Source organism: Eubalaena glacialis, chromosome 4, assembly GCF_028564815.1.
Source record: "Eubalaena glacialis isolate mEubGla1 chromosome 4, mEubGla1.1.hap2.+ XY, whole genome shotgun sequence".
Lineage (NCBI taxonomy): Eukaryota > Metazoa > Chordata > Mammalia > Artiodactyla > Balaenidae > Eubalaena > Eubalaena glacialis.
In genome coordinates, this window is record NC_083719.1 from 70,469,615 (window position 1) to 70,757,972 (window position 288,358).

At 36.9% G+C, this 288,358-nt stretch overlaps 1 protein-coding gene and 1 non-coding gene across 5 annotated transcripts; both read right to left on the reverse strand.

Annotated features, from left to right (window-relative positions):
• Positions 1 to 43,432: 43,432 nt before the first annotated feature.
• On the reverse strand, positions 43,433 to 176,225 carry TMEM161B (transmembrane protein 161B). Of its 4 annotated transcripts, XM_061187984.1 has the most exons (14): positions 176,110 to 176,225; positions 155,320 to 155,423; positions 143,955 to 144,038; positions 141,740 to 141,837; positions 138,097 to 138,253; positions 119,223 to 119,374; positions 118,700 to 118,760; positions 118,056 to 118,196; positions 115,203 to 115,316; positions 111,318 to 111,492; positions 110,218 to 110,314; positions 108,928 to 109,040; positions 60,207 to 60,259; positions 58,546 to 58,591 (listed from the first exon to the last, which is right to left on the reverse strand). In XM_061187984.1, the coding sequence occupies exons 1-13, from the start codon at positions 176,110 to 176,112 to the stop codon at positions 60,227 to 60,229; spliced, it is 1,332 nt and encodes a 443-aa protein (XP_061043967.1). In that variant the 5' UTR covers positions 176,113 to 176,225; the 3' UTR covers positions 58,546 to 58,591; positions 60,207 to 60,226. The 4 variants fall into 4 exon arrangements, with proteins under 4 accessions (XP_061043968.1, XP_061043967.1, XP_061043965.1 ...); XM_061187985.1 differs by lacking the exons at positions 58,546 to 58,591; positions 60,207 to 60,259 and adding an exon at positions 43,433 to 43,484; XM_061187982.1 differs by lacking the exons at positions 58,546 to 58,591; positions 60,207 to 60,259 and having other exon boundaries at positions 107,951 to 109,040.
• Positions 84,141 to 84,213, reverse strand: TRNAE-UUC (transfer RNA glutamic acid (anticodon UUC)). The gene has a single exon. It is a non-coding gene; the product is annotated as a tRNA-Glu (tRNA).
• Positions 176,226 to 288,358: the final 112,133 nt, after the last annotated feature.

Genomic DNA, 288,358 nt, shown 5'->3' on the forward strand with positions numbered 1-288,358 from the left:
TTGCTTTGTAAATTTTTTCTTGCAAATTTTCTAAAACAACATGCTTGGGAAGCATTGCTTTTTGCTCATGAATAATTTGTTTCAGAGGGCCTAGAATCTATGCATTGACCAATGTTTAATAGGAAAAATCTGAGGTTTTAAGAATGCACCTTTAACACTATAAAAGAAATTTTTGCTTTGCATTATTTTTTCCACATAACAGTTAATTTGAAGGAAAAGAAAAAAATATGATTTTAAAAATTAGCCATAGAGATGAGCATGGAAGTAGCCTATGATGTAAATGTCATATAGACTTTTTAAAATGTATAATGGAATCTGATCAACTTCATTGGCATAGTTACAACTAGCTGTCACATATATATATATTGTATGGTGTTACATACAACCATGTGGGGTTGTTATAGTATGTAACATGACAGGATACACAGTAAATGGCTCTCTGAAGAGGGCAGAGAGACATCAAAATTTTCATGAAAAATAGAACAAATGAAAGGGCAAGTGATTAAAAATAGTTATTCTCTCTCCTTTCATAAGATTAATCAGAAAATAAAGCCTCCAAATTTGGGTCCCCTGCAGTAGCCTTTTTAAAAACTGAAGTGTCTGGGGGAAATCTCAACACCCATATGAAGACCCCATCTACTTTATAAAGTACAATGACCCCTCATTTTTAGCATTGAAAGGGGATAATTTTTTCCACACAAATGAATCTTGGCATCAAAACTTTTGTTGACTTCAACTCTTTAAACTCCTTCTGAATTGTACTTCATACTTCCTTGCCTTCTTAAACTGATTACACCGATGTAATCATTTTGGTGACTTGGAGTCATAATAAGCATCAATTATTGTGCAGTAAGACTCTTATTGGCTATGGAGTTTCTGCTCTGAAAAGAAATTCTTCCGTACAGCTATTTTTAATTTCTTCTATTTATCTATTTAGCTGCATCCTCAATTAGTTTCAGCAGACAAATGAATGATCTCTAGAGAAAAGAGGTATTCATATATTCAAAGATAGTTAAAACTCAATGCACTATCTTCTCACCACCTGATCTGGTCATTTTTAATCCCCAAGGAATTAACCACCCCATGATCATCTTTTTTCATGCTACATTTATAAACAATCATTGGTTAACAACAGAGTCTTATCTTAGAAATAAGGAAAAACTGCAGCTGATTGACATCAATCTTAACCTGCTGCTCACGCAGTCACTTTCAAGACACTGAAGGACACTTTGGGACCTAGGCTAAGAAAACGTAAAAAACACAACCACTGATAGACACTGTGTGTAGAAGCAGTCTGCACCTGCATATGACATTAGACTAGTAATAGCAACACAGCTTAAATGTTTTGAACTGTCTCAGCAAATGAATATCGAAGTGCCAGTGAGTCAAAACTAAAACTCACAGCCCTTCTACCCTAAGTGGTACGCAGTCTGTAAAGTAAAGCATAAATTATTATTTCTCTAAACACAAGTAATTTCTCATGTAAGATGACCAAGAGCAATTCACAACCCTCTCTAGAATGAGGTGCTTATCCAGAAAATAAAGAAACCCACCAACTTTACATAACAAAATGAATAAATGTTTGGTAACCCCAAAATTGCTAAGTGCCCTATATAATACCACTTTGTGGCCAGACTGTCATCTTTCTGACTCAGTTTTTTCTGCATCTGTGGAGTTGGGGTTACCCAGAAAGGGACAATTCCAGTCTTGTTTAGGGAGTTAATAGTGATTTGAAAATGCGGTAAATTTATCACTTCAAATGAGATAATATATGCAAAAAGGCTATGAAAACTTGTTGAGCATCATGGTAATGATTAAAGTCAGTAAAAAAAAAAAAGGTATTTATAAAATATACTTTGATACATACACATGCTGGATATATTTCACTGCTTTATACTGTTTTTATGCATAAAATTTCAGTTGTGAATGTTATTTTACAAAGTAATATACCAAAAATATAGTATTGATAGAAATGTGAAGTGAATCCCCGTAACAATAGCAATAAGAATGTGAGGGCAATAAAATATTTGTGAAAGTAAACCTCTTGAGGCTTTCTCAAAAACTTCCATGAAACTTCAAAAATGGATTCAATAATTTTAACAATTAAAAGGAAATTGCTTTCAATGAAAGGAAGAACAGCTTCATACAAGTAAGGTGATAATATATTCCTGGGGGAAACAGAACCTTTAAGTCTTCCAACCCATAGTCCCCTACATGCCCCTTTCCACTAGCTCCTTTTCATTTTTAGGGTCTCAAAATAGGTATCACTCCTTCAGGTAACTTTCCCTAGAGTGTCCCTCTGAGAACAGCCTGCATTTCTTCTTCCACGACATTTTCCCTATGTTATGGCCATTGCTTCTTTCTCTCCCCCAATAAACTGTAGAAGCTCTGGAAGGACTTTGTCTTGCGGTGTCAAAAACAATCTGCTGAATTAATAAACAGTAGGCCCTGTGCTAGGAAATACGAATGCAAAGAATACAGCAGAGTTCTTGACCTCAAGGAGCTTGCAGTCCAGTGAAAGAGGCCCTCCAACTCAAATAAGAGGAATATCCATGGTATCAATAGAATGAAAGAGATGTTGGAGCAGAATGTCAAGAGAGACTTTCTGGAGAAAGGGAGTAGAGAGAAGAGACAGCCAACTAGCAAGTCACAGAACCCATCTGGACTAGATCCCCCTCATAGTAGAACTCTAGCAAATTTTAAATTGAGATCATAAATGTCAACGTAATTATTTAGAATTGAGTTACAGGAAAAGCTGAAAGAGAAGTTCTAGAACATTGCTAAACTGTTTCTCAAAACACAAGCATCCTGGTAGAACAGGTAACAGTTATTCAGAGGAAAAAAAAGATTAAAAAAATCTTTAGCAAAGATACTTGGGAAATACTGTTACGAACCAGACTCGTTTTGCCCAACACGCAGCAAGCCAGAACGCTGAGATGCGGAGGTCTGCAGCAGTTTTTTCCGCAAAGCAAACAAGCGAGAATGCAGAAATACAAGCCTTAGATCTACCTCTCCCGAAGGCAAGAGGCTGGGGTATTTATGAGCTACCAAATAAAGCGGCAGGGCGGTCTAAGGCATGGGGGGCGTGGAGGGCGTGAGGGACATGGAGAAAGGTGATTGGAAAAAGGTGCAGTAATTGGTAGTCAGTAATTGTGGTTTTGCTCAGATGTAACTAAGCTACAGACCTATGCACGTTCAAACGTGGAGACTCTTATTTTGATCTAAGGGTGGAGTTTTCAGCCCTGCACTGTCAAAAGGTCACCATGCGGACACTCAGGCATGCCCAGTTGGAGGGTCAGTGGTCCTATCCAGTCTTAACCAGCTTAGCTCAAACTAGACACAGCTGACTCCAATTCCTGGAAAACAACTCGGGCTACGAGCACCTTGGAGGACGTGGAAGTCTTTTGTAACAACAATTAAAACAACCTGTGAAAGCAGGTGAAATAGATTTGACTAGTGATTACCCACGGTTTCAATATTACATCATATACTTCAACAGGGGGATTTACAGGGCTCATTAGATTAATACAGGCTCTAAGTAGACCTATGGGAAAGAAACTTGTTGAACTTTCTCTTAAGCCAAGTTTTCCAAACTTATTTCATCAGAGAACCGTTTTTTCACAGACCACCACTGCCGTCTCAATGGATATGATTTGAAAACGCTGATCTAGACATGCATACGTTAGCTACATGTTGCCTTCTTCATCAACATCATGTAAATTATTGCTTTTATTAGAGTATACTATTTCAAAAGATGTGTACAGCATCAGTGAGAATCACTTCAGAAACTATAGCTAGGGATAATTAGATCTAACTTTCTCATATACATGTAAACCATAGTTAACACTTTATAAATTTTATATTTATATATTAGTTCCCCATATAAAAACATAAAAAATTTCAGCATTTAGCAAAGGGGATGTGGGACACATGTGCCCAATTCAATTTTCATCCCTAATTCTGAGACAATGGAGGCACATTCTCAGTGACTTCCTGTGGAACCCTGAGCAAGTCCCTCTCTGTCTGGTCTCTATGAGAAAGGGAAGACCTGACCTGGACTGTTTCTGGACGCTCTGGCATCACAATCATCCCACACTGATGCTTTAATATACATGTTCCTTTACATAGCCAATTTTCATAATTGAAAACATGATAATCATTAATTTTTAATTGTTTCTTTTTATTTTAATCACCCCTCCAGTGTTAACAAAAGTCTTTGGTGGATAGAAACGTTTAAAAAATGCTTTTGGGGCTTCCCTGGTGGCGCAGTGATTGAGAATCTGCCTGCCAATGCAGGGGACACGGGTTCGAGCCCTGGTCTGGGAAGATCCCACATGCCGCGGAGCAACTAGGCCCGTGAGCCACAACTACTGAGCCTGCGCGTCTGGAGCCTGTGCTCCGCAACAAGAGAGGCCGCGATAGTGAGAGGCCCGCGCACCGCGATGAAGAGTGGCCTCCACTTGCCGCAACTAGAGAAAGCCCTCGCACAGAAACGAAGACCCAGCACAGCCATAAATAAATAAATAAATAAATAAATAAATAAATAAATAAATAAATAAATAAATAAATAAATTTTTTAAAAAGTGCTTTTGGTCTCTTAAATGATTGCCTGGGCATGTTGTGTCAATCCATGGTGGACTGCTATTTTCACTCATGTAGGAAAATTTTGTTTCTAACAGTGGGCCAAACTACTAAAGATTTTTAGTTCCACTTCAGTTCTAGAAAAACTGTATTTGTTCCATCACAGTCTTTAAGTGTAGATTACATAATGTATTCCTAAATTAAGTTATAAATTGAACATCTAATCATGTTTGCACAAAAAATCAAGAACATGTCTTCAGCTGATAGGAAAATTTAAAATAGCCCTGTAAGTATAGGTTTTTCCCCATCCAAAAGACAGAATTAGTTTCTCAGAGATTATCACTCTGTTTTTCAGAAGACACCAGGAGATAACATTAAATGACGAAAGATATGAGGGCTATAGAAATCCAAAAGCTGAGAACATAGTGAAGACTAGGTTCTTCAGACAAAATCTGAAGCAGATCAGAAGGTAATTAACTGGATGAGAGAAACTGTCCTCATTATCTGTTCCACCGAAGGTCAGTATGACAAACTCATGTTTAGGCAAATTGAGGTAACAGTGATTCTTGAATATTTATAGATTATGAGTCTCAAAGGTAAAAAGGTTTGGTTTGGTATATTTGAGGCCCATAAAAGAACATTACAGTCTATTGCATTCCTCTGAAGGCAAGTTAGGTAGGCTCCCATATGGCCCTTTTTTTGAGAGTTCTATGCTTGGGAAACGGAATAAAATTTCAATTCTGGCCCATAAATCCAAAGTGGTTTTTCAAGGTTCGAAATTCTTAGTCTTTTTTGAATTACAAGTCTGCCCTGCTTTAGCACTGGATGGCATTCATGACTGCTGTCAAGGTGAGATAGAAATTGATGGATTGAAAGACCATGTTTCTTTAGCCTGTGTCATTCAGACTTTGCTGGAGAGGGCTGGGCTTTATTATGTGTTCATTAGTTCTAGGACTATGGGGCCATGGTTGATGTCTTTTACATTGATGAATCCCCTGATTCACTTATGAGGTATTAGAGATGAGAAAACCCAGGCAGCCTGGTTAACCCTCACTATAAATGAAATAATCTGTGTCCTACGAGTGCCCTCTTTAAAAAGTAGCATAGTTCAAAAGTTTTTATTCTTCCACGTTTGCCATATTGAGAAATAATGTGGTAATAAAGAAAGCCTAGAGTTGTCAGCCTCAAAAAAAAAAAACAAAAGAATATTGACAATTGTAAGGAAAAATAAATGTTCTAAGAGTAAAAGATCATCTTTGGAAAAATTTCACCCTATAAGATTAGAGGAAAGCTATACCCACTTTTGTGAGAAGTATCATCTGAGAAGTAAAAATTCCCAAAGAAGAATCCGTTAAAATGGTCATAGCCAAGAAAGGCAGAAAACGACTGCAGGGTTGAATTTAAGAGTAGAAAACAGAGACCTGCCATAGAGGGAGTTTGGTAAGGCCCCAGTAGCATGACTCTGGGACAAAAGATAAATGATGGTAGAAATTTCTTGGTGAGTTTATCTTGGAGATTTGAGAGTTGCAAATCATAAAGAAACTGGAATGTGATAAAACTATTAAAGTTAGAGATGAGTTATCAAGCTCTAAAAGTCATACAGTGGACCCCATAGTCTTAGAAAATTGTAGGCAAGGCTAATCTTCTCGTAATACCCAGAGAGCATGGTGTGTATTTTTTAATAGCCTGAATCCAAAAGAGGGAGTTAGAGACTATTCAGAAAACAGGAGACAGGTCAAATAGCATAGTTTGTAACAGTGGCTTTTAACCTTCTTCATTGCCACTTCACTCACCTGGGAAACTTTTAACACATACTCAAGCCCAACCCTCAGAAATGTGGATTTTGGATCCAGGTTGGGTCCCCAGGCAACCCTGCTTCTTAAGTTCTCCCAAGGGATTCTAAAGTGCTGCCAGGGCCGAGAATCCCTGGGTGACAACAGGGAGTTCTTTAAATTGAAATGCCATCATTTTCAGAATAACAAACACATGGCAAAGTGGCTGCCCTAAATATTCAGACTTAGAAACTAGCTAGCTCTCACCTACCTTTCTAGCCTTTTTTTTTCCGCATTCACTCCTCACTCTAACCATTCTTCCCACTATCCTCCAAATACACACAGATTTTTTATGCCTCCACTCTTCTTCCATGATGACTCTTCTGCTTCTAATACATTTTACCTGTCCAGCTTCCTCTTCTCCAGCTGGTGAATTATACTGTTTTGAAAGGTTATTTGAAAGTCATCTTTTCAGTGACATTTTCTCAGGAGTCTTCTTTTCCTTTCTCCATGATTCCATAGTTCTTTATTCAATCCAGAAGCCTACCACATCCTATTGTATTATAGTTCTTTGTTCAGTTATCCATACCTGGGAGACTAGCTACAACACTTGCAACCTCTACTGACAGCTAGTCCTTTGGCAGCAGTATTTTGAACACATGTTCTTACTTTCTCTGGCTGTGGTTGATTGGATCATGGCTGGCAACTGATCCAGTCCCAATCATCCCAAGGATAAGCAATGAGGCATGAGCCAGGATTCCAATGCAGGTTCAACAGATCCCAAAATCTGTGTTCTTTGTTCTGTGTTTCACTGCTAGTTTTTTTTGTATAATAAAAATATCTATAATAAGGGTAGGATAGATCATTAAAAGTAGCATGTTTATCATAGAAAATTTAGAAAATAAAATTCGGCTAAAATAAAATTTAGATTACCTATAATCTCATAATCCAGAGACAATTAAATTTTTAACATTTGCGATATGAGACAAATTGTTAATTTGGGGGAACTATAGATATAAAATTTTATATATATACACATACAGAGAGAGAGACAAAGGGAGAGACAGAGGGAGAGAACGTTGGTTGTATATAGTAGGGAAAAGATATTTTTAAATTATGTATATAATTAACACTCAGAGAATGAAATATTCTTTTACAAAATAGTACACAATACTATATAATAGTCTATATTATGAAATTATCATGATTTATTGTTGGACATTTACACTATATCTAATTTTTATAGGTAATAGTGCAATAAATATCATGGTTAAGTCTTTGTATTTATTCCAAGCTATTTTAAAAGACATATTAATAAAAACTGAAATCTGGGTTAAAGAGTACATATACATACTTTAAGGATTTTTCTACAAATTGATCAGCTTCCAGAAGGCCTGTGTGCCCATTTCCCCACATTCTCTTCAGCATTTAATACACAAACTTTAAAAAAAAAATCTTTGCCAGTTTTGTAAGTGAAAATGATATCTCACTGTTTTAATTTTAGTATCTTTGATTATTATTCTGAGTATTTTTTCTTTTTTGAGGAAAGTCATTTTTATTTCTTCACTGTGAACTTATTCCTTTAGCTTCTCTTCTTGAATTGTTTTACTTATTGATTTGTAAAAGCTCATTATGCAGCAGTGCCATTAACCCTTTTCTGACATATATGTGAAAATATTTTTTTCTTATTTTATAATGTAACTTTTATTTTATTTAAGATGCTTTCTGATCCGCAGACGATTTTGTTTCCTATTGAGTTAAACCTATGAATTTTTTCTGTTTTGGCTTCTGCTTACGGATCATTCTTAAGATTTTTCCTTGCCCCAAAATAATTTAAATATCTACCTTATGTGTGTGTATGTATATGTGTGTGTGTATGTTTCTGATTTTTCTGGGTTTTTAATTATATTCCATTGATCTGCCTACATTCCTGTGCTGACCTACTCTGTTAATCATTATAGTCTTGCCAAATTATTAAGTATCATTTAGAGTACTCCTCCCTTTTATTAATACTTTTTTAATTAACTATTATTGCTTGCTTATCCTTGCATATAAATTGGAATATCCTAAAAATTCCTTTGATGTTTTAATTAAAATTTAATTAGATTTAGAAATTAACTTGAGATATAGCACCCCATTTTGATCTCAGTCATTGAAGATAGTGCCTGAAACACAGTGAATTCTAAATGAATGATAAATGTTGCTTAATTTAAACAGATCACTTTACCAGTTTATACAGTTAGTATGTCAGGTCTGTCCCCTACAGGAATGTAAAGTATATATCTATATGTATATATCTTTATTTGTATTTTGTTTTACATCTATATCAATAGAAATATTCAACCAAACTGGCATGATTCTTTTGGGTTAACTGTATGAGTAAATAAAGTAGTTCATTAAGTGCTTCATTATTAATCATCAAGGCAAAGGCCAAATTCTTTTGTTATTACTGGACTATCTCTGTAATTAAAAAATTTAATTAACCCCACTAACTTGGATTTGGATGAACAATATTCTTGGTGAGGTGTGCAGAATTCTCTGATGGCCCCCAAAATTTCTACTCCCTGGTGTCCACATACCCTCTAGCAGTTAGTCAATCAAACAATACCCCAGCTAGGTACTGCTCTGAAGGGCTTTTGCAATTATAATTAAGTCCCAAATCAGTTGATAATCCTGAGTAGACCTGACCTAATCAGGTGAACCCTTATAAAGGAACAGGGCTTTTCCTAAAAAAGAGAGATTCAAAATGTGAGATGGATTTGACACAAGGAAGTCTCTCGATTGCTAGTTTATAGACAGAAGGAACCACAGGGCAAGGAATGTGGGTAGCCCTAGAAGCTGAAAGCGGCCCCCAGCTGATAGCCAGCAAGGAAATGGAATCTTCAGTCCTGTGACCACAAGGAACTGAATTCTGCCACAACCAAGTGAGCTTGGAAGAACAAAGGCCACAAACATGTTGATTTCAGGCTGGTGAGACCCTGAGCAGAAAACCCATTCTTGCTGTGCCAGACTTTTTACCTACAAAACCATGAGCCAAAAAGTGGATGTTTTCTCAAGCTAAGTTTGTAGTCATTTGTTATGCAACAACAGAAAACTAATATCCTTGGAATGCAGCTTGACTCCTACTTCATTATTATCCCAGATCTAAAGATATTAATGTGACTTAAATCCAACAATAACTTAATTGCCCTACTGGTCAGAATTGGATACATCAAGAATCACTATCAAAACCAATATAGAATATTTGCAGTAAGGCAAAAAGCACTAGATTAGAAGGGATTCAGCAATCCATATTGCCATTACAATAACAGGGTGCGTCAATGGCATCCATCATGCTCTAATGTCTTTAATAATGAAAAACATGTGAGAGTTTAAAAAAATCTCTAAGTGTTCTGCACCTAGGCAAGGCCTTGCTGATTAAACATTTTAAAGTTATCTCTTATCTACATTCTATACCCTCTCATGATCTACCTCATCCTCTAATGCAATTTAGAGAACAAACACTGGGGAACTACAAGTCACACTTTTTTTGTAAAGTGTGTTTCTGGAATAGTGACATCTCAGTGGCTCCTTAGGCCCTTCCAAACACGTGATTGACAAAAGCCACTATTCAAGAAGGTTCTCATGTGCATTACATATTAGAAGTAAGGAACAATACATGGAAACAGCAGAAGAGTTTCATTTCTTTTCAGAGAAGAGAAGTGTTTTAAAGGTTTCACCTTGGTCAAATGATTTCAGTCTTCCTATACAGGAAAATGCCGAAGCAGATATACTAAGGCATAAGCTATCACAATCAGTGAGTGAAGCTCACCTATTCTATTGAATAGAGAAGTACCTCTTACGCATAAACACATGGCATGTGCACGCACATGTGGCAGCTCAACAAAACCTAAATGAAAAAAGAAAATGACCATGGAAAACTTGGGCATATAAGGACATTATTTCCTTTACACAAAGCATGCTTCATTCTTTGGGGACTCCTCCAAAAAAATGAAGCCGTCTCTTTAATTGGCTTAGTTGTGTTTCAAATGAGGTTATTTTTTATAGCGGCAAGTTCATGCTTTCTTCCCTAGTAAAGTAGTTCTGAAAATAAAAGAACTCTCTTTAGCCAACATCCCTTCTATCAGTAAAGAACAGTGTAGCTTCTAGTCAACGACCTTAACCTCTCTTCTTCATTTGCTGGCCTTTTATGGGGATTAGTGGCTCTTTGAGTAGAGTCTCTATAGTAGCTTATCACCTCTGACAATGGAAAATCAGGGCTTAGACTCCTCTTTTGAAAGGATGAACACAAATATCACCTTTATGGTGCAAGTTTAGGATACTGGTGCAGCCTGATGTATATAATGAGTCTCTTAACCCTCTGTACCCCTTCATGCAAGCTCCTGGGATAAAAAACTACTTTACTCTGGCTTTCAACTAAATTGAAACTACAGGATCTAGCCTGATAACCACCACCAAACCAGCTAAAGAAATGTCCTGTTGCATGCAGACTAACTTTATAGGTAGTGCAGCAATACAAGTGAAAGGAAGAGGAAGCAATCCCACTTCTATACTATAAATTCTTTTTCTTCTGCCAAGGAACAGGATGGGGCCGCCCTGCCCAAATCCTCTTCAAATGTCACCCGATCTATATTGAATCATGGTATTCTTGTAAACTCATAGTTCCACTCTGCAGCTACCCTAAACATAACTTTTTTTAAAAACCATCTTACTATAATAATGCCTTCAACCACCTGTTTGAATAAATGATAAAAGGAAGCAAACTTGAACTAGAGTGTGAATTATTTTTCTATTTCCCTAATTTTTTAAATCTAAATTGAACCTAAATCATATAGTCATATTGACTTGGGTTTTGAGTCCAAATGAAAAATTTTAAATCTCCATATTAAATGCTAGCTGGTTGAAGAAAAAAAAAGAAAGTCAGAAAAACATTTGGTTTTCTTTCTCTCCAAAACCCTTGATGGAAGATAATTGGAGTGATATGCAGTCAGGGTAATGGGAGAGATAACAAAGGGATTATTGTAGGTTTGAAAATCTACCACTGACCACTGCAAACCTGAAGAGGCTGTGAGAGCTTCGCGGGGCACTCACAGAGATCCAGGAAGGTTGTTTGGGACTCAAGTCTGTTTCTTTCTTTCTTTTTTTAGAAAACATAATGGAAATGATGCCTGTCTGTGTTTATGACCATTTCCCTGAAAATCTAGGGAAATATATGCTTTTGGCCAGAAATTGACTTTTGGTAACTTAGCTTCCTGATGGAACTTGAAAGAATGCTTCTACGTTTCCTGAATATCCTAAAATGATGTCTGGAATGATGGACTTTATTCTGGAAAAAGAAAATCAGAAATAAATTGGTACCAGGAAGGTGATCCTCTAAAGAACCTGGATATTTGCACTAATAAACTAAAGTATAGTATTATCACTTTTTATAGATCAACGTCTTTAAAGTAATAACCTATCTCAACTGAAACCATGCAAGAAAAAGGGTCATATATTTTCATTCGGCTTCTCCGTGCCAGGCCCTTCGTGTACACGATCGCATTTAATTCTCACAATATCCCTGAGAGGTAAGTAGTATTATCCCCACTTTATCAAAGAGGAAATCAAGGTTCAGGGAGGCTAAATGACTTATCCAAAGTCATACAGCCTGTAAACAGCAGAAGCAAAAGTTAACCCTTAATCTCCTGCTATTGATTTTATAACATGAGAACTTCCAGAATAAAGGCTTCACCCAAGCTGGTCCTAATATATATAAATATGTATATCAGAAGGCCATGCACTAGCCCTTCACAGAGCATCAGATCAGAGAACTGGAGGATTATGTCTGTTCTTAGGTCAGAATAGGAAAAGGTGAACAAAGTGGAATAAATTATACCAAGAAATAGCAATGATGAGTATTATCAAAGAGACCAATCAAAAGAAATGGAGAATATAGCAAATAATATACAATCAATCAACAAAGCAATAAATAAAAATAAAATTTGAAATAAATAATAAAATTAGTAAAAAATTTTAAAAGCAATAAACATGACATTGCTCTTAAATGTTTCTCCTTTATCTCCTCTGCCCTACCATGCTACCTAGAAGTAGGATGACCATGTATATTATCAAATTAGGATATTTTTGAAAATGAAAGGAGGCCCTGTTAAAAGTTATTCTCGTTCAACACATGTAAGCCAGGACCCTAAAACACTGTGACAATGAAAGATGATGAAAGGTTTTATTCTATGGCAGGTAGTTGCTATCATAGTAGGGCTGATAATAAGCAAAACACAAATTTCTTTTCTCTTTAGTACTATCAAATTTCCCTACAGTTTCTAATTTTTTTCCCCTAAAGTTACCAAAATGTAACCTTTAGAAAGGGAAAAGATCTTACGAGGTATTAATGACTAAATATATTACCTTCCCAGGAGTATTTATATTTTAACACAGAACTCTTTCTTAAGCCAAAGGAATGAATTTCTAACTGTAGAGTATCAGGTATAAGCAGCACAGGTATTTGGGGAAGCCAACAGGCTCCTCAGCACCTGTTAAAACATACCATCCACAGGTAAGAAAAGCCCTACTTGTTAATTCACCTCCAGCTATAAATACAGCTGAGACTAACTCCAGGGATATGTCTCTATGAAAGACCAATGTTATTTGGAAACAGCCATTGAGCAATTCAACTGAAGTTGTAAAATATAAGCCAGAGAAAGCCTTGTAGGTCTCAGCTCTTGATCTTTTTTTCTACTGACAACTTGAAACGTTTTCATCAAGAAAACAGTCCTGGTATTTTCCTAGGACCATGGTGGCCCAGATCAGACACTGAAACATGTTTAATACATTCAGTAAGTAATGAATGAGTGAGTAAGTGACATAAGTGAACCTACAGCTGGAGACTGAGTTAGGGCCCATCCAGATCATCTAACTCCAAGTGATGCACTCCTTCAATTAAGCAAGACTCAATCTCAAGTTCTTAAAAGTAGTCGCATTATACAGAGGACAACAACTATTAAAACAAATCAAAACAAAATCTGCAATCAATAAAATCTTCACTTAAAACTAGAAAGAGGAGAGAAATACATTTATAAAAAGAGAAGTGAGTATAGAGAAATTGGGATTTAGAGATGGATGCGCTCATGAAATAGAAAGCAAGAATTGTATCTCATAAAAAGATTAATAAAAAGATGAAATGCTTTAAAAAATAGGATAAGGATGGAAAGAAGATTGAATAGAAGACAGGGAAGAAAGACAGAAAGAATGTTGTTTTTATTTTTATTTAGTTACTAAAAAATGAATGATTCTATAAAAAATAATTAAATGAAACCATATGACAGAGAGTTTGAAAAAAGGAAGAAAGAGGAGCGTCAGTGCCGAGGATTAGAAATATACAAACTTATATCACATAGGAGGAGGAGAGGAAGAGATATAGCTTCCAAATCTATGAGGGCTGATAAAGGAATGCAGAATCAGCAAAGGAAATATGACTTGAAGTAACAGATAAGCAACAGAATCTATCGGAGAGAAAATCCAAGCATGACATTTTAAAATTGAGCATAATTAGATGGAAGGAAAGCAAACATCAGAAGTGATAAAGGCAAATACACAAGACCATGCACCAAAAATAATGGTAATAAAAGAACAAAGGGCAGAAAGGAGGGGAAAAAAAAGAGAGGAAAGAAATACAAAGAAAACAAAGTAAATTATTTTCTTCAGAAAATTCTCTCCTAAAACTTCCCATTTCCATACACACACTCTGTAAAGAACCAGACACACAACTCTTTTCCCAGACATTGAGAATGTCTTTGCCCCCAGACGTCACCCCTAAGCCCCCCTTGCAAAAATTCTCCTGGGAAAAGCAACTGTTCAGGCAGCAGTGCCTGGGTTGGTCCTTCATTAGAATAGTTCCCACAGGCATGTGTCCTCGCTAGTAATACACAGGAATCCCATATGGCACAATCTGGATCTCGCAGAGGTGGAATCTGCATAAAGTAGGACGAAGCCAGAGCCAGCACAAAAGCGGAGACATGCATGTAACGACATTGGCTCCGTGCCCTCTGACCCAGCGTTGCGCCTGTTCCCACACTTCCAGCAAACCCAGGCAAGTGTGTCCAAGAGCTTGTAGGTAGCAGCAGTCTGTCACGGGGTGAGGATGGGGCTGAAAGGAAGCCCAGAATTAGTCCCTCGACAGTGAGCAGATCAATTTTAAGGCAGTGCCCTGTCAACCAAAAAGAAAACCTACGTGTGGCTGCAATTAACCCTGTTAGCATGTGTCTAGCATTGTCCTACTGCCAAGCAGATGACCCTGCAGGGAGATGACCAGAGCAGAAGATTCCTCTGATATATCAGTTGTCTGCATTAGAACTAATGGACTCAACTAGTAAATGTTTCTTTTGTGTATGTGTGAGTATATATTTTGGGGTGAAGTGGCCTTTGTTGTTGTTATTGCTATTGTTTGCTTCTTTTTTTTTTCATTTTTGATGTTGTCATTATTTTAAGTAAATCCACCTTGAAATAAAGCTATACTTATATCTCCAATTCCTGGGGAAGTAAACAGATTTCCAAGGATTACAAATTAGGTAAGTACACATTATGGTACTGGAAACTATTAGAAAAAATTGCATAAACTTAAACATATTAACTAACAAGCATCTCTTAATAGAAAGCCACATAAATGTACATACACACACACACACACACACACACACACACACACACTCTAGATACCATTTCCCAGCTGTTCAGTGCAAGAGAATGAGGCCAAAGCTACCCTCCCAACTTAGAGATCAGATCTCCAGCTTGTGCCAGTGTTTGTGGGATGCTTCATGCTCCCTGAATGAAAGAAACTAGAAACATTTAAACAGTATAAACTAGTCACTTCTTGGTACCAGCTATTTACCTCATAGTTGGCATTTTGATCATTACAACTCAAAAACACATGGAAAATTATGACAAAAGTTCATGTTTAAATTCAGGGATGGGCATTCTATTTTTTGAAACAAAAATGCCTCCTCAATTGTCATGATCTTTTTCTACATACATTTTAAATACTTCAATGCAAAGGGTTTAGGTGAGGTCATAGGAAATGTAATTGCAAACCTCCTTATTCAACTTTTTCTCTTTTTGAAAAAAATGTAATATCACAGAATCTTTATTTTGATGGGAAAGAAATTTTAAACCTTTTCCAGAAAGTTTTTTTTTTTTTTTGATGTCCACCAAATGCTTGCAAAGAAATAAGGGCTGGGAGGAAGTGCACTGAATTATTCAGGAACAAGTGGAAACAACCATCTCTCCTTGCCAGGCATCCTGGGCTCCGAAGAAATGGAGTAGTGGGCCCTCCCAGTTCACACGCTCTCTCAGTGCTCTGAATTCTCCGCTAACAGAACATCTTCTTTATGAAGACTATGCAGTCCTGATTTGCTATGTATCTTCATGTACAACGTAAAACCCAGGCAGACTGCCTCACTTGAATTTTAAGACATACCACTCACAAAGTGGCAAAAGAAAGCTGTTGTGGGAGCCACTAAAACACAAAAGAATTTATTTGTTAGGAAGCTGCAAGCAACAGTTATCATAAATGCCCACTCTGCCTACCCCACATCGGGGGACAGTTGGCAGTGCTGCCAACCACAGGGTCCTGCAGCCCACCCACCTCACTCCCCGAAGCTGGGGAGAAGAATGGCTGTCCTGTTTTGCCAGAATATGTCTGAAAGATTCCAACATGGGGTGGACAGTGCAATAAGAAACCAAGAAACGATGGGGGAGATGGGTTAGAGAAAATTAGGAACATTATTTTTTAACATACTTAATAATAATACATAATTTGAAATCACAGAAGGGACTTGTTTGGTTTTGGTTTTGGATTGTTTATTGGTTGTTTTCTGAATCGTATCATAATCATATTTTTAATCAAGAGTACTGCTTAGGGCTTCCCTGGTGGTGCAGTGGTTAAGAATCCACCTGCCAATACAGGGGACACGGGTTCAAGCCCTGGTCCAGGAAGATCCCACATGCCGCGGAGCAACTAAGCCCGTGCACCACAACTACTGAGCCCACGTGCCACAACTACTGAAGCCCGCACACCTAGAGCCCACGCTCCGCAACCAGAGAAGCCACCGTAGTGAGAAGCCTGTGCACCGCAAACGAAAGAGTAGCCCCCGCTGGCTGCAACTAGAGAAAGCCCGTGCGCAGCAACGAAGACCCAACACAGCCAAAAATAAATAAATAAATTAATTAAAAAAAAAAAAAGAATACTGCTTAAACATTGTACAATTTTAAGCAGTTTTTCAGCATATTGTATTACCCTCTAATACCTTCTAATACTTTTCTAAGCATATTATGTTGACTTCTAATCAGAGTAAAATGATATAACATAGTGCCCATCGTATCTTTATCAAGATATTTACTACAATGGTTTCTAACAATGTTATCTTCTTTTATCAAGTAACTTAAATTTAAAATATACCAAGGCAGCTTGTATAGATAGGCAAAATTCTACACCTGAAACAACAGATTTTTACTAAGTTGAATGTTCTGATAAAAAGCTTGGAAGCATTGAATGTGTTGTAAGGCCTTCGGCACTCAGTTGAAAGATGGAGTGCAGTTATACTTCTAGGCAGTTTGCTGGCATGATATAATTTGAGGGATACTGGACTTGTCCTCCATCAAAATAAGACTCCTTCACTGGGATGCCCAGAATGACATCACCAACGTTGTATTTCTTTGGGTTAAATGATACCTGCTCCATGCGTTTGCTTTTAAGATGTAGATACCCAACTAAGGCCGGAATTGACAACTCCAACACAGTAAAGTTAATGAGAGGTGTGAGAACACTGCTTCCCTGGAATAAGAGGGATCTATGGAAGAGGGAAAGAGGGCCCAACCCTGACAAGCATTAGGATTCACTGAGGGCGAAGGATGCCCACTTCACCCTTATAATTGAGAGCTATTCTCAAATTCCTGGTATAAAACTGCAATGTGGCCAGGGCCACCCTCATCCTGGGCTGACAACAGGGCCGCTGCCATGGACGAGGGGGGCCGTTCACTTACCTATAGCATCCTGTGGTAAACCTATAAGGGTCATTTTTTGCTCTGTCTACATAGAACTTTGAAGGATTTTTTTGTAGTATTTGGTATTTTTTGTAGTATTGGCATTTTACAGTATAAAACTCACCAAGTTCAAATTCGATTTTAAAGCCACTCAATCTTTTTTTAAATTGATGTCCATCTGTTCACGGCTATTTTTAGATGAAAACAGGACCATGGTCTCCTCACTGACAGTGATTTTCCCAATCCCTGACTCTCGCTACAGTGCTCTAAATCCATGAAGATTTGTCAATTGTCTTCATAATCTGCCCTAGGATTTCTCAGTTTTGCTCTTAACATTTTTCCAATATATCAGTGGTCTTTTAACAGAAAACATTTTAGAATAGGGAAGAGAAAAGTTAACTTTTTTGGACCCACACTTAAAGTCACACCCTCCCTAAAATTACACACCTGCAACAATAAACAGACTGATTCTAATGCACTGAGGGGTGCAGCCTTTCTGTGCCACTGTCCTGAAGGGCTCTTGCAAATTCAGATGCAGCCATCTCTCCCAGCCTCCCATCCCATCACCTCAGCAACAGAAACCCTCGGATGCACAGGTCACTCCTCCACAGCTTTGACAAGATCACATTCCCCATGGGTGGTCTGGCTTTTACAAGTGTTTGGGCACAAATACATTAATGTGGCCTTTTTAAAGCAGCTGATTCTTCTATGCTTCCATGGAAAAATCATCATGCCAGTGCTCTACTTTCTAAAATACTTTTCTTAAAATTGAGCAAATCCAAATACTGCACAATTTCAGATTGTTATTGATTCCCAGATTCCCATTGCCCTTCTGCCATCCCATCAAAAGCTTATGCATTGTATTCATGTTTTCAGCTCTGCTGTCCTCGGAGCATCTCCATGCTTTGCTGCACTGCAACGATATTTAGTATCCTGTCAGTTCCCCTGTGGCAAGGAATGCAACCAAATTTTTTGCTACTTAATCAGAACAAACTGTGAGCACGTAGAAACCAGACACAGGAAGCACTGCACTGTTCCTGACTACGATATCAAAATGCTTTCTAAATAGGTAAAATTGCCTTGGCCTATTGATAAGTAAAACGTGCCCTTAAATTTTTATTCTAATTGAGAAAAAAAACAGTATTTCAAGAATGAGCTTTGTATTGATATTTGCAAATGAAGTTAATTCAATTTAGATTAGACACTGGGCACTTTTTTCATATAACAGGTTGTTCAGAGTCCCAGAAAATATTAAAATATTTTCTCCGTGGTTGGAAGGAAGCATTATTTGCAACAGCTGTAACCTGAAGGCAAAAATGCCTAATTCACTCGTAGATTATTAAAAAGCAGCAGGATGTACTCAAAATGAAAGGCCCTTAGTTCTTCAGATTGAGGTGACTAGTTAAGGAGAGAAACAGCAGGACTTTTCAAGGGTTCTTTTTGAGGTCTGAGTTCTAAGAAAGTTGCAAAGGCTTCTTAAATTTCCAGTGGCTCAGGAAAGAAGCTACCAAATTAAACTGATTGCTTTTAAAAGAAGGGAAAGAAAGGAGAGTGAATAGTGAATTATTCACAAGGGCCAATTAATGAAAATGTATGTGTGTATGTGTATGTGTGTGTGTGTGCATGTGTGTGTTTAAGTAGCTGATTGTCACAAAACACAAATAGGTGGGTCAACTCAAAAGGAAATCTAAAATGAAGGGCAAGTGGACATAAAAGTCCGTTTTAGATACCTAGCCACCAACTCTTGAACTTCCGGTCTGCTATCAAAAAACAGCCCACCCACCTCCTGTTTCATGACTATACATTTTTTTCAGGCTCGACCTCCTTGTCCCGAGAGACATTCTTTTTTCCTCCTTTGTTCTGTCCAACTTCTATTTTACTCTTTTTTCTCTTCCCTGTAACCTCTGTCATTTTACAGCAGACTCTTGCTCTGTGCCATGACCTTGCCCATGTTCTTTCAGGTCAGAGCTCCTTAACTTCTCCCTGACCCTGACTCTGGTTCTGGCTTCATTCTTGTCCTAGAACTGCTTGCCAAATGGCTTCCTGACAGCTTTCTCTGAAGGTCGGGGGCAGTGTCAGCATGACTAAACAGCCCAATCAGTGCACATAAGCCCCTTGTTGACAGCATCTTCCCAGAGGTGGAAAGCACGAGTCAATTTTGAACTTGAAAATTTTGCATGGTTTCCAAATGTCCTGAATGTATTCTCCTGTTTCATGTGATTATCGCTTTGCAGCATGCTGCTGGCTACCTAAATCCCATGCAAATCGCTTGGAAGAGGTAGACTCAGTGAAAAACACTCTCCCAAATGTACCATTAGAACCAAGGATTATTCCCTACAAATCTAACTCTAAGAAATGAAAAAGGGAGGTTATTATTAGTTTTAATATTAATCACAACTATTAACTGTTAATTTAGCCTAAATCATCTGCAAGGGAAATCTGTGCTGCTTGCTTGTTAGTTGAGTGGAGTGCATGATAATATTCTGTTGTGTGCTATGTGGCATACTCGGTTGCTAGGTTACCCAGAGCATCAGAAATTCAGGGAACAATGTACTTATATCTTTTTCAATTTTGAAAAATAAAATAGGTATTGACATAAAATACAGTGTGGCACTGAAGTAATTTTGTAGTGGAGAGATCAGAGGAAGGGGGCCTTTCATCTCGGTGACAGCAGTTTACTCCTCGTTGTGACTTACTGAGGGCAGTGGCAGGACAGCACAACAGGATGTCAGTCTCTGGAAGAATGCTTGTGGTCCCTGTACCCCAGCAACTGTTTCTTGAGTCAGGCTCCCCAAAGCCATCCAGCAGCTGCTGTTCTGAGCTGTGTCAACTGGTCCTACAGAAACCCATGACAGGCCCAGTGATGTATGGGCCTGCAAGGGAACAGCCAAGGCTTTCATGTTCAGAACAAATATGACAGATCTGGCTAAATCCCTCAGCCGGCTGGGGCCATGCCGAGAGCTTTTTTTTTTTTTTTTTTTTTTTTTAAATGATTATTATTATTATCACCTTCCTACTCAGAGATAATGTCATAATTTACAGTCAGGCATTGTGTGACCCAAATGATTGATGCCACTTGGATGTGAATTGGTAGAGTTAATAATGGTCTTTCAGTAGGGCCCAGCATGGGAGGAATCTCTCTCAGAAAGGCCGTCTTCACTTTGATGTTCTGCTCAAGACAGGAAGGTGGACTTCTGGGAGCCAACACTCCATCACGCTCTACTTCTGAAAGCATCCCCTGGGCCCTAGTGAAAACTAGGGATCGAGAAACCTCAAAAGTTCCTTTCCAGAAGTGGAAAGGAGCTCATGTTCTTTCCAGAAGTACTTTTGATTTTGTTTAACCTTCAGCAGTGGATGTCACCATGAAACAAGAAGTGGCCTTGGAAGGTACGTATCAAGACTCCAGACAAGGAATCTGCCCCATACCCTGCAGCACTATTCAGTAGGAAGTCTAACTAAAGTAGATGGCTTCCATGTTCTTTATTCAACATGACCTTGGACTAAATGCTAAGAGGGAGTCAACAATGATTAAGATCTTTTTATCAGTTGACTTGTTATTTATTTTAACAATGATTAAGATAATACTCTAACTCTAAGTGATTAAAACCAGTTGGAGCTGGCGTAGTAAATTTAAAGAAAGAAAAAGCAGAATGAGGGAGATTAGCATTCATTCACTGTGTGGTTGGTACTTCAATGCAATTTTGCAAAACTCACAAAAATTGAAATGGAATCTAAGAGATGTTAAGTACCTTGCCCTAGATGGCACAGTGAGTAGAGAACCAGGATTCTAACCCAGATCTCTCTAATACTTTCCCTTGCTCTACATCTCAATGTAAAGGTAGCAGTATGCGATGAGAATAATTCTTCAAAATCTGATACAGATTTCCATGAAAATTAAAGAAAGGAACTATTCCTTCTGAATGAGGCCATCAGAGAAGTCTTCAAGGAAAGAATGGAGAAAACGTGGACCTTGAAGGATGAAAAAATTTCAACAGACGGAGAAGAGTGTATCTAGCACCGTAAAGATCAAGTCTGAGCAATTTTTTTTCTGTTTGGAGAGTCACTACACCTCTGTTTTCAGCACTGCCAGAAAGGAGAACTACTCTTTAAAATGATTAAACTTGGACAGCTTGTGCCATTAAGTAGCAACATTCATTTTTCTCAAACACTGCAGTTCACCTGTCCCTCTGAAACACATTATTAAGCTATCACCATATAAACATCATTCATCTTGAATTTCCTTTTTAACTTTATACCTACCTCCAGTAATACCTTTCCTCCAAAGGCCCTGAAGCACTTTAAAAACAGATGACATTATTACTATTTTACTGGCAATGACACTGAATTGTATCCACAGTGTCTAACATTCTCTGTCCTTGGAATTATCAACATGTATTAGTGATAAAGACTATTCTTTATGAACAGAAGAAACACAAGTGCAGTGAGCCTTCCTAAGTAATGAAACGAGGCAAAATTGATTTACAAATACACAGTAGGTGGGCAATAAATAGTGAATAAAATCAACTCTAACAATATATCAACATCCTCAAAAGCAACTTAGTTGAGGGTCCTACAGCTTTCAATTCTGAATCTATTAATGTTGTCAGTTTTCAATAGCCCTCCATAGCCAACCCAGGAAAGCCCAAATGCATCAGCCTGGCATTAAGGTCCCTCTATAATTTGACCCTAATCTGGACCTACATTTTCCAGAGTCTATATCCTGTGTGATTCTGGATGAGTAGACCACAAGAGAAAGTTTCATGGGATTTGGAAGCCAAAAGTGAAACAGGAGTCATTATGTTCTGAAAGCCAGTCACTATAGGGTACCAGGCTCCATTGCCATTCACACACAGTGACGCTAAATCTGCTGTATCACCTTCTTGCCTTCTGCAGGGCACTCATGTCATCAAGGTTACAGGTGGTGGTAGATGCAGCTTCTAATGCAGCATCTGTCTTTGCTCTCTCCCTCTATATGTCCAGCTTCTCTTCCCAACTGCCAATCCCGCTGACCCAAGGGCCCACCCCCAGGAGCAGAGTAACAACCTTCGATAGACTCCTTCCCCAGCTCCCAAAATTGTGTGTAGTCACCTCCCTGCAATATACCCTGTACTTCCTATCACTCTTAGCATGTCTTCTTCCCTGATCAAGCCCAAACAAATACATTAACTGTATACACTAACTATTTTATATCCCACTCCTGCTTTCACACACCATACCTCAAAGAGAATTCATCATCCTGTTTCATTCCATTACTTTCCCCTAGGATGCCATTCCTTGCTTCCCTACTTTTGAGGTAATAATAATAGCCAACATTTAACATAAAACTTACTGTGTGATAGAAACTGTTCCAAGTACTTTAGAGAAAAAATGGCCACAGGATATTGCAGGCCTATTTCTGCAGGATAAGGGCCAGGCCTAGAAATGACTTACATCTCTTCTATTCACATCCTACTGGCTATAAGCCCGTCACATGGGCCCAGTCTAACCACCAGGGAGCCTGCACCATGTAGAGGGGTACATGGTGATTGTCCAACATTGACAGCCTCCACCATGCTCATCCTTCAACTTTCATTCTCCTCCATGAAAACTGCCTTCTAAGCAGAATGAAGCTCTATTTCCTCAATATCCAAAGAACTGTGTTTGCAAATGCATTTTATCAAATTAAAAAAAGAAAGAACCCAAACATTTTTAAGTCAATTTATCATGCCACCATAGAACGAAAAACAGTACTCTTTTAGTCTTGGTGGGAATGTAAATTAGTGTAGAAAACGGTATGGAGATTACTCAAAAAACTAAAATTAGAACTATCACAAAATCCAGCAATTCCACTCCTGGGTATACATCCAGAAAAAAATGAAAACACTAATTCAAAAAGATATATGCACCCCAGTATTCGTAACATTATTTACAATAGCCAAGATATGGAAGTAACCTAAGTGTCCATCAACAGATGAGAGAGTTAAGAGGATGTGATATATATATATATATATATATACACACACACACATACATATACACAATGGAATATTACTCAGCCATAAAAAGAATGAAATTTTGCCATTTGCAACAACATGGATGAAACTTGATGGTATTATGCTTAGTGAAATAAGTCAGAGAAAGACAATACTGTATGATATCACTTATATGTGGAATCTAAACAATAAAACATGGCTAGTGAATATAACAATAAAGAAGCAGACTCACAGATATAGAGGACAAACTAGTGGGGAGAGGAAAAGGAGGAGGGGCGAGATGGGGGTAGAGGATTAAGAGGTACAACTACTATGTATAAAATAGGTAAGCTACAAGGATATATTGTACAGAATATGAACTATAGCCAATATTTTATAATTATAAATGGAGTATAATCTATAAAAATTTTTAATCACTATGTTATACACCTGAAACTAATATAATATTGTAAATCAACTATACCTCAATAAAAAGAAAAAAGAAAAAGTAAAACAATACTCTTTGCCCCAGTTCTTCAAGAACCCTCCATCCCCCTGCTCCTTTCTAGGCTGTCCTGTAGACTTGCTACTCTGTTGTCATTCCAGTTACTCCTTCCTCTTCTTTCCTGTGTGGAATCCATGTGTCCTACTTCCCATGTCTTTTTCTATTTTAGCTATGCCTTCATTTTGTTAAAGCAAGTCGTAAGTGGCTTCTACAGATGGGTGCTTTGGAAACAAGTATTCTGAGATCTTGTATGCAAAATGTGTTTGGTCTGCTGGGTACTTAATTTTAATTTATAGTTTGAATGGATATAGAATTCCAAGCTTCTTTTGTTGCTACTAAGAGTTTGATGTCATAATTCTTGATCCTTTCTATGTGAACTACTTTTCCTCTCCTGCCTTTTAAAGACTCTTCTTTATATTCTTATTGTCCCAAAATTTCCCAGCAATGTGTGAATCCTTTGTCAGCCCTCATGCTGGGCACTCACTGGGCTCTTTCAATATGGAAATGTATGTCTTTTAGCTCTGGGAAATTTTCTCATATGATTTTTTTTGTTCAATTTTTCCTATTCTCTTTCTGGAAATTTTATGAGTAAGACATTAGCCTTTCTGGTTTGGTTTTCTAATGTTCTTATCTTTTCTCACTTTTGGTCCATTTCTTTGTCTTTTTCTTCCACTTTATGAAAAATGGGCTTAACTTCCAAACTTTTTGTCCAGTTTTTTTTGTTTATTTGTTTTGGGGATTTTTTGGTGATTTGTTTGTTTGTTTGTTTGTTGGCTATCTTAAGTTTAATTTCCAAGAGTTATTTTTTTGTTTTCCAATTGTTTTTTTTGAAACAACAACTTGTTCTTGATTCGCAGATATGTTATGTTCTTTCAGCTTTCTGAGGATTTTGTTAATGGCTTTGAGAGTGGGGGAAGGTTGCATTTCTTCTGTTTCCTGTCATATCTGTATTTTCCTCTGAGTTCTTTTTGGATCGCTCTCTCTCTCTTTTCCTCCGCCTTTCTTGTTGGAGGCTATACTCAGATATCTGCTGAGTTGTTGCCCATTCACATTTAAGAGTGAAACATTAAAAAGTTGTTTGAAAACTGTAAAGTGGAATTTGGCAATTGGTGGGTTTCACTGTTGGCTAGAGACATGGCCCTTTTAATGAGTGATTTAGATCAGTCTCTATGAACAAATATAGACAGACATTCTATAACACTTCAGAACCCCCAGAGAAAATTTTCCACTCTCCTGCCTGTAAGCTGCTTCTTACAGCCAAGCAGCTCAAGGAGGTCAGCAAGTCTCACCGATCAGTACGCAGACTTTCATTTAGTCTTCCTGTTTTCAATATAATATCTTCACTCCCACCATTCACATTAGCCTTTCCAGTTTAATTTTTTCAAAAACTGCTGCTTCCTGTTAACATTGGAGAGCCAAAGAGGACCAAGGAGTTCTAGTTTCTTGTTATAGAAATTTCCAACCAATTCTTCCTGTTTTCAATTCCATGCTTTACTCCTGTCTTCAAGGATACCAAGTGTCTTTAATTTCGGAGACTTTCTGGAGTCCTGTAGCAAAATCTGACTTGGTTTTCATTGCTGTTACCATCTGTAGGCACATAGAATCAGTTTTCCACCTTTGCCAGTTTTTCCATCCATTTCTATCTTCTAAGAATGGTTTACTCTGTTGTTGTATCCTCTCCCTTTATGGTTATGCTTCTCAGTTCATACCTCTTCAATTTCTTTACTCTCATTATCGTGTTATTTCAGGAGAGTACAAGATAAACATCTATATTCAATTCACTAAGTTTAACCTGCCTGTGTTCTATCCATGTACATATTTTCTTTACCCCAATAGAGTTATAAACTCCTTGAAGGCAGGTACCTTATTCAGCCTTCTATCTCCCATGGGGCCTTCCACATAACAGGCTCTTGATAAATGTCTATTTTATTGGAGAGTTGGAAAACTACCTGAAATTTTATCCAGAAGCTCACAAAACCTTCAAGGCATTTGAATAACATTTTTTAAATAATAAAATGTTTAGATAAAAACCTTCTGTCACCAATCCCTACCATTGTGTAGACCAGTTTTTATATCTCCTCACCTCACTGTTTTGATTTTTCTCATTGGCTAGGTAAATGTTTTCCACTCAACTTCTATTTTTTAGCCAAAAGCCCATAACAACATAATTTACAGTCAAATAAGAGGCAAAAGATCTCTGGTTATTTCAAAATATTAAAGACAAAGTCAGCCAGGAATTCAAGGTAACTAGAATTCTTACTTGACAGAAGAATGTACTTCTCTTCATAAAGGATTTCACTCTCAATCTTTAGGTTTCTATTGGCACCCTCCTATTGTACTTGGAATGTTCCTGCCATCAAAAATACTTCGAAGATAGTGACTCAGTCTCTCAGTTTTTTAAATAATGGTATGAATATTGACTGCTTACACAATTAGGAATTAGTGTACACAAAATAAGAGATGACGATTTAAAAAAGCAAACTATAAGGACTTCCCTAGTGGTCCAGTGGTGAAGAGTCCGCCTTCCATTGCAGAGGACACGGGTTCAATCCCTGGTCAGGGAACTAGGATCCCACACGCTGCAGGGCAGCTGAGCCCACATGCCACAATTATTGAGCTCACGCACCTCAATGAGAGAGCCCACATGCTGCAAACTACAGAGACCACGCACCCTGGAGCCCGCATGTCACAACTACAGAGAAGCCCAAGCACCACAACTAGAGAGAAGCCCGAGCACTGCAATGAGGAGACTACGTGCTGTAAAGAAAGATCCCACATGCCTCAACGAAGATCCCGTGTGCCACAGCTAAGACCCGAGGCAGCCAAAAAAATAAGGAAAATAAATAGATAAATATTTTTTAAAAATAAATAAAGAGCAAAGTATAAATCTGCATCTGTTTTCTATGATACAAAAAAGATTATTTTTAAATCATTGATATTTTATTTTTCATAGCTTCTTCTGTGTGTGTGTGTGTGTGTGTATCTTTTTAAATTGCCCTTCCCCATTTGGGCATCATTTTAAGCTGAGATTTTTCAAATATGTTATTTTAACTGCTGCTATTTTGTTTTATGTATTTTAATTGAAGTTTTAAATTTTGTGCTTGCACCCCATGGAGTAATAATAACCACAAAGGGTATGATTTTATTAATTAAAAAAAATAAATTTGAAAACAATGCCCTAAATAAGTTAGACAACTAGGTTATAGATGCACTTCCAAGAGATATATGGCTATAAATGTGTGCCTGTGCATCCTTAAATACATGTGAATCTTTTTATATAATATCAACAGACAGAATGGTAAAATAAAAGTCTAAATTGCTTTCCTAAAAAGCATTACATTCATGAACTAGTTGAGTTACAAGGTGTTTCTAAAGGGAGAATTTCACCAAGATTATATTGTTATTGTTTGTTCACAATTATTGGATAGCCACTGTATCTAATACTATGCTATACACTAGAGAAAAAAGAAATGACCCACCCAAAAAATAATTTGCCATCGAGAAGGTTGCAATCAAAAAAACAGACACACAGTTGCAAAACCATGTAAAAACTGCTAGGGCACAGCTAGATATGGAGTTCTACAGGCATAGAAAAGAAGAGACCCTCGAGTTGAGACTTGCAAAATAGTTAGGCATTATCCAAGAAAGTAAAAGCTGTAGTGGGCATTCCAGAGGAAGGGTGCAAGTGTGAGAGCACAGAGCAAAGAACCATTCAGTGCAGCTGGGGAGCTGTGAGAGATGGAGAAGGAAGAAGGAACTGGGCAAGAGGCAGGGGCCAAATTATGAGAGACCATACAGGCCATGCTAAGGAGCTTGGACAGTAAGCAATGGGAAATACTCAGAGAATTTTATATAATGAAGTAACAAAATCAAATCCATAATTGAGAAAAGTCATAGTGATATGAAGGATGACCTGCAAGGGGACAAGAACAGAGGTAGAGAAGTCATTGCACTACCCAAGAGACAATGATAAGGGCCTGAATGAAGGCACTGGCAGAGAGGCTGGAGGACAAATTTAGACTACATCTCAGAGATGGAGTTGATAGGAATTGGTGAATGATTAGATGAAAGGCAGGAAGGAAAAGGAGGAGTTGAGGATGACCATGACAATTCTGGCTTGGGTGCCCATATAGATGGTAGTTCCAGTTTGCTGAGACAGGAAATAAAGAGAGCGAGATGTTGGTGAGTAAGAGGAAATGTAAGGAGTTCAGTTTTAGACATGTTCTGTTTAATGTGGTCATGTCACACCCTGGTAGAGATTCCAGTAGATGGTTGGCTCAGTGTGTTCTGGCCATGGCTGCCTTTCTGATCTGTCTCATTTCCTCCAACTTTACCTGCACTCCAGTCACTAACCTTCCACTTTCATCATTGGGACACTCCATGTTTGGCTCTGCTTTAGGGACATTGGGCTTCTTGTTCCTACTAGGGACCTTGCATGGCTGATTCCCTCATCTCATCCAAGTATCTATTCAAAGGGCTCTCAAAAGACTTTTCTTTCCACTGTAGGTGAAGTTACCTCCAACCTCTATGTCACTCTCTAGCCCTATATCTGTATTTTTCTTTGTTTATAATATTTATCACTGCCTGAAATGACATCATTCATTTATTTGCCTTCTTGCTTTTTGACTGTTTGCCTTAGCAGAATGTTTCATATGGCAGCAGTCTTACCTGACATTATTTTCTATATCCTCAAGTGCCTAGAAAAGCTCATGGCATGTAGTCAGGAATCAACAGGCAGCATTGAGGGCCCACCTGAGGATGGAGGTCACCAGGTTGTAGTTGTACCAACTTCGGTAGTTTCCTGGTACTCTATCAGCACTCAGAAATTTAGACACTAAGAAGGTGGGTTGGACTAGTCCACAGCATACAAGATAGCAAAATATCTGTGTCAGAGAAATGAGAGAAACGGCCAAAGGAAAAAAAAAAAGAAATGACCAAAATTGTATTCAATGGCCTCAAGACTAAAGAAGAAAGGAAGTGTATGAGGTCCCTGACTCAATTTGGCTTAAGAAGAAAAACAGGAATTTGCTGGCTCATGAAACTGAAAATTGAAAAAATAAATGTCCCTTTAGGTTTATCTAATTTTATTTGCTTGAAAATTATCTCTAAGCTCTGATTTTCTCTGTTTGTGTGGGCTTTATTCTTTAACACGTTCTCCCTAAGTGGTAGCCAACATTTTCAATGGCAGGAACAGACTTATGTTTCACCAACTTAGCACCCCAAGAGAAAGTGGATCTCTCTTCCCTAATAATGCCGACAAAATATGGCTTGACATGTGCACCACTGAATTAATCACTATGATTAAAGAAATGGAGTGCTATGATTGGCCAAGCCTGGGTCACATGCCCATCCCTAGATCAGAGGATGATATCATCACTATCCAATCCATAAACTGAAATTAGGGTAGGAGTGTTCTCCTCAAGGAATACTGAGTAGACAAAGAACACATGTGCACTACAGAATAGAAAACACTGAGGAACCAGTGGGGTGAAAGGAATCAGAAGCAAAGTTCAAGTGCTTGAGGACCTCAACAAGATCAAAGCGCATTGTTGGAGGAGGAAATGAGGGAATGAAAGAACTGTCAAGATGAAAGAACTGTAGACAGGCAGGAGCAAAGTCTCAGCAAATATGGGGGAGCAATCTGTGATGCAATATTTAAGAGCATAAAAGAAGGAAAGAGGATGGTAAAACCAGGTGCTGTAAACCAAAAAGTAACGTGATTAATTAAACAAGCGTTAAGGGTAAAGCCTAGGCAATAGTAAATTCGAGAAACAACTTGCCCATTAACTGAGCCATCAAACCAATTCTTTCCCTCAATCTATTGGTTGTTTAATTGGGTTGATCAGTTAATAGGGCCAAAACAAATAATAAATATAGTAAATAAGAAGAAAGATACAGTAAAATATAGTAAATATAGCAAATAAGAGATTTTGTCAAGAGTAAAAATGATACATATGTACCCTTAAAAGTTTTAGGGAGGGACTTAACTAAGGGCCAAAAAATGCCTGGATGTGTTTTGTCCTGGCTAAATTCCTTCTATTTGTATTAATCTCATATCAATAAAGTATTCAGTTGCGTGGTGACATTGCAGCCACCACATAATTGTTCATCTAGCTATTTAGATTAGGGACTGTTATTCCCATGTGTTATGTGGTTGAGCCTGGCAAAGTAATAATGTATATCAGTTGGTTTTTTTCTAAGAAGCTAATTATTTTGTGCTAATTTTAATGTCTTAAGAGTATCTAATAAAAGTGGCAAAATAATTATACTATTTGGTTACTATTAGAAGTACCACCCAGAATGTAAATTGGTGCAGCCACTACAGAAAACAGTATGGCGGTTCCTCAAAAAACTAAAAATAGAGTTGCCATATGATCCATCAATACCACTCTTGGGCATTTACCCAGACAAAACTATAATTCGAAAAGATACATGCAACCCTATGCTCATAGCAGCACTATTTACTATAGCCAAGACATGGAAGCAACCTAAGTGTCCATCAACAGATGAATGGATAAAGATGTGGGGTGTGTGTGTGTGTGTGTGTGTGTGTGTGTGTGTGTGTATCATAGAATATTATTCAGCCATTTAAAAAGAATGAAATAATTCCATTTGCAGCAACATGAATGGATCTAGAGATTATCATACTAAGCAAAGTTAAGTCAGACAGGGAAAGGCAAATACCGTATGATATCACTTATACGTGGAATCTAAACTACGACACAAATGAACATATCTACGAAACAAAAACAGACTTACAGATATAGAGAACAGACTTGTGGTTGCCAAGGGGGGAGAGGAGGAGAAGGATGGACTGGGAGTTTGGGATTAGCAGATGCAAACTACAGTATTTTATATACAGAATGGATAAACAACAAGGTCCTACTGTATGGCACAGGGAACTATACTCAATATCCTGTGATAAACCATAATGGAAAAGAATATGAAAAAGAATATAGATGTGCAAAACTGAGTCACTTTGCTGTATAGCAGAAATTAAACACAACATTGTAAGTCAACTATACTTCAATAAAATTTTTTAAAAAAAGAAGTACCACACAAGACAGGGACAGAAATGACTCAAGTGCTCATCATTGATGACCATCAGTTATCTCATAGGTGCAAACATCATATCATCATGTTCAGGAGTATTACATAGGAATGCTCTTACCCCATTCTGGTTTCCATGAGGAAGTGTTTTTCCCCGAGCACTTACATCTTTTTGCTCCACCTTGCTTTCTCATCCAGTAGGAAACCTACCTGTTTGCAGGTATAGGGAGAGATAGAGACATGTGTAGCTCTTCTCTAACACTGGAAGCTGGCGCTGTGCTCTGCTCCTCCATTCTGGAAGTGGTATGGGGCAGCCCCCATGTGGGGAGGCCTGCTCGGACATGGTACCGCCCATGGCTGGCTGAGAGGTCTGATTCTGCAGTATGATAATAGGAATCCCACTGTGGCTCATATTGTCCAACATCAGCTTCATCGATAATAAAGGGGACACCTGGGCACTCCATCTGACTATCTTTTGTCTTCTTTCTCAAATAATTCCATACTCAGGCTGTGATAAGGTATTACATGCAAATCCCAGAAAGGTAGTATCTACTTTTAAACCAAATGTATTTCAGGAGACCAGAACTTAAAGCCGCTTGCTGTAAGACAAAATTCTATGCATAAGCTATTGTTTTTATTGACTCAGATATTAAATAAATAGATAAAAATAAAAAGAAGGGGTCTGGGCAAGATGGCGGAAGAATAAGACGCGGAGATCACCTTCCTTCCCACAGATACAGTAGAAATACATCTACACGTGGAACTGCTCCTACAGAACACCCACTGAACGCTGGCAGAAGACATCAGACCTCCCAAAAGGCAAGAAACTCCCCACGTACTTGGGTAGGGCAAAAGAAAAAAGAAATAACAGAGACAAAAGAATAGGGACAGGACCTGCACCAGTGGGAGGGAGCTGTGAAGGAGGAAAGGTTTCCACACACTAGGAAGCCCCTTCTCGGGCAGAGACTGTGGGTGGCAGAGGGGGGAAGCTTCAGAGCCACGGAGGAGAGCACAGCCACAGGGGTGCGGAGGGCAAAGCGGAGAGATTCCCGCACAGAGGATCGGCGCCGAGCAGCACGCACCAGCCCGAGAGGCTTGTCTGCTCACCCGCCGGGGCAGGCGGGGGCTGGGAGCTGAGGCTCGGGCTTCGGTGCTAGCCGGGAGGGAGTCCGGGAAAAAGACTGCAGCTGCCGAAGAGGCAAGAGACTTTTTCTTGCCTCTTTGTTTCGCGGCGCGCAATGAGAGGGGATTCAGAGCGCCGCCTAAACGAGCTCCAGAGACGGGCGCGAGCCGCGGCTATCAGCGCGGATCCCACAGCAACAGGGGTGCAGCGGGAAAAACGGAGAGATTCCCGCACAGAGGCTCGGCGTCGAGCAGCACTCACCAGCCCGAGAGGCTTGTCTGCTCACCCGCCGGGGCGGGCGGGGGCTGGGAGCTGAGGCGCGGGCTTCAGTCGGATCGCAGGGAGAGGACTGGGGTTGGCGGCATGAACACAGCCTGAAGGGGCTAGCGCACCACAGCTAGCCGGGAGGGAGCCCGAGAAAAAGTCGGCAGCTGCTGAAGAGGCAAGAGACTTTTTCTTGCCTCTTTGTTTCGCGGCGCGCAAGGAGAGGGGATTCAGAGCGCCGCTTAAACGAACTCCAGAGACGGGAGCGAGCCGCGGCTATCAGCGCGGACCCCAGAGGCAGTTGCGAGCCGCGGCTATCAGTGCGGACCCCAGAGACGGGCATGAGATGCTAAGGCTGCTGCTGCCGCCACCAAAAAGCCTGTGTGCGAGCACAGGTCACTCTCCTCACCGCCCCTCCCGGGAGCCTGTGCAGCCCGCCACGGCCAGGCTCCCGTGATCCAGGGACAACTTCCCCGGGAGAACGCACAGCGCGCCTCAGGCTGCTGCAACGTCACACCGGCTTCTGCCGCCGCAGGCTCGCCCCGCCTCCTCCGTACCGCTCCCTCCCCCCGGCCTGACTGAGCCAGAGCCCCCGCATCAGCTGCTCCTTTAACCCGGTTCTGTCTGGGCGGGGAACAGACGCCTTCAGGCGACCTACATGCAGAGGCGGGTCCAAATCCAAAGCTGAACCCCGGGAGCTGTACGAACAAAGAAGAGAAAGGGAAATCTCTCCCAGCAGCCTCAGAAGCAGCGGATTAAAGCTCCACAAACAACTTGATGTGCCTGCATCTGTTGAATACCTGAATAGACAATGAATCATCCCAAATTTAGGAGGTGGACTTTGGGAGCAGGATATATTAATTTTTCCCCTTTTCCTTTTTTTGTGAGTGTATATGTGTATGCTTCTGGGTGAGATTTTGTCTGTATAGCTTTGCTCTCACCGTTAGTCCTAGGGTTAGGTCCGTCCATTTTCTTTTTTTTTTTTCTTTTACTTAAAAAAAATTTTTTTTCCCTAATAAATGTTTTCTTAATAATTTTTTCCTTATTTTCTATTTTTAAAAAATTTAAAAAAATTTTTTAATAAGTTTTTTCATATTTTTTATGTTAAAAAATTAAAAATTTTTTTCTTAATAATTTTTTTCTTATTTTTTATTATAAAAAATTAATAAATCTATTTTTAAAAATTAAAAAAAATTTTTTCTTAATAAATTTATTCTTAATAATTTTTTTCTTATTTTTTATTATAATAGCTTTATTTTATTTTATTTTATCCTCTTTCTTTCTTTCTTTCTATTTTTTCTCCCTTTTATTCTGAGCCGTGTGGATGAAAGGCTCTTGGTGCTCCAGCCAGGCATCAGGGCTGTGCCTCTGAGGTGGGAGAGCCAACTTCAGGACACTGGTCCACAAGAGACCTCCCAGCTCCACATAATACCAAACGGCAAAAATCTCTCAGAGATCTCCATCTCAACATCAAGACCCAGCTTCACTCAACGACCAGCAAGCTACAGTGCTGGACACCCTATGCCAAACAACTAGCAAGACAGGAACACAGCCCCATCCATTAACAGAGAGGCTGCCTAAAATCATAATAAGGCCACAGACACCCCAAAACACACCACCAGACGTGGACGTGCCCACCAGAAAGACAAGATCCAACCTCATCCACCAGAACACAGGCACTAGTCCCCTCCACCAGGAAGCCTACACAACCCACTGAACCAACCTTAGTCACTGGGGACAGATACCAAAAACAGCAGGAACTACGAACCTGCAGCCTGTGAAAAGGAGACCCCAAACACAGTAAGATAAGCAAAATAAGAAGACAAAAAACACACAGCAGGTGAAGGAGCAGGGTCAAAACACACCAGACCTAATAAATGAAGAGGAAATAGGCAGTCTACCTGAAAAAGAATTCAGAATAATGATAGTAAAGATGATCCAAAATCTTGGAAGTAGAATAGACAAAATGCAAGAAACATTTAACAAGGACGTAGAAGAACTAAAGAGGAACCAAGCAATGATGAAAAACACAATAAATGAAATTAAAAATATTCTAGACGGGATCAATAGCAGAATAACTGAGGCAGAAGAACGGATAAGTGACCTGGAAGATAAAATAGTGGCAATAACTACTGCAGACCAGAATAAAGAAAAAAGAATGAAAAGAACTGAGGACAGTCTCAGAGACCTCTGGGACAACATTAAACGCACCAACATTCAAATCATAGGGGTCCCAGAAGAAGAAGAGAAAAAGAAAGGGACTGAGAAAATATTTGAAGAGATTATAGTTGAAAACTTCCCTAATATGGGAAAGGAAATAGTTAATCAAGTCCTGGAAGGACAGAGAGTCCCATACAGGATAAATCCAAGGAGAAACACACCAAGACACATATTAATCAAACTATCAAAAATTAAATATAAAGAAAACATATTAAAAGCAGCAAGAGAAAAACAACAAATAACACACAAGGGAATCCCCATAAGGTTAACAGCTGATCTTTCAGCAGAAACTCTGCAAGCCAGAAGGGAGTGGCAGGATATACTTAAAGTGATGAAGGAGAAAAACCTACAACCAAGGTTACTCTACCCAGCAAGGATCTCTTTCAGATTTGATGGAGAAATTAAAACCTTTACAGACAAGCAAAAGCTGAGAGAGTTCAGCACCACCAAACCAGCTTTACAACAAATGCTAAAGGAACTTCTCTAGGCAAGAAACACAAGAGGAGGAAAACACCTACAATAACAAACCCAAAACATTTAAGAAAATGGGAATAGGAAAATACATATCGATAATTACCTTAAATGTAAATGGATTAAATGCTCCCACCAAAAGACACAGAGTGGCTGAATGGATACAAAAACAAGACCCATATATATGCTGTCTACAAGAGACCCACTTCAGACCTAGAGACACATACAGACTGAAAGTGAGGGGATGGAAAAAGATATTCCATGCAAATGGAAATCAAAAGAAAGCTGGAGTAGCAATTCTCATATCAGACAAAATAGACTTTAAAATAAAGACTATTACAAGAGACAAAGAAGGACACTATATAATGATCAAGGGATCGATCCAAGAGGAAGGTATAACAATTGTAATATTTATGCACCCAACATAGGAGCACCTCAATACATAAGGCAAATACTAACAGCCATAAAAGGGGAAATTGACAGTAACACAATCATAGTAGGGGACTTTCACACCCCACTTTCACCAATGGACAGATCATCCAAAATGAAAATAAATAAGGAAACACAAGCTTTAAATGATACATTAAACAAGATGGACTTAATTGATATTTATAGGACATTCCACCCAAAAACAACAGAATACACATTTTTCTCAAGTGCTCATGGAACATTCTCCAGGATAGATCATATCCTGGGTCACAAATCAAGCCTTGGTAAATTTTAAAACATTGAAATCGTATCAAGTATCTTTTCCGACCACAACGCTATGAGACTAGATATCAATTACAGGAAAAGATCTGTAAAAAATACAAACACATGGAGGCTACACAATACACTACTTAATAACGAAGTGATCACTGAAGAAATCAAAGGGGAAATCAAAAAATACCTAGAAACAAATGACAATGGAGACACGACGATCCAAAACTTATGGGATGCAGCAAAAGCAGTTCTAAGAGGGAAGTTTATAGCAATACAAGCCTACATCAAGAAACAGGAAACATCTCGAATAAACAACCTAACCTTGCACCTAAAGCAATTAGAGAAAGAAGAACAAAATAACCCCAAAGCTAGCAGAAGGAAAGAAATCATAAAGATCAGATCAGAAATAAATGAAAAAGAAATGAAGGAAATAATAGCAAAACTCAATGAAACTAAAAGCTGGTTCTTTGAGAAGATAAACAAAATTGAGAAACCATTAGCCAGACTCATCAAGAGAAAAAGGGAGAAGACTCAAATCAATAGAATTAGAAATGAAAAAGGAGAAGTAACCACTGACACTGCAGAAATACAAACGATCATGAGAGATTACTACAAGCAACTCTATGCCAATAAAATGGACAACCTGGAAGAAATGGACAGATTCTTAGAAATGCACAACCTGCCGAGACTGAACCAGGAAGAAATAGAAAATATGAACAGACCAATCACAAGCACTGAAATTGAAACTGTGATTAAAAATCTTCCAACAAACAAAAGCCCAGGACCAGATGGCTTCACAGGCGAATTCTATCAAACATTTAGAGAAGAGCTAACACCTATCCTTCTCAAATTCTTCCAAAATATAGCAGAGGGAGGAACACTCCCCAACTCATTCTACGAGGCCACCATCACCCTGATACCAAAACCAGACAAAGATGTCACAAAGAAAGAAAACTACAGGCCAATATCACTGATGAACATAGATGCAAAACTCCTCAACAAAATACTAGCAAACAGAATCCAACAGCACATTAAAAGGATTATACACCATGATCAAGTGGGGTTTATTCCAGGAATGCAAGGATTCTTCAATATACACAAATCAATCAACGTGATACCTCATATTAACAAATTGAAGGAGAAAAACCATATGATCATCTCAATAGATGCAGAGAAAGCTTTCGACAAAATTCAACACCCATTTATGATGAAAGCCCTGCAGAAAGTAGGCATAGAGGGAACTTTCCCGAACATAATAAAGGCCATATATGACAAACCCACAGCCAACATCGTCCTCAATGGTGAAAAACTGAAACCATTTCCACTAAGATCAGGAACAAGACAAGGTTGCCCACTCTCACCACTATTATTCAACATAGTTTTGGAAGTGTTAGCCACAGCAATCAGAGAAGAAAAAGAAATAAAAGGAATCCAAATCGGAAAAGAAGAAGTAAAGCTGTCACTGTTTGCAGATGACATGATACTATACATAGAGAATCCTAAAGATGCTACCAGAAAACTACTAGAGCTAATCAATGAATTTGGTAAAGTAGCAGGATACAAAATTAATGCACAGAAATCTCTTGCATTCCTATATACTAATGATGAAAAATCTGAAAGTGAAATTAAGAAAACACTCCCGTTTACCATTGCAACAAAAAGAATAAAATATCTAGGAATAAACCTACCTAAGGAGACAAAAGACCTGTATGCAGAAAATTATAAGACACTGATGAAAGAAATTAAAGATGATACAAATAGATGGAGAGATATACCATGTTCTTGGATTGGAAGAATCAACATTGTGAAAATGACTCTACTACCCAAAGCAATCTACAGATTCAATGCAATCCCTATCAAACTACCACTGGCATTTTTCACAGAACTAGAACAAAAATTTCACAATTTGTATGGAAACACAAAAGACCCCGAATAGCCAAAGCAATCTTGAGAACGAAAAATGGAGCTGGAGGAATCAGGCTCCCTGACTTCAGACTATATTACAAAGCTACAGTAATCAAGACAGTTTGGTACTGGCACAAAAACAGAAATATAGATCAATGGAACAGGATAGAAAGCCCAGCGATAAGCCCATGCACATATGGTCACCTTATCTTTGATAAAGGAGGCAAGCATATACAGTGGAGAAAAGACAGCCTCGTCAATAAGTGGTGCTGGGAAAACTGGACAGGTACATGTAAAAGTATGAAATTAGAACACTCCCTGACACCATACACAAAAATAAACTCAAAATGGATTAAAGACCTAAGTGTAAGGCCAGACACTATCAAACTCTTAGAGGAAAACATAGGCAGAACACTCTATGACATAAATCACAGCAAGATCCTTTTTGACCCACCTCCTAGAGAAATGGAAATAAAAACACAAATAAACAAATGGGACCTAATGAAACTTAAAAGCTTTTGCACAGCAAAGGAAACCATAAACAAGACCAAAAGACAACCCTCAGAATGGGAGAAAATATTTGCAAATGAAGCAACTGACAAAGGATTAATCTCCAAGATTTACAAGCAGCTCATGCAGCTCAATAACAAAAAAACAAACAACCCAATCCAAAAATGGGCAGAAGACCTAAATAGACATTTCTCCAAAGAAGATATACAGATTGCCAACAGACACATGAAAGAATGCTCAACATCATTAATCATTAGAGAAATGCAAATCAAAACTACAATGAGGTATCATCTCACACTGGTCAGAATGGCCATCATCAAAAAATCTAGAAACAATAAATGCTGGAGAGGGTGTGGAGAAAAGGGAACCCTCTTGCACTGTTGGTGGGAATGTAAATTGATACAGCCACTATGGAGAACAGTATGGAGGTTCCTTAAAAAACTAAAAATAGAACTACCATATGACCCAGCAATCCCACTACTGGGCATATACCCTGAGAAAACCATAATTCAGAAAGAGTCATGTACCAAAATATTCATTGCAGCTCTGTTTACAATAGCCAGGACATGGAAGCAACCTAGGTGTCCATCATCGGATGAATGGATAAAGAAGATGTGGCACATATATACAATGGAATATTACTCAGCCATAAAAAGAAATGAAATGGAGGTATTTGTAATGAGGTGGATGGAGTTAGAGTCTGTCATACAGAGTGAAGTAATTCAGAAAGAGAAAAAGAAATACAGTATGCTAACACATATATATGGAATCTAAGGGGGAAAAAAAAAAAAAGGTCATGAAGAACCTAGTGGCAAGACGGGAATAAAGACACAGACCTACTAGAGAATGGACTTGAGGATATGGGGAGGGGGAGGGGTGAGATGTGACAGGGTGAGTGAGTGTCATGGACATATATACACTACCAAATGTAAAATAGATAGCTAGTGGGAAGCAGCTGCATAGAACAGGGAGATCAGCTCGGTGCTTTGTGACCACCTAGAGGGGTGGGATAGGGAGGGTGGGAGGGAGGGAGATGCAAGAGGGAAGAGACATGGGAACATATGTATATGTATAACTGATTCACTTTGTTATAAAGCAGAAACTAACACACCATTGTAAAGCAATTATACTTCAATAAAGATATTTTTAAAAAAAAGAAAGAAATGAAATATGGATCTTAATTAACCAGCATAGAAGAAAACTACAGAATTCAAGCACATAACATGAACTAGGACTCTTTCGCCTAACTCTTACTGTTCTCCAAATATGTTCTATCTATCAGCACCAGCATCCAAAACTGCAACGGTTACATTAAAATTTAAACAGTAAAAATAGATGAAAAAATTTACCTTTAATATTATGTTTACTTCTTTTGGAGAAGAAAAGGAAAAAACCTATTTTCCAGCCACCTGACTAACATTCATTTCTCCAATACATTCACCAAACATCAACTGATTGTCTATCTACAAAGGGCAACATATTACCTATAAACACTATGTATACAAACCACCATGGTTTCTACTCTCAAGGAACATACAATAAAACTGGGGAGATGGTATAAATATACAAGTACCTAGTATAAGGCAATATTTGCTAAGTCCCGTAAGAGGTAATAAAAATCCCATTGCTGTTCATAACAAATCGAGACCTCTCTCAGAGGAGAAAAGCCTGTGGAAATTAGGTGGCATTTTTGCTGAAGATAACAGGGGACGGTATAAAAGGAGGAGCAAACGTGTAGAGTTTAGAAAGTACAAGGCAAGAGCTTTTGGGGAAAAGTGAGAGATGAAACTGGAAAGGTATTTTGGGGCCATATCTGGAGCGGGGCTTGAATCTTAAAGAGAGTTAAAAATGTTTGGAAAAACTGCTGTGTGGGATGAGCAGTGAGTCAGCAAGAGATGAATAAAAGAAGTGCTGAGCAGAAATGACAGCTCGGTTAAAGTGAAGGAGCATGAATTTGTGGCAGGCTCAATCAGTACAGCTTTCTCTAGCAGCACTCTGCAGTCCAGGGAGGAAGCAATTGCAAGTTCAAGGTCAGTGGGGAATTTTAGGGGATAAGCAAAGGCACTGCTGAGTTGGCTGCCCAAGGAAAGCAGGATATCAGGAAAGAAATGAAGTCAGAAAGATTCTAACAGAGAAGAGGAAAAAAGAGCAGAGGCAGGGTTGTGATGAACGTGAAGATCAGGGTCAGTATGAATAACAAATTTAGAATAACTGACACATGATGGTAAGAGGTAGGATACTCAGAATTGGACATCGTGGAGATAGATGATGAGATCCAAGGATGGAGTGGAGGTGGGGATTGCTGGTGTGAAGGAGGTAAGGCGCTGTGGAGTCACCGATGTGATGATAGTGATGGACAAGGTTAAATTGGGTGCCTAAGGAAAAAAAGGACACCAGAGCTTAGTGTACCATAGCAGCTAGGATAGAGGTAGGGAGGTATCAGACCCTCAGAAAGAGGAGAGATTGCTGAATTTCAACAGCCAGAACAATAACTTAGAATTGGCAATGGAGAACAAAGAACCTTGACTCTTTTCTTTGTCCCCCGTATTAGTGCTAAAGGAAAGGAAAAGGAGAAGCCTGTACTGGGAGGAATTTCATGGACAGCAACATCATTAATGAGAAAGCAGGGTGCTTTAAAGAAAAGAAGTAGAAAGAGCAGTTGTGAGAAAGAGATAGAGGATATAGGCAAGTTTCATAAAAATAGGGGGGAAATCACAGGGCATAACCCATAGGACCTGGTAACACAAAAAGGCAAAGTCTAACTCTAGGACTCATTAGGGTTAGTCACAAACATTCTGATTCACAAAGCAGACATAACCTGAACTTGCTTTGGCCAATTGAATGTGATCAACTAACGTGTGTCACTTCCGGTGGAAGCCTTGCAAGCTGGTACACAATTCACCACATTCTCTTGACCTAAGGCAAGCTAGAAGCTCGTGTTATAATGGAGCTCCAGTCACCTGGGTCCCTGCATGACTGTGAAAAGCAGAGCCCTTTGTCAACCTATGATACACATGTTGCATGAGTGAAAAATAAACCTTTGTTGATTCAAGCCACTGAGATTTGGTGGATGTTTGTTACTACAGCCCAACCTGTCCTGACGGATATACAACCCAGGCAACTGGAACCAAGAAGCTATTTTACAAAGTACTTGAGATGTATCCTACCCATGATTCTCATAAAATAAAACAGTATTTAAAAGTCACAAAATTTTCATCTAGAGAGATAATTCTGAGAGTTTAGGCAAGAATACTCCCAAGATTAGGATTCCCTAGAGCTCTTTGATAGTTTAGAACAAGCAAGAGCCTCTGGGACCTACTCTCTCCTTCCAACTCACTGCTACTCCAATCTTTTAGCATCATTAAGCCTATGCCACAGACTCCAGGGAAAAGTTCAGGCGAAAGGGATCACTCTTGGGGAAAGATTTGGCTCAAGATAGAGGAAATAGCCGAGAGGAAGAGTTCGTGCCTGGATAATGTGCAGAGAATAGATAAGAAGCTATCAAGAAATTGCTACAGAGGCTCACTAGACATACAATCTGAATTCTGAGTGAGAAAGGTAACTAGGGCTCACTTAACCAATATTTGGCAATTTGGCAATGATCAGAAGACAGAATTTAGTGACTGGAAGATTTCAGGAGCTGATAGGATCAACCAACTTCAATATTAGATGGGTAACCTGCTGTTTACTTTTTTTTGCTTTTCTTTCCACCTTTATTTACTTTTCACAGACTGGGAGATATGGTGAGCAGGATTTGGTATGCCTGTGATGTTTCCAGTTATACCGGCCAACACCTATAGAAAATTTCATCAGTTCACAACATTTTAACTTTTTAATATAGCCTAGTAGTGATGGTACTATGTGAAGGATCTTATCTCCTGAATCAAAGAAGCACTATATATATATGTCTTCCTCTTCCCATTTTTAATCAACTCTCTTATACTTGCTCCAATTTCTAGTCCCGTGGGTGCTGGCTTTTCTACCTGACAACATAGATGTTTGGTGAGATGCCAGTTCCCGCCTTCTTTGGAATGATTCCAGCACCAAGTGACAGACTCCCAAGCAGGATAGTCTCACTCAGAGCTGTCATTTATGGCTTATAATATATGGTACACTAATGACTTTATGACACTGTTATTCCTTTTCTTAGCTTCTCAAAGGACACCTGGCTCAACTGAACAACTAGCTTATTTTGTCACACTGTAGGTCATGCCGACCCTTAGAAAGAGAATTGAAGAGAGGAGGGAGCACGATGCAATTGTCACACCATTACTCCTAGCCCTAGAAATGCAGTGATACAGAAGTTCAGAGATACAAAAGAGACTGCTGGGCAAGTTGCTTGCTTTCTTAGATCTGACAAGGATAATTCCAGAGCCTATGGCTTCCAGTAATAAGGTTTCAGATTGGCACTATTTAGACGTATGTATGTTACTGACAGTTTTCTTTAGGTTACACTAAAGGTTCCCAGGAGTTAACACCATAGGCCACAGTCTAGAAGAGAAAATGAGACTCACTTACGCATTTTAGTGACATGTGCATCGATAAGAAAAAAGGAGGTAGATAGAGAAAATTTTGCATTTGAAGATTCTGAACAAATATCGGATATCTATTATTGTTGCCATTAGATTATTTTTCCATTTATTTAGCATTTTCAAAGCCAAACACTATACCACAGGGTTTCTTTTGTTGACTTTACATCTTCTCTTTTCATAAATGAGTAGGGTCTGCCATCTTAATTATATTGAATAGTATGTCTTCTCCCTTTTCATTTAAATTCTGTTTAAGCCAGGCATAAGGTACTACTTCCATTTAAACAAATTAAATTAATGGAGTTTTAATAACTCAGCCACTATTACTCAAAATAGGCCTAAGTCTGACATATGTGCTGGCAAATCAGAAAGGAGTTTTATTTGGAAATTATGGCTTTGGATGGATGTTTTCCAACTCTTATATAATACTTGATTTTGACATGAAATCACTTTTTATACATATTTTTCTAATATGAAACCTGGACCATGGTTAACTTTTGCCCAGACAAGAAATTACAGTGGACAATAATTTGTCAGAACTTTGCCCACAGTATGGAATATTTTCTCTTTCACTATCAGTTCACAGTACATACCAGGAGGGGTTTGGGCACACAACCTTAGTAGTAATTCCAATTCTGCCATAAAACAAGGAAGAAAGGATACCAAGAAATTCTGGGACATAACTGTGTAGCAGAACATGAGTGTTCTTGTTTTCATGTTTATCTTCCTTTTGCTGCATAAGAAGGATGAAACAGAAACATTTCCATTCTTCTCCAAAAGACATTTGAAAATTAAACCCTACCTGAATTTGAGGAAGGGGAACAACTCCTGCCATTGATGCTGGTTCTAGGTTTTACAAGCCATCAAGATCTATTGAGAAAGAAAATGAATGAAACAATTTATTTGAAGAGTAAAGATATAGGGATTTCCCTGGCGGTCCAGTGGCTAAGACTCCATGCTCCCAATGCAGGGGACCCAGGTTCGATCCCTGGTGGGGGAACTAGGTTCCACATGCCACAACTAAGAGTTCCCATGCAGCAACTAAAGATCCCGCATGCCACAACTAAAAGATCCCTCACGCGGCAACGAAGATACTGCGTGCTGCAACTAAGATCCGGCTCAGCCAAATAAATAAATAAATAAATTTTTTAAAAAATACCTAAAAAAAAAAGAGTAAAGAGATAGATTGGAAGGAAGAATGAAGGACGGGTTTCACCAGATGGACTCCAGACACCTGGGATCTGAAGCCAGTGAGGGGAATTAAAGAGCTGCTTCCAGGCTGGCTGGAATGCCCTGGATTGTGGATGGAGAATGCCTTCACCACCAACCACCCAGGCTCAAGCCACTCAAGCCAGACTGCCTGTATTAGTTTCCTATTGCTGCTGTAACAAATCACCACAAACACAGTGGCTTAAAACAACACAAATTGATTCTCTTACAGTTCTGAAATTTAGAAGTCCCAGGTAAATCTTACAGGACTAAAATCAAGGTGTCAGCAGGGCTAGTTTCTTCTAAGAGGGAATCTGTTCCTTGCGTTTTCCAGCTTCGAGAGGCTGTCATTCTTTGCGTCGTGGCCCCCCCTGCCTCATGGCCTTTTCTCTCCCTGCTTCTGCCGTCACATTGCCTTCCACCTTTGACCTTCTACCCTCCTTGTAATGAGGACTCTTGTGATTATAATTAGGGCCCATTTAGATAATCCAGGATAACTTCCCCATCACAAGGTCTTTAATTCAATCACATCTACAAAGCATCTTTTGGAATTTAAGACAACATTCACAGGGGCCTGCAAATTATTTTACCGGAATAACGCATATTCTTCACAGAGAGGAAAATAATTCTCTTGTTATAGTTGGTCATAGAAAAACTAAACCATTTAATGCCCACCAGACGAGCTCATGGCATTGTTCACATCAGGTCTGGGTGGCCCAGCGGCAGTGGAAAGTTAGTTATAGATTCCCATGCTCTCTAACGCCCTTCCAGCCAGGATGGCAGCACCTCACTCCTTACCTCGGAGAGGTGTAAATCTGAAGCACAAGTGAGCTACCATTCCAATAATCACAGATCCTTTAAAAATCTCAACACTCAAGAAAGATGTGGAAAAGGTTATGTCTGAAGTCAATACACAGCACAGGCTTCTTACAGTCAATTTTATTAGGTTTTTAAAGAGAATTATAGATGATAATGGATCCGTGGAATAATGGATAGTCCCAGAGGAACTACAAAGCTGTGGTGCATGTGAAGGGCTCCAGTAATGCCGCAGGAAGTGTGGGCCCAGCAGTTTATGAATAGCCAATGTATTCATAGAAGAAATTTAGCTTCATATTAAAGTTGATACAATACACTGGTATTTAATTCTCAGTAATGATTTTTATTGATTTCCACATTCTGGTAATGCAAGCAAATAAAATGCCTTAGAACCTCACAGACACTATTATGGAAAGAAAAATATTTTCATTCTTATAATTAGGTCATTGTGATAGCTTTTCATTCACTCATTCATTCATTAAACGAATCTTTTCTGAGTGCCTGCTCTCATGATAGATATTATGGGACTATAAATACTGGTAATTATTTAATCATGTTTTACAGTTTACATGGCACTTTTTCAGATATTATTTCATATAATAGTTCTAGGTGCCCTGTGAGGTAATATTTTTACCATCACCTTACGGATGGGGAAACAATAGGCTCACACAGTCAAGTGTCTTCCCAAAGGTCACATGGTCTTGGGGAGCTGACAGACCTATAACTTAATCTTAATTCTTCTGTCTCCAGAGCCACTATGCCACATCATATCATTTGCTCCCTGTCTTCTGAAATCTAACGGCCTTTGAGGGGTATCGTACATAAATATTTGTAATACCAGGTAAGAAGTCGTCTATAGAACAATCTGAAGAATGTGCAAGTATTTTCCCAGGCTCCTGGCTATCTCATCAGTCACATTTTTCTGGAGAATTACTCCTTTCCCATTCCTCTACTCAAACCAAAAGTTAACTACCTTTTCAGCTTTCATCTAAAGTCTTATCTCTCGATTAACAGCCATTTTCCACAATGGAGCACAGCTTTCAATGAGTTCACCAAACTTACTGCCTATATTACAACAAAGAAAGAACAGTGAAGCCTTGCTGGGGTCTGGATACTAGGTAGCCCATGACTCACTTCCTGGTGAGAAAATTCACTACTGCTCACCCAGCTTTGCAAGAGATGAGATTTGGATTGTACCTCAGCAATGTTGAAAATGCCTTTGAATTGGACCTTTGTGGGGTCTTGTGAGTAGTCAAAATTCAAACTGTTAAATCCATGAGTGGGCAGGTTCTACAGTGTACAGAAAGTGCTGCTGAGGAAGTTGAGAGAAAAAAGTAATCACAGTTGATGGAGGGAAGCTGAGAAGGCTTCATGGAGAAGGCAGCTTTGGAGTTGAGCATTCATGTCTAAGTCAGCATTCAACGGGAGATTGTGGGGAAGAGATTCCAAGAGGAAGAAATGTCTTGAGAAAAGGTGTGAACATAGGGATGAGCTGGGTCTGTTCCAGATTCACTAAATAGCCACAGGAGAGTAAAGTAGGAGGGGGAAGAAAAGGAGCTGGATTGTATTGTATTCGCTAGCAAAAAAAGCTACTGAATGATAAGCAACAAAGATTTACTGTATAGCACAGGGAATTATATTCAGTATCCTATAATAACTTATAATGGAAAAGAATCTGAAAAATAATATATATAATACATATATGTATATATCTGAATCACTTTGCTGTATACCTGAAAATAACACAATATTGTAAATCAACTATACTCCAATTTTTTTAAAAGTGCAGGGAAATGACATTTTCTTTAGAAATGTACTCAAGGAAGCACATTTGGCAGAAATGCAGGATGGATTTAAATAGTACCTATCTGAGATCTTTCCCAATCTTCCTCTTTTTCACTAACAAATATAGAGACTAAAAATAGCAGATACTCACCATCCTGGCTACACTCGCACTAGAACAGAGGAAATTGACCCAGTGCTGGCTAATAAAATGTCAAGGGAAGTCTTCCAAGAATTATCTGAGAAAGCTTTCCTCTGTTGATAAGAAAGACACAGGAGGAGAAATTCTCACCCTCCTTTCCTGCTGTTAAATGATCTTGTGTGAGGACCTGATGCCTGGAGCTGCTGCAGCCATATTGTGACCATAGGGGAAGTCAAGGGAGTCACAGAATGCCAACTCAGAACCCTGACATAGCTGAACTATTAAAGCTACCTTGGATCCTCCTACTTAGGATCTTGAAATGGGAGGAAAATTAAATCCTACCATTTAAGCTGTGTTTAGGTGTTTTATTTGTTTTTTGTGGGGTTTTTTTTTTTTCTGTTAGTTTTCTGTTAGTTTTTATCTCACTTTTAGCCAAAGCAGCCTGATACCAGTGGTCACCACAATGATGCTGGTGAAAGGTAATGATTGCCAAGATGGTGTCAATGGTTCTGGAAGTAATAGGATGTATGCAAGAAAAATATATGAGGTAAAATTGAAATCTCATAGACTGATTGGCAACATTGTATAATGTAGTAAAAGTAGGAGTGGTCAATGTTTACCCAGTACTGACTGAGGAGAGAGTCCTGGACCTGGAGGCTGTGGACAGATCCAGGACCAGACTTGGAAGCTGCTGACCGCACCAAGCAATTGATCTCACCTTTAGGCACTGTTTGGGGGCAGGGGTGACGATTGGCTTTCTACTCTGATATACTAAATCAGTTCTCCCAAACTTCACAAACTAAATGTAGAGAACAAGAAAAAGAAAGTGAGAAAATCTTAGCCCATAGTCTTTGGACTCATTACTACTGAATGGTGATTTCAGTAATAAATAAGGAATTCTGGAAGGGGGGAAAAATGGGCTGAAAAGTTAACTTTGGTTTTGGTCAAGTCAAGTTTTAGGTGAAAGTAAGGATACAAAGGTATAGCTCTCTGGAAGGTGACTGGAAATTATAAGGTCTGAAGCTTATGCGGAAATGCTGACTGAAGGCAGACCCATTTTATTGAGGCTATGAAATCAGTCAGATTGCCAAGAGAACAAGACAGAAAGTCAGGGTCAAGGAAAATGCTCATGTTTGTAGGTGAATATCCTCCATGTGCTGAGCACACCATTAAAAGTTACATGTGTTATCAAATTTAACCAACAACAAAATAAGGAAAAAACTACAAATTCCATTTATAGGAGAGCAAACAGGGGTCCAGAGAACTTATGCATCATTCCCAAGGTCCAAGGGGTAGCACAACCAGGATTCCAATGCCAGTCAAAAAACAAAAGCCGCTGGGCATATATCTGGAGAAAACATAATTTGAAAAGATACATGCACCTCAATGTTCATAGCAGCACTATTTACAATAGCCAAGACATGGAAGCAACCTAAGTGTCCATCAACAGATGAATGGATAAAGAAGATGTGGTACATATATACAATGGAATATTACTCAGACATAAAAAAGAATGAAATAATGCCATCTGCAACAACATGGATGGACCTAGAGATTACCAAACTAAGTGAAGGAAGCCAGACAGAGAAAGACAAATATCATATGATATCACTGATATGTGGAATCTAAAAAAAAAAAAAAAGAGAGATACAAAAGAACTTATTTATAAAAGAGAAGCAGACTCACAGACACAGAAAACAAACTTATGGTTACCAAAGGGGAGGGTGGGGAAGGATAAATTAGGAGTTTGAGATTAAAATATACACACTATTATATATAAATATATATATATAATATATATGTACATATTACTGAATCACTTTGCTGTACACCTGAAACTAACATTGTAAATTAACTATATTTCAATTAAAAAAATTTTTTAAAGCCTCTGTACCTTATTCTTTTCAAATGCACATGTTAAAAATTTAGTTGTAAGATTGCTAAAATGCCTATTCTTATTTTAATTTTTATTATTAAAAAATCATTCTTACAGGACTCAAATCATAAATATAAACTTTGTATGAATAGTGTAGAAAAGGTATTATTCTCCCAATTTTATATCTGGGGAAACATGCAAAAGGTCATATACAAAACCACTCAGTGAATCACGAACCTAATACTAACATTTAATAAATGTTATTGACTCCTTACCATATGTGGGGAATGAAAGCTACTAAGAGCCCAGGCACTCTCAACAAATTTACAGTCTAGTTGGAGATGATACATATATACCTATAAAAACTAACAGTACAATACCAGATAGTATAGGATAAACAGAGTCAGATATTCACATTTTTTAAAATAACTATCTTCCCAACAAATCTCTCTTGTTCTGCATAAAAATAGTCACGAAAGACCAAGACATTTTATAATAAATTGTATTTAATCAATTGTATTATGCCTGTTTGAACTTAAAAATTATTCCTAAATTGGAATGAAAATATATTCAGATATACTTGCAAGTATCTAAGCAAGTATATTCAAACCTACATTATATTTTTATGCAGTATTTTCACATTAATAGTCTAATATATGGATAAAAAATCACAAAGTTTTCATGGAGTGTTTTCTTCTACCCATGTCATATTTACTGACCTAATCGTACTTATTTACTCTTGTTACATCACCACTAAGTCATTGTTTCAGCATGTCAGGGAATATGAACCTCAAGTACGTTGGACATTATGCTAGGCTCTGGAGCCAGTAAGATGAGTAAAGCATGTTCTTACCTCGAAGGAGCTCATAATCTCATAGGGAGAAAACAATTTAGATGGTTGCTCACTTGGAAACATATTTCACAGCTTACAGTAAGAGGTACATTTCCACTAAAGACACATTTCAACATGCTAAAAAAAAAAAAGGAATGTATTTGATCCAAGGAAATTGCAGGCTTCTGATTGGAACCAGTATTAATGAGATGCTAAACTAAATACTTCTCATTGCAGAAAACTAAAAATTTTTGGTATATTTTCCACCAGACTAAAAAAAAATTTATACAAGTAAAAAAGAAGACTTGCCATCTTTACACAGCATTTTATATTAATACTTAATGAACATGGTGGTGTATTTTCTGTTTTAAATACAGACACTTAACAGAAACAAGCATTTGAGTGTGTACTAATGTGAGACCAGGAAATCTGAACAAGAGAAATTAGAAAATAGCTGAACATATTATTCAGCTGTGAGAAAGAAGGAAATCCTGGCATATGTGACAACATGGATGGACCTTGAGGGCATTATGCTAAATAAAATAAGTCAGGCAGAGAAAGACAAATATTGTATGATCTCTCTTGTATGTGAAATCTAAAAAAAAAACCAAAACCACAAAACTGAACTCACAGAAACAGAGAACAGAATGGTGGTTACTTGGTGCTGAGGGATGGAGGAGATGTTGGTCAAAAGGTACAAACTCCCAGCTGAAAGATAAATAAGTTCTGGGGATCCAAATTATAGCATGGTGACTATAGTTAACCATATTATATTATATGCTCGAAAGCTGCTAAGAAAGTAGATCTTAAATATTCTCATCACAAAAAAGAAATGTGATGTGATGGAGGTATTTGCTAACACAATGTTGATAATCATTTTGTAAAATATAAGTGTATCAAATCAACAGGTTGTACACCTTAAACTTTCACAATGTTATATGTCAATTATATCTCACTAAAGCTGGAGGGAAAAAAGAAAATTGTTGGACAAACAACAACAAAAAATTTTAGGAGTCAAGAATGTCAAAGATCATCTAAGAGCAGAATTCTGTGAATATATTCATCATGCAAATATTGGAAGATGTAACTAAGCACCTTTAAGCTATTGATAAATACTCTAGAGATATTTCATACCAAATGTGGTTCCCCATCTTTACAATCAAAGAAAAACTCTCTTTAAACTCTAATAAAAGAGTTCATATAGTAACAGGAAAACAATACCCCACCATTACCTCATGCCATACTTGCAAATCGGTTTTAGCATGATTTTTAAGTTTCTTTTGAAGACAGAAAACCCACGAGGTCTCTAATATATGTGTCTGAAACATTTACACGGTAAAGTAACATGATAAATCTCTCTCCTTCTCCTTTCTATGTCTTCTCTCCTCTTTCCTTAGGCTGACTGCCTTGACCATTTTTTATATTGATTGAATCTATTCAATTAATAGGAATAAGGCATAAGGAATTCTGATCAAAATTATTCACACTAAGTTGTTAAGAGAGAACAACAGCAGCAAAAAAAAAAAGACAAAGAAAAAATATGTTCAACACATGGAACTGAATCACTTAATGTGGAGTTCAAGGAAACAGTGGGAGACATCTCTTTGCCCAGACTCCTTCAAGATGTCCCCCTAAGTCATACCCACGTATGGAACCACCTTTTATTACAATAAACAAGGTCTGCCATCCTCCAAAAATATAAAAGTTTGAAAAATGAATAGGGGTAACAATAAACTGTGTCTGTACCACCACATTTGGAGAGAACCAGATGGAGAAATTGAGTCAACGTGATTGCTATATTTCTTGGATGTCCTAAAACATTAGAACAATAATAAATATTCTGCCCATTGTTGTAACAACAAAAAAGTAAAAATGTCCAGGAAATGTCAGTATGTTGGCCAATTTCCCAGACTACTTCTCTTATCTGGAAGGAACCAAAAAATTCTCTGCCATCCTAGGTATTCCAGTTGGGCCTTAAGAAAATGTCTCACCATATGTGAGCCACATAGTAGAATAAAAACTATGATTAAGAAAAATCAGTGAAAAATTCAGCCAAACACATTATGGTCCTGCATTTTATTCACGGTAGTCATACAACCTGATCATGAATCACTAGTCTCAGAAGGCTACCTATAGAACCCCATACCTGCTAAAGTCAAGGGAAAATTCAAACTAAATCTTATGTATCTGTGGTATAGTGGTGACCATAGCTGCCTTGCAAATTAAATCTTGTTTTAGGAGTCCTTCCTAGGGTCATATAAGAGTATAGTCTGGAAAATTTGAGGAAAGACCTCCAGTCTTGAGTGCATTCTGTTCAACAGGCCCGTATCATTCATTCAAAAGCAGTTTCCAAAGCCTGGGCATGGAGACCTCTCTCCATGGTTCCCTAAGACTCCAGAACCTAAGCATCCTCTCACCACTGCCTGAGAGGTCCTGCCCCTTCATAGGGCCATGTGTGGCAGGGTGGCCCAGGCCCTCTCTCTCACATATCATGCCTCCATGACCCTTCTCTTTATTCTGGGACAGCTTCCTCTAGGACCAGGAAAATCTGCTCTTCCCCTCTCAAACTCAACTCAAAACCTCAGCTTCTGTCTCTACCTGCTCTAGGGCATTAGTGGATCTAAAAAACAAAAGAAGAAAACATTAAGAGACACCCAGTAAGGACATCTAAGATCTTTAGAAATACCATGCTGGATTCTTCTTCCAGGAATGGATAAAGAAACACCATTTTTCTCTTGGGAAAACTTCAATAGAATAAATTAAAAGAAAAAAACAGAAAAAGAAAGTTCAAGAGACCATCCATATATGAGCTTGAAACATACAAAATTGCCATTTTCTTATTTCAAGATGTCTAAATATCAGCAAGTTCATGTGGTTCAGCCTAATATTTTCTTAATAACTTACTATATTTGTTTGACTAATTTCCATTAAATCAATTTTTTAATTGATCAGTTACTTGAGCGTCAACCTCTACCTAAACATAAAAACATGTCAGTGACTTATCAACCTTTCCCCAGAAGCCATTATTATCTGGGATAATTCTCATAGATGTTTCAATATAATGCTGCCTAGTGTATAGATCCTACCAGTGTGTAGTGTGTGCCTACATTTAGGCTGTCACCTTAGTTACATTGGCCCAGCCGGCAGGGAGAGGTCCAAAAGAAAAATGGAACCCAGGTACCTGAATAAACTGCAGTTTTTTTTGTTTTTTTTTTAAAGATTTTTTTTTTTTAATTATTAGCACCTTTAATTATTATTTATTTTATTTTTTATTTTTTTTGGCTGTGTTGGGTCTTCGTTTCTGTGCGAGGGCTTCCTGTAGTTGCAGCAAGCGGGGGCCACTCTTCATTGCGGTGCGCGGGCCTCTCACTATCGTGGCCTCTCTTGTTGCGGAGCACAGGCTCCAGACGTGCAGGCTCAGTAGTTGTGGCTCACGGGCCCAGTCGCTCCGCGGCATGTGGGATCTTCCCAGACCAGGGCTCGAACCCATGTCCCCTGCATTAGCAGGCAGATTCCCAACCACTGCACCACCAGGGAAGCCCTAAACTGCAGTTTTTACCTCTCCCCTAAATCATCTGAACCTCAGAAAGTAATTTTTTTTAATTTTATTTATTTATTTATTTTTGGCTGTGTTGGGTCTTCATTGCTGCACGCGGGCTTTCTCTAGTTGCGGTGAGTGGGGGCTACTCTTCGTTGCGGTGCATGGGCTTCTCATTGCAGTGGCTGCTCTTGTTGCAGAGCACGGGCTCTAGGTGCAGGCTTCAGTAGTTGTGGCACGTGGGCTCAGTAGTTGTGGCTCGCGGGCTTAGTTGCTCTGCGGCATGTGGGATCTTCCCGGACCAAGGCTCGAACCCGTGTCTGTTGCATTGGCAGGCGGATTCTTAACCACTGTGCCACCAGGGAAATCCCAGAAAGTAATTTTAAAATATTTTCTAGCTGAAAAGCATTTGGTACATTTCTCTTCTCCTTTATAGTATCAGAGTAATTAATGCCATGATGACCAGAAAAAGGCTAAAGGAATAAATAAAAAGAAAAGTTAATTTTTCTATTTGTTGCTGATACAAGATGCTTTGATTTGTCTTTTTTTAATTTTTAAAAAATTTAGAAATTTTTTTTTAATTTTTAAAATTTATTTATTTTTTTGGTCACACCACACAACATGTGAGATCTTAGTTCCCCAACCAGGGATCGAAACTGTGCCCCCTGCGTTGGAAGTGTGGAGTCTTAACCACTGGACTGCCAGGGAAGTCCCAAGATGCTTTCATGTCTCTTGAAAATTATTTTCAATAATTTTTAAAATATTTTGTTTACTTCAAAAAGGAAACCTCAGTCCAGTTCCAATCATCTCAAATGCCTAATCATTTCCCATCAAGTTAACAGTTTTAAGGTTCTCCAGAACAGAAAGCAGGAGTCTCCTTTCTGTCCAGTAGAGGATGAGTCTAACTTCCACCCAGGGGAAAAATCAGAGGAAGGGGGCCACAGGATTGCTCAGGCTGGGTAGCCCTTGCTGGTGGTCTACACATGGGCAGACTGTTACTCACTCAGATTCAGACTGATATTCATTCCAGAACCCTTTCACCAGAATGACACAAACTAGACTGTGATGGACATTTCAGCATTCTTTTAACAAAGGCTTAAGAGGTGTCCCAGAGCAGCGCAGGATCCCAAACTTCAAGGTCATTAAAGTCTACACTTATCTAGACCTTTTGTAGCACCTGAGTAGAGCAACATCTCCCTATTTAGGCCTTTGGAGGGTGTTCCTGTGGACACTCTCCCTCCCATTCTCTCACCTTTCTCCCAAGCATCTTTGGGTTTCCTTCAGCCACCTTCTTTTTAGGCCCTCTCCACACAGGACATGCAGCTCTTCCTCTCAGGAGACCTAAATCCTCGGCCTGGTCTCATCTTCTGTTTTGCAGACTCTGCCATCTCAGATTTTTTGGGGAATTCAGAGATGTTTGTCTCTGCTTAAGCTTCCTCTGAGTCAGTGGTCTATGGAAAGGGTGGGTATTTCAAGGTCAGTTAGGACATTCTTCATCCATAATGTCTCAACTCACTTCCTTCCTAAATACTTGAAGGTTTACACCCCTTCTCACAGAGAGGGTTCATTTTCTTCCAAAGACTCCATGGTGTGGTCTCCTTGAGCAAGGCCCTCTCTATTCTTCATAAGGAATGTGCATATTAACTATTGCCTTGACTTTGACCCCTATTCCTTGTGAAATAACACCTTTAACCTTATGATGGTAAAAGCTCATGGCTTTCCTGGCCTGGTTTTTACTGGAAGGTCTCCACATTAATTGAAAATGCTCCTACCTGGGGACTTCCCTGGTGGTCCAGTGGTAAAGAATCCGCCTTCCAATGCAGGGGACATGGGTTCAATCCCTGGTCAGGACACTAAGATCCCACATGCCGCAGGGCAACTAAGCCCACGCCACAACTACTGAGCCCGTGTGCCTCAACTAGAGAGCCTTCATGCAGCAAACTACAAAGCCCACGCACTCTGGAACCCACATGCCACAACTAGAGCTCACGCGCCCTGGAGCCTGTGCACCACAACTAGAGAGAGAAAACCCGCACGCCACAACTAGAAAGAAGCCTGCATGCCACAACGTAGAGCCCGCATGCAGCAACTAAGACCCGATGCAGCCAAAAATAAATAAATAAGTAAATAATAAATAAATGTTTAAAAAAAGAAAAGAAAATGCTCCTACCTGAGTCATTCAAGATGAATCTTTCCAGGCTCAAAGACTGGCAACTGACAACCTAGTTTCTCTCATGACAGCAGATGTGACATTTACCTGTTGCAGATCTAGCTAACCTCTGGAAATCAAGCCCAAGTAAATTCTATTTAGGTATAATCCTGAAAAAAAAAGACGCTGGTTTATATGACTCAGGCATAGCTTCCATATCCCTACCTCCTGTTATCAAAACTATGATATACTTATTCATACTCACTCGAAGTACCTGAAGAAAAGCACGTTTATTGATTCAAAAGATTACTAACCTAGATCAGGGGTCAACAAACTTTTCCTTTGACAGTTTAGCTAGTAAATGCTATGTAAACTATCTCTGTCACAACTACTCAACTCTATTACTGATGCTTGAAAGCAGCTATAGACAATACATAAATTAATAGATGTGACTGTGTTCTAATAAAACTTTATTTACAAAAATAGGCAGTGGGCCACATTTAGCCTGCAGGCAGTCATTTACCAAGCTCTGTTATAGATTCTCATTCTAGACTGTAGATTTTCAATAAGACTTTAGGTTTATATTGATTCAAAGATTATTATCAAAGGTATATAAAGGTATTTATCAGGATAGATCTATTTACATGCAAGATATGAATAAAGAAAACAGCAACAAAATTTCAAAACTCAAGACTTCAAGAAAATTGAGAACACTTAGTTCATGTACCTTATTTTACAGATGATAAAAATGTGCAACAGATTTTAGCAAGAACCACTTACCCTAATCCAAAATTATCATAATCCAAAAAATTTATTACAAAATTGAGAAAGCAAAACACAATGTGCACGTGAGTAACTCTGGGGATATAAGCGCTATCAGTCATATCGTAAAGGTTCTTTGGCCTACTAATACCTAGAGAGTTAGATGGAATTCCAGCTATTTTTCCTTACCCCAGTCTAAAGGGCCCTTCAAATATTAACAGCTGATCCCAGAGAAAACCCCCAATCCCCACCTTAATACACACACAAACATACACACATCATGTACACAGTTATGGGTTTCCAAAATTCAGCCCAGGCCAACAGAGGTATAAAAATTCAACTGAAATTTACCTTGACACTGGCCAACAAGAGTTACTTCCACAGTTAAAAAATAATAATAAAGTACATCAAGATGCGAGAAATAATAATACTTGGAATTAAGTCAATGGAAATTTAAAATACAAGATAAAAATATTAACAGTGGTTGGATCTTTAATAACATATATTTTACTTTTTGTAATTTTTTTCTGTATTTTCTAATATTTTTCCAATCTGCATTTATAAACTGAAAAAATTAACCAAAAAAATTACTTGACACAGGAAATATTATGTAATAAAAAATAACCCCTTGAAGAATGACTTAATGTCACATTCATCTCTGTTATCACTAGTTCCTAGCAAAACACACATAGCAGGCATTCAATAGGTGTGTATATGGTAGGTAACTTGAGAACATTCTCAGTTAAACGGGTAACATTTGTGAAAGTATCTAAACACTAAAATATCCTAACAAAGTCATTCTCATCTTTATTTGTAATATCCATTATTAGCATGCAAAGTTATTTGGCTTTATTAAACTCCAAAGTTATGTTTCACAGCTGTGTTTTTGTAGCTGGGAAATTTAGTCCCCCAATTATGTCTTAGCTGTTTACATTTTAGCTGTGAAATAGGATTTTGTTTTTAGCTAGCTAGCAAGAGAACTTTTGTAGCATCAATTTTAAAAATTGTCAACTCAGAAATAACAGCTTTAAATATATCAAAATGGACCTTGCTTTTTCTCATGTGATAATATCTGCCATGTAATAATTAGTGAGGTTAAACATTTAAATTACTTTTTTCCATAGAAACTTCTATTACGTTTTGGTAAAGAAAACATCCAATCTAAGGAAATGGCACAGGGTCATTGCTGCTTCTTCACTGAAAAAGTACACAGAAAATGCTCTGTTCGGAGGCAAAGTGCACAAGTACACGAACACAAACAAATATTTTGCTAAGGAACAAACCAACACATTGTAGCTTAATGTGAGTAGCAATACCCATGAAAACCAAGATTTAACTGGCTTACCAGGGATGTTTAGAGAGTCTAGGGCAGTGATACTCAGAGAAAGGTCTCTGGATCACCACCTGGGAACTGCTTAGAAATGCTTAGTCCCAGGCCCCAGCCAGAGCTCTTAAATCTGCATTTTAACTTTAGAGAATTCATGTCCACGTTGAATTTGGAAAGCACCAGTCTACTGAGAGATGTTTTCAGCAAGAATTTTGGACATAATGTGCAAGCTGTACCTTCAGAGACAGTAATGAGAATAGTTAATCACAAATATACCAGAATATTTGTATTTGTATTCAGATTTGTGTCATTCTTACCATAGTTACATTTGGAAACCACATACTTATTTCCCTGATATTCCATTCCTCACACTGTATTTGGAAATTCCTTTTGGAATTTGGTAAGACTCACAAAATCAGTGTCATTACTTTATACTTTCACCTTCTTTGGGACCAAAAGCAGCTTTTCACACTGATTTTATTCATAAAACCAAGCCAAATAACTTTGGGCTCTTTCCAAAATCAAAACCATTTTCAAATATAAATATTTGCTCTCTTTGGGAGTAAAAAGATTGGGCTGCAGGCTCTGAAAACCAGAAGAAGAATTATTTTTTTAATATTTGAATGATGGCAGCAAAATTGTAAAAACGTATAGCAAGTGACTCCTTTAAAAAGGGCAGCTCTCACTTGTGTGTAAGTTCTGGCTTTTTAGTGTTTTAAACTGGGCGCCCCACTGAAGACTAACTGATTAACAGAATGATCTGACGAAAATCTTAAGTGGTGCTTTGCTGTTCTTTTTAGCAAGAACATACCATGAGATTTCCCAAATCTAAACAGACATTTGCATTTTTATGGTCTGGACCATTCTATTAACAAATTAGCTCTATTGTCAGAGAAAGGAGGGGAATAGATCCTTTGTTTGGGGCCAGGGAAAGGGAAGATTGCTGATATCTGGGGGTGAATCCTCAGAGGTTGAATGTGGGACAGTGGATTCTGAGATGGGGAATACAGTGGGGGAGGGGGGAGAATGGGGAACACATCTACAGGGGGTCCTTGGATGGTGCATGAACTCAAAGGATGGGCACCAAGATCAGAATCCTGGGGAGAATCCCCTTATTCAAAGGATTGTCCTAGCTCAGAGCTTTGTGGAGCACAGTGTGGTGACAGGAAGCAATGCTGCCTTGGTCCCAGAGGCTCTGGGCCCAGAGTGGCCAGGTATCTTCTTTGGAGACTCTGTAAACCCAAAGAACTCTTGGATAAACCAGAAGAGGGGAAAAGGTGCTCCAAGGGTACAATATTGATGTTTATGCCTATCAAAAAGATCAGATGCAAGCCAATTCCAATTCAACTCAGAAATATATAACAGAACAACAGTTCCTGCAACCCAAGTGTTAGAGAGCAAATCCTACCTATACCATTATTTTCTGGCCATACCTACCAAGGATGTTAAATATTCTCACAGGCAACAGCTGTCAAGATGGTCAATTCTGTGAAGAACCACTTTAGAAGTAATGTGGGAGAACAGTGACGTAGCATGATCCAGATCTGTGGAGTGGGATATGATGGGCCAGGTGAGGGAAATGTAGCCCAGGGCCTAGGAAACGTGCAATATCCATTCAGTCTTCTAACTGTGTGCACAGAGCTCCTTCTCTATTACAGACATTGTGCTAGGCAGAAAGGATACAAAGCAAACAACCACTTTTCTGGGGTTCATATTAATGAAAAGAAAGAGATACGTAAACATGCAACTGATATGTGCTATCAATGGAGCAAAGTGGTTAAGTTCATGGGTTTTGGGCTCAGACGCATCTGTCTGAAAACTTACTACCCAAGTGATCTTAGGCAAGTTATATAGAGCCTCTGATTCTTGTTCTTCTTCATCAATAATAAAATTGTAGCACTTGAGAATTCAGTAGATGTTAGCTATTATTGTTTTTTATTAAATAAAAGTATATCTTAATGGAGTGATATATTAATTCTACCTGTAGGATTAAAAGGCTTCATCAGAAAATACATTTGAATTTTACCCTATAGGATGAGTGTAATTCTACAGGTAAAAAGTAAGGGAATAGTATTCCAGGTAGAGAGGACAACGTGGATAAAGTCACAAGAACATTCAAGTACATGGTCCATCCAGGGACAAAAGAGCATTTAAAAATACAATGGTAATAAAAAGTCTGAAGAAGGAGGCAGAAATGATGATGAAAATGTAAAAGAGGGCTGTCATGCAGCAGGCCACATAACCTGTAAGTAAGGGAGAGAAGAATCAGATGCATATTTTAGAAAGATAATTGTGGTGCCAGGCAGAGACTGGAAAGGAGGAGGAAAAGTCAGTAGGCCAGGGCATCTAGGATAGGAAATATCTGATGAAATCAAATAAATATTCCCCAGAAAACCTTTGGGAGCTGTTGGTGTGGGAGACCGGGAGGCCAAACAATCTCTACTGCTTTCCTTCTCCCTCATTTACATACAAACACACCCGCAGACACATGTATCTATGGGTTGGTCATACAACCTCTGTGCCTCAGTCTTCCCATTCATAAAAAAATAATAATAATAGAATGTTCTAAGGATTAAATGGGCTGATACGTGAAAAGTGTCTGGCCCATAGTAAGGGCTGTATAAACACTGTTACTATCTCATGTCTTCCTATCATATCAACACTTTCCCTTTTCCCCTGGTTTAATCACTGTTCCCTTCCCATTGTCAATTACTTTCACATCACCAAAATTCCACTCGTAAATTTTTAGGTCTAAAATATTCAAGGAGTTCCATAACTTTGATTCAATTCAATACATTTTAACTGGCTCCCTCTTAACTTAGAAGAAGTTCCAGACAAGGTAGGGAATAATAAAAGGAATCATTTTCTTCTCCCTGCAATAAGGAAGCTCACATTCCAGTCAGGGAAAATGAGAAGTCCAGAAGGTAGTAAGTAAAATGTAGTGTGTTATAAAGCAAAAGATAATGAGGTAAGTTACAACCAAATGCAAAATGGAAAAGCGCTTTGATGGGAGTGAGAAGACCCATGAAGGACCCGACACCTAGTGGCCAAGTTTCCTGGGACAAGTTGCAAAAGCTTGGCTAGGCAGAGAGGTGAGATGGTTAAGCACTTGTGTCGAGAACTAGACTAGATGAGTTCTCATCTGATTCCACTACTTACTCACTGCGTAGCTTCAGAGATTACTTAACCTCTCTGCACCTCTGTGGTTCAATCTGTAAAATGAAATGACAATAATAATTTCTACTTCCTGCAGCTGCTATCTAGATCAAATGAATTAAAACATGTGAAGTTCTTAGAAGACTGCCTCACACAAAGAAAGCACTCCATAAAAAAGTGATCTATTTTCAATATTTCTGAACCTCAGTATCCTTTCCTATAAAATAAGGATAATTGTCATCGCCAACCTATCTTATGAAGTTGCTGTGAAATAACTTACATGAAACGAGATAATTTATGGGAAAGTATTTTGTCGATTGTTGAGTGTATAATATACAAATGTATAATATTATTTGTAATACAAAATGAACATTAATACCATTAGGTAACAGATAATTCCTTCTCAGAGTGTCCTTCGGCCACCTTGTAATCTGAATTCCATTTGGAGCCCTTCCTAAATGCATCAGAACTGGAATGAAATCTTTAGATCTCTCTTGCTGGAATTCTATTCAATGAGAATTTGTGACAATGTGGAAAATGACAAAAAGTATTGTTGGATTTTTGTAATAATCATTTGAATGGGTTGTCTTAACCAATGAACCTGTAGGCATTGATGACCATATTTTTGAGATGATATTAGAGCAAATACAGGAAATTCAATCTTTTTAAAATGTTATCCACTTGGGATGTCTGTTGACATTTTGCAAAGCAAACCATAAATGTACTTAAACCGATGAGTAAAACATTAAAATTAAAAATCAGCCTATCTTTTCTCAGAGTTCCTTTTTCAAATAGCACAGAGAACTTTACATAAGCTCCAGGCACCTCTGTATTTAATTCCTAGGGGCAATGGTATTCATTGGTGCATTAAGCAGCCTAGTCAGGTACTGCTGAGTCAACCCTGTTCTGGGATTTCCTTGCTTGTGAATGCAACACACAGGCCTTGAGATGTCATTATTCCAACGTTATGATAAGTCACTCACTTATGCTGCTTTATAGGAGAGAGAACCAAAGTTTAAAAAGCCAGAGCCACTGATTTATATTATACTACTGTAACACTCTTAAATAGAATCTCATTTTAAAAGACAGGACCTGGAAGAGAAAAAGCTTTACTGGCTTAATCCACAATCATAGAATTGGTCGTCATTTCAAAGGTGTTTCTTTTCTCTTTTTACCATCAGGAGCTTCATTTTCACTAGGTACCACAGTCTTGGTACTAAGGCAGCACCAATTTATTTGCAGCACAAAGCATGAAGACGATCTTCCCTTAATGGGAAAACTACTGTAAGTCACTGGAGTGATAATCTTCACAGGCCAGTAGCTTGTAGCTTGGACATGTTTACTAAATACAATTGCAGCAGTGATGACAAAAGGTATGAGTGCATGCTTCTAAATTATCTTATTTGAATAAATGGCTGCAAATTAGCTTATTTGGGGGAAATGGACACTTTCTCAAAATCTTCAAAGTGCACTAGAAAACATGAAGCTTTGGTGTGTTATAATTAACTTAAGCAGGAAAATGTAGATGGTAGGTGCCTCCATCAATGCAATTTGGCATGATTAATGAAAGAAATCTATAATAGCAAAGCCTATGGCTCATAAAGTGCTTCTTGCTGGGGGAATCTTAAAATCATAAATAGTAACATGTTTACTTTTTTGCCCTTTTATAAGAAAATTATGGTACAAATACTTTTTCCCAAGGTATCACAGGGCCTTAACAAAGCTAAAATGTGGCATCTTCCCCCCTTGATTTATAACCTCTATAACCTTTACTTAAGAATTTATCCAAAGTAAATTCCGAGTGCCTACTTTACTAAATATTTCTTTTGTTTGACTACATAAATGGAACTTTTGTTTCTAGAGTCATTTGCCAGAGGGTGATGCTGATTATGAGAACTGAAACTAAAAATGACATGCGAATTCTCATAGGTAGCAACTAGATACAATTTTAAGTTAGAAAAACAGCTTGCTTTAGCAAGAGAACTAGGATTAGAAACAGCACTCCTTCGATCCTTCGATCGCAATGCTGTTATCACTTTTTACAGCTGAGATTGTCCTCTTCTCTGCTCTAAACCACACCCAGAAAGCAGTCAGTCTCTGAACGTTTGTTTACCCGTCTTCTTCCCATCTTATTACTGGCACAGCTGCCCTTGACAAGACAGCTTTCAAATAGCCATGAGAGGGCTAGAAAATTTTTAAATAAATAAATAAGGCTTTACGTAGGTAATTCACAAACAATTCATACTTGACTGTGGAATTCTGAGGCATGCATTAAGATATGCCTATATGCCCACAGGCTCACACACTCTGTGCCTGAACTCAGCACCTATTTTGTACAGTCCAGCTGTCAGCTTTTCACGATACCAGCAAGAGATGAACAAGAAGAAAGTAAACCCTTGAGGGTTGACAGTATAGACCCGGATCTGGAATGACTGAATCCTCAGAAGTGTTTAAAACCCCTAGACTGGTGGTGTCAAGTAGTCATCCTGTATCCAATAAGTAGGAATTCAGCCTGCCAGTAAAGCTCACCTGCCAGTAAAGCTCACCTGCCAGTAAAGCTCACCTCGCAGAGCTAAGGGCAATCTTTCAACAAGGATGGAGGAAATATTTAGAAACAAGTCATAGTTCTATATTCAGAAGTACATAGATGCTCAGAGAGTTAGGGATCTGGGTAATCGGCTGCACACATGTAAATTCACACATGCTGATCATCAGCATCTCGAGTTAGTCTCTCCTACTGCAGTCACTAAAACTAAATTAGTTGAAGGGCAACTCCCAAATGACTGTGAACGTGTGTGTTCTTCTATACATTTAGCTAAGCAGGTTTTATCTAGTTTAATGCCACACAGTATTTAACATCAGGTTACACATTTAGCCTCTGGGGGCAAATAACTGAACACATTTACCAATATAATACAATAACCATTTACAAACAATCCACATTATACATGACAACACCCTGCACAACTGTGATTCCAGTCCCTGGAATCAAGAAACAATACACCAGAATGACTCAAACAGCCTTCAACTGGTAAAAGGATAAACAATCTATAGTATGTCCACATGAATGTGTTATGTCCAATGAATGTAGTATGTCCAATGAGATACTGCTTAGCAGTCAAAAGGATTAAACTTTTGATACACCCAACAACATACATGAAGATCAAATTCACTATGCTAAGTGAAAGAAGCCAGGCACACACACACAAAAGCTACCTACTGTATGATTCCATTTATATGCTGCTCTGGAAAAGGCAAAACTATAGGAATGGAGAACACATCAGTAGTTTCCAGAGTTTAAATTTATGAGGGAGTTGACTACAAAGGGCAAAGGTTGACTACAAAAGCAAAAGATAGCACAAAGGAATTTGGGGAGTGGGGTGATGAAAGTGTTCTGTTTCCTACTAGTAATGGTGATTACAGGACTCTATGCATTTGTAAACCTCATAGAATTTTATAACCCCCAAAAAGTGAATTTTCCTATATGTAAATTTTAAATTATATAAAAAGTGTACAAATTTTAAAATTATTTGTTCTAGTTCTGTGAAAAATGCCATTGGTATTTTGATATGGATTGCACTGAATCATAGATTGCCTTCTGTGGTATGGGCATTTTAACAACATGATTCTTCCAATCCAAGAACATGGTATATCTTTCCATCTGTTTGTGCATTCTTCAATTTCTTTCATCAGCATCTTATAGTTTTCAGAGTACAGGTCTTTTGCCTCCTTAGGGAGGTTTATTCCTAGGTATTTTATTCTTTTTGATGCGATGGTAAACAGGATTGTTTCCTTAATTTCTCTTTCCGATATATCGTTGTTAGTGTATAGAAATGCAACAGAGTTCTGTATACTAATTTTCTATCCTGCAATTTTACTGAATTCATTGATGAGCTCTAGTAGTTTTCTGGTGGTGTCTTTAAGATTTTCTATGTATAGTATCACGTCATCTGCAAACAGTAACAGTTTTACTTCATCCTTTCCAATTTGGATTCCTTTTTTTCTTTTTCTTCTTTGATTGCTGCGGCTAGGACTTCCAAACCTATGTTGAATAAGAGTGGTTAGAGTGGACATCCTTGTCTTGTTCCTGATCTTAAAGGAAATGCTTTCAACTTTTCACCATTGAGTATAATATTAGTTGTGGCTTTGTCATATATGGCTGTTATTATGTTGAGGTGTATTCCCTCTATGCCTGCTTTGTGGAGAGTTTTTATCATAAATGGATGCTGAATTTTTTTTTTTTTGTCACTATATGATAGTTTGCTTTTTCTAGAATTTTATATAAATGGGATTATACAGCATGAACTCTTTGTTTTTGCCTGGCTTCTTTCACTCAGCTTAGTTATTTTTTTTTTTTGACTTGAATAATATATATATATATATATATATATATATATATATATATATATATACTTTTTTTTATACAGCAGGTTCTTATTAGTCATCAATTTTATACACATCACTGTATACATGTCAATCCTAATCGTCCAATTCATCACACCACCATCCCCACACCCCCATGGCTCTCCCCACTTGGTGTCCATATGTTTGTTCTCTACATCTGTGTTTCAACTTCTGCCCTGCAAACCAGTTCATCTGTACCATTTTTCTAGGTTCCAGATACATGTGTTAATATACGATACTTGTTTTTCTCTTTCTGACTTACTTTACGCTGTATGACAGTCTCTAGATCCATCCACATCTCAACAAATGACCCAATTTTGTTCCTTTTTATGGCTGAGTAATATTCCATTGTATATATGTACCACATCTTCTTTATCCATTCATCTGTCGATGGGCATTTAGGTTGCTTCCATGACCTGGCTATTGTAAATAGAGCTGCAATGATCATTGGGGTGCATGTGTCTTTTTGAATTATGGTTTTCTCTGGGTACATGCCCAGTAGTGGGATTGCTGGGTCATATGGTAATTCTATTTTTAGCTTTTTAAGGAACCTCCATACTGTTCTCCATAGTGGCTATATCAATTTACATTCCCACCAACAATGCAAGAGGGTTCCCTTTTCTCCACACCCTCTCCAGCATTTGTTGTTTGTAGATTTTCTGATGATGCCCATTCTAACTGGTGTAAGGTGATACCTCATTGTAGTTTTGATTTGCATTTCTCTAATAATTAGTGATGTTGAGCAGCTTTTCATGTGCTTCTTGGCCATCTGTATGTCTTCTTTGGAGAAATGTCTATTTAGGTCTTCTGCCCATTTTTGGATTGGGTTGTTTGTTTTTTTAATATTGAGCTGCATGAGCTGTTTATATATTTTGGAGATTAATCCTTTGTCTGTTGATTCGTTTGCAAATATTTTCTCCCATTCTGAGGGTGGTCTTTTCATCTTGTTTATGGTTTCCTTTGCTGTGTGAAAGCTTTGAAGTTTCATTAGGTCTCATTTGTTTATTTTTGTTTTTATTGCCATTACTCTAGGAGGTGGATCAAAAAAGATCTTGCTGTGATTTATGTCAAAGAGTCTTCTTCCTGTGTTTTCCTCTAAGAGTTTTATAGTGTCCGGTCTTACATTTAGGTCTTGAATCCATTTTGAGTTTATTTTTGTGTATGGTGTTAGGGAGTGTTCTAATTTCATTCTTTTACATGTAGCTGTCCAGTTTTCCCAGCACCACTTATTGAAGAGACTGTCTTTTCTCCATTGTATATCCTTGCCTCCTTTGTCATAGATTAGTTGACCATAGGTGTGTGGGTTTATCTCTGGGCTTTCTATCTTGTTCCATTGATCAATGTTTCTGTTTTTGTGCCAGTACCATATTGTCTTGATTACTGTAGCTTTATAGTATAGTCTGAAGTCAGGGAGTCTGATTCCTCCAGCTCCGTTTTTTTCCCTCAAGACTGCTTTGGCTATTTGGGGTCTTTTGTGTCTCCATACAAATTTTAAGATTTTTTGTTCTAGTTCAATTCCTTTAGCATTTGTTGTAGAGCTGGTTTGGTGGTGCTGAATTCTCTTAGCTTTTGCTTGTCTGTAAAGCTTTTGATTTCTCCATCGAATCTGAATTAGATCCTTGCCGGGTAGAGTAATATTGGTTGTAGGTGCTTCCCTTTCATCACTTTAAGTATATCATGCCACTCCCTTCTGGCTTGTAGAGTTTCTGCTGAGAAATCAGCTGTTAACCTTATGGGAGTTCCCTTGTATGTTATTTAGTCATTTTTCCCTTGCTGCTTTTAATAATTTTTCTTTGTCTCTAATTTTTGCCAGTTTGATTACTATGTGTCTCAGCATGTTTCTCCTTGGGTTTATCCTATATGGGACTCTCTGTGCTTCCTGGACTTGGGTGGCTATTTCCATTCCCATGTTAGGGAAGTTTTCAACTATAATCTCTTCAAATATTTTCTCTGGTCCTTTCTCTCTCTGTCTTCACCTTCTGGGACCCCTATAATGCGAATGTTGTTGCATTTAATGTTGTCCCAGAGGTCTCTTAGGCTGTCTTCATTTCTTTTCATTCTTTTTTCTTTATTTTGTTCCACAGCAGTGAATTCCACCATTCTGTCTTCCAGGTCACTTATCCGTTCTTTTGCCTCAGTTATTCTGCTATGATTCCTTCTAGTGTAGTTTTCATTTCAGTTATTGTATTGTTCATCTCTGTTCGTTTGTTCTTTAATTCTCCTAGGTCTTTGTTAAACATTTCTTGCATCCTCTCCATCTTTGCCTCCATTCTTTTTCCGAGGCCCTGGATCATCTTCACTATCATTATTCTGAATTCTTTTTCTGGAAGCTTGCCTATCTCCACTTCATTTAGTTGTTTTTCTGGGGTTTTATCTTGTTCCTTCATCTGGTACATAGCCCTCTGCCCTTTCATCTTGTCTATCTTTCTGTGAATGTGGTTTTTGTTCCACAGGCTGCAGGATTGTAGTTCTTCTTGCTTCTGCTGTCTGCCCTCTGGTGGATGAGGCTATCTAAGAGGCTTATGCAAGTTTCCTGATGGGAGGGACTGGTGGTGGGTAGAGCTGACTGTTGCTCTGGTGGGCGGAGCTCAGTAAAACTTTAATCCACTTGACTGCTGATGGGTGGGGCTGGGTTTCCTCCCTCTTGGTTGTTTGGCCTGACGCAACCCAACACTGGAGCCTACCTGGGCTCTTTGGTGGAGCTAATGGCGGACTCTGGGAGGACTCACGCCAAGGAGTACTTCCCAGAACTTCTGCTGCCAGTGTCCTTGTCCCCACAGTGGGCCACAGCCACCCCCCGCCTCCACAAGAGACCCTCCAACACTAGCAGATAGGTCTGGTTCAGTCTCCCCTGGAGAGTCTCCTTCCCCTGGGTCCCGATGCGCACACTACTTTGTGTGTGCCCTCCAAAAGTGGAGTCTGTGTTTCCCCCAGTTCTCTCGAAGTCCTGCAGTCAAATCCCAGTAGCCTTCAAAGTCTGATTCTCTAGGAGTTCCTCCTCCTGTTGCTGGAGCCCCAGGTTGGGAAGCCTGACATGGGGCTCAGAACCTTCACTCCAGTGGGTGCACTTCTGTGGTATAAGTGTTCTCCAGTCTGTGAGTCACCCACCCAGCAGCTATGGGACTTGATTTTACTGTGATTCCACCCCTCCTACCGTCTCACTGTGGCTTCTCCTTGGTCCTTGGACATGGGGTATCTTTTTTGGTGAGTTCCAGTGTCTTCCTGTGGATGATTGTCCAGCAGTTAGTTGTGATCCTGGTGCTCTCGCAAGAGGGAGGGAGAGCATGTCCTTCTGGATGCTGAATTTTATCAAAAGTTTCTTCTGCATCTATTGACATGTTCATATGGTTTTTAATCTTCTATTTGTTAATGTGGTATATCACATTGATTGATTTGTGGATATTGAAAAATCCCTGCATCCCTGGGATAAATCCCACTTGATCATGATGTATGATCCTTTTAATGTATTGTTGGATTCAGTTTGCTAGTATTTTGTTGAGGATTTTTGCATTTATGTTCATCAGTGATATTGGCCTGTAATTTTCTTTTTTTGTGATATCTTTGTCTGGTTTGGTATCAGGGTGATGCTGGCCTTAAAGAGTGAGTTTGCTACCTGAGGAGACAAAAGACCTGTATGCAGAAAACTATAAGACACTGATGAAATAAATTAAAGATGATACAAACAGATGGAGAGATATACCATGTTCTTGGATTGGAAGAATCAACATTGTGAAAATGACTATACTACCCAAAGCAATATACAGATTCATTGCAATCCCTATCAAACTACCAATGGCATTTTTCAGAACAGAACTAGAACAAGAAATTTCACAATCTGTATGGAAACACAAAAGACCCCAAATAGCCAAAGCAATCTTCAGAAAGAAAAACAGAGCTGGAGGAATCAGGCTCCTGGACTTCAGACTATACTACAAAGCTACAGTAATCAAGGCGGTATGGTACTGGCACAAAAACAGAAATAGATCAATGGAACAGGATAGAAAACCCAGAGATAAACCCAAGCACCTATGGTCACCTTATTTTTGATAAAGGAGGCAAGAATATACAATGGAGAAAAGACAGCCTCTTCAATAAGTGGTGCTGGGAAAACTGGACAGCTACATGTAAAAGAATGAAATTAGAACACTCCCTAACACCATACACAAAAATAACTCAAAATGGATTAAAGACCTAAATGTAAGGCCAGACACTATAAAACTCTTAGAAGAAAACATAGGCAGAACACTCTATGACATAAATTACAGCAAGATCCTTTTTGACTCACCTCCTAGAGAAATGGAAATAAAAACAAAAATAAAGAAATGGGACCTAATGAAACTTAAAAGCTTTTGCACAGCAAAAGAAACCATAAACAAGATGAAAAGACAACCCTCAGAATGGGAGAAAATATTTGCAGATGAAGCAACTGACAAAGGATTAATCTCCAAAATTTACAAGCAACTCATGCAGCTCAATATCAAAAAAAAACAAACAAACCAATCCAAAAATGGGCAGAAGACCTAAATAGACATTTCTCCAAAGAAGATATACAGATTGCCAACAAACACGTGAAAGGATGCTCAACATCACTAATCATTAGAGAAATGCAGATCAAAACTACAGTGAGGTATCACCTCACACCAGTCAGCATGGCCATCACCAAAAAATCTACAAACAAGAAATGCTGGAGAGGGTGTGAAGAAAAGGGAACCATCTCGCACTGTTGGTGGGAATATAAATTGATACAGCCACTATGGAGAACAGTATGGAGGTTCCTTAAAAAACTAAAACTAGAACTACCATATGACCCAGCAATCCCACTACTGGGCATATACCCTGAGAAAACCATAATTCAAAAATAGTCATGTACCGAAATGTTCATTGCAGCTCTATTTACAATAGCCAGGACATGAAAGCAACCTAAGTGTCCATCGACAGATGAATGGATAAAGAAGATGTGACACATATATACAGTGGAATATTACTCAGCCATAAAAAGAAACGAAACTGAGTTATTTGTAGTGAGGTGGATGGACCTAGAGTATGCCATACAGAGTGAAGTAAGTCAGAAAGAGAAGAGAAAAACAAATACCATATGCTAACACATATATATGGAATCTAAAAAAAAAAAAAAAGGCTCTGAAGAACCTAGGGCAGGACAGGAATAAAGACGCAGACGTAGAGAATGGACTTGAGGACACAGGGAGGGGGAAGGGTAAGCTGGAACGAAGTAAGAGAGTGGCATGGATATATATACCCTACCAAATGTAAAATAGATAGCTAGTGGGAAGCAGCCACATAGCACAGGGAGATCAGCTCGGTGCTTTGTGACCACCTAGAGGGGTGGGGTATGGAGGGTGGGAGGGAGATGCAAGAGGGAGGAGATATGAGGATATATGTATATGTATAGCTGATTCACTTTGTTATAAAGCAGAAACTAACACACCATTGTAAAGCAATTATACTCAAATAAAGTTGTTTAAACAATAATAAAAAATTAAAAGTCAAAAAAAAAAGAGTGAGTTTGTAAGTGTTCCTTCCTCTGAAATTTTTTGAAATAGTTTGAGAAGGGTCGGTTTTAACTCTTCATTAAATGTTTGATAGAATTCACTCGTGAAGCCATATGGTCCTGGACTTTTGCTTGTTGGGAGTTTTTAAATTATTGATTCAACTTTATTACTGGTAATTGATCTGTAATAAAATAGAAGAAAAGTAATAAAATGGAAGAAAATAGAAGAAATATTTTCTATTTCTTCCTGGTTCAGTCTTGGAAGATTGTACCTTTCTAAGGATTTGTCCATTTCTTCCAGGTTGTCCATTTTATTGGCATATAGTTGTTTGTAGTAGTCTCTTATGATCCTTTGTATTTCTGTGGTGTCAGTTGTAACTTCTTTTTCATTTCTGATTTTATTGATTTGGGTCCTCTCCCTTTTTATCCTTGATGAGTCTGGCTAATGGTTTATCAATTTTTTTTATCTTTTCAAAGAACCAGCCTTTAGTTTCATTGATTTTTTTTTTTTTTTTTTTTTTTTTTTAGTCTGTATTTCATTTTTTCTGCTCTGATCTTTATGATTTCTTTCCTTCTTCTAACTTTGGGTTTTGTTTGTTCTTCCTTCTCTAGTTCTTTAGGTGTGAGGTTAGGTTGTTTATTTGATATTTTTCTTGTGTCCTGAGGTAAGCTTGTATCATTATAAACGTCCCTCTTAGAACTGATTTTGCTGTGTCCCATAGGTTTTGGATCATTGTGTTTTTGTTGTCATTTGTCTCTAGGTATTTTTTAATTTCCCCTTTCATTACTTCAGTGATCCATTGGTTGTTTAGTAGCATATTGTTTAGCCTCCACGTGTTTGTGTTTTTTGCAGTTTTTTCTTGTAGTGATTGAAAATAAGGAAACACAAAAGACCCTGAATAGCCAAAACAATCATAAGAAAGAAGAACAGAGCTGGAGGAATCACACTCCCTGACTTCAGACTATACTACAAAGCTACAGTAATCAAATCAGCATGGTACTGTGACAAAAACAGACACATAGATCAATGGAACAGGATAAAAAGCCCAGAAATACACCCACACACTTATGGTCAATTAATCTATGACAAAGGAAGGAAGAATAAACAATGGAGGAAAGGCAGTCTGCTCAATAAGTGGTGCTGGGAAAACTGGACAGCTACAGTACATGTAAAAGAATGAAATTAGAATATTCTCTAATATCATATACAAAAATAAACTCAAAATGGATTAAAGACCTAAATGTAAGACCGGATACTATAAAACTCCTAGAGGAAAACATAGGCAGAACACCCTTTGACAATCACAGCAATATTTTTTTGGATCTGTCTCCTAAAGTAAAGGAAATAAAAGCAAAAATAAACGAACAGGACCTACTTAAACTTAAAAGCTTTTGCACAGCAAAGGAAACCATTAACAAAATGAAAAGACAACCTACTGAATGGGAGAAAACATTTGCAAATGATATGACCAATAAGGGATTAATATCCAACATATATAAACAGGTCATACAACTCAACATCAAAAAAACAAACAACCCAATTTAAAAATGGGCAGAAGAATTGAATAGAGACATTTTTCCAAAGAGGAAATGCAGATGATCAACAGGCACATGAAAAGATGCTCAACATCACTAATCATCAAGGAATGCAAATCAAAACCACCATGAGAGGGATTTCACTGGTGGCACAGTGGTTAAGAATCCACCTGCCAATGCAGGGGACACAGGTTCGAGCCCTGGTCCAGGAAGATCCCACATGCCGTGACACAACTAAGCCTGTGTGCCACAACTACTGATGCCCATGCACCTGAGCCCATGCTCCGCAACAAGAGAAGCCACCACAATGAGAAGCCCACACACCGCAACAAAGAGTAGCCCCTGCTCACCGCAACTAGAGAAAGCCTGTGCACAGCAACGAAGATCCAACACAGCCAAAAATAAATAAACAAAGTAACTAATTAATTATTTTTTTAAAAGTCTGGGAGTTAAAACTTCATCAGGGACCAAAATTTTAAATAAAAAACAAAAAAAAAACCACCATGAGATATCACCTCATGCCTGTGAAAGTGGCTATCATCAAAAAGAACACAAGTAACAAATGTTGGCAAGGATGGGGAGAAAATGGAACCCTTGTACACTGTTGATGGGAACGTAAATTGGTACAGCCACTATGGAAAACAGTATGGAGGTTTCTCAAAAAACTAAAAATAGAACTACCATATGACCCAGCAATTCCACTCCTGGGTATAGATCTGAAAAAGAAAAACAAAAACAAAAAACACTAATTCGAAAAGATACATGCACCCCAACGTTCAGAGCAGCATTATTTACAATAGCCAAGATATGGAAACAACCTAAGTGTCCATCAACAGATGAGTGGATTAAGAAGAAGTGGTATATGTATACAATGGAATACTACTTAGCCATTAAAAAGAACAAAATTTTGCCATTTGCAGCAACATGGATGGACTTGGAGGGCACTATGCTAAGTGAAATAAGTCAGACAGAGAACGACAAATACTGTATGACATCACATATGTGGAATCTAAAAAAATATAACAAACTAGTGAATATAACAAAAAAGCAGACTCACAGATGAAGAGAACAAACTAGTGGTTACCACAGAGGGGGGACAATATAGGGATGGGGGAGTGGGAGGTACAAACTATTGAGTGTAAGATAGGCTCAAGGATGTCTATTGTACAACATGGGGAATATAGCCAATATTTTGTAATAACTGTAAATGGAAGGTAACCTTTAAAAATTGTATAAAAATTAAAATTTTTTTTTAATTATATAAAATGTGTAAAAGCTTCAGTACTTTCCATGTATTCAGAGAGAATTGTCTTCTGAATAGTCCTGTTAAAAAGCCTTCCCAGGGGCTTCCCTGGTGGCGCAGTGGTTGAGAGTCTGCCTGCCAATGCAGGGGACACGGGTTCGAGCCCTGGTCTGGGAAGATCCCACATGCCGCGGAGCAGCTGGGCCCGTGAGCCACAATTACTGAGCCTGCGCGTCTGGAGCCTGTGCTCCGCAACAAGAGAGGCCACGACAGCGAGAGGCCCGCGCACCGCGATGAAGAGTGGCCCCCGCTTGCCACGACTAGAGAAAGCCCTCGCACAGAAACGAAGACCCAACACAGCCATAAATAAATAAATAAAATTAAAAAAAAAAAAAGCCTTCCCATACTTCTCTATGTCCCCTCATCCTTCTAATTCTTCTTTTTTTTTTTTTTTTTAAGGGAAATAAACATTACTCATAGAGCAAAAACCCCTATGGTTAAAGGATTCCTCTCCCCCCAGGGGTAACCTCCATCCCGAAATTGGCATGCATCCTTCCCTGACATGTTTTTATACTTTTACTATGTAGTTATGTACCAACAACTTTTGTGTTTGCAGAGCTTTTTAAAAGAGATTAATATTATATTAATATCACATTTCATTTGCAATTTGTTTTTTTCATCCAACATTGCTTTCAAAACAGTCCATTCATTTTTAACTATTGTAGAGTATTTCATTGCAGGAATATGCCAGTATATTAATTCATTGTAGTCCAGACAGATATTTATGTTGTTTCCACAGTCCATGTTACACTGTACCACATTTATCTGTTATATCTCTTCTTCCTGCAAGACCATGAGCAACTCTACGACAGAAAACTTCCAGAATTCCTGTTCCTCTCCCTAACTTCCAGTACACCTGAGAATCACGGTGCACATAATGTGCTTTGCATGTAAGACGATGCTGTGTACCTGGCATGGAATAAGCACTCCATAAAAATGTGTTCAATGAATAAATGCTGACAAGATATTATTTCATCTTGTGCTCTGTACTTACCTCTCCACAGTGTAAGATTTGAGGGGGAACTGACTCAGTTTTCACTAGAAATTCGTGTCGAAGTACACATCTATGAAACAAAGTCACTTCACAATTATCCTGCTTTCGCATTAGAGAATCTCAAAGCACTATATGAACCGCGATTTTCTCCAGTGACACTTTTCCCTTAAATGTGCCTCAAGGTCAGTTCAGAGCAGTATTCAAAGCCTGAATACCCTTTACCGGTGGCTGGCTGGCTGGCTGTAAAAGACCGGTAAATCAGAGTCTGGATGTAAGTTAACAGTAACAACCTACTACTCCCAGGTCTTGTTTTTTCTTCGAAGATTTGGTTTTTCTTTTCATGGGTCTTGTTTGCGCTCTAAGCGCTCAGCTGTGCCACTGGAGGCGCTGACTTTAAATGGCACACCTCAGCAGGCCTTGTGCCCCCAAGCCCTCTCCTCCACGCGCCCGCTTCTCACTCACCCTGATTCTACTAAGCAGATCTAACGCTGTTTGATCTCACCTCCAATTCTTTGCGGTTTAAGGAGCTGTGTAGCCTTGATGCACAAGACAAATACGCACTGTAGCTCTGGACTTACAGAATCATCTATCGTCATCCTGCCTTTGGATATGACCAGTACATTGTGTGTTTCACAGAAATTAATCTGGTGCTTAGGAGGAGAAAGGCATTTCAAAACCAGTCTGCGTGCAGAACCTTCCTACAGACCCTGCAGAGGCATTTTCAACGCCTTTCGCCCCGCCCCGGCTCAGCAAGTCTCAAACTTGACCTTCGAGAGGATTTCAAGGGTAGTGCCTTCCTCCCTTTCCCTCGTAGGCCTCCTTCTGGGAAACAGCTGCCCGGGACCAGAGCTCTGAGAACCGCCCGTCTAGGCGCTGGGACACGGCGGGGAAACCAGAGGAGGGGCGGGCGGGAGGTGGGGAGGGGACTGAGTTGGGGGAGGAGGGCGTGGGGGGGGCAGGAGAATATGGAGGGAGGAAGAAGATCATCTGCATATGCATGAGGCACCCAGCACTGCCCTCTTCCCCGGCAGCTGCTCGGGTGGGAGCGGAGGAGGGAGGGGGTGGAGAGGGGAAGAATGAGGCGGGGGCGGGGCGGCAAGAGTAGCGGCTGAGGCGGACTTAGGTTTGGAGAACGGAAGAGGTGATTTGCATGGAGCCTTGTGATTGGCTGAGGGCTGGAGGCTGGGTCTGAGAGGCGGTGCCTGAATGGTTTAACGGACAAATTACAGGATTCATTTGGCTACAGAAAAGCTGAAGAGGGCCAGGTCTGCGCAATATGAAGCCTGGCCGCGAGGGGGCGCGATGTCCCATCTTTGTTCTAGTTAAAGGCTCCTTTTCTCTCCTCCCCACAAGCCCTCCGCCCATCCGTGTCCCCCCCACACACAGACACGCAGAAAGTGCAGAGAAATCCTGTGATCCAGTCAACTGGCTCTGCCCCGTCTATTAAGAAAGATGAACACTCCTTTCTCTTCCATCTCCTTCATGGGAGACCACTTTTCATTTCAGACTATCACAGCAATAAATATTCCTCAAGGAATAAAAAAGGCACTTTGCCAAAAGATAAGAGAATATATATGAAACGGGTGTATTATAGAGGCAGACAATTCATGTAGGCAGGGGAATAGGCACACGTATGTAAATATGCACATAATCACCCTCAGAACACAAAACATGGAGGGGGGCAGAGACATACAGGAGAGAACACACATCACTCACAAGGTGCTCACAGGTTGTACACACTCTCCCATACACCCACTGACCAGCACACCACCACCACACACACACACACACACACACACATACACACACACACACACAGACACGGACCTCAGAAAAGGCATCCAAGTGAATTCACATGCAGTGGAAAGACTGCCGACAAAATATGAGAAGAATTTAAATGGCTCATCCCCTCCCCCTCCAAAAAATACTCAAGCGGAATGATTCTATTTGCATAATACTAATATACACAGGACGCAGACACAGGCAACAACAAAAAAAAGGCTCCATTTGAGGCACACACCAGAGAATGCGTGTACACGCGCGCGCGCGCACGCACATGCCCGCGCAACTGTGGGCGGGACACACCCACAGCCTGTGTCCTCCGCCCACAGGCACAAGCAGAAGACAGATGCCATCAACAGCGCTCAGTACAGTTTTCCAGAAAACACTAACGCGAGAAAAACGTAAGAAACCTACCCTGCTCAGCCACAGAAGCACCATTAGTGAACCCAGGTTTTCTAAATACACACACACACACACACACACACACACACGCTTGTCAGACAAGAGTCGGGTTCAAAGAAATAATGGATGCACGATAGATAACAGAGCTAGAGCATGTCATCAGGTTAAACAATACTTTGAAATTACTTCACCCTGAGATGGCTTTCTGGGATGCTCCTGAAAAATCATACCTAAGAAAAATAAAACATTTTCATTTATTCTGCTTTTCCTTTCTTCTTTTCTCCTTTCCTTCTTATTTTTAAGACAGAATAGGAGAATCCCCCTTCCGCAAAGGAGGATAGCCCCTGTTTTTGTTTTGCGAGCTCCTGAGCTCTGCCGTTGATTTCCCTGGGAGGAAGGTGCTAGGGAGCTGTCCTCTCCGCAGCCTCCCAGCCAGACAGCACCACAAAAGGCATTATTACACATTCCAAATAACAAGAGCTGTCTATATATTTACAAATCTGTTCAAATATTTAACCTCTTAACTTGCTAAATATCCCCTCTTCTCCCTTTCTCTCTTGCGCTCTCCCCTCTCCCCCTTTCTTCCCTCTCTCTCTTCCTTTTCCTTTCTCTTTCTAAACAGACGGGGAAGTGCCCTTCTGGGGTCCAAAATGTGGCCAGGGGTGCTGGGCTTTACCTCACCCTCTTTGAATGCCAATTTCGTTTCCAGGAAATTGCTCCTTTGCCTGCCAAAAGATCGGGTTCGAACCACCAGAGCTACCCTTTTCTAAAGGACAAGTTTTGATGTTGCCTCTCAGTTTTTAAACTGCCGCCAAAAGGCATCTCTTAAATAGGAGGCATTTTCCTGACCCTTTAGAGTTGCCAGTGCCTCCAATCTGGGAAGTTTTCCTCGACACTGTACCTCAAACCCATCGAGGAACTAGTTAGTAGAGGGGCAACTTGTATAATCCAGAACCTTCTAAAGACAGCCAGGGAGTTTCAACAGTATTTGGTGACCCAACCAAGGCCAGGGTTTAGGGACATGCCTATTGCAGGAACCAAATTGGAATGCCACCGTTGAGAATTTCTTACTGCCCAAATCTTTCGTCATGGGGCTGATAAACTCACTCTGAGGGCCAATGTAGAATGTAAAGTTGTATAGCAGTGGGCCTTTAATGCAGCATAAACCTTAGATGAAACCAAAATCCAGGTGTTCTCACTTTGATGCATAAAAGGAAAAGAAAAGTTGTGTGTGAGCTCAGCGGGAAAGGAGCAGGCGACCCGCTGGGGCAGGGAGGCTGCTCACACCCTACCCTCCAGGCAGGTGACCTGGGTAGACTTGCCTTTGAAGGACCCACAAGTACCCTTACTCTGGAGTGTTCCGGCTTCATCCAGGACCCTGCTGTGACACAATTTAAAGTGCCCTAAGGGAGCTTCTCCGCGCCATTCTGGGGTTTTCTTTTCGTAAAAACAAAGAATTGCAAGGAAAATCCGGTGCCTTTAAAGTTGACACAGAAAGGAACACTTCCTCTGGGCACGTTTCCTCCGGCCTCAAATAACTTTTTTATGTATTTTGTTTGTTTGTTTGGGGGTAATGCAAAAAGTGAAAGTGCAGTTTGGCGAGATAATGAGATGTATGTCTCCATGTCAGATTTGTTCGCTTGACCATATTTCAAGTTCACGATCTTCAGACGTCTGTTCACCTCTGAGGCGCCCTACCCACCAGTGGCCAGAGAGCACCTTAGACAAACCAGCCTTCACCTCGGACCCTAGCCCTCAGCGGACTCAAGTTGGGGATACACCTCTGAGAGGTCCAAGAACTCCTTGCCCCGGGTATCTGCCAGTCGCTGACTCTCCCAAAAAGCTGAAACGCGCCCGCCTGCGCGGTAATGACCTTTGCTCGCTGCTGTCCCGGCTGGCACGCCGAGCCAGGGGCACTCAGGGCCGCCCAAGGCTTTGGCAAGGGGAAGGCGGAGGGAGGGAGAAACTAAGGTGTACTTTTGTTTTAAAGAAGTTTGCTGAAAATCTTTACAAATGCTAAGTAAGAGAAGGAGAAGGTTGAGTTTTATTTGTTTTGTTTTGTTTTGTTTTGTTTCTGAAAAGTATGCTTACTCTTTGTGCCACGCCAAACCCGGAGGAAAACGTTGGCACTGCATTATTATGCTGTGTATTCTGTAAAATGCCATCTATTTGCATGATCATGAGATGGTCAGGACATTTCTCCCCTATTGCACAAACCCCTTAGGAAAACTGTGGGCAGTTTAAGAGTTTTCTAGTTTTACCCTGATTGGAAAAGATATTCATCCAGAGACATTATCGAAATCTGCGAAAGAATGAGGGCTGCTTGTTATGCGTCCTTCGTCTCCAGTAACGTGTGCCACCCAATTAGAAGCAATTTAAGCAATCAAGGCCGTTATGAGAGAAGGGGGTGTTAAAAATAGGTTTTCTATAGACTCAGCACTCTAATTCGGAAGAAAATCTAAAATTACATACGTATCATTTCTTTATATGAAATAAATATATAATTCCAGTGTCTCCTGTTCGCTCTTTTTTTTCCTCCATGGTCCCTCCCCCATCGCCTGCCTTCCTTTTGGAAATTCATAACAGAAGCGAAATGTAAAGCTCCGATGAAGAAAGGGGACTAGGGTTCCTAAAAAGTCTTTCTGAGACCAAAAGAGAGGATCTGGTTGGGTCTTGGCCCAGCCTTTCCCCGGGCTCCTCGCTGTTGTAGCGCCCTTGGTAGTGGTTGCTCTCTGACTTCCAATCCGTGGTGAGCGGAAAAAATCCCAGAAGTAATGCCCGGAGCGGAGGGACCCCACTCCCGGAATCGAGCTATATGACCCCAGGGCTCCTGGGGGTCAAGGGCTGGCCGACGGAGACGGTGCGCTCTGGTCACTCGAGGCAAATCAGGATAGATGCTGACACACGCGTACAACTTGGGCGTTAGGGATGCAGAAAAAGGGCAAAGAGGATGTGTTGGGATAAAGGAGGTAAATAAAACAGGTACATGTTTCCAAACAGAACGGGAAAAGTAGAAATCAAAAAAGTAAATCAAAACAAAAGATAGACCGCAAAGCAATGTCCTCTAGCAGAAGCAAGAATGCAGAACTAGGGGATGGCACTTCCCACCCATTTCCCGCGTTCCCACCGGGCCTGCGCGGGAGGAGGGGGTCCCGGACCAGGGGCAGGTGCGGGAGTGGCTGACTCGCGTGCCTCCTCCCCACCCCCGCCGAACCTGGCCCTCCCAGCACTGTGATTTGAGAGGCAATTTTATCCTCCCCAGCTCTCCCCAGAGAGCTTTAGAGAGCCAGAGAGAGCGGGTCAGGAAACGGACAGAAGCGAAGCTGTCAGAACTTCCAGGAAGCGAAGGGCCAGTCCCCGCGCTTCCTGCAGGCGACGGGTCCGGAGTCTTTGATCCCTTTGGCCACGCGGGCCCAAGTTCTCTGCAGTGAGTTGTGCTCAAAGCCAAACGTCTAGGACCTGAACCCTGAAAGCCCTGGCAGGGTGTGGGGGGCGGAGAGGAGTAGCACCCGAGCCTAGCTCTGGGCCCAGGGTGGCAGGAGGTCGCCCCTGCACTCACGAGCGGACAACAGCTGTCTCCAGGGGGCTGAAGGCCTCCAGAGTGGGAATTAATCACGTGGTAGTAACACCCTTCAGAACCCAGTCTTCTGGAAGGAGCTTTAAGGTCAAAACAACATTCCCTTTCCAAAACTTCTAAGGGTAGAACATGAGTGAAATGCGGACGGTTCTTGTCTCAGAGGTGCCACTGTTTTCCAAAACAATAGAAGTTCCAGAGGAGGCAGCGATGCCTCAACAGGACAAGCTGAGGATCAATGTCTGGGTTTGTCAGAGTGTGAGCCACAGACCAACTGCCACACAAGAAGAGGCGGACGCCAGGGCCCCTCTCCACCCGCGGGCGATTCTTCACAGAAGGTTCTCACACACAGCTACGAAACTACTGCAATACTAAAATCCTTCCTAATAGCACCTAATTTATTTCCTATTTGTTCTGCTTGTTGGTATCTGTTTCATGAACTGAAACCATTTGATTTTTAACAAAATGATCAATTTAATAATTCAGAAATTATTTCTATTTTCAAATAATCTTCCCTGGAAAGTAATGATGAAATTTTTTCTTGAATTTAAAGCTTCATGAAAATTTCTTTGAAAAAATAAATATACTCTATTTCTACGTAATTGAATTAGAAATAGGTGACATTTAAAAATGTATAGATATTAAGAATATTTATGCTAATGAGGTGTTCTGATTTGATAAATATAGTTACAAGCATTTCTTCATTTAATTCTTCCTTTTGCTACCTAATGCCCTAATATGTTAGGGAAGAAATCAGAATAGATATTATTGACAAGTAATGGTACCCTTTTAAAAGTTAAATTTGTCCTTTAAATCTACTCTTTTCATATACCAGTTTGAAAGTTTAGTACACACATACACTTATATGCATAAAATATAATATAGCATTTTCTCTGCTATAAACTAGCTAGGTGAACTTGATGAAGTCTTTTGTCCTTACTGGGTCTTGGCTTTGTTAATTTTGGGAGATTGAACTAAATAATCTATAGTTCAAAAATTGTAGAGTTTATGAAATATTTTACTTCAATATATTTTGCAGTTGTATAAAATTATAGGACAATATTAATATCAAAATAAATATTTTCCTATTTTATACAAATAGTCTATATTTAAACTGTCTACTCTATGTAATACTCTATGTTTTAACTGTCTAAGAGAACTTTCTAACCTGATCCATCACCCCTAACAGTCTAAGGGTCCATGAATGTACAGGAAGGATCATAAAGAATTTTGTATCTTTATGCATATATCTACACTTCTGTAAATGAGGTCATAACTTGCACTAAATTCCCAAAGTGATTCATGATTCTAAAAAGTTTAAGGACAAGTGATCTATACTGGAAGCATTTATGAACAAAAACACAACAACCACCCCAGCAATCCTTGCATTTGCCTTCCTTTGCATGTATGAAAGGGTTGGTTCTTAAAGTTATTTAAGGGCACCAAATGTTATGTGAACTTCTACAATAGCACCCGATCTAGTTGTGGAAACGAAGATCTCAGGAATGGTGTTATCTATAAGAATTGTATGCCCCTAAAAAGAGCTTAAATTTTTCCTCCAGCTATTGAAGTTAGTGAATTAATACCTTTGATAATTTTACAACTTTCTCTGGAAGACAGCTAGTTTATTTCAGCAATTATGAGAATCAAAAACTATGCAGAGAATGTGGTCTCTGAGACTGTCCTTGAAATTGTCTTTTTCTCCAATAATAAAGAATTTTTTCTCAGTTCTTTTCCTCCTCTCCCCCCATCCCTCCTCTATTCCCAATATCCAGTCCACACTTAGGACCATTTTTCCAGACTGACATGAGCTTATTTAGTCTGAGCAACATTTTCAGGGCTCATCAGCAGCAAATTACACCAATGAATTTTTTTTTTTTCAGTTTGGCCCCAAGTCTATGAAATTAATTTCTATGTCAACCATTACAACACTTCCCTTGGAAATATCAGTGACTGCACAAGCCACAGACAGATCAAGTGTAGGTGCTCCATCATCTGAATGGGGTTGGGTTATGTTTTCAATTGGAACAAGGTATTAAGTGATTAAACTGTGCCAGCAGACATAGCACTTTTATCAAGCCCTTTTCTTTCCAAGCAGGCACAGGGATAGTCAATCTCTGGCCCTGAAAGTCTCCAAGGAAAACTTGGAATGCTTCAGGAAATCATGTTTGCAATTAAAGCACGGGCATTTTTCTCCTCATCACAGAATAAAAGCTGAATACCATTTTTGAAACTTTACCTTTTTTTTTTTTTTATTTCAATAAGCTGCTTAAGATCCTCTTATTCATTGACAGGATTTTTGGCACCATTCTGCTGCACTATTTCACAACCATTTAATTGTTAAATGTTAACAGATTACAAGTGACTTAACAGAGAGGCACATTCAGAATTCCAGACATCATTATCTTAATTCCTACCACAGCCAGATTCACACAAGACAGAAGATTAAATACCAATTTGGGTGCCATATTTTGCCTGCCCTTTTGTTGACAGAGGTAGAACACTGGTATGTCTTCACCTTATTCCCATCAGCATACCTGGCACATGGCTCAGAGAATAAGTGAATTAGTAAATGAATGAATAAATATGCAGGCTACGGACTTCCCTGGTGGTGCGGTGGTTAAGAATCTACCTGCCAATGCAGGGGACACGGGTTCGAGCCCTGGTCAGGGAAGATCCCTCATGCTGCGGAGCAACTAAGCCTGTGTGCCACAACTACTGAGCCCATGTGCCACAACTACTGAAGCCAGCAAGCCCAGAGCCCATGCTCTGCAACAAGAGAAGCCACCGCAATGAGAAGCCCATGCACCGCAACAAAGAGTAGCCCCCGCTGGCTGCAACTAGAGAAAGCCCGCGTGCAGCAACAAAGACCCAACGCAGCCAAAAAAAAAAAAAAATTCAGGCTACCTAATATCTATTTGACTACTTGGAACCATAAGAGAAGTGGCAGTTTTTTAGTGATTCCTATAATGGGTCTTTTATTGTAAGTGCTCTTACATGAAAAATACAAAACGAACACAATAAAATACTAAATACATATCATAAATCTGAAATAAAATTGTTAAGCTCCTCATTATCATAAAATTCTTTTTAAAAGTCTTCCAACTGATGGAAATGGGGTAAGTAAAATCTAAACTTCCTTGGGAAGATCAGGAGGTTATAGTGTCAGGCATTGATCTTAGCGCTTTGTGTGGATTATCTCATTCAATCTCCCAGGAAAACCTCTGAGATATGGACTATTATGACCATTTTACAGGTGAGGAAATTGAAGCCCAGAGCGGTTAACTTACTGCTCAGCATCGTATGATGCTGATGACTGGTCTATGCTGGAGCCAAGATTCAAATAGAGGCAGTTTGATTACAGAGACAAGAGCTCTTAGCCATTAGATGGTACCTAACACAAAACAGTGTTAAATTGATGCTCATATAATTTGTTGAAAGAAATATACAAACATGACAACTAAATAAATACTCAGAAAAATAGCAGGTACTTGCTTCCAAGAATCCAAGGATTACACTTATATTGCTAATGGCAAATAGATAGATAGGTAGGTAGGTAGGTAGGTAGGTAGATAGATAGATAGATAGATAGGCAGCATAGCATGGACTGGAGAGCCAGGAGAGCTGGGTTCACATCCTACACACCCCCATCCTCCCCACAGCATGCGGGATCTTAGTTACCCCCAGCGACTGAACCCATGCCCCCTGCAGTGGAAGTTCAGAGTCCTAACCATTGGACCACCAGGGAATTCCCTGGATTCACATCCTTAACTCCCCATTTTTTGACTGTGAGACCTTGGGCCAGTTACCTAACTTCTCTGAGCCTCACTTCTTCAACTGTAAATTGGCAGTAAAAATACTAAGCCCATGGAATTGTAATGAATAAACATAATGGATACAAAGTACTTGATATAAAATAAGTATATAATAAATGTCAGTTGTTATTATGTAGACATAAAAGGCTGAATTGTATCCTAATTGCAGCTCTATTTTGAAAATTGAAGTGACAATATTCAGTTAGGTTAGGCTCCCCTAGCTACATCTACAATATCCCATGATTTTTCCATTCTGATATTTTCATAGAATGTTACACTTAATATGTTCTGTTACACTTAATATGCAACCAGTTATGTTCTTTGTATGTCAGAGATAAATTTTCAATCTCCCTGCCCCCTACTAAAAGCACTATCTTGGAAGTGTTAAGAATATCTCATCTGGAAGAGGCCTGAAATATGAGGAAGATTTGTGCAAGGGCATGAAGGAGGTTGAAAGGAAAGTAGACAGTCTTCTTAATCTGGTCATTAATTTTCCTGTAAGAAGAGCTCTCTCTGCCCCTTATTTATTTTTTATTATATTTATTTAATTATATAATACTTATTTTATTTTTTATTTATTTATTTTTTTGCCACACGGCAGGGCTTGTGGGATCATGGTTCCCTGACCAGGGATTGAACCCGGGCCCTTGGCAGTGAAAGTGCCGAGTCCTCACCACTGGACCACCAGGGAATTCCCATAATATTTTAAATTTTTAATCAAAGTAAAGCATATACATTGTTTTAAAAAATAGTATGGAATGACTTAAAATGAAAAGCCACAGTCTCCTGCACTAACTTTCTCTACTTCCATTATAGCCCCTCATAAAGAACAACTTTAAATATTTTAAACTCTTTCTGGTGGTTCTTTTTCTGGTGATTACCACCATATTGTTAAATGTTTATACATCTACCATGGGAAATGCAGATATAGGTTACTATACCACTTCCCACACCTTTTCCCAATATAGTTTCATCACTATTTTTTAGTTTCTACATTGTTTGCCTTTTAAATTCTAAATAATACATTTTCACATGTATTTCTTGATACAACCACCTCAGACAATATCCTTTGATTTCACACTTTAGCTCTCCTCCCATCTTTCACCACCCAGTTAGCATTCTTTGTAGTTTGTATTTACCTTACCAAAATTGATGACATTACATTCTGCTTTTTTAATTCATAAAATTAAGTTTATAAACATTTTTATAAGTTGAATATAAAATTCAAAATCAATAAAGTTTTAAAATTGTTGTGACAATATAAATATTATTTATTGTATAACCATACTTATATTTCGTCTTATATGGCTTTTTGTTTTTCTTGGAGTTTCCTATTGTCTTTCTTTTTTTCTTTAATTATCTGTCTTTGTTGCCTCCATAAGTTTTGCAGGGTCTCTAAGATGGTATCAAATCTTTGGAATCTATTCTTTGTCTAAAATCTCCCTCCGTACGCCTCTCCTTTTCTGCTCCAATATTGACAAATTTCTCTCCAAGTTATCTCACAACTGCCAGGCTGAGACATCCCTTCATTACTTTCCAGGCTGTAGCTAGTTTTCTGCTTGGATCTCACATCATTCTTTTTGTATCACTCCTTCCACTTCCCCCTTTTTTGCTCAAGTAACCTCCTAACGTTGAGCACATAGGAGACAATTATTCTGAGTCCTTTTTTGTCTAAAAATGTTCTTCATTCAGTTTTCACACATTATTGATAATTTGGCTGGGTGTAGAATTCTCGGTTTAAAATATTTTCCCTCAGAAATTTTAAGGCATGATTCACTGTCTTTTGCTGTGGCTGATGTGAAGACTGAGCCAATCTGATTTTCATTCCTCTGTAAAAACTAAAGCTTTTTGCCCCTCTGGAAGCTTTTAGAGTCTTCTCTTTCTCCTTAGTGCTCTGTAAATTTAAATAATGTATCAAATGTGAGTTTGCATTTATTCATTGTTCTGAACATTTAATGGATACTTTCTTGCTAATTATTCATGGCCTTCAACTCTAGCTCCTGTCTTTAGTTGTCTTTTTTTGTTTCTGAAATTCCTATTTGTTGGGAGTTGGTTTTTGAGATTAATTCTTTCTCCCTCACATTTCCATTGTATTTTCCATTTATTTTTCTACTTCTTTTACTTTCTTTTAAATTTACTTAATTTTATTGTTCAATTGATTTTTTTTAGTCTGATAATCACATTTCTAGAATTTTTTTTAAATTTTATTATTATTTATTTATTTTTGGCTGTGTTGGGTCTTCGTTGCTGTGCGTGGGCTTTCTCTAGCTGCGGTGCACGGGCTTCTCATTGCAGTGGTTTCTCTTGTTGCAGAGCACGGGCTCTAGGCGCTGGGCTTCAGGAGTTGTGGCTCACGGGCTCTGGAGCACAGGCTCAGTAGTTGTGGCGCACAGGCTTAGTTACTCCGCGGCATGTGGGATCTTCCCGGACCAGGGCTCGAACCCGTGTCCCCTGCATTGGCAGGCAGATTCTTAACCACTGCGCCACCAGGGAAGCCCTGATAATCACATTTTTAAATAGCAAGAGCACTAACTTGATCTATAATTTCTTTTTCATAGTATCCTATTCTTTTTTATAGCATCCTGTTCTTATTTTATGGATGCATTATGTTTTCTAATCTTTCCGTGGTATGAATTAGAATTTTTAAGGAGTTTTTTGTGGCTGTTCTTCCTGACTTATCTGTTTCCTTCAGAATGTTGCCATCGCCCTGCCTATTTCTCTTTTTTTAATGACTGGTTTTCTTGGCCTTTGTCACTTATATTGCTGGCTTTTCTCAAATGATTAGAGATACTTGTTTCTGTTTATTACTAGGAAATAGTAAAATGGCTCACTGGTAGCTCTCTGAACACTGGTAGAATCCTTTTTACTAGCAGTTCAATAAATGAAATGTGATTGGGCAGCTGGCCATTTTATTGAAGAACACACTCTTGCCATAATTCAAAGGCCTTGTTCTGGGATGTCACTGCCTGCACTTTGACAATTTCTCTTGTGGAGGCTCTTCATTGTATTTGCCTGAGAAAGGTATAATTTCCTGTACTCTATACACTGGGGTGGGGGCTTTGATGGTATATATAATCAATTAAATGCCTGTTTTTAGTCACACATCTCACTCCCATCCTCGCTCACACCTGCAATTTCTGAGTTCTGAGCCTTCCAGGGTTCCACAGGGCAGACTGGCCCCATCTTTGCCTGATTCACTTCAGCATATATTCTAGGTAGTGGATGCTTCTTTCCTGGTACATCAGTTGCCACTCCTGCATCTGTTTTTCAGATTCTAGAACGTTTCAAAATCTCTCTTTTGCTATTAGACTCTTATGTTCTTTAGTTTATACTTTTAAAGATGGTTTTCTATAATTTATTAATGTTTTAGGAGGGTCAGACTGCCATATTGAGTCAGAAGCTTATGTTTAAAAATTTAAAAGCTTTTTTATATTGTTTATACTTATTTCATACTACACCTGATTTATTGCTTTTTATTGGCAGTTTCTAATTAATCATGAAACCAAGTTTAATTTACAGTATATATTGGAAAGAAAGTTAGTTCTAAGACACAATCTTTGATCATTTAAATGACCAAACATAACTCTTTCTTTTTCAAATTTATGCTTCATAATATAAAATGGATATGAAATGTTTATTTCTAGGGGGTCCCATGTTAGTGTTAAGAGCCTAGAAAAGACAATGTTGGATTTATTGAAATTTATACCACACATATTTTCAAAAGCTACTTAAACTAGAAAATCCTACTTGTAGCAAAAGCACACACACCAACAGTTGGCATTCCATTACTAGACAGATGTAAGTTTGCTTATCAACAAACAGAGAATACTAGATCCTTCCTCAAAAGTATCTTCAGTACCATAACAATGGTCACAGCAGTTTACTTGATACTGCAAATGATACACATTCTTTGACCCTCATTCACTTATTCACTTTATAGATCAGCTCCACAGGGATTGTGGTCACCTCTATTTTTCACTTGTGCATCTCCAGTGCCTAGCATAGCTCTTGCACATTGTGGTCAATTGATAAACATGCATCAAGTAAACGCTGAATGAACTATGTGTCCAGACGAGATTCTAAAACTGACAATCAGGTTTGGGAAATTAGATGTATTAAGATGTATTAGGAATAAGAGTCTGCAGTGTGTGATATATGTTATAGGGGTCACCTGAGCAAGTGCAATAATAGGCATTCAAAGGAGGGAAAGATTGCTTTAAGCCAGGATGATTGCAATATCAAGCAGAAAATGAGGGATAGGATTTTGATAGGTAGAAATAAGAAGGGAAGAGCTTTACATGGAATAAAGGGTTTAAGTCAAAATAATATCTAGCTTATAAAATGTTTGTAGTCATTCAATATATTTAACTTAAAAAACAAAAGCCTGACTTACAGAATTCAAAAGTAATAGTTTCATAAAGAAGCACTGAATGCAGATCAGATTTTCTTTCTTAGATCAAAGTTACTGAATCGACATTTAGACATAATCATCTTGGTATATAAAACCACATTCCTGAGGCAAGGTTAAAGAGCTTCATACCACATCTGCTTGGCTTTGGGGCTGAATTAAAATATACTACTAATTCAATATGCAAATGTTCCTTATAGTTTTTTGTCTGCTTTTGAAAGAAGGACAAAATCTCTCATTCTTGATTATTTTAGTAAGTTTCGGCAGTTTCAATTCGTAGCTCTTAAAATTTCTTAATGAAAACAGAATGCCTGGATATTTTAATATTTGTTTACAAATATCCAGGTGCTTGCACGTTAATCATATAAAACAGAGTGGATCAGGCAGAACTAAATGAATCTGGCTGAAATTCCTCAACCAAGCACTGCCCACAACAGACTGTGACGTTCAGGTGGGTCAGTGCACACACTTGCAACAGTATTTATTATCTGGGGCCCCTTTGGAGCAGAGTTGGGAGTCACCATCAATTTTGATTTTCTGATAAGAGAAAGCACATCTCAAAAAAGCTATATTCTAACATGTTAAGTCCTCTCCTAAAAGGGGTACATCATGCTCTTAAATAGAATGAATGATCAACAGCATGGTGGTAGAAAGCATACTGGTGAGATAAGTCTTGAAAATGTGGACTCTGACCTCAGCTCTGGCAAGAATCACCTATGTGAGGTAACCACGTGGACCAAGGTTTTTCAAGCACTCTTAATGTTACCAAATACTCACATACTAGAGAGCTACTAAAGGCCACCCTCCCCCCATCCCACTGCTGAACTGGTTATGCCTTTCAACTGACTTCTCTGCATTTAGTTTTGTCCCGATTTAAGATTACCTTCTCCTTAATGAACTAGCTGAGTTCTATCAATACAACTCGAGCTCTAAAGAAATTAAATGTTGTCCCATTGACAGCCATCACATGGAGAAGTCATGTACTTTTCAGGACATCTCAGCTGTGTAAATCCATTTTAAAAGGCAGAATTATACATGTGCTTTAGCGGAATCCCACATTACAAGTCAATATCTAAACCACCTGGTCATTTTAAATTTCAAAGATTATGCCTTATTTTTCCTATTTTACATAAGCAGGGTTTACTGTTGCTCTAAACATGTAAATCAAAGTCCAGCAAAATAGTGTAAGCTAATGGCAAAGCAGAAAAGTATCATTAAAACCTGCTATTACAAAGTTACTGACTCTCTCAAAAGTACCAACTATTTAAACATTAGTCTCCATGTGTCTCAAAGGAACTAAGAGGTCATCTTCTCATTTTTCAGTGTCTCAGCCACCTTGCCCACTCTTATCCCATTTATTTTCCACTCCACATATACCTACATCCATTCAGACACTAGTATTCCAGTAGTTTTTTAGACCAACAGTTTATAATTCTGGCAAAGCCATAAAACAACAGAAGGCTGCTCTGGAGTTTGCAGCATTGCCAAAATGACACCCATGTGTGAGCGCTTCTTTTGTGGCATGCAAGTCTCCAGAACAGAGGCTCTGCTGCTGTTAGCAATGCAGTGTATCTCTGGGGGGAACATTCAGAGCCCCCAAGTGTAAAGGAGCTACACCTGGGCAGATTATGAGAGCATTTGGAGGCTGTGCATAGTACTAAAAGCTCTGCCGAATTGTTCCACTGCAGCTGTAGTCAGTAACAAATTGAAGCACTTTATAAAATTTGTAGCTCTTCAATAATTTTGAATCACTTTATAGTGCTCATGCTCCAAACCATAAAGTCTTTCTTAACCATTGCAAGCTTATGAAAGGCACATCATCAAAATGACAGTAATCAACTCCTTCAATTTTAGGTGTGAAATTGTTCTCTGTTTTTTCTCCTTGTTTTTGTTGTTCACCAAGTGCCAAAAGAAAAAAAAATGGTCATAAGGACACAAGGTAAAAAATCTCCATTTTTCAACAGCACCAAGTAATCAAAATTCTAAGAAGTTCTCAGATTAAGAAATATTTGATTTTAGGTAAGATCCCCTAAGGGGGGAGAAAGAGAGAGAGAGAGAGAGAATTATATCTGCCCAGGATCCTAAATGAACAGAAAGAGGCAATTCACAGGTACAAAGAAGACTGTTGATACAAGTTTTGGGGAATGCCCTTGAAATAACATGCTCCATTTGTCAGGGAAAGTAAGAGGTGGGATGACAAAGGAAATGGATTACGCACTTTATAGTGTATGAGTTTCTTTTTGAGTTAAAATAAATTTTCTATGGCTTAAACCACCAACTGAAGAACACTAAAACTCACGTTGACGCAATTTTCTAGTTTGCTTTTGTCTTTAAATTACTGAAATGATCCCACTCAGATTACGTCCTTCTAGATAATGGATTATATCAGCCCTGGTTCAAACTTGTTCACCACCAAACCAAGTAAATCCACACATTACTTTCTAAGTGAAGGTGTTGCACCAGACTAGTGTAATAATGTCTTCCATTTCCTGGGACAGCTAGAAATTGTCCAGTTTCAGCACAACTCAAATTTAGTTCACTTGAAAGCATGCATTAAAATGAACATATCCTTACACATTTGAGGTTGCAGTGACACACATCACTTCTGCTCACTACTCTAGCTCACCCTAGTTGGCAGAACTAGTCCCATGGCCCTGCCTAACTGCAAGAGAGCTGGGAAGTATGGGAGAGCACTTACATATTTGAGAAGCAGTAAGTATCTCTGCCATGGGTTCTACCCAAAACAGAGCAGATGTACCCTACTAATTTTTTAAATCATACCAAGTTTTTATACAGAGCTTACTTTCAAGTCTAAGATGATCTTTTTTTTTTTTTCAAACATAACATTTGTTGAACCTTATTTTTCCTTCCTTTATTTATATAGTTGGTGGAACTAGGAGCAGATTTTTTCTCATCTAAACAAGAGCTCAAATTCATAATGTCAAAACACAAGCAAGCTTTTATTCTTTTGAGTCCCAGTGTGCAATGGACTAAATATGTCCTTCCCCAATTTTATGTAGAAATCCCAACCCCCAATGTGATAGGAGGTGAGGCTTTCGGGAGGTGGTGATTAGGTCCTGAGAGTGGAACACTCATGAATGGGATTAGTGCTCTTATAAAAAAGATCCCAGAGAGCTCTCTTGTCCCTTCCACCCCCCCCCCCCCCGCCCCCGAGTGTGTGCTAGTACACAACTCGAAGACAGCTGTTTGCAACACAATGTGGGCATTCTGATCTCAGATTACCAGCCTCCAGAACCATGAGAAATAAATTTCTGTTGTTTATATATGGCCACCCAGTCTATAGCATTCTGTTATAGCAGCCCAAACAAACTAAGACACAGTGGGAAAGAAACAGATCTCTAGCTGAAGGGTCTGGCTTCTTCCCACTGCAGGTTGGCTGGTGTTCACACCAGTGGTAAGAAAGGGGGATGAACTTGTTCCACAGCCTATGGAGCCTGAGAGAATATGACCCTTCCTTGTCTAATCAGGGAAAGAGTACTGCCTTCAGCACATCAGCAGGTATGACAGGCTTGGGCCACCAAGGAAAGAGGGCCCTCAAACCTTCTCTATTTACAAGCCTGCTGAGTGTAGCTCTGGCTCTTAACTAGAAGTTGATTTGCCCAAACCCAAGTAATCTACCACTGCTAAGAAAATATATAGCTAACAAGCCAGTAACACACATTATATAGACGGTATTGGGGCCTTAATTTAAACTAATAACCCAGTTGCTTCAGACAGCTTTGGATTTATGACTTGACATATTTCAATTAATTTAAGAGACATTTCAACAACAGAAGAAAACCTCTTTTCAAAGCAGCATTTGGATTTGGGCCTCTGAACTCCCCAAAAAATCAACAGCAGACATTTACCAACCCAAGAGCATGTAATTTTTCTTGATCAAAAAATAACATTGATTTGACAAGGCTAACACACTTGAGTAGAACAGACTGATGTAGTAAAACTGTTCCATGTGAGTTTTCATGTGAATTAGTGTGAACCTAAGAATGTAGTGGGAAACAGCTATTATACAAGTTGCAAAGAGCTCCAGGGGTTCTCAACTACGGGAAGGGTGCCTTCCTAGGAGGCAGCTAGAAATGTATAGGAGTTCTTTGTTTTTGCTCTTCAGTTATCCCAAGTTTTTTTTTAGCAGGGGACCTTCAGTGGCAATAGTGAGTGGGGAGTCAGGGATACCAAATATCTTGCAGTGTGTGGACAGTCCTACAATAAAGCATTTCCTGCCAAAAATACTGAGCTAAACAAACGCAAAAACTTAGGATAGAAGAAATCAAGCATGGACTCTTTCATATTCTTCTTCCAATGAAGCAGAACTCTCCCTATCACATACCCAGAGAAATGCAGATTAGTCTCGAAAAAGATAAAATGCATCAAGAGATTGGAGAAATTTGAGACAAAAGTTAATAACATCTTAAGTTAGTTTTTATTCAGACATTTAAAAAGTAATCTTTGATCCCTTCCTCTTCTCGAAGGCAAGGCATTAGGTGGGCTGAGCAAGATAGACATCCATGCTGGGAAGAGGGGGCTCTGCCATTGTCAGTATATATCAAAAATAAATGAAAATAAATATAATTGCATTTGTGTATATGTATGTTTTCGTGTCTGTGTGTGCACACTCATACTCCTATATTCCACAGCTCTATCCATTGTCCACTGAGAGGGCTTGGGAACGACGACAATCCAAAAGCAATAAACACAACTAAATGCTCATCTCATGGTTTCTAAATACCATTCTCCACTAAAAGAAACCAGGATTTCTTAGAGAAATGATTAATACCAGAGTAGGGAAAGTATGAGTCTGGTATATCTTGCTGTGCCAGAGTGTAAGGGAGCTCAAAGAATGATGGGGACGTGTCAAAGGTCAGAGAAGCCAGCTTGAAGAAACTTTCACTGGCAACATCTGGGACAATGAGTATCAAAATACGTAACAGATAATGAGTGGCCCACTTAATAAACATGAGTCCGTATGATTTAAATAATTAATGAATTATAAGTTTGGTGAGGACCAGGATATTTACGTTTCAAGGTACCTCTCCACAAAATACTTATTAATTACAAAAGGATAAAAACATCTTTACAGTGGCAGACACCACCTTAAGGGATTACAGTGAAGATCATCAGGAACTGTGTGTCAGCTGATAAGCAAGACTCTACTTTTCTAATAATCCTGCCAAAGTTGAATAACCTGAATTTACTCATAAGGAAACATGAGACAAATCCAAACTGAAGGTCCTTATATAACCTAACTGGCGAATAATCTTCAAAATGGTTAAGGCCATGAAAGCTAAGAAAAGATTAAGGAGCTATTTCAGACTAAAGGGCATGACAACTAAACTCAGTGGATGACTCTGCACTGGGTTACATACAGGACATCATTGGGACAAGGGGCAAAACTGACTGTGGTCTAAAGTTTAGATGGAAGTCACATATCAATATCAAATTCCTGATTTTGATGGTTGTATTGTTATTACATAGGAGAATGTCTTTGGCAAAGAAACACACTAAAGTATTAGTGAGTGAAGGGGCATTTTGTGAGCAATTTACTACGAAACAGTTCAGCAAATTAAAAAAAAAACAAAACAAAACATGCCCTTTGTTCTGTACTCAAAACTGTGATGTAAATTTAAGATTCTCAAAATAACTAACAGTAATAATAACCTTTTTTTTTTTAAAGGGTTTGTTATAAATCAGGCTATTTGCTAAGTCCTAGGAATAAAGGAGCAGGAAAAGAACCCTCAGTTCCCGCCACTTAGTACTTATAGTCTGGCAGGGAAAGCAAGAGTTGAACAAGTAATTATAAGTGCAAGAGAGGAAGCTGTTCAACTGTAGAGACTGAAGGAAGGTCCCCCCTAAGAAGGTGAGCTTCATGCTAAGAATATAATGATGTACAGGATTAGCTGGGTGATGGGTGAATGTGTACCGTGGGGCATGGAAATTTTGGACTGTGGCAACAGGTATCACTGGTATGATATAGCTGTGTAAAAATCACCAGGTGTGCAGTGAAACTGATTATTTACAATGTTCACCATCAATACCAAAGGACTTTAAAGTGTGGATACCAATAATGTAAGCTCTTCAATAAATGATTAAAATGAATTTGAGATATGATTATTGTTTAACAATAATGTAACAATAATGTGTAAAGAGTAGATTAAATTTTAAAAGAAAAATATGCTATCACATCTTGATTTTAAATACCTCCTGCCCTCAAAGGAATTCAACGTATTTTTACTTATTAGTCAAATTTTAAGCATTATTGTTAGGGAGTGGTTTATCTATACTATTTTACACTTGGGGAAACTGAGGCAAATGACTTTCTCAAATTCATATCATTTATCAGTTGTAGGGCCAGGACTATGTCCTTAATTTTTAAACTCCCACTCTAATGCTGTTTTAAATTACTTGCATTGAAAATATATCAGCCATGTTATCATGGCATGAAAAAGAAGAAAATATTTTATACTCTTTTCATCATAGAACCAAATATATTTACAAACTAAGAAGAGTGCTGAGTACTCAGTACAAATATAGAATTACTTTAATCAATGTCAATTTGATTATTTTCTCCACTATAAGCCTCACTCTCTTCTGTCCCAGATCTTTTCTTTTTGATGACTATTCTAGAGAATTTCAGACTTTTCCCTTTGCAACTCATTCTCAAACAGAAATGAGCTCCTTCTTCAATGATTCTTAACCTATTCTTAGTCACAGATCTCTTTGAGAGTTTGACAAAAGTTATTCTCCTGAAAATGTTCACACACAGAAACATTTGCATGAAATTTTAAGGAGTTTGCTGAGCAGTCTCCCTTCTCAAGGTCATTCATGTACCTCAGATCATGTGTCAGTCACTGATTATTTCAACTTTATTTTCGTGACAACCCTGCATGGAAGGTATTGTTATCCTCATAATACAGAAGAGGAAACTGGGCCATATGAAGTGGTATAGCTGGGACTGGAATCAATGTGTCTTTCCTTCCCTAGGTCCTTTCACCTACATATTCTTACCTACAAAATAGGCCTCAAAACTCACCCAACTAAATCTAAAGTCTTACATTCAGCCTTCATCCATCCAATGAGCTTCCTCCACATGCCAAATCTTTTAACCATTTTGCCACTCATCTGAGAAAAATCAAGTCTAGGAAAGCTGCCAAACCTCTCAAGAGGTTTACAGAATTATTATTTTAATAGTTATCCTCATGCTACGTGGTCTCTGGAGGCTGCTTCCTAAAAACCAGTCTAACTTCGAGGGTCCCAGGAAGCTAGTTTTAAAAGCTGCCCAGTGAGGAATGGTTCCTTTGTCCACAGCTTCCATTTATAACTACCACACTGATGATAACTAGGGATGTGGCTTGGCTTGGCTTTCTAAGTACTCAGCCTCCTTCTTCTGACGTGTTAATCTCCTTGGTGACAAAGTGCCCTCATCTCTAGAACCATTCCTGCACCTTTCATCCTCTCTCAGTATTAAACAAAGAAGGAACTACATGGCAGTCAGGCAGCATTTTGGAAAAACTGGCTACACATAACTGAAACTCAAGTAGGTGAAAACACTACTTCAACCAGGCAGTTACTTTTTAAAGATCTGTATGTCTAAATATGAAATTAAAATGTTACCTTCTTGTACTTTTGTGCTTTAACAGGCAGAGAGACAAATTATTGTTGTTTGATTGATCGACTACTAGAGCAGAAGAGTGAATGAGCTGAAGTCCCATAGATGAATTTAACATAGGTAGATTCAGGTTTTGTGGATCCTGAAGCATAAACAATTTGGGGGACTCTCTTTAAGAAAAATACATAATTATGTATAAAAAATTAGGTTAAAAAGTGAAGTTACTGGGAATGAAAAATCACATCAAATCACAATTATTACAACCTTGAAAATAACACAAATGTCAAAAAATCCAGAAGAATAACATAATATTTTTATTAGGTGACATACCTCTGGCCCATCTCATGACATGATGCTGGATGAGTCAGCATAGTGGGAGTTAGGCATATTCTAGAAGTCAGCCCTATACTTCGATGGCCAGCAATAATTATACATGGAAGTGACAGAAAGCCACATAAACATACCCCACTAAACCTGAAGGACACATATCTGTAATTCAGCTCCCCCTTAAATGGATGTCCCAGACACTCCCACACCATCCAACCTCAGGAACAGTGTAACAAGGGGAAGTCTGAGTTTGAGCCAGCCATCTTAAACAACTGCACATTTGGCAGAGAATGTTAACATTGGAAGAAATCCAGGAAAACAAGCTGCTACAACTTTCGTTTTGTCTATTAGAAAATAATTGTCTTCATCTCAGACCATCACATGACCTTTGCCTTGGCAATGAATGTAGAAAGACACTCTGCTGTTAGATTGCCCCTCTCTCCTCTGCAGGACAGAACTCATCCCTTTCCCCACTGTCCCTAATCTGAATCCCACCTCTAGGCTCCATTATCTTTGTCTCTGGACAAATGTATGCCCTATACATTTAGTGTTTTCTGCTTTTTCATTAGCAACTACAAAGATAAAGAGATTTATTGACTTTTTTCATGGAAATAGAACCAAAAATCCTAAAATTTATATGGAACCACAAAAGACTCCTTTTCTTTCCTTTTTTTTTTTTTTCTTTTTGGCTGCATGGCACAGCATGCGGGGGAATCTTACTTCCCCGACCTGGGATGGAACCTGCGCCCCCTGCAGTGGAAGCATGGAGTCTTAACCACTGGACCACTAGGGAAGTCCCTGAAAGACCCCTTTTCTGAGAAGAAAAAAGAACAAAGCTGGAGGTATCATATTCCCTGATTTCAAATTATATTACAAAGTTGTATTATTCAAAACAGCATGGTACTGGCAGAAAGATGGACACACAGATGAATGGAACAAAATCGAGAGCCCAGAAATAAACCCACACATATACAGTCAATTAATTTAGGACAAAGGAGCAAAGAAGATACAATGGAGAAAGGATAGTCTCTTCAATAAATGGTAATGGAAAAACTGGACAGCCACATAAAAAAGAATGAAACTACACCACTACCTTATACCACACGCTAAAATTAACTCAAAATGGCCTAAGACCTGAAACCATAAAAATACTAGAATAGAACATAGGCAGTATGCTCTTCGATATCGGTCTCAGCAATACCTATTTGGATATCAGTCTTTGATATCGGTCTCAGCAATATTTATTTGGATATGTCTCCTCAGGCAAGGGAAACAAAAGCAAAAATAAACATATGGGACTACATCAAATTAAAAAGGTTCGGCACAGCAAAGGAAACCATGAACAAAGTGAAAAACAACCTACTGAATGAGAAGATACTTGCAAATCATGTATCTGATAAGAGCTTAATATACAAAATATATAAAGAACTGATATAACTCAACAACAACAAAAAACAAACAACCCGATTAAAAAATGGCCAGAGGATCTGAAGAGACATTTTTCCAGAGAAGACATACAGATGGCCAAACACATACATGAAAAGATGTTCAACATCACCAGAGAAATGAAAATCAAAACCACAATGAGATATCACCTCACACCTGTTAGAATGACTATTATCAAAAAGGCAAGAAATAACAAGTGTTGGAGAGGATGTGGAGAAGAGGAAACCAACATACACTGTTGGTGGGAATGTAAATTGGTGCAGCTACTATGGAAAACAGTGTGGAGATTCCTCAAGAAATTAAGAATATAACTACCGTATGATCCAGCTATTCCACCTCTGGGTTTTTAACCAAATAATACGAAAACACTAATTTGAAAGATATATACACCCCTATGTTCATCACAGTGTTATTTACAACAGCCAAGATATAGACAAGGCTAAGTGCCCGCTGATGGGCGAATAAAGAAGATGTGGTATATAAATATGGGGTACTACTCAGCCATAAGAAAAGATGAAATCTTGCCATTCATGACAACATGGCTGAAACTTGAGGGTATTGTGTTAAGTAAAACAAGTCAGACAGAGTAAGACAAACACTGTATTAATTCACTCATATGTGGACTAATAATAAAAAATAAACAAACCAAATAAAATGAAAACAAACACAGATACAGAGAACAGAGTAGTGATTACCAGCAGGGAAAGGGTGTCAGGGGAGAGTGAAATGGTTAAAGTGGGTCCACTGTATGGTGACAGATGGAAACTAAACTTTCAGTGATGAGCATGCTGTAGTATATACAGAAGTTGAAATAAAATGTTGTACAAATGAATATACATAATGTTATAAACCAATGTTACCTCAATTTAAAAATAAATAAAAACAAAATAAAATAAATAAAATTGATCGGGCTTCCCTGGTGGCGCAGTGGTTAAGAATCTGCCTGCCAATGCAGGGAACACGGGTTCAAGCCCTGGTCTGGGAAGATCCCACATGCCGCGGGGCAACTAGGCCCATGAGCCACAACTACTGAGCCTGTGTGTCTGGAGCCTGTGCTCTGCAACGGGAGAGGCCGCGACAGTGAGAGGCCCACGCACTGTGATGAAGAGTGGTCCCCGCTCGCAGCAACTGGAGAAAGCCCTCGCACAGAAACGAAGACCCAACACAGCCAAAAATAAATAAATAAATAAATTTTTTTTTAAAAAGCCTCATTGTTTAAATAAATAAATAAATAAAATTGATAAATTAGGGGAAAAAAGGAGTTTTACGAGAGGGATTCTGAGATGGACCATCTCTTTTTTCCCCTTCATTTATAAGCATTTCTGCTCAAAGCAAATTGATAATTCAGATTCCCAGACTTCTAAAATAGTGGTTTAAATAGTATTTCATATTGTTATCCCCATCTGTGATTCTAGAATATATCTTTTCCTTTCAATATCATGCCAACTGCTAAGTTTGAGGTTTCTGCCTTGATTGCTCTTAACATTAAGAGTATTGATGATTCTTAACATCTTGATTTTCTTAACATTTAGCAATTCAGCCACACAAACTCCAACTTTCAAAGCAGCTTTTGCCCTTCATGAAGTTTTCCCTAAAAATCAAACTTACATTAATCCTTAACAAAACACTTACCATCCTATATAGCAATCATGTCTCTCAACTAGATTAGGAGCCACTTCAAGGCAACGAATGTCTTGTTCACATTTACCTGCACATCACACATTGCAGTGGCAAACAGTAACCACTAAATGTTTGCTGGGTAAACTAATGCACATCTGACTGAAGGATACACATCACTAAAACATATACTTAGTTTATACAGGTATGACTATTAATGAGAACACCTGAAAACTTGCCTTGCGTTTTTAATTTGCTATTGCCACACAAGGCAATAGCAGTTGTAGTAGTTGATGGAGGTTAAAATTATTTTCAGATAACCTCAAAAGATTAGTCAGTGGAACTTCCAACTCTCGTAATCTAAGAAGAAAAAAACCCCAGCTCATTCCACCCTAAAACCCAGACTAAAAACCCATGATTAACATTTTTGGGGGTTCATTATGGAGAGTTTTCTACCACTCACCTTCTGAATCCATTGCCCCGAGATGCCATACTCTCTAGGGCCTTCATTTCCTACCTCACTGATAAGGAGTTGATAAGAGCTCTTTTCTTGGATTCTGAACTTTGGAAGATCCTGGCATTTCCTTTCACCGCTGGATGCCAGATGAGGCTGCAGGAACTCTTTGCTTTTATTTGGTTCTTCTGCTTTTATTTCCTTTGCTCAAGAGCACCAGAAAGTATCAGAAACCTATCTAGACTCTTAAAAATATGTAGGGGTAGATGTAAGAGAAACACCATAAAGCAACAGTATTTTGGCTGGCTCTACTCAGGAGGAGGAGCAAACTTCTGTAAGAGTTTTCAGGAACTGAATTGGTAAAGTCCATGGCTCTCAGACTCTTATTTCAGGGACTAATAAACTTTTTATTGTGGTAGTATAATAGTAGACCAAATCTACTATCAGCATCATTTCAAAGCAAAAGATATTTTAACATCTCAAACTCTAGAAACAATCTTAAAATAAATAATAGTCCTTTAAATTGTATCATCTTAGCTTCATGAAAAACACATTACATTGTCCATTACATTCAGAAACCCAACTATGAGCTCTGTGCATTACTGGAGTCTAATATTTACGTATTTTAAAACATTTAAATTTTAGAGCAATTTTAGATTTACAGAAACATTTCAAAGATAGTACAGAGAGCTCTACATACCCTATAACCAGTTGCTCCTATTATTAACATCTTACATTAGTATGGTACATTTCTCACAATTAATGAACCAATACCATACATTGTTATTACCTAAAGTCTAGACTTTGTTCAGATTTTCTTAGTTTTTACCTAACGTCCTTTTTCTTTTCCAGGATACCAAGCAGGACACCACATTTCATTTATTCGTTATGTCTCTTTAGTCTTCTCTTGGCTCTAACAGTTTCTCAAAATTTCCTTGGTTTTGATATTCTTGAAAGTTCTGAGACATAATGGTTAGGTATTTTGTAGAATAATCCTCATTTGGGATTTTTGTGATGTTCTTCTCATGATTAGACTAATGTTAGGGATTTTAGGGAGGAATACCAAGAGGTATACATGCCATTCTCATCACATTAAGGATACATACTATTAACTTATTGTTGATGCTAACCTTGATCACTAGGCTAAGGTGATGTTTATCTGGTTTCTCCACCGAAAAGTTAGCTTTTTTCCCCTTTCCATACAGTAGTCTTTGTAAGGAAATCACTATGCATGTATTACTACTCATTACTCTGCTGAGTAGTATTGCATTGTACAAATATACCAATGTGTTTATCTATTCTACTATTGATGGATACCTGGGCTGTTTCTAGTTGGGGCTATTATAATTAAAGCTGCTATGAATTTTCTTATCAAGTCTTTTTGTGAATGTGTTTTTATTTCTCTTGGGTAAACACTTAAGTGCAGAATTGCTGGGCTGCTGGGTAGCTGTGTTTTTAGTTTTATAAAACACTGCCAGAACTTTTTATAAAGTGGTTGTATCATTTCCAATGTGGCTGCACCACAAAGTATCAATATGAAAGTTCCAGTTGCTTCATATTCTTGTCACCATTTAGTGGTGTCAGAGTTTTAAATTTTAATCATTTCAGTGGATACACTCTGGTATCTCGTGGTTTTAATTAGCATTTCCCTAATGACAAGTGATGTTGAGTGACACATCTTTTAAAATAATATATGAATGGAAGGCTGTCTCTGAACAGACTCTTGGTGGGGTAGAAAAAGTCCCCAGGAAAAAAACTAAAACTTAGAAGCTGGGGCCTTTCACTTCCAGCCAAGGTGAAGTTAATAGAGAGCAGATGTATTTTTTAATTTTACAGAACTAAAAAACTGAACAAAATACATGAAACAACAGTTTTCAGATACTGAACAGGGAGCACAGGACAGTGATTCCTGAGGGAAAAAAAAATTACGAGGTGAATTCTGCTCCAGCTTACTGACTGAAGCGTTCAAGCCACAGCTCTGGGGGAAAAAAACAAAAAACCAAAACCCTAAACTGAGCCCAGTTGTCTCCCTGAGTTGTGAGAACCTGGTGAGGCAACTAGAAATCATAGAAGAGTATCAGAAAGGAGAGCTGCAAAGAGAGTGAGCTCTAGAGATCGGCAGAGTTCCTTTACATCTTCAGCTGAGTTCTGATCAATAGATGCATTTGAGGAAATCACGCAATGTTGGGGGAAGAATCACCAGAAAGGAACAGGCGCAAAAATCCTTAGGACTCAAAGAGGGGTAGGGATAGTTCCTATTCCCACCAGCCAAAGTGAGAAAACTTTGTAACACATGGGGCATTGGTAGAATACTCAGAAGAGTATTTCCTCAGTAATGGGTAAAAATTAGCACTAAATTAAAAGCTGCTCTCATTTTAAAAGCAAGCCTCAAAGAGTCAAAACTGTCTCCTAGGTTTCCAAGTAACTTAGCCACATTCCAGAACAAAGCTCAGAAATATTTAAAGAAATACAAAAATATCCAGTACCCAACAAGGCAAATTTCAGTGTCTGGCTTCTAGTCCAAGATTTTCAGGAATGCAAACAAGCAAGAAAATATGAACCACAATGAGAAGAAAAATCAATCAATAGGCACAAGTTCCAAAGTGACACAGAAGATAACATTCGTAGACAAAGTCACTGAATTAACTGTTATAAATATATTCTATATGTTCAAGAAAGTACAGTATAAACATGTTAAGGAGAGACATGGAGAAAATAAAAATGACCCAAATTGAACCTCTAGAGATAAAAAATACACTGGATGAGTTAAATACCAGATTAGACACTGGAAGAAAAAAAAAAGTAGTGCACTTCAAGACGTAGCAATAAAAACTATCCAAAATGAAACAGGGGGGGGAAAAAAACTAGAAAAAAATGAACAGGGTATCAATGAGTTGTGGGACAAATTCAACTTTTTTTTAATAACAGACAAAAAAATTTTTATTGTTCTGCAAGCCAGTTAAGTAAGTACAAACACCATACTTCCAAATTCTCAAGTAAAGTGACAAGACCAGAGAGTGGTCTTCCATTAAAATGCTAATACTGAAATCTATTACTTCTGCCAAGAACTTTAATATTCTCAAGCAGAATCAATACTTTTTTAAAAAGGCAAAGAAAACTATTATCAAATTTACTGCAAATGTCTGATCATATAATTGAAAAGCCTTTTGTGGCTGACCCAGGTAGTACTATTAATATTTTATGTAACCATCCTAACTTTTAAAGATCTAACACTCTTTTCTTTCAACACCTTCTGCTGCAGAAAGCGCTCTCAAAAAAATTATTGTAAAATCCAACAATGCATTGCAACTGTGTTTCTACTTCTTTCCTCAGGATGGAAAAATTAGTCAGTCTATAACTTGACCTGAGATAAAAACCTAGTGATCTAAGAACCTCAATGAACTCAGTGCAATAAATATAAGAAACTGTAATAAGGACTATCATATTAAAATTGCTAGAGATTAAGCACTTTTCCATGTGCTTTTTCGTTAACTGTGAAGTATCTATATTTCTTGCCCATTCTTTGTTTTGTTTTTTTTTTTAGTCATTCTTCATTTATCTTGAACATTAGTCCACTGTCTCACATTTTGCAAATATTTTATCAAAGTATGACATGTCTATTTTCTTAACAGGTTTTTTGATGAGCAAAAACTTTTAATTTCTTTGAAATTTTATTTGGGCTGGCCAAAAAGTTTGTTTCGGTTTTTCCATTAACGTCTTACAGAAAGCCCGAACAAACTTTTTGGCCAGCCGCAATAGCATTAAAATAAACTTTCTGGTTAAAATTGTTTGTGTCCTAAGAAACTTTTGCCTACCCCTAAAATTATCAAACTATTCTCTTATGACTTCCTCTAAAAACTTTATGGTTTTAGCTTTTACAATGAAAAATATGGTCCCTCTTGAATTAATTTTTGTGTGTAGTATGAGATAGGGATTGAGGTTCATTATTTTAAATGTGGATACCCAATTACTCTAGTGCCAATAGTTGAAATGACTGTTTTCCCCATTGTTACAATGTTGTTCTTTTAAGATTTTACTATTAAATTAAAAAAATTGTTATTAAATTTTTTTTAATAAAATTGTTTTTTTCTATAATTCAATTCTTTCTCTGATGTAGATATTCAGTTTCAACAGACTATTAAGTTGACAGACTATCAACTTTAGACATCAGCCACTTATCCAAAACAGGTACACAGACCATCTACTATAATGATGGAAATTTAAATACGTGGAAAAAAATCACATTTCACGCTCTAAGGAATTGTTAAAAATAGAAAACACAGAATGAGCTTACACATATAGGGTAAACAAAACACAATTACAATAATTCCTATATCTTATCATTGCTACTTATTCAAAGTAGCCCTACTAACATAGTTTCATTTGTTTAGTCTTTTGGAATTTCCTATTCATAAGTACAAATTGTTTCACTGTAGAATTACAGAAAGAAAATACATTCCAAACAAACTAAATAGATTTTAAAGCTAATTTTTGTATACAGCACTATTTTAGAAATATATATCTCCCTCATATTTAATACTTCAGCAATGGGTACTTAATATATTCAAACTGTGCTATATATATATTTAAACTTTTGATAAGATGTTACTAATCCAAATTCGTCCTCAGCTATGTTACCCTTTGCATAATTACATTTGTGTAACAGATTATCTGACAGATAAAGAACTATGGGTAAAATCTGTCTGCCATATACACATCATATTGTCTGCCAAATGGACATATCTTCAACTCTTTTGCAACCCTTTGAGTCTTTAAAAGTCCTACTGAAATAAAATGTAAAAATGTCCAAATTAAGTGAAAAAGCACTCGACAGGAAAACTATAAAAAGTAGACTCAAGAGATTATACTTATTGCATATTTTAGTTCATTAGTAAACAAGCAGCATTTAATTCAATGGCTATAATCCTTCCTATACAATGTACCAACTGAAAAGGGGAATGTACAATATTGTCCATTTCTTAAAACATTTCTTTAGTGACCTCACACTTAGCAAAGTCCAAGTAATCAGGGTGTTTTGCTGACCAATGAACCACAGTGATATAAGAAGAAACCCTATGATGGTACTCATTTCCTTCAAAGCATTATTCAGAAATCATCTTCTCAGTGAGGCTTTCCCTCAATGCTCCATTTAAAATTTTATCCCTACCCTCCAACTTCATTTTCCCCCTTCCTTGATGCCCCCCCATCCCCTGCTTATTAGATCTTATCACTATCTAACCTACCCCACATGTGATTCATATTCATCGTTGTTTAGTGCCTGCACTCGGCCACCAGACTCTAAGCTCCTGGAGGGCAGGGATTTTGATATGTTGTTTACTGCTGTATGTAGGGCAGTTTCTGGAATATTATAGGCACTCAATACATATTTATTAAATAACTGAGTACAAACCAAAATACTCCCGGAGAAAATGTTCTTTGTAAAGTCATTCTCAACTAACAATAAATAAATGTCCTCTAACTAACATGATCTGTAACCATTCCTGAAGCCAAAAATAGCTATTCATTTTTCTCATGCTAACATAAACAGAAATAAATATCAGATTTGGAAATGTATAGCCATACTTTTAATGTAAACTATTTATTTTATTTTACATATGATAAACCTGAGGTCAACAGTGATGGTAATTCAGTTTTAATTAGTATCGGTTAACGCCTAATAAGTGCAAAAAACAGCTAATTGCAGGAAGAAATGGGATGAGAAGAAATGCTTCCTGATTCTTAGATCAACATTCTTGCCAGAAAATTGTGCTGCTACTTCACTTATAAAATGGGTAGCCTTTTGCCAAATGGGAGAAAGGAGGGGAGTAGCTACGTACGGGGAGTTATAAGGAAAAAGAAAAAAGAAAAAAACAAAAACAAAAAAAAATAACAATAGGATAGAAAAATACAAACTCTCTGAATCGTTAAAGATAGGCCCTTCCAATCTAATCTTCTGTAGCTAAAAAGGAGTTCAATGGTAACAAAAGAAGATCATATGAACAGGCTATATCTGGTTTTCTTTTTTCTTAGGTATGAAATTAGTAAAGTGTTTACCATTTTAAAGAAGGGAAAGGTTACTAACACAACATTGTAAATCAACTATACTCCAATGAAAATTTTAAAAAAGAAGGGAAATGTTGACATTAGCTCTTTGATCATCCTTAATGCCCATGCAGAGTTTTCAGGGCATATAACCAGCTCAGCTATAAACTCAGGGTATAGACATAACGGGACAAATGGGAATTAAAAGATGAGACTGTATGACTATTTGAGACACTTGAGTTCAAGCTCTAGGATCATAATCTGATTCTTTAAGCCACCTAAAGCTCTGTGAAGACAAAGGATGATCCACATTAAAAAATCACTTAGTTTTATTTTGCTGAATAGAGCCATACACCACGACAGACCATTTTCAATTATGTGATGGCTCAGAAAGTGTGTATGAATTCAGAGAATGTTGAGACCCCATGCTTTACAATACTGAGACGTTAATCTTTCGTTTGAAAGAATAAATCTATCCAGTGAAGTTCCAATTACAGATTTCATAATGAATTCTACTTATTGCTTCCTGGACCTATCAATTCCATTAATAGATGAGTATCTCTTCTGAATCAAAACTCAAGAAGAAATGTCACTATTTTACCAATGATATTTATATTAGAAACAGTAAGACAATGAGCCCACACTGCATGAATGCACTGGTCATTTATGCATAACAACTGAAATTCTGGGGAAAATACCAAAGATAATCAAAATGCATACGATATTAAGATAAAACTGTATGCTTTTCATTTCAGACAAATCAATGCGAGTAGGAAAGAGAATAAGCTCTAATTTTTATAGTGCGATGGGCAGGGGGGGGAGGGGGGACTGGAACCAACAAGTTGTCAAGCAACATTCTACAGATCATAGTAAAAGCAAGATTTTACGGGTTCCTAGTTGACTTGGCAAAAATATAAAATAAAAATAACTGACTTCTGAAGCATTTATACTGACTAAAGTCCAATATAAAAATAAAAGAATTCTACTGGCCTAATTTGGGGTATTCAAAAATATTATTTGCAATCATTTTGCAACATATACATGTATCAAAAATCATTATGTTGTACACCTAAAACTAATACAACATTATATATCAATTATATCTCAATTTTAAAAATATTACTTGGTTTACATAAAGTACAAACCCTTTTGCCCTTAACATAATTCTTGGTACAAAGACAACATGCTTAAATAAACCAGTTAGTAGTTGCAACTATCATTCTCTCAAAATTTGCTTAAAAAGGCTAAAGAAACCTAAACCAACTCATCACTTCAGTTAACAAGCAGTTTGTGTAAGTTCATAATATACTTAGGGAGGACTCAAGTTTAAAAAGAGTCAATCAATAGTATTTCAAAAATACGTTATTCCATCCAATAATGAATTCTATTCCTTTCCCTCCATATTACTCCACTATACAATCTTTGAAAATCAAAATAATAACTTTAATTATAACTTTCACAGTATAGCTTTTTAATAAGAATGGTTATAAATACCAGGTGAGATTTTTTTCAAGTCCAACATGTAAGAACTTTCATAAACAAAATAAATGTCATACTTCACTGTAACCTTGTTATAAGATACTTATTTTAGTGATGCTGATATCTCAAGATATATTTGGAATGCTGCTTTTGGAAATACACATGAACTAACATTAGACTATATTCACAATTCATTTCAACCAGTTTTATCCAACTTAAGCATTTACTTTATCACTCAGTCTTATTTAAAATATCATCTATTTTCAAAATATTTAACCTACACCAAAAGACAGGAACTTGCTGTACTGAGATTATTCAAATGAATATGAACCACAAGCCTTCAAAGTAATTCCAAAAGAAGAGTTTCAAAATTGCTTTCAATAGTGACAATAGCACTGAAACATAATACATAGCCTCTCAAGACAGTTATATGAAAGAATATTTACCAGTAAATTCTATTCATTTGGGAAAAAAACCAACAAAACAAAACTGTTTATCTCTTATATTCATTCCCTATGGAAAAAAGCATCCCCCAAAATTTACTTTTTTTCCCCATTTCATTTGAATTTTTCATTTGAATTACTTCAATTTCTGCCCTATAAAGTAAAAACACTACAAATAAAATAATAAAAAATAAAATACAAACACTACAAATTTAAAACAAGTCCTATTTAACATAGGTTTAAATAATACTGGTAAATCTGTCAAAAGGTTCTAATTATTTTTAAATGACAGAAAAAGAATTTTAATTTGGCAGCAACCACCTAAGTATTTATAAAATCAGAAGTACTCTCACACATAGGCAATACAAATAAATCGCTTGCTCAGATGAATTTTCAAAATGTATTTTAATCTCGTTCCAGAAAGAAAGAAAATTTCTAGATACAAATACATCTCATTCAATCACATTTTAAAATACATTCAGCAACTTAAAATATTATAAGAACCCAATATTTTCATCTTTTATAATCTCAATATATTATATATTTAATATATAATATATATGTACAATACATACAGGTAGTCAGCAGGATTACAAAGTAATTTTTTAAAAGTTTGATCAATATTGATAAATATCTTTAGACTATTAAAAAGAACTATATTTAGGATCATAGAATAAAATAAAATATGGGCAGTCCAAACCTAATAGCAAGACTGCAAATGTTCATGTAGCCAATTATTTTAAAAGATCCCTCAAGTTGGCTAGAATGCATTTTAAAACAATATTCTTGCTACTCTCAAGCAGCAGTACTTGTAGATATTAAGCATGTACAACTCCATTAAATTTAAAATTACTATGCAGCTTTTTTTACTGTAATATACAGTAGCTATTCCTTTCTGTTGGGTTTTGCTGTTGTTGCTGTTTGAAGAGTGACTCGCATATTACCAACAGAAGTGACTTTAGCTCCTTTCCCTCCCCTAAAGCATGGCTCAGTTTGAAGATTGTTCTATAGGCAGCCATTATGAATATAAACAGTACCTTAATACCATTAAGAGCAACCAATCAATAACTGGAGTCATATGAGAAGTTTCAAAGACTGATGGAGGTTTCTGTAAACCAAGGTCATCAGAAGTATTACACTTGTAGATAGCTCTCTCACATCCATTAATACAAGGAGTTAAAATTCCAATGCCACAGTATAGCAGTTAACAACCTATTCTATAATTTTAAATATTAATACCATTAATCCACCCTGAGAATACAGAGGAAGTATTTAAAACAAGATATTCTGATATGGTTTTCCTTCCTTTGTATTTGCTTTCTTCTGGTTTTTGTCAGACCTTCAAGGGTACGAGTATCTGAATTCAGAGTGTGACTTCGATATCCTTTTTTGTTAACTGAGATTCATGCCACAGTGAGATACTGGTGATAGAAAAGCCCAAAAAGGCTTGTAGAAAAGAGACAAGCAGCAATCCACCAGGTCAGAAAAGACAGAAGTCCTCGAAAAAGCAGAGGAGTGAAAATGTTTTTTAAGCTGCTCAGTGCCACTGTTATTTGTGTAACAGTTACCTTCATCTTCCCATCAGCAGATGGTAATTCAGAGTAAACAGAATTGAAGGGTGGACTATTATCCACTGGCAAGGTAGAGATAGATTCTGGATAAATCCCCCAGGAATGATTACCTAGAAAATTCAAGACACAAATAAAACATGAAGAGTAATTCCAAAGCTCCTTATTTAGGAAAAATAAATAAATTCTTTAATTTATATTTGAAATTAAGAACAAAAAGTTTAGTGGCACAACAAATTATTCAATGTTGAAAATAAAGTAAAATAATAATCTTTCTACACACCTGGGGAAAATTCACTTAACTTGACCAGACTATAATCTAACCTTATCAGTAGAGGTGCATATAAAAGCTAAAATCTAATTTACTTTTAATTAACTGCACTAAAATCTGGTAAAATAACAAAAACATTTTTTTTTCTTGTATAATCCATGAATCAACTACCTCTAATGGAGTGACAGGGACAGACTCTATAACTTCTTAGAATCTTTTCTACCTCTAGAATATCAGAATAAATTCTTTCTCAGAAACTCTCTCTGATGTCAATGTGAGAGATTATTAATAGCTTCCAGAAATATTTTTATCATATACTTTCCTATTTTGGATAGAATATGAGTCACATAATTTACAACTGAGCTACTCTTTTATGTTCCATAGATTCCTGAAGGAAATTTACATCTATCACAGCTCTAAAGCATCTATAAGCCCACCCAATAATGCTTTTAGTTCCTTTGGCTTCTAAAACCCCAACACTGGCAGACTGCCTGACCTAAGCAAAGAAATGATCAATACAACAAAAGATTCTTGAGTAACACCACAGATGGGCTGGATTGCTTAGTGAACAGACTTACAGGAGAACTTTGTTCTGCCACTGAGAAATCTTTACTCTATCAACGTAAGTTATCTGAAGCAGAACTCACCAAAGGGTTCTGTAATTCATAAGTTTACAAGTACCTTGTAATAATTTAAATGTTATGCCCTAACAAAATCTTAAATCACTCTCTTACAACACAAAATATTAAGACGAAAAGTGCTCACTCCAGTTACTGAGAATTAACCTTTAGCAAACAATTCTTTTAACATTATAAAACGATATGGGCCTGAATTTTCAAAATCAAGATGATAAATCAATGAATCAACTTCCACAGCTTAAAGTTTCGTATGTTTCCTCTTAAAACTTTTAAAGAGAAAAACAATTTTAAGAGGATTATTCTTTGTAGGTAACAAAAAGCATTATTAACTATAGGTAGAAAGTAAAGCAACATGTTTCCCAGTTGTCAGGGTATGCCTACCTAGAGTTTTCAAAAGCAGGGTTGTGTGAAGCAGCATGACCAGAGGAGCCACATACTGCAGTGCAATGACACAAAGGTAATAAAAGACTCGAGCGACCTGCAACCAACAACATTCTTAAGTTTCTAACACGGTTGACATGTTATGAATGAATTAAACTTTCATATAATTGTCAAACTGAATTGCTTAAGAGATGAATAATCCTTTCATGGGAAGACAGCTAAATGGTAATAAATTTGTACTTCATTATAAATGCCACCAGACTGACTTCAGAAAGGCTCAGTTCGAAGGTTCTTTAAAATGTGAAAATATTAAAATAAATTCCTTAAAAATAGTTCTTAAGTGATTAATACAAATTGGAGAAACAAAACCACTAAAATTCAAATGGCCTATATTCACTTACTATTTCACATATAAAACAAAATGCTAAAATCTCTAAAGACAGACACCTAAAATATCAAACTAAATAACAATAACAGTCATATATGAGCATAAATAAAAACATTAATCCCCATTTATATTCGACTGAGGTAAAATTACAAAGTATGAAAATACATGAAAGGTAAAACATAAAAAAAGTTGTTTGCATCTTGATAGACACTTCTTACAATGAAATTTCGAGAGTAAAAAACAGAGGACCCAACACCACATTTCTTCAAAAAGACTCGATCAGGTTATAGGTCCAGTCCATTATAATGGTGGATGGATTCCTAGCACCTTCCTTCTCTGGAATCCCCATTAAGTTAAATGTTATGTTTCATGTTCAAGTACTTGGAATAATGTTAAAAGTAATACATTGAGTCACTAAAACTAATATTTCCTACTCTTTAAGTCATAAAGGCTATACAATATATTGTGATGTCTTTCAAATCAATTAGGGGAGTCCCATTTAGCAAAAGTAGATATACCACAGCTTTGCAACCCAAACTGTATGATACTTAATGTACTTAAGGCAAGAAGGGAAATTGAGACCCTTTCTTCACCTAGCACCAAAATCAAATCAAAGTCTCTGACATGTCAGTTTAAGATTATCCCATCTATTTATAGTCATTTACAACTCAGTATTTGCTATTTTCCATTTTGACTGCAGTATAAAACTTACCATTTTCTGAAGCTCAACTGTGCTTATTCGCCCTGCTTCTTTCTTCATCTGATCCACACATTTCTGGGCTAAGTTTAAGTAAGCTTGCAGGTGACTACGCATCATGGCCAACCGCAAAGCACACAGCAGGATTATTAACCAGAGTCGCAGAGTATCGAATGTAGCTTCTGTCATTCTACAGATCAAAAAGTTGATATGGTGCTCTCAAAGACCAAAATATGCTAGCATGCTAGTTATATGTGTTAATGTTCATCATTTAAGATATAGGGAAATCTGGACTTAGCTACAGATGGAGATATATAAAGTATCCCACTCTACCACAGACTTACCTACATGATACTTTCACTTGCTTAACAGATAAATGTATCATGAAATAAAACAGTACGAGATAAATCTAGAAGAAAACAGTAGAGCAACACTTGGGATTCTTTTCTCTATCTACCCTCCTCCATGGGGGGAAAAACGGCTATAAAACGAAAAGGGAAGTTGGGTGCTCTTAAACTGGAGACTGTGAGAAAGAAGGAAGGAAATCAGAGGAGCTTGCCTGTGGAACTATCAAGTTATCAACCCATCTATTTCTGGCTACAGTTTTGTTTGATTATATAAATACCTGAGTAGGATCTTTCACTCTGCTGAATTCCTGATTGGGATCAAGAATTCTGATATACTGACAAAATCAGATGTTCCCTAAAGGACTTTAGAAAGAAGAGGTAAATTCTGATGTCCTTTTGGGGTCCACGGTTTCTGCTTTGATAAAAGATAACACTGTAATTTGAAAATAATGCCTACACCATGCCTGACTCTATTCAAAGCTCTAGCACACATCAGGTGCTTAATATGTGACTGTTGAAATGTGTGGAGTGATCTGCCAGACAGGATCTGGAACTTACAGGGGTCTCCCCCAAATTCTTAAGACCATGAGGGTAGAATGGATGGCTATAAAGAAGACCAAGTGGGAAAAGATAAAAAACCTTACAACACTTTGCTCCAAAATAGGCTCCATTATCACCCCTTCCTTCTGTCCAGTGTAAGCACCTAGGAAAGGGACTAAAACTACAATATAGAAGTTGCCTGTGGAAATAAAGTTGAAGAAGAGTACAGGAAACAGAAAAGGCAGAGAAGATGTGAAAGTGTACAGTTTGGTCTGAACTATTTATGAAGTGGAGGGAAAATAGGGATGGAACAAAGGCTTTATTATGTATGTTCTCTTTTGGTTTCCTTCTTACAAGGTCGTGACTGAACATGGACATAAAACCCCAATAGAAATGTACTGTTGGTTAGGAAGCATAAAGGCATAACTTTTTATCAATACATTTACACTGTAATGAACAATGAGATTAAGGTATCAGTCATGTGAGACTGACAGTACACAAAAGTCAAGACCATCCACAGCCTTGAACCTTTCCAGGGGCTTACAGACAATACTGTGCTCCCTGGTGTGGTACAACCAGGAGGCTTGACTGGTAGTATTCTGAAGACAGCTATTATGCATGCTTTGAGGGAGACAGGTAATAGAAATGAAGCGAATGGTATAAGGCAGTGAATCAAAAAATATCTGCTCTGTTTATGAGGAGTTCAGGATTTAGATAACAGTCCCTAATTAAATAGTACTGCTTACTCAGATTATTTAACCAACTTCATAAGGATTTGGTAAGTTGATATGATGGGGTATCTCAAGAAGGAGTCTGAGCTGGGACAAAATATATAGGTAAAGAACAGGCAGAAGAAACTTCTCCAAATTCCTGAAGCCATTCTAGGGTTCACCGCATATGTTCTCTTCTGGTTTTCTTCTCACAGGGTTACACACATATGGACTCTGCTTGCTCACATTTTATTTTTTTGATGCCCAAGCAGAACACATGGGTGGATGAGTTTAAATACATTTCCAGGTTGAAACTGCATTCTATCCATTTTTGCTTCTGACTACAAATAAAGGCCTTTGACAAACCATTTAATCCACGTGACAGACGAAGAACCTGGGTTGATGGGCAGCCATTTTTTCTCAATCTACAACATGGACTTTGGAGTTTAAACAAAAATTAAAAATCACCTGTCTAATCACTTAATGTAATGATCTGACAAATAAAAAAAGAATAAAATGGAGCAGAGATATGACTGTAATTCTGTTTTGTTTATGAAGGTCAGGAAAGGAAATGGGACAAAGGAAATAAAGCTATAGGAAGAGGACTCTAGGTCTTCATGTGCAACAAAATTTTTCCTATAATTTAATACACCAAGGAGAAAATTCCTTCTTCCTACTTCCTTTAAGCATAGTATTCACTACTAATCTGTACATAGTTTTGTAGGCTAAAAGTGGCGAAATGAATGTTGGTATAACTACTAAATGCTTTACATACACCAGATCTGGCTGAATAACCTTAGCCAAATTATTTAACCTCTGAATCTGTTATTTCATCTATAAAATGGAATGAGAACAGCAATCATAAATAGAGAATTACTATAAGAATGAATGAGATAAAATATGTAAAATATCAATACCCAGCATAATAACTGGTATATGTCACAAATGCTAGTTTCCTTGTTTTCTTAAACTAAGGCAAATATAAAATCAGAAAACATAATTACAGAAGTATAAATCCAACTTCCATGATCAAACTTCAAGGAAGGACTAGGAATGCTTTCAGCATCAAAGCTGTGGGTTAAAAGTTTATCTGAGATTTGGTCTGGAACCCTACGATCCTTAGGATTACTTTTAAATACTCAGTGAACCTGTCAAGTTAAAATTACCATTAAAGCTTACTTGTGTGGGGGAAAAAATGTTATGACTTCAATGTATACTTTCTTAGTTCAATAAGATTAGGTGTTTAAAAAAAAAAAATCATGGTCATCACCGATTCTACACTTCAAGACAAATTTGTACCAGGATCTAAAAGAAATACATAATAAAAAATGCATACTGTGGAATCAATGACTAGTCAAGATTTTCTATTTTAATTTTGATGAGGCAAAGCAGTGAAAGGAACATTTATTAAGCACTTACTTCCAGCCAGTTGCATTACATGTGTTCTTTTAATTCCAATGATAACCTTGTGAGGTGGATACTATTATCTTCATTTTCCAGATGGGGAAACAGAGGTTCAGTGAAGTTAAATAATCTCCCTCAAGTGACAGTTTTAGTGAGGATCAGAACTGGGGTTTGAACCAGCTCTGCCTGAATCTTTTTATTACTCTAACATAGTTTCATAAGGCTGAGTTAACATAATCAAGTACAGTTATTAATGCCTTTTAATAAATTGTTTCTATGTTACCTTCTTCTGTTAAAATACAGTTGTCTAATTGGGGAAATACGACCTAATATTAGATAACAACGTTAAGGCTTTATTTTTAATTTTGATAGCTATGATGATAATATTGTCATGTAGAAAAATATCCTTATTTTTTAGAGATGCATACTAAATTTCTTAGGGGTAAAAATGTTATGCCTCTAATTTACTTGAAAAACTACTTCATCAAAAAACAAAACAAAAAACAGTGAAGCAAATATGGAAAATGTTAACAACTCTTAAGGGGCTAAATATATGAATTTCCATTTACACTACTCATTTTTTCCTCCATAATTTTCACAATTAAGAAAAAAATAAGAGAAATGTAGTGTCTTAAAAAAAGCAGAAAAACTTACAACTGTACAAGATAATATTAGTGCAGAGTAATAATCATCCAAAACCATTAATGAAGATCACAAAAAGGTAAAATGATGACCTATAGTTTCTATTTTATAATACATTTTTAAACATTTCTATTAATGTTTTAAAAATACAGTGTCCTAATGTTATCATTTAAAAACGTGAACACAGTAAATAACATTTTAGAAAAGTTTTGATTATATAATGAAATAAAAATTAGCCCCCAAATACCCATACTTACAAAGGGACACTTTCTTTACCCAATGGTGGGTTCATAATGTAGTCTTTGGTGATTGGTTTTACCCAGAGCAGAACCATAAATAAAGGTGCCAAGAAGTTGATATGAAGTAATGTTCTGAAAGTATGTAAGAAATAAACATAAAAACCCAGAAACAAAATACACTAATAAACTACAGAACTTTGGGACTTCAAAAATGAAGGTAGGAACTTATTTTCAGTATTCTATATTAAGGTACTATTGTCACCATTATTTTATATTTATCATTACTACTTAACACTGATTTGAGCCCTTGCAAAAATACCTCATTATTTTAATTGTTCAGATGAGGACATTTAGATTGAGGAAAGTTAAATGACTTGCTCGTTGCAATATTACAGGTTAGAAGGAGATCTAGCACTAAAATCTGAATCTGTTCACTCCTATTCTAGTGTTCTTTAACAATCTCCTACTGTATCCCTGATTTAATACACTGGTACTTAAATGATTCTCTAACGTTGCACAATCAATGAATCCAATGGATTTTCAGTATAGGAGTCATCTTTTGATACTTTTCAGCCCAGCTAAAACAAAGTGCCTTCTCATTATTTACAAGTAAGAGACAGTGATTAGCAAGGTCCATAATACTAGTAGGCATATGGCAGACGGAAGCTACTGCAGCAACTTACTTATAAATGAGGAAACTTTCAATATGTAATGAACATGTATAATGTTTTAATTACACTGTTAAAATCATAAATGACTCACATTTTTATTTCTTCTTGAAGCATTATGAACATACCTGAAATTAATTTCCCTATCCTATAAAAACCAAGGAAATTTACATTACTCCTACAAGGCAAAATACCCAATACAGCAAAAGGTTTCAGGTGTGAGATGTAATGTCATTGTTAATTGTTGTCCCAAGTTTGTATCCTACAGAGATAGATGACTGGTAAAGACTGTCCTTATTTCAGAAAGACAAAATTCTTCAGACTATTTTATTACCATGTACTGCTTTTATTACCAACCATGCTGGGGGAGCTAAACTGGAGGGTTTAAAATACACACACACACACACACACATACACACTTTAAAATACCACTACAGTGCAAGTGACAGTGATTTATGTGAGCAAATGGCCAGATCAGGAAACCATGAACACCTGACAGGGAGAGGTGGAACTCTGGATCTAAGCTCTGGCACTAAAACAAGTCCTACTGCCTGGCCATGGGGGTTAGGAGAATGCTGCTCTTTGTGCCAGTCATGCTGCTCTCACAACAAAACTAGCTTCCCACACCCTGTATCCGGGCAGAGTGCTACAACACAATGTGTGGGGGGGGGGGGCGCGGGGGGGGGGGGCGGGGGGGGCGGGGGTGTGGGGTTGGGGAGTTTGCAATACACTGAAAATAAAACTCCAAATTCCCAAAGGGAAAAATCTTAAGAAGCCACATTTTACTGAGAAGGAAACTAAAATGTGCCCCCATCCCCAACCCCAGACCACCACTAAATGCTTTAAATGTTTTTATAAAGTGATTCTTTCATCCCACAGCCTGGGTAAACCATCGGGTGCAGGGGAAGAAAGCAGCAGTATTAGGTATGCAGTGTTGCTAGGGAACACTCTAGTATCAAGGAGCAGCCCACAGCGGTTTCAGTAGCTGGTGAAGGGCTCCCCTCCACCCACTCTTTCAGCTTATTTAAATCATAACACTGGGGTTAGTGGACTGAAGTGTGTGTGTAGAGAGGAGGGGGAGAATCAGGTTTTGTTTTAAAAGAAGCCATTAGAGAGACGGATGGTGGGAGAAAGGCAGGATGTAGCCAACAGCATGCTGAGTAAAAGGAGTGGAAAAAAGAGGGATGAAGGAGTGTGTACTGGGAGGTGAGAATAAGTAAATACACACACAAAGCATATACAGAAAAATGGAGGTAAGGAAAAACACAAAAAAACTTTCAAAATTAAAATAAAGGAAAATGACATAGGTAAGAGATAAGAATGTGAAAAGACTAGAGAATCAGCATCATTAAATATAGGCTTTTAAAGAGAAGAAATGTTGGGAATTATGATTACTCAGAGAAACTTAATGACTATAAATACATATATCAAAATGGAATATTCTCAACTTAGGCTTCTACTGCAAAACAAAAAGAGGACTTGGAAATTTGGATCTGGATATGAAATGAAGATAAAAATCTGTCACTCTGCCAAGGGGTCCACACCAACAACAACAAAAAATCTGTGACAACCACAAATAATATAGTAAATGGGCTCTGAACAATATGCAGAGATTCGAATATGATTTCTCCATTTGAAAACTAAAATAGTAATCTATGATATTTAACACTGTACAGTATTAGCAATCCCAAACTAAAATAATCTTGCAAACAGATCAATAATATAAGGAAAACAAACATTTCTTATGTATACAGATTTACTTTCAAAACATTTTAAAATAAAATACTTTGAATAAAAAATATTAAATTATTTAAATAAAATTATTTATATGAAATTTAAATAAGTATTTTTAACTTAAAAATTCTGATTTAAAGAAATTTCCATAGATCCTTAGATCAGTGGCAGAGATTACAATATCATAAACATTCATCTCTGAGTTCAAAAGAACTAACATAAATATTGATATTTCCATTTTAACAGATAAAAGAGAAATTTAATAATTTAGTGGGGTTTTTTTACATAGGACTTAAAATTTAGAAGTGAATGAAAGAAGCTTGCTTATAGTAGAAAGAGGAAGAAGTGTGACATCAAATGATTATTAATTTTCAATACAATAATTTATGATTTCATTACAATAATATACCTTCATTAAGATGGAAAACATATATTTATCTGCATGTGCTTATGTACATTTTCCGCTTACTGTGTAATTTTTTCTGTTGCCAAATTCAGGGCATCCAGATGCATTTGAGCCAGCCGTAATCCAGGAAATGTCAAAAAAGCCCCAATGAGTGAACAGAAAATAGCCAGGAAAAATTTGAAAGTAAGTTTTGAAACAGGACCCCTAAAAATAAAATTTTTAAAAAAGCTGATAAACTTTTGAAGTTAACTTTCTAGAAATGTCCATTCTTCTAATCAATTACTTTACAAACCACAATAATAACAGTAATACAAACAAAGTAAACTCCTACAAAAAGACTGCTCTTATTCAATCATCCATAAAGGATTTTGGTGAAGTATAAAGTAAATCAGACATCTCTTAAGCCACAGTTTTAACAATCTAACCTACATGTTCAACATAGAAAATAACATGTGATTCATAAATTTCGTTTAGTCTCTAGTAGAAGAGGAATTAAGTTAAATAAGAGCAAATTCAAATGAGAATTCTATAAAAGATACTTTATACAAATGTAAAAAACATGAGTAAGAATATTGCTAAAAAAGAGACAGTCCTACTTTAAAAAGAACTTTCACTGATTAAAAACAAAGAACCACTTATAGTAAATGCTATTTTACCAAATATGGAAAAAATTAAATCCGAATAATAATTAATTTTAAAAAACTTACTGAGATTCTAAACCTTGCTTTTCGAGAAACTGCATCGCACTGTCTGAAAAATTTGTAAACCCTGTAGGGGGAAAAAATTTACTCTTATCATGGGGGTAAAATACAGAATCTTTGGAAATAAAATGCTAGAAAACAGAACATCTTAAATTTTGAAGTGATGAGCATAGCTCTTTCATGTGCTAATTAGTATGTCATAATGCAATAAAATTTAGTTATTAGGAGAAATAGTCTTTGAAAACATCCCTTTGATATTTGTACATTCCATGAGTATGCATAAAATTTGCATTAAAATTTGCATCTTTGTCTATGTGAGTCAATTTTAGCATTGGTGAAACTTATTTAACTTTAAGGAAAAAACGGGGAGGGAACAGCATTTTTGGAAAAAGGTAGCAAAAACTTAGCTAAAAAAAAAAAAACCAAAAAAAAGAAGATCTTGAGAATAATGAAGGTTAATTATTTAGAACATTACAGAACATACGCCTCAAACCTAATTTTAAAAACTTAACAGATATGAAATTATTACCTGTTTCGAGTCCAAATTCCAGATAGTTTTCTGTTACAATCAAGACTGCCATTGCTTTCACAAAGAAAAAAAATCCAAAGGTAACACAGACTGATCTTTCACCACCATCTTCTACTTTAAAATAGTGTGTAGTTAATGAAAATAGAACTTTGCTGCAGAAGGAAAAGTTCAGGAAAAACCACAAATAACTTTGTGGAAGTTAAACACAACCATCTTTACAGGGCCTGAACTCCCAATAAAATTTGACTACAACATTCATTTTGATGCTACAACATGCTTATCTACAAAGTGCCGTTTGGAAGTAAGTGAAAAACTAATGAAAATCTGAATAGTCTTCCAGAAAATAGGACATAAAAACAAAGCAAATCTAAGTGAAGTTTATAACATTTTTAAATTAATAAAAAGTGTACACACACATACTAAGCTGTAATTAGGGAAAGAATGTATTTTTACTTTATCTAACTCAAATTTACTAGGAGGTTATTACAATAATTTTATGAAATAGGTTCTCAGTGAAACTATTATGAAATAGTTCTCAGAAAAGCCAAGGTACCAGTTATCTTAGGGAACTACCTTTTATTGGGCATGTTTGTCAAGTAGTTTATATTTAGAATTAAACACACATCATAGGAATCATCTGTAAATCATCCACTAATTCAAAATTTGAGAATTACTAATAGCCAATGTGTAAGCTGTGGCACAAAAACTAAATAAGCATCTGGGATCACCATTTCACAGTATGATAAAACAAAATACTTTAAACAAGTTCCTGTTGAGTACTCAAAAACAACCAAAGGCTCAACATGCTCACCTATTTTTAAATATTTAAATTTTATATGAAAATACTAGAGACTATTTTATCTGAGCCCTCCCCCCCCCTTAGTAATTAATCAAATCAAGAGCAAATCAGTGGATGATCCATAGCTAGAATCCAGATTTCCATTATACCAAATTGTTCTCCTTGAAAGCATAAACCCACCAAACAAAATAAGGTGCTTGGCCAAAAAAATCTAGAAAAGCAACTTTTACATAAATTATATGTCAAGCATAGGAAATAATAGCAGCTGTCATTTAGTACTTGCCAAGTGCTAAGCATTACCAATTAACTCATTTCATCCTTACATTAGCCAACTATTATCATTACTTTTCCAGATTTTAAAAAACTATGGCACAGATAGGTTAAATAGCTTGCCCAAGATCACACAGCTAGATCAGAGGCAGTTGGGATTTAAATCTAGGCAGTCTGGATCCAGAGTATGTTCAGCTAACAACTTAGTATACTGCCTCTAAGATACTGTATACAGCACCTAAGCTATGTGGTAGTTAGCAGCAACACATGAAATCATTTTAAAAATAGAGCTGCCTTGACAGAAGTAAATAGTTCATTCAAACATCCTCACAATCAGAAGTATTCTTATTAAGGAATGGATGGGCAAGGATAAGGACGCTAGTCCTTGCTCTTTAAAAGGAAGATGTCCTTTGTTGCCTATTTAAAATATGCTAATATAGTTATTACTCAGTCTCTATTAAGATCCTACCTAGGATACTGGATATAAATGTAGAGTCTCAGCTGCTCTAAAGCTTACGGGCACCTACCCTAAGTAAGCCAACATGAAGGTAATAATGACAGATGACTTTCTTGCATCTTTCAAATGCAACTTGAAATAAATCTCTACTAGAATGTAAACTCCATATCAAGGATTCTTGTCTCTTGCGCACTGCTTAGTTAGAGCACCAAAAGAAGTGCCTGGCACATAGTAGGTACTCAAACAATCAGTGAACAAATTTTGCCATAGAAATAATGTTTTACATGGTAGTTTAGGTAAGCTGAAACTATTAATTCTATGCTTTAATGATAAACAGACCTTTTGAAGAATGAGATAAAAACAATTCTTTCTCTGGGATAATATACTCAAAGTAAAAAAATAATATAGAAAAAGTTTTAATCGAAGATCTGTTTTTATCAGTGGTAATAACAAAAATACAAATTATTTACCACACAGGGTTATAAATTTGAAGGATGTTCTAAGTTTTATAAAGGCTTAGGCTTTGTTTTCTTAAGGCTTATTTAGAAGATAGTTCCCTCTTTTAAATGTAAAAAAAAAAAAATAATGAAGTATAAGAATAGCTCATTTTTATCCACCTATTCCTGGGGCAACGAGGCCCTCAGAAGTGTGTGATGGGAAGTGTCTTTATTAACCTCCTTTAGTCAAGCACCTCATTTTTCAGTCAGTATCATCCCCCTTCCTGACTTTCACTGTTCTCACCTCAGTTAATCCCACTCTAGCTAATCTCCCTTTCATACAAACCTCTCTGCTCTTTCTCAAATTCCATGATTCAAGATAAATACTTGCTAAAATTTATTTTCCTAATTACTTACTAGCAATAGAATTATTTTCTTTGGAAAAAAATGTGGTCTTGTGTGCTAATTATAGATCAAATGAACTTTCATGGGCTAATCTGAAAGGAAATGCCATTTATAGCATTATTTCTCTAAAAAGAAGATTATTTTATTTCCAAGCATTTCAGAATACAATCTACATGCAAGGTGGAGGTACAATCTAAAAATTGCTGTACTAGGAATTTATTTCAACTTTTTAATATATTTCTTTACAGACTATTATAATATTACTTATAATTCTACATTCTATAAATTAAGTACCTGATTTCCTTTTAAGACAAACAAAACCAGATCATGAAAAGCTAGATGATACCCTATTAACTTTTTGATTACAAAGACCTCTGCATGTTTTCATATTTGCTATAACAAATACATGCTTTAGGATCCATATAACCAGAAATACTATAGAACTTAGGCATACACCTTCTGAAGGCATTTACCAGGTATGCTACTTTCATTCTAAATGTCTTCTTAAATCAACTATACTCCAATGAAAATTTTTTAAAAATTAATACCTTTGTTATTATGTTTAGAAAGAACTATCTTTTTAAAGAGATTTGGAAATTAAAAATCCATATAGTTGGGGCTTCCCTGGTGACGCAGTGGTTCAGAATCCGCCTGCCAATGCAGGGGACACGGGTTCGAGCCCTGGCCCGGGAAGATCCCACATGCCACGGAGCAACTAAGCCCGTGCGCCACAACTACTGAGCCTGTGCTCTAGAGCCCACAAGCCAAAACTACTGAGCCCACGAGCCTAGCGCCCGTGCTCCGCAACAAGAGAAGCCACCGCAATGAGAAGCCTGCGCACCACAACGAAGAGTAGCCCCCGCTCGCTGCAACCAGAGAAAGCCCGCGCACAGCAACGAAGACCCAACACAGCCAAAAATAAAAAAAAGTTTTTAAATCCATATAGTTAAAAAAATTAAAATAAATGTCTTCTTATATTCACCATAACTCAGGTTACATATATATATATGTATACATATTTTATATATATATATATATATAAAATGGTCAAGTATTTGAACAAATTACTTCTTTTTTTAATTTTTTTATTGGAGTATAGTTGATTTACAATGTTGTGTGACTTTCTGCTGTACAGCAAAGTGAGTCAGTTATACATATACACATATCCACTCTTTTTTAGATTCTATTCCCATATAGGTCATTACAGAGTACTGAATAGAGTTCCCTGTGCTATACAGTAGGTTCTTACTAACAAATTACTGCTCTAATGTAAAAATTAAAACTAATAAACATGGAAATGCCACTGGTTTACATTATTTCCTCCATCAAATATTCAGCACCCTGACACAAGGTTATCTTGCTCAGTTTAACTCTGCAGTACTCTGGTTATAGAGTACTGCAATACACAGATATCTGAAACTCTACTGAAGTAAAAAAGCTAATCCACATAATAATAGATGTCAGGTTTTCTATGATATTGAACATCAGGGGAAAAGGGAAGCTAAATTATTTTACAACAAGGGAAATAAATCCTCAAGTCTTATATATCTGTAAAACCAACAATCTTTGCAAATTATAGTAAGAATTTAAAGAGTGATATTTACACTCTAGTTCTTACTTTGTAATGAAGAATTTTGTGGTATTTCCATGTCTTATTCCTTCGAAATTCTTTCTAAAATCACCTAACATTATTGTTCAAGCTTCCCCTAAACATAGTTGTCAATCCTCTTCCTATTTTGGCTAACAACTACTAAATCATTTATAAGCAATAAGACTATACTACATCACTGCAGAAGTTGGCATGATTTTGTTATATTAAGCTTAAGTAGGGCTGTCAAATTGATAGGATGTCAATTTCAATTAAAATGATTGATGGGGGTTTAACAAAGCACATTTAGTTTCCATGTCATTTTAAGATGTGATGTGAATTTTTTAAACTTTTCTATAACTTAATCATTGCATATATCCTACCACTATTTTCTCCTCCTTTTCTGTAAGAATATCATTCATTTCAGACTTTTTGCATTTATGCTCTCACATCAAAGACACTGGTAGTCTACAGTTGCTTAAAGTAAAAAGACTTTACAGGGAAAAAAAATTAGGAAGACTATGTATCCAGGTCAGAACTCTGACAGTAATCACCAGTCTCCAGCTAGGGGAGATAAAGGCAGGACCTGCCCCACCATCAGGGCACACCCATCCCATTAACCTACGTGAAGATATATTGTTTGTAATGAAAGATGCCTCTGAGAGGAGTCAGCTGTGTGTGCCGGCAGAAAAAAAAAAAAAAAAAAGTTACAAAGCATAACTCTAAACCATCTTGCATAAACTAAGCTCTTGGAAGAGTTTTCTAATTAACCAAAGTAATAAACACATTGTAGTTTAAATTTACATTATGAATGATTTTTTTAGTAGTTCAATTAATAAAGAAAAACAAAGTTAAGACTTCCCTGGTTAATCTTCTGAACTTCTCCTTATAGGAGAGAACAGCATTATAAGAGTCTATAATACAATTATTTTTAAAATTATGTAATTTTAAAAGCATAACCTAATTATATTTATGATTAATAAGTGATATTAATCACTTCAGTAAGAGTTAAGCCAGGTTAAGTGTAAACAATACAAAAGCAAATAACAAAGAAAAAATCTGATGTTTAATTAAAGAGGACTACTGGAGCTTTTCCCCATGCAAATAGTAGCTTTTCTTATAATGAAGTAGAGTACCAAGTTTTCTAAGACAGCAAGTTAAGAACAATTTTACAAGTCTTAAAAGAAACTTCATCTAACTTTCAACATTCAAGATGCAGTTTTATGAAACACGAAACACTGTTTAAGAGTGGTGATGAGATTCTAGAATACAGATGCTCAAACTTTTCTCTCCAGGATATTCTGAACCCCATGCTCCTTACTCATCTATCTCTTCTCTGAAACTTAAAAATAAAAGAAACAAAGCTAGTGGTTCATTTTACTGCTATCAAACACTACAGGTCCATCTCTTTCTTGGCATTGTAACGAAGAGCTTACATATTAGGAGATAACAAGGAAAAAGGAAAAAGATTTAAAAACAAAACATAAAAACTCCAAAACCACAAATGAAATGCTTTTGAGATTTAGCTATGATCTCTCTCATTGCCTGAGGGCCCCAAGCCCAGGTTGGAAAAACATTGCTTCATTTTTACTGAAAATGGATACTAGAGTCTATAAAGGTACAATTTCCAACTCCTTCACTTACACTAAAAAGCAAAATAACATCTTTAGCCAAGTGATATCAAATGACCAAAATGAAATTTCTCAAAGATTATACCTACTGCCAAATTTTGTTACCACAGATTTATTAAATAAATTACGAAATATGTCAACACTAAAGGAAAAAAAAAAACAAAATTAGATGCAACCAAATCCAGGTTATAATGCCTACATCTTGAATTCATACTGAAGAGTAGATAAATATTAAAACCAACTACTTATTGAGCTCCATGTTGGAACAAAACCTTCCCATAACCCACAGTGTAAACACACAAACAATATTCTGATATGTACACTATGATCTAGCTACGCCCATATGTTCAAGCTTTCATTCAATAGTCCCCAAACCTCCACTTAAATCAGAACAGTGTATTTACCATTGCCTAAATGTAACAGTTATACTGTCTTCGATCATAACTTATTACCTGAACTACCCTCTTCCCTTCCCTCTACCTAATCAAAGGCTCAGCTCAAGCTCCACATCCTTCACGAAGCTTACCATTTACCTCTTCCGCCCAGACCATTCCCTTCCTCTTTTGAACTCATAGCACTCACTACTATAACTCATTTGCCAAGTATACAAGCTACCTTGAGCTGTAGTGTGGCACAGATATAAGAAAGCAGAAAGGGTGATAAAATGAGATGATCAATCCAGGAGGCACAATATCCGACTAACAAAAGTGAGAGGGAGAAAGAGAACAGGGGATGGGAGGATTACAGAAGGGAAAAAACTATCAGAGACATAGTACAAGATAATTTCCAAACTTGAAGTTTCCAAATTAAAAGAGCCTACCAAAAGCCCAGCACAAAGAATGAAAAAAGATTCTCAACAAGGCACATGATCATAAACCTTCAAAAACCAGACAAATAAAGAGAAGACTGTAAAAACCTTCTGAAAAGAAAAATAAAGCAAAACAAGTCATATGCAAAAGATTAAACATCATGACATTGTACTTCTTAACAGCAACTTTTGACACTGAGGACAATGGAGCAATGTCTGCAAAATTATGAAGAAAAATGCTGACAACCCAGAATTCACTATTCAAGCAAAATATCAATTAAATAAATGAGAGCAGAGAATTAAGACACTTTCAAAACTGCAAAGTCTAAAACTCGTTACCTCACATGTGCAAAACGCTCCACCAAAACGTGAACAAACCAAGAAAGAGAAAACCACTGATTCCAGGAAATGGGAAATTAAACTTGGGAGAAAGGCAAAGGCAATTCCTAGGATGACAACAAAAATAAGTCCCAGGATGATAGTTGTGTAGCAAGCCAAAAGGTCAACCAGTCCAGATAAAAGCCAGAGAACAGAGGTCTCTGGGAAGGGTATCTCTATGGGGGTGGGGGTGGGATGGAAGAGGAACTAATACAAATTATAAGTGACGTTGTGAAATAACTATATTGAAAAGCTAGTGGAATTAATAATAAACACAAAGAAAAATAAGTAAATTTTTAAAAATTATTAATTAATGAAAAAACTGCAAAAGAAGATATAATACCTTATAATGCTCACATATGAACAATATATAGGTGTAATAATCAGAAGGCTTCCCTGGTGGCGGAGTGGTTAAGAATCCACCTGGCAATGCAGGGGACACGGGTTCGAGCCCTGGGCCGGGAAGATCCCACATGGCGCAGAGCAACTAAGCCCATGCACCACAACTACTGAGCCTGTGCTCTAGCGCCCGCGAGCCACAACTACTGAAGCCCGAGTGCCTAGAGCCCGTGCTCCGCAATAAGAGAAGCCACCGCAATGAGAAGCCCGCGCACCACAATGAAGAGTAGCCCCCGTTTGCCGCAACTAGAGAAAGCTCGCGCGCAGCAACGCACACCCAATGCAGCCAAAATAAATAAAATAAATAAATTTTTAAAAATCACTGAACTGATTTCAGCAAAAATTGTAAAGTAACTATATTAAGAACATAAAAAAGAGAAAACACAGGATGACAGTTTAAGAAAAGTCCTCAACTATTACAAGTGATGAATTGTCAGTAGTATAAGCATTATACTTAGAAATATGAAAAAAATTTTAAAGCCAGAATAAACAGCTAAAACAGGACCAAAAGAAGTGGCAAGAAGGTAAGGGACTCCTGGTTTTTAATACAACACTTTTAGTACTTTTTGTCTATATAAACAATGTATATATAGTATTTAATAAAAGTTAACATTTTGGAAAATTCAATCTAGATTTTAATAAAATCTTGATCTACAATGTACCCCCACTCTGGAAAAAAGTACATTATGTCCTAGAGTTTAACAGAACCTAAACTACACACAAATTCACAGTGTAAAACACATATGCACTGAAATTATTTCCATGTCCTATGAATTAAAATAGTAAAATGTTAATGATGATTAACATTAACCAACTGTTAGAAAAGCTTCCCATGCTTGTTAAACACTATGATCATAAAAACCGTAAGATTTCAATACAGTCTAAGTCTTTCACTGGCAAAGATGTGCCATACATACACCCAGGACAGAACAGAACAAGTATTTCACCTATTTTATAGAGAAGTAAATAGGCAGCTTTTCTAACAGCTATACATTCCCTACAAAATAAGAAAAAAATCTGAGTATTTTCCAGCAACAACCCTTAACAGTTCATTCCTGGTCAAGAAGAAACTGGCCAAGAGTTACACAAAGATCTGCTGAACCAACTGAAGTCTATTCTCGGATTTTATTTTGTAGATGCTTCATTATGTTTCAACTCAACTGCTTATCCTACCAAATTTTTAGAGCAATGTGTATTTTATTCAATTAATATATAACAGACCCAAACAGCAGTACATGGTAGTAGACTAAACAAAAATCTCCTAAAAAGAAGACAGACTTTTGTTAGCATTAGACATATCAGAATATAAATCTGGCTTTTTTTTTAAAGAGACAGGAGAAATAACTACATTATGGTACCACATTTAGTTCCTCACTAACAACTGTGGTAACTTTCTTTTGAGATCACTTATAGAGACTTTCTGTACTAGCTAAGAGATTAACAAAGTTTCTGGTTGAGATACTTGTCAAATTTCTCTAACATTTATATAACGGATTGTTTCTAAATAAGGAAGAAACATCCTTTTATTCTCTAATCCCATGAATATGCTTATTAAGTTATTCATATAGAAAAATAAATAATAAACTACACATGAAATACTATAGAAATGGCTTTCAAAATAAAATTTCTCTAAGAGCTATTTCCTTTGATCTGATCTTTCTTCACTAATTGTCCACAATTTCCAAGTAAATTAGATATAGTTATTTTTAACCCTTTGGTACACAAATACAACTCAATAATGTAAATAACATTATGATAATACCAAAATTAGGCTTCTATCAGTACATGTATAACAAAAAACACTTACTAGGTAAAAATATAACATTTATTTATTTATGACTTAATGGAAATAATGGCCAAGTACCTTCACTTGAGTAAATGCTTCTCCCTACCTTTATCTTGCTATTATTACTTTCATAGATCATCCTGTACATTAGACTTTCATAAAGAATATTATATTAGTAAATATTCAAAACTATAAATGCAAAACCATTGATGCAAATAGTCATTTTCTTTTTAATAATTTTCCCCCTTGTTAATTAACCCCTCAGTCCTAGCTAAACGGGCCACCTACTTTGGGTGCTAGCTTATTTTGCTTTATATTATAAAATCTCAACCCCTGAAATAAAGAGAATGTTTGTTAGGGATGGAATATATTTTTTTCTGCCATGTGGCTGACATTTTTAAAGTTCTAATTTAATGTCAATGTATTTCACAACTGGAATTAGGCCATAATTTATAGTTACAACAGAAAAGAAAAATCAAGGACAGGTAGGAAGATTTACACGGTAGGAAGTATTTTAAATATATTTATCTTTGAGCTGGAGATAAGAGCTTTGAAATAGTGAACAGGCTTAACTTTTAGTTCTAAAAATAGCAAATTTCCCTCATCTAGGATAACAACTTCAATAACATATACATGTCAAAGCACTACGATGTTTTAACATAATTTATACTTACATTTCTTTAAAGACCCAATTCTCATATTAAGAAAATGTCTACTACACTGTAACATCTTGAAATTATTCAAATATATTTTATAAATGCTCTTTTGAGAAGGAAAGAAATCATATTCTGATAAGAAATGTTGCCAATTTTTTTGCCAATATACAAATCTAGTGTATAGTAACCTAAGGAATAAACACAGAGGTCTCACAGACGTTTCTCAAGAATTTTTCACAAAATGTATAATTACCTTTTTAAAATAGATCACGTTTCCACTCAACTAAGCAATTTCCATGTAAAGTGCAAGTTTTCTAATACGTGAAAAATTATACTGTTTTTGTGACCACTAACAAAAAAAAAACCCTAACTTTTTTCCTATTCAAATGATTAAACCTAACACATCTAGTTTTCCATAAAAAAAAGCAAACGAAATACTCAAAACATTATACTTTGCATTCTTTCTGAAGAGAAACCTAGAAACTATACCAAGAATCTGCTATAGAATGGACATTAAAAACTAACAATAAAGTAATTCTTACGAGTTACCAAATAAAATCCTTGTCAAAATAATCTGATCCTGTCTTCAAATGTTAAAAAAACAAAACAAAATTTGGGTAATTTTTAACTAAAACATTTTTTCATGTTTTCTTGGAGGTGAAGGTTCGATTACTTTATTTTAGTTAAAATTCTCTTAGATACAAGCCAAAAACTACTATGCAACTTTAAAACCCGTGCCACAAAACAGCTTACAGCCAGCCTCAACCTAACCAGATTATGGAAAGAAATGATGGCCAAAGATTTTTGAAAGCATAAAAACAAAGGCTTTATTAAAAAATAAAAGCAAACAAACAAAAAACTATTAATTAATCTTCTGATTAAAATAGAGCAAAACAATCAAAGTTACACTTACATTTTTAGATTCAGAAGGAAAATTATCATTTCCTAGCTAAAAAAAAAAAAAAAGTCATACTTAGCTATATATTAATAAACAGAAAAAGTCCTATCTCCCATGTAAGTTCTCTATGTAATGCTAGGTTTCTGACCTGAAAGGTGAATAATCTGACAGCACTAATGTCACAGAAGATCTCCAAAAGTTTGTTAAAGAATCAAGTTTTGACACAACACGCTATGTACAAATTTTCAAGACAAAAAAAGTACCTTGGCTCAAATTCAATAGCTTTGACTCTGTTCCTTTCTCACTAGGAAACATGATATCTTATGCAGTTCACTTCAGGGTTTAGTGTTTCGTTTTTCTTATTAATCTAAAGCAGAACATTTTTGTAAAGAATACAGTAATTTAGAATCGTTTAAGGAATTCAGAAGAGGTGACTAAGTTGCACTACTTTGCTGTAGTTGTCTATTTCTTACAGCAAACAAATACAGCATTTAATCTGTAGACCTTTAATTTACAAATCTACATATAGAACTGAATATTTAACACAGAAAACCTTAGACTTTATTTCAATTTAAACCATTCACAACTTTTTGCTTTGTATAAAATTTGCATGTCTGGCAACCAAGACAAATTAAAATTTTAAAACATAGCCTTAAAAACATACATAATAGGGTTTTGTACCTTAAACCATCCACATTGTAAAATACAAGCACTGTGGAAATGTGACTAATGATCCAGTCCTTTAACCAAATATAATAGGACTACTGAGAAGCTTTATCATTCTTTGTAGAATAGCTTTCTTCTCACTCAAATTCACGTAATTGACTCAATATTACTCTGTGATACAGCTTATTCATAAGAAAAGGTTCTTTTTTTAAAAGAAATCCATCAATTGTAGAATATTTTAATTTTTAAAAGTTTTACTTCCACCAACGGATCTCTGGATTTTTTGCAAGCACTGTTTTTACCTTTTTACTTTTCTTTATTCATAAATGAAAATTACATGCTTCATATTATGAAATCAGTAGACATTTCTCCAGTGACTCTAAGACGTTATGGGCCATCATACAGGAAAGACAATTACTACAACCGCTCCATCCTCATTATAAGGCTTTCTTTACCCCTTACCTTCTATATACCATGTAACTTGGTATAAGTGGAACCGGAACACACAGACTTGGACAAATAGGTGGTTAGAATTACAAAGGGGCAAGAGAGTAGAGCTGAGAATTTGTATGGGTTTAGGAGTAAGACTGGAAGCAGGTGTCATAGCTTAGATGCATGTACAACTCAGTTGAAGCAGAAAGCAGAGCTGATGACAAGGGATGGGTCAGTTTTAGGTTCCAGGGTTCAAGATTTTAGTGTCACATGTTTTAAAAAATCATTCTTGTGCTTTTAAAACTTTCAAGATTACGTAAAAATTGTAACTGTTGTCCGACACAAGAATGTCAAATAAAACTGATGGGGGCGAAACGACCACAAAAATAAAACCATTTTCTTCCTCACTTTGAAGTGAACCAATTATTTACATTATATGTGTCTAATTTGGGGACCACTTTAACAAAGGACATTTCATCAGTAACAACTGCAGAGAATTTCTGAATCAACTGATGTATGTGTGACTCTGGAATTAAGTGGAGCCATTGTCCTATGTAATCAATGGAGACATGTGTTTGACTAATAAGTAGGCACATACAATAAGAAAATAAAGAGAAGCCAGACAGAGGTCACTGCAGCTAGACTGTTCATAGGGTGTGAAAGGCATACCAGATATGTTATAACTAATATAAAAGATAGGCTATTAACAGACTCTTCCTTGGTGTTAATCTGGATATCTGGCATTTAATTCTGGTTTCCTGCATGCCATTGAAGGCAGCAGGTCATTTTCTCACATGCTACAAGTTCGAAGGAAAATCATACACACAATTCTACCTTGCTTCTTCTTCTCTACCCCCTTTGTGGAGGGTCAAAGTTGGCAGAAAATAGCTTGGATTATAAAGCCCTTCACCAGTTTCTGTCTTCTCTGGGATGGAGAGACAGCCAGCTACTAGATTCCCGCAGGGATGCTATTGTTTGGTGCCTTTCACGAGTGTGCTACTTAAAACTAAGCAGAGCCAGTTCAGTGCTGAAGACTGTTTGGGACCTTTGCTCTCATATTATTAGGCATTACTGAGTGAAATGAAAGATAAAAATTTATTCACATAAACAATAATTTGAGTAGTTACTAAGAAGTACGTTTTTCTAATTTCTCTGGTAAGTAGGTATTAAGGGCTGTATCACATTAAATAAAACTGGGTATCAAGATACGCGTTTCTACACAAATACATCATAGCTATAAACCATGAAGAGAATGAAGCAAAAACAAGAATATTCCATAATAAACAATATTTCAGAGAACATAAAAACTCAAAGTATGAAAAAAGTAGCAAGACATACATTCAGCTAGTGCTAATTATCAAGTTAAAATATTTTTAGTGTGTTTCATATGACGATGTCTAGGGATGGTCTTTATTCTGACTAAATGATATTTTCATATATTTAATACTATAGAACTAAATAGTAACATTTTAAATCCTTGAATTTAATCTGCTCTTTAATCTGCTCTTGAATAAGTACAACACTGAATATCTGGGGATATTTCTCAACTGACACGCATGATCAGTATTTCTACCCAGTACAATATAAACCTTGTGAAGACATCAACTCTTAAGGCTTTGTTCTGGCTCTTCTACTCTAAATTATACCTAAATCAATCCAAAAAAGTCAATAGAGAGATAGCACAGTGGTGTCGAATGTCAAATCATATCATGTATTTTAAATGGTATCCACTAACACCTTTAAAAGACGGTTCAGCAGTCTCTGGTTGAAAATAAAAGATATAAGTATTAATTCTGCTTACTCCCAAAATCTGACTAAATAAACTACACAGGAAGGAAAGTAAAACTCCTCAAAACAAAGAATAGGAAAAGAGATGACAGTAGAAAAAAATTTTCAACAAATTTTGGAAGACATGAAATAGATGGACAAGCAGTAACTGATTTAGGTTTCAGTTTTCTCTACTATGCTGGATCTACAAGGTGAGGAAGCCAGTGAGAAGAAAGTCAATTAATTCACAACACATGATACAAAAGTCAGGAATTGGAGACAGCAGGGACCTCTGAAGGTAGGGTTGCAAAATGTATGAAAACAAGATGATTGGCTGAATGTCTGTATTAGTGTGATTAGACTTCCCAGATCTTCTGTCTTACCTAATTATAGAGATTTGATGATAGCTTTTCCCCAATTCTGGCAAAACCCAGAAGAATTAATTTTTAAAGATATTATACCAGAGAAGATTGGGCTTGGGGGTATTATGTAAAACTTAGAGTGACAATGAAGAGCTGAAAACAAAGGGTAAGAGGGGGACTCAGACATGCAGTTAAATTAACGCCTGCACACTGAATGTTGAGTCTCTGAGCCTTCTTCCCCAATCAGCTCTCTTAACACTGGCTGTCAGACTTAGATCCCACAGATGGGAGAATGGACAATTCTTCTCTGGAGAAAACGACAGGCCCAACAACCAGCAGACACTGATATTTAGAGGTTCCCAAAGAATACTTCCAGGTCTCTATTCAATCATCCACTAAAAAGTCTACCAATCAACAAGCTCCAGCCACGTGCACAAAACTTCCAGTTTTTAACCCCTCCTTCTTGAATATAAACAGATACTCAAAGACCACAAGACATTCAAGAACAATCTTTAACACAGTAGAGATTGAAACAAAAAAGGGGGAGGAGGGAGACTCAGAAAATAAACAATGCAAGGTGCAAATTTAAACTTAAAAGCCATTAATATTCTTAAAAATAAAAAGATATTATACATCCATGACACAAGAGTGCTATGAAAATGGAACTTTAAAAGTCTTTTAAAAAATGACATAAAAATTCAACAGAAGGCTTAAAAGAGAAAACAGAAAAATCAAGTAAATAGTGCAAAATAAATGGAAAGGGGGAGATAAAAATTAAAGAATCATTCAAAGATATCCAACATCTCACTAACCAGAGTTCCTAAAAACGAAGATAAAAAACAGAGAATCTTACCAAAGAGATAATATAATACTTCTGGATAGAAATAGCATATTGAGCATATCCACTTACTTTTTGCCTCTCCCTAATTCCCACCAAAATGACAATAAAGGAATTTGTTTTTAAGTACAGAAATACAGTGAATAGGAAGAGAAAAAGCAGTAAAAATTTGAAGCAAAAAGCAGGCAGATAAGTGGTAAATGACTAAAGAGAATTAGGAAGCTCAATCAGAAAGTCAAGATGCAACCTGCAGAACTCTCAGAAAGGATAAGGAACTGGTCAGATACCAAGTAATTATCTACATTAGGGTGAAAGTGCGAATATGTGTGTTGGAACAGAAGATAGTAAAACTAAGTACTTACTAAAAGGAAGTACTTTTAAAAAGTAACCAGTTCAAACTGTCCCCTCCTAAAAGAAGTCTGAAGATTTATGCTTTGGAGAGGTTAAAAAAGATGATCTCTGGCCTATCAAGATGATTCAACAACTTGCCTCACCATATGCTCAGAGCTTCCATTCAGCCTTTTAGTGCCTCACACTTAAATATAAACAAGCAAATATCGATCACCAGATCTCTCTAAGTCTTTAACAGGAAAGACAGCGACCAAACCAAAGAAACTAAATCAACTCAGAGTAAAAAGATACTTGGTGGAAGGAAAACTTTTACAAAATCTATCAATATCTCAAATATACATGAGAAGATAATGTAATCTTAAAACAAGTATGGGACTTCCCTGATGGTGCAGTGGTTAAGAATCCGCCTGCCAATGCAGGGGACACGGGTTCGAGCCCTGGTCCAGGAAGATCCCACATGCCGCAGAGCAACGAAGCCCGTGTGCCACAACTACTGAGCCTGCACTCTAGAGCCTGCAAGCCACAACTCCTGAGCCCACATGCCACAACTACTGAAGCCCGTGCGCCTAGAGCCTGTGCTCCACAACAAGAGAAGCCACTGCAATGAGAAGTCTGCGCACCACAACGAAGAGTAGCCCCTGCTTGCCGCAACTAGAGAAAGCCCGCACGCAGCAATGAAGACCCAACACAACCAAAAATAAATAAATAAATAAATTTATTTAAAAAAAAAAAAAAAAAGTATGATCCTGTGAGGGGTGGGGGATAGAAACAGAAGAAAAAGAAGACCTGAAAGTTAAAAATTATAGCAGAAATTAAAAACCAAAATTCAATTAAAGGGTTGGAAAGGTTGGAAAAAACTCCTAGAAAATTAAAATATAAAAATATAAACATTTTTTGAGAGACAGAAGATAAGCACCTTAGAGAATCAGTCTAGGAAATCTAATATCTGAACAATAAGCATTCAGAAACAGAGAAAATGAAGAAAAGGAAATCACAAATAAAATAATTCAAGAAAAATTTCTAGAAGTCAAGAATATGAGTTTCCAGATTAGTGAAGTCCCAGCACAATGGATGAAAACAGATCCTCAACAGAAGGCACATCTTCATAAAATTTCAACATACCAGGTAGCCAAAGAAAAAACAATAAAGATTCCATAGGGGGGAAAATACTGGACATATGAAAAATCAGAAATCAGAAAGGCAACTGGAATCCTTGAAGAGCAAGAGGAACTTCAAAGACAGAAAAATAATGCCTTCAAAACTATAAAGAAAATGATGTAAAACCTGGAATCCCATTCTCAATCAAAGGATCAATTAATTTTCATGCAGGGTAAAAATATTTTCAGGTGCGTGAAGTCACAAAAAATGCATTTCCCACACAACCTTCCTGAAGATAATACTGAAGGATACGCTCCACCAAAATGAGAAAGTAAACCAAGTAAGAGGCAGACATGGAATATAAGAAAAAGAGTCCCAGTCTGAGAGATGTAAAGAGAATCCCTAAGAAGATAATAACTGGTGCTTCCAGGGGAATAGCTGTGCATCAGTTGGGAAGCTTAACCAATCCAGAACAGGGCCTATCTGAGGCCTCCCGAAGAACTCTCTCCAGGAAGATGAAACTGACATACCACCTGATGCTTCTGAACATACTGAGTTTGCAGTTGAATTAACAATATGTACAAAGAAAACAATGCAAATGAAAAGGCAAGTATTTATCTGTGAATAGCATTTACATGATCATAACATAAATAATGAATATTTCCTTAAAATATGACATTACCATAGTCAGAAGATAAGGTGAATGGGAAATGATCAATGGCAGGTGACAACCCAGGCAGATGTGCTAAGTCCTCATTTCCAGAGTGAAATGACAATAGTTAAAGCCTAAAATTAAAATCAGGCAGTGGCCTTGTATGCATATGGAAATATGGATATAAACATCAAACAGAAAGGAGCTAGAAAAAGTTGCCTCCAGACAGGTGGAAATTTAAGAGAGAATGTTTAATTTCAATTAAAAATTTTTAAAAATATAACAAAAATATTGCCCAGTATTAAAGGAAATGAGTTTCCAGTTTAAAAGCTAAACCTAGAACTTAACACAGTTAATGATGAAGTTTCAGGATACCGTAAGGATTCTGGTGAAAGAGAAAAAGCTTCTGGAGGGTGAATGTGAGTGGGGGGAGGGGAGGCATATGCCAAGAGCAAGAGGGCATCCAATTGCTCAAGAGCCTTCAAAACTCTGAGGAAAAACTATTTCTTTCTTAGAATTTGTACTGAGCCAAAATATAAACTGAATATGGGGAAAAAAAATAAAGATAACTCAGGCATGCAACATTTCAAAAAGAAAAAAAATGTACCACACTTTCTAAAGACACTATAGGAGACACACTCTGCCAAAACAAGAGAGTAAACCAAAGAAGAGGAGATGATGTTATCCAAAAAGGGGCACAGGGAATTCTTGGGAAGATAGTGAAGGAAATCCCAGGATAACAGATACACAGGAAGTTGAGAGAACTGAGGGCTCTAGGAGGATATTTCCATGGAAAAACAGAATAGAAATGATGTTATCTGGCAGCCACTATGGAAAACAGTATGGAGGTTCCTCAAAAAACTAAAACTACACCTACCATATGAACCAGTAATTCCAATCCTGGATATACATCCAGAAAAAAACAAAAACACTAATTCAAAAAGATAAGTACATCCCACTGTTCATAGCGGCACTATCTACAGTAGCCGAGATATGGAAGCAATCCAAATGCCTATCAACAGACAAATGGATAAAGATGTAGTATGTATATATACATACATATACATACACACACACAAAATGGAGTATTACTTGGCCAAAAAAAGAATGAAACTCTGACATTTGCAGCACTGTGGATGGACCTAAAGAATATTATGCTTAGTGAAATAAGTTAGACAGAGAAAGACAAATACTGTATAACATCACTTATATGTGGAATCTAAAAAATAATACAAAAAGGGAATTCCCTGGCGGTCCAGTGGTTAGGACTCCGAGTTTCCACTGCAGGGGGCGTGGGTTTGATCCCTGGTCAGGGAACTAAGATCCTGCCTGTCGAGCGGCGTGACCAAAAAAAACAAAAACAAAAACAAAAACCAATGAATGTATTATGTAAAACAGAAACAGACTCACACATATAGAAAACTAGTGGTTACCAAAGGGGAGAAGGAAGGGAGGAGGAGCAAATTAGAGGCATGGGATTAAGAAATACAAACTACTATGTATAAAATAGATAAGCAATAAGGATATATTGTATAGCACAGGAATGGAGTATAACCTGTAAAAAATGCTGCATCTGAAACTAACAGAATACTGTAGATCTACTATACCTCAATTTAAAAAAAAAGAAAGAAATGATGTATCTGAACTACTGAGGTTTATAATTCTCTAGGAGAGTTTAGCTTCGATACAACGAGAACAGAAAACTGTTCAAGGAGGGTAACGATACTACAATGCTTAACTATCAATAATATTTTCATAGGTGTAACTAAAACCAACTACTGATTTAAGTAAAAAGCTGTCTCCTTAGTATTTGGAAAGAAAAGAAGGGAAGGAAAAGGAAGGGGGAGAAAGATGCAATAATATCTAAAATTAAAGAAATACCATTATCACATAAGATTTAAACATATGGAAGGAAATCTCAAAAGAAATACCTAAAAGAGGTAAAAGTGGCTCCTCTGTGACATGAGTCAGACAGGAAAGGGAAGGCAGGGAACTGGTATCTTTCCTTGTATTTCACTTTTTAAACTATTTACCTCTATTTTGAAAATTTTTTTCAACTAAATAAAGAGGATTTCAACAAAGAAAAATTCTCTAATGATCTAAAATCCTTTTTAAATCAGAGACGAGATCTAATGGTGTTAGCTGTAAAAGGAAAACAAATTCGTAAATTAATATTAATGATGTTTTGAAGGATACATTGCAAAAGACAAAACAAGCAGGCACCAGACTAAGCTGATATTCATTTCCTGTGTGGGCTTCATAAAATTGTAGTAGACTTCAGTTACTAGATACACAACTGTAGCAGCCACTGTGAAATCCACCAGCCACTGATATTCTGGAAAGTAATGCAATGCTGAAAAATAAAGGTGTAAGAAAGAAAGCTTTACTTAACCTTTCATAAACAGCTTAGGAGGATTTATCTATAATTAACTTCAAACATGCTAGATTTTATTGTTTGATGATTTGCAATGTAAGGTTTGCAAATACGAGAATCTAAAAATGCAGGAAATAGATCAAGAATGTTGGCATCCAAAACTAAATTTTAATACCTCATAAATTAAATAATTAAAATAAACCTGAAATGATTACCAAAAATTAATTACCAAAAATTAAATTGTTGTTAAAAATATATGATTGAAAAATGAGTTGGTATTTTTTAGCTAATCAGCTTCTACAGAAATTATAAATCACGATTTTTTTAAAAGAATCTGAGCTATAATATTTTAGCTTTAGAATACAACTTGATGTAGAGTACTACAGGTTTATTTATATTCATTTCTGTGAAGCAAGAGAGTTGAACATTATGTCACATTTATTAACCATACAAACGGAGGATTAGTAATTTTGTGAGTTACTGCAGATTAAAATAATAAATTAAATAAATGTACTTTTTATTCTCTCTTCTACTCCTGCAAGAAAAGCTGATGAAATGCCTGTCAATTTACCATATAGCCATACTACTTCAACAAACTATTCACTGACATTAAAATTAGCATTGTCTGAAACTAAGTATGATTCTGTCCCCTTTTCTTCTCAGATGTGCTGGTTTACTTCTGCCAGGAAGCAGTCTAAAATATCAACATCATTTTGTAGAAGGCCTCCTAAAAATGTGGAAATATATCACGTACTAAAACAGCATTTCCTACATTCTCACTGGCACATAATAAAACGATCTACATTGCTTTGGGAAAATTTTAGTTGTAAAATGTAACACCTGAGGATATTGTGAAATCAGAATTTACAGAAAAAATGTTTTAAAAATAAAATACCACTCAAAATAAGACTTATTTAAAATATCAAAACAAACTAACCAAACTTACATTTCTATGAGGTGACAGCAAAAATTCCAAATCCTTTTACAATTGGGTAAATTATTTATTTGCTTCAACTTAATTTAACACACTTAATTTGCCTTCAAGTTATTTTAACTGCTTTAGCTTTTTTGCTGTATTAGACCTAATAGCTTCTGAACATCACTCTGAAAGATGTACCCTAAAGTGGTTGCAGAATTCCTACTCTGTAGACCTCCCTCCTCCCCTCTGAAGTCACTCAGTGGAGCTTTTTAAATAACTTTCTGGAAGGATAGCAGAGAAATGGATGGAACAGACAGACAAATATCTGTTTATCTAAAAGTTTTCAGTTTTTATTAACAAAAGTTAAAGTAAATGTTCTAATTCTCCATGCCTGCCCACACTCACACAGGCTTCCCTCAGGGAACTCATTCACAGCAAACAGCCAAGTGACATTCAAATGTTCTTACATTCTTTAAGAGGTTCTTGTAATAGAGAGCTAATACAAATTGAGAGACTTTAAGACAGTTATTGGGATATCAATAATATATACATTCAACAAAAGAACAAATTATAAATATTCTTGGCTATACATTTAACTCAAGTACTATATTCTTCTTTCTGTATTCAATAATGTAATTATATACATGCCTCTCAATAGACTATTGGAATAAAAAGAAAATTGAGAGTTCATCAATCCCAGTGGTTTGCATTAACCTCCTGAGAGTACCTAAAGTTCAGGCAGAAAACCTTCTACTTTTACCTAAACACAGACACAGAGCATGCAATCATGGATGATTACATAAATATAAATATAAATAAAATACCTCTCTGTTATTCTGATTAACTACAATGATCTTAATGTTACGTGACCAGTTGTTTAACTAGTACCATTTGCAATTAGTTCTCAAAATTGTAAAAGTAAAACAAACTATTAAATAAGCTGAGGCCACATTATCCCTAACTTCAATTTTTTAAGTTTATTTAAATAGCCTAATTCTCACTAAATGGCTCTACCACATTCAGTGTGTAACTCTGGTCAAGTTATTTAACTCCTCTATCTAACGAGCTAAAAAAAAAAGTCAATAACAGTTACATACCTCACAGAACTGTGAGGGCAAGTTAATACAAATAAAGTACTTAATAACAATGTCTGCTAAGTACTCAATTTAAACTATTATTAAGGTTAATTAGCTGATAACTATTCAATAAACATTAGTTATTAGTAAAAATAACAAAAAATTCTCTTAGAAATCAGGAAATGTGTATAAGTATTCTTGTACAAGTAAGCACACATATAGGATTAATAAAACAAATGGGACAACTAATCAGAAAGTTCAAGTGCTTTTACATGTTTTAAATTTTGCATGAAAAATAGCTAAAAAGAAAAAAGAGGATGACATAACCAGTCTCAACAGTCTGAATGACACCAGACAACTGATTTATATTGTTCCTCACTGACATTTTCTAGGACACCCTTTCCATATATATACATACAATCTTTGTAAATGTAGAATCGACTTTCAAATGTATTGAAGCCACCTTGTATCACAAAATAATTCTTTATGAGGTGCTTAAATGAATCTATTAAGGTTTTTCTGAGGTGGTATGAGTTAACCCAAGAAGGACCAAATTACATAATGATACATTACACAGCATTACCAAAATTACTTTTTTAAATGTGTTATTTTAATTCCTCACTTATCATGTAAACCATTAGTTCTCAAACCTGGTCAAAAAAAATCAGAACCACATGGAACATTTTAAAAAATACAAATTCCCAGAACCCAGTCTAGATTTACTGAATCTCCAAGGCTAGATATGGGGGTATCTTTATTTTTAAAGAACTGCTTAGGTGATTCTGACATTCAGCCAGGTTTGAAAACTGGTGTTCTAAACAATATCACCTTAGATGCCTTTCTCTTTTAGGATCTGGATAATTTCATATAAATTTCATTTTAAATTTAAAGTCATTATAGTTATTATACAATTATAAACACCGATATACAGGGAAAAAATTGAATGACTTATTCAGAGATATCCAATGGGTAAAAATAAATCTTGAATAAAGTTTTCTATTCCTAATCTAATTCATCATACTAAAACCACTTTCCTTTCCACTAAATGCAGCATAAAGTTGAACTGTTGTAAATACAGGTAGTTTAATACAAACATACAAATGCATTTCTGCAAGCAACACTATAAAACGAGTAAACTGGTATAGATGACAATTCAGAATAGAATTTGAGATAATGAAAACTGACTGTAATCCCAACATAAACAAAAACTGTGTAACAAACTTGTGTAAGACAGCCTCTTCTAAAAAATGGGGAAAATAAGGCTTACTACAAGTTAGGTGGATAGAAAGACAAATTCAATTCAGATGAAGTCATTTTGAGCTTCTAAGCTCTGAGAAAGATTTCAGTCTATATAATGGACTTAATGATTAGGAAAACAAACAAAAAAATCTAACAACAATAGATAAAGTACTTTCACTAGCATAATATAAAACTGAGATTTACAGAACACTTTACCCAGATTTCCCTTACCTAAAGTATCCACTTCTGTAACTGACTTTGTTTCTAGGTGGAGATCAATATCCTTTGGAATGGTTAGTGGCTTACTTTCAATGTGACCATTATATTTCCTATAAAAATCAGACAAGTGACACAGAAAACAAGTTACCCTCACTGTTATTCAAGTGTTTGTATCAAACTAACTACAAATGAGGTTATAAATTTCACAGTGAAAAAGAAGAACTTCTAATATTTCATCAAAAAGGACGTAAGGCACTCAAAAGTAGTTTTTAAAAGGGGAACTACAAAATATGGATGTAAATTATTATGAGAATATACAGATTACCAAGGAAAGAGTTACCTAAACTAGTGACAGAAACAAAACCTTGATTGCTAGCTTAGCACTGCACCCCATTTTTTCTGCTCTCTCCTGTAGATTTAAAGACAGCCCTAACATCTCTTTCCTTAGGCACAGGAGCAAAAGGAAATGAAGACAAAATGCATTTCACTTTGAAATTATACACGTACACACACACATACATATAAACAGACCTGTAGCTATAAGCAAGTCAGAGCTGAAAAAATATATTAAGATTTATGTGCATGAGAAATTCTGAAATGTGAAAGGCTAGCTCAGAGTTGCTTTTACTAAGAATCATGGATGGAGGAAAGCAACAGAATTCTTCAGGTGCATGTGTATTATTTCCAAATTTAATTTTTAAACACAAATATAAATCAAAAGGAATAAACTTTCAGTAACAATAATTATAATAACAAGAAACAATTTCGCATTTGTTCTTGAGTAAGTATAAACTGGGAAAACCTCAGTAAAAATTTTAATTCACGTCAATAAATCAAATAATAATTATTGCTACTAAAACAGAATAGTGTTGTTAGTGCATCTTTCTGTAAACGTAAAGCATTTTCAACATATAAAAATTATTGTAAAAATAAAATTATTGACAAGGCATATAATAAGAATTCAAATGTTTATAAAATAAATACTGTACTACATAACTAAGTTTTACAAATGTTGACTATGGTAGCTGTGAAAAGGCAAATGTGGAATAGTTAAAAAGAAACACAGAAACTAAAAACTGACCTGGATTAAAATCCTGACTCCTAATAGTTATGTGAACTTGAACAACTCATTTAACTTCTTTGACCAACAGCTTCCTCATTAGTAAAACATAAATTAAATTACAGTGACTATTTAGGGTTACTGTGTGGATTAAATAAGACTGTGTAAAAGTGTTTTGAAAATTATAATATTAGGCAGAAATATTTTATTAAAGAACATAACCACTGGAATACAGAGAAGGAGGATTTGCACTTAATATTCCAATGAGCTTCAAGGTATATTTGTAATGATAAGTGAAAAAGAAAATGGTAGCAAGATCAGAAAAGACAGTCTTTTCAAACTTCCAATTTCATGTCAAATAATCAATAATCATAATCTTCAAAGGATTTTTTTTTTAGCACCCATAAATCCATTAGCCCATGTTAATAGAATTTTTATGATATACATGAGGAATCTGGTGACAATATGTTGTCACTGACATTTTATAATACATTAGAATCACAGAATCAGAGCCTAAGAAGTCCTCCCCAGCTAAGGAAACTAAGGCCCATTTAGAGAGGCTAACTAACATGCACTTTCCTTGAAAATTCAATATAAATAGGGATACAAAATTTTAAAGCTGGAAGAATCTTTCACAATTACTATGTTTGGTCCTTCTACTTCACAGATGAGGCTGCTGTGGTCTATTCAGTGAGGTTTATTAGCAGGCAGTTTTCTTCAGAAACTTTCAGTATAATATTCAAGAGCCTGACGGGACCTAAGAAGTTAATACTGTCCACCCCTTTTATTTAAAAAATGAGAAGACAGAGGTAAAAAGCAAATGAATTTGCCCAGTATCTGAGTGGTAGCAAAATCTGGAAAAGAACCCAGACCAACTGGTATCTTTAAATGAGCTGTAAAGACATGGGTTACGGGTCTCCCCTATTCAATCCCCCACTAACAATTCTTAAGTAAAATAATCACTTTTGTGCTTATACATTAGATTACTACACATTGGGTGCTCTTAAAGGGTGATTCAATGTTATTTTAGATCATGGATTTTGATCTCAGATTTACCAACTGTTTATAGCATAATCGGTAAATGTTCCTTTAACCAAAGTACCATAATATATTTACATAAATTCTATTAAATATTTGACACCTTACAAGCTTGGCAATATAACTTACCTATCTTTTCTGCTTTTCCCTTTTTGCTGTTTTCCTGCAAGAATTCTTAATTCTTCTTCTGTAGGATGTTGATACCAACGCAAACTAAGAGAAAAGTAATTCTTTTAAATAAAGAATTAAGATCACCAGAATTATTCACTTATTCTACAAATATTTGAGTTTCCTAATTGTGAAGACACTGCAGGGAAATATCAGGTGAAAAACTCTAATATGAAACAGATACTACTGCTTAAGTCTTAAAAGGTTTAGATTCAAATCCAGCAACCACTTACCAGCACTTACTAAATGCCAGACCCTGCAATGTTGTTTGTAGGTATTTTTCTCACAACTGACAGTGTATTAATATATATATTAAGATCATATTGGCTTACTTTAACAAACTCTGCAGGCAAGCTGACAGAAGCACATTAGAATTCTCCACCCATTACACGGAAGGAATTGTTACTTGTCTTAAAAAGAGAGTCCTTTGAATGCCCTCAAAACTACAAGTAGTCTTTGCTTTCCTTTTCTTTCTTTCCTCCCTTTAATTTAGTTGGAGAATTCGCGAACTTTATGTGTATAAGGATTCAAGTGAATTGTTGTATTTACAAAACGCTTATAAGGATTCAAGTGAATTGCTGTATTTACAAAACCCTTATACTCTTGGCTATAGCTAACCCTCTTCAGTTAGGGCTCCAAAAACAACTGACTGTATTTATTACCCCCACCAGCCAGTCAAAACAGCCAAACAAGTCATTGTTATTCCTTCCCAAGCCCCCACCTGCTCATTCTCAATTTCCTGTCTCACCTGAACTTTCTATCTGCCGGCCACCTAAACTTGATATTTGGGTTTTACCTTCAACATGCCCTTTCCACATATTATCATTAATTTGGTTCTTTAACTCTTAAAATTCTAAACTTGCCTACTTCCCTGAAAGGACCTTAGTTCAGCGTATCTTCCTCTCTAGCTCTGACTATGGCAAACCTCCCCTTCCTTTCCCCTGGACTAAATGCATTCTGATCCCACCTTTATTTATTTTTCCGTAATGCAAATCGTATCAAGCTATATATGCCTGCGTAAATCCTTTCCAAGACTCCTCACAGAGCAAAGCAGTGAGTAAGGCAGTTAGGCAAGGACTCTGACCAAGGTCCTGCTGTTATAAAAAAGAAACAAGACACCTAGTATTGATAGATCTTTCAAGTTTTCAACCACAAAAATCTAGATTTTTAAAGTGAAATACCCCAATTTTTAAAAAATGCTACCGCTGATTTGCTGTTTTAAAAATACTGCTGTTTTAAAAATACTGGCAATTTGAGTAATAACTGGATATTTAATGATGTAAAGAAATTATTGTTAAAAATTTTTCACTGTAATAATGGGATTATAGTAATTTTTTAAAAGCTCATATATTTTAGAGATATACACTGAAATATCTACGAATGAAATAATAATAATATTTGCAACAAAATAATGTTGGGGGGAAGGAGAGATAAAGGGGAGCATAGATGAAACAAACTGGCCGCCAGCTATTGTGATGAATACACAGGAGCTATTATCTTTGTTATATATTCATGATATTATTCTGTCTATATTCGTTGTATACGTTTAAACGTTTGCATTAAAACTAAAACACACATTACAAGGCCAAATATAGAATTTGTGACCTCCTATTTTCACAGCCTTTCACAATCTGACTACTGTCTGCTTCACCAGACTCACTTTCAAGAATTCTCCTTTTGTACATGACATTCTACCTAGACTAAATGACCTTTATTCCACAAATTCTTTCATCCCTTGGCATTTCTGCATATATTCTTCTCTCTGCTTGTAAACACCTATGCTACTACTGGCAAACTCCTAATTTACCTTTGATGGTTTATAAGGCAGTCTCTCTGTGGTATAATAAAGACTATACCTGGTCATTGTCCCCATTTCTTGGCACAGAGTTTCAAAAGCCCTTGAAATTTTCTGAGTGATAAGGGAGTCTTTGTTATGCTAATGTGGGGACTCAGGGGGAACCTCTAGATAGCTTCGGGAAGGGAGGCAGGTCACCAGAAATACCAACCACATGATTAGAGTTGGAACTTTCAGCCAGGTGACCTCCAAGAAGAGGAAGGGGGTTGAAGATTAAGTTCAATCACGTGGCCGTTGATTAAAAATCATGCCTATGTAATGAAACTCCATAAAATCTCTGGACACCGAAGCTCAGAGGAGCTTCCTAGCTGTTAAACACACTAAAGTGCCTGAAGGGTGACATGCCCTGATTCCACAGGGACAGGACATGGAAACTGCTCCTTCCCAAACGTCATCCGATGTGTAATCTTTATAATAAAACTGTAATCACTGCACTTTCCTGAGTTCTAGTTGTTATACAGAATTATTGAACCTGAGGGGGTCATGGGAACGCCCTAATTGGTAGCCAGTAGCTGGTTGTCAGAAGTATGGCCCAGGGATCTGAAGAACTTGCAGCTGGCATCTGAAGCCTGGGCATTCTTATGGAGGACTTTGCCTTTAACCTGTGGGATCTGTGCTAACTCCAGGTAGTTAGTGTCAAAATTGATTTGCAGTTGGTATCAGACCGGTTAGGTTAAAATGGAATATTCCCCTAGCTGACAGATGTTTGGAGTGAAGGTTTTATGACTTACTTGTTTTTGTATACTTCAAAACTAGTACAGTGACTGGCATATAGTAAGTGCTCAAAAAGGATCAATGAATGAATTCAGTTCTCCTCTTAGTTTAAGGGTTTTACAATAAAATATATCTATCCCAACCCAAAATTCCCTAAACTATACTTAACACGGGTAAGGAGGCACTTCCTGAAATTTCGATTGAAGTCCAGAATTTTAACTTACAGTCGATTCTTGTTATTCGCGGTAGTTATGTTCTATAAAGTCGCCGCGAACACTGAACCATTGTTCCTAGGGGAAATACAGGGTTAGGTTCCCACGAGCCTCTGGTCACAACATCTTCATCAATCAATCAATACATACCCTTGTTTTATGTGTGTTTCTGTTTAAAGTACCTTATTTAATATATACTGTTGATTCACTAATATTAAATTCATGGCCAACAGTAATAAAACTCATGCGTGAGCAAAGCTTTTCTAATAACTGTAATCGTAAGTATAGTATATTCCTGATTTCTGTGAATATTTCTAGTGAATTTTCTCTATAAGGCATATCATAGCCTTCTTGCGCTTACGAACACTAGATATCAAGCACTTCAGCACTACATGTGGGGGCCATTTTAAATAGCGAAGTCACCAACAAAAAGCAAAAATATGAAAAACATGGCACTAAATAGACCACAAAAAGGATACCTGTTTACAGTATGAGAGGTACAGCAAGAAGGCCTCAGCTAGGAACCTGGGCCTCAGCTGGGAACAGGCCACTCAAATTTTTTACCATTCTGCGTATGTCTATAAATGACCTTGAAAGCACCACAAGTATGGGTTTTGGGGTTACAAATAAATTTTAGCAATTAGGCAAATCACAAGTAGAGAATCTACAAATAATGAGGATTGACTGTATAACATTTAGGAGAACACATAAGCAATAACTCATTTATAAAGACTAAAATTAGTTGTTTATTTCTTTGAGAAATAATTATCAGTGAAAGACTCTTAGTACTATAGGAAAACAAGTTACATTTAGAGTCCTGTAATAATAAAATATTATAAGATCCTTACATTTTCTAGGACCCACTTTCTTTTAAAATATTCTCAAACTTGTTTAATCTTATTTTGTGAATCCATTTTTCTAAAATGAATTGCATTTATTACGTTCAGGTCATCTTCATTAGTAACAATTACTGTTCAAAGCTAGAATCTAAAAGTACTGAGTGCTCTCAGGGACACTTCCAGTCTGTTACTCATCTATCTATCCATCTACCCATTCATCTGTCTACCCGTTGATTTATCAGACATTTATGGAGCCCACTACGGTCAAGTACTCTGCCAGGCAACGGAGATATAATCACCCACAACAAAGCCAAAGTCCCTGATTTCTTGATGTTTATATTTCAGTTGGGGCAGAATTTAACCAATTTTTGAAAAGATAAACATCATATATTGGATACTACACAAAAGAATCAAATATGTAGTGAGAATGAGAGACAAGCCTTAAGGTATTAGGTTACAAAACCTCTCTGAGATGACATTTGCCCAGCAAACTAAAGAATAAGAATGGAGTGCGAGAGCATTCCAGGCAGAGAAGAGTATGTCCAAAAGCACAAAAGCATGAAACAACTCAGAACAATGCAGTAACCAAAAGGGCAAGGAGGCAGTAGCACCATGTACAGGGAGAAACACATGAGGGAGGCTGAAGAGATAACAGGGAACAGGTCATGCAAAGCCTCTTGGGTCCATATGGAGTGTAGATTTTATGCTAAAATAATGGTTTCAAAGCAAGAGAAATAACTTGATTTACATTTTAAGATTTCTTTTACTGCTCTGTGAATTAGAACAAGGCAAGAATAGCATGGAAATATATTTCATTATCAACAGTTCTTGTAAGGTAAGGAATGGAAAGAAAGGATGGAATGAAGGATGATATTTACATTTCTGATTTGAGGAAGATGGTGGTACATTTTCTGACATAGAGTAGAGCAGGAAGAAATCAAGCATTTAAACATGCTGAGTTTTTAAGTACCTATGAGACATGAAGTGAAAATATCAAGAGGGCTACTGTATATTAGAATCTAGAGCTCACAGATAACCTGGGGCTATTACATAATTGTGGTATTTAAATCCATAGGCATGAATAAGATCACCTAAGGGGAAAATAAAACATGGTAGAAGGCTAAATAGCTAATAAGGAAGTGGGAAAATCGAGTTTATGAGGACAAGTATGTAACAAATTCAGCATTGATGGAAAACAGGGAAATAGGCCCACAACTAAGGAATAGATATGGGAGGGGCTTTGTTTTTTAAGAAGGAAGGGAGGCAGAGTTGTGACTCTTGTTTATTTTTTGTTGCTATTATTTTTAATGGGAGACCTTAAAAAAAAAAAGTGTGCTAACAGGAATAATCCAACAGAAAGGAAGCAATTAATGGCAAAGAAGAGAGGAAATGGCCAAAAAAAAAAAGTCAGGGTGAATTAGAGGGAATGGGATACAGATCACAAATGCTGGAGTTAGGTCTTGATAGCAGGATACCTCCTCCATAGGCCAAAATTAAAATATATAAACATTAAAAAAAAAAACAAACAGAGGCTGCACGTGTAACTAGGGTTGTGGGTTTGACGGCATGAAGATGAGAGTGACAGGCTCTGGTTTCAAGAGCTTAGAGTGAGGCTGAGGCAGGCATGTATAAATGAAGAGAGGATTTGGGTTGAAAAAGCTGTCTGAGAAGTGGAACACACAAAGACTGCCAGGTAGCATGGAGTAGCCATCTAAGGACATGAATTCAAAGTAAAATCTAAAGGTACAGTTGCACAATTTTCTTCAACAGTCAGTGCTTCATACACAGTTTGATTTCATATCATATGATTCCCATCTACTAAACTTTAAGTTCTGGTCTCAATTTTTGGTCTTTTCCTTTGCAAAATGACTTGCAATTTGCTTGCCTCTGATGCACTAGGCCTTTCAAATATGGGCCTAGAAGACAGATATAAAAGTTTATCAGTCTTAGATTCGATGTTAAATAATGGTTACAAAAACACAATTAGAGAAAAATGCTTTATGTTAAGCAAAAGAAGCATGATGTAAAAATTACAAATGAAATAATCACATCCATGAGGGGAAAATATGAATAGAAAAAATTAGAAGGAAATACAACAAAATTTACACAGAGATTGTCTTTAGCTGAGAGGAATATAGTTTGCTACCTCTTATTTTTCCTTTTTATCAATTTACCATCATTTTTCCAAATCATAGGCATGTATTGTGTTAGTAATAGAAAAAAATTAAAAAAGAGTAAGTATTAATAGAATCTCACTACAAAACTGAACCTCTTGCATTTAAGTTAAATTGTATTTTATGACATTTACTTTGGCTATTTTCACTTATATTCAGACTGTCAGCAGTGTCTCAGATAACAAAGCCAACTTGGTGTTATACTCCACTAAATCACTGAAATAATTTTTCAATAATTTTCTTGCATAAACCTCTTATATAAAGTAATATCAGGCTACAACCTTTCTTACTAAGGCAGTTCAAGAGCACTGAAAAAACATATACCAGAAAATACAGAATGTACTGATCCAGATTCTTCAAAAAAAATTTAAGCAGCAATGCCATTTAAAGCAAACTACTTAAAAATTTTTCTGAAGTAAAAATTTCAGAAATTTAAAATGAAAATCTGAACATGAACAAATATGGAAAAGCTTAGTATTGAGAGAAAGCTAAAAAAAAGCTTTAATACATAAATAATCATACAAAACTCTTTCACAACATAGGCCACAACATAGTTTTAGTCTCCATTCTAAATCTCTAAATAATAATTTAGAAGTGAAAAAAAAAAAAAACTTAAGGGAAAACAAACACCACCTAAAACCTAGAAAACCTTTCAGTACAAGTAACTAAAATATCATTTATTATACATATACATTCTCTTGTTATTTATTGGAAAATTTACTAGAATATCATGACATTCTGGAACTGGAAGTTAAGACAGCTAAGGCAGGAGAGCAAGGACTCAGGCATTCCATAAGGGTAGTAGCTTAAGGTTTAAACCTTTCCCTTAGGTCATAGGTCCCACCTACTGTGCATTTGAATAGTAGGTTTCTCTCACCAAAGGGAATTTGCAAATTCTTGGATCCGGCAACAGGCAAAAAGAGTTAAGAGCAATTGAATAGGGTGTTTTCACACCTTCTTTACCCAATATAGGATGAGACAAAATCAGAATAAATCCATCCGTAATATATTTTGAGTCAGGGACATATGAAGGGAAGTAGCTGACCAAAGTGAGAGCCTAGGGGAATAAAGGGGTAGAGAAAAATGCATAAGGTTTGAGCTGAACAATCAGGAAAATGGAAAGCAGGTTCAGCAAGGAAGCTATAAAGGAGAAAAAGCAAAATCCTACTCCTCATGCAAAATCCACTATTCAAATGTACAAAGAATGTAACCTATCACTTACCTCTCCATGAAAAGAGGGGCCAAGCAAACTTCAAAACAAAAAGGAACTTTAATTACATTAGAAAGTAGAGAATACTTTGGCTATAAATCAGTGGTATGCTGGACATGATAAAGAACTAATGTCTTTAGGCAACCTGAGCAATGGTTAGAACGAATGTTCCTTGTGTTAGGGAAAGCAATTCACAGTAAAGGTAAAGAGAAACCAACTTTCCACAATTTTTCTTTCCTTTGGGGAGGAAGGGAAGAGTAGAGCAACCTAAGAGCACTAGACTCTTCACACCTGAGTTTTTCAAGGTCAGTAATACTTGCTCACAGGTTATGGCAAGAAAAATTTTGCTGCTTAAATTCTTGTTAAAGCAGGAATGCCTCAACAGTCTGATAGTTATATAAAAAGGCATGTAAAAAAAGGAGAATAACATTTTCTAGAAGAAAAACATTTATCTATTAAAAAACTGGAAGAATGCAATACAAAATAATTATAATTTAGTAATGTGGAATAAATGTCATCTCATATGGTGAGGAGAGGTATAGTTTTAACAGATGATATTTCTTAAACTCTTCTTCACACTTAGCATGCTTTTGGTAATCAGAAAAATGCTGATGTGCCTTTTAACTTAGAATAAAGGGTGACTGTAATCCTAGAGAAGCCAGAAGAATAAGTAAAGAGTAAGTAAGTAAAGTGAAACCATATACTGCTTATAACCTGAGGATATCTTCTAGAAGGCTAAGCACAGCTAGGGAAAAAAGGTAGAAAAAAGAAAACCTTCAATAATTTACTCTATAAGCTGCCAGCAGAAGTCACAGTGGTTGTGGAAAAGATCACCTCCACCAAATTCAAACCTTGGTTCAAGTATGTCTGCTCCAGGACAAGGATCTGGAATTTGATGAGCAGTCATAAATCAAATAATTACTAGACTATGAATCAGACTTCCAGGGTAAAGGGCCTGGATCTGTTTCATTTTTCAGTATGTGAACAGGAGTAAAGATAAAATTTTCTCACCTGTAAAAATGGAGACAATATCACCTACAGCAAAGAAGGACTAGGCACTTACCAATCCTGCTTTTACTTCCTAGGTACAATGAAAAGTGTATTTCCCAGCCTGCTGTGCACTTTGGCCTGAACCAGTCATAGGGCTCCAGAATATGTAATGTGGGCAAAAATGATATATCTACTTCTAAGCTTGGCCCCTAGAATCTCCTGAAAAATCCACAGCCCACTCTCTCTCTACTTGCCAACCGGCATAGCATCTAATAGAAGGACTCCAAAGCAGCAGAAGGAACAGAGGAGCCACAAGACAGAAGAAGCCTAGAATCCCTAAGTAACCACCTGAAGGATAGCTGAATCCTTGAATCATCATTTTGTGAAGGATCTACACAAAGAGCTGCCTGACCCCTCTCAGGTACTCCCATTTGACCCTGATTCCTGTCTGAGGAACTGAGTGAGAAACTTTTATTAAGTTCAGACACCAAGATTTATGAGGTCATAACATATCCCAATACATCTCTTCTTCCAAGTTCAGAGTGTAGAGATCCAAATGAGATAACAGAAATAAAAATTTTATCAGTACGAAGTTCTATAACATTGTAAAGGTAATGTTAATGGAATTAAACCAGGCTAAAGACTGCATTATTTTTTTTGAAAACTAGATATCTACAATACTAATTACAATATATAAATGTTATTTAACAAGAGCTAGAAAACTAGTCAATTTTCAATATAAAAAATCAGCAGGTTAATTTATAAGCAAAAACTGCTAATTCCTTCAAGGTACTGACTTCTTCAGGAAGTTGGCAGGCTTACTCATTAAGTCAACATAATACAAACAGGTGCCACTTCACACCTTCCATTCTAAAAGAGACAGAGGTTGATAAGAGATATGGACAGAAACTAATTTACATGATAAAAAGAGAAGCCATAACTTTTAAGAAAAATATGAATACTTACAATTTGAAGATATGATACTAGTGGAATAAATATTAAGTCAACAGATACCGAAACTAAAAAGAAGTTTCTTCTGTCATACCCATGATTAACCTATCGTGGTATCTACACATCTATTCACTTGAATAGTTCTATTAAATAGCTATTCAGTATAGTCACTCCCAAACCATCCTACACTATTCATAATTTTAAAAGTCCTCATAAGCCTCTCCCTTTAAATTTCTTCAAGTATTTTAGAGCCGATAATCTAAGAAGGCCCGCAGATCTTTCTCCTTCAACTCAGCAACATCATATGGTTTAAAATGCAAACTGTCATTTCTGATCAATAATATTTTTACATGAGCAATTTAGAAGAGATTTTAGATTTTCTTAATATTAAAACAGTATCATTTCATATCACAAAAGGTTGGCAAAACAATAATTATTCCAAAATGATTAAATCAATATTCTTATTCAACAGTTAGGCAACATTGAGCAATATAGCTTCATGACCTAAAAATTTCAGAATTAATATTAAAGAAAAATAGATGATCTTAAGAACACAGAGCAAAACAAACAAAAACAGAAAGGAAATGAAACTAACTATAGCAGAAGAGTAACTATTACTAGAAAATCCTGATTGGTATCCTTGGAACCTGATTTGGAATTAGAGACAGCATTAATTACCACTAAAATTAATCTATTTATAAAAGCAAATCAAGATCACAAAAAACATCAACTTCACGTTTATTTTTGAAGGTTGAGCTCCTCTTCAAATTAGCAATATATATACTTATGACACATACTTATCAAATGTGTAAAGATTTTAAATATATTGTTCCAATATTAACAAAAAGAATCAGTTTTCAAGCTCTGAAGTTTTAGTTTTATAGAAACAAATGCATTGCAGATTATGTAAGAAAGTAGAAGTTGCCTATAGACTAAACAGGGACATGACTGCAAAGATCTTTAAAGCCAAAAGAGACCTGGAAGTCTCCCTGGAGACTCATCATAAACAAAAATCTAGAAATGTGCAATTCTTAGTAGAAAACAAGCTACCTTAATATGTATTTTACCTAGTTTATTAATTCAGATTCCTTTTATTTAGAATTAATGGTATTTGCCCAGCAGATGTTCACCCTTTCATGATCTACAAAAAAGGGTTTTTGCTAAGCAAAAAAAGGAAGATTGCACAGGGCATAAACGTACATAGTTAAAAACTAGTCACAGATGATTTACTTTTTTCACTTATAAATAGCTTTGATGAAGCTTTTATTTAACTTTACTAAAACTTTAGTCATTATTTACTTTGCTAATAAAATATACATTTTTAAACTGCTGTTCTCTCACACATTCCACACACATGTGTGTGCCTATCAGTGTTCAAAAAAACTTTTTAAGCAGTCTAAATAATATTTTCCTATATTTAAACACTGATAAGGAAAAAGTATAAAGCATTAGAGAAGAAGAATATACTTAAAACTAGAAAATAAATTTAAGCTTTATGGATAGAATTGCTTATTATTGGTTTTGCAGTATATGAAATCATTACGAGGATAATAGCTATCCATTGTTTTCTAACTTCAAACGGTCTAAACAAAAGAAAATTGATATACAAATCAATAATAGAATTTGGTTATTTATTAGAGACAAACAATTGGAGTAAAACTATAGTCATGGTACCAAATCTATAATTTACCTTTCATAATTACACAAGATTGTGGCATGTATTTCTGTATGCAGAGTCTTACTGCTTTTGCCTCACTACACCTCCTATATTTAACTTCTTTACTTTTGATTTTATACTTTTATTGTACAAATTTCAGCAAGGTAACTTACCTCCTCTGCAGAAGGAGGCGACAGTAGTAAGCTTAAACTGCAGTAAACAAAATTAAAATCCTACAAAACAACTTCATCTCCTCCTCACTAAATTAAAGTTTAAAATTATTTGCAGTAAAAAAAGAGCCCCTAATTCTCATAATAAACTCTCAAGTAAGTCACCAATAATAGGATATGTGCTTTGAGTCACTTTTTCCAACAATGGTAAAAATATTTAAGCACTTCCATTTACAGTCTCTTCCTCTTGTTGACCAACTTTTATTAAAGGTAACTAGAAAAGTCATGTGATAGTTCCAGTGGCCATGGACAGAAAGGGATAGAGAAGGAAGGGACTAAATTCTTGACCATGACCCTATTACCTTTGTACTAAACAGATAAACTACTAATACCTCAAGTAAGAGAAATAAGGAAGCTAGATTTTCCTCATTATTTTCCTTTTTCATGTTTTTAGAAAATTGGAATTAGCACTTAACTTCTAGGAAGTTAATCAGCCTGGTAAACTAAACAAAGATTTGAAAGTGCCAGTCAGAATCAGCCTATCCTTGCCTTACCTGCCATTACAGAGTAGCCATCGAGCAAGAGAATAGTGAGGTATAATCTTCTGCATGACACTGGCCATCACCATGGTAACAACCAGCTGTATACCTATCACACCCTGTGTAAAGAAACAAACAAACAAGTTTAACAATGAACGAATTTAGATTTGAGGACATTGCTGAAAAGCTTTCTATACATTTTGAAAATTATACTTTAAGAAAGATGGATTTACTACCAAAATACATATTATTCTGCCATTTAGGTATTCAAGACCACATATGTTTAAACTTAAAATACGTGATCTCCTCTCATAATCCTCTACAAGTTAAAGTAGCATACACATTCAAAATCTATTCCCAAGAAATGTTCTCCATTACTTAAGTGTACCAAAATGAAGTGAAAAATGGTGATTTTGTTTTTTTCATCCTTCTCCAAAGTTACTCTATTCAACACACTTAAAACACTACCATGGCTAGGTCTAAAAGCAGTATGCGTTTTTTTAAATCCTAGGGTGGTAGTGAATGACTAAAGAGCATTAACTATAGTAAGTGTGATAACAGAACTGGCCTGAAAGTCACTAGAAAAAAAATTTTAATTCATGCTGTCATCACCAACTTCCAGTGGGTGGGCCTTCAACAAGGTCCAAAAATGCCCGTAGTTTGCTCTCATCAATCCCTCTCTTGTTCTCTGTAATACCTAATTCAAACCTTCTCCCATCTCCTCACACCTCCAACCTCCCTCAAACTTTTTTTAACAATTCTTTTTATTGAAGTATAGTTGATTTACAATCACAGCAAAGTGATTCAGTTATACATAAATACATATATACACACATATATATTCTTTTTCATATTCTTTTCCATTATAGGTTATTTCAAGATATTGAATATAGTTCCCTGTGCTATACAACAGGACCTTGTTATTTACCTATTTTATATATAGTAATTTGTATCTGCTAATCCCTAACTCCTAATTTATCCGCCCCCCCCAAACTTCTAACTCTCTACTCAGTAAAGAACATCTTCCAGTTCACAGAGAGAAAAACAACAGCATCAAATGAGAACTCTCACTTGCCACCGACAAGCTCACAATCACTTGTATCTGCACCCTTCTTCTCCCACACCCTCTAGAAATAACAGAGCATCTTCAGTATAAAGCAAATCCCTCTATCTATGCTTCAGAGCAAATCCTTTCATTGATTTTCAGGAACCTTAACCAAAGAATAGCTTCCCTCCTGTATCTTCCTTAATCTCTTCTCTATTTAAATCCTTCCTATCAGCATTTTAACACCTTTCACCTTTCTAAAAAATACCAATAATTTTCCCTTATTCTACAGCCCTCCCCTTCTTCAAATACGTAGCCACTTTGCAAAAGACTTGTTTTCACTGTTTCTATGTTCTCATATGCCCACACAGTTCCCATCTGACTTCTGCTTCTGCCCATTCCATTATAAAACACCTACAATCACAATCACTTCATCTTGCCAAATTACCCTTCCTTATCTTAAATCTCAGCAGAATCCCAACAAGGTCTACCAAATCCCTTGCTTTACTCCCACCTAGATGACCATTTCTTTATACTCCTCTTTGTTGGCTCTTCCTCTATCTAAGCAGTCCAAAAATAAAGTTGAATTCCTACCTCAAACCTAATATGCCAAAGAAGTGCATTTAAAAAATGTTAAAATGTTTTTTAAAAAGTAGTATAGTTTATCTGGTTTAAGAGCATGGACTCTGGACCCAAACTGCCTGGGATAGAATCTGCCATCTACTAGCTGCATGCCTTCTGGACAGGTTATTCAAACATTCTGTACCTCTATTTCCTCTTCTATAAAATGAAGCTAATAATTCAACCTACCTACTAATCAAGCTGTGGTTAGTAATTGTGCCTGTTACAGAGTAAGCAGTCAATATGAATTAGTACTATTTGTTGTTATTGTCATTATTATCACTATTATGGGATAACTTTGTTTTTAATTTCAAGAATAGAGGAGACTTTGCAAAAAAATAACCAATGTTACTTCTATAAAAGATAAGTTTAAAAAACAAAATAAATGGAATCATACCATAAAAAATGACATGTCTCCTAAGTGATAAAAGAACACAAAAAAATTTTGAAAAAATCAGGTTTCATCGACTGTAACAAACTGTTCAATCGATTGTACACCACTGTAACAAATGCACTATCATGATGTGGGATGTCGATAGTGGAGGAGGTTGCACACATGCCAGGACAGGGGATATGGAACCCTCTATACCTTCTGATCAGTTCTGCTACGAGCCTAAAACTGCTCCAACAATATGAGATTTTAAGAAAAATCAAATCCAATTTATTCACAGAGAAACAATATAAACAATGTCAAAAGACTAACTGGGAAAAAGTATATGTAACTCATATCACAAAGGGATAATTCGCTTGTTAGATATTATACAGAGTTCTTATAAATCAATTAGTAAAAGAACAAATGCCTAATTTAAAAAGAGGAACCAAAATGTACTTACTGTTCTCTAAAAAAAGTAAAATGGCTCTTAAACAGGACTGTTTTTAAAATGCCTTTGAAACCTGCCTCAACTCTGGTTTCACTGTGGATATTTTAATGCCTTAAATTCTACCAATTGGGTTAAGATTCAGACCACTTTTATATTCACCTAACATCAAAGGTTACATTTTTACCTTTTTTCTTTCACATTTCCTATCACTTGAATTTACTATCCTATTTTCTATGTAGATTGTGATAGAAGTTCTGCAATCTCCATACAATGAATGCCGCTACAAAGAACTCTTTCAGGCAGAACAAGGCCAAGAAATATATTAGCAAGTAGGTCAGAAGGTTAGTCTATTTGAGATTATAGACTTAAAAGCAAAAGATAATTTTTTTAGTCAGGGAAAGTTTTGTGGACAAAGTGAACCTCAATCTAGCCTTGAAAGAAATGTGATAGTATCACAGTATCTTCAAGGTCACCTAGTACAATCTTTCATAAACATATACAACAATTTATTAAAGTGTAAGCTCCTTAATAGCAGAAATCATATCTTAGTCACACCTAATAAATGTTACAGGTATTAAATGGCATTTCAGAAAGACTGATCTGGAAGATATATATATGATGGACTGCGATGAACTGGGGAAAAGAGGCATCTTGCCAAACTCTCTCCTCTTACTCCAAATCACTAAGCATAAACTGCTGATAAACCCACTACTGAAGAATGTGAAGTCAAAAATCAGCAAATTGGACTGACTAGAATTAAGAATAGCAACTAGGCTTCTGCAATGATCCAGACCAGAAATGATGACGCTTTAAATTACTGTGGTTATCTCTGGTACTCAGAAGAAAAATGCATTCTAAGGATATTGTTGAAGAATTCAGAGACTGATGGTATATTGAGGCAAAGGAGGAACTAAAGAGATCAACCCCAAGAAAGGCAAACATCATTCTCAATGTTGTAGTTAATGTTTGACTAAAAAACATTCAATGGAAAAGTGTAACTTCACTCCATTCATTTACCTTACTATGCCACTTCCATCTTTTTAAATGCAGTTGAAAATACTTTCTCAAAACCTCATCTATATACTGGGTTAAATATATTAGATAATAGAAGTTTTCTTCCAACTTTCTAATAGAAGTCAATAAATCTTTCTGAGAATGAATCAGCTGTTAGGTGACTATATATGTGGTACTGAAAGAAAATATGTTGCTTTTTTCCCAGTACAAGAATCTACCTAATTTTTTGGAGAAGTAATTTTTAAATTATATGGAATATATGTCCCCAAAGTTATTCCTTTTCATACATATTTAGAAAAGAGTCCTTGGAATATATTTTCAAAATGGCAACTATTTTATAGAATTATATGTTATCAATTTAATATATTATTAATACTAAACTTAGATCAACTTTTGAGACATTACTATACAATTGACAATTACAGTGTTTATGCCAGGGATTAACATATTGAAATATAAAGTATTCAATTCATTAACTAAGAGACACAATCATTTGAAATTTAAAAACAAGCCATTTAAATAACCTGCCTTCCCCGACCAACTTAAATGTCTATGTATGTCTAAGTTTATACAAAACAGAATTTTTGAAACGTTTAAAAACCAAATTTCCTGAATATTTTTCATTTTTAATTAAAAGATAATGCTTAAGTAAATTTAAGCATAAACAAACATAAATTTCACAAGAAAAAACTATTAAACTGGGTAGATATGCGCTGAAACGATAAAGTCCATCATGGCTGAACTCTCAAACACACAACCATATGGGTCATTGACCCAAGTGGCCTTAATGGTTTTATTAGGGCCTCAAAACAATAACTTGACCAAAGAGATGGTTTCTGTCTGGATTCATTGCCCCTAGGCCCCAATTCTCTTGATAACTGGACCTGGGGAAAGTCAATTATGAAATAGCTCATAAGCACCCAAGAAGGGTGAAACACTGGGGCAACTTAGGTTTCAACCTTTCCAAATCTATTAACCTGAGGCCATGAAGAGCAAGAAAAAGTTATTTGCCTTTAGTCTACAGAAGAATGATCATTTCAATTTTTGTTAGTAATCGTTTCTGGGTAGGTTAAAAAAATTCTTACCAAGGAAAATTAAACAATTCTCCAAGAAATAAAATATATCAAACAGCAGTATTTTACCTTGCTTGACAATACTGTCAATAAAAACTCCCCAAACTTAAAAACAAACATGTTGCAATTTTTTTTTTTAAGATTTTTTTTCATGTGGACCATTTTTAAAGTCTTTATTGAATTTGTTACAATATTGCTTCTGTTTTATGTTTTGGTTTTTTGGCCTTGAGGCATGTGGGATCTTAGCTCCCTGACCAGGGATCAAACACAGAAGTCCCAGCAATTTTAAAATTCAAACTTGGAACAATATTATGTCAACCTCAGCGGAGTTGACATTTTGTTTTGTTTCATTAAACTAGCTCTGCTGCTGACAACAGACTGAAACAAAGTATACATTGTTTAGCATCAGAAGGCAAATCAGCATACATACTTGGGACTCACACCACCCAAAGGTTTTAATTATCACCCGCCTTGAATAAGTAAGAAGGGAAAAAAAAGAAAGAGGCTGTTACCCAATGACGTTGCTATTTTCGGTTTCTTAACTTACATATTTTAGTGATAGCTAGACATGTTGAAACAGACTTTTTAGAGATGCTCAAATGATTTATACTACAAAAGGGGTGAACTTTGTTATTTCAATCTAGATTCACATAAAACTTAGAATTCACACACTGAGCATTTAAGCAAACCACCTCTTAACAATTTACAAATGAAGAAATCAGGGTCCAAACAGCAAAGACCACAGAACTACTCAGTCACAGACTTATCCAGAACCCAGACCCCTGATTTCCAACCGAATGCACTAAGTCGTTTCAGTGCATTCAATGAACATTTATCAAGTAACAAACTACAGGCACTGAACCACCTGCACACAATAGGGAGAAACAGCACAGTCCCTGCCATCAATGAGCAACCAGTCCACTAACAGAGTAAATGGACCCTCACAATACAAAGTTATGAGAGGATAGGCAGAGGATTCTATGAGAACACAGCAAGAGAGAAGAGAGAGAGAGAATACTAAGGGCAAAAAGCTGTGAAAGGGGATTATGGAAAGTAAAGCATGAGTCAAGACTCGGTGGAATCAGCTTGATAAACCATCAGTGATATCTGCTTCACATAGGATGACAGGAGTCCAAAACCAGATACTAAAGAGCAAAACTTACAGGTTTAGAATTTAGCCTGAAAACAATAAGGAAACCCATGAAAAGTAGTATGACCAGATCAGTATTTAAGAAAAGTTGCTCTGGATACCATGTAAAGACTGGATGAGGGATAACCCAGCAGCACTAAGACAACTGCCCAGGTATGAAAGGAGGAACTGCACTAAAGGTAGTAACAGTACTGCAGGAAGGAGAGGTGCAGCCTCTCTTACGTTGGTGATAAAAACTATATAGAATCACTATATATTATAGTGACAAATGAGTTAGGGTCTTGGCCAAACAATGTTAAAAATCTATAAATTCAAATTATGTCACTACAGAAATTATTTATTTATATCCATAAATGAGAAAAGCAAACAAAAATTTAATTAAAAAATATAGGCTGTCTGCCTAACATACATCCAATATCCTACTGGCTATTACTAGAAACTTGGCAAAGGACTTCTGTGTTTCACTGACTATTATAACCCAAATACTCAGAGCAATGACATTTAGAATAATTCAAGGCACATAGTAGGGTTGAAAGAATGAATGACACTACTACAAAACAATGTGTCTTAATAGAACTTAAAATCCAAGATTATCATATTAGGTAACAACAAATATATTAAGACAATGTTGGAGCACAAAACTGCATAGTACTATGAACAACAGTTACAGAAATTCAAAAAATTGAATACAGAAGTTTCATAGAGTGGATGAGTAAACTGAAATCAAGGAAGGGACTTCCAGGCTAAATGACAAATGTGAACAGAGTAACCATGGGACAGCAAAAAGCTTAACTCAACCAAAGCAGACTTTAATATATGACAAAGAATTGTTAGAAATCAGATGAAGACAGAATTTCAGATTATTAAAGAGTCTTTAAAACCAAGAGAAGGCATCGAGCTGAGGGGTCTATAAAGATCACCTTGGAAGACTTTTTAAACAGTCAGGGGTAGGAGAATAAAATAATGCAAGTAACATATAAGGAAAATTAGACATAGCAATATATTGAGCAATTAAAGAGAAAACCTAAGACTAAGGTAGAAACAGTTGAAACTAGGAAGGAAAGAACAAAACTAAAACTTGGTCAGTAGAAAACCAATCAGACTTTGAGTGTGACTGACCATGAAGGAAAACAACTATAGAATAAAACAGGAATGTCTCAAGGGTTATTTCAGGATGCTTTAGTTTCAGTGACTGGCAGAATCCTAGAGCCACTGACAGAAAAGGTGTAGGCTGAAGGAAACTCAAGAAAGTGGACTAACAACCCTACCACAGGCCTCCCACCTTGGCTGTATCCTCAGCCATTCAGAACACACACAGAACATGTTTCTCTGGTACAACCAATTCTACATCAGACAGACTGGCAATAATCAGATTTGTAAGAGTTCTATCAATTAATATACAGTGAAACATAAGCTATCAAGTGAATCAGATGCTTGAGTTCACTAAGTGCTCCACTCCATTACTGTCTTAATGATACACTGGAAGTCAAATTATAAACAGGCTGCTTGGTATGCAGTGATTCAGAGCAAAAGGCATCATTGAGGGATATTTCATTCACGTAGAGATGAAGTCTGAAGAAATACACAAAACAGCCCTCTAGAGTATAAAATACTCCAACACTAAATAGTTCTGGATAAGTATGTCCAATTCTGGCTATTTAAACTGTTTTTCTAGACTTTCAAATGACAGAACTACTTTCCAATCCTATTTCTTTACACGAAAACCTATCTAAAATTTTCTCTATCTTTTGACACGTAAATACCATTTGATTTGGCTACAATCTAGTCAACCTTAGGTCTTGCAAACAATCCACATCTAAGTTCAAGGTAAGAGGACAACTTATTTCTTCCATCACGTGTTGATTTTATCAAACTCTTAAAATGTTAACCACCCCTCATGCCACCTACAAATAATATGTGATAAGTGGTACGGTAGAGGTCAGTGCCCAGTGTTATGGGAGCATTCCAGGAAAGGGAGTGATTAAATCTACATTAGAGAACTGAGAAACACTTGTTCACAGAGGTGACATCTAAACCAATGTCACAAGGTTAAAGTAGTATCCCATTGTCAGACAGGAAAGGAATACAAGTTTAGACAGATACACCTATTTGTACCAAGAATGTAAATGGCATGAGCTGAAATAATGAGCAGTTCCACACAGCTAGATTTTGGTATGGGCTGCCCAAAATGGACTCTTCTGCAGGTACTTAGAAATAAGTCCAGGATCCTAAGCCTGGAAGTAACTAAACCAAATATATTTTGGAAGGATAACTCTGCCACTACAGTGGAAAAATAAAGTGGAGGGGGGTAAAAGTAATTGGAAGCAAAGAGCTAGATTAGATATCTGCTGAAATAGTCCAACCAACACCATAAAAGCCTAAACTAAAACAGCTTCAAAAACAGGAGCAAAATTAAGAACATTTTTTTAGAGGAAAAAAAAGGAATTAGGCATGAGGTTAATAATTATCTCTGCAAGAAAAGTATCAGTAGATAAAGATTAAACTTAAGTGATTATGTAAAGATAAAATGAGAATAATGGCCATAATTATTCCTTGGAAAAATTAAGCAGTAAGAGGAAAATCTGACAGTTACTAGAAAGGTTCACATATAAAAATATACATTTGTAAGGGGGAAAATATACATACTTAAGGCAAAAGGGAAGGAACCAATATAAGGGGGCTACTAAATATTCTAAAAAGGAGTTAACTGTGGGTATTGCTTATGAATCAGAAATAGATGAGACCAAAGGCCTAAGATGAAAGTGAAACTTTATGAGACCTTGTTCTACTGAACAGAAGCACAAAAGGTATAGAGACGTATTAAATTGAAAAACTGAGGTCTTCAAAGGTTACATAACTTGGCTGGGGTGGGATAAGGAAAAACTAGGTCAAGATTTTTGATGTCCTGCTTTCCACTGGGTATAGTCATTTTGGAAAACTCATTACATATCATTTCAAAGTCCTCAGATCATTCCCTAAAAACCATGATGGGGCAGGGAGTTGATCTGTAAAACAAAAGAGGGGAGGGGCAGCAAGTCGTGAGAATTTTGACATAAAAGTTAACGGAAGAACTGAATGAATAATTGCCAAGCAACTACAAGTCTGCATGACTCAGTAGCTCAGGTACAACATCAGAGAAATGAAAGACGTGGAGTTAAAGGTTAAATCTGCAGGATAATTAAGTAGCTGGTCAAAAGAGCCAAAGAAATGACCGAAGTGGACAAAGTTTGCAAGATCTTGAAAAATAACTGCATCAAGGTCAAGATCTTGGCAATGTGACTGAGAGGATGTCCAGAAACTTAAGAAAGGTCTGATGAACTTATACATGTAGATGACTGACAAACCCAAGCTGCATTTTTAAAAACAGTTACTTCCAATAAGCTCTTTAATAAAATTGAAGGCTATCTAAATTTCACCCAGAAAAGAAATTCTTCCATATAATGCCAAAGCGGATAAAAGCATAAAACAATCATGAATAGGCAGGGAGAATTCCTCCCCACAGACCATCCCTAGAATCCCAGGGTTGACTATACAGGCTATCATGGCCTTTATCTGGTTTTATATCATAGCTCCAGCCCTTACAGACACAGTAAACAGACCTGAAAATAAGGAGGCCTTTGCTAAACAAATGAAATGAAAATAAAAGGTTTTGGTAGGAAAGCTGTTAAAGAATATGAATAAAGTCACCTATTGATATTTAACAGACTTATTGATTGAATCATATGAAATCAGATATTTGTTTTGACCTACAAAACAGCAATTGCATATAGTTAAATTGTTTCTACAAATAGAATTATATACACATAATATATAGAAGGTAAAATGACAGAAAGGGAATTGGAAAACACAATTATCAACAACTATGATTTGAACTCAAACGACATGGGTTTTCAAATTTAAATGTTTACAGAATTAGTCCGGTTTGCCAACATGGATGTTTTGCACCACAAAATTTAATTTCTTTAGAGTAAAAAGTACAAGCAGAAATTTTTATTGTTTCCGAATTCAGAATAAGAAATTTAATGTACTTTAAGACTAAGGTCCAAAACCACAAACCTTCAATAAAATGCCTCGGTTCACCCTAAATATCTTAATTAGACCTACAACATAGTAGAATGCATGAATTTGACATAACTATATTCAGTAACAGCAGCTCCAGATTTTCTGCTGAAGATGATAGAAAGCCGTTTTTCAGAATGTGATTAAACTTAGAAAAAAACTTAAGATATTTTTCTTATGATATAAATTGATAAGGCAAAGTGGAAGACCAACAACAAATAGAGTGCAAGGATCAAGATGCTTTTTCCCAAGGACACAGGACACTCTAATTAAATATAATTTATAAACCATTCTATTAATTTCAACACCATATGTGTTGAAATTAATAGTTGTTTATTTTGTTTTTTATAAATTTATTTATTTTGGGCTGCGTTGGGTCTTCATTGCTGCCCGTGGCTTTCTCTAGTTGCGGCGAGCGGGGGCTACTCTTCGTTGCAGCATGCGGGCTTTTCATTGCGGTAGCTTCTCTTGTTGTGGAGCACAGGCTCTAGGCGCGTGGGCTTCAGTACTTGTGGCACGTGGGCTCAGTAGTTGTGGCTCGCGGGCTCTAGAGCGTAGGCTCAGTAGTTGTGGCTCGCGGGCTTAGTTGCTCCACGGCATGTGGGATCTTCCCGGACCAAGGCGCAAACCTGTGTCCCCTGCATTGGCAGGCAGATTCTTAGCCACTGCGCCACCAGGGAAGTCCCTAGTTGTTTATTTTAACAGATAATTTTCCAGTTATAGTAGGTTGAATAAATTATGCAATATCTCATGTAAAGCAATACCATACAGTCATTAAAATGTTGATGAAAACTTAAATATTTTTAAAGATGTTAACAAGCTACTTTATCTCTAAGCAAAACAGGCATAAATGTTTTATTATAATACTGATAAGTAACAAACAAAAGGTTTAATGTAAGACATCCTTAAATTCTGCCACTCTTCCTTAACTGTAAGAGTATTTTCTGAAAATATAAAAAATTTCCCTACAGATCTATATTCAAAAAAGCTATTAGTCAAAACTAATAAATTTATATTTGACATTTACAAATCATCTTGCTTGTTCTAACCAATTCCTCCTCATTCCTCAACATTCATTTCCTCTATAAAACCTTCCTGGCTACTAAAAAACATATGCATAACTCCAAAACAGACTTTATTATGCTGAGCTGTAATTTAAGGGTCTCTCCCCCACTAGAACTGTACTTAACTCATTTCTTCAGCCCCAACTCCATTCCCAGGCTTTCATTACAAGTCGAATATTTACTTTTTAGATGAAATAAAAGGATAAAGCATAAATTTGCCCACTGTTCTTCACTATATTCAGTTTCCTATACATGCCAAACACTGAACTTTATTTACAATAAAGAAGAAAATTATTCACTTTAAGACTGAAAGACAATATATCATGCACTCTGCATACCTCAGAGTTAAGAGTTGTAGCTATTTTTGGGGTGGGATAGGGAGGGTGGGAGGGAGGGAGACGCAAGAGGAAAGAGATATGGGGATATATGTATATGTATAGCTGATTCACTTTGTTATAAAGCAGAAACTAACACACCATTGTAAAGCAATTATACTCCAATAAAGATGTTAAAAATAAAAAACGCAGAGTTGTAGCTATTTTTACAAGATAATCCTCTCAATTTAATGCAGTAAGTATTGCAAATACTTTCAAACTTTGGTTAAGTGTGCTAATAAAGCTTTATTAAGCAATTCAAAATAAAAATTTCAGCTTATCTCTAAATTTTAAGCCAAATACAAAAGCCAAGAAAACTTAATGTACACCCCTAATATTAACTGTAAGAAAAATGCATTCATTGTTAATATTTTAATATGTTGAGTAATTAAACACCAGAATCGAGGTAGTTCTGTCACTAACTAGCATTAGTACAGCAACTAGACAAGCCCCTTCTAGGACTCATTCCTTATCTACAAAATGACAGGAGTTGGCAAATGATCTCCAAAATCTTAAAAAAGCTTACTGATGATGACTGCAATACTTTAATTAAATAAACAATAGATTGTTGGCATTCACATATTTACCATTTCTAAGCCACCATCAAAGCCTGTGATATGTGGTTATTGCTAATGGGAATGAATAATTATCACTTCCTCATAAGAATTAAATGAGCTAATATTTATAGGAGACCTGCATAGAAATCAGAGCTCCAAGTTAATGTAAAGGAGTACACCTAGCCCACTGCCCAGCATCTTACCTCAAATAGTGGTTTGCAGGAATTTCTCTTAGGAGATTTGTGAATGCCAGAGGTTCTACAGTCCTTTTTTTTTTTTCTTTTTTTAAACTTAGCTACTTGGCCAATTCTCTCTTATTAAATGATTTTCTTTATGATTTGAAAAAATTTTTAGTCACTATCAAGAGAAAGAACTATGATGACCATAACTACTTCTGACAGTAATGATTGAGAAACTCTCTATTAAAGTCCAGAATAAGTACTCAATAAATGTTAGTTGAAATCAAATTAAAAAATAGTTTTAAAGAACTAATGTCTCAGTTAAAGTTACTACTTACACTACAATGAATTTTACCAAAGCTTTCTTATCTGTCCCTCCTGACTGGCATATATATTTCGTTGGCAATTCTAACTGCAGCTATCCAGATTCTTTTCAAATTCCTTTATGGCTTAAAAATTGGACTAGGAAAAGATTAGTATAATCAACATGAAACATCTGACCTATCCAAACAACTAAACTGTCTAGGAACAAATGATACAGTAAGGCTTCATTGTCTTAACGTTAATTAAGACAATAGGGAACAGAGCGGGAAGTCAGTAAGCATAAACTTAAACAGAAGTAAAATTCTACTGATGAATTAGCTACTAATAAAAACAAAACTTTTGAGGAAAAAAAGGCATGGCTTCTCTTTTGAGCAAGACTGTATCCAGAAATAAATGATTCTAGTCATGGAACACTTAAATGCATATGCCCATAAACCATAAAGAACTGGAACTATTTTCTAATCAATTATTTATACTCACCATAAAAATAGCCAAAATCTTCAGAAATGATAAAAATACTTAATAAACACTCAAGTTAATGAAGTTTTAGTCGAGCAGAACCCTCCAGTATGACTTTTTCTTTCAGGAAAAGAAAGCAGGCAACTATGGCACTGCTTTTTCTAAGTGGATCATTGCACGTAGGCAAACAGTGGAAATCAACAGGTAGAAGATAACAACAATCAGCTAAGCACTGTGTAAAGGGTAGACATTAAAAATATATATAAAAAACAAGCAATTCAAGATTACTGTTTCAAAAGGCTTTTATTACTTATCACAAAGCTAAAAGTATTAAGTTTATTTAAAAAAAGAAAAATGGCCATAGCCTTAGCAGTGCCTTATCTGTGACTGATGGCAGTCTACTATCATATATTTATAATATGGAGCTTGTTGAAGTTCCTACTTCCTAAGTAATTTCTACTGTTGGAGAAAAGTCTCCCTTTCTCTAACCAATGCCCCTTAGTATTTCCATCTCATCTCTTCTTCACAATCCAAACCTCTCTACTTCCAAGAATTTATTGCAAAGATTCATCATTATCATCTAGCACTTCTATTTTTTTCCCTAAAGGATCTTTATAATAAATACCTAGCTAGCTAGCTAGCTAATTAGTTTATGGTCTGTCAGGAGTTACATGGGGAGATAACTTTTACAAATTCTTCTAGCAGTAAAAACCTTTACTAGAGTGTGCTGAATGTCTGGGAGGGAAGGCAAGATACACTACAAGACCACATTCTTCTTTGCAACTCAGGGAGGGAACAAAGTTCTAGTTGCAAGCAATAGGTAATCCAAGTGAAAAGAAAAGGAGCAAGCCAATCCTGAGAGCCCTCAGGAAAAGAAATGGGCTGTGAGACAGGCTTGGAACAAATGTGACACACTACATGCTTACGCTGATAAGAAATTCCAATTCACCACAGGTCCTCATCCCCAGTTCTCTAATTGCTCCACACTTCATCAGTGTTACTAGTTCAACCCCAGGCCTAAGGGAAATTAACGCTTTGGCATGAAGGAGTGCCAGTTAAGGTAAAAGGAATATGACAGAATCCTTATTGTGACTTACTGCAGCAGTGTCAGATGTATTTAGCATCTGAGTTAGAAATGCCAATCATTAGCACTACACATGACAGTAATAATTAATTTCTCTAATACCATGAGATGTGATACTAGGTAGTAACTAGGTTGGGAAGGATTTTCTAGAAATATAATCACTAATTATAATATTACTTCTATAGGAAAATGTTTTTGAAATTCAATCCTTTCATAAGTTAAAACTTATCAAAGATAAACAATAAGATTGGCACAACACTACAGTGGCCAAACAGCCTGATTTAGAAGTCAAATTCCACCACCACTAGATGTGATTTTGGATGAATTACTCTAATGTTGCTGTGCCTCCATTTCTACTTCTGTAAAACAGAGGTTAAAAAAAAAAAGGAGGTAAAATACAGAGATTAAAAAAAAAATAGTAGGAAGTTAAAAAAAAAAACCCAAGACTGAATAACTTTATAAGTATTTAGTTAAGTTAATATAAGTAGAGCAGATAAATATTAACTTTAAATAAATGTAGCTATTATTGCTATTGAGGAAAAGTAACACTCAATTTCTTATCTACCTGACATATTTCCACTACTTACCCTTAAAGACCTAGTCCAATCAATCCTTTGTGAAATCCTTCTTAAACTCCACACAAATTGAATATTCCCTCCTTTGTTCCCTCAATGTACATTCAACTAAAAGTACATCAATAATATTCACAAAATCACACATTCAGAATCACAGAACCTTGAAACAAACTATGGAGGTCATCTAGTTCTGGTTCAAGCAGACTTTCAATGCCATATATTTATTGTATTCTTCCCAAAGTCATTTTTAAAGATACGCATGTTTGAGCAGTTGGTTTTTGTAACATCTTACAGTTTTGTTTTTTGTTTTTTTTTTTTTTAAATTTATTTATTTATTTATATTTATTTTTGGCTGTGTTGGGTCTTCGTTTCTGTGTGAGGGCTTTCTCCAGTTGCGGCAAGCGGGGACCACTCTTCATCGCGGTGCGCGGGCCTCTGACTATCGTGGCCTCTCTTGTTGCGGAGCACAGGCTCCAGACGCACAAGCTCAGTAGTTGTGGCGCACGGGCTTAGTTGCTCTGCGGCATGTGGGATCTTCCCGAACCAGGGCTCGAACCCGTGTCCCCTGCATCGGCAGGCAGACTCTCAACCACTGCGCCACCAGGGAAGCCCCATCTTACAGTTTTTAAAAAATAAATAAAACACTATAATCAGATATTAAAATCCTGAGCTTCAACATCAAAGTATCAAAAGGTGAAATTATTTCAGGTTTTTCTAAATCTTTGTTTATGGTCAAAACATAAAAGATATTTAATTTACTTTAACAAAAGAATGACTAAGTCTGTTTAATGTAGGTAAAGATACAATGTAAAATCAGAATATTTTGAGTGAATAAGTTATATTCTCCCAAGATCTGTAACAACTTAAAAGACTAAAAATATGTGGCATAAAAAATGTAATCTATTCAGTAAAATATAATATCACCTACTAATATATGATTTAAAAAAACACATTTCTATTATTTTTCTGTTCACTGTATGGAAAGATGATAATACATGGCTTTATTGAAAGATTCCCACTATAGTTAAAGAAACTATGAGCTTTGTGCCTGACACTATAACACTTTTCTAGGGTGCAGTTCATAAACACATATTCAAAGATACCAGGTATATAGGCTGAATATATATATGAACTCAAATCTATTTCAATGTCACCTCCTCATTGTGGCCTTCCCTGAATGCCCTATCTAAAATAACCACCTCAATCATTTCCTTAACTCTGTTCTATCTTTCCTTATTGTATTTACCACAACTAAAAAATATTATGTCTCAATTGATTATTGTCAGACTCTCTCAATAAAACATAAGGTCCATAAAGACAGGAATGTCTCTGTTTTATAAACAGTTATATCTCTGTTGCCAAGAACAGTACATGACATACAGATACTGCTTAACAGACAATGAATGAATGATTGAACAAATACTTTTGAAGTAAAAGCATGATTTTTAAGTGTTTGGTGAAACAAAAGACACAATCATTTCAGTTAAAAACAAGACAATGTTCATCTCACCAGGACTTTAAAGATTTTTTTTTTTTTTTTTTCTGTAACTCAAGGGTAGGTGGTACAGAAAGAGTAGGAGGGCAGTGTACAAAACGGGTTTATTTCTTCAAAGTTCCTTTGGGGCAAGTTGGTGTTCATTCTTGACTTAGTAACATGGGAAAACCATGGCACAATAGTAAGAAAATAATAAATTCTCTCTTAAAAAATGAACACTTTAGAATATGTTCTGATTTTCTAAAATCAACTATATTTGCTTTAAGCTTCTACCCCAGAGCAAACAAGCAAATTAATTATCTAAAAAGTGGACAGAGCCCAAAGTATAAACCAGTCTTAAGAATCAACCTTGAATCAACCAAATGCTAACCAAGAGAAGAGTCTCTACGATTATTTGAACTAAGCCTCTTTTGGAAAGAATTAGTAAAGAAGTGGAGGAAAAGTCAGAGAACTGAGAAGAGGCCCAAATCTCTGCCACTATGTGGCAAAGTGATGAAACCTGACCAGAATCCATCCTTCAAACTGCACATTCTGGGCCATAAAACATTTAACAAATTAAAAGGATAGAAAACATACATTGTCTGCCCTCAGATCACAATGGGATTAAACTAGAAATCAGTAACAGAAAATAACTGGAATATCCCAAAATACATGGAGACTAAACAACATGTCTCTAAATAACACAGGGGTCAGAGAGGAAATCTCAAGAGAAATTAAAAACATTAATTTCTATGAACTAAATGAAAATGAAAACACAACTAATCAAATTTTATGGGATACAGCAAAAGCAGTGATTAGAGGGAAATTTACAGCATTGAATGCATATATTAGAAGAGATCTCAAATCAATCACCTAAGGTTCCACCTTACAAAACAAGAAAAAGAGCAAACTAAATCCAAAGTAAGCAAAAGCAAAGAAATAATGTGAATTATTTTCAATGAAATTGAAAAGAGGAAACCAATATAGAAAAATCAATAAAACCAAAAGCTGGTTCTTCAAAAAGATCAATAAAATCAATAAGCCTCTAGACAAGCCAAGTAAGAAAAAAAGAGAGGACACAAATTACTAATATCAGAAATGACAGAGGCGATATCACTACAGATCCATGGACATTAAAAGGATAATAAAGAAGCACTATGAACAAGTTTATGCCCACAAATTTTATAACCTGGATGAAATTAACCAATTTCTGAAAAATACAATTTGCCAAAACTGACACAAGAAATAGACAATCTGAATAGGCCTATACCTACTAAAGAAATTGAGTAAATAATTAATAACCTTCCAAAACAAAAAGCACCAGGCCCAGTAGGGTGCACTGGTGAATTCTACCAAACATTTAAGGAAGAAATTATACCAAGTCTCTACAATCTCTTTCAGAGGACAGAAGCAGAGGGAATACTTCCTAACTCATTCTATGAGGACAGCATTACCCTACTACCAAAACCAGGCAAAGGCATTACAAGAAAAACAAACAAAAACTACAGACCAGTATCTGTCATGAACATAGATGCAAAAAGCCTAAACAAAATACCAGCAAATCAAATTCACAGTGTATAAGAAGAATCGTACACCACAACAAAGCAGAATTTATTCCAGGTATTTGAGGCTAGTTCAACACTCAAAAATCAATTAAAGTAATCCACCACATCAACAAACCACACATCTGATTATCACTCAGCACAAAAACCTCAATATCTCCATCAAAGTTTCTAATGTCTGCATTACAGTTCCTTCAAAGTGCTTTAAGGACCACCACTTTCAGACTCAACTGTAAAACTCATTAAAAATTAAATTCTCAGACTCCACAGAGAACTGGTGTCCTAATCCACTTTTCAAAACTCAGTTGAAGTCACCTATTACATGACTCCCACCCCCCCCCCCGTTAGAATTAATTTCTTTCCTCTGTACTATTCTTTGAACACATTACATGTATTTCTCTTACAACTTATACCACATTATCTCTTCCCAACAGCCCTCCCCATTCCCCAAAAAGAAAACTTTCTCATTAACTCTGATTAAGGCAGAGGTTCACAACCTTTTTTTCACAACCAACACACCACAGCACAATCCCACAGTAAAAGTTACTAGAGGATGTTACATAGATAAAATAAGCCATGCAATTCCTGCAATTCCAGGAGTTAGCTCTAATCTACTTTTCTCCCACAAAGCAGCCTAAATGGTGTAAAGATCTATTTGATTAAAGTTGGTCTATAATTTTCAAAAAGTATAATAAAATAGCTTTGTTCCTTTAGTAAATTTTCTATGGACTATCCATTCTCACATCATGAAAGCAAAAAAATTAAGGGTGAATACTCAGTATTTTTGGTCTGGATCATGAGTTTATATCGACTAAAACAAAAATAAAATCAAGGTGTAAAATAAAAAAGGCTTTGCTTTCCATTCTATGGTTGTATTTAAAACAGTAGTAAAATACTTGACCAAACATATTGACAAAGATTCCAAGTATTACCAACCTGATATATTAAAAAATGAAAAGGTGAATGATTTAAAAAAAAAAAAAATCCAACTTGAGAAACCAAAGGAGGGATGGGGGGACAGGACAGTGGAAATCAGACTAAATTTTACTTAATCAGAAACTTTCTGAAAATTCTGAAAAAAGTCCTGGGTGAAGTCACAGAATCATAAATTAATATTAGAGTTAAAAGGTGTTTTAATTCCTATCAAGTTCCACTTATCTAGAAGGAAATTGGAATTCTTATCTATGTTGAGTGATTTTGCCAAATTCATACAATAATGGGCAGAATCTGGGTTTTCTGACTTCTGTGCCCTTTTCATTATATCATTAGGACCAAGCAGTGCACAAGACCTCAATTCAACTAAGATGAATCCTAAACAAATTCAACCCTTGTTCACTTCATGTAATAGCTAAACCCTTTCCTTGCATATACAGACATTATCGATTTCATAGTTGGGGAAGGTAAAGCTGCAAGCTTAGTAATTAACTCAGAACTATAAGCAATAACAAAATGGAGAGTAAACTATCTGGCTCCTGGTGACATTCTCCAGGTGACATTCTCTTAAGTGGCATTTTGATAAACATCATGAGTTCACCTTAACTTAAAACAAAACTACCTTTTTTTGAGCTGGCAGGGGGAGAGGGGTTCTACTTCTATAACTACAGAATACTGAGAACAAGTTCACATTCAGCTTCTTTGTGACAATTATAAATTTAAAGTTTTTAATTACACCCTATCTTCAACTTTTCAGACCAAGATATCAAAAACTGAGCTGAAATTTAAGAACTGGAGATTCGGGTTATAGTCCAGACTGTGCCAAACTATCGCTACTTTAGGTAAATCACTGCCTATTTCTAGACATCAGATCCTTCCCTCTATAAAATTGGGGTTGGGGGGAGGGAGGAAGGTGGTTACGCTAGTTTTATTATCTTTGGTTCCTTCCAGTTTTACTGTTCCTTATCTTTGTCTAATTTCATTGATACAAAAGGAGGAAAAAAAAACTGTTAATGATTACAAATTGTTACTATTCACTGAGGTTTAAAGAAATACACACACACACACACACACACACCAGTGCCCAAAAGAGTCAGAGGTTAGTTGGTAAAGAGCACCAGGAACCACATTATTTTGAAGTTCTTTTGTTTCACAGTCAGTTAAGTTTCTATAAATCATTCAAAAGTCAATCATCATACACAGCAGCTGAACAATGTCAACATTTGATCCTGAAAAAATATGGCAAACTCCAAATTCCAAGACAGAATGTCTTCCAGATGAGGATTTGAAATCTTTTATATAGTCAAGTAATTGACAATTTTGAACATTACCAAACCCCTGTGATATTGGGAAACAGCAAAGGTTAAGAAATCCTCCCACTGCCACCCTTCTGTGATCTGGAAATGGCTTACTGCAAAGAACCAACAGTCCCCATAGGACTTAGGTAAGCAAGACTCAGGAATTACCCACCCACCTTGTTTACCTATAACAAGGGCAGACATAGCGCCTGCAAATTCCCATTCTTTGCTTCAAAAATGACTAGTTGAACTGCTTGTCCCCATAGAGCAACTGGAACAAAATATTACCCAAATTCCAAGATCTCTTCCCCTAGGTTCCTGAACTTTGGCCCACCCTCAGTCTGAAACAGGATACAACCCCCCAACAGTTTTTCCTCAGAACAGGTTTGCGTGGGGGTAAAACTTTCTCTGATTTACAGTCCAATCCCTTTCATCTCACTTCCCCACACCCAGTTCTTTCTAGCCTTGTTTTCTCCTGCCCATAAAAGAAAAGCTCTTTTGCCTAACCTTTGAGACTCTTGCAGATCTTATGGTCAGGGCACTCTCCCTACTCCAATAGTTCCCTCGCCCACGCCCTTGCTATTCCTTTCGAATATAGACCCTGCTTATTAAGTCCAGATTTTTTATTTGACACCTTTTCCAACTCCACAAGGTTTGAGTTTGAAAGATAAACTGACTTTGCCGTTTCTTTACTTTGCCCTTTCTTTAAGTAACAGGTGTTGATCCTTTACAAGAAGGGAATGTACTGTGTCCACCTGGAAAGGCTATAGGCATTTCTAAGATCTGAACTTCTTGGTCACTGCCCTACAGCTGAGAGTAAAGGGAGGAGATCATCAACCGGCAAGGTCAGCTCTAGGACCACCTGGCCCACGGCCATACACAGTAAATGGGCCATGAACATTCTGACTACCTATTCCGTACTCCTGAACAGATCTCGCGGTTGGGCAGGACAGATGCTGCTTCCTCTGGGGCCCCGGCGCCCCGGAACAGGTGGTAGGTCCTGTCCTACCGCTCACCCCACTGCTCCCGCCCGCTCCATCCTCCCTCAGCTGGGCACCCGACCGGCTCCCTTCACAGGACTGACCTCCCGGCCCCTTCCTCCCGACTGTTGTTATTCCAGCCCTCACAGGAGGACTCACCATGGCGCCAAGGACAGGTCGTGGACCAGACGCCCAGGAGTCGCCGGGGCCGTCCGGGACCTCCCCTCACCACTCTACAGCCGGGATCCACTCGACACCGCGAGGGAAAAGATCTTCCGGCTCTGCCGGAAGTTCAGCCTGAGCGGGACAGGAAGTCCCTCCCCTCTGCTGAACGCCGGCGACCCCACGCCACGCAGAGGTGAGGCTACGCAGGACGTCCTTCATTGCCACTTCCGTGGGCGCTAGGTTAGAGACTGGGGGAGGCGCTGACCTTGAGAGCGCACGCGGGAGGCGCAGGCGCAGCACAGGTAGGTAGGTGGGCGGGCGGCGCGCCACTGTCGCGCCTGCGAGGAGCCAGAGGTAGGTTGGGTGGTGTTGGCAAGAGCGCAGCCTCTCTCTACAAGGTGATGGAGATAAAGGTTGGTGAATGAGGTGGGAGCCGACTCCAGATCCAGCGGATTTCTTGCGGGAGAAAACCACAGTTAAGCCCCGCTCTTGCTGAGACAACACTGAAATTGCCTCAGCTCAGCCACGCCCTTTCTGTTTTTACCTTCTCGTTTTTCTAGCTGCCCTTTCTTGGAGACTTTCCTTACAGACCTGTCCCTCTGTCGTCTCTGCTCCGTGCTTTAGTGGGCTCTTCCAGCTCTATCCTTCCTCAGGGCAGTGGAATTTGTTCGTGAGAAATTTCTTCGTTACAGGTACCAGCTGAAGCCAGAAGGACATCTACCAAGAGCAGAAAAACCGGCAAGAGAATTCTGCCTATTTAATACATTCCAGTATGGACCGTTTCCATTTAGATTAAAAAAGTATATGTCATCAGATGGAAAAAAGTCAAACTCCCGTATAACTTCTAATGTTGTGCTGGGTTTTTTTTTCCAAAAGACAACGCCCATATACTCTCAAAATGTTGTGTTGTTTTCTGTACCTATCAACTCTCTCTGTCTTTTTATTTGGTTATACATAGTACTAATGGCAGGCTTGAAGTGGATATACAGAGGACCTTTAACCCAGAAATTCATCTCACAACTTAGGGATACTTGCTTAAGTCCCAACTGTATCTGCAATTTCATCTGTAGGATCTCTTTTTGCCATAGGGTCTAGTTTTGTCGTAAAGCTGGAATTGAGAGGGGAAACTAGGAAGCTTCAGAAGAACTTAAGAAAATTGGGTTGGCAGGGGTGGTTAGAGATGTTAAGTTTCACCTTCCTTACCAAAGTACCTGAAGAGCATAGATAACCAAGCTATAAATGGTCGAAAGATCCTGAGAATCAGAGTTCCCAGCCATCTAAAAGGAGCATGCACAGGGAAGTTACTCTATATTAGTTTTCACTTTAAATTTTATTGGGAGATGAATAGTGTGACAGTTAAAAAAGATATAAGAATCATAAGTACTAACATTGGAAACAGCTGCAGGTGGAGTGCGGCTGGGAAATATTTTGTGAAACAGATCCTGTTGAGGTTGAATCCAGAACTTCGCTGAGGGTTCGTTCCACTTCTGCTGTATGAAACAAGGTTGTAAATTGACAAGCCCCAGGGCATTGCAGATGGTAACTGGGAGAGAGGAATTGGAGTCTGTTGGCAGGTGTGTCTGTGGAAAGCAGCTGCGATCCTTGAGGAAGAAAATGTGGAGAAGGAAAGTGGCTGTAAGTCTGTCAGTGACAACACATCCTGCTAAGTCTTACTCTCCTTTCTGACACTGTGGGTCTTACATCTGCCCTAGACCTGGCAGCCTCATTGAGGTTCACAAAGCATCTCCTATGTGGCAGTAAGACTGAAATGATTAGTTTGGAATCCATTCCTGCCAGAGTAAATGAAAGGAAATCACAGTATTCGTTATCTGCTGATCATTTTAAATAGATCATGGGATTCTATGTTCCTTATTTGGTATATGGCAAGTTGATAAATAACTCTTGGTTAATATCCTTTAATGTTTCTGTTACAGTGTGAAAAATCTGTTATAAGTAATGGGTTTTTTAAGATTAAAATGCATGCATGTTTTAAAGCTGCAACCTCCCAGTCTTTTTTTTAATCCCACAGAGTATGTTGGTAAGGTTACATGCCTTGAAGTAGAGGAATTTACCTATTTCCATTACTTAAAATAGATGAGAGTCTTTGACAAAGGTACAGAAAAGGGGAAAATAATGAAAGGGGGGGAAAGATGTGGATGATGGAGATTAAGAAGAAGTTTGGTTGTTTTTGTCAAGGGAGTTAGGAGTCCAATCTTTGATTTTAAAAAATCTTGGTTGCTCACTATTCGGGCTTTGTGATGAGTTGTCCTGAGTGAGAACTGTTCTCCAGTACTTAAGAACACCAACAAATAGTTACCTCATCCTTCAGGACCTCCACCTATCTGGAACGTTTTCAACCATTAAGACCTATCACTTTTTTGAAGTCTAGCTCCATATTCTTTGCAAAATGTTTTCCAGATTAGCTCCTCTAAGAAATTTCCACTGCTTTTTCTTACTTTAGTAATATAATAACTTACACTTTCTTGTGCAGTGCCTTTGTAATCCCCCCACCTCCGCACAATGTATATTGTTTTCCTAATTAGACATAAATGCCTGGGACCTTCTTGTGTTGCCCACCCTCTTCCCCTTGAGAAATACCATTTAAAGGAATGTTGTGGACAAAAATCACTTCAGTTAAACTGCCCTTAAAATGATTTATGGACAAAAATGTTAGCCGTAGGAATACTTATCATCATAAAAAATTAGGAAAAATCTTTAACAATTAGAGATTGGTCAAATTCTATCATGTATACTTAGTGGTATATTATCTAGCTATTTTTTAAAAGCCATTAAACTGGTCTTTCTAATGGAAAATGTGACCAGTATGATTGCTTTGACGTGAAAAAACTAAGTATAGAACAAAGAGTAAAAAAGGAAGTAACAAAAATATATCAATCATCGTTACTGGAATTACCACTCTAAAACAACCTTTCTGTAGGGGGTAATTTTTTTTTTTAATTTTTTTACTTAGGAGTAGACGAAAGGAGCTTTTTTTTCCCCCAAAAAAATTATGCTTTGTAACATCCACCTATATTACTCTCACCTTTCTAATTTTGGAAAAACATACAAACACACATGTTCTTCAGAAGTGTATTGCAACTTTTTGATAGTTCAGTAGCCTCCCTCTGAACCTTTTCTCTATTTACTTGTTATTATAGTTATATCTAGGACTGTACTACATATCTGACTGATGGAAAAACTCCTGCAAATTTTACACAAATTATACAGTGCACATTTTCAACGATTACTAACGTACATAAATGGGATCTTGATATCATTTGATACCTTTTGGTATCAGGAAGGTCTTTAAACAGCCACCACCGAGAGCAATAAAACCGTTAGAAAAGTTTAAAACCTAAATAAGCTTTATTCATTCTTTAAGTATTTATTGAGTACCTACTCTGTCCTAGTCACTGTTCTATACTTGGGGAAACTGTGGTAAATAGAGCAGACATGGTCCCTACTACATTTTAGTGATAATAGACCATAAATAAATAAACAAGAAAAATATAAGATAGTAATAGTGCTAGGCAGGGAATTAACGTAGATGAATATTTTAGATTAGGTCACTAAGGAAAACTTCTAAAACAGTGTTTTTATTTAAACTGCCTTTTGACAGGAGAATCCAGCTTTGCAGAAATTGGGGAAACCATTGCTTGCAGAGGGGACAAAAATGCAAAACCCTGAGGCATGAACTATCTTGGAATATTTTGGGAAAGAAAAAAAGGCCTGCCTTGTTGGAGCATAGTGACTACAAGAAGAGTAAGTTTATGGGTAGGAAAGAGCTAAATTATGGTTGCATTGAAAGCCAGGAAAGGGTTTAGATTTTATTCTAAGTGTGGTGGAAAAAGCATTTTAACCTGAGGAGTTATATGCAAGAATATATTTTTAAAATCTACTTTAATGATATTTTTGTAATTGAAATGTTTAGTTGACTCACATGTAACACAATTACTAATATACATGGACGTAAATCTATCATATTACAGTAAGTCCCCTACATACAAACCTTCAAGTTGTGAACTTTCAAAGATGCAAACATGCATTCACATGTCCAATCACACAAGTTAGTTCACGTGTCTGGCTTACATTGTCATGTGCGTGCATCCTCTACAAGTGGTTGTGCTTTTGTGTACTTTACTGTACAGTACTATATAGCTACCCAGACATCACTGGATTGTTTTTTCAAGAGAAAAAACGATAGAATTGAATCTAGCAAGGAACCAGAACTGTGCCATCAACGTCAGGCGTGAGTGAAATTGCAGCTTGCCCTCTGTCTCCTATTGCCAATGATCCTTTAGCTCTACCATTTCCCACCTCCTCTCCCTCCTCCAGTCAGTAACTCTTCTTGCCTGTTCACTCGATGCCAGCCCCTGTATGCCAGCTGTTGTACTGTACTACTATACTTTTCAAGGTACTATACTGTAAGATTAAAAGTGTTTTCTTTATTTTTTGTGTTTGTTTTTTATGTATTATTTGTGTGAAAAGTATTATAAATCTATTACAGTACAGTACTGTATAGACGATTGTGTTCGTTGGGCACCTAGGCTAACTTTGTTGGACTTAACGAATAAATTGGACTTAGGAACGTGCTCTCGGAACGGAACTCATTCATATGTAGGGGACTTACTGTATTTGCTGTTTGTCTCATCTCTCCTATGTTCAGTTTCTCCTTTTTTGCCTTCTTTTAGATTGATTATTTTTAATCCATTTCTTCTACCCCATAAGCTTGACAGTTTATATTATATTATACTCTTAATATATAATAATATTTATATTATACTCTTCCTGGACAATGTAAGGACCTGAGAACACATCAACTTAATTTACTGCCCCACTGCATGTTATATACATTGTGTTTACTTAATACACATTTCCTAATTTCTTAAGACATTATTATTTTTATACAATTAATGTGTGTTTATATTTACTCAAACATTTACTTTGTTGTACTTTATGATTCCTTGAGTTTCTAAGCTGCTATCTGGGATCTTATATCTTCTTCCTGAAGAACATGCTCTAGTATTTCCTTTGTAGATGGCTGCTGGTGACAAATTCAGTTTTTGTATCCTGAAACTACTTATTTTACTTTCATTTTCAAAGAACATTTTTGCTAAATTAGCAGCTATTGTATTTTATCATTCTGAAGATACATTCCATTGCTTTTGTCTTCCAATTTTTTTTTGAGAAAAAATGTTGGTTTTATTTTTGCCCCCTTAAAGTAATCTGTTTTTTCCTTTGGCTGTTTATAAGATGTCCCTAGTAAAATTGAAGCAGTTTTATTATGATGTAACTAAATGTTGTTTTCTTTGGTTTTTTTTTTTTAATTTGTTTCTTTTTGAGGTTTGTAATGCTTCTTGCATCTGGGATCTCATGTCTTATTCTGTTTTGGAAAGTTCTCAGCTCTTATCAGTTATTGTTTCTGCCCCACTCTCTGCCCTCTCCTCTCCTGGTACGCCACTTAAATGAATATTCAGTCATTTCAATTTATCCCTTATGTTCCATTTATTTGTCTCTGTATGGTTCATTCTGGATAATTCTTACCTTTCAGTTCACTCTTTTCTCTTTAATAGTCTCTAATCTCCTGTGAAACTTATCTGTTGAAGCATTTATTTCAGTTATGTTTTTGGTTGTTATCAGTTCAAGCATTTCTGTTTGGTTCTGTTTTATAGTTTCCAGTTAGCTATCCAGTTATCTATCTCATTCTGATCTTTTATCTTCTCAAACATATTAAGCATAACTACTTTAAAACTCGTGTGTAGTAGCTGTGGGGTCTGCTGTTGTCTGAAGCTTCCTTGTTTCTTTGTTGTGTTTGTTGTTTATCATATTATCTTATTTACTTTTATGAATTTTTTGTTTATTTTTATTTATAAAACTTTTGTTAATTTATGTTATGTTATTTTTTATTGAATGCCAGAACTGGTATATGAAATTATACTTTGAGGTCTAAAATGATGATAGAAAGGATTTATGTCTCCTGGCAGGGGCTCTGGGCACTAGTAATCCAAAATCACTTTAATCTGGTCAGTGCCTGAGATGATTGGAAGGTCTACTTCTAGTTCAAACTTTTTCCTAGGGTATAGACCTTTGAGATCTCAACTTGAAGCCTGTAGAGTTAACAAAGGCAGGCTCTGAACCCCAGTTTTTGTCTTTTTAACTCACTGAGTTAGTCAGATGCTCTGTTCAGCTTCTCAGCTATCTTCTTCTCAGGAATAAGCAGATAACCCCAGAAAAAAGCTATAGTAAATACTGGGTTCAACAACTCTGGGTTTTTCTTCTTCTGGATTTTCTACTGCCTCATTAGCTCTCTCTGATGCCTTCAGATGTTTGTTTTATATTTTGTCTAGCTTTTCTAATTCTCAGAAGAAGGAGTACAGGCATACCTTGGAGATATTGTGGGTTCAGTTCCAGACCACTGCAAGAAAGCAAATATCACAATGCGTCACATAATTTTTTTTGTTTCCTAGTGATTTAAAAGTTATGTTTACACTGTACTGTATTCTATTAAGTGTGAAATAGCATTGTCTAAAAAAAAATGTACACTCCTTAATTTAAAAATACTCTATTGCTGAAAAATGCTAACCTTCATCTGAGCCTTCAGTGAGTTGTAATCTTTTATCTGGTGGAGGGTTTGAAATATTTTGAGAATTACCAAATGTGACACAGAGACATGAAGTGAGCAAATGCTTTTGGAAAAATGGTGCCGATAGACTTGCTCAATGCAGCGTTGCCACAAACTTTCAATTTGTAAAAAACACAATATCTGTGAAGCACAATAAAGTGAAGCACAATAAAATGAAGTACGTCTGTACTGAAATACAGATTTAGAAATAGATGCACTCTTATAAGGGATATTGATTTAAGACAGATGACATTGTAGGCCAACGGGAAAATCAAGAGCATTTCAATAAATGGTACTGGATATCCATATGGAAGAAAATTAAATTGGACCTCCCTAGTTAACACCATTCAGAAAAGTCAGTTCCAGGTGAATTAAAGATTTAAATGTGAAAGGAAAACCTTTCACTTTTTAAAACTTCAGAAGACAAGATAGTGAGATATCTTTATGCTCTTATAGTAGGTAAATGCAAAACCTATAAAAAGAAAGAATTACATTCAAATATATTTTTTAAATCTCTGTTCAAAAGACATCATAAGCCCTTGGAGTAATAGTTGATTTCATTTAGGTACAGGAAATGTACACAATGAGCCTGGAACATTTTGTTGTGCAGTTTAGCAAGGAAGCTGTCATAGGCTACTAGGATCATGTCAAATGGAGTCAGGAGCCAACTGAAAAGCATCCCTCTGGCCAAAGATGGAACACTTTGAGTATCAATAAGGACACACAGGTTCACAGAAATTCTGAAATCCCCTTGAGCACAAACTGGGACATACCAAATGCAATGGATTGGAACATCTGAAATTATCAAATGTCCTTATATTCATGAGTTCTTAATGATAATAAAACTGACAAAAAGCATCTAATTGATCAACATTGAAGGATGTTCTGGAATCATTATTTTGAAAACCAGTTTATAAAAAGGTAATTATTTGTCCTGCCTTTCCTATATGAACTGTACCACAGGTAAGTAAATGAGGGGAAGTTTTTTATATAAATGTATTAATAAATGAATGAATGATAAAATTAGAAAATTTTAAGATTCCTAATGAATAAATAGGTTTATTCATTGTATATCAACAGCTGCTAACGTGACAAATAAGGAAACTTTATATGCCTCTTAATGGAAAAACACCATCACCTATTAAAAACTTTTGCCAAAAAAATTGAACCTGATATTAGGAAATACAGAGAATGTGTTAAACACAGTGGCTGTGCAATCAGAAAATTTTCATCTATGGAAATCATGGGACAAATTAACTTCAACAAATATATTGCAGGAGGGAGAGAAGATGGAAACAAATATAGATTAAAAAGAGACTCACCTAAAAGACATATGAAGCAATGTGTGAACTTGTATTAGTTATTTATTGCTGTATAACAAATTGCCCCAAGGCTTAACAGCTTAAAACTAAAAATACTTATCTCTTACAGTTCCTGAGGGTCAGAATCCAAGAGTGGTTTAGCTAGGTCTCATGGCCCAGGGTCTCATGAGTTTGCAGTCAAGCTATTGGCTGGACTGCAGTCTTCTGAACAGTTGACCTGGTCAGAGAGGATTCACCTCCAAGATGGTTCATTCACAGGGCTACCTGTGTGTCCTCACAACATGGCACCTGGCCTTCCCCAGAGCAAGTGATCCAAGAAAGAGACAAGCTAAAATCACTCGAAGTGATGCATTACTTGTCCTGTATTCTCTTAATCCCACAGATCATCCCTGATAAGAGTGTGGGAGGAAATTATGCAAAAGCATGAATATCAGGAAGCTGGCTACCACAATTTGACCTCCAAAGAGTCACATTCTTCCAGTATGCCAAATATACTCATCCTCTACCTGAGCTCCCCCAAACTTTCATCCCATTACAGCATTAACTCAAAGTCTAGAAATGTAAATCAATTCTAGGTGTAGATGAGGACGTGTGTGTACTTCCTTAAGCACAGTTCTTTAAATAGAGTTCCTCTTGATCTGAAGAGCTGTATACTAAAGACACACAGTATCTGCCTCCACACACTTAATATAAAATAGGGCATCCACTATGGATGTGTGTTTAAAAGGAGGGAAATGAGGTACACAGGTTCACAGAAATTCTGAAATCCACCTGGGAACAGGTTGGCAGTTTCTTCATTAAGATTCAAGGCCTGAGAGTAAATCTCCAGGTCTCCTAACTCTACTTTGGTCACTTGGATCCACCCACTGAGTCATCCTTCGTTTTCCACATTTACAGCTAGGTACTTGTCTCTGCCTGCAGAAGCTTGGATATCCAAAAGCCTCTTTTGATTTGGTGCTCTGTCCCTTTCAGTTCAGGCGGGCAAACAATGTACTAATATAATCCTCTTTTAAAAGTCTCTTTTAAAACATTATATTCTATTCATATAATTCTTTTATAAACTTTGTGGATCTCCTCTGAATTTTATTTGAGTTCACGCCATTAGACAAAGCAACACCCATAAATATCTTCCATATAAACCCTTCTCTGCCTTGGGCTTTTGATGCACCACACCCTTAAAATTCTTAGAACCTGTAACTTGAGAAGTTTCATCAGGCACATCCTTTATGTCTGAATAAATATACTCTGAAGCATCATGCTAGATGTTTCTGAGGTCTTAAAGGGCTTTAAAACTACATCCTCGGGGCTTCCCTGGTGGCGCAGTGGTTGAGAGTCTGCCTGCTAATGCAGGGGACGCGGGTTTGAGCCCTGGTCTGGGAAGATCCCACATGCCGTGGAGCAACTGGGCCCGTGAGCCACAACTACTGAGCCTGTGCGTCTGGAGCCTGTGCTCCGCAACAAGGGAGGCCACGATAGTGAGAGGCCCGCGCACCGCGATGAAGAGTGGCCCCCACTTGCCGCAACCAGAGAAAGCCCTAGCGCAGAAACGAAGACCCAACATAGCAATCAATCAATCAATAAATCTTTAAAAAAAAAAAAAAAAAAAACTACACCCTCAACTTCATATTTTCCTGTTAGTGGTTTGCATTTGTTCTTTTTTTTTTTTAAATAAATTTATTTATTTATTTTTGGCTGCATTGTGTCTGTTGCTGCGCATGGGCTTTCTCTAGTTGCGGCGAGTGGGGGCTACTCTTTGTTGTGGTGCACGGGCTTCTCATTGCAGTGGCTTCTCTTGTTGCGGAGCACGGGCTCTAGGTTTGCGGGCTTCAGTAGTTGTGGGTCGTGGGCTCTAGAGCATAGGCTCAGTAGTTATGGCGCACAGGCTTAGTTGCTCCGCGGCATGTGGGATCTTCCCAGACCAGGTCTCGAACCTCTGTCCCCTGCATTGGCAGGCGGATTCTTAAGGACTGCACCACCAGTGAAGTCCCTGTATTTGTTCTTGTTCTGAGCCATTTACTAATTTTAAAAACGTCTGTCACCTAGAGAGACTGGGAATCTTCAAATCCCAAAGGTTCTGCCTTCTTTTTGTTTAACAGTTCTTCCTTTAACTTATCTCTTCCCTCTCACATTTTACTATAAGCAACAATGAGAAACCAGGTGACATCTTTAACATTATTCTGGCTGGACATTGCCTTAACTAGATCACCCAGTTCATTAGGCATATTTTCTACTTTGCACATAACTGCAGGTGACAAATTTGCTAAACTATCTGCCACGTTCCTCTAATTTCCAATAGGACTTTAAATCTGTCAAACCTCATCTGCAGCCTCCTCAAAGTTATCATGCTTCTACAAACACTCTCCTCCAAGTCCTTCCAGCTTCTGCCCACTGCACTTTTTTTTTTTTTTGGCGGCACCGTGCAGCATGCAGGATCTTAGCTCCCCCAACTAGGGATTGAAACCACACCCCTTACAGTAGAAGCACAGAGTCTTAACCGCTGGACCACCAGGGAAGTCGCAGCCACTCTTACATTTTAGCTTTTTGTTATGTCAGCACCCAACTTCCAAGTGCCAAAATCTTTATTAGTTTTATATTGCTTTATAACTACCCCCAAAACATAATTTTTAAAACAACGAACATTTCTAACTCATGCAGTGTCTGAGGGTCAGAAATCCAGGAGTAGCTTAGCTGAGTAGTTCTGGCTCACAGTCTCTTGTGAAGTAACAGTCAAAGCTGTCAGCTGGGGCAACAATAATTTAATGGCTTAACTAGTGCTAGAGGATCCACTTCCAAGATGGCTTACTCACATTGGCAGGATGCCTCAGTTCTTCATTAGCTATCTGGCACAATACCTCAGTTTCTCAACATATGCCTCTCCAGAGAGCTGCCTGCCTCCCCCTTAAGCAAGTATTCCAAGAGAAAGAGACAGAAGCTACCATGCCTTTTATGTCATTTTTTGATCTACCCTCAAAAATGACATACCAGGCTTCCCTGGTGGTGCAGTGGTTAAGAATCCCCCTGCCAATGCAGGGGACACAGGTTCGATCCCTGGTCCGAGAAGATCCCACATGCTGCGGAGCAACTAAGCCCATGGGCCACAACTACTAGAGCCCACGCAACTAGAGCCCATGCTCCGCAACAAGAGAAGCCACCGCAATGAGAAGCCTGCGTGCCACAACGAAGAGTAACCCCTGCTCTCTGCAACTAGAGAAAGACTGCAAGTAGCAACGAAGACCCAATGCAGCCAAAAATAATAAAATAAATAAATAATTTAAAAATTAAAAAAAAAAAATGACATACCATTACACAGATATGTGACCCACAGTGGGTTGATCACAGGTATATCCGGAGAAAAGCGTGGTCTGAGAGGACACATACACCCCAGTGTTCATTGCAGCACTGTTTACAATAGCCAAGACATGGAAGCAACCTAAATGTCCATCAACAGAGGAATGGATAAAGAAGATGTGGTACATATATACAATGGAATATTACTCAGCCATAAAAAAGAATGAAATAATGCCATTTTCAGCAACATGGATGGACCTAGAGATTGTCATACTGAGTGAATTAACTCAGACAGATAAAGAGAAATATCGTATGATATCGCTTCTGTGCAGAATCTGAAAAGAAATACAAATGAACTTATTTACAAAACAGAAACACACTCACAGACTTAGAGAATGAACTTATGGTTACCTGGGGGTGAAGGGTAGAGGGAAGGGACAGTTAGGAAGTTTGGGATTGACATGTACACACTGCTAATATTTAAAAAGGATAACCAGAGATAGCCTCATCCACCAGAGGGCAGACAGCAGAAGCAAGAAGAACTACAGTCCTGCAGCCTGTGGAACAAAAACCACATTCACAGAAAGATAGACAAGATGAAAGGCAGAGGGCTATGTACCAGATGAAGGAACAAGATAAAACCCCAGAAAAAACAACTAAATGAAGTGGAGATAGGCAACCTTCCAGAAAAAGAATTCAGAATAATGATAGTGAAGATGATCCAGGACGTCGGAAAAAGAATGGAGGCAAAGATGGAGAAGATGCAAGAAATATTTAACAAAGACCTAGAAGAATTAAAGAAAAAACAAACAGGGATGAACAATAAAATAACTGAAATGAAAAATACACTAGAGGGAATCAATAGCAGAAAAACCGAGGCAGAAGAAAGGATAAGTGACCTGGAAGACAGAATGGTGGAATTCACTGCTGCGGAACAGAATAAAGAAAAAGAATGAAAAGAAATGAAGACAGCCTAAGAGGCCTCTGGGACAACATTAAACGCAACAACATTCGCATTATAGGGGTCCCAGAAGGAGAAGAGAGAGAGAAAGTACCAGAGAAAATATTTGAAGAGATTATAGTCGAAAACTTCCCTAACATGGGAAAGGAAATAGCCACCCAAGTCCAGGAAGCACAAAGAGTCCCATACAGGATAAACCCAAGGAGAAACACGCCAAGACATATAGTAATCAAATTGGGAAAAATTAAAGATAAAGAAAAAATTATTGAAAGCAGCAAGGGAAAAACGACAAATAACATACAAGGGAACTCCCGTAAGGTTAACAGCTGATTTCCCAGCAGAAACGCTACAAGCCAGAAAGGAGTGGCATAACATATATAAAGTGATGAAAGGGAAGAATCTACAACCAAGATTATGCTACCCGGCAAGGATCTCATTCAGATTTGATGGAGAAATCAAAAGCTTTACAGACAAGCAAAAGTTAAAAGAATTCAGCACCACCAAACCAGCTCTACAACAAATGCTGAAGGAACTTCTCTAAGTGGGAAACACAAGAGAAGAAAAGGACCTACAAAAACAAACCCAAAACAATTAAGAAAATGGTAATAAGAACATACATATCAATAATTACCTTAAATGTGAATGGATTAAATGCTCCAACCAAAAGACACAGGCTCGCTGAATGGATACAGAAACAAGACCCATATATATGTTGTCTACAAGAGACCCACTTCAGACCTAGGGACACATACCGACGGAAAGTGAGAGGATGGAAAAAGATATACCATGAAAATGGAAATCAAAAGAAAGCTGGAGTACAATACTCATATCAGATAAAATAGACTTTGAAATAAAAACTGTTACAAGAGACAAGGAAGGACACTACATAATGATCAAGGGATCAATCCAAGAATAAGATATAACAATTATAAATATATATGCACCCAACATAGGAGCACCTCAATACATAAGGCAACTGCTAACAGCTCTAAAAGAGGAAATCGACAGTAACACCATAATAGTGGGGGACTTTAACACCTCACTTACACCAATGGACAGATCATCCAAACAGAAAATTAATAAGGAAACACAAGCTTTAAATGACACAATAGACCAGATAGATTTAATTGATATTTATAGGACATTCCATGCAAAAACAGGAAATTACACTTTCTTCTCAAGTGCGCAGGGAACATTCTCCAGGATAGATCACATCTTGGGTCACAAATCAAGCCTCAGTAAATTTAAGAAAATTGAAATCATATCAAGCATCTTTTCTGACCACAACGCTATGAGATTAGAAATCAGTTACAGGGAAAAAAACGTAAAAAACACACACATGGAGGCTAAACAATACTTTACTAAATAACCAAGAGATCACTGAAGAAATCAAAGAGGAAATCAAAAAATACCTAGAGACAAATGACAATGAAAACACAATGATCCAAAACCTATGGGATGCAGCAAAAGCAGTTCTAAGAGGGACGTTTATAGCAATACAATCCTACCTCAAGAAACAAGAAAAATCTCAAATAAACAATCTAACCTTACAACTAAAGTTACCAGAGAAAGAAGAACAAACAAAACCCAAAGTTAGTAGAAGGAAAGAAATCATAAAGATCAGAGCAGAAGTAAATGAAATATAAACAAAGAAAATAATTGCAAAGATCAATAAAACTAAAAGCTGGTTCTTTGAGAAGATAAACAATATTGATAAACCATTAGCCAGACTCATCAAGAAAAAGAGGGAGAGGACTCAAATCAATAAAGTTAGAAGTGAAAAAGAAGTAGTTACAACAGACACCACAGAAATACAAAGCATCCTAAGAGACTACTACAAGCAACTCTATGCCAATAAAATGGACAACCTGGAAGAAATGGACAAATTCTTACCAAGACTGAACCAGGAAGAAATAGAAAATATGAACAGACCAATCACAAGTAATGAAATTGAAACTGTGATTTTAAATCTTCCAACAAACAAAAGTCCAGGACCAGAAGGCTTCACAGATGAATTCTATCAAACATTTAGAGAAGAGCTAACACCCATCTTTCTCAAACTCTTCCAAAAAATTGCAGAGGAAGGAACACTCCCAAACTCATTCTATGAGGCCACCATCACCCTTATACCAAAACCAGACAAAATTATCACAAAAAAAGAAAATTACAGACCAATATCACTCATGAATATAGTTGCAAAAATCCTCAACAAAATACTAGCAAACAGAATCCAACAACACATTAAAAGGATCATATACCATGATCAAGTGGGATTTATCCCAGGCATGCAAGGATTCTTCAATATATGCACATCAATCAATGTGATACACCATATTAACAAATTGAAGAAGAAAAACCATATGATCATCTCAATAGAGGCAGAAAAAGCTTTTGACAAAATTCAACACCCATTTATGATTAAAAACTCTCCAGAAAGTGGGCATAGAGGGAACCTACCTCAACATAATAAAGGCCATATATGACAAACCCACAGCAAACATCATTCTCAACGGTGAAAAGCTGAAAGCATTTCCTCTAAGATCAGGAACAAGACAAGGTTGCCCACTCTCACCACTATCATTCAACATAGTTTTGGAAGTCCTAGCTGTGGCAATCCGAGAAGAAAAAGAAATAAAAGGAATACAAATTGGAAAAGAAGAAGTAAAACTGTCACTGTTTGCAGATGACATGATACTATACATAGAGAATCCTAAAGATGCCACCAGAAAACTACTAGAGCTAATCAATGAATGGGGTAAAGTTGCAGGATACAAAATTAATGCACAGAAATCTCTTGCATTCCTATACACTAATGATGAAAAAATCTGAAAGAGAAATTAAGGAAACACTCCCATTTACCATTGCAACAAAAAGAATAAAATACCTAGGAATAAACCTACCTAGGGAGACAAAAGACCTGTATGCAGAAAACTCTAAAACACTGATGAAAGAAATTAAAGATGATACAAACAGATGGAGAGATATACTATGTTCTTGGATTGGAAGAATCAATATTGTGAAAATGACTCTACTACCCAAAGCAATCTACAGATTCAATGCAATCCCTATCAAATTACCAATGGCATTTTTTACAGAACTAGAACAAAAAATCTTAAAATTTGTATGGAGACACAAAAGAGCCAGAATAGCCAAAGCAGTCTTGAGGGAAAAAAACGGAGCAGGAGGAATCAGACTCCCAGACTTCAGACTATACTACAAAGCTACAGTAATCAAGACAATATTGTACTGGCACAAAAACAGAAATATAGGTCAATGGAACAGGATAGAAAGCCCAGAGATAAACCCACACACCTATGGTCAACTAATCTATGACAAAGGAGGCAAAGATATACAATGGAGAAAAGACAGTCTCTTCAATAAGTGGTGCTGGGAAAACTGGACAGCTACGTGTAAAAGAATGAAATTAGAACACTCCCTAACACCATACACAAAAATAAACTCAAAATGGATTCGAGACCTAAATGTAAGACCGGACACTATAAAACTCTTAGAGGAAAACACAGGAAGAAGACTCTTTGACATAAATCACAGCAAGATCTTTTTTGATCCACCTCCTAGAGTAATGGAAATAAAAACAAAAATAAACAAATGGGACCTAATGAAACTTAAAAGCTTTTGCACAGCAAAGGAAACTACAAACAAGACGAAAATACAACCCTCAGAATGCGAGAAAATATTTGCAAACGAATCAATGGACAAAGGATTAATCTCCAAAATATGTAAACAGCTCATGCAGCTCAATACTAAAAAAACAAACAATCCAATCCAAAAATGGGCAGAAGACCTAATAGACGTTTCTCCAAAGAAGATATACAGATGGGCAAGAAGCACATGAAAAGCTGCTCAACATCACTAATTATTAGAGAAATGCAAATCAGAACTGCAATGTGATATCACCTCACACCAGTTAGAATGGGTATCATCAGAAAGTCTACAAACAACAAATGCTGGAGAGGGTGTGGAGAAAAGGGAACCCTCTTACACTGTTGGTGGGAATGTAAATTGATAGAGCCACTATGGAGAACAGTATGGAGGTTCCTTAAAAAGCTAAAAATAGAATTACCGTATGACCCAGCAATCCCACTACTGGGCATATACCCAGAGAAAACCATAATTCAAAAAAACACATGCACCCCAATGTTCATTGCAGCACTATTTACAATAGCCAGGACATGGAAGCAACCTAAATGCCCATCAACAGACGAATGGATAAAGAAGATGTGGTACATATATACAATGGAATATTACTCAGCCATAAAAAGGAATGAAATTGGGTCATTTGTAGAGACGTGGATGGATCTAGAGACTGTCATACAGAGTGAAGTACGTCAGAAAGAGAAAAACAAATATCGTATGTTAACACATATATGTGGAACCTAGAAAAATGGTACAGATGAACCGGTTTGCAGGGCAGGAATAGAGACACATATGTAGTGAACAAATGTATGGACACCAAGGGGGGAAAGTGGCGGGGGTGGGGGGTTGGGATGAATTGGGAGATTGGGATTGACATGTACACACTAATATGTATAAAATGGATAACTAATAAGAACCTGCTGTATAAAAAAATAAAATAAAATTCAAAAATTCAAAAAATATATAAAGAAAAATAATAAAAAGGATAACCAACAAGGATCTACTGTATAGCACAGGGAACTCTGCTCAATGTTATGTGGCAGCCTGGATGGGAGGGGATTCTGGGGGAGAATGGGTGCATGTATATTTATGGTTGAGTCACTTTGCTGTGCACCTGAAACTATCACAACATTTTTAATCAGCTATACTCCAATATAAAATAAAAAGTTTAAAAAGATGCTTTGTATGATTTGTTATCAACGATGTGAAAATCAAAACCATTAAAAAAAAAGGTGACATACCATTACACAGATATGTGACCCACAGGTTGGTCATACATAGGAGATTACACAAGGGTGTAAATACCAGGGAGTAGGAATCATTGGGTACCATTTTGGAGGCTTGCTACCACAAGACTTTATCTGGATCATGATTCAAACAAACTTTAAAACACACACACACACTTAAGATAATTGGAAGTTTGGATGCTTATTGAATATTTGATGATATTGGGGAAGTATTGTAAATTTTTTGTGTGTTTATAATAGTAATTTTTAAAGATCCCTATTTTTTAGAGATGCATATTGAAATATTTAGACATGTAATGATATAATGTCTGGGATATACTTTAAAATACTAAGAGATGGAAAAAGTGAGTGGTAGTATAAATGAAGCTGAATTGGTTATCAGTTGATAATTGCTGAAGTTGGGTGATAGGTAAATCGGAGCTCATTATTTTATTCTGCATATTTTTATACATTAATGTATGTTTAAAATTTTCCATAATAAAAAGTAAAAAAAAAAAAAAGACATCATAAGGAGAGTAGAAGACAAGATACAAACTGGGAGATCTTTACAACCCATATTATTGGCAAAGGGATTAATACTTGTAATAATAATTGTGTAAAGAATTACTACAATTTAAATATTTTTAAAAATAGATAATGCTCTTAACTACCACACTATAAATAGGTAATTCATAAAGGAGGAAACCCAAAGAGATGCTCAACCACATGCTGAATATCATTTCACACCCACCACATAAGCAAAAATTTTAAAGTCTGACTATATCACCAGAACACTTATACATTACTGGTTGCAGTATAAACTGATATATCCATTTGGAAAACAATTTGGCATTATCTAGTAAACTTGAAGTTGCATGTCTCTTATGGCCCAGGAGAAATGTGTATCAGGATATATGAGCAAGAAAATTCCTAACAGTATTATTTATAACAGTAAAAATCGGAAACAACCCAACTGTCTATCAACAGTAGAGTGGTTAAATATATTATGTATACTCATACAGTAGAATACAACAGTGGGAAAAATGAATCACAAATCCATAGACATGGATGAATCTCTAACAACATTGAGCAGAAAAGCAATTCACAAAAGAATAGTACAGTAGGATTTCACTTCTATAAATTAAAGAACCAGTAAAAGTAAACAATATTTTGTTTGAGACCAAACATAAGAAGTAAGTCTATAAAGCAACAGGATGATAACCACAAAATCAAGATAGTGATCTTCTCTAGCTGCAGAAAGAAGGGAATGGACTAAGGCAGGGGAACACAAGGAACATAAAAGTAGTGTGATTATACATGTTAATTTAGTCAGAACAGTCCTGGTTTGCCTATATTCCTGGTGTAATAACTAATAGCACTCTCTTTCACTCTCAAAAGTGTCCTAGTTTGGATAGTAAATTATATGTTCATCCTTTTTAAAGTATCTTTTTTCCCTTTAACTGGATGGGAGGCCTATGGATCTTCACTGTATAATTCTTCCTTATATCACACATGTATTTTACAAATATCCATTTGAAAATAGCCAATATTTTATAATGTAATTTTAAATTTTAGACAGTGACAACATGGTAAAAAAAAGAAAATCTGTACATAGAATAAATGTAAATAGGATTTGAATGAAACCCTTGTCATCTGGGTATATGTGGAGATAAATAACATACTATATGCCTGGCATTGTGTTAAGCCATTTACAGATATTACTTCATAGCAAGATTTTTGGGTAGGTATTATAATATTATCTCCATTTTACACGTGAAGAATCTGAGGCACAAAATGTATGTGTAACTTAGCCAAAGTCATACCATGACAGGGCAGAATTTGAACCTAAGCAATGTGACACCAGATTACACGCTCTTAACGCAATGCCAGAATCCATAATAGATATTCTTAATCATTTTTTGTGCTACGGATCCCTTTGGCAGTCTGGTGAAGCCTATAAAGCCCTTTTTAGAATCATGTTTTTAAATGCATAAAATATGCATAGGATCATGAATGAAACCAATTATACTAAAATACAGTAATCAAGTTATTCAACAAAAGTGTTCTGTACATGTGCTTATTTATTAATGCGTTGAAAAACAAAATCTAGCAGAGGGTCGAATAATATCTATAATTTTAAAGTAGTGAACACTAATTATATCTTGAGATTTCTACAACTATAGTAATGTGATGGGAAAATATTTGTGATTTTTATTGGTGAAAAAGTCAGCGGTACTTCTAGTAACACTGGTTTGTTGCCTATGTTCACAATTGAAAGAAATGCTAAATTTCACTTAGAGGTTAGCAAAAATTAGGTTATAATATTTTTTTCATAGAAATTCACAGCCCTCTGTTTTGTGACCTTAATTCATAGACTTCCTAACATATGCTTTACTTCAGAGAGGTCATATTCCCCAGCCTATCTTCCACTTTCTGGTTTGGAATTATGCTCAAAATGAGATACACAAACTAGTTTACTAGAAATAAAAAATATTTCTCCATGTGATAAACTTGAGTGGGGAATGAGAAACAGGAATGTGTTAGAATGACTAGGTGTACACATAGACAATGGGAAGCTTGGAACTGCTTTAGAGTGTTTTATTTAAGAGGTTTAAAACTGGTTCCAAACATGTACTGTCACATGCAATTATTCATAAAAGAATTCATTATTGATACCATAATACCCTACAGTATACTATTTGTCAATACATGTAGCAATGCAACAATCAAAAAAGAAAATTCAAATAGCTGGACACCTCCTAAAAGTTTCATTGGGCTAAAAGCAAAACATCTGACAAGTTTTTGATTTGCCTTTCTCATGATTTGATGTCCCAGCAGAGCAACTGGGGAACCTAATTCTGACCAACAAGGAGGAATTGCTTGGCTAATTGGAAGTGACAGAAACCTTGGGAGAAAACAACCACATACCAAGGATAATTATAAGAAGGTAACATGGGCCTTAAAGCATAGTCAAGAAATCTGAAGCTCCCAAATGAGGTGAGACTTGTAAAAAATGCTAAGAGAGGACAAAGAACGGGCTTTTTAAAATTCTCTTCAAAGGCAGAAGATGATCAAGGAAGGGAAAAGCCCACTTACAGCTGCTGGTATAAGGTTAGATCTGAGAGAGAAAACAGAGTCCCTAAATATTATTTTCTTCATTCTCTACAAAGGAAACTTGAGAAGCAGCTTGACATAGTAGAAAGAACTATGTGTATTTGTGGGGTCAGGCAAACTTGGATTTAATTCTCTATTTCAACACTTAATAGTTATATTACCCTGGGTCTCCTTTTCCCCATCTGTAAAATGGAGGTAAGTATATCTTTCTCATAGGATTGTTCTGAGTAATGGAAGTAGCACATTCAAAACACTGAGCCAGGCTCATAGTAGTGACTCAGTAAATAGGAACTTATTAATATTACTCAAAAGAGTAGTATAAATAGTGACAAGAAACAATACTCTTCCCAAATAGAAGAAGGAATTCTAAGAAGTACCTAACAGTTCCAATTTAGAATCCATCATCTGATACGAATGGCTTATATCACAGGCTTTTGCGGGTGGAGGGGCAGGGAGTACAAATGAGACCTGAGAACAACTGTTCCCATCTTTGAGGAATTATGGGAAACAGAATAGGTGCTAGAACACTAAACATGGGCAAATGTCTGCCTTCAAGGTGAAAAGTGGAAATCTAAAACCTGGAATTATTTGGGATGTTTCCGCCCACTGGTGTAATATTCATTTGCCCAGGGAAGGGGAAATTCCAGAAAAAAAAAGCAACTGAAACAAAGGAGTAGATTGAATTTTCCGAAGTGCTCAATGTGAAGACGCAGTCGAGAAAGCTAAGGTGATGAAGAAAGAAGAGGTTTCTTGAATTTCCTCAAAGCTTCAAGAGGTAAAGCTTAAAAGAAGAAGGAAAAAAAAAAAATGGTATCCTTAAGCAAGATGTAGATATGTCTATGTCTCAATCCCTGGAATGTGTGAATGTTACCTTATTTGGAAAAAGGGTCTTTGCAGATGTAATTAAGTTGAGGATCTGGAGATGAAGAGATCAATCACCCTGGATTGTCTGCTCGGCCATAAATCCAATGAAAAGTATCTTTATGTGACAGACTGAAGAGAAGACAGAGAAGAGGAGGCAGTGTGACAACGAGGCTAAGATTGGAGTAATACAGCCACAGGTGAAGGAATACTGACCAGCTCTACCAGATGCTGGGGGAAACAAAAATCAGATTCTCCCCTAGGTCCTCCAAAACTGCGGCCCTGCTGACGCCTTAATTTCAGACTTCTGGCCTCAAAACTGTAAGAGAATACATTTCTGTTGTTTTAAGCCACCTGTTTGTGGTAATTTGTTACAGCAACCCTATGAAGTTAATACACAGATTTTAAAGAGAATCTCAAGATTAGACTTTCCTGGGTTGGAGGGAATGGGGGATTGTGAAATGGATGGTGGAGGGTGAAGAAGGTCTGAGGGACTCCTTGGAGGAAATATATGAACCAGGGTGGAGTTAGCAAATTACAGACCCCACAGTCTTTGCTTTGACAGAGATTGTTAGAGTTTAGAAGAGACCTGACAGGGTTACCATGCATTGCCAGAACCAGAAAGCCATGTGGCAGGCAATCTAATATTCAGAGTTCCCCCAAAGAGTATTTTATATCATCAAAAATAGTTTCTGTTTGATTGACAAATGCTTTTCACTCCCCACTCCCTTGATCTGTAGCAGGAGTAACGGCTGTCTGTATGCCAATACTTTTTGCAATCCTACCCAAACTACCCATAGGAAAAGGTACTTTTTCATTAGTCCCTGGCAGTCTCAAACACTCAGAAACAGAGAAAAGATCATGGACAACTAAAGGGGTTCCAGTGATATAGAATGGAAATCCATATCATTTGGAAACCCTCCCTTCAATCCTTACTTGATTGGGACTTTAGTCATTCCATTGAGAGTCCCTAACACCTCTAACCCTCCACCAGGACTACTTTGATCTTAGGCAAGAATGTAAAAGGAATTATTAAAAGGATGCTCTGGGAGCATCTATAAGAGAAAGCAGTAATCAGTCAAATACAGTATGGGTTTACCAACCAGAATTTGTCTAATTTTATTTTCTTCCTGACAGGGATACTAGACCAGTATGCCAATAAAATTCAGTAGACAATATTTATCTGTGCCCAACAGGCATTACTGACATTTTTCATCATTTACTTACAAGTAAATTGAGGAGGAAAAAAGGCTAGATGATAGTACCTTCAGGCAATGACTTAATACCCAATGGGTACTGACTCCTGGAGGGCAGTCAGCCTCTCCAGAGGTTTTTAGGGTAGAACAACGGTCCCTATATCGGTCAACACTGTATTTCACTGACTTGAGAAAACCCATATTTTTCAAATTTTTACCTGATTCAAAGTTGGAAAGGGTAGGGGGTTTAACAAACCTTAGAACAGCTTAATGTTGACTCTGGGCTAAGTTCTAGATAGCCATAATTAGAATTCAAAAAATTGGGGGAATCTGTAACCATACAAGCAGAATCCAACAAACTAATAGGGATTTTTAAGTTTATTCACTCATTTAGATATCATAAATTTAGGGAACATCTATTCTCTGTAAATGTCTATGTTAAGCTTTAGAAAGATGATTAAGGTATTGTCCTTGAATTGCACTAGTTTAAAATATGGTGGGTGAAACAGACGTGTAAAGAGATAAGATATATTACAGTATAAATGTTCATTGTAAGGCCTTATATTTAGCAAAAAAATTTTTAAATTAACTACATTTAATTGTTTCGAATGGACTGGCATTAGCATATGTAAAACGCCTTTAAGAGTTTAATAAGCTGAACAAAATAATGTTTGTTAAGAATATGAGAGTGGGCTGATATTCTAGCTCATACAAATCGATCTTCTAAAAATTAACAAGGACTTAAACACCCTAAGGAGGAAATACAAATAGCCAATAGAGATATAAAAACATATTTAAAAATTCATTCTCAATTATAAGCAAATCAGGAGAACAAATTTGAAAAAAAAATCAATAAATAATAGTATTCCATGCTTGCAGAGGTGTGGTGAAATGGACGCATAAACTGCTGGTGTATATTAATAAACATTTTATGTATATAAAATGGTAACTGTGGAAAGTTATAGTAAGACAAGTCATACTGTGCAATGCAGCTATTTTCTTCTAGGAGTCTACTTTAAGAAATAATCTAAAATATATACATAAAATATACATAAGGCAGTCCATAACAGCATTTTTAATAATACTAATAAAAAATTAAGATGAATAATTTTTTAAAATGTACAACCATATGATGGAATGTATAATCCGAATTATGTGCTTAAAAAGAGGGTATCTGCAATATTATATTGCATTATATATATTATATTATATTTATTATATTATATTATTATTAAACTAGAAGTCTAGGGATCACGACTTTTCACTGTAAACCTTCTTAAATGTTTTGAGTTTTGTGCCATTTGCATGCAATACATCCAAAAAAGAAACGCAATTTGAAAATAAAAGTATTCAGCATAAAATTTTTAAAATACACTTACGAATATTGTTTAATGATGTAAGGAAATACACTAAGGGAAAAGAAAATTTTATTATTTCCTGTAGTGAATTCATATACCTGGAAAATACATATAATTCTGGTTGTGTTACAAAAAATATTTTGTTCGGTATTTTTCACCATAACCTAGGACCAGTTTACATACAAGCAAGAAGGATGGTAAACAAGCTCATCTAAGAATGATTGGAGGAAAATGTGAATGTTTGGCCTGGAGTATATGTGTGAGAGCATGATGGCTGTCTTCAAGTACCTGAAGTACTGTCGTATGGAAAAGGGTCCATACTTCCTCATACTTTTTTATTGAAGAGTGCTGTAGAAATAGGGTGTGAGGTGTATTTACTTAACAGTAATTTTATTCTTTTTCTTTAAAGGAATAAATGGTCAAATGTGAAAGTAAATTCAGGTAAAGCTCACTTTTATTGATATTTTATTCTTATTTTAAAATTTTACTATTCCATTTTTAAGGAAGCCTCTGGGAAAATATTTTTATATAAATTTTCACAGCTCACTCAAATGTGATCTATATTTTAACTATTTATCATATGACTTAAGAGATTGTCCACACCTTGCCAGGTTCTACTTTAGCTGCTGATTCTCTCTATTTATACTGAACTAAATTTACGTCCAATCAAATTGCATAATAAACACAGAAGCTTAAAATTAATTCCTATCCTAGGATAAGATCTACACAGAGAGTTTGTCCCAAAAGTGAATTTCTCTTATAAGATGATCCTTACGAATACTAAAATATTAGTGTCTCTCAGACAGTGTAAGACTGTTCTTGTGGCTAACATTACCAATGCTCAATATTTTCAATTCTCTTTTTTTCTCTGGATATGCAAAAGTTTACATTTCTTAGTTCTACAAGTTAAGCAGCACTGTGTGACTAGTTCTACTAATGAACAGTGACCCGAGGTGATATGTTACTTCCAGACCAAAGCATTTACAAGTCTGTGTGTGATTCACCATGCTGTCTTTCCTGGCACAAAGAACCCTGAGGTATCATTCAGATGGAGTTGCCAGAAGAAGGAAGCAATCTGGAATGTTGAGCCACTACATGAAGGGCTGCCCTGGAGAAACTCCTGGACTCTTAGCAGATTTGCCTGAGTAGGAAACTTTTATGTGATAAGCGTCTGAAATTTTGGCATAGTTTATTACTGCAGCATTCCCTAGCCTAACCTGACAAATAGAATCTGTATACTAACTTTGCCTATGTTAAAGGTTTTCATGGCCTTTTGTGTTTTCCATAGTCAGACGATAGTTATATGTTACAGCTTTTCCAATAATATTTAATATAATTAGCATTTTAATTAATAACCTATTCTATTAGTCTCTACCACCAACTTAAGATCTCAAATTTTGAATCTAAATGAACAATATTTTAAATTATATATACCTATATCTCAAACTTACATCCTGTGCTAATCATTACCAACCAATAAAAAAGGATACATTTGTTTATGCAGTATTTTAATTCATTAAATAACCATTGATGTTTCTAGTCATGTTCCCTGGGAAGCAGACCCTGAGACAGAGATTTGCATGCAGGAAAATTTATTAGGGGGTTCTCTTGGAATTAATACTTGTGGTGAAATGCAGGATTGGATAGAGGAGAAGCTGGGCTGTGAAATAGTTATAACAAAGCCTAAACCAACCCTACCCTAAGGGTGGCTCTGAAGCTAGGGTGGCCCTTCAGAAGTGTTCCAAGTTGAGACAAGGGTACTGGGCCCTTGTATACCCATCAATGATCAGTCATTGGATAGACTGCTCCCAGGAAGTAGCTGTGACCTTGGGTAAGGCAATTTCTGGATGGAGCTGACATCTTGACAGCTGTGAGCCACAGCATTCCCAGCAGCTGGACAAACAAGTCCTTCAGTCCTGAAGAGGAATATGGTGTCAGTGGAATCTACCCCAGTGTCCAGTACACCTGATAATCATGATGAGGCATTTATCTATCTGTTAGACGATCACCACCACCATCATCACTATCATATTTACAGACAATTTTACTATGCGCCAGGCATGTCTTAAGTGCTTTGAAATTATTAACTCATGTAATTCCCAAAATAACCCTATAATATAATCTTAAATGCTTTGCCTTCAAAAATGAAAATCAATATAGGTGTTTTCTGCAACATACCCCAATCCCAGAAATGCTTTGCTAATGACCATTCAGTAATTTCCATTGTAAGTTATTCTATCTAATATGAGCAGTCCCATTCAGTAACTGTCATTGGCCAAGATAGTTACTCTTTTCATGGGCTGCATCTTCTAAATCATGGATGGCATTATGATGTCTGTAATTTACTTTAAAAATAATTGAGCATGGATAATGTGATATTATGTGTGAATATATATGTGTGTTAATTTAGGCTACATCATAAGTGCTGTTGCTTGCCCTAATTAGGAACTCACACTCCCAGGTATGGTCAGCTGATATTTAGCCATAAGGCCACACTCCAGAGGAAGCTACAAGTGCTTTAGTCATACTTATCTTGACCAACACCAGAATATTGCTAATTAGCATAATAAATATTAGCAATCAGTTTTCATTGGTGAAATTAGTGTTGTTCAAGTTATATGGATCGGCTAATATATTTTAGACATTCCACTTTTGCTGAATAGGGTATAAAAATCTAGCAAGCACCGTAATCTGTATCTTTAGGAAAGGTACCAATATTTGATCCCTAAAATGTCCTGTATCCAGCTATTGTTTCATTGGACTCTGGTTGCCTGAATCCTGTCTCTAAATATTACTGCATCTACCTTAAGTGAACCTTTCATGCATGTTGTAGTCATATGTGGTAGCCAGTCTTCAAACTGATCCTTAATGCCCTTAATACCAATGATTCTTAGTATTTATCCCTTTCTGTAGTTCCCCCACACTGAATAGAGATGACCTGTGTGAATAAGATATTCTGGAAATGAAGACAGTGCCTTCCAAGGATAAGTCTTAAAAGATATTGCAGACCCTGCATTTTTCCCTCTTGGATTATCTATTCTGGAGGAAATAAGCCACCATGCTGTGAAGCTGTTACGGAGAGATCCATGTGGGGAGGAACTCAGGTTTCCTGCTGGTAGTCAACACTAACTTGCCAGCTGTGTGAGCGACTGGTCTTGGAGGTTGATTCTCCAGGCCTAGTCAAGCCTTTGGGTAACAACAGCCCCAGCCAACATCTTGACTCATGAGAGACCCCGAACCAAAACTACCCAGCCAACTTGATTTATCCCTAATCTACAGAAACTATGAGATAATAAATATTTATTGTTACTTTAAGTCACTAGGTTTTGAGGTAATTTGTTATGTAGCAATAGATAACTAATACATCATAGTACATAAAAGGAGAGAGAGCTGGAACTTAATTGAACTTATAGAAGAGATTGTATGAACTGTTGCGTGTAAGCCTCCTTGTTAATAACTTTACTTCTTAAAATGTCTGTTTATATGACGGAATTTGGTCTAATACTTGCTTGCACTGTGACTTAGTAAAAAAGCTATGTCAGAGGAACCACCCCCTTCACTTATATCAAAAATTGGTGGCTACTTTTATCTGTCAAAAAGAACAAAATAGTTGTGTGTGACCAAATTGACTTAGCTAATTTTGCAAGACAGGCCTATTGATTTTTCTGCCTACTACAGCTTGGCTCTATCCATTTCTCTTTATCACCACCATCAGTCCAGTCCAGACTACCTTCATCTCTCACCCTGGACCACTATAACAATCTTCTCACTCATCTAGTCATACCCATTGATCCTCTTCTATCCCACTGTCAATATTAAAGTTAGAGTGATCCTTTTAAAACACAAATCTATTCAAGTAATTCCACCACCACCCCTGCCCTTATTTAAAACCTTTTAGGACTCAGAGAAGATCATAAGGCAAAGACATAGCCTAACATAGCCTACCAAACTCCTGCCCGATCTGGTCCTGCCAACCCTTTGAGTATTGTCTTGAACTCTTCTCACTCTTGCTCTCTTTGATTGCCCATCACTGGCCTTCCTTCAATTACTAGTACATTTCCTGTTCCTACTCACAACAGAGAATTTGTATGTGGTGTTTCCTCTGCCTTGAAATCTCTTCCTTTTCCTCTTTGTCTAGTTCAAGTCTGCCTATCCTTCATATCTAGTGCATATGTCAGTTCTTCAGCAAAACTTCCCCCAATCTCCCTGATTGACTCTCAGCATCATACATTCCCTCCTTTGTGTACCTGTCACATTGCAATTTTACATTTGTTTGTATAATTATTTGATTAATGTTTGTGTTTACTGCTATACATTCTATAAGAGCAGGTACCATATATAGTTTAACTCATTTATGTATGCCCTGGAGCCCAAGAACATACTGCATATTTGATAAATATTTGATTAAAGACTTAATAACTGATTAACTAATTGAATGAACTCAGGTGGATATAAATGTTGCTTCAGAGCCAGAGTGCCTACGTTCAAATTCTGGCAGTTCCTAACTATGTAATGTTAAAAATGATTTTACCTCACTGTTCTTTAGATTTGTCCTCTTTAAATTGGGAATAATAATTACCTTATAGGGTATTGCAAGGAATAAATGAGTTAATATACATTAAGGGCTTAAAGCCATTCCCAACACATTAAGTGCTATGTATGGCAAGTGCAATTATTATTATTATTGTTATTAACATGCTTAGTCATTTTGTCATGCTAGTTCCTTAGGCCATGGCTACCAGTTCCTTGGATAAGTTCATTCTTTTCTTACAGATAACAAATTCCAAGTGTCTATGTAAAAACAAGAAGCTATGTCAAAGACACAAATTGAGGGCAGAGCTTATAAATCTTTTTGAGCTGTCCAGTTTTGACTTAGGTATAAGGATACTAATACTAACCCTCTTATCACTGGTGTTTCTTTGGTAATTTACTATTTATACAAAAAGACAAAGCAGTGTTTGAATTAAATAAGAACTTCAAAGAGTTCTATAGCTGTCTTTTACTAGGGCACAGTTCACGCACCAAAAAGAATTGAGCCCACCATCTCTCTGAGTTTTTTGCATTGGTTACCTACTTGTAGTTCAAATAATGGCAAGATATTAACATAATATGTAATACTATTGATCTCTTTGTATTATAGACCTTCTATACTTTGAGGCACTGACTTTAAAATGTTAAAGCTGCAGGTTTGTAACTTTTGAACACCATATGTTATAAACTGTTGAAATGATGTCTCCCTACTTGACAGTGGAAATGTTCATGCTCAGTGCAAAGGCAGCAATGGTTGGATCTTGTTTAGCTGCTAATTCGTCTTATGGAAGTTGTGAATGCTTGCACTTTATTATATTCAGGGTCCCCACCTACAGATAGGTGTCTTGTAAGCTGCCATTAATTTGGGCAATAGGTCATAAACTGAAGGGTTGTTTTAGGTAAGTATTGCAAATGATGTGTTCTGTTCTTTGTTTACTACCAACCATGAAAAACAACACTGTACTTTCCAGAGAAACTGAGATCACCCAGTCCTTGCAACTTAGGTCATTTTAGTTTGGGAGGGAAAAAGAAAAGAATTCTTTTCAACTCCTTGCCAGTTCCTCCTCGCTTTTTGAGAAGGCGATACCTCTGAAAGAAAATAGATCAAAGATACATGGGGCTAAGGGCAGATCAGATAGCTATACTTTGTAGTCTGTTGAAAACAGAGCTAGCTTTACTGGAAAAGAGATTATGTGTTATAGTTATAAGGAACAGAGGAAAGGTTAGAGGGGTTACTAGCCTAAAAAACCAACCCCCAGTCCTCTACCACCTTGTCAGAACTTAAAATTCCACCATTAGAAATTCATTTGTTTGCATTTTAAACAGTAATTCCTTAAAGCAGTTACCTGTGGAAAAAACTGAATTCTCTATCAATTCTTTTTCCTGAAAGTGAATTTTGAAAGCACTGAGACCAAGAGGTAACACTAACTCCTGAAAACTCTGATTTGACTGTAGGACTGCTATGGAGAGAAAAGGTTGGAAGAGTACAGGTTACGTTTGAAGAGAGGCTAGAGGGAAATCTGTGGCCGTAGAAAACAGTGACTATAATGTGCGATGACTGTGAGGAGAAAGAGAAAAAAGAAGTGGATTTCTTTTTTGATTTGTTGCTCTGGGCATGTACAATAGAAGAAAGAAAATATATTACTATATGATGAGATACAATGAAAATGACACAGACAAAATAGGAGAGTCATGCCTAGAATGTGAGAGCAACTCAACTTTCTTAAATATCCTGATTAGCTTTTTTATGACCATAATCATGCTAAATTCATTCCCTACTTGTAGAGTGATTAGTATATATTGAGCATCTTGAGGGTAAGAAAAAATTTTTAAGTTTTCTGTTTCTGAGAAGCTCTCCATATGTCCTCTCTCCAGTAATTCACTCATCAATGCATAAACTGTTTACCTATTAAACTGAATGTGATAGATTGAGACCCCATCCACTAAAAAGTGAGGAAACACAGGTCCCTTTGTCTTGCAACAAGGAACCAAGGAACATACAAAGAGTAAAGGTAAGATGAATAGATAAGGAAGGAGGCTGGTACAGATTTATACAATTAACTATTATTATGTGCTTAATATTTGCCAGTTGAGCTGGAAAGGAAAAACTATGTGTGAGAAAAATCTATCACCTTGTGATGAGCAAAGAAGTTTCTGGCAGGATGAGAATTTGCTGGTGGGTACAGGGAAGATGGAAACAGTAGGAGCAAAGGAGTTGTCCCAATTTATACTCCACCAGCAATGTACAAGAGTAGTAGTATCTGATTCTGAAAATTTTAGTGTGTAGTGGTATCTGATTATGGTTTTAATTTACATTTCCCTCATAAATAATGATACTGAATCTTTTTTCATATGCTTGTTGATCATTTAGATATCTAGATTTATGAAATACATATTCAAATCTTTTGCCCATTTTTCAAAAAATTGAGTTCTTTGTCTTTCTCATTGATTTATAATGGTGCCTTATATATCTTGGATGTAAGTTTTTTGTCAATAGTCGTTTTATATTTTTCTTTTCCTACTCTGTGTATCGTTTTCTCATTCTCTTAAAAATGTCTTTTGATAAATGAAAGTTCTTAATTTAATGAAGTCTATTTTGTCAGTCTCTTTTTTCATAGTTTGTGCTTTTGTATTTAAGAAAATATTGCCTATCTTAAGGTCATGAAGGTATTTCCCTATGTTTTCTTCTAGAAGTTTCATTGTTTTACCCTTCACATTAGATCTTTGATCCATTTTGAGTTAATATTATGTATAATGTGAGGAAGGGGTCAGGTTGAAATTTTTCCATATAAATATTCAATTGATCCAGAACAGTTTATTCAAAAGATTATCCTTTCCTCCACTGACTTGCACCTTTGTCATAAATCACATAATTCTTAATGTGTGATGATTTCCCCTAACTATTCTATTAAATGTATTATTTGAGTGAACAATACATTCAATTGGTAAGAAAATCAAAACAAATTAATGAAGAAACTAAATTCAAAAAGGTACAAAAATGCAAATGGTGAAGAGCAGAAATAAATGTACCTTCTATTCTGTTCGTCTGTACTCTATTTCTTTCTCCAGAAGCAATGACAAGTGTCAGTGCCCAGATATGCCAACAACTCTGCTTAACTTTCTAGGGTCCTGAATAGAGAAAGCCCTTTATCCCAAAGTCCACCCCCTGATTCTAATGTAATGACTTCTCTAGGTGATTCTGATATTAAGTTTCTAGGTGGTTCTGATACGAGTTTGTTCCAACATAATTTAAAAGTCTATTTTCCTTTACTCTTTTAAAAAGCATATGACTGGATTTTTTTTAAAGCCCAATTAGATTAAGGCTTTATTTTATTAGGGGGATTCAAGTTACTTATATTTATTGTGACTGTATTTATTCCTGCCATTTTATTTATATTATTTACTACTTTTTTTTTTCTTTTCTGCCTTTTGTGGAACTAATCAAGCTTGCTTTTTTTCTTATTTTAGTAGTTTAGAAAGTATACGTCTTATTTTGTATTCTGCTCCTATATATTTAAATTTTAACCTCCATTTTATATATATTTGCTCTTAAAGTGTAGAATTAAGCAGCATCTGTATCCTGCCCTGATCCTGCCCTTCTCCCCCACTTTCTCCTACAACTCAAATAGGGGCAGATCCAATTTTTGTACAGCCCAAAGCTTATACAATTTGGGGTATACTCTTTAAAATAATTTGAAATTCTAAATTTAAAAATTGGGTAAGAAAGTGAATGTTTATTTAGAATGAGAAAAGAAATCAGAACAAAATATAATTTTTTAAATTTTACAAATTTACAAATCTTTAAAAAATGATAGTTCCACAAACATAACAGAATCCAGAAAATAACATAATATTTTTATTAACTGCCTGGGACACTTCTATAGTACTTTTTTCCCTACATTTTCTCTTATAATTTTGCATTTCTGATTATTGGAAGCTAATAGAAGCAAATTGTATTCTAGCTGTGTATATTTCATGCTTGGCCCCTCTGTCCCCCTCACTGTCTACATAACTTCCAGTGCTGGGTACCATGGGACACACTTACATCATGATACATCCCTAAGCTCTGTAGCTTTGCCAGGTGAGTCAGCACAGTTGGAAGCAGGATTCCTAAGATCTTTCCTACATTGGGGGCACTATGGAAGAAAAGTTAACGGTTCACAAATTGACAGTGAACCACCTAAATATATTCCACTAAATCCAAATTAAATGATTTTCTCAACTCAACCTCCCCTTCTCCAAATCCCCCCAAATATCCATAGCTATGCAATACCATCTGTCTTAAAAAGTATAACAGAGAGGAATTGAGAGAAGAAACAAGAAGTGATCAAATGATTATTTTAGCAAATAAAATACTTTAATATTTTCAACTATTTTATATTTTAAGGATTTTAAGAGGATAGGCATATAAATCATATGATAATCTCAATAGATGCAGAAAAAAATCTTTTGACAAAGTCCAACATCAATTAAGGATAAAAACTCTCAACAAAGTGGGTATAGAGGGAGCATACTTCAACATAATAAAGGTCATATATGATAAACCCACAACTAACATCATACTCAACAGTGAAAAGCTGAAAGTATTTTCTGTAAGATAAGGAACAAGACAAGGATGCCCACTCTCATCATATTATTCAATATAGTATTGGAAGTCATAGTCACAGCAATCAGACAAGAAAAAGAAATAAAAGGAATCCAAATTGGAAAAGAAGAAGTAAAACTGTCATTGTTTGCAGATGACATGATGTGATGCTATATATGGAAAATCCTAAAGACACCACCAAAAAACTATTAGAACTAATAAATGAATTCAGTAAAGTTGCAGGATACAAAATTAATATACAGAAATCTGTTGCATTTCTATACATTAACAATGAATTATCAGAAAGAGAGATTAAGAAAACAATCCAATTTACAACTGCATCAAAAAGAATAAAATACCTAGGCTAAATCTAAGCAAAGACGTAAAAGACTTGGAAACTATAAGACATTGATGAAAGAAACTGAAGATGACAAAAACAAATGGAAAGATGTATCATACTCATAGATTGGAAGAATTAATATTGTTAAAATGACCATACTCCCCAGCAACCTACAGATTCAATACAATCCCTATCAAAATACCAATGGCATTTTTCACAGAACTAGAACAAAAAATTCTAAAATTTGTATGGAAACACAAAAGACCTGACTAGCCAAAACAATCTTGAGAAAGAATAAAGCTGGAGATATCATGCTTCCTGATTTCAAGCTATATTACAAAGCTACAGTAACAAAAGCAGAATGGTACTAGCATAAAAACAGACCCATCGATCAATGGAACAGAATAGAGAGCCTAGAAATAAACACACACTTTTATTATCAGTTAATCTTTGACAAAGGAAGCACAAATACACAATGGGAAAAGACAGCCTCTTCAATAAATGGTGTCGGGAAAACGGGACAGCTACATGCAAAAGAATCAAACAGGACTACTGTCTCACACCATATACAAAAATAAACTCAAATAGATTAAAGACTTAAATTTAAGACCTGAAACCATAAAACTTCTAGAAGAAAACATTGGCAGAGTGCTCTTTGACATCAGGCGTAGCAATATATTTTTTTTTAATCTGTCTTCTCAGGCAAGAGAAATAAAAGCAAAAAACAAATGGAACTACATCAAACTAAAAAGCATTTGCACAGAGAAGGAAACTATCAACAAAACAAAAAGGCAGCCTACTGAACGGGAGAAGATATTTGCAAATAATACATCTGATAAGGGGTTAATATCCAAAATGTACAAAGAATTCATGCAACTCAATATCAAAAAAACAAGCAACTCAATTCAAAAATGGGCGGAGGACCTGAGTAGACATTTTTCCAAAGATGACATGCAGATGGACAACAGACACATGAAAAGATGCTCAACATCACTAACCATCAGGGAAATGCAAATCAAAACCACAATGAATTATCACATCACACACGTGAGAATGGCTATTATCAAAAAGACAACAAATAACAAATGTTGGCAAGGATGTGGAGAAAAGGAAACCCTCGTGCACTATTGGTGAGAATGTATATTGGTATGACCACTATGGAAAACACTATGGCGATTCCTCAAAAAATTAAAAATGGAACTACCATACAATCTAGCGATTCCACTTCTGTGTATTTTTCTGAGGAAAACAAAAACACTAATTAGAGAAGATTCATGCACCCCAATGTTCTTTGAAGCATTATTTACAATAGCCAAGATATTGTAGCAACCTAAGTGCCCATGAATAGATGAATGGATAAAGAAGATGTAGTATATTTGTACAATGGAATATTATTCAACCATATAAAAAATGAAATCTTGTCATTTACAACAATATGGATGGACCAAGAGCATAAAGCATTAAGCCATGCAGCTAACTCTCCTTATACCTTTTCCTGCTGTTTACCTGTAAACTGAAAAAGATACTGCTATGGTTTGAATGTTCGGGTCCCCCTGAAATCTGTATGTTGAAATCCTAACACCGAGAGATGATGGTATTAGGAGATGGGGTTTTGGGGGGGTTGCTTCGGTCATGAGGGTGGAATCCTCATGAATGGGATTAGTGTTTTTATAAAAGAGACCCCACACAGCTGCTTACCCACTTCCATGAGGACACAGAGAGAAGTCACCAGCTATGAGTCAAAAAAGGCCTTCATCAGAACTTGACCATCCTGGCACCTTGATCTTGGATTTCCCAGCCCCCAGAACTGTGAGAAATAAATTTGTGTTGTTTATAAGCTCCCCAGTCTGTGATATTTTGTTGTAGCAGCTCAAATGGACTAAGACGGATATTTTCTTTCTTTGTTTTAGGCTCAAATGTTTAATGCTTTCTCAGTTTAGAATTACATTGCTCTACTTTAAAAATGGCTACCATTTATTTTATTTTTTTAGGAAGTGTTCCCTCCTGGTACATTTCCTAAAAGAGTTTGTATCTGACAAGGGTTATTTCTTTAAGTGTTTGATAGCATTCACCAATAAAATCATCTGGGCCTAGAGCTTTCTCTGCCAGAAGGTTTTTCAGTGAAAAATTCAATTTCTTCAAGTAAAGCGCTATTCAGATTTTCCGTTTCATTTTTTGTCAGTAGAGTAAGTTATATTTTTCAGAGAATTTGTCTATGTCATATAAATTGTTGAATTCATTGGCATAAAGATATTCATAATATTTCCTTATTACCCATTTAATTCTTTAAGATCTGTACTGATATACCCTCTTTTATTCTTCACACTGATAACTTGTGTTCTCTTTTTTTTTTTTGTCTTCATCAGTCTAGCTAGGAATTTATCACTTTTATTAATCTTTTCAAAGAGCTGTTTTTTTGGCTTTGTTAATTTTTTCTGTTGTTTCCTGTTTCATTATTTCCTGTTCTTATTTTTATTATTTCTCTTTTCCCATTTATTTTGAGTTTACTTTGCTTTTCTTTGTCTAACTTTTTAACTTGGAAACTTAAGTTACCACTTTTATAATTTCTTTTCTAACATATGCATTTAGAACTGTAACTTTTTCTCCCAGCACTGTTTTAGCTGCATCTCATAAATTTTGATATGTTATATTTTCATTATCATTCAGTTTGAAATATTTTCTAATTTCCATTGTGATTTCCATTTTTAACCCACTGGACTAATTAAACATGTAATGTGAATTTCAAATATTTTCATTTTTGGAAATATATCTTATTGATTTTTAATTTAATTTCATTGTGATTACAGAAGATACTTTTCAAGACTTCAGTCTTTTAAAATTTATTAAGACTTGTTTTATCATATGCTCAGCATATCATCTATTTCAGTGAGCATACCATGTGTACATGAAAAGAATGGATATTCTATCAGTCATTGTGTATAGTATTCTATAAATGTCAGTTAGGCCAAGGAAATTGGTAATATTCAGATCTACATCTTTACTGATTTTTTTCTGGCTGTTCTGTGAATTGCTGGGAGAGGGGTGTTAAATATTCCATGATTAGATTTGTCTATTTCTTCACTTAATTGTCAATTTTTACTTCATGTGCTTTAAAGATCTTTTATTATGTCTTCTTAATGAATTGATCCTTTTGTTATTATGAATTATCCCTATCTTTGTTCATTTCCTTTGCCTTGAAGTCTGTTTCATCTGATATTAACATAGCCCTTTCAGCCTTCTTTGATTGTTTGCATGGTTTATATAATGTTCCATCTTTTTACTTTCAACCTAGCCATGTATTTAAGGTAAATTATTTTTTTTACAGAACATGTAGTTGGGTCTTGCTTTTTTATTATCCATTCTGAAATTTTCTACCTTTTAGCTGGAGTTTTTAACCAATTTATATTTAATGTAACTATTATTCTGTCTCTATTCTTACCACTTTATTGTTTGCTTTCTGTTTGTCCCATTAGCTTTTTGCTCCTCTTTGTCTATTTATCCACAATTTTTAGGCTAATTGAACATTAGTGCTTTAGGCCTGTAAGATTGCAAGTTTTTATCTGGTTTTTAGTCACCCAGCATGGCACCAGATGGCCAAAAAACCCATAAAAACAGGAAGTTCACTTAGTGTCATTCACTTTATCAATTAATTTTTCTGATTCCCTCCTGTTTTTTATTACTTTTGGTCATATTCCCATGCCTTTAGATAGTTGTTTTTGATATACTGTCCATATTTTATCACTGTTACCTGTGGAACAGTTTGCTCAATAGTAGCTACTCTCCTTTTGCCAGAGATGGAGGCTAATTTTTAAAGCTTATAACAACTCTGTTACAATGCCCCTCACTTATACAGTGTCTGATGAATCTAGGTGTTTAAGTGACATCCACCAGTTTGTAGCTATGGCTTTCTGAAATAATTAACTAGTAGAGGCATATGAATGGATCACTGCTAGCTCTGAAATCTACTATTGGTGGAGTCATAAAGAAAAGATTGCTAGGTGATTTTTGTGTTTGTGAAGTATTTAGAATGTTGGTAAGAAAATGAATAAGCAATATTTTAAGTGTTCACCTTTCGATCGTGGAATTATAAGATGATTTGTTTTCTCCTTCACATTTTTTTAGAATTTTCCAAATCTCTGTAATTGAACTGCTTTATAATTGAAATGAAGATATTAGTTCTTTTTTACTAAAGGGAATGAAAGAGCACTAACATCTGCTGAGCACCTACCATGAGCTGGGTAGTGCACTAGGCACTGTCCCATTTAAAACTTTTTAGATATATTTTAAACCAGAGGAAAATATTTTTTTAGTTAACTGTTAAAGTGTGGTTTAAAAGTATATTTATTTTTCATCATAATGATGTCTCTTGGTTGGTTGTTTGTTTGTTTTTCAATAGGAGCCTTTCTGTGTCCTGCCCAGGTTAACATTAGTCAACGAGTTCTAGATACACATCAATATCTGATATGCAGTATGGGTGAGAAAAACCAATGCTCCTTCAATATCCCCAGGCATTAAATTTAACCTCTGGTAATCTTGGAAAGGGACAATTTCCCTGTGTCTTCTTGATATTCTTGAGTTACCTAAACTGTGTGGGATCTTGTCTTTTCTTCTAAGGAGCAATAAAATGTTTCATTTAATTCAGGAGCAATATCACCTTTCATCCAGCCTCATTCAATTTACCAGTTTAATTTTTTCTTCTCATTCTTTCAGAATGCTTAAGCAAGAAGAGTATAGTCATAATAGAGCAAGGCTGAGCAATGTATTGCACATTGTACATGTACTGCACATGTAGTACATGTAGCCATGTACTACATGTGCAGAATCAGAGACCAAGCAAACTTCAGCCCTCATTTCCTGAGGACCAAAAGCAGCTCCTATGTTCGTGCCCTAGGACTTACCCTCAGTGCTTTCTAGGTAAAACTGCCTTGGATTCCCTCTCCTAATCAGGAGAAGGTGATTGGATTAAGTCGTGTTTCACATGAAGTATTTTGGCCCCTTATTTGAACCAGTCACTACACTTGAGGCAGTTGTAACTAGGACTGCTGTAATGATCTGACAAAAGACCTATTCCTTCAACATTACCAGTCATTAACTCTCCAAGACAAGATGTGACATGCCACAGCCCTCAGACAGTTCATCCAGTAGGAGCCTCTTCTTGACAAATACAATCCCTTTTCACCTTTGTTCATGACAATTTTATTTCTTTCACAGTGTCAAACTACCAATTTTTCCAAGTCAGCACTTCCTAGTTGGACCAAGGGAATTTTTTTCACTTCAAAGAGAGGTGCTACTATCTTTTCACTTTTGATTGTATTTTACTTTAATTGGTCTTTCTTAGAATAGTAATTTTAAGTAGATATATATTTAAAATAGCAAAGCTTGATACTAATGCCTGTCATTGTTTTCTTTATCATGATTTTTGCTACAAATTTTACAGTTTGAAGTATAAAAAGCCTGTTTTAAGCATATGCCCTACTTCATGTTCAGTGTATGCAATACTTATTCCACAGATGTGATGCCAAAATGAATCCAGCAACTGGGATATTTGCCTTAAAGTAAAAGAGAAGCAGGACACTTGGTGTCTAGTCTTCAATTCTTAACTTTATTTAAGTAACTTTGCCTACCTAGGAAATTATAAAATAAATTCTCTTGTAAAAATGGGATTACTGGTTCAAAATATCTCTTTTTCCTCCAGTGGTTAACCCTATACAAAACTATAAAACTGATACCAAAATTAAGAAGCACTTTCCTTTAAAGGCGTGATTCCCCCTGGAGCATCTCATTAGCTAGAATCCAGGTTCAACAATCTGAAAACCAATGCAGGGTTATGAACAGAAGTAAAGTGGAACATGGTTCTTTTTCAGTTGATTTAAAATGTAACCAGGCAAACAGTACAGGAGTGCACAGGAAAACTAAACTGAGAGACTCAGGGGAAAAACAGATCACAGAGAATATAATGGCCTAAGAGCAGTCTGAGGTGAGAACCTGCAGACGGTCAAGGAAAAGGCATTCCAAGTCAAGTTCAGGAACTGGATGAATGGAAATAAGGAAAGTGGACTATGCAGTTGCCAGATGATATCCAAAGGCATAAGAGTATGGACTCTTGTACTGAGCCTAGATTTTCTCTCCAGATAAGCCTTCTCTGGAGTGTAGAATAGCAAAGGTCTATGAGATAGAGTTTACCAGGGTCAGCTTAAGATAAAAAGAATGAGAAAGAAGAAAAAAAACTAAGGAAGGAGTAGTAACTTCAACTCTTGTTCTCTCTTGAAGACTGTCACATTGAATCTAACAGAGGATCATCTGCTTAGTAATTAAAGTTGAATGGATGGGATCTCTAACGAACTGAAGGAGATTGAGTGCTAAAGTCTGAATGATGGGTGGTACCTAAAGCAGTGAGACTAGGTGGAGAAAGGCAATTCCCTGGGGAGATAGAGAATAAGGTTCAGTGGATACAGGAGAGCAAACTCACGGTAGCATTTAAAATTAATTATTGGGACTTCCCTGGTGGTCCAGTGGTTAAGAATCCGCCTTCCAATACAGGGGATGCAGGTACAATCCCTGGTCGGGGAACTAAAATCCCACATGCCATGTGGCAAGTAAGCCCGCATGCCGCAACTACTGAGCCTGTGCGCTCTGGAGTCCGCACGCCACAACTAGAGAGAAGCCCACGCACTGCAAAGGAGAGCCCGTGCACCACAACGAAAGACCCCGCATGCCACAACAAAGATCCCGTGTGCTGCAACTAAGACCCGATGCAGCCAAATAAATAAATAAAATACAAATTTAAAATAAAATAAAATAAATTGTTAATTAATTGACATCAAGGTAACTTTCAGTTATTCAGTTACAGAGGAAACCCACGTTTAGAGGTTACAGTTACTTTTCTTCTCTTAAAATATAGTTAGATGTGCTCTACTTCCCCAGTGAGGAATTTTTTTAAATAATAATAATTAATAAAATAATAAAATAATAATAAATAATAAAATAATAATAAATAATAATAATAAAATAAATAAAATAAATATAATAAAATAATAATAATAAAATAATAATAATAATAAAATAATTTTTTAAAATAATAGCCCAGATTATGAACTAGAAAAGCTAGTTATTACCATGTAACAGTTTTATGCTATGGGGTATAATTGTTTACTAACTTGTTCCAAATTCTCTCATTTTTTATTTCTTTCTCTCTTAATTAGATTTTTCAGTACCTCCAGGGCGGGATAAATATTATGCATTGCTTAAAAGCCTGACCTCTGAAGGTTGATAGAGCAGGTGTGATTCCTAGCTTCTCTTATTCATGTGGCCTTCAGCAAATTATTAACCTCTCTAAGCTTCAGTTTCTTCACATGTAAAATGGGAATAATAAGAATACCTTCTTCATAGGGTTGTACTGAGGAATAAGTAAAGTGAATAAAATGATGTAACATAAATAAAACATTTCCATTTTGTGACAAATAGAACTGATTTTCGTGACTTCCCTGGTGGGACAGTGGTCAAGAATCTGCCTGCCAATGCAGGGGACACGGGTTCGAGCCCTGGTCCGGGAAGATCCCACATGGTGCAGAGCAACTAAGCCCATGCTCCACTACTACTGAGCCTGCACTCTAGAACCTGCGAGCCACAACTACTGAGCCCGCGTTCCACAACTACTGAGCCCACATGCCACAACTACTGAAGCCCGTGCGCCTAGAGCCCGTGCTCCACAACATGAGAAGCCCGCGCACCACAACGAAGAGTAGCCCCCACAGCTAGAGAAAGCACGTGTGCAGCAACGAAGACCCAATGCAGGCAAAAATAAATAAATAAATTTATTTAAAAAAAAAAAAAAGAACTGATTTTCCCCAGATTTGAGATTATGTTTGGGATGATTTGAGTGAAACTAAAGATTCGAAAATGTGATAATCCCTCAGGGCAGCTGAAACTGAAGCACAATAAGGGGCCCATGTGACTACTCAATGGGAGAGACAAGCCACAGGCAACGGGATGCAAATGGAAGGGAGTAAATAAGCAATGGTTTCTAAGAGACGGATTCCAAGCAGTGGATGATTTGCAATTGGCTGCTTCCCACATGGGCAACTCTAGGTATGGTACTCCAGAGAAAGCAGCAATAGCAAATTATTTCTTTTTATATATTTCTTTTTTATGATAATACATTCATAGGAGGACATGAACATGGGAAAAACAAGTTACTATGTTAAACAAAAGACAATATTTACTAACCTCCAATAATTGCAAATTCAAAGCCTAGGAGAACTGGATTGGATTATGGTTTCTAAAGAAACTATTGGACCCAGCCACTGAGATTCCTCACCATTCTCTATGCTTCCAGAACCTGCAACCTCCCTCCCTTCTGCCACTTCCCCTATACACACAAGCAATGTGAAAGCAATGCTAGTTTTTAGCTGTGATTAGTAGCTGATTCATACAATAAACTGAAAAGAGCCATTCAAGGAAAAAGAAAAATATATACTGTAATAGAAGACACATAACATTCACTCATTCTATAATATAGTTTCTAAAATATATATGTATTTATATATGACATATATAAATATAGATATATTATGCATAAATATAGTCACTAGGCAATCACCACACATACTGAAGGTAAATTGTATATATTATCAAAATCTGGTATACCTCATATTTCTATTTAATGCATCCGAATGCTCTAATGATTACTAAATAGAAGCAAGCTGATAAACTGCAAGCTATGTCTAGAAAATTCGTCACTAAGACTGTATTAGAAGTATTCTAGGAATAGAAGTAAACAGAAAACAGGTAAGTCTAATTGTTTGCATAATTGTAGTTAATATTAAGTTAAAATGTACCACATGGTTTTTAAACTTTTGATTTAAAATTTCCTGGTTGTAAATGTGAAAAATGCCTCCTTTAAATTATTCCTAAAATAAAACGTAACAGCATAAATACTTAATAGCTTAAATAACTATGATAGAGTTCTGTGTTTTATTCCTTTATTTTATTTATCTGGGTCATAAATGAAGGATTTCAATCCTTCATTTGGCATCTTTCAGAAGTACTACATTTATACACATAAAAAAGGAATTATATTTTTATTTTCTTACGTGATTTCAGAAAGTAAACAAACTGGTGATTTTATTAAGCATTTATTAACCTTATAACGATGCATCAGACTTAATGTTAAATATATTGCTTGTATATCCTGAAAATTTTTTTTAAATGGGGAGGAAATAGGCTATTTCTTCAAAGACAGAAGAAATACAGAACTAAGAAATAGGTTAGTCATAAACTTAAGAAGCATTTTTTTGGGGGGGAGGGAGAAGAAAAATAAAACATTTTTCTTCTCCCTCAATTAGAGTTTTTTTAAAAGATTAGTTACTTGGGGCTAATAATGGGAAGCATTAACAGAGGCAATAGCAGAGATATGGTTGCTTGATATTATTGCTATGAGATTTCATTCAACCCTGCATGCGTGAGACCTTGCCCTGGCCCTTTAACTCTGCTGCACTCCAAGGTGTGTGGTGGTGTGCATTGGTAGATAGCTCAGGTGCCATGTGATTGAGGACTTTAAATGTCAGAGTACAGAGATTGCCCATAATTTTTCAAGCAGTGAAGAACAACTGAAGATTAAGAGGCAAATAGGGGGAGGGTTATAATTAAAAAATAAATTCTTAGGAAACGAACTCAATAATTTACCTAGTGTAAAGAACTGGTAACTAAAAGAATTCAGAATGAAGATTTTGAAAGACAGTATCTAACTCAGGCATGTACTAATAATCTGTACTAATAATCATACAATCTATAATTGGACTTCAAAATGGGATCCTAACTGATACGTCAGAGAGTCTTTTAAGTTCAAGTGAAATCTTAGAGGCGAGTGGGGGGGGTGGTGATAAGTAGTTTTCAAGTATTTTTAGTACTTGAAAATTAAATTTAAGCATTTAAATTTAAAAATAAAAAAGAAGCAACCATGTACAACGTTTCACTAAGACCGATGAAAGCAGAACTGCTTTGGTTGACATGGGGATGGGGCACCCAACATGTTTCAGTATGGCCCCCAAGCTTCCCTGAACAATTTTAGGGCATTACCCAACACAAGTAAAGAGGATTAGATGACTTCTCCATGTCCTCCATATTCCCTCATCAATGATGAAGCACACTGGCCTTTATAAAGGTGTGTCCTTAGATTGTTGCAAATCTCCAGATTAACCAATACCACCGAAATATGTAATTATTCCCACTAACTCCCTGTTGGGCTGCACTCCAAGCAGGCCTGCAAGCCCTGTACTTGCCCAGCTTCAAGACTGAAGAAAGAGCCTGGAATCAGCAACAGAGACATCAGTGGTTTAATGGATGGCGGGGGGGATCTTACATGTCTGAAGCAAGGTCCTGAGTGACACCCCAATGTGTGTGGCACAAGGGCCACAGTCTTTGCAGGAGGGGGAGGTTACCAGTAATAGGGGGAAATGACGTCAGTTTGGCTCATCTGTCACCAGGGAAACTAGCAGAAGGGCACTCCCCTCACCGCCCCTTTGATAAGCTCTCAAGGTGGGGATGTTCTGATCTAAAGATTAGAGCAATTACCAGCTGGGGCCTGGGGCAAGTATGTAGGAAGGTCAGTCTTGTGAGGAGGGTGTAGGTGAAGCAGGCACTGGTCGAACAGGGGATGTACGGAGGGCAAGAGAACAGCCATCCTGAGTGGCATGATCATACACTCCCTCTCACCCAGTATAGCATAATTTTATCAGAGTTACTGCACACAAAATAAGCAGAAAACTACAGAAACATCCTGAAATGACAATGCTGGATAATTCCCTAGGCTCATTGTTACCTACATAACTTGTTCCCTCACATCAACTTAGCATAATATAACTGTTCAGGAAGAGTTTTTTGCATAATTTTTTATATAATCCCAGTTTTGACTTAATGTTGGATTTAGTATTTCATTTCAAAGTGTGCATAAGCATAATAGAAACTAAATACAACCCACAATTTCATTCTCAGCATTAGAAATTATGGAAACATAGTGAATGATTTTGTGAAGTTCATGTTCCAATTCTATATGTACTTTTAAGGTATGATGAAATTTTTGTATTAGTGAAATATCAAAATTGAAAACTTAAGGATGTCCATGATAAAAATACACATACACTCAGATGCAAAAAAAAAAAACTAACATAAAGACTTTCTCTAAGGAATTCAAAATGCTTCACAGATGATTCTTTATCATTCATGTTAATGAAGGGCAGATGATCTTCATTTTAGTTAATGGCTGTAATTTTCCACCCTACCAAATTTTTAACTGACCCCACTGCTAAATAATTTAAGCTTAATATGCCATTTCTCCCTTTGCATCATCCTTTGAGGGGAGAGCTAGTGAATAATAAAAACACAAAATTGGACGACAGATCTAAAAAGGGCAAAAAAATTCTGAATGGTTCATAACTTGTATAATCAATAGGTGACTACCCTATTTAATCTCATAATTCTCTTGTGAGCTAGAATGGGAAGATGCAATTTGCTAATAAAGAAACAGGCAAAGAGAATATATTCACTATGCTAATTCCACATGATTTATCCAATGTCACCCTGAGCTGAGGCTCGGCATAGAATTGAGTGATTACTGAGATAATCCAAACAGGGCATTGGATTACTAAAGAAGCACATGGATCTCCTTCTCAGAAAATTGAAAAATAGGATTGGTGCTCATGTTGGCTTTGTATAGAGATAATTTTGTCAAAAGATACAATTATTAACTCTGGGGAAAATAATTTCTTTTAAAATAGCATTAGATATTTCAATTCAAATTAAAATTTTTGTTGTTTTTCCTTTTAGACTCAGGGTACTATGTTGTGCTGGATAGGTGCTGATGGGCAGCAACATGCAGACCTTACCTTCAAGAGACTTTAAATCTAGGAGAGAGTATAAAATGTATGCCAATAGTTATTAAATGCTCACATGCAACGTTAGTGCTACAAGAGAGAAACAAAGAGGATGGAGTGATTATGTTCAGCTTGGGATCTGATAAGAGGTTGGGTAGGGGTAGAGATGAAAAAAGACTGGGCATGAATTGATAATTATTGAGCTATTCTAATGGGTACATGAGGCTTCATTACATTATTTTTGTCCATTTTTCGTCCATTTATTTTTTTCATAATAAAAAGTGCTTCTTAAAAAGGCTTCATGAATGAAGTGGTATTTGAGGATAGACTTTGACAAAAGGGCACTATTCCGTAAACCAAGAAGTGTGGGTAGAAATAGCAAGATCCTGACATGTAGTTGGAAAAACCCTGGGCTGATTAGATTCATGTTATACTGCTTAGCTAAAGCATAAGGTATATACTAGGATATAGGAGAATGATATAAAACTAAAAATTATTTTTATTATTGTCTCAATGACTTTGAATATTAAATTGTGACATTTAAAATTATTACAGCAGTTAATATCCATTGGTGACTTCGCTATGATCTGATTAAAAGTTTTGATTATGTGGGAAATAAAGAGGCTGGAGTGAAGCAGATATGAATCCAAATTCCATTTAGAAGGATATCACAAAGTTCAGGAGAAGGCTATGCAATCCAGAAAAGAATAGTGACAGTAGACATGGAATAGAAAGTCCAGGAAAGAGAGGAGTTCTAGAGGGAGAATATTAGGACAATTGATTGAATCGTGAGGAGAGAGACAGAGAACAGAGATAGTCAAAGATAAATTTTAAATTTTGTTTCCAGTCTGGGTGCAGAGAAGTCAGGTTGGTAGTGTTACCAAACCAAACTTGGATCTGCTTGCCGGCACGCAGTAAAGCCAATCTAGTGACAGCGGGTTGTGGTGGAGGAATGCAGCGTTTATTGCAGGGCAACAAGCAAGGAATCCAGGTATCCAGTGCTTAAAAGGTCCAAACTCCCTGAAGGATTTCAGGGAAAGGTTTTTAAAGACAGGGTGAGAGAGGGGGGTTGTGGGATGTGTGATCAGCTTGTGGACATTCCTCTGACTGGTTGGTGGTGAGGTAACTGGGAGTCATCATCATCGACCTTCTAGTTTCAATCCGTCTGGGGTCTAGTGCTTGTGGGCAGCATACAGTTAACTCCTTCCACCTGCTGGGGGTTTCAGTAGCTGCAAGATATGGCTCAGAATATTATCTAAAGCCCTTGAGGAGGAACTAAAGGTCCTTGACTTTGTTTAATGGCTAAACTATTATTTTGTCTTGCTTGACTGTTTTCCTTTCTTTCTGCATTTTCTCACTTCTCTGATTAAATTTATTCTTTGGAACTTGGGGAAGGCCTAGGAGGCTAAAGTTGTTCTACAGACAAGAGGCAGGCAGAAGACATGGTGGGAGGATCTGTTCTGGGATGGCCCTATAGCGTCCTGCTCCGTTACAGTAGTATCCAAATTAGTGAAGAAGACAAGGTAGGTTTTAGGCATCACAAATCTGAAGGGCTAGGAGGAGGACATCTAGAGAGAGGTAACCAAAAGATAACCTCTGTGTGAGAGGAATGGGAGAAGAGAGAAACTTGGGATTCATATGAATTAACCACTGAAGCATGAAATTACTGAGCAGGTGAGTGAGTAAAGAGACTAAAGACAAGAGGGCTGAGAACAAAATCTTGGGGAATTAAGGGTTTGGTTTGATACAAAAGAAAAAAAAAAAGAGCTAAAGACAGAAGAGAACTCAGTAATACTACCAATAACATCTTATATTTCTTCAAGATTGGCTAACAAGAAACAATGCCAAATTTAAATAGTTAAAACAATAAATTATTTCTCACTCAAGCAAGAGTTCAACATGGATATTTCTGTGTAGCAGTTATTTCGTCAGCAGCAATGTAAGGATTCAGGCTCCTTTCACCTTGTGGCTTTGCCCTCCTCTAGGTCCTTGAACTCCTTACCCTTCAGCCAAAAGATGAGGAAAGCACATGGAAAAATCATGGTCAGAAGGTTTTACGGTCAGTCCTGGAAATGATGTGTATCACTTCTGCCCACATACCATTAACAAAATTCAGTCACCCAGCTACACCAAAATGCAAGATACAACTAGTCAGGAGCTGTCACATCTTAAGTTTGTATCATACAGTTATTAGAGGACTGTCATACTTCACTATGTAGTATAGTTTCACAGAAGGCAATAAAGCACAGTGGTTAAATGTATGAACTCTAGAGTTAAAATCACTTGGATTTGTTTCCTGGCTTCACTATTTGTAGCACCAGTGTTACTTAGGATAAATTAATTCACCTCTCTCTACCTCACCTGTAAAATGGTGATAATAACAAAATCTAACCCATAGGATTGTTAGGAAGATTAAATGAGTTTAATAAATGTAAAGTATTTAAATAGTGCCTGGCATATGTCTGGCATGTAGTAAGTTCTCAGTAAAGATTAGCCATTATTATCATATTAGAACTATCACATTAGGGCTGTAGCAATTTAATGGTGAAGTGGATATTATATAACATGAAATGTAGAAAAGTGGTAGCAGAGGCCAGAGAAGAAAAAGCCATCAATTTCTCCGTTAAGCTATATGAATAATTGCAGAAAATTCTGCTTTTTTACAGTTGTTTAGCACCAGCTAAAGAGGAGGTGAAAAACACAGGATTCCCAACTCACAGCAATTTTCAGTTAATATGCTTAGAACTGCAAAATAAATAACCTCTAAGCAAATCAGATGGCATTTCAGTCAAGTTAAATCCTAGAAGGTTCAGATGGGGTCTTTTTCCAGAGGTCTCATACTGAGGTAAGTAAACCATGCCCTGGAGAAAGAGTGCTTATCAATCTGAGATTCACTTTCTATCCTTCCTTCTCTCAGGACAAAATCTTTTAGTAGGTCACAACCGGAGGATCTGAGTCAGTTCATTTCACCTGAGCAAGTACTTGACTGTACTTTATGTGTACATTAGTGTAAGCATGAATATTGCCTATGAGCATTTCTTTATTTTTGGAAGGCTCTCTTCCCTCTCCAGCTTCTAGGCTCCCTCCCCACCTCCATTTAAAAATCTTTCCATTTTGCCACTCTTGTGGTTTCTTGGTAAATGTTCAAATATCCTATTTATAAAACATTTTATTTTAAAATTAAAGCTTTTGCTATGATGTAATTGTAGATACACATGCAGTTGTAAGTAATAATACAGACATCCGGTAACCCCTTACCCACCCAGTTTCCCCCAATAGTAACATGATACTAGTACAATATGGTATAGTATATAGCACAATATCACAACCAGAATATTGACATTGATACAGTCAAGATACAAAACATTTCCATCAACACAAGGAGCCCTCTTTTGCCCATTTATAACCACACCCACTTCCCACCTATCCCCAGCCCTTCCTCAATTCCTAGGAATCACTAATCTGTTCTCTATTTTTATAATTTCATCATTTCAAGAATGTCATGTAAATGAAATCATATATATGCAAACTTTTGTCATTGGCTTTTTTTCACTCAGCGTAATTCTCTGGTGATATTATTCCAGGTTATTGAGTGATTCAATAGTTTGCTCCTTTTTATTGCTGAGCAGTGTTCCATGGTATGGGTGTACCAGTTTGTCTTGTCATAGACCTGCTAAAGGACATCTGTTGTTGTTTTTTTTCTAGTTTTTGGCTATTACAAATAAAGCTACTATAAATATTCATATACAGGTTTTTGTGTGAATTTATGTCTTCAGTCCTCTAGGATAAATGCCCAAGAGTACATTTGTTAGGTTGGAAAATATCTGCATGTTTAGATTTTTAAGACCACTATTAAATTATTTTATTATTTTTAAACTATTTAACTATTTTCCAAAATGGCTGTACCACTAATGTATATTTTACATTTCTACCAGCAGTGTATGAGTTATCTAGATTCTCCTCATTCTCACCAACATTCGGTGGTGTCACTATTTTTTTAAGCCATGCTGGTAGGTGTTTAGTGATACTTAATTATGTTTTTTTTTACATTTCCCTAATGGCTAATGATGCTGAGCATCTTTCCATGTGTTTATCTACCATCTGTATATCTTCTCTGATGAACTGTTTCTTCATGTCTTTTACCATTCCCATGCTCTGACTGGATTCTTGTCTTTTTACTGTTGGTCTTGAGAGGTCTTTATATATCCTAGATGCAGAATATCTTTTTGTCGAAGATACACCAATCTTTTGTCAGATACGTGGTTTCAAATATTTTCTCCCACTCTGTAGCTTCTCTTATCCTCCTCTTAACAGAGTCTTTTACTGACCAAAAGTTTAAATTTTTATCAAATCAAGTTATCAGTCTTCTTTTATGAATCATGTTTTTGGTATCAAGCCTAAGAATTCTTTGCCTGGTCCTTGTGTCCCAGAGCTTTTCTCCTGTGTTTTTTTGTAAAAGCTTTATAGTTTTACATTTTACATTCGGTTTTGTGATCCATTTTGAATTAATTTTTGTGTAATGTGTGACATGATTGTCTATCCAAAAGAACTGACAAAAATATTCCTAGAACTAATATTGTAGCAAGTTGTCCAGATACAAGGTTAAGAAACAAAAGTCAATTACTTTTTTATAGACCAACAATGAACAAGTGGAATTTGAAATTAAAAGCACAATACAATTTACATTAGCATCCTCCAAAATGAAATACTTAAGAATAAATCTAACAAGATATGCACAAGAGCTGTGTGAGAAAAACTACAAAATTCTGATGAATGAATTCAAAGAACTAAATAAATGGTGAGGTACTTCATGTTCATGGAAAGGGAGACTCAATATTGTCAAGATATCAGTTCTTCCCAGCTTGATCAATAGAGTCAATGCTATCTCAATCAAAATCCCAGCAAGTTGTTTTATGGATATCGAAAAACTGATTCTAAAGTTTATATGGAGAGGCAAAAGACCCAGGATAGCTAATATAATATTGAAGAAGAACAAAGTTGGAAGACTGACACTACCCAATTTCAAGATTTTATATAAAGCTACAGTTATCAAATCAGTGTGGTATTAGCCAAATAATAGGTAAATAGATCAATGGAAAAGAATAGAGAGCCCAGAAATAGACCTCATAAATGTAGTCAACTTATCTTTGACAAATGAGCAAAGGCAATACAGTGGAGCAAGAATAATGGAAATTTTCATTTTCTAAAATGTGGGCACAGGATGCTATAGTGCCAGGTCAGGCTCTGGGTGAAAAATAGTGAGAGATTTCCATATATCCACCTATGGTGTGTTTCCCTACCTTAAAGACAAGAGGTCCACATCAACCATCAAAAAGCAAACCACCTTCACACTGGGCAGAAGGTGCTTTCTAGGGAGGACCGTTCTATTTGCAACCTCCTCACACTCCACTTCTCCCCACACCCATTCCTGAAGTTTCACCTCTCTATTTAACTTGATAGGAACTCCAAAAGAAGAGCTGGGAGGGCTCAGAAGTTTAAAGTGGGTGTCAATTTATATCTGGATATGTTAAAGAGGAGGTCTACCAGGAAGAGCCATGGCAAGAGAATGACTCATAGTTGCCTCATATTACCCAAGCATAAACCACATTTGTCATAGTAAGATACTCAGGCAGCAGGATCAAGGTATTTCTTTGACCAGCAGATCCACATTAGTAAAAAGACTTTAAATATCCAGAAAGTTGGATAAAAATTATACACATCAGCCAGCCCTCCAACTTAATATTTAAGACAATGGATCCAAGAACAACCAGATAGACAATGAGGAGAAGACTGGACTAGATAGATTTTTCCTAATTTGTAAATGCATAGGAAAAAAAAAATGAGGCCTATGAAAATTTTCTGCAGTGTCAAATTCAAATATCACTTTTATGATACAAATGGACAGCACAGTTTTGAAGAACATTTACTACAGGAAATTTTTTAAAGCTTTTCCCTGTATTTCCCCAAATCCAGGAAAATTTAGATTCTATGAATCAGGAAGTAAAAGATGAGACAACAGACTGGGATGAAAGGGGAGTTGGCTGGGAACAAAGTGAAAGATCAGAAAGAAATAAAAAAATGCATCTGCAGAATTGAAGACATTGTCATAAGTAATAAATTGCAGATGTAGAAAAATGTTCTGGCAATAAGGAAGCTACCCTAGGGTAACTACTATAATTAAAAAAGGAAAAATTAAACTACGAAAGAGAAGATCATAGAAATAGAATGCAGAGGACAAATGAAAGAGAGAGAACAAATGAAAGAGAAGTGACACTTCAGACCTAATAGAAGAAAATTTCTGGTCTGAAGAAAGACTGATATATATAGATTGAGCAGTCTCACCTTAATGAAAAGACATCACTATAAAAAGAGACTGCTCTTTACATATACTCCCATGACATTAGGTAGGGAATTCCAAGCAAGAGGAAAGATCCTAAAGGCTTTAGGAAAAATAAAACAGATTTCCTATCCTAGAATAAGAATTGAGCTTGTTTTAGACACCTTATAATAAACAAAATAAACATCTCATAATAAACTAGAGGAAAACAGAACACCATCCACAGTTTTCAGGAAAAAAAAAAAGACTGAGGCTCAAGAATTTCATACAAAACAAATTTGTGTGTGAAGGCAGTAGAAATACGTCTCAGTTATGAAAGGCCTTAGGACATATGCCACTCATCTGTTCTCCTTAAATAAACTGAGATAAAATAAACAAATAAACTGATAAAAAATAAAAGACATATTTCAGCTAAATGAGAGACAATGCAAATATAAAACTTAATAATGGCATTGAAGGATTAGCTGTAAACATCAGAGACAATGAAATATAGAATTAATGAAAAGTTTTTAAAATGAAGCAAAGATCACTTTAAAAAAAAGGACGTATAGTATAAAAACATTTAAGAATAACCCGGACGTTGGGTGGATAGGGGTATTAATTTCTTTGTATTACATATTATACTTTCTTTGGTACAGTAATCAATAAGGAAACATGAATTTATTTATTTAATATGATGGTAATCATTAGTAGAATGATAAAAATGGATATTATCAAAATTGCTAGAATAATTAGGTATATTTTAGTTTTCATAAGATAAAACTAAGAATCAATAGAAATATCAAAGAATCATAAAAACAAAATCAAAATGACATGTTAACATGTACAAAGATGTCAGCTATGATGGTAACAATCAATGGGTTAAATTTTTCAACTAAAATACATAAATATTCTCAGATTGAGTCAAAATACAAAGTCAATTATGTGCTCTTTACAAGGAGTCACACTGTCAAACAAAATAAGAATGTTTTAAGGTAAAATAATACTACGTCAGACAAAGTAAAAAAAAAAAAAAAGGACAAAAGAAAAACAAAAGCAGATATTATATTATTAATGCTAGTCAGAGTAGAACCCAAGGCAAGGAAAGAGCACTAAATAGGGCAAAGATTGATTATTTTGTTTTTATAAGGATAACTCTATAACAGACATAAGTGGTTGTGTATATAACCTATCGTCAAAATGTATAAACAACTATAAAATAGACAATAAAAATTCTATTAGTATTTGATATGTTGAGTTGGTAAAACATTAATAAGTTTATATGGTAACTGAACAGCATAGTTTTTAAAGTTTAATTGTTACATATATACGTATATTTTTAACTCTGTACCCCATCAACAGAGGATAAATGTTTTTCAAGAATTCATGGGGAGACGGCTTCAAGATGGCAGAAGAGTAAGATGTGGAGATCACCTTCCTCCCCACAAATACATCAGAAATACATCTACATGTGGAACAACTCCTACAGAACACCTACTGAACGCTGGCCTCAGACCTCCCAAAAGCAAGAAACTCCCCACATACCTGGATAGGGCAAAAGAAAAAGAAAAAACAGAGACAAAAGAATAGGGACGGGACCTGCACCAGTGGGACGGAGCTGTGAAGGAGGAAAGGTTTCCACACACTAGGAAGCCCCTTCGCGGGCGGAGACTGCGGGTGGTGGAGGGAGGATCTTCGGAGCCACGGAGGAGAGTGCAGCCACAGGGGTGCGGAGGGCAAAGCGGAGAGATTCCCACACAGAGGATCAGTGCCGACCAGCACTCACCAGCCCGAGAGGCTTGTCTGCTCAGCCGGCGGGGCACACGGAGGCTGGGAGCTGAGGCTCGGGCCTCGGAGGTCGGATCCCAGGGAGAGGACTGGGGTTGGCTGCGTGAACACAGCCTGAAGGGGGATAGTGCGCCACGGCTAGCCAGGAGGGAGGCCGGGAAAAAGTCTGGAGCTGCTGAAGAGGCAAGAGACTTTTTCTTGCCTCTATGTTTCCTGGTGCACAAGGAGAGGGGATTAAGAGCGCCACTTAAAGGAGCTCCAGAGACGGGCACGAGCCGTGGCGATCAGTGTGGACCCCAGAGACGGGCATGAGATGCTAAGGCTGCTGCTGCAGCCACCAAGAAGCCTGTGTGCAAGCACAGGTCACTATCCACACCTGCCTCCCGGGAGCCTGTGCAGCCCACCATTGCCAAGGTCCCGTGATCCAGGGACAACTTCCCTGGGAGAACACACGGTGCGCCTCAAGCTGTTGCAACATCACGCTGGCCTCTGCCACCGCAGGCTCGCCCCGCATCCGTACCCCTCCCTCCCCCGGCCTGAGTGAGCCAGAGCCCCCGAATCAGCTGCTCCTTTAACCCCATCCTGTCTGGGCGGGAACAGACACCCTCAGGCGAGGGCGTCTACACGCAGAGGCAGGGCCAAATCCAAGATGAATCCCAGGAGCTGTGCCAACAAAGAAGAGAAAGGGAAATCTCTCCCAGCAGCCTCAGGAGCAGCGGATTAAATCTCCACAATCAACTTGATGTACCCTGCATCTGTGGAATACCTCAATAGACAACGAATCATCCCAAATTGAGGAGGTGGACTTTGGGAGCAATGATATATATATATATATATTTCCCTTTTTCTCTTTTTGTGATTGTGTATGTATATGATTCCGTGTGTGATTTTGTCTGTATAGCTTTGCTTTTACCATTTGTCCTAGGGTTCTGTCTGTCCGGTTTTTTTCTGTTTTTTTGTTTTTTAGTATAGTTTTTAGTGCTTGTTATTATTGGTGGATTTGTTTTTTGGTTTGGTTGCTCTCTTCTTTTTTTCTTTCTTTCTTTTTTTTAAATTACTTTTCAAAAAAATTTTTATTATTTTTTATTTTAATAACATTTATTTTATTTTATTTTATCTTCTTCTTTCTTTCTTTCTTTCTTTTCTCCCTTTTATTCTGAGCCATGTGGATGACAGACTCTTGGTGCTCCAGCCAGGCATCAGAGCTGTGCCTCTGAGGTGGGAGAGCCAAGTGCAGGACACTGGTCCACGAGAGACCTCCCAGTCACATGTAATATCAAACGGTGAAAATCTCCCAGAGATCTCCATCTCAATGCCAAGACCCAGCTCCACTCAATGACCAGCAAGCTACAGTGCTGCACACCCTATGCCAAACAACTAGCAAGAGAGGAACACAACCCCACCCATTAGCGGAGAGGCTGCAAAAAATCATAATAAGGTCACAGACACCCCAAAACACACCACCGGACATGGTCCTGCCCACCAGAAAGACAAGATCCAGGCTCATCCACCAGAGCACAGGCACCAGTCCCCTCCACCAGGAAGCCTACACAACCCACAGAACCAACCTTAGCCACTGGGGGCAGACACCAAAAACAACGGGAACTACGAACCTGCAGCCTGCGAAAAGGAGACACCAAACAAAGTAAGTTAAGCAAAATGAGAAGACAGAGAAACACACAGCAGATGAAGAAGCAAGGTAAAAACCCACCAGACCAAACAAATGAAGGGGAAATAGGCAGTCTACCTGAAAAAGAATTCAGAGTAATGATAGTAAAGATGATCCAAAATCTTGGAAATAGAATGGAGAAAATACAAGAAACATTTAAAAAGGACCTAGAAGAACTAAAGAGCAAACAAACAATGATGAACAACACAATAAATGAAATTTAAAATTCTCTAGAAGGAATCAATAGTAGAATAACTGAGGCAGAAAAACGGATAAGTGACCTGGAAGATAAAATAGTGGAAAAAACTACTGCAGAGCACACTAAAGAAAAAAGAATGAAAAGAACTGAGGACAGTCTTAGAGACCTCTGGGACAACATTAAACGCACCAATATTTGAATTACAGGGGTCGCAGAAGAAGGAGAGAGAAAGAAAGGGACTGAGAAAATATTTGAGGAGATTATAGTTGAAAACTTTCCTAATATGGGAAAGGAAATAATTAATCAAGTCCAGGAAGCACAGAGAGTCCCATACAGGATAAATCCAAGGAGAAACACACCAAGACACATCTTAATCAAACTATCAAAAATTAAATACAAAGAAAAAATATTAAAAGCAGCAAGGGAAGAACAACAAATAACACACAAGGGAATCCCCATAAGGTTAACAGCTGATATTTCAGCAGAAACTCTGCAAGCCAGAAGGGAGTGGCAGCACATATTTAAAGGGATGAAGGAGAAAAACCTACAACCAAGGTTACTCTACCCAGCAAGGATCTCATTCAGATTTGATGGAGAAATTAAAACCTTTACAGACAAGCAAAAGCTAAGAGAATTCTACACCACCAAACCAGCTTTACAACAAATGCTAAAGGAACTTCTCTAGGCAGGAAACACAAGAGAAGGAAAAGACCTACAATAACAAACCCAAAACAATTAAGAAAATGGGAATAAGAACATACATATCGATAATTACCTTAAATGTAAATGGATTAAATGCTCCAACCAAAAGACATAGACTGGCTGAATGGATACAAAAACAAGACCCGTATATATGCTGTCTACAAGAGACCCACTTCAGACCTAGGGGCACATACAGACTGAAAGTGAGGGGATGGAAAAAGATATTCCATGCAAATGGAAATCAAAAGAAAGCTGGAGTAGCAATACTCATATCAGATAAAATAGACTTTAAAACAGACTATTACAAGAGACAAAGAAGGACACTACATAATGATCAAGGGATCAATCCAAGAAGAAGATATAACAATTGTAAACATTTATGCACCCAACATAGGAACACCTCAATAAATAAGGCAAATACTAACAGCCATAAAAGGGGAAATCGACAGTAACACAATCATAGTAGGGGACTTTCACACCCCACTTTCACCAATGGACAGATCATCCAAAATGAAAATAAATAAAGAAACACAAGCTTTAAATGACACATTAAACAAGATGGACTTAATTGATATTTATAGGACATTCCATCCAAAAACAACAGAATACACATTCTTCTCAAGTGCTCATGGAACATTCTCCAGGATAGATCATATCTTGGGTCACAAATCAAGCCTTGGTAAATTTAAGAAAATTGAAATCATATCAAGTATCTTTTCCGACCACAAAGTTATGAGACTACATATCAATTACAGGAAAAAATCTGTAAGAAATACAAACACATGGAGGCTAAACAACACACTACTTAATAACCAAGAGATCACTGAAGAAATCAAAGAGGAAATCAAAAAATACCTAGAAACAAATGACAATGAAAACATGATGACCCAAAACCTATGGGATGCAGCAAAAGCAGTTCTAAGAGAGAAGTTTATAGCAATACAATCCTACCTTAAGAAACAAGAAACATCTCGAATAAACAACCTAACCTTACACCTAAAGCAATTAGAGAAAGAAGAACATAAAACCCCCAAAGTTAGCAGAAGAAAAGAAATCATAAAGATCAGATCAGAAATAAATGAAAAAGAAATGAAGGAAATGATAGCAAAGATCAATAAAACTAACAGCTTGTTCTTTGAGAAGATAAACAAAATTGATAAACCATTAGCCAGACTCATCAAGAGAAAAAGGGAGAAGAATCAAATCAATAGAATTCGAAATGAAAAAGGAGAAGTAACAACTGACACTGCAGAAATACAAAGGATCATGAGACATTACTACAAGCAACTATATGCCAATAAAATGGACAACCTGGAAGAAATGAACAAATTCTTAGAAATGCACAACCTTCCGAGACTGAACCAGGAAGAAATAGAAAATATGAACAGACCAATCACAAGCACTGAAATGGAAACTGTGATTAAAAATCTTCCAACACACAAAAGCCCAGGACCAGATGGTTTCACAGGCGAATTCTATCAAACATTTAGAGAAGAGCTAACACCTATCCTTCTCAAACTCTTCCAAACTGTAGCAGAGGGAGGAACACTCCCAAACTCATTCTACGAGGCCACCATCACCCTGATACCAAAACCAGACAAAGATGTCACAAAGAAAGAAAACTACAGGGCAATATCACTGATGAACATAGATGCAAAAATCCTCAACAAAATACTAGCAAACAGAATCAACAGCGCATTAAAAGGATCATACACCATCATCAAGTGGGGTTTATCCAGGAATGCAAGGATTCTTCAATATATGCAAATCAATCAATGTAATACACCGTATTAACAAATTGAAGGAGAAAAACCATATGATCATCTCAATAGATGCAGAGAAAGCTTTTGACAAATTTCAACATGCATTTATGATAAAAACCCTTCAGAAAGTAGGCATAGAGGGAACTTTCCTCAACATAATAAAGGCCATATGTGACAAACCCACAGCCAACATCGTCCTCAATGGTGAAAAACTGAAACCATTTCCACTAAGATCAGGAACAAGACAAGGTTGCCCACTCTCACCACTATTATTCAACATAGTTTTGGAAGTGTTAGCCACAGCAATCAGAGAAGAAAAAGAAATAAAAGGAATCCAAATCAGAAAAGAAGAAGTAAAGCTGTCACTGTTTGCAGATGACATGATACTATACATAGAGAATCCTAAAGATGCTACCAGAAAACTACTAGAGCTAATCGATGAATTTGGTAAAGTAGCAGGATACAAAATTAATGCACAGAAATCTCTTGCATTCCTATACACTAATGATGAAAAATCTGAAAGTGAAATTAGGAAAACACTCCCATTTACCACTGCAACAAAAAGAATAAAATATCTAGGAATAAACCTACTTAAGGAGACAAAAGACCTGTATGCAGAAAATTATAAGATACTGATGAAAGAAATTAAAGATGATACAAATAGATGGTGAGACATACCATGTTCTTTGATTGGAAGAATCAACATTGTGAAAATGACTCTACTACCCAAAGCAATCTACAGATTCAATGCAATCCCTATCAAACTACCACTGGTATTTTTCACAGAACTAGAACAAAAAACTTCACAATTTGTATGGAAACACAAAAGACCCCGAATAGCCAAAGCAATCTTGAGAAAGAAAAACGGAGCTGGAGGAATCAGGCTCCCTGACTTCAGACTATACTATAAAGCTACAGTAATCAAGATGGTATGGTACTGGCACAAAAACAGAAATATAGATCAGTGGAACAGGATAGAAAGCTCAGAGATAAATCCATAAATAAATAGATAAATCTATGGTCACCTTATCTTTGATAAAGGAGGCAAGAATATACAGTGGAGAAAAGAGAGCCTCTTCAAAAAGTGGTGCTGGGAAAACTGGACAGCTACATGTAAAAGAATGAAATTAGAACACTCCCTAACACCATACACAAAAATAAACTCAAAATGGATTAAAGACCTAAATGTAAGGCCAGACACTATCAAACTCTTAGAGGAAAACATAGGCAGAACACTCTATGACATAAATCACAGCAAGGTCCTTTTTGACCCAGCTCCTAGAGAAATGGAAATAAAAACAAAAATAAACAAATGGGACCTAATGAAACTTAAAAGCTTTTGCACAGCCAAGCAAACCATAAACAAGATGAAAAGACAACCCTCAGAATGGGAGAAAATATTTGCAAATGAAGCAGCTGACAAAGGATTAATCTCCAAAATTTACAAGCAGCTCATGCAGCTCAATAACAAAAAAACAAACAACTCAATCCAAAAACGGGCAGAAGACCTAAATAGACATTTCTCCAAAGAAGATATACAGATTGCCAACAAACACATGAAAGAATGCTCAACATCATTAATCATTAGAGAAATGCAAATCAAAACTACAATGAGGTGTCATCTCACACCGGTCAGAATGGCCATCATCAAAAATCTACAAACTAAAAAAAAAAAAAAAATTTTACAAACTATAAATGCTGGAGAGGGTGTGGAGAAAAGGGAACTCTCTTGCACTGTTGGTGGGAATGTAAATTGATACAGCTACTATGGAGAACAGTATGGAGGTTCCTTAAAAAAATAAATATAGAACTACCATACGACCCAGCAATCCCACTACTGGGCATATACCCTGAGAAAACCATAATTCAAAAAGAGTCATGTACCAATATGTTCATTGCAGCTCTATTTACAATAGCCAGGACATGGAAGCAACCTAAGTGTCCATCAACAGATGAATGGATAAAGAAGATGTGGCATATATATACAATGGAATATTACTCAGCCATAAAAAGAAATGAAATTAAGTTATTTGTAGTGAGGTGGATGGACCTAGAGTCTGTCATACAGAGTGAAGTAAGTCAGCAAGAGAAAAACAAATACTGTACGCTAACACATACATATGGAATCTAAAAAAAAAGTCATGAAGAACCTAGTGGCAAGACGGGAATAAAGACACAGACCTACTAGAGAATGGACTTGAGGACATGGGGAGGGGGAAGGGTAAGCTGGGACAAAGTGAGAGAGTGGCATGGACATATATACACTACCAATCGTAAAATAGATAGCTAGTGGGAAGCAGCTGCATAGAACAGGGAGATCAGTGCGGTGCTTTGTGACCACCTAGAGGGGTGGGATAGGGAGAGTTGGAGGGAGGGAGATGCAAGAGGGAAGAGATATGGGGACATATGTATATGTATAACTGATTCACTTTGTTATAAAGCAGAAACTAAGATGTTAAAAAAAAGAAAAAAGAATTCATGGAACTTCATACGAGTTGATTATAAATAAGACCACAAGAAAACGCTGATAATTTTAAAAAGTGAAAATTAAACATACCTCATTCTTTTACTATAAAGCAATAAAATTTAAAATTAACAGACGATTAAACAAACACTCAAACACTTGAACATATGAAATCTCATAAATAATTACTGGATTAAAGTTATCAAAAGTACAATTATAAAACATTTTAAAAATATATATAAATTTACTGTTCTTCGAATTTATCTATAGGCTTGAAATTTTTCATAATGAAGTTTGGAAAGCTACAATGTGAGAACTATATAAATTTGAGTTCTGTCTCCTTCTGCTCTCTTTGCTTTGCACTGGATGAAGGAAAGCCCTTCATGGACAACTTTAGCATTTGTCATGATGAGAACAACTTCCACAGTGAACACTACCCAGAGGAATCGTGTGCTTTGAAATAATTTGGGAGATCACTCCTGGCGGCACCTTGGAGATTTGTTTTTTCACTAATTTATGCTTACAAAGTATGGCCTTCAAGAGCATGTGGTCATTCAAACCATTTATATACGCTTTAACACAATCACAATAGAGTTATTAATGTGGTTATTTGAAGTCTGGTGGTATAATCCTCTCATATGATAGTGTGCTTTTGTGAGTTAAAAGTCAACATTAAAAAGTCTCATGGTATTAATTTAGGTTCTGTATGATTTATCACTCAGCTGGTTATTGCAGACTATACTGTCATGAGAGGAGGAGGGTTAAGTGGGAAGAAAAATGCCAGGGCTCTCCTTTTAAATAGAATTAAAATCTTAAATCTTTAGGACTATTCTGCTCGGAAGAACATGTACCCTTTGGTGGGAACTCAGGATTTAAATGCTAAATTCAAAAGATCAGGACAACTTGACTTTTTTTATTTTTAGATGTGAGAACAAATGGTAAAACTGTGTCAGAATATTAAGAGGTGAGTACTCTCTCAATTCAAAATGGCACATTGTTACCAGTAGTGATTCAGGTGAATAAATACCTTTCAGTTGGACTTACAGTCCCATATCTGTTCCTTGAGTTGGTCAGTGTTAAAATACAGTTCCAAATCTTTGATAATTTCTGTCTCCTTTCCAAATTTCTATAGCAGTTACCACTTCATTTTCTTTTACAACCTTGTTTTTCTTTTCCTTCCTGTTTCAACCAAGTAACCTCATTATGTGCTTAACAAATTAAAATTTTTTCAGTGGTTGAATAAGAGAAAGTTCAAGAATATCTTTTGAGAATCTAGAAATGTGATATTCTTAAATCTTGCAACCAAAAATTATTTTTCAAAGAATATATGATTTTAAAAATTGAGTTTGCAAGGCTCATTCAATACTTACTAGCCTTTGGTTTCACTAATAACATCAAGATAATGAAAGTTTATCATGGACATGTTAAATTTCTCACTTTAAAGTTTTTTTGCTTTGTGTCATTTATCTAGTTTCTATATAAATGTCTAAATTTAATGGTTGAGAGCACAGGCTTAATGAACCATATCCTTAGAAGTGTTTTCCCTCTGGTGAAGTTCAATAAACTGTTGAAGTATTACTGCTTCTAGGAATTAACATTTTTTACCCTAATAATTAAAGTAACTAGGAATAGAACAGTTAACTATAGTTGTGCCTACCAAGTTCATCTCTCAAGATGAGATAAGAAGGAAAGAATAAAACTTCTTAAAATGCCCTTTGTCAATCGTCACAGATTGGAAAAGAAGAAAAGTGTACTTTGGAAAAGCTGACACTAAATATTTTTCTGCCCACATATAATTTATTTATCTTTATGTTGCAAGATTTAAAGAGATAAAATACTGCAAATAAAATAATATCCAATCAAAATAGTTGCCAACTTTTCAAGTTAAACATAGCCCCTTCCTTTCTGCCTTAATCTTTTTTACTTTTATAGTATATCCTCTAAAAAAAGAATCATGCACTCAGAGTAGTATATTTTAGGATGAATGTTTTGATTTCAGCTTCTGGAAAAAATTTAAAAGAAAAGGACAAATTTTAGCAATAGGATTTTGATAAAAGAACATATTTCCTTAAATTTTATTCCAATCCTATTTAAATTTAACAAAATTTTGCAGAGGATTTATACCTCACAAAAAATATTTATATATGTTTGAGATGAAAATGACAGATGTTTGTAGACATGAAAAAAAATAAAAGGCATTCTGAGTCTGAAAGACTATTTCATATTAGAACATTTGATTAAGGCTACAAAGTCTGTTATACTTTGATACGAGGAAACCTTTTCTTAAAATCACTCAGAACTACCAACTTTACCCATAAAAACTTCATTATGCCAATCTCTCTGTTTCATTGCCTTAGTCACTACAATTGGGGTTAAATACCTGTTAAAGCAAACAATTCATTTGTGTTAAACACCTCTTCGTCCTCTTTCTTGAGTTAACCAAGAACTACCTATGCCATGGTGTTCCTAGATCAGTGACTAGGAGACACTTAGCTTTTGGTAATTGTATTTTATTCCTGTGTGCCTTGCACTGATCACCTAATTTTACAGGTAAGTTAAATCTTTACCTTACATCCTTAGGGACGTGATTAAGAAGATCCCACAGAGTGCCCCCTCAAAAAGATGAAATGGACTTATACCAAGACATATTATTATAAAATTTTAGTACACTGGAGATAGTATTTTAGAAAAACAATATGTCACATAACAAGAATCAAAAATCAAAGTTGTTGCATACTTCTCATTGGAATAGAAGAAGTTCAAAGTCAATTGAGATACACCTTCAAAATTCTGAAGGAAAATGACTTCTAACCTAACATTCTATATCAAGCCAGATTATAATCAAGTTTCAGGATAGAATAAATAAATTTCAGGCAGGCAAGTTCTAAAAAATGTATTTTCCTTGTTCCCTTCTCTCAGGAGGCTACTGGAGGCTGAGTTCTACCAAAATGAGGGAACAAACCAAGAAAACCTGGCAAACCAAAAACAGTACTTCCAACCCAACAGAGATGAAGGTAATAAACATGATGCTTGTGAAGGGAGATCTCAGGATGAAAATTTCAGATAGAGAGGATAACCCATTCATATTGGAGCATGGCAGAAGGTTCTTCAGAAACTCCATTAGGAAGATGAAATATTAATTTCTGAGTATCTGATGCATTTGAACATTTTGAGGGCAAATGTAGACTTTTTGATAGAAGTTTGGATGTAATCATAGATAAATACATAGAAAATTAAGCAAATAAGAAAAGAAAAATATTAGTTCTAGACAAATAGAAGTTAAGCAGTAAAGAGAGAGTAATCATGATTTCCTTCCTGGCCCAGCTGAGATAGTGTTTAAAGTATATTAGTACAGCCACTCCAGCTCTATTTTAGTGACTGTTTCCATGATGTTTCTGTTTTGTATACTTTTAACTTTCAACCTATTTATGTCTTTGTGAAGTGGGTCTCTTTACACAACACATGGTTAGACTATGGGGTTTTAAAAAAATCCATTCTGCCAATCCTTGCCTTATGACTAGAGTATTTAATCCATCTACATGTAATGTAACTACTGATGAGGTAGGATTTATGCCTACCACTTTGATATTTGTTTTTTAAGATTTTTTTGTTTCTCTATTCCTCCACTACTTCCTTTTATTTGTATGCTAAATAGATATTTTTTAAATACCATTTTAATTCACTTGTCATTTTTTATTTTGAGTTATTGTGTCAGTGGTTGTACTCAGTATTACAATTAGCATCTTATTTTAAACAATCTAGTTTGGATTAGTACCATTTTAATTTCAATACAACACAAAAACTTTGCTCCAGTATAGCTCTTGTTCCCTTTCCCCTCCTTTGTGCTATTATATTATTGTCATATAAATTACATATTCTACATTATAAGCTCATCAACACAGTTTTATAATTATTGCTCTATGCAGTTATCTTTTAAGTCAGTTAGGAGGAAAAAAAGAGTTACAAACAAAACTATATTTACACTGTCTTTCATATTTTTTATATAGTTACCTTTAAGATTGTTCTTTATGTGGATTTGAGTTACTGTCTAGTGTTCTTTAATTTCAGCCTGAAGTACTCCCTTTACTATTTCTTGTAGTTCAGGCCTTCTAAGTCACAGATCTTCCAGTTTCTGTTTATCTGGGAATGTCTTTGTTTCTCTTTTATTTTTGAAGGATAGTTTTGCTAGATATTAAATGCTTGAATGACAGTCTTTTTCTTTCAGCACTTTGAATATGTCATCCCCATGCCTTCTGTCCTCCATAGTTTCTGATGACAAATTAAATATTTTATTGAGGATCCCTTGAAATGATGGTGTCCTCAGGTCTCTTAGGCTCTATTAATTTTTCTTCCATTTTTCCTTTTTTATTCCTAGGACTAAATAATCTCAATTGACTTACCTGCAAATTCACTGATTCTTCTGCAAATTCAATCTGTTGTTGAGTCCCTCTAGTGAATTTTTCATTCCAGCTATTTTGTTTCTCAACTCCAAAATTTCTATTTAGATCTTCTTATAATTTCTGTCTCTTCATTGATATTCTCTGTTCAGTGAGATGTTATTCTCAAACTTCTTTTTAATTCTTTTGATATAGTTTCCTTTAGTTCTTTAAAAATATTTATAAGAGCTGGTTTAAAGTCTTTGTCTAGTAGCCCAAACATCTGGGCTTCCTCAAGGACGATTTCTATTGACTATTTTTTTCCCTGTGGTTGGGCCATATTTTTGTGGGGCTTTGTTGTTTTGTTTCGTTTTTGTTTTGTATGTCTCATAAGTTTAATTGAAAAGGGGACATTTACAAAGATATAATGGGACAATTCTGGAATTCAGGAACCCACTTCCTCTAGAGTTTATTGTTGCTGTTACTTTGTTGCTACTTTTTGTTTATTGAATTTTACTGGACAAATTCTATCAAGTCTGTATATATTGTGGTGTTTAGCTACTGACATCTCTCCTTTGTTACCTTTGTAGTCAGCTAATGATTGGACATAGACTTCCTTAAATGCCTTGAACCAATAAGACATCTATTTTTTGCCTAAGGTCTCTATGTGTGTATTGGGGCTCTGGCAGTTTACCACTCTGCGTTAGCTTTAACTTCCTGATTGCACAGAACCTTATGGTCAGACAGAGGTGAGAGATAAAGATGTTCTCAGGTTTCTTCCACAGAGGTGAGAGATAAAGGTGTTCTCAGGTTTTTTTCTGGGCGTGCAAATGGTCTTATTTCCCAGATATTCTTTTAAAGTCTTTTGATCATTATCTTGTTTCCCCTAACTGGTATTGCTGCTTCAGGCAGCTGCCATGTTGAACAATTTCCTCTGATTGTTTTTGATAAACACCCTAAGGATAAGACCTTTCCCACTGAACAAGCTCTGAGTCTAGTCAAATAATGACTAACCCTCTGAATAAGGATTTTCTACAAACGTCCATACATATTAAATAGTAGCAATTCTCTGGGGAAGAAATATTTTAAGGAGCTGCACACCTGATCAGCCCTTTCATGAAGTGGCTGCTAGGCTGCTATTGTGGAGCTGGGGAGAGGAGGATGGGAGGAGGGCAAGTTAAAATGCTAGGAAGCTTATGTTCTTAGCAAGTTTCAGCAGTTTTTCTTGAATAAACACTCCTTAGATTCTTTCAAGTTAATTTACAGAGTTCTGAAAAAGTTGCTTTGAGAATTTTTGCCTTTGTTCTCATTGCTTTTATGGAGAGTGGATTTTCAGAAGCACTTACTCTGCCATTCTGGAAGTTCCACCCCTTAATACTGTTTAAATGATAAACACTGATTACTGCTTTAGCCAAAATTACATTGCATTGGCAGGATGGGTGGGGCTTGAATGTTTGAAGGGTGCTTTCATGTGATACAAGCAGAAGGGTAGAAAGAAAACCAAGTTCTCATCTTCTTCAGTGGGACTTAAGAGAAAATGCCTCAAACTAAGAAATCAGGAGTTGGCATTTCAATAATATCATTTAGACACAAAGGAAGTAAATATGAAAACAATCAGCTTAAAGAGGTAAAAGTGTTTGCATTTTGTGAGGAGCAACAGAGAGGCAGAGACGCAGATATGAGATAGATCAAATTTATGAGCTCCCTGGATTCACCAGCAACCTGCATGATGCTATTGATGATTCTTCAGTTAGATCACCTGACACCAACTGCATTCTCATGGGCCATAGAGAAAAGGTTTTGAAAATCATAGGAGACAGCTTTGCTCACCTCCATGGCAAGGACCATGTCATTGTGGCATTCTGCCTACAATGCAGAATGCTGAGGACTGATGCAGTGTCTACTGGTTCCTTGCGGGAAGGGGCCTTTCACCTCCTTCCCCTGGGCTCACCTCTGTCACCAGTGAAGTGCAAGAAGCCACTGGATCTAATCAGCATTCATGCACCCCCAGAAGCTTAGTGTTTGGCAGGGCTCACAAGAGTGCAGCTTGCGGGTGGGCAGGTAGAGAGTGCCCTTACCATACACCCACTCACTGGCTGACTATGCATGCAATGTCTTAAACCTTGGATGTCACCACTGTATTCCTAGTTTCTGGTTTCCCCAGCACCTGCTTAGACAGTCTGGATGGCACAATCTGGAAATGCTGAGGAATTGATATTCAGTGGAGCAAACTTTAAGCAAGGGGAGACAAAAACTGTTACATAACTTGTTTTCTTTTCCTATGACCTCTCTGAAGACATCCTACAGACCAAGCAATCTGCTGCACTTACCACAAAGCTGAGACTAGCTAGGTGATGAACACCATGTTGTTCCCCCTCTTTCCCACCTTTATTTTTATTTTCCTATCACTACTAGGTTTCTGGTATTGTACCACTATATATATTTATATATATATAACATAAGCTTTTTCCTTGAACCCAGTTTTCTAGGGATCTCAAGCAAGGAGATTGTGTGTTTTCCTAACATACCTGTAAAACTATTTTTCTTTTCAGACTAAGCGCATGCATACTGTTGACAAAAGTGGAATCTTAATCTTATATTTAAAAAAAGATTGAAAGAAGAAAAAAAAGGTACTAAAGAATGTGCTACATCTAAATGAGAAAATAAACCAAGAAAGACGATATCTGATCCAAAAACCATGGAATTCATTGGAAGGATGACAAAGAGAAGTCCTAGACTGGTAGCTGAGGCATGCATCTAGAGTAGAACAAGGAAATAGAGGTCTGCAGGAGGGAGATACGAGGACAAAATGAAACTGGTTGGTTTTCTGATGTCTGTTATTCTAGAAAATAATATCACGAGGGTTTTAATCATGTAACTTTTGGAGTGTTGGGAAAGAATTAGCAATATGTACATAGAGAATCAAGCAAATGAAAAAAAAGAAACAATTATTAATTTCAGAAAAAGCAAACAGTGCCTCATAAGAAAAAATAATCAGAACACAATTTAGCTTAACGGTGAACAAGATTACATAATTATAGTAATGTGAACACTGAACATGTACTAGCCAAGATTTGTGACATAAATATAATGGGAAGAAGAGACATGGTGGAAGAGAGCTAAGTCCTCATCTGCCATTACAGGAAGTCAGTGGAAAGTGTCCAAAAAAGGATAAATGGAAAAATTTCCACAAAAGCGTACTATTTAGAAATATAGTAAAGCCATGAGAAAAAATTCAATGAGTTGAAAATTGTTGCCACTTAGGACATGATGGCAAGAACTGCCGTTTTTCCTTTTTTTTTTTTTTTTTGAGTCATATAAATTATTTATGCCATTTACCCTTTTTAAAAAATAGACTTTTTTTTTTAGAACAGTTTAAATTTACAGAAAACTTGAGAAGATTACACAGTGCCCATATAGTCCACACCCAGTTTCCCCTACTATTTAACATTGTACTTTAGTATCATAGTACCTTGCTTACAATTAATGAACAAATATTGGTACATTATTATTAGTCTAAGTCCATACTCTAGATTTTTTTAGTTTTTACCTAATGTCTTTTTTGTGTTTCAGGACCCCATCCTGGTTACCACATTATATTTAGTTGTCATGTTTCCATAGGCTCTCATGAGTGGAACAATTGCTCAGACTTTTTTTTTTTTTTTTTTTTTTTTTTTTAATAACTTTGACAGTTGTGAGGAATACTGGTCAGGTATTTTGTAGGATGCCTCTCTAAGGAAACTGTCTGATGTTTTCCTCATGATTATTTTAGGGTTATGGGCTTTGGGGAAGAAGACCTCAGCAGTAAAGTACCCTTTTCATCATATCATATCAGGGGTATGTACTGTCAACATGACTTATCACTGTTGATGTTGGACTTGATCATCAGTCTGGGTAGAGTTTGTCATGTTTCTCCACTGTAATCTCCCCCCCTCCCTTCCATACTGTATTCTCCAATGACTTTTTACACTATGTACATTTATTACTTTGATTGAATTTAAATTAAATTAAAATATGTAGATGTGTTCCAGATGTTTTATTTCTGAACTATGTGGTACATTTCTAGAACTGTGAGTAGCAGCATGCAAAAGTGCAAGACAAGTAGCCAACAAAGAGCCATGTGAGCATGGAGGGACCTTTACACAAGAAGAGGAAGAAGAGCAGCCTGTACCTGTGGAATGTCAGTATGAGCTGGAGTAAAGCCATCATCAGGTTCAGGATTAGCTATGGATTGGGGGTGCGTGAGTGGATTAGAAATTAATGGGTAGTATCTTAGGGCCAGACAGTGAGAACTGAGATAGACTAAGTTGCCACAAACCACTGAGGTGGATCAGACAAGTTCCCAGGCAAATGGTTTGAGTATCAGAAAGTCACAGATCTAACTGAGATTAATAATGGATCAGAAACTTAGGGAAGGAATCGGAATAACAGGAACAGAGGATTCTTTTAGAAAAACAAGCAAACAAAATTTGGCATCCTAAAGACATTTTGATTCAAGTCAGGGACAGTTTCTGAATATAGGAACCAGCCTACTTTATTATCTTCCTTGAGGATTTAAGCTGGAGTCCTTGAGGCTAGGTTGGATCTCTTGACTGAAGTAGGGAATGAGAAAGCAGCATTTCTGGTGTAATATAAATCATATCTTGGTGATGTATGTCATAAAGGTTCGATCAAATGGCACAGTTAACATTTTATGTGTTTGATAAATTGAAGCTAGTATTTCTTCCATCTCCAGAAGTATATAAGTCTCTATTTTGAGCCAGAAGGAATAAAAAACCCTATTTTCTTCTGGGATATTTTTCTAGAACTGATGGCCTCTAAAACAATAATCAAAATTGCTTTCCCACATAGTTTTATAAGGGACAGTGGAGGATGGCAAACCTTTGTCTAATCTAAATCACCCCTTCTGGGTGTTAAAGTTATTCTTACGCAGACGAAGAGGAATAATCTTCATTGTGATCTCCCTTCCCTTGCCCCTAGTTCATTCATCCATGGAAATGACTGGTTAGAAACAGGTTCTCAGAGCAGTTGTCCATCTTCACAGGGAAAAAAGCTGGTTGTTAATTTAATTAAATAATTAAGTACTTAAGGCTTACTTGTACCTCTAAAATGTCCTAGAACTCTACGAGGGATCAAGGCTACAAAGTTGGACACAGAGACTGACCTCAAGAAGCTCACATTCTAGTGAGGAGTCAATGCAAGAACACAGCCCTGTTGCCCAGTGTGATTAGTGCTCTGATTAGGATAAGCACATGATGCCCTGGAATTCTTCTGGGAAGTATCTAACCCAGTCTTGAGGGTAAGAAAGCTTGCTGGAATAAATAAAGATTTTATTAAAGGGATTGTTGCAGTTGGGGAAGGGAACTGTTGCAATAGGAGAAACCTCAGACTGTAAGATCTGCAAACATCTGAAAGGCCATGCAAGAAAGGAATTTTCTTTTTATAAGGAGGGAGAAAAAGGCTAAAAGGAAACTGGTCTGGGGGAGTGAGATGAGCAGGTGGTGTGATGGGACAGTTGATCAAGGAAGGACTTTTCTTGCAGTCAGCTGGTCACCTGGAGAGGCTGCTAAGGAGGGACTGTTCTGCTTCAAAGCCTTACAAAGCCCCAGGGGTGCAGCAAAGTTCAGGTGCCTGGGGGAGGGAGAGAAACCTGACTAAAGTTTGGTCAGGTCAAGAATTCTGTCCAGACTGGTCAGTGGGGACAAAGTTCAACAAATCATTTATGAGATGAAGAATGGGAAATTGGAGGGTCTATGTCTGGCATCACCCCAGGTAAACAAGGAGGGCATCAGTGATTCTTACCTAAGAAGAGAAAGTTTTGTTCTTTGCAGTAAGCTTTTTCTTGAAACATAAAAGAGCTGGGGGAAGGACTGGGGGAGATTTATTAATCATAACTTTTCCCAGGAGCACAGGGCTCAGGTCAAGTTCAACATTATCAATATCTAAACCGATACTATTAAGAAAATCAAGGGAACATTAGAGACAAGGGAACAGCCATGAAGCAGGATAAACGTATATTCAGGGAACCTGAGGCATTGGTGAAGCTGATCTCAGGCTCCTGCAGCAATTCAGAAAGAAATGTTCACTTGAATTTTAATGAATGATAGTCAAATGCCCAAAAAGATGTTGGCCTGCGAGATGGAGTATACATGTTGTAAAAAGAAATCTAGGCAATGTGAGCTATGAAACTACTGAAAAGTTTTACTAAGAAAGACAATGCACCTCAGTAGAGAAAGCAAAGTCGTAATCAGATCAAGAAGGTGGACACTCAGTTTGATCTGAGATATCAGATTTTTATATCTAGAAGGCAGAACTACATAAAACAGACCTATTTTCTGGACAGTGATTTTTTTTAAAAAATATGATCCCAAAAGCATAGGCAAAAAGAGCAAAAAAAGACAAATGGTAAAAACCCTCTGCAGAGCAAAGGAAATAATCAGCAGAGTGAAAAGGCCTATGGAATGGGAGAAAATATTTGCAAATTGTACATCTAACATGGTATTAATATCCAAGATATATGGAACTCGTAAAACTCAATAGTAAAAAAAACCCCAGATAATCTGACTTAAAAATGGGCAAAAGACCTGAATAGACATTTCTCAAAAGAAGACATACAAATGGCCAACAGGTATATGAAAAATTACTCAGCATCATTAACCATCAGGGAAATGCAAATCAAAACCACAATGAGTACTTTTATGGATACTTTTCAAAATGAGTTTAAAATGATATTGATATTGTTATTAAACTAAAATTGCTTTGATAAAGAAATATATCTCTAAAGACTGTGAAAGTATTATAAATGAACCAATACAACTTTTAACAGCTAAAATATAGTTCTCAAAAAAACTCTTGGCTTCTACTAGAAATTTATTTCCTCTGTATAATTTTACTAAAGAAAATGTTAAAAGTTTGTGGCAATCCTGTACTCTTATCAAAATTATCTTGATTGGGATGAAACTGTAGTATCATAGAGATCAAATAAATAAATTCTTATGTCCTAAAAAAAAAAAAAAACCACAATGAGATATCACCTCATATCCATTAGAATGACTACTACCAAAAAGACAAAAGAACAAAGGTTGACAACAATGTGAAGAAAAGAGAATACTTGTACACTGTTGGTGGGAATGTAACTTAGTACAGACATTATGGAAAACAATATAGAGATTCCTCAAAGAATTAAAAATAGAGCTACCATATGATCCAGCATTCCCACTTCTGAGTATATATCCAAAGGAAATGAAATCAGTATCTAGAAGAAGTATTTGTACTCCAATGTTCATTGTAGCAATATTCACAATAGCTATGATACTGAAACAACCTAAGTGTCCATCTACAAATGAATGGATAAAGAAAATGTGGTATAAGGCAGGGGCAAGATGGCGGAAGAGTAAGACACGGAGATCACCTTCCTTCCCACAGATACAGTAGAAATACATCTACACGTGGAACTGCTCCTACAGAACACCCACTGAACGCTGGCAGAAGACGTCAGACCTCCCAAAAGGCAAGAAAATCCCCACGTACTTGGGTAGGGCAAAAGAAAAAAGAAATAACAGAGACAAAAGAATAGGGACGGGACCTGCACCAGTGGCAGGGAGCCGTGAAGGAGGAAAGGTTTCCACACACTAGGAAGCCCCTTCGCGGGCGGAGACTGCGGGTGGCAGAGGCGGGAAGCTTCGGAGCCACGGAGGAGAGCGCAGCAACAGGGGTGCGGAGGGCAAAGCGGAGAGATTCCCGCACAGAGGATCAGTGCTGAGTAGCACTCACCAACCCGAGAGGCTTGTCTGCTCACCCGCCGGGGTGGGCGGGGGCTGGGAGCTGAGGCTCGGTCGGATCGCAGGGAGAGGACTGGGGTTGGCGGCATGAACACAGCCTGAAGGGGTTAGCGCACCACAGCTAGCCGGGAGGGAGTCCAGGAAAAAGTCTGCAGCTGCCAAAGAGGCAAGAGACTTTTTCTTGCCTCTTTGTTTCGCGGCGCGCAAGGAGAGGGGATTCAGAGCGCCGCCTAAACGAGCTCCAGAGACGGGCGCGAGCTGCGGCTATCAGCGCGGATCCCAGAGACGGGCGCGAGCCGCGGTTATCAGCGCGGACCCCAAAGACGGGCATGAGATGCTAAGGCTGCTGCTGCCGCCACCAAGAAGCCTGTGTGCGAGCACAGGTCACTCTCCACACCGCCCCTCCCGGGAGCCTGTGCAGCCCGCCACGGCCAGGCTCCCGTGATCCAGGGACAACTTCCCCGGGAGAGCGCACGGCGCACCTCAGGCTGCTGCAACGTCACGCCGGCCTCTGCCGCCGCAGGCTTGCCCCGCATCCATACCCCTCCCTCCCCCCAGCCTGAGTGAGCCAGAGCCCCCGAATCAGCTGCTCCTTTAACCCCGTTCTGTCTGGGAGGGGAACAGACGCCCTCAGGCGACCTACATGCAGAGGCGGGTCCAAATCCAAAGCTGAACCCCGGGAGCTGTACGAACAAAGAAGAGAAAGGGAAGTCTCTCCCAGCAGCCTCAGAAGCAGCGGATTAAAGCTCCACAAACAACTTGATGTGCCTGCATCTGTTGAATACCTGAATAGACAACGAATCATCCCAAATTCAGGAGGTGGACTTTGGGAGCAGGATATATTAATTTTTCCCCTTTTCCTTTTTTTGTGAGTATATATGTGTATGCTTCTGGGTGAGATTTTGTCTGTATAGCTTTGCTCTCACCGTTAGTCCTAGGGTTAGGTCCGTCCGTTTTTTTTTTTTTTTTTTTTTTTTTGGCTTAAAAATTTTTTTTTTCCCTAATAAATGTTTTCTTAATAATTTTTTCCTTATTTTCTATTTTTAAAAAAATTTTTAATAAGTTTTTTCATATTTTTTATTTTAAAAAATTAAAAAATTTTTTTTCTTAATAAATTTTTTCTAAATAATTTTTTTCTTATTTTTAATATAAAAAATTAATAAATCTATTTTTAAAAATTAAAAAAAATTTTTTTTCTTAATAAATTTACTCTTAATAATTTTTTTCTTATTTTTTATTATAATTGCTTTATTTTATTTTATTTTATCCTCTTTTTTTCTTTCTTTCCATTTTTTCTCCCTTTTATTCTGAGCCGTGTGGATGAAAGGCTCTTGGTGCTCCAGCCAGGCATCAGGGCTGTGCCTCTGACGTGGGAGAGCCAACTTCAGGACACTGGTCCACAAGAGACCTCCCAGCTCCACGTAATACCAAACGGCGAAAATCTCTCACAGATCTCCATCTCAACATCAAGACCCAGCTTCACTCAACGACCAGCAAGCTACAGTGCTGGACACCCTATGCCAAACAACTAGCAAGAGAGGAACACAGCCCCATCCATTAACAGAGAGGCTGCCTAAAATCATAATAAGGCCACAGACACCCCAAAACACACCACCAGACGTGGACCTGCCCACCAGAAAGACAACATCCAGCCTCATCCACCAGAACACAGGCACTAGTTCCCTCCACCACGAAACCTACACAACCCACTGAACCAACCTTAGCCACTGGGGACAGATACCAAAAACAACGGGAACTACGAACCTGCAGCCTGTGAAAAGGAGACCCCAAACACAGTAAGATAAGCAAAATGAGAAGACAGAAAAACACACAGCAGATGAAGGAGCAGGGTCAAAACACACCAGACCTAACAAATGAAGAGGAAATAGGTAGTCTACCTGAAAAAGAATTCAGAATAATGATAGTAAGGATGATCCAAAGTCTCGGAAATAGAATAGACAAAACGCAAGAAACATTTAACAAGGACGTAGAAGAACTAAAGAGGAACCAAGAAACGATGACAAGCACAATAAATGAAATTAAAAATACTCTAGATGGGATCAATAGCAGAATAACTGAGGCAGAAGAACGGATAAGTGACCTGGAAGATAAAATGGTGGAAATAACTACTGCAGACCAGAATAAAGAAAAAAGAATGAAAAGAACTGAGGACAGTCTCAGAGACCTCTGGGACAACATTAAACGCACCAACATTCGAATTATAGGGGTCCCAGAAGAAGAAGAGAAAAAGAAAGGGACTGAGAAAATATTTGAAGAGATTATAGTTGAAAACTTCCCTAATATGGGAAAGGAAATAGTTAATCAAGTCCTGGAAGCACAGAGAGTCCCATACAGGATAAATCCAAGGAGAAACACACCAAGACACATATTAATCAAACTATCAAAAATTAAATATAAAGAAAACATATTAAAAGCAGCAAGGGAAAAACAACAGATAACACACAAGAGCATCCCCATAAGGTTAACAGCTGATCTTTCAGCAGAAACGCTGCAAGCCAGAAGGGAGTGGCAGGATATACTTAAAGTGATGAAGGAGAAAAACCTACAACCAAGATTACTCTACCCAGCAAGGATCTCATTCAGATTTGATGGAGAAATTAAAACCTTTACAGACAAGCAAAAGCTGAGAGAGTTCAGCACCACCAAACCAGCTTTACAACAAATGCTAAAGGAACTTCTCTAGGCAAGAAACACAAGAGAAGGAAAACACCTACAATAACAAACCCAAAACATTTAAGAAAATGGGAATAGGAACATACATATCGATAATTACCTTAAATGTAAATGGATTAAATGCTCCCACCAAAAGACACAGACTGGCTGAATGGATACAAAAACAAGACCCATATATATGCTGTCTACAAGAGACCCACTTCAGACCTAGAGACACATACAGACTGAAAGTGAGGGGATGGAAAAAGATATTCCATGCAAATGGAAATCAAAAGAAAGCTGGAGTAGCAATTCTCATATCAGACAAAATAGACTTTAAAATAAAGACAATTACAAGAGACAAAGACGGACACTATATAATGATCAAGGGATCGATCCAAGAGGAAGGTATAACAATTGTAAATATTTATGCACCCAACATAGGAGCACCTCAATACATAAGGCAAATACTAACAGACATAAAAGGGGAAATCGACAGTAACACAATCATAGTAGGGGACTTTAACACCCCACTTTCACCAATGGACAGATCATCCAAAATGAAAATAAATAAGGAAACACAAGCTTTAAATGATACATTAAACAAGATGGACTTAATTGATATTTATAGGACATTCCACCCAAAAACAACAGAATACACATTTTTCTCAAGTGCTCATGGAACATTCTCCAGGATAGATCATATCTTGGGTCACAAATCAAGCCTTGGTAAATTTTAAAAAATTGAAATCGTATCAAGTATCTTTTCCGACCACAACGCTATGAGACTAGATATCAATTACAGGAAAAGATCTGTAAAAAATACAAACACATGGAGGCTGCACAATACACTACTTAATAACGAAGTAATCACTGAAGAAATCAAAGGGGAAATCAAAAAATACCTAGAAACAAATGACAATGGAGACACGACGATCCAAAACCTATGGGATGCAGCAAAAGCAGTTCTAAGAGGGAAGTTTATAGCAATACAAGCCTACATCAAGAAACAGGAAACATCTCGAATAAACAACCTAACCTTGCACCTAAAGCAATTAGAGAAAGAAGAACAAAAAAACCCCAAAGCTAGCAGAAGGAAAGAAATCATAAAGATCAGATCAGAAATAAATGAAAAAGAAATGAAGGAAACAATAGCAAAAATCAATGAAACTAAAAGCTGGTTCTTTGAGAAGATAAACAAAATTGATAAACCATTAGCCAGACTCATCAAGAGAAAAAAGGAGAAGACTCAAATTAATAGAATTAGAAATGAAAAAGGAGAAGTAACCACTGACACTGCAGAAATACAAACGATCATAAGAGATTACTACAAGCAACTCTATGCTAATAAAATGGACAACCTGGAAGAAATGGACAGATTCTTAGAAATGCACAACCTGCCGAGACTGAACCAGGAAGAAATAGAAAATATGAACAGACCAATCACAAGCACTGAAATTGAAACTGTGATTAAAAATCTTCCAACACACAAAAGCCCAGGACCAGATGGCTTCACAGGCGAATTCTATCAAACATTTAGAGAAGAGCTAACACCTATCCTTCTCAAACTCTTCCAAAATATTGCAGAGGGAGGAACACTCCCCAACTCATTCTACGAGGCCACCATCACCCTGATACCAAAACCAGACAAAGATGTCACAAAGAAAGAAAACTACAGGCCAATATCACTGATGAACATAGATGCAAAAATCCTCAACAAAATACTAGCAAACAGAATCCAACAGCACATTAAAAGGATCATACACCATGATCAAGTGGGGTTTATTCCAGGAATGCAAGGATTCTTCAATATACGCAAATCAATCAACGTGATACATCATATTAACAAATTGAAGGAGAAAAACCATATGATCATCTCAATAGATGCAGAGAAAGCTTTTGACAAAATTCAACACCCATTTATGATAAAAGTCCTGCAGAAAGTAGGCATAGAGGGAACTTTCCTCAACATAATAAAGGCCGTATATGACAAACCCACAGCCAACATTGTCCTCAATGGTGAAAAACTGAAACCATTTCCACTAAGATCAGGAACAAGACAAGGTTGCCCACTCTCACCACTATTATTCAACATAGTTTTGGAAGTGTTAGCCACAGCAATCAGAAACGAAAAAGAAATAAAAGGAATCCAAATCAGAAAAGAAGAAGTAAAGCTGTCACTGTTTGCAGATGACATGATACTATACATAGAGAATCCAAAAGATGCTACCAGAAAACTACTAGAGCTAATCAATGAATTTGGGTAAAGTAGCAGGATACAAAATTAATGCACAGAAATCTCTTGCATTCCTGTATACTAATGATGAAAAATCTGAAAGTGAAATTAAGAAAACACTCCCGTTTACCATTGCAACAAAAAGAATAAAATACCTAGGAATAAACCTACCTAAGGAGACAAAAGACCTGTATGCAGAAAATTATAGGACACTGATGAAAGAAATTAAAGATGATACAAATAGATGGAGAGATATACCATGTTCTTGGATTGGAAGAATCAACATTGTGAAAATGACTCTGCTACCCAAAGCAATCTACAGATTCAATGCAATCCCTATCAAACTACCACTGGCATTTTTCACAGAACTAGAACAAAAAATTTCACAATTTGTATGGAAACACAAAAGACCCCGAATAGCCAAAGCAATCTTGAGAACGAAAAATGGAGCTGGAGGAATCAGGCTCCCTGACTTCAGACTGTATTACAAAGCTACAGTAATCAAGACAGTTTGGTACTGGCACAAAAACAGAAATATAGATCAATGGAACAGGATAGAAAGCCCAGAGATAAGCCCACGCACATATGGTCACCTTATCTTTGATAAAGGAGGCAAGCATATACAGTGGAGAAAAGACAGCCTCTTCAATAAGTGGTGCTGGGAAAATTGGACAGGTACATGTAAAAGTATGAAATTAGAACACTCCCTAACACCATACACAAAAATAAACTCAAAATGGATTAAACACCTAAATGTAAGGCCAGACACTATCAAACTCTTAGAGGAAAACATAGGCAGAACACTCTATGACATAAATCACAGCAAGGTCCTTTTTGACCCAGCTCCTAGAGAAATGGAAATAAAAACAAAAATAAACAAATGGGACCTAATGAAACTTAAAAGCTTTTGCACAGCAAAGGAAACCATAAACAAGACCAAAAGACAACCCTCAGAATGGGAGAAAATATTTGCAAATGAAGCAACGGACAAAGGATTAATCTCCAAGATTTACAAGCAGCTCATGCAGCCCAATAACAAAAAAACAAACAACCCAATCCAAAAATGGGCAGAAGACCTAAATAGACATTTCTCCAAAGAAGAGATACAGATTGCCAACAGACACATGAAAGAACGCTCAACATCATTAATCATTAGAGAAATGCAAATCAAAACTACAATGAGGTATCATCTCACACCGGTCAGAATGGCCATCATCAAAAAATCTAGAAACGATAAATGCTGGAGAGGGTGTGGAGAAAAGGGAACACTCTTGCACTGTTGGTGGGAATGTAAATTGATACAGCCACTATGGAGAACAGTATGGAGGTTCCTTAAAAAACTAAAAATAGAACTACCATATGACCCAGCAATCCCACTACTGGGCATATACCCTGAGAAAACCATAATTCAGAAAGAGTCATGTACCAAAATATTCATTGCAGCTCTGTTTACAATAGCCAGGACATGGAAGCAACCTAGGTGTCCATCATCGGATGAATGGATAAAGAAGATGTGGCACATATATACAATGGAATATTACTCAGCCATAAAAAGAAATGAAATGGAGGTGTTTGTAATGAGGTGGATGGAGTTAGAGTCTGTCATACAGAGTGAAGTAAGTCAGAAAGAGAAAAACAAATACAGTATGCTAACACATATATATGGAATCTAAGGGAAAAAAAAAAAAAAAAGAGGTCATGAAGAACCTAGTGGCAAGATGGGAATAAAGACACAGACCTACTAGAGAATGGACTTGAGGATATGGGGAGGGGGAGGGGTGAGATGTGACAGGGTGAGAGAGTGTCATGGACATATATACACTACCAAATGTAAAATAGATAACTAGTGGGAAGCAGCCGCATAGCACAGGGAGATCAGCTCGGTGCTTTGTGACCACCTAGAGGGGTGGGATAGGGAGGGTGGGAGGGAGGGAGATGCAAGAGGGAAGAGATATGGCAACATATGTATATGTGTAACTGATTCACTTTGTTGTAAAGCAGAAGCTAGCACACCATTGTAAAGCAATTATACTTCAATAAAGATGTTTAAAAAAAAAAAAAAAGAAATTAAAAAAATTTTTCTTAATAAATTTATTCTTAATATTTTTTTTCTTATTTTTTATTATAATAGCTTTGTTTTATTTTATTTTATCCTCTTTCTTTCTTTCTTTCTATTTTTTCTCCCTTTTATTCTGAGCCGTGTGGATGAAAGGCTCTTGGTGCTCCAGCCAGGCATCAGGGCTGTGCCTCTGACGTGGGAGAGCCAACTTCAGGACACTGGTCCACAAGAGACCTCCCAGCTCCACGTAATACCAAACGGCAAATATCTCCCAGAGATCTCCATCTCAACACCAAGACCCAGCTTCACTCAATGACCAGCAAGCTACAGTGCTGGACCTCCTATGCCAAACAACTAGCAAGACAGGAACACAGACCCATCCATTAGCAGAGAGGCTGCCTAAAATCATAATAAGGCCACAGACACCCCAAAACACACCACCAGACGTGGACCTGCCCACCAGAAAGACAAGATCCAACCTCATCCACCAGAACACAGGCACTAGTCCCCTCCACCAGGAAGCCTACACAACCCACTGAACCAACCTTAGCCACTGGGGACAGATACCAAAAACAATGGGAACTACGAACCTGCAGCCTGTGAAAAGGAGACCCCAAACACAGTAAGATAAGCAAAATGAGAAGACAGAAAAACACACAGCAGATGAAGGAGCAGGGTCAAAACACACCAGACCTAACAAATGAAGAGGAAATAGGCAGTCTACCTGAAAAACAATTGAGAATAATGATAGTAAAGATGATCCAAAATCTTGGAAGTAGAATAGACAAAATGCAAGAAACATTTAACCAGGACGTAGAAGAAGTAAAGAGGAACCAAGCAACGATGAAAAACACAATAAATAAAATTAAAAATACTCTAGATGGGATCAATAGCAGAATAACTGAGGCAGAAGAACGGATAAGTGACCTGGAAGATAAAATAGTGGAAATAACTACTGCAGAGCAGAATAAAGAAAAAAGAATGAAAAGAACTGAGGACAGTTTCAGAGACCTCTGGGACAACATTAAACGCACCAACATTCGAATCATAGGGGTCCCAGAAGAAGAAGAGAGAAAGAAAGGGACTGAGAAAATATTTGAAGAGATTATAGTTGAAAACTTCCCTAATATGGGAAAGGAAATAGTTAATCAAGTCCTGGAAGCACAGAGAGTCCCATATAGGATAAATCCAGGGAGAAACATGCCAAGACACATCTTAATCAAACTGTCAAAAATTAAATATAAAGAAAACATTAAAAGCAGCAAGGGAAAAACAACAAATAACACACAAGGGAATCCCCATAAGGTTAACAGCTGATCTTTCAGCAGAAACTCTGCAAGCCAGAAGGGAGTGGCAGGATATACTTAAAGTGATGAAGGAGAAAAACCTACAACCAAGGTTACTCTACCCAGCAAGGATCTCATTCAGATTTGATGGAGAAATTAAAACCTTTACAGACAAGCAAAAGCTGAGAGAGTTCAGCACCACCAAACCAGCTTTACAACAAATGCTAAAGGAACTTTTCTAGGCAAGAAACACACGAGGAGGAAAACACCTACAATAACAAACCCAAAACATTTAAGAAAATGGGAATAGGAAAATACATATCGATAATTACCTTAAACGTAAATGGATTAAATGTTCCCACCAAAAGACACAGATTGGCTGAATGGATACAAAAACAAGACCCATATATATGCTGTCTACAAGAGACCCACTTCAGACCTAGAGACACATACAGACTGAAAGTGAGGGGATGGAAAAAGATATTCCATGCAAATGGAAATCAAAAGAAAGCTGGAGTAGCAATTCTCATATCAGACAAAATAGACTTTAAAATAAAGACTATTACAAGAGGCAAAGAAGGTCACTATATAATGATCAAGAGATCGATCCAAGAGGAAGGTATAACAATTGTAAATATTTATGCACCCAACATAGGAGCACCTCAATACATAAGGCAAATACTAACAGACATAAAAGGGGAAATCGACAGTAACACAATCATAGTAGGGGACTTTAACACCCCACTTTCACCAATGGACAGATCATCCAAAATGAAAATAAATAAGGAAACACAAGCTTTAAATGATACATTAAACAAGATGGACTTAATTGATATTCATAGGACATTCCACCCAAAAACAACAGAATACACATTTTTCTCAAGTGCTCATGGAACATTCTCCAGGATAGATCATATCTTGGGTCACAAATCAAGCCTTGGTAAATTTAAGAAAATTGAAATCATATCAAGTATCTTTTCTGACCACAACGCTATGAGACTAGATATCAATTACAGGAAAAGATCTGTAAAAAATACAAACACATGGAGGCTACACAATACACTACTTAATAACGAAGTGATCACTGAAGAAATCAAAGGGGAAATCAAAATATACCTAGAAACAAATGACAATGGAGACACGATGACCCAAAACCTATGGGATGCAGCAAAAGCAGTTCTAAGAGGGAAGTTTATAGCAATACAAGCCTACATCAAGAAACAGGAAACATCTCGAATAAACAACCTAACCTTGCACCTAAAGCAATTAGAGAAAGAAGAACAAAAAAACCCCAAAGCTAGCAGAAGGAAAGAAATCATAAAGATCAGATCAGAAATAAATGAAAAAGAAATGAAGGAAACAATAGCAAAAATCAATGAAACTAAAAGCTGGTTCTTTGAGAAGATAAACAAAATTGATAAACCATTAGCCAGACTCATCAAGAGAAAAAGGGAGAAGACTCAAATCAATAGAATTAGAAATGAAAAAGGAGAAGTAACCACTGACACTGCAGAAATACAAACGATCATGAGAGATTACTACAAGCAACTCTACGCCAATAAAATGGACAACCTGGAAGAAATGGACAGATTCTTAGAAATGCACAACCTGCCGAGACTGAACCAGGAAGAAATAGAAAATATGAACAGACCAATCACAAGCACTGAAATTGAAACTGTGATTAAAAATCTTCCAACACACAAAAGCCCAGGACCAGATGGCTTCACAGGCGAATTCTACCAAACATTTAGAGAAGAGCTAACACCTATCCTTCTCAAACTCTTCCAAAATATTGCAGAGGGAGGAACACTCCCCAACTCATTCTACGAGGCCACCATCACCCTGATACCAAAACCAGACAAAGATGTCACAAAGAAAGAAAACTACAGGCCAATATCACTGATGAACATAGATGCAAAAATCCTCAACAAAATACTAGCAAACAGAATCCAACAGCACATTAAAAGGATTATACACCATGATCAAGTGGGGTTTATCCCAGGAATGCAAGGATTCTTCAATATACGCAAATCAATCAACGTGATACATCATATTAACAAATTGAAGGAGAAAAACCATATGATCATCTCAATAGATGCAGAGAAAGCTTTTGACAAAATTCAACACCCATTTATGATAAAAGCCCTGCAGAAAGTAGGCATAGAGGGAACTTTCCTCAACATAATAAAGGCCATATATGACAAACCCACAGCCAACATTGTCCTCAATGGTGAAAAACTGAAACCATTTCCACTAAGATCAGGAACAAGACAAGGTTGCCCACTCTCACCACTATTATTCAACATAGTTTTGGAAGTGTTAGCCACAGCAATCAGAGAAGAAAAAGAAATAAAAGGAATCCAAATCAGAAAAGAAGAAGTAAAGCTGTCACTGTTTGCAGATGACATGATACTATACATAGAGAATCCTAAAGATGCTACCAGAAAACTACTAGAGCTAATCAATGAATTTGGTAAAGTAGCAGGATACAAAATTAATGCACAGAAATCTCTTGCATTCCTATATACTAATGATGAAAAATCTGAAAGTGAAATTAAGAAAACACTCCCGTTTACCATTGCAACAAAAAGAATAAAATATCTAGGAATAAACCTACCTAAGGAGACAAAAGACCTGTATGCAGAAAATTATAGGACACTGATGAAAGAAATTAAAGATGATACAAATAGATGGAGAGATATACCATGTTCTTGGATTGGAAGAATCAACATTGTGAAAATGACTCTGCTACCCAAAGCAATCTACAGATTCAATGCAATTCCTATCAAACTACCACTGGCATTTTTCACAGAACTAGAACAAAAAATTTCACAATTTGTATGGAAACACAAAAGACTCCGAACAGCCAAAGCAATCTTGAGAACGAAAAATGGAGCTGGAGGAATCAGGCTCCCTGACTTCAGACTATATTACAAAGCTACAGTAATCAAGACAGTTTGGTACTGGCACCAAAACAGAAATATAGATCAGTGGAACAGGATAGAAAGCCCAGAGATAAACCCACGCACATATGGTCACCTTATCTTTGATAAAGGAGGCAAGCATATACAGTGGAGAAAAGACAGCCTCTTCAATAAGTGGTGCTGGGAAAATTGGACAGATACATGTAAAAGTATGAAATTAGAACACTCCCTGACACCATACACAAAAATAAACTCAAAATGGATTAAACACCTAAATGTAAGGCCAGACACTATCAAACTCTTAGAGGAAAACATAGGCAGAACACTCTATGACATAAATCACAGCAAGGTCCTTTTTGACCCAGCTCCTAGAGAAATGGAAATAAAAACAAAAATAAACAAATGGGACCTAATGAAACTTAAAAGCTTTTGCACAGCAAAGGAAACCATAAACAAGACCAAAAGACAACCCTCAGAATGGGAGAAAATATTTGCAAATGAAGCAACTGACAAAGGATTAATCTCCAAGATTTACAAGCAGCTCATGCAGCTCAATAACAAAAAAACAAACAACCCAATCCAAAAATGGGCAGAAGACCTAAATAGACATTTCTCCAAAGAAGAGATACAGATTGCCAACAGACACATGAAAGAATGCTCAACATCATTAATCATTAGAGAAATGCAAATCAAAACTACAATGAGGTATCATCTCACACCAGTCAGAATGGCCATCATCAAAAAATCTAGAAACAATAAATGCTGGAGAGGGTGTGGAGAAAAGGGAACACTCTTGCACTGTTGGTGGGAATGTAAATTGATACAGCCACTATGGAGAACAGTATGGAGGTTCCTTTAAAAACTGAAAATAGAACTACCATACGACCCAGCAATCCCACTACTGGGCATATACCCTGAGAAAACCATAATTCAGAAAGAGTCATGTACCAAAATATTCATTGCAGCTCTGTTTACAATAGCCAGGACATGGAAGCAACCTAGGTGTCCATCATCGGATGAATGGATAAAGAAGATGTGGCACATATATACAATGGAATATTACTCAGCCATAAAAAGAAATGAAATGGAGGTATTTGTAATGAGGTGGATGGAGTTAGAGTCTGTCATACAGAGTGAAGTAAGTCAGAAAGAGAAAAAGAAATACAGTATGCTAACACATATATATGGAATCTAAGGAAAAAAAAAAAAAGAGGTCATGAAGAACCTAGTGGCAAGATGGGAATAAAGACACAGACCTACTAGAGAATGGACTTGAGGATATGGGGAGGGGGAGGGGTGAGATGTGACAGGGTGAGAGAGTGTCATGGACATATATACACTACCAAATGTAAAATAGATAACTAGTGGGAAGCAGCCGCATAGCACAGGGAGATCAGCTCGGTGCTTTGTGACCACCTAGAGGGGTGGGATAGGGAGGGTGGGAGGGAGGGAGATGCAAGAGGGAAGAGATATGGGAACATATGTATATGTATAACTGATTCACTTTGTTATAAAGCAGAAACTAACACACCATTGTAAAGCAATTATACTTCAATAAAGATGTTTTTAAAAAATGTGGTATAAATGTAAAATAGATAGCTAGTGGGAAGCTGCAGCATAGCACAGGGAGATCAGCTCGATGCTTTGTGACCACCTAGAGGGGTGGGATAGGGAGGGTGGGAGGGAGACGCAAGAGAGGGGAGATATGGGGATATATGTATATGTATATATATGTAGAAACTAACACAACATTGTAAAGCAATTATACTCTAGTAAAGATGTAAAAAAAAAAAGAAAATATGGTATATACATACAATGAAATATTATTCAGCCTTAAAAAAAAAAATGCCATTTGTGACAGCATGGATGAAACTAAACAACATGCTAGGTTAAATAAACCAAACACAGAAAGACAAATACTGTATGTTCTTACTTATATATGGAACCTAAAAAGTCGAACTCATGGAAGCAAAAAGTAGAATGGTGGTTGCCACGGGCTGAAGTCTGGGGGAAGTGGGGAGATGTTGATTAAAGGGTATGAAGTTTTAGTGATGCAGAATGAAAAAGTTCTGGAGAGCTAACGTACAGCACAGTAACTATGGTTAATACAGTCTTGTATACTTGAATAATACTATATTATATATCCTCTATATTGAAATTTGCCGAGTAGATCTCAAATATTCTTACATCAACAACAGAAAAGATAACTATGTGAGATGATGAATATGTTAATTAGCTTGACTATGTTACAGATAAAGAAACTAAGGTTTAGAGAAGTCAAGTGTTCAAGGTCATACAGGGCTTCTGACTCCTACTTCATTGTTCTTTCTCAACACTGTCTTCTACTTACTTTTTCGATTCTCCATTGAAATAGATTATGCCGCCTATCCTTACTACCCGGTAGCAAAATTTCATTACATTCCATAAATCTGTTAGCTAAAGAATGTAATTCCTGTTTAACTTGAGTGCCTGTATGTCTTAAGGCAGACTTGTGTTACAATATTTCCTCTAATTTGCAAGCACTTTTTCACATATATTATGTACTTGAAATAAACTAGAAGCTAACTCCTACTAGGGTATAAATGGAGAAAAAAGTATCTCTCTAGAGCATTATTCAACATAAAGCTCAAGAAATCATTTGCAGAGGCACAAGGTTCATCCTGCCTAAGCAAATTAAACAATTTTGTTAGAAGTGAAATTTATGATAACCGTATTGGCTCTGTACTACATAGCACCCGAAAGCCTTTGTTTGCTCTCAGCTAGAGCTATTTATACCCCAGGATATTGATATTCTTCTACTTAATCAAAAAGTATTCCAACTAAAAATAAATATAAATGCCACATTTTATTTTGAATAGGGCTTTGCAGATGCTTATTATATTATCAAAAAATAATTAAACAATAAAATATTAAAAGACTACAGGGTAAATTTGCGTAGAACGTATTAATAATTTTTGGTTCCCTTCTGGAATTAGGCAATTTCAGAAATAAAGTACAGTGTATCAATAAAGGGACCTAAGTAGGAGACTTGTTTCCAGAGCACTTTTTAAATGACTCATTTCTGGTGTAACGCTGCCTTCTTCACTGATGGTTAAAAACTTTTCTTTGCTCTGCCTATTTGCTTAAGTTTGGATGGGACAGGTAATGTAGCCATTACCTGTTATATATAGTAAACTTACAGTCAAACCAAATCAAATTTTCTGCTTTCTTCTCTGCTCTACTGTCTCCCAGGGTGCCTAGTAATATATTTTCAGTGACTGTATTAGTGTGCTCGGGCTGCCACAACAAAATACCACAGACTGGGGGGACTAAACAACAGAAATTTATCTTCTCATAGTTCAGGAGGCTGGAAAGTCCAAGAACACAGTGCTAGCCTGTTTGGTTTCTGGTGAGGATTCTCTTTCTGGCTTACAGATAGCCACCTTCTTGATGTGTTCTCACAGGGAAGAGAGTGAAAGCTCTCTGGTGTCTTCTCCTCCTCTTATAAGTAAACCAATCCCGTCAGATTAGGGTGTACTCTTCTGACCCCATTTAACCTTAATTCCATAAAGGCCGTATTTACAAATGCAGTCATATTGGGAGCTAGGGTTTCAGCATATGGATTTTGGTGGGACACAAACATCCAGTCTATAACACTGACTAATTCTCCGAAATTCTTTTCTTTTTTTTTCTTGGCAAAACTAAGTTATCTAGCTATCTTAGTCCTTTAAGTTAAAAATTATAAATAGCTTCTTCGTATCTTCATATATAAAGTCCAAGAACATTCTGAGAACAGTTTGGACTACAACTCTTCAATCAGCTCAGTTTATCTATACAGCAGATTAATCAAAATGAAGAATATGCCTGGGTCTCTGCCAATCTGGCCACCCTGGAGATGGTGCATTGATGTTGGTGCTGGTGGTCAGAATGCTCTGTCCGTAGGTGTAGACAGGGTCTAAGAGGCAAAGACACAAACAGCAGCAGGATCTACAAAAGAGCTGTAGCCACAAACCAAACTTCACTCATCCATACTTCTACATATATTGTTGATTATGAAATAGCCTTTTCAGCTCTATCTGCATGTGAGGATAGTAATCCATGTCAGCAGTATTTTCTTTTAATGTAACCAATAAATATATATGTACATTCATATAAACACACATATATATAAACAAACACATACATTGAATTTGTTTCAGAAATCATCTTTCCTCTTCAACTAATCATTCTTTTTCTGGCACCGAAATACCAAAGCCCCTTTTTTGTGGTGCTTAGGTTAAACAAGTTGGTGTTTTCTAAATTTGGGGGGTAAAGAACTCAAGTTTTAGAATTGTAATAAAGTCTCATATGTGACTATTCATGAAGTAACTTTATGTATTTTAGGCAAGCAAATGGCAGACTCAAGACTTATCTTTTGACACACAAGTATGAAAATTACTCTCTCCATGTTATTTATGAAATGGCTATTGTTTTCTAAAGCTAACTTTTAATTTACTTATCAGTGGTGAAGCCATTTTTCTTTCTTGAATGAAGAATAAAGTTGTTAAGCAAAGAGTGGATTCTTGCTGAGAAATGTGGGATGTACAAGAAAGACCTGCAGTGTGTAATGACTTGGTTTAACTACTAAACAAGAATACAGTTTCAACAATAACTCCCATGAGAGGACTTTACTTCTTCTGAAATGCATATGAGAGTTTTGGATATTTTCTTCTTCATATATCATTTGAGTTGGTTATTTTATTTAAAAAAATATTTACAGTTCAGGTACATTCAAATCCTTTAAAATTGGTATTTGAGAATGACAATAAGAATTTAATTAAGTTAAATGTAGTCTATTTTCTCACTTATGGCCTGCATATATCAAAGTCTTAGCATGAATATGAGAACTTAAATTGAGAGAACTGTTCCAGATGTGTACTGAAGAAAAGTTAAAGTCCCTTTCAATATGTCTAGTTAATAGACATATAGCTGCCGTGTATGAATGGGGAAAGGAGTTTGCCCAGGGTACAGGAACAGGATCAGCAAAGGTCTTATGGGTCAGGAATGGAATTTTAAACCCCCTCAACTGCTTTGCAAGGAACCCGTGTAAAGAATAAAGTCAATACCCTGTGCTCTGAGGCTGCGGAGTGAGTTAACAACCTGATGGCAGCTTCAAAAGCTGTGCAGAAGTGCTCTCGGCCGTTCTTTAATGTATTCCAGGGTTGAGGCATGGTGTCCCACCTACTGATCCTCAATTCTGATGAAAATACAACCAAAGGACTTTGCTGACCCCGAAACTCGTTCCTTTGGGGAGGCCCTGAAGTTAAAGTGTAAGGTTAAAGAAGCTCTAAGTCTAGACACCAATAAATAATGACCTGGGCCTCACAAGTCAGCATTTTTGCCAACTGCAGCAGGCTGTCTTTGGTTTCTTAAGCCAGCTACAACTTCAGGCAGTCTTAGTTTATGGAAATTGTGATAACCTCACCTCAAACTGACTTATTAGAATTGTTGAAATGGAATAGCATGATTATGTTTAAGGAAGTCAACTTTTTGTTTAACTATGGAGGACCTCTTTTATTCCTAATCAGTCAATTAATAATTATAAGTATTATACACAAAAAGTGATTTAGAAAGATTCTCCCTCACTAATAGGATTTGTGTCCTACAGCTGTTCAAAATGCTTTGCTTACGCCACAATATAACAGTTAGTGCTTCAGAGGGGTCAAGTAGAAATGTTTGAAATTTTTCAGTGATTAACAAATCAAAGCCATTAAAGATTTTGGTTGTTTTCATGTATTTCTTGCTTTCCAGGATTAGTATTAAATGGAAGGAATAAGATCCCTTTTAATTTAGAGGAAAGATGGAAATTATCTGATGTGGATTGACTGACTAAGGACAAAGTTTAGATACATCCAAATATGCTGAAAATAAGATTAAGAGGAGGAATTTAAATTTCTTAAAAGGATGAAAAAATTTATATCTGCTTGGTAGTGATTATAAAATTATCCTCACAGCAAAAATTTAAGGAAATATAATATCTCATGAGAGTAACTATTAGCTACTGGTAAAATGAATAGCATAATCTAGTTTCTGGCAAATGTGGCTCAAGCAGTTGATATTTTCATGGGAAAATACTCATTTCTGGATAACAATTGAGTTTGGAGAGACCTTTGAAAAAGCAAAGTGCTTTCAACCAGCCTTGGTATGTTATTTTGATTAAAAAAAAATAGCCCCTCAGGTAAAATTTAAGTATATTTTCCAAAAAAAGTCATGTTAGTATATTTTCTAGTAAATTCAAACAATTGCTCAGAAGTACACTCATCAGTATTAGAAATTATTAGCAATAATGGTGCTTAAATATTTATATGAACAATGAGCATAATTATTTCCCTTTAAAACTTACTTTGCAATCAAGCAAGCATACTCTCCACCTGATATTGAACTGTGCACTGGTGAGTGAACATTTTTTCATTTTAAATCCTTATTCGCATTTTTCTTGATGCTTATTTGTATATTTCTATTGATGTAATAGTTTGCAAGAAAAAGAGCTCATGTCTCTGCCTGAAGGTAGAATCTTATGAATATGCAAATAATGTTTTGATGTGGTGAAGTTTTTTTCTTTGGCATGGAACTGTGCCATCTTAACTTATGTTGAATACTAGCCATAGCCTAGAAGGACACAAAGCACATGAAGACTTGAGTTTTTAAAGAAAAAATATCGGAGAAATAGTTGCTTTCTGGTTATAAAATGCTGTATTGTTGAATCTAGTCTTCTCAATTTAGGTTAATGCTTTGCTATTAAAAAAAAACAACAACTGCCATTTAATTTTTATTGTATATAAGAGTAGTGAACCAGTAATATGAAAAGACGTATGGATTGTCTACCCTGTATGTTATAGTGTACTTCTTTAAATGCAAATTCTGGTGCACACCTTTTAACAGTTTTAATTTAAGCTGGTATGATGTGTCCAGATGGTTTAAAAATGCTCCTTTGGTGAACTTTGCAGAATAAGCCAGTTTTTAACAGCATCTTATACTGTAAAAATAGTCTACTGATGTTTAATTTCAACACTAGACAAAAATCTTGCACAAAAAACCAGTGAAGTATTAGGTTAGGGACATAGCAAGACAAAAGCATTGGCCTCTGAAGCTATTATCAGTCTCTAGACATGCTGTTTGTGTGTTTTCTGTTCAGATTTAGATTGGCCTTCAGCTCCAAACACCAAACCTATGGTTCTCAAACTTTGGTAGATATCAACAACACCAGGGGATCTTGATAAAAATACAAAGGTCCAGGCCCTATCTTAATGAACCTGTACCACTGTGTTATTTTTTGGCTCTCTGAGATTCTGATACACACCAAAGTTTGGGAACCACTGCACTAAGCAAAAGCTTAAAAGAAAATATTAGGATAATGAAAGGAGACCTATGATGTAAGTCAACCAGTGCTAAAATATTTGAAGTATGGCTATCGTTAAATAGAATAATATTTTTAAAGAAAGAGAAGTGTAGGACTTTTATGAGGCAACAATGGAGTCGTCTCTTTCTTTCTAACTTTAAGAATTTGGAAATAAGATTGCCCTTTGAGATTTAAATTAATACAAATTAACAGTTAAAGAAAAAGATTAGGGCATTAGAAGTAATCCAAGATACTAAGTCTAAAGGTGAGACAGAGATTCTGATCATTCTGAAAACACCAGTCAGGATAAATTAGAATGTGACTGTAACTAAAAAAACATGAAATCCAGTCAAACATTCAGCAATGGCGGCTTCTGGGCTCAGGAAATATACAATACGATATTTTATTCCTTCTAAGGAAAGACTATATTAAAAAGAAGCATGGACTAAAGAAGATATTCAGACAGCAAGTAGACATATCAAAAAATGCTCAACATCATTTGTCTTTATGCAAATGCAAATTAAAACAGCAATGAGACACCACTACACACCTATTAGAATGGCTAACATCCCCCAGAAATGACAATATCTATTGCTGGTGAAGATTTGGAACAGTAGGAACTCTCAATGAAAAATGGCACTGCCATTTTGGAAAACAATTTGTTTATTTATTACAAAGCTATACATAATCTTGCCATACAATCCAGCAAACCATGCTCCTAAGTATTTACTCAACTGATTTGAAAACTCATGTCCACACAAAAACCTGTATATGCATGTTTACTCATAATTACACAAAATTGGAAGTAACCAGAATGTCCTTTAATAGGTAAATGGATAAACAAACTGTTGTACATTCATACAATGGAATACTATTCAGCAATAAAGAGAAATGAGCTGTCAAGCCAAGCAAAGACAAAGATAAATCTTAAATGCATATTGCTAAGTGAAAGAAATTCTGAAAAGGCTATAGAATGTATGATTCCATTTATATAACATTCTGGAAAAGGCAAAACTATATAGAGACAGTGAAAAGATCAGTGGTTGCCAGAAGTTTGGGGGAGGTGGGTGGTTTGATTAGGAGAAGCACAGGGGAATTTTAAGGTGGTGAAACTCTTCTGTATGCTACTGTAATGGTGGCTACATAACACCACGCATTTGTCAAAACCCATAGAACTTTACAGCACAAAGAGTTAACTTTATAGCACAAAGAGTTAACAAAAAAATAAAACAACAGTAATAAGACCCACTCTTTTTTGGCTTCATGCTTCATGCAGAATACATTCTGAAGGCATGGGGAGCCTGACGAGTGAACAGTTGCCAATAACCTCAAACCAGATTTCCACATTCCCCTCTGCTCTACTGATTGGCCATCCTCTCTCTCCTCTACTTTCTTCTCTGCTGTCTCTCTATCCACAAATACCTATTTCTTTCTAAGTCAGAGCCATTTAATTATAATTATTATTATACTGTTTGTGACCTTGTTGCCTGCTAATCTCTGACCTCAGGATCTTACTTTCATCCTAAAAAGACATTACACTGGTCACGGCAAATCACACAGGCTTCTTTACCTTTTCTCTGCCTTCAAGGCCTACTCCAACCAAACCCCCTGTGTAAATACACTCTTTCTTCTGATAATGTTTAACACATCAATTTACACATTTCTTTTATATTAATTATATTTCTGTCATGTCTTCTTGAGATTATAGCCTACTTTTATTTCTTGGATAGCAATGCATTGAATCATATGTTTTCTGTTTGTACATTTAACAAATTACTTCTAAGTAATATATCTTTTATTTTAAAATAAGTTACCAATTAGAAGAGCTGTATTAACTAAAACTAAAACAAGCACACATTTCCATTTTTCATATTTCAAGTAGGAAGCTCTGGCTTAAGAGGGGTTCTTCCATCTGTAAGCTCTCAAGGGTCAGAAATTGGGTCCCTTATTCCAGGTGAGAAGCCAAGTTTATTAGTGAGTGCAGACTAGGCTACAGTAACAAAGAGACTCTCAAATTCTCTTAAAGAATATACTCAAATTTTCTTAAAGAAAGTATTTCTTCTTTGTATTATAGTCCAGGGCAGCTGCTAGGTTGGCAGGGGCAGCTCTACTACATGCAGTCATCTAGGACCCTAGGCTCCTTCCAACTTCTGGTTCCACCATCCCCTAGAGCCTCCTCATCATCTGTGTCCAGATGGCAGAAGGGGCCAAATCTGGGAGAGGTACATATTTCTTCTACTCATGTTCCATTAGCTAAACTATCTGCATGATGGAATGGGAAATGTAGTCTTTTTTTTTTTTTTGGCCCAAGAGGAAAGAAGACTAGTGGACAGCTGGCAGTCTCCTCGTTCACTCAGGTAATATTCTCTTAAGCTTAGAAAAGTTTACTCAGTAGAAAGAGCTGGATGCCCACAAGGTCCCCGCAACTGAGAATGTGATCAAAATCAGCCATGGGGTATCAGAGGTCCTCTACTGGTGAGGTTCAGTTAGGCATTTCTGAGAAAGAGTGGAAGACTTTGATACCGTGTTAGCTATGTCACTTATCATTGATGAAAGGAAGGGAGGGCTTGGATTCACCAATGCAGCAATACCAGAGCTCATGAGACAGCAATTGTTCCACTTGTCTTAGAAAACTTACCTAGAAGCAGGTAGAAGTCCATTCAAAGACATGGGTTTACTTCTAGTCGTGTCTCTTCTCTAGAGAGAAGAAAATAAGTTATAGTTATATAAAGCTCTCTTCTAACTTCAGTGCGTGGGTCAGTCTTACTTGGATTTAGAAGAGAGGGGAACATCTACCACATTTAAGCAATATTATCTCATTTGGCATTTTTCCCCTAAAATCACTTCTGCAGGTTTCTAATAGAGATTTTTGTTTGTGTGCTTCATGAAGAATATCCTTAACTTCTTTATGAGAGTACCTTACTAAAAATGTAGCCTCACACACATATTATAATAATTATGCATCAAAGACAAAATACTTTTGGAATCCTTCCCCTTTCTAAACTCCCCTTTATAGCTACTTTATAAGCCATCCAAAAAATCAGTTGTATTAGTTTATTTTCATACCTTGATTTTTACCCAGAATAGCTTGAGCTAGCTTGACCACTCAAATCTAATGTGATTTCAAATGATTTCTGGTTCTTTCGAAACGTTAAATCCATGAATTGACACATTTGAAGTTATTTAAAGAAGTTGGCCACAGGCTTTGAAATTCTAAAACCAGTTCCAAAAATATTTCAGGTAGTTGCAACAACTTTGGACCAAGTGTCTAACTTCTTAAAGAAAAAGCTTTAAAAGAAAAAATTCATTTGATGTTTAAGTTCTGGTAAACTTGATTTTAAAACACAACAACAAAATGAATATTACCCTATAGTGAACATATAAGGAATTAAATAGTCAGTATATCTAAAATGATAAGTAAAGCAGTTATATAGATAATTGCTTTATCTAATAATTTCTGTTTGTGCTTATTTTGTATTTTTCATCAGAGTCATATATGCACAGTTTAAAATGTAGAATAAATTTATAAGCCGTGTTGTGGAGAAATGGTAGTCTCCTGCCCCCTCCCTCCCTGTTCTAGTTTCTCTTTTCCAAAATACTTCCACCATTTTGAGCTGGTCTGTTGATATTCACCTCCATGAATCCAAATAGCATGCTGCATAGCCTCTTCTTGTTTCCACAGTTTCAGGTATTATCTACAGATCTATTGCAACGGAAGTTGAAGATCTAGCTCACTTCCCTCCTCATGCCCCTATAATACCTGCACGACCTTCCCATTCTCTCATTCTCCATATATATATATACCCCACGTTTGGGTTGACATTATTATTACTATGTAAACATTATTCATAGCTGTGCCATCTTGTAAATCAGGATTTCTTTCTTTTTCCTGCACAATTTTTGATAATCATTTTATGTTGTTATTTTCTTAGCTTTCTCTGAATTATCTATCACAATTCAAGCCAAAACTCTGTGTCAATTGTCTAAATTTCTCTCAAGTACATTAAGATGCAGTAAACATTCTATCAATTTCATTCCCCATTCTGAATTTCATTTTATAGAAGAAATCTTTCTTGAAGCCTTCCAACTTTCCCCATTCTGAGTGTGTTGCTTTCTCAACCCTGCATTATGGTTGTTTGGGATCTTCCTTTACCATGATCTTGGGATTCTCTTTGCCTTATACCTCTGCTAATTCTCCTGTATTCTCCTTCTTGATTTTCTCCCCTTTCTGATGGAGTAAATTTTCAGGCCTTCTTCTGAGAAAAGGTACATCAGAAATAATTGAGATCTTATGTGTTGAAAATATCTTTATTCTATCCTGAACCTAAATTGATAGTTTTTCTAAGTATAGAATTCAAGTGCAGAAATCATTTTGATTCATAATTTTGAAGACATTCCTCCATTACCTTTGAGGTTGAAGTAGTTCTATTTAGAAATTCAACGCTATTTTCATCTCTGATCTTCTGTTTGTGACATGTCCCCCAGTAGAAGCTTATCAGATCTTGCTGTGGTTCATTGTTTTTCTGAAAGTCTGATGTGGATCTATCTTCATCGTTATGCTGGCATTCAGTGATTTCTTTCAGTCTGGAAAATCATGTATCAAGCTTTAATAACTGTCTTGTATTATATCTTTAGTTATTCTCTCCTCTCCTGTGGTAGGCAGAATTCCAAGCTGGCCCCCATGATTCCCACTCCATGATACACATGCCCTTGTAGAATCTCCTCTCCTTGAGTGTAGAAATGACTTTTAACTTGATTCTAACCAACAGAATATGGCACAGAGAATAATATAGCACCCCCATGATTATATAATGTTACATGGCAAAGGTGAAGGGATTTTGCAAATGTAGTATAGATCCCTAATCAGTTGACCTTAAATTAATCAAAAGAGAGGTTATCCTGGGTGGGCCTGACCTGGTAGATAAGCCTTTTAAAACAGGACTTAGAGGTAAAAGCTGCTCTTTCTTGCTGGCCTTGAAAAAGCAAGCTACCATGAGTTCTAGAGCTATAAAGAAATAAATTCGACCAAGAAACACATGAGCTTTAGAAAAGGACACTGAGCCTCTGAAGAGACCCCAGACCTAGCTGACTCCTTCACTGCAGCCTTGTGAAACCCTGAGCAGAGGACCCCAGCTAAGGGTACTGGACTCCTGGCCCATGGAAACTGTGGGATAGTAAATGTACATTGTCTTAAGGTGCTATGTCAGTGGTAATTTGTCATGCAGCAACAGAAAATGAATACATCTCCTCCCTCACCCATCCCTATTTGTTTTTTCTGTTCTTTATTTTATTTGGATTTTGGATCTCCTGGGCTAGTCATCTCTCTTTTTTTCATCTGTTTTTCTGTTCTACTCTCTGGGAAATTTCCTCAGAAATTTTAATCTTCCAGTTCTTATAATTTCTATTATCACATATATATATATATTTTAAAATTCCAATACCTTGTTTTGTTCTTTTAATGTTCTAATTTGTTATAGTATCCTATTCTTGTTTCATTGTTGCCATATCTTTTTTACCCTTCTGAGGATATTAATGATGTGACTTATGTTTTGTTTGGGGGTTTTCTTCTTCATGTAGAGAATATGTTTCCTCCAAGTTGCTATTATCTGTTGCTTTATTTTGGTATCTTTATCTTTCAAATTAAAGATTTCTCTCCAATGATAAAGGCATAGGCATCTGTGTGTATTTGTGTGTGTGTGTGTGTGTAGGGGTGCTGAGCTGGAAGTAAGGAAGTGGCTAATCTAACAGTTTTACTTTGGGGTGATCTGGCTTGGCTGTTTAGTTGGGGGGCATAGAATGTTGGTATCTTTAAACTTCTTTTGAGCTGGTCAGACTGTGCAGGTAAAGATCTTCGAATCTCCTGGCTGAGGGTAAAAGTCTGCCAGCTACTATTCTGGAAGGTGGGTAGGTAAAGAGTGTTAAGGTTTTCAGCATTTAGCATGCATATTTCTATTATTTTCCCTGCTTTTGTATCCTAGCCTCCCCTTTAACCCCCACCCAGCCAAGAGACCCTATGTCTTACCTTCCCCAGAGACTAGATCTCCAGCCCTCTGACAGGGTTGCGGCATTGGGTGGGGGAAGAGAGGGGGGTGATGGTTGCCTAGGTGCTGGGAATTGGTGCTGTGGTTGAGGGATTTGGCTGCTTTTTAGACTTTCAGCAGATCCTTCTACTTTACCCATCTCTCCATCCCCCTTCGATCCCATTCCAGAAGCATCTAGTGCTGCTAATCTCTGCTGTAAAACTGAGTGAGTCCATGGTTTCCTCTTTGTTGGCTTCAGGATCTGTATTCTCAGGTCCATTAAGTTCTCTTTACCACTCATTCACTTGCTTTCTAGCCTCTAGGTTGTTTGTTTGCTTGTTTGTTTGTTCTGTTTCTTCTGCCCTTCTGTTCTCTCTGTCCTTGTTGGTTTGTGCTTCCTAAAAATGTCTCTTACTGCCATTTCTGGGGTTTGGGAAAAAAGTAAAAGTAGATTTATTTATTCACTCTGCCATATTTACCAGTAAGTGTGTTTACATTTTGCTGGAAAAATTTTCCGGTTTTGTGGGGAAAAGATATTCCAGATAATTACACTACTGAAAAACAAACATACCAAAGATCCACCTGCCTCAGCCTTTCTGGGATCTATCTGAGAAAGTACATTTGTTTTTTTCCCCTCAAAGCTTTGACTCATGTCAGTAAATTGATTAAACAATTTTAGAGAATAATTCTTTCCTCTGGGGAGACAAAGAACATTTATTTGTCAATAAATATATGGACTGTGAAAGAAGTAAATGCCTTTTCATTGATAATTAATTTTTCATGCTCTCATAAACTAGCATCTTCCACCTGCAGACAGATTATTTGGAACACTGTTGCTGGAAGCTGAGGTTTCTTTCTGTTAGTGCTGCCTTTATTCCACTGTTGACAGTCTAGTCCGTCAAACCAGAAGAGCTGCTGACAAAGTGATGAAGAACCAACATTGTCTTTGTCTTCTGTATTTTGTTTTTAGTATTTGTTCATGTAGCAGCTATCCAAAACAAAAGTTAAGCCAATCTGTAGTTGGAGAAAAATGTTCATAATGTAAGGAATTTTCTCCCTAAAAATGTAGTCATGTATTTGGCAAGTTTAAGAGAACATCAGCAAAAAAGATGAAATCAGGTGACATTTAAAAATCTTTGTCGGGACTTCCCTGGTGGTGCAGTGGTTAAGAATCTGCCTGCCAATGCAGGGGACACGGATTCGAGCCCTGGTCTGGGAAGATTCCCACGTGCCGCGGAGCAACTAAGCCCATGTGCCACAACTACTGAGCCTGCACTCTAGAGCCCGCAAGCCACAACTACTGAAGCCTGCACACCTAGAGCCTGTGTTCCGCAACAAGAGAAGCCACCGCAATGAGAAGCCCGTGCACCGCAACGAAGAGTAGCCCGCGTTCGCCACAACTTGAGAAAGCCCACGCGCAGAAATGAAGACCCAAAGCAGCCAAAAATAAACAAACAAATAGATAAATAGATAAATAAATAAATAAATAAAGTGGACAATAAGGTTTTTTGTTTTTTTTTTAATTTGTCTCTAGGGGCAGCATCTGTTTGATTCTCCCAACATCTCTAACCTTGGCAAAGACAGCCCTGCAATATTTGTTTTTATTTTAAGAACCCTTATGAAATTCACTTCTCTAAGCAAAGTGTCCCAATAGTGTACTCAAGGGATTTTTCTCTAAGTTATAAATCGCCTGTATCTCTGAGTAACATCACCTGCTCAGAGAAGCCTTTCCTGCCCACCCTATCCAAAATAGTCCTTTGCCTGCAGCCCATAACTCTCTCTTTCATTTTATTTATAACATCACTATCTGAAATTATGTTACTCATTATTTGCCTACCTTTAACTGTCTAAATACTACCAACAGAGGTAAATTCCACCAAAGCTGGGGCCTTGTTTGTCTTGCTCTCTCCAGGACCCCAGTTCCTTACAGTGGCCTTTGTACTTCCTTCTTCAGGTCCAGCTTTCCCCCAGCTGTTCATATTATTTGCTCCCTCACATTCTTTCTGCTCCAGTTCAAATATCACCTTTGCAGAGAGACCTCTCTGACTCTGTGTCTCAAGCTGGTCTCTTCTGATTACTCTCTATTTCCATCAGGGCCTACAGTTGCAAGCAATCAAAGGTGACACCGGTTGGTTAAGAAAAGGAGTTTAATAAAAGGATATTTTGTGGCTTACTGAATTGTTGAAAGGGCTGGAGAACTAGGCTTGAGTTAAGTTTCCAGACTAGTGAAGAGGTTTAGAACAAGCCTTCCCCAGATGTGCCCCTTTGGAATATGGATTACTTTGAGCCCAAATGACGCAGGAAGAAATTTTTTTTTACCTCCTCGTTAACTGCTTAAAAGAATTTAGGTAGAGGGCCGGGTCCAGGAAGAGAACTATCACCAGAGCTAACTACAAAAAGTTATGAGCAAGGAGTGGTAAGCTGGGAACCCCACAGGGCCTATTTGTCCAGAGTCCTCTGAGTCCCATCCCATTGTCTCTGCATGGCATGGCAAACGTTTATGCACCAAACATTTGCTCTTCCCATCTTCCTGTGAATTGTCTTCCTTCCCTTTGAAGCCCTAGACCTCCTTCTTGGCTCAGAATGGCATATAAGCCTCAATTGCCTGGCTGTCAGGGAGCCTCTCATTGTCTTTGTAGGGCTCCCATACGTATGTAATTAAATTTGTTTTTCTCCTGTCAACCTTATGTCAATTTAATTAATAGACCAGCCAAAAGAATCTAGAAGGGTAAAGGAAAATTCTTCCTCGCCTATACTAGCACCCAAAACTATGTTGCAGAACTGATTTCATAAAGGAATAACTCTAGCTGCTAAGGACAAGTTGACTCTTTTATGCCATGTATTACCTTGTAGGCTCAGCTACTGTTGTGGAATTGGGGGGGGGGGCGAGGGGGAGGGGAAGGGGAAAGATGGAGAGGTGAGATGAAAAATTTCCCAAACTGTCCTTTTTTGCATCACAGTACCTGATTCAAATTCCAGCATGGGTGTATCTAATTAATGGAACCCAAGTCGTATGCCTGTGCTCTAGTTTAGATGCAAAGGAGACAGATTAAAGAACTCTTATGTGAGAAGCTAGTCTTTACCTAACACCAACACTTATACAGTAGCGCATTCTCAAAGCATTGAAGCACTGAAAAGCTTTTAGTCGTGTCCATTACAGTCTCTATCATATTACTTCATTTCCATCACAGCCTTATTAGAATATCTAAACGACCTTTTGCATATTTTTATTGTATTATATTGTATTTATTTTGTGGTATTACTAAAATACAAGCACAAAGAGGATAGGGATTATATTAGTTTCTTATTGCTGCTATGACAAATTTCCATAGATTTACTGGCTTAAAACAACACAAAACGTATTATCTTCCCATTCTGGAGATCAGAAATCTGACAGATCTCATTGGGCTAAAGTCAAGGTGTCAGCAGGGCTGTATTCCTTTCTGGAGGCTCTGGGGGCTAGTCCATTTTTTTGCCTTTTCCAGCTTCTAGAAGCCATCTGCATTCACTGGCTCACGGTCTCTTCCTTCATCTTCAAAGCCAGCAACAGCAGTTGAGTCCCTCGTACATTTTGAATCTTTCTTCTTCTGTCTCATCTAACTCACAGCCTGGAAAGGTTCTCAGGTTTTTTAAGGACTTGTGAGTAGATTAGGCCCACCTGGATAATCTGGATGAGTCTCTCATCTGTAGGTCTGTACCTTTAATCAATCTGCAAAGTCCCTTTTGCCATGTAAGGTAACATAGTCACAGGTTCTGGGAAAGTATGGCGGGGACATCTTTGGGAGCCAGTATTCTGCCTACTACCATGACTTTGTCTTCACTGTTATATCCCCTGAGTCTTAAACAATGTCTGCCATATACTTAATAAATATCGATGGGATGAGGAACCTAGACAATGGCAGAGGTGGTTCAGATTCTCTGTGCTCCCTACTCTCTCACACCCAGCCCGCTTTGTCTGGTAGAAGAGGAAGAAGTTTTGGATGGCACAACTCTGTCAATAGCTCATAAGGGAACTGGCTGGCAAGGATGCTTCACTCAGACTCATTTCCACACCCGCCCAGGGTGTCATGCTGGTTTTTTGACCTGGAAGGCTGGGCCCCATATTTTCCACCTATCCTAACCATCTGAGCCCATATTACTGGCAGTCAGTCGTAGATCATGGAAAATCCTTTTGGGAATCCTGAGACAGGTAATCACTCTTACAAGAAAATTCAAAGTGCACCTAATTAAACTAAATCATGGCATTGTGACTGCTCAGAAAACTGAAACCTCGCATTTAGTGTCCTCCTCGGCGAACCCCTCTAGACATACCCACGCGTGTGTAGGCGTGTGCAGGCAGGCTGAAACCCACACAGTCATCAAAACATTTCTTCCCAGAGAGTCAGTTTTACTAATAACTAGTACGTAATTTAAAGCACTGTTGTCTTGTAAAATAAACATGGACGTATTATGGGTAGTATTCAACAATTTCTTAAATTATCTAGGAAAATGACCACGATATTTTAAAGACATTTCAAACTTGCTGCTTTGGGTTATCCTCAACAGTCCTCCCATTCCCTGCCATCACTACTTTAATTCTGTTGATGTAGTTTTGCCACCTGAAACTTCTACCTCTACTACCACTTAAGGGATACTTTGGTGGAAAATGTCAAGAAAATGCTCTAAACCTACCTCAAATATCAATTATTGGGCTTTTGATATAGTCTATATAAGAGCATGCAAGAGTCTTTTCTGTTTTGTTTTGTTTTAATCTTTCTGAGCGTAGAACTACCACCCATGAAAGATGACTAGAAGGTGATATTTTGAATATATGACTCAATGTTGATAAAATCCAGAGTTCTCGAATAAAGTTTATAAATTCACAGATTCCTGGGTCAAGAAATTGCTACCAAAATCCTCAGGAGACAAAGTCTTCCTTGGTCACCTTCCTACCTAATTTCCTCTAGATATCCAGAACCTAAGGTATCCACAAACTTTATACGGTGGCATCACATTCTGGTATGCCCTCCCAAATTTCTCCAGTGTCTAAAATTATCTACCACTTTTTATTGTCCTTCCTCTGTTTACTGCCCTGAATCCTCCCCATAAACAATAAAACTGACATACTGCTAATTAACATCTTCCTAGAACAAAGAATCAAGAAAACTAATTATTCATCTAAAGTAATTCATACTGAAGTATGAATGGCTGATAAGTAAATTGCTTATATTTTAAAAGTAGAATCCAAATTAGTTTATTCAATAGGGCGGGGATTATGTCTGTTTTGTTCCCTCACAGGACTCTACCACACTGCCTAACAGGAAATGAGTACTCAGTATTTGTTGACTGGGAAAATATTAGGAGATGGCAGCTTTGAGTAAGGAAATCATTTTAGTGCCCATGTTTTTCTTCGACTGTCTATTTCCTTACTTATTTTGACAGGCAGAAAAATAAGGCCGATGTTTTTTGGTTTTGTCTTTTCTTCACTACTTATAGCGAAAGATTTGCTTGCGCCTCATCTCTGTTATTGCATAATAACAAACAGATGGTAGGGTTGTTTGTTTTGGGATTTGGGGTTTTTTGACTTCGAATTTCTCTCCCTCTAAAAGATGTTTAAAATTTTCCTTCTAGAACTGTTTGGGACATACCCTACTAGAAGAATAAGCCCATGAACAGGGAATTCCAAAGCAATCCTCTGTAGCCCTTAGCACTGACTGAATTGAATTTGGGAAGCAATGTATAGGATGCAGAGCCTAGAATAAAAATCCAAGTTTCTATTTCAGACTCAGCCAGTTGTGTGATCCCATGCACGTCATTTAATTGCTTTGATGAGTTATTTTCTCCCACTATTTCCGCATCTTACCCCAAGCCTGCTAACCTGTGTGGCTTAAGATCTTCAGTGAAAGTTGTACTAAATTGTTTTCAAACAAAATCAAAATGTCAACAATGATACAAATTATACAGGTTATAACTGTGTTACATTTCCAGAAGGAGATTTAAGATGCAATATATAAAATATCAGTTACGTGGTTGCAATGAACAATGCTAGAATATAATCCTGTTATACTTTTAAGTGAGTTCATCCATGTTCCAGGTAAAAGCTAAACACAGAAAATAGCATGGCCTCATGCTTAAGGGGAAATGCATAATTATGCCCACTGGGGAAATGGAACAATGGAGATGTAGTTCTAACAGTGATCCTGTTTACCAGGTCTCTCTTGCCCACCTTCCCCTTCCTTTTGTCATCCTCTTCTTCTGGGGGTACACCTTCACTGGCAAGGAGTATAAAAAGCTATTACAAAAAGAAACTGGTAAAGTGGTAAAGTATTGACCCAGTGGGCAAGGAAATGAATTATGTAACTATAGAATGGTGTGTGGGAAAATATATACAGACAGGAGATGAATAAAAACAGGCACTGTGCATGTTATTAACTTGGACAAGAATAAAAGAAAAGAATCTTATCATCTCACTTTTCCTCTGCCTTATTTTTCTGGATACATTGGGCCACTCCGAATTCCTCTGTGATGCTCCCGTCCTTATTTCACATCTTTTTGGTTCATCTTTCTTCCCTTCCTTCCACAGTTTTCAAGCCCCCATCTCAAACTAACAAAAAAAAAAAAAAGGAGGAGGAAGAAGAATCACAGTGCTGGGGCTTGCACATAACTCTGAGTGACTCGAAGCAGTCGGTCTCTCTGCACTTGTTTCTTCCTCTGGAAAGTGGGCATAATAATGCTCGTCCCAGCCACGAAACAAGAACCTGTGACTAGCAAGTTGGAGGACATGGTGCAAAAGTTAACCTCTTAAGTGTCATTATCACTATTTCTCCTCTCAAATCTCTCTTGAACTCACTAGGAGCCTTGCTGGTTGTGCGCTTCCAGGGTCCCCTGCCTTTTCATTCACAGCCACTACTCTTTTACTTGCCCACCCCTGTAAAATGATCTTCTTTTTTTTTTCTTTTGCCTATGGCCTCATCTGGCTTTAGTCCTTCTGCTTCTCTCATATTCTTAGCTCAAATAAACTAATAGTTCATCAACATCTATAATCTATTTATCTATGATTTTTAAAAGCCACAAAAAATCCCATTCCCATGTGAGACTAAAATGCCAATTCTAATTCTTTCTTAAGTTGGAAGCATGTGACATTTTCTTGAAAAACCTATTAATCATATTTACAAAGAAGAAAGCTTAATTTTAATATTCTTTTATATTCACTGTAGTTATTGATTTCTTTTCTTTTCTTTTCTTTTTTTTTTTTGCTGTCTCTGACCTCTTTTGAAACTGTCCTTTAAAAACTCCCTTTAGTGTTTGTAGGAATAGAGTAAGTAGGACAAATCCCCCAAACGCCTAATAATTTCTGGGGGAAATAAATTTTCTTAACACTGTCTATACCAATTCAATACCACGAAAACCTTGTTTTCTTTCATATCTACATCCTGACCAAAAAGTAAATAAATAAAAAGTTCGATTCCTACATTACTTCAATACCTTTTTCTTGTGGGACATGGAATTCTGTAATACCTCCTACAACATGGTCCATGCTTTTCCTTGTTTAATTCTTTACAATTATTGTTTTAAAGAGTGCAAATTACACTAAGTAAATGGTGACATTGGGCTGGAGTCCTCTGATGCAAAATTACAGATCTCAGTGGGTCTTTTAAATATGCCTTACCTAGTTGCTATTTATCATCAAACATACCCAAATGTTTGTAGTGTGTGAATATTTTAAAGCCAACCTACCATAGTGTCTGAGTACAGAGTTCAGTCAATAGTTTGCAAACATCTCTTTGCTTCTTTATATGCATTTAGCTACTGATATATCCTTTTCAGTGAATGAAGCAGACCTGAGCACATACAATAAAGGAAAGCAAAAATTACCGGGTTTGGACTTGACTTCACAGCCAGGAAGATTCTCTTGAGTCTGCCAGCAGGGGATCTTGCGTATTAATACCCTACCTGGAAGAGCTGACATGTTGAAAATGAGATTAACACCTTCCTGTTTTACATTAACTAAGGCTAAAGTGTCATTTGCCTTATCAGGAGAAAAAAATTAGTACTAAAATGATAGGGTTGCCAACAAGGTATGGTTTTAAGAAAATGTTAAAATTTTAAGTAGTATTGTGTATGTGTGTGTGTTTGTGTGTGTGTGTGTGTGTGGTGCTGTTGGTGAGTCTCTGAAGATAAATATGTTGTGCAAATAAAAGCCAAAATAATCAGGATGACTCGAAAGCTAAATACAAACACGTGTAGCACAGTAACTCCTTTTTCAGGCCAATGCTAATTGACATTTGGCTCACAGTAAATAATTTGTCAGAGCACTAAAAAAATAATAAATTAATGAATACACCATGTCAAAGAGTACTGATGTCCTGGTATTTGTTGCCAATTCCAGACCAGCCTAGAAACAGAAGAGCTAATATAAATGATTTATTCATTCAGATATAAGATAGCACTTTTTAATTCCCTCACTTCACAATCCATCTAGTTATATATTTACTAAAGATGAGCATTTAGATGAAAAAATATTAAAAATTCTAATGTAGGAAAGTCTCAAAATCATTGTCAAGTGTAAGTGGAAATGGGGTGGGAGAAGTGGGCCAGAAGTGGTCTGATGTTCACCTGATCCAGAGGGACCCCAAACTGGAATTGGTGGGCTTTTCTCAGGCTCAAAGCCCAGGCAGTCATCCACACTTCATCCTCAGGTAACAGAGCCCTTCTGCTGTGCCAGGCACCCTCCTAGGAATGGCAGAGGGTCCAGAAAGGAGGACATAAGTTCTTTGTCCTCCGCCTCATAATCTAGTTGTGTAAACATATATCAACAATAGCTGGATTGCAAAGCAGACTCCGATCAGAGCGGAGGCATCAATACTCCCAATGGGAGCCAGGAGGGAGGGAGGAGAATTCTCCAGGGAGGATTTGGGACAACTAACTGCTCAGGGGAGATCTGCCTGTGAGCTGGATCCTGCAGAATGGGTAGGATTTTAACAGGTGGGAAGGGAAAATGGCGGAGAGGGCTTTCTAGGTAGAATGGACCAATTCATTATATTTTGACACCATGATCACATAGAGCATTATAGTTAAGTAGACACCTAAAATACATCAATGGAAAACACATTATTACAGAAAACACTGTCAACAACCCACTGAAAAATAAACTACACATATACACTGAATATACAAATGGTAAAAAAAAAAGGGGGGGGAATGAGACTTTATTCTGCTTGCTAAATGTCTACTATTCAGATCTCAAGAATAAAACATACCAGTAGCTATTGTTTCTATTCATTTCAGAGCTTCTAATTGTTGCTATCTTACAGGGTCTCACTGAGAAGGAAGGAGGAGGGGGGAATGAAAATACAAGAGAGTTTCAGGAATGTGAAGTTGGAACCCCACTCTAACTACTTTCATTCATTGTTCCAAAGGTGACACTGGTCCTTGCGTTCAAAGGGAGCCGGAGGAGGACAAGCAGTTTTAAGGTAGCACAAAGGAAGGCAACTTAATGCCTCCCTAAGGAGAAGCCGCAGAGGGCTGTGCTGGTGGAGAGAAGGATAATAGCAATAATAACAATAAAAGGAAAAAGAATGGGGGTGGAGTGGGGTGCAAAGGAGTCCTGATAACTTGGGATGAGGAGGGAGGAAGAGGTGGAGGTAACCTTTGCAGGTGTTCAAGGAGGATTTGTAAATGATGCAAACATAGAGACGACAGAAGCTGTGAGGCAGGATGCAGGAACATATTCAGGGAGCTTGCAGGAATAATGGAGAGCACACGTTGCATCATCAGGATCACTGAGACCCGAATCCTCTGGGGAAGTCATGTCTTTTTTGTACAAAATGTTTTGAAGCTGAGCTTGGGGGTGGAGTGAAAGAGGAGGGGAAAATCACCGGGAAAAATTAAGCAGTCTGAAAGGAGTGTAAGATTATGAAGATAAATGTTTACCTCTCCGCTGCATTGTATCTCTTGAAATGAAACTGTTTTTGAATAGTGCTGCATCCGTACTGCAAGAATGTGGGCATTGTGAACAAATTGACTGTCTCAGATGATTTGACACATTTTGATTTCTGCTTAGGAAAATATCTGTTAATCCTATTAGAAAGAGAAGGAGAGGGTCCTGAGCAGGAATGTAAGAGATCAACTCACTTCACCATCTTGATCACACTCTCCCAATGCCAAGGTCTTAAAGTCTCAGCTATTTCCACAAGAGCTGGTGCCTCATCCCTGCCCTGCTTGGCATCACATCAAAACCCCTTCTTCTCCACCTCCCCCATCCCCACCAAGGCACTGGCTAAAATCAAGACAAGACTGCATGGCTGCCCTCTCCCTGGCAAACTAAAGCAGAAAAGAGATCTTATTTTATGCTTTATCTTCATGTAATTTTCCTTCTTTCCTTCCTATTCTCCTTTTCTTCCTTCTCCCTCCCTCACGCCCTTTCTTCTTTATGTGGTTTGCTGTTTGCTAATATCCAACTCCACACCATTCTTTGTGTTTGGCAAAGGAAGCAGTTTTATTGTTTGGTAACTCCAGGGGGGATATGGTGTCTATGATGTTGTCTAGGCCAAGCCTCCCCCAGGAAGGTTAACTACCTCTGGCCTGCTCTCCAAGGGGGAACATGGCGATGCACACTTCAGCACCAGCCATCCTCTAGCGAGAAAGCAGATCCGCCCCGGCCCAGAAGTACCTTTGCTTCCCACAGTGGTGTATCTCCATGTCACCGTGCCACTTACTGGGACCAGTTACCTGGAATCCAAATCTACAGACTGCAAATTAGGAGTAAGAGAAAGAGAAGACATTTTTTTCCCGACTACTTTCTGAAAAAGGTTCTTCTTGGAGCAACACCCAAGTCTGAGCAAAGGGTCTGTTCATCTGTCTCAAGAGCCAACACTGGAGCCCAGCATGTAGCTAAAAATATGCACTCACAGTGCTAGAAAATTGTGTTCATTAAACTCTACCTACAGGTCCTCACCCAGAATCTGCTCTATGCCAAAGCAGCATGTTGCCCTTAATCCTCCTTTATAGATTAGGCAGTAAAATAAAGAGGGTGGGGCTGAAATGCAGGGGAAGTCTGCACGCGTGTTTGGAAAAGAAGAAAAGGAAAAGCACAGGGATTTCTTTTTCTCTCCTTCATGTTCCGAGTTGCCAGGGTTGTCCAGACACCACTGAGAGGTGCAGGGCTTTTTCACGTTCACAGTATTTTCACTTCCACAGGGTAAGTGCTACATGTAAAGTGGGAATTTAGAGCCAGATCAAATAAGTGCCTTTCAAACTGTGGCACATTGCTATTTCTGGATCCCCTCCTCCCCCCTTCTTTGTACATTAAGGAGGAAGTAGGAATAATCACAGCTGACATTATTGAGCACTTACTATGTGCCAAGCACTGTGGCACGTGTGCTACATACATCATCTCAGTTCCTTCTTCTAAGATACCTACAAGGTGCTTGTGTCACCGCCATTCTGCAGAGGATGACATGAAGGTTGTAGAAAGGTGAAATAACTTGAGCAAGTAAGTGACAAAGCTGGGATTTGAACCCTAAGCTTCCAACATCTTGCTCTTAACGTCTATGCCATAATGCCATCTCTAAGCAGTTCCTGTAAAAATATGCTCTGTGGTTTTTCATTTAAGATTTTGGTGACTTCGCCTTAATAATAATTCTGTTATTATGCTAATTTTTACAATTTTCTGCAGTCAAATAGTAGGGTTCCTCAAAGGCAGGGACCGTGTCTCCCTCACCTTTGCATCCCCTGCAGCCCTTAAAACAAAGTATCTTGAACAGGAGTTAAAGACTTATTCGTTGAAATGCACTTTATGTTATCTCTGTACCTAAATAAAGCCCATCTAAACAAGTCCATTTCGCAGACACTGGGGTTTTCCTCTTCTTTGTAGCCACCCTCTTCTTCCTGTTTTGTTTTCAAAAGGTTGATTTTGAACTGGAGGGACACTGCAGTTGTCTTGTCACTTAGCGTGATTTGAAAGTGAGAGTCTGTGTAGTGCTTCAGCCTGCCCTCAGCAATCAGGCTTCACACTCGCAAGGCTCTGATTGTAGGAGTTGCCTTATTTGCATTGATGAGGATGAGCCAGCTGCTAGAGCATACAGAACTGCACCTGACACAATCACCGAGTTCAGGATTAGCGCGGGGAATCAGGAATCCACTGCGCTGCATGGCAATCTCAGCCCTACATTAGAGTCACTCATGCAAGATGACCCAAATTTGCAATGAGCACAATTAGCAATCCAAAGATGCATGTTAATTTGGGGGCTGGAGATTTTCCTACATTTCCCTAAATTAAAAATAATAAATATACTCTTTCCTAGACGAGTCTGGGCATGAAAATAATGCAGGGGATTCTGAGTTTGTAAAAAATGGGTAAACCCCAGAAAATGTGGATTTCTTAGGCCCCCCCTCCGCCCCCCCCCCATACACACACCCGAGGTATTAAGTTTGGCATCAAATACAATATGGTAAGGGCTTTGTGGTGTCATACTCCTTTTTGAATTAGTAGAAAACAGCTATTCATAAGGATAAAAATAATAAAAATAGCAATAACTATAATACGTAGAAATGGAAAATTTAAGCTTCTAAAAGGGATTTAATATTTTATATTCTGTATTAATATTTCTGGGGCTACGTTTGGGTCACACATCACCACAGATACACCCAGTGATTTCAGGATTTCCTAAAAGTGCAAGAGATTATGTTGAATTTTTATGAAACAGAGTTTGTAAATCAAATGGAACATACTCAAGCCTTGGGCTGTGTTTCCATGGGTCTGCAGTCTATAGGTATTGAAATGCTCACCTATACTTTAGGAAAAAAAAACCCACAACATTTTGCAAAAATTGAATGAATGATCATTCGAAGCAAAAGCATGCAGTTCAAAAGCTAAACCTCCCATTGGAGAACAGAAAATTTAATGAGCTTTTAATGGAATGCAATGCTCAGAGTAGTAAATTATTTGTTAGTTGACGATGCAATCAGCATGCTGATTAAGGTTGCTTGGTTTTTTACTAAACATTAACTGAATGAAAACGGGTAGTCCTTGTTCTGCTTGGGGGGCTTTAAGGAAGCAAATGGACTTTCAGAACAGAGATTGTCAATAAAGGTGAGTGCACTCCAGGTGTCATTTGAATATGATGATAAAATACTTCTGATAAATATTTAAAAGCATTTTAAATCCACAATGTTCGCCTAGTGTATTGTGGACTCTGTTTAAAGAAACAGTGGGCCTTAGCAGGCCTAACAACAATCCCTCTATCTCTCTCTAGAAAGAAATATCTAGATCTGCTTTCTTTTATTGCAATAGAGAAAAAAAGGGGGGTGGTATGCTTTGAAAATATAAGCCAGCACGGACTCTAGGACCAGGAACTGTTTGGGAGTTAAACAGCCTAAGAAAAGACAAAAAAGGACAAAAATCAAAACAAAGGAAAATATTCTGACAGCAAATAAAGAGACATCTGTTTCTCTGGAATAGATTAAGATAAAAATTAAATCAAGTAGTTTTGATATTTTGATGTTTTAAAATAATTGCTATTAGAATACATATTTTTTTCAATTTATAAATGATGGCATTCTGAGACAAGAAGGACTGTGATATCAGAGTTATATTCTGTCTAATTTAGGAGGTCTGAAAGGGGAGTAAAAGAAAAAGATCAAAACTTGGAAATAAATTATGCAATGCTTATTTTTGTGGTTAGATTGTTAATACAGAATTTATAAGGTATATTATTCACCATATATTAATCAATATGTACATTAGCTATAAATTATTGTTTCTGAGAGAGATTTTGTTACTAAATCTGTTTAAATTGCTCGATTTATTTTCCCCCCCAAAAGAAGGGATTTTTTTGTTTGTTTGTTTTTCTCCCTACCAACTGAAGAATTATGGTAGGTTAATTTTCTTTGAACAGCTACAAAGTTCTTTTTCTATAAATCCTAATTAGTTTCATCTTTGGTGATTCTCTGGCAATGATAAGGTACCCTTAAAATCCGATAAATAACTACCTCTTGCTTTTAACTATTCCTGTTTATGACCCAAGAGGTTAAAAGCCTTTGACTGGCATTTGACTTCTGACCTCATATAAATGTTATCTTATCAGTTCCTGCTTGTTAACTTGTATTGAGTGCTTGTCCCTGATGGCTTTTAGATAAAGGGTTGTGGGTTTTTTTCTTTTTTTTTTTCTTTTTAATATATTTCCTATAGGAACTAAACCACTTGCTTTGTTCTATGCCTAGTGCACTCCAGTCTACACAGTAACCTGCTATAAATCTGTTAGAAAGCCCCAAATATACTTTTATTTATTCTTGACATTATTTTTAGTTTAGCTTTATGGGTGGGATTTTATGATTGAGTATATTTATTATAATTAATAGCAGTAATTACTAGTGCTCTTAATCCTTTAACATGTCAGTCAGGAAGCTGGTGAGCATGGTACACTCTTTTTTTTTTAATGCAAAAAAATTAAAAAAAAAAAAAACAATTTTAGCTTTGCATTTTGCACCAGCATGAGATGAGTTAGAGAGATAATTTATGGAAATCTTGTCTCCCCAGACTTCAGAAGTCCGCCTAATGAGAGAGTCATCAGTAAGATATATCTTTTTTAAAAAATCAAATCCAGACCATGAACAGTGCATTTTTGGACTTTTGAGGGAGGAAGGTGGCGGCCTGGCATCCTCCTTTGCCCTTCTGTCCTAAGAATTAAGAAGGATTTCAGCCTTTTATTCCTTTTGCAGCCGTGTGTGTTGTTCACACATTCAAGTGTGTATGTGTGTGAGTCCAATCACTATGTACACATCTAAATACATTTGAATGTTTGCATTTTAATCTCTCTCCATACCTCGACGGCATCATGAGGGTATTCTAGGTAGATGCTGGTGCCTCAGAGACTGCCTCATTCACAAATGACCTACAGTGTGATTTGTAAACAAAATATTACATGAATTTCTATGTGGAAAACAGGCAGTGAGGAGGGGGAAGAAGGCAGAGGCAGCCATCTTGGAGTCATTTTGCCTTTTAGCCTCCTTCTTCCTCATCCCAAGGCTCGATAGTTAGAATATTATCTTCATTTTTAATTGGCCTTCAACATAATGCAGGAGGCATGTACAAGAGACCTTTGTATCCGTGTTTGGAGTAGAAAAAAGTTGTAACCTCTTTGGACTTTAAATAATAACTGCAACTATAGACAAACTACACCTATTATTCTCTATCCTTCTAAATAAATATACATATAAACGAAGCATATGCCACAGCTTGTAAGAGACCTGTACAAAACCTATTAAGGGAAACAAATGTCTATTTGGACCATTCATTTACTGCTATCTAAAGAATTAATATGTCAGTAAAGTTATCTGCCCTCCTCCTCCCCATTCTTTTCTCCCCACACAAACAAACACCCTCACTCTGCAGCAATGACAACCCTAGAAACTTGTTTTTTTAAACACGCATTCCGTTTCTCTTAGATCTGAAGTAGTTAAGGACAAATTTACAAGACCAGCTTTTATTTTTTATTTTATTTTAATTTTCTGTGTGTGTGTAGAGAGCTGCCCCGGCTCTGTAATGTCCCAACACTGCTTTCATCTTGCTCATATTCTGGCAACACACAGGTTTCGCGCAATTTGTCCTAACTTTTCATTTCAACCATTGCTTTTCTCAAAGTGGTCAGAGTTTAAAGACTCAAAAGCAAAGGGAAAAGAAATACCCCGGCAGGGGGAAAAACAAACCAGCCCCCAAACT

Excerpts from the sequence above, each read along its gene's own strand:
- TMEM161B (XM_061187982.1), bottom strand. Across the intron at positions 141,838-143,954 it reads GGGAAAAGCAGAAAAGATAG|GAAATATAATGGTCACATTG; the intron begins GTAAGTTATATT and ends TGATTTTTATAG. Across the intron at positions 118,761-119,222 it reads GGAATTTGGACTCGAAACAG|GGTTTACAAATTTTTCAGAC; the intron begins GTAATAATTTCA and ends TTCCCCCTACAG.